This window comes from Lepisma saccharinum, chromosome 23 (genome assembly GCF_977018435.1).
Source record: "Lepisma saccharinum chromosome 23, izLepSacc3.1, whole genome shotgun sequence".
In the NCBI taxonomy this organism is placed as follows: domain Eukaryota; kingdom Metazoa; phylum Arthropoda; class Insecta; order Zygentoma; family Lepismatidae; genus Lepisma; species Lepisma saccharinum.
The window spans coordinates 40,265,035-40,553,392 of NC_139251.1; the positions used below are offsets into that span (position 1 = coordinate 40,265,035).

At 38.0% G+C, this 288,358-nt stretch overlaps 5 protein-coding genes across 16 annotated transcripts; 2 read left to right on the forward strand and 3 right to left on the reverse strand.

Moving 5' to 3' along the window:
- The first annotated feature begins 2,843 nt into the window (after positions 1 to 2,843).
- On the forward strand, positions 2,844 to 18,247 carry LOC146005299 (uncharacterized). 2 transcript variants are annotated; one of them, XM_083144429.1, is made up of 9 exons: positions 2,844 to 3,021; positions 3,590 to 3,739; positions 6,585 to 6,718; positions 7,169 to 7,301; positions 8,507 to 8,632; positions 9,090 to 9,185; positions 14,884 to 15,030; positions 16,704 to 16,832; positions 18,020 to 18,247. In XM_083144429.1, exons 1-9 carry the CDS (start codon positions 2,844 to 2,846, stop codon positions 18,148 to 18,150), a joined length of 1,224 nt encoding a protein of 407 aa, XP_083000555.1. In that variant the 3' UTR covers positions 18,151 to 18,247. The 2 variants fall into 2 exon arrangements, with proteins under 2 accessions (XP_083000555.1, XP_083000556.1); XM_083144430.1 differs by having other exon boundaries at positions 2,896 to 3,021; positions 6,590 to 6,718.
- Positions 18,248 to 23,080: 4,833 nt separating this feature from the next.
- On the reverse strand, positions 23,081 to 207,038 carry Pkn (serine/threonine-protein kinase N). 9 transcript variants are annotated; one of them, XM_083144599.1, is made up of 20 exons: positions 206,572 to 207,038; positions 180,722 to 181,046; positions 160,248 to 160,360; positions 147,993 to 148,182; positions 145,981 to 146,135; positions 95,898 to 96,166; positions 93,020 to 93,171; positions 91,679 to 91,766; positions 89,395 to 89,560; positions 87,097 to 87,298; positions 83,405 to 83,628; positions 76,421 to 76,492; positions 41,397 to 41,537; positions 39,013 to 39,171; positions 30,862 to 31,041; positions 29,579 to 29,730; positions 28,726 to 28,945; positions 26,728 to 26,835; positions 25,678 to 25,818; positions 23,081 to 23,732 (listed from the first exon to the last, which is right to left on the reverse strand). In XM_083144599.1, the coding sequence occupies exons 1-20, from the start codon at positions 206,593 to 206,595 to the stop codon at positions 23,589 to 23,591; spliced, it is 3,225 nt and encodes a 1,074-aa protein (XP_083000725.1). In that variant the 5' UTR covers positions 206,596 to 207,038; the 3' UTR covers positions 23,081 to 23,588. The 9 variants fall into 9 exon arrangements, with proteins under 9 accessions (XP_083000725.1, XP_083000724.1, XP_083000723.1 ...); XM_083144598.1 differs by lacking the exon at positions 206,572 to 207,038 and adding an exon at positions 194,978 to 195,207 and having other exon boundaries at positions 76,421 to 76,489; XM_083144597.1 differs by lacking the exon at positions 206,572 to 207,038 and adding an exon at positions 194,978 to 195,207.
- Positions 207,039 to 212,130: 5,092 nt separating this feature from the next.
- On the reverse strand, positions 212,131 to 237,003 carry Cog6 (conserved oligomeric Golgi complex subunit 6). The gene is made up of 11 exons (XM_083144411.1): positions 236,829 to 237,003; positions 231,116 to 231,226; positions 227,622 to 227,785; positions 225,107 to 225,335; positions 221,737 to 221,861; positions 220,576 to 220,796; positions 219,547 to 219,707; positions 217,961 to 218,188; positions 215,933 to 216,094; positions 215,129 to 215,293; positions 212,131 to 213,975 (listed from the first exon to the last, which is right to left on the reverse strand). Exons 1-11 carry the CDS (start codon positions 236,988 to 236,990, stop codon positions 213,748 to 213,750), a joined length of 1,956 nt encoding a protein of 651 aa, XP_083000537.1. The 5' UTR covers positions 236,991 to 237,003; the 3' UTR covers positions 212,131 to 213,747.
- Positions 237,004 to 247,478: 10,475 nt separating this feature from the next.
- On the forward strand, positions 247,479 to 259,569 carry LOC146005220 (uncharacterized). 3 transcript variants are annotated; one of them, XM_083144295.1, is made up of 4 exons: positions 247,479 to 247,510; positions 256,602 to 256,683; positions 257,410 to 257,593; positions 258,819 to 259,569. In XM_083144295.1, exons 1-4 carry the CDS (start codon positions 247,499 to 247,501, stop codon positions 259,225 to 259,227), a joined length of 687 nt encoding a protein of 228 aa, XP_083000421.1. In that variant the 5' UTR covers positions 247,479 to 247,498; the 3' UTR covers positions 259,228 to 259,569. The 3 variants fall into 3 exon arrangements, with proteins under 3 accessions (XP_083000421.1, XP_083000420.1, XP_083000422.1); XM_083144294.1 differs by lacking the exon at positions 247,479 to 247,510 and adding an exon at positions 247,562 to 247,784; XM_083144296.1 differs by lacking the exon at positions 247,479 to 247,510 and adding an exon at positions 252,081 to 253,250.
- Positions 259,570 to 261,608: 2,039 nt separating this feature from the next.
- On the reverse strand, positions 261,609 to 284,639 carry Su(P) (prostaglandin E synthase Su(P)). Its single transcript, XM_083144551.1, has 6 exons — positions 284,028 to 284,639; positions 276,135 to 276,338; positions 273,572 to 273,774; positions 272,367 to 272,478; positions 269,869 to 269,969; positions 261,609 to 262,290 (listed from the first exon to the last, which is right to left on the reverse strand). The coding sequence occupies exons 1-6, from the start codon at positions 284,328 to 284,330 to the stop codon at positions 262,029 to 262,031; spliced, it is 1,185 nt and encodes a 394-aa protein (XP_083000677.1). The 5' UTR covers positions 284,331 to 284,639; the 3' UTR covers positions 261,609 to 262,028.
- Positions 284,640 to 288,358: the final 3,719 nt, after the last annotated feature.

A 288,358-nucleotide genomic window follows, 5' to 3' on the forward strand; every position in this document is an offset into this window, starting at 1 on the left:
CCAACTAACAGCTACATTGTTTTGAGCTGCATCGTTATTTTGAGGAGAAACACGCCTCGTTTGCGGCACCCCTGGGAAAAAATGCCTCGTGGATCTTGTGAATATCCATTGTTGTTAAGGGTCAGCAAAATGTCATTAAATATTGTGTAAAATACAACTTTCAATGCAAAAACAAGAGATCCACTTTCCACTACAATGACAAAGCAATAGTGGCAACCAGTGGCGGCGATTAGGGGCGATTTTGCCACTTTTACCCCTGCACTGTGCTAAACCTTATCTACGAGGAAAAGTAAATTGTCTTTGCCCACCCCCCACCCTAGTTTTGGAACCTTGCCCCGTTAGCTTTGGAACCCAATCGCCGCCACTGGTGCCAGCAATCAATGGCTCAGTACGTTAACAGCATTGATCACTGTCAGCGTAAATATAGGATCTCACCAGCAAGAAATTATTGTTACAAGAGTGATAGACATATAGTTTCTGGAATTACAATTATTTTCGTCATAATATTTGTTCAAAAATTTTAAAATTACAATTCGTATAGAATACTCGGGTTTACATATCAGTTTCCTCTCATATATTTTATAATATCGTAAAAAAACCTACGAGTTATTAACTTTCCCGCAGAAACGACAATTTCTTTACGTAATGTGCAGTTTCCCAATTTATGTATTTTTGCTACTTTTATGTCGCTTTTCTGTAACTTTCACTAATTATGACAATGAGGATGAATGGTTTATTTAGTAATTCTCTTATCTATAGTCGCTTTCTGCCACTTTTGGCTAATTGTGAGAATGAGGAAGAATGATGAATGATGATGAGCAGTGTGGAGAATGGAGGATCCGATCCTCCCAACTGGGCATCTATCGTAGTTTTAGTTTTAAGTCCACTTTATGCACAGATAAGCTAATCGAGACTGGATCCGAACCACTATGTACCTCCGCTGGGTATCGAACTTGGGGCCCTTTGATTACAAGGTGACAAAATTTCGACTGTGTCTTCAGGAAAGCGTTCCCGACAGGGAACTTACATAAAGCATCGCCCCACCTGTTTATCATTTATAGGGTACCACAGAAGCATCCCCAAGGTTCGGGCAACCCCCCCCCCCCTTTCGTTAACTAACATTCTGTTGAAGCACATTGATAAATATTACATTTTTATGGACAGTGACGTATCAACATGGTGGATCGTGTTTTGAGTGCCCCACTGGCCTTGCAACTTTGGACGTCTCGTTTTATAACTCAAATTGAACGGACAGAAACGCGAGAAGGCGCAGGGGTCATATTTCTGTGGTGCGGTTTTTAAAATTATTGTGCATAAACTTTTAGTGGAAATGTCAGTTTCAGAATAATTATTTTATGTTGATGATGGATATCAGTCATAATTATCTAGATATTCAGAAAATCTGGTTATCCATCATGTTCACTACAATTATCATCCTTGAAAGAATCAGTGAGATATATTTTTCATTCAAAATACTGCCTTCATATCATTCTATTAAAAAAATTAAATATTTATTCCAAGGAGAAATATGTTGACACATAAACAAACCCATCAAATTTTATTTGTGTATAGTTGTAATCATTAATTTGGGCAATACCCTAATTGAAGCAAAACTTGAATTGATATGCCACGTAATAGGTACGTTATTCTTAAACAATAGTAAAAATAACTCAAGTAATACTGCTATCAAATCGATGTGGTGGTTTTAAGTTTCTTTGGGCAGAAGTAGTGCTAAGTAGCGAGTAGCACCCAGGAGTAGCATAGCGAGCTACTTTTTGGTAAATGTAGCTGTTGCTAAGCTACATTTTGGAAGAGTAGCTGTAGCTGTAGCAAAGCTACTTTTAGAATGTAGCATTCTGATGACTGTGTGTGTGTACACACATACAAATACATACATACATACTGGGTGGTCCAAAAGTCCCGGAACAGTCACATATCATAAGAAATACACATCGAATCGGAAAACGAAAAAATACGTGTTTAATAAGTGAAAGAAAGCTATTCAATGATATCACACTTGATTCCCCACCCTGCCACCTGGGGGTGGGGTGGGGGCAACTGTGAAATTTTAAATGGAAACCCCCATTTTGTATTGTAGAATCGGAAAGAGGACTTCATTCCTCTACTGGAGTAAAAATATGCACTCAGTCCAACTCCTCGAAGGCCAAGTGCAGATGATTGTTTTGTCTCTCTCTAGCTCATCAGTCATGCAAAGGCTAAACCTCGTGTCCAAGCTGTGGCATCATGGTTGTCATGGCAACAATGTAACACAGCTACCTTGGTGTGAAGGGATATCACTTTCCCAGCTAGAACAGCAATAGCTGCCTCCCTGATGGTGCAGTGGAAGCGTCGTCGCCTTGTAATCGAGGCGTCCCAGGTTCAATGCCCAGTGAGGCACATAGTGGTTCGGATCAAACTTTAAACTGTAGGTCCAGCCCCATTTAGCCTTTCTGTGCATAAAGTGGACTTAAAACAACAATTCAATCAAAACAGCAAAAGCTGTTGTCATGTAACAGACTACAACGAAGAAATGTTTCTTTTAATACTAATATATGCAATATAATTTAATAAAAACATTTTACACATTAACTTGTGGTGAAGTGTCACTGTACCTACTTCACCTGAATAGCTGCCAAAAATCCACTATATGATCAGATAGGCTAATCGGGACTGAACCTACAGTTTAAAATGGAATTTGCACTGAGCATCTACCGATATCAAACCAAGAATTTCTTGAATAGAAGGCAGCAAATTGTGCAAATTTGTGAAAAGATTTTATTTCAATGCGATTGTCACATAAATACTGTAAAATTTAGAAAACATAATTTCTTTAACAGATAACCATGTCTGGAATTCTATTACCATTGGGAATAGCAACAGTCATAGCTTTATCTTTGAAAGCAGGAGGGGAAGCATTGGGGAATATTGTTGGTGCAAAAAATGAAGCAGTATCCAATAAAACTGAAACAATACCTTTCTTTGAAAATGGAAGTGGTCTAAAGACATCAAGGAAATCAAGATGTAAGTACAAAAAAAATTCTTATAAATCCAAGTATTGATTCTTTTTAAAGTTTTTATGGCAGATACATTTCCAAAGTCTTTTGGAAAATGCACATTTCATTAATTACATATTTTAAATTTGTAAGTATAGTATTTTTTAAAATATTTCATTTGATGTAGGCTCAGTGCTCCAAGTGCTCCTAGCTGGTGGGGCATCGTAGAGTTTGGAGAAAGGAAGGATGCTTCCGTGGATTAGCATGGAGACAATGCAGTAGGTGGGGGCATGCAAATTCAAATTATCCTAGCTAGGGGATTGCTTTATGGAAATTTTTCTTAACTGGGGGAGAAGAGATAACCCCCTCCCCCATTCCCTCCACTTCGAGCACTTTGCGTGCTGCGTATGCTATATGTGCATAATCTCAAAAAACACACACATTTATATTCTCTCTCATATACTTATGTACTTGCACAGGATGAAATTATATTGGCGTTGATTCAAAAAAATCACTTACTGTACTGAAGTTTTTGTTTGAATTATTCAATCTCATCTTTTGTTAAACACTGCAGAAAAGCAACATTTCTTTTGCAGTCTTTCCAGTTCATATTGTAAGATTTCCCAACACGATGTGCATAGCGGAAAATGGTGACATGGGGACATGCTATACAAGAAATCAATGTTGGAATGCTGATGGGACAGCTTCTGGAAAATGTGCCAACAACTATGGTGTTTGCTGTATTGGTAAGTGAAGTAAACAATAGAATATAATAAACAGGGTTTGTATATGTGGCCTTGTTTCACTGCCATGCTTGACTTCAATGAATACTCATACTTGAATATACAGGGCTACTACAAAAGAAATAGACACTTTCAATGTTTTATAAAACAAAAACTATTTGTAATATCAACATGAGTTTTGCGCTGATAGGTTGAGGAACTGTGGAAGTTTCAATAGAACACATTGTTGGTGTTTGTTGTTGTCGCTGATTGTTGTTCCAATGCAACAATTGCTAAGATGGCTGCAAACGCTGTTGAAATATCATATTGTGTTCTTGAACTTGCCAAAAAAAAACTCCGTTACTGTCGTACAATTACATTTTCAAACACGTTTCGGAAAACCAGAACCTACTAGACAGTAGATCTACGATTGGTACAGAAAATTTGAAACAACAGGGTGTTTATGCAAAGGCAAAAGTCCAGGAAGACCCACCGTGTCAGAAGAAAAAGTGGATCGTGTTTTCCAGCAAAGTCCAGCAAAGTCCACAGCATGGGCGAGTTTGGAACTACAAATGCCATAACAAATTATTGTGTGTACTCAACATTCAGAAAATGTTTTATTTTATTCCACAACCTTCCAAAAGTGTAGATGCAGGTATCTTACACCGAGTTTGGGTTGAATTTGATTATCGTCTTGATGTGTGCTGTCTGACACAAGGAGAACATATTGAACATCTGCGAGTTCCCGAAACAAAGCTTAAAGAATTTCTTTACAGAAGGTTGCCCACAATAAAAATAGTCGACTTTGACTGGCCATCGCGAACGATGCATTGAACTGCTGTTATGTCCCGATACAAGCTGGCTACACTGGGGCCTGTACTAGATAACAGTATCAGTTGAGCACGATCCGTGGAAGGGTGAAGGTAAAAGTGACAGCTTTCTGGGAGAGGTTCATTTGTGGACTTTCCGCCGCACATTATAGTTACTCAGCAACAGTGAAACGGTGCAAAGAAGAGGGTTTAATCGTCAGCAAAGCTGGTGTGGGTCTCATCATCCAATGATGTGCCCAACAGGCCCCTGCAGTACGTGGTCGGCCAGAAATTGTGAGGAGATCACAGCCCCAGCTCGCTCGAACCCCCAATACAGTGCACGCCATTAGGACATCAGTGACACACGACAATCCCCCAACACAGAGAAGTTTGGCTATATGCCACGGTATCTCAAAAGGCACAGTTTCCAACATCATTCGGAAGAACCTCTCATTGGAAGCATGTCACAAAGTGCGCAGACACCACCTCACAGAGCGCCACATCCAGGAGAGGTTCACAAATGCCAGAAAACTGTATGAAGCATACCTTGCAGGGGAAAAGTGGAAATTGATGTGTACACTGGATGAGGGGTGGCTCTACGTAGATGAGACCAACAGAGTTCGATCCATTTTCTACCGTCCAACAGACCAGAAGAGCCGTTCTGACCTTGTGCTGCAGTGCAAGGAAAAGTTTTCCAAGGGATTTCTGGTGGTGGCCGGATATTGCAGTCAGGGAACGTTGCCACTCGTCAAAGTGCCTTCCAACACCAAAGTCAACGCAGCTTACTTCCAGGAGAACGTTATGGCCCCTCTGTATGACACACACATCCCCCACCTGTACGGGGATGAGACCACGCATGTATGGATCCACGTGGACAAGGCCTCCAGCCATACTGCTCGAGCATCCCAGGCGTTCTATGCAAGGAAAGCAGAAGAGACAGGAATTCGAGTGATCTCATTTTCGTCCATCCCTCACCAATGGACTACTGTGGGTTTGGACTCTTGACACAGGCACTTGCTCGACGCCATCCCCGTACCTTGCAGGGTCTTGGGAAAGTTGCCAAAGGGGTATGGCGCCCTTCCCATTCTACGCAGGAGTTTGCTACAGTGGAAACTACACTGCTGGGTGATCGCTCAGGCCCGTGGCCATCACATCAGACACAATCGGTGGTGGCGCAAGGGGATTTACTAGCCAGTTGCAAGGTTCAAAGTCGACTATTTCTATCGGTGGCAACCTTCTGTATAAAACAGTGACAAATGTTTCCTGATAACATAAATAGTTTTGGATTTATAAAGCATTGAAAGTGTATTTCTTTTGTAGTAGCCCTGTATACAGGGTGGTTTCACCAATTCCTTTCTCCTGCTCCAAAGTGGTTATTGAACTTTATTTCGCAAATTTCAATTTTTTCCTGTAAAAAACAGAAGAGTCAAAACACTTTTATGTGAACTCGACTCCCCATGCCTTATGCACAACATTGTTATATTCGTGACCAACGGTGCACTAAAAAACCAAGTGGAAGTCACGCGTTTCGGTCATAATGACCAACATGGCACGATTGGTGCGTGCCCGTTTCGGTCATTATGGTCGATGTGGCAGAGAACATGTTAAAAATAAAGTTATTGTGTAGGTAGTGAGAAATTGTATTGTACATTGATTTACACATAGAAATATTCAGTGACTGATTTAAAACTTATTTTTTGTGGGGGTGGAGGAGGCTACCATTTCTCTAGCATGGGCTGTAATTATTGAAATAATTGTACCTCAGTAATACTGACATTCAAAGTCTATAAAAGTTTTACATAACGATTTCAAGTCAACAAGGAATATTTTGAAGGTCTAGGGTCTTTAAAGAATACTCAATTACTAGTTACTTCATACACTTTCTGATAATATGTATTTAAACTTAAGTGTTCAAAGTTTGCCATTTCTGGAACATTCCAATTGCGACACTCTCACCCCATTCTGAATAATTGAATGAATTATAATTCCTGTATGAAACATCACAATAAAAAGTTCTATTTATTTCTTCAGTTTCTTACAAAGGTTTCATATTCTTTCAGTACAGAAATCATGTGGAGCTGAACTAAGTCAAAACAACTCATATTTTGTCAGCCCAGACTATCCCAATGCATATACTGGATCTGATCAAAGATGCACTTTGACTATAACTAAATGTAATGATGAAGTTTGTCAGGTAAGAGAAATATACACTATTTATGAACATCAGAATAATTGCCATGTTACATAGATTTTAGAAAAGAATTCTAGAAAAGAATTATATTAAATGATTACTTTTCTGAACTTGGCTTTCATAATAAAATAATATATTGTGTCGCTTTCAAAAAAATTATGTAATTTTTTATTTTCAAATTTAACACCAATTGAAGACTAAAATTGGTAAACGCTGTAAGTGCCACAATAATTCAAACACCATTTTCCACGTTAAACGGTGAAATGTGCCATGCTTTATAATGTGGTAAACGTGAAATGTGGCTAAGTAGTTCAAAGGGCGTGTAAAGAGGTCACTAGTGTGCACGTTCTTACGGGCTGATGTGTGGAACGATGCGATTTCCCAACACTTCACTTTTGGCACTTACAACGTTTACCACTTTTAGTCCTCAATTTATTTCAACTTATATTGCAGGTAAGACTTGATTTCCTAGAGTTTAGTTTGGCACCACCCGACTTTAATGGAGTTTGTCAAGATGACGTATTTATTGTATCTGGAGCAGGTTCTGTGGTGCCAAGGCTTTGTGGAGAAAATGCTGGAGAACATGGTATGTTTAATTATTATGCCGCACGTTTATTTAATAGTTTCTTGAATAGGTTGATTGATTTATTTGTTGTTTTAAGTCCACTTTATGCACAGAAAGGACTGCCTACAGTTTAAAATGGGATCCGAATCACTATGTGCCTCCACCGGGTATTGAACCCCGGATTCCTTGATAACAAGGCGACAACGCTACCACCGCGCCATCGGGGAAGCATTTCTTCAATAGGAAGAGATGTTCACCCCCAAAGCATTAGTGATTGATGACATATGATTCTGAAAACACCCACTCTGTGCCTTTTCTATTCCTACCTCATGCAAAATCATAGCTATTGAGAGGGGAACAAAGGGGAGGTCACCCTGGACACTTAGGCAAAGAGGGCACCAAAAAAATTGGAAAACACAATAAAATATCACAATCCTTGTGAAAACAATGGCACTCGATTGTTCTCGACTAGAAAATAAATAGATTTTCTTGATCACAATACAACAGTATCTGTACGTTACTGCAAGTTTATCAGTGATTGTTACTTAAAAAATGGGTTATTACGTATATATGATCTGATAATTACATGATGTACAATTTAACAAGTAATGATCAATTGTATGTGTAGGGGTTTTTGAAAATCATAAATTATCTGAATTCGAAATATACATTCAATGTTTTGATTATCTATTTAGTGTTAATTAGTAGTCTCAACTACAAAAAAACCTATTATTTTTAAAGTGTATGTGTTATTATTAGCATTTTTCTGTATGCTTTAATAGTTAATAATTTTAATCAATATACTACATGGTCTAGGCATTGTAAATTATTCAATGGAACCTAGAAGTAAATGCAGTGAAACCTTGATTTTCCATTTTGCAGGGGACCATTTAGAAAAAACTTAAATTTTAAATCATTATATTGAGACCATCAAGACTGAATGCACAGTGTGGAAAATGTAAAATCAGGTTTTCACTGCCAAATAGCAATTTTCTTTTTCATGGGTGGTTCACACATTTGCAATGTTGATTTCCTGATGAAAATTTCTCCTACACCCTTGCCAGTCCCAATCCAGCCCTGTCTCTTTATGCCAGCATTTTTCATACTACCACTTAGGACACTGTTCGATAGATCAGATATCCAACATTATATAACCATGATAAATCATATTGCTGCTTGTTACAAATTAACAAATTTAAATGTATATTTGTTTCTATTTCTGGCAGTGTACATTGATTTTCCACCTGGATCTAACAGTATGCAAATATCAATAGACACAAACATGGATGTAGCCTTTGATAGAAGATGGAGGATCAAGATAAGTCAACATGAATGCAACTGCCCAGGACTTGGTAAGATACAATATTTTCCTCTTTGTCTGCATGGAAAAATGAAAATTTGCTACATATGTAAATATTGGTAAAGTAATCTTGTAAATATAAAAAGACAAGGTTCATATCTGGTCCTTTAAATCAAATTGCAAGATATCTACCAATCAGCATGTGTTTGACAACTGGGATTGAGGGAGAAAGGGTGTAAAGGCATTATAGAAGTGTTTCTAATTTATCATCAAAATTATAAATTATATTTTGTGTTTACTCCTACTGTCCTCTTCTGGTATCCTCACTATTCATGGATCCTGAGAGAGAGGTGTTATGCTGCCGATGGGAAAATTAGGTTTTGGATTTGCAATTATTTTTCATGAACATCTTGCTAGTTCTTAGTTCACATAACCCTCAGACTAATTAGATTACAGAATACGCTTATAGAAATACAAATGTATACCTCTCTACTCTTCTTGATTTGCAGCTCCATCTGGGTGTTTGATGTACTATACTGGCGTAAGAGGAACAGTTCAGAGTTTTAATTATGGGACAACTCCATCAATGGCAGAAGGAGGCATGGGTATGTTATTATAATTTTCTACGAACATCCACACATGGAATAAATGCAAATGTGCAAAAATGCAAAGCTGACATACTTGTCACCTATTTCATTGTGGCATAATAAAAGAGTACTATAGGACTTGAAATTAGCTTCCCCTAAAAGTAATTACTAGTTTTCACTTATTTCTCTTGTAGTCTATGGTTATTACAAGCATAAAAATACAGTTTTTCATTGTGACATTTCAGGAGAACACAGACACCCTTCATCATTTATTAACTGAAGATACAGTTAGACTAGAAGAGAAATAATTCTACAATGCAAGCAATGCATACATACAAGAAAAATAATTAGTTTCCACTTGTTGACTAAAAATTATCCTATCCTGTACTATTGAACGGCATACAAGTTGACGCCTATCCTGTTAAGTATACGATTTGAGTATTTTGTAGCTTGTGACCTAAGAATAGGGAAAGTTAATGCAAATTAAGCACTCGCTAATGTTTATGTTCCATTTTTCACATATAAAATGTTGCAAAAATTGCAAGAATGAAAACAAGTGACATTACTCCATAATTTTGCATGCACGAAAAACTTGCCAAGGGCTGCAAGGTGAGTGCATCGAGTCACATTGCAGCTGTTTTCTGGCTCTCAAGACTAGTCTGCTACTACTTTTCAATTAGCTCCCCAAATTGTCCTCGCGATGTTGGGTCAACACTGAAATTTTTTAGCTTCCCCTGGGAATTGAACCCAGGACAGCTCTCACCAAAGATGAGGGGGCTATAACCATTTGGTTATGTGGGAGTCTACGTTGTCCATATATAGGGTGGTGTAGATTAAATCTACCAATGTCATTTGGCAACCCTGTCCAAATACAGGAATCTCTCAGGCTGACGGCTTGGCTGGACCCTTGGCTGATGTCAGGGTATCTGTATTCGAATTTTTCTCCCTTTGAAAAACCACAATAATCTTTACAAAATACCGAAAAAAACAATACTGTAGCAACACACTTCATTCTAAAGAACATTCATAACAAGCAATTTTACTCAACCACCAATCTAAGGAGGTTCCAGGGACGGCGCCAGGGGTGGGCAAGTGCCTACCAAAAAATTTGTGCCCACCCGATTGCCCACCCAATCAAATTCAATAAGTACATATACTTGGAGACATATGAATAATTCGATAAATAACTGTATTCTGGTGTTCATAACATGTATATTTTACTTGTCAATATTATCTATGCTTGAAATATTCACATATTATCAACCCATAAAAAGCCAATTTTGTCATTAGAAAGTGAAAGTAAATACTAGAGCTATTGAAACAAAAACTGTGATCAAATTAATACTTCCATGAATAAAAGCAGTTAGCAGCTTAGGAGGCTCAAAATTATGCAGGGTATGATCAAGATTAGATCAGAATTTAGACTGAACTTGAAAACTGCATCTCCGGGCCTCCATATATTTATATAAATCCCGGCCTGGGTATGGTTAAAATAATCTCTAAATAAACAAATAAAATCATCATCTTAGCGTTACTTCCTCCGGCAACACAATACATTATTTTGACTTTTTAATTAGCTCGGCATTAAAATTCCAGAAGTGTCCCTTTTTTATTTCATTACAATTTTTATATACTTGTTATCTTCAAATATCAATATGGTATGCGAAATATCAACTTTATATTCATTCTACTAATAAGAAGGATTCACAATAATCACTACAATACTGCAGTGAATAAATTTTAATAAACTAGTTATGTATGGAAGAAGCTACAGAATTATTCAATTGCTAATGAGTGACTTATCCTATTTAGAAATCCTCGTCTCACACATAAATGTTGCCATATGAATCAGCCGAAAATGTCAACAGAATCTGTAGATGCAGCTGAAGTAAAGAAAAAAAAAAGTTATGTCACGAAGTATCCAGAAGACGATTTTATTAGTTTGTTTTTAAATCCACTTTTATGCTCAGAAAGGCTAATCGGGACTAAACCTACAGTTTAACTTGGAACCAGTGTGCTTTGTGCTTCCACCAGAGGAGGGGGAGTCGAACACAGGACCTCTTCATTATAATGCGACAGCGTTATGCCTTTGGGGGAAAATATAGAAAGAACTCACACCAAACGTGGCATTTTATCACCACAGAAGATGCGTCCATTTTAGGAGGGTGATTGCCCGAGACAAATATTTGAGACTTTCGGAAAACATCATCATTGTTCACGGAATTAGCTGCCTTGATCCACTAATGAAACGCTGTGCAATTGAAACTACCATCTCAACTTTCTAAGAGGTATGAACTAATGCAACTCCATTTTTGGAAGAGTAAGTTGTGGTTGATTTGTTATATTTAACCTTTAAACAACCGAGCCGGTTTTCGAAAGTAACCCCTCTTTCGCTGCGGCCTTTGCGCGAGATTTTTAAAATTTTACACTTATTTCAGAAAAATGTTATATCTCTGAGACTATTTGAGCAATCTACTTCGGATAACTTTTGTTTGAAAACAAAATCATCGGAGCACGCGACCGTGCACAATTCAGAAAGCCCAAGTAAGAAAAACGGGGTTGAGAGGGGCCAAGTCCCCAAATTTCAATGAAAAAATCTGGCATTCGCCCATTATTTTGGAAAAAGGGTGCAAACTTTTGCATTGTTTTCAAAGAGTAGACCTCTTGCAACAAAGTGGAACTTGTTTCAAGTCCCTAGTTCTCATACAGGCTGAAATATGATGCAATATGTACAATTTGCATTTTGGCTAAAAATAGCTAATTTGCATATTAGAGAAAGGGGGAGGGGGTGGGTTTTCTTCCACATGACATTTCAATGTCTTATCTCAACATCTGTCAGCGTTTACAACCTCACATACAAGTATGAAGGTCCTAAAAGCACGTGAATGTTGTAATCGGCACCATGAGTCATATATGACCCATTGGCTGTTTTCGCCTATACTTTCTATGGGTCATATATGACCCATTGGCTGTTTAAAGGTTGTCATTTTTCTGCTAATTTTGATAATGACGACGATAAGGTTCAATGGTGATTACAAGGGTCGTTCAAGGTTGACCGGGACTTCTATTTCTGCAGAGGAAATAGGTAGCAGAAGAAACACCAAACTATATCAGTTTTTCAAAGTATTCTCTGTTGCCATCGTTCTGGCAGCTCCCGAATTCCTTTGGCGTAGAAAGAACTTGGTTGTTGTCGTAGCCACTGGAGGACATCGCTCCGCAGTGCTTCGTCTGTCGTGCATTTCTTCCCTCCCAGATGGTCTTTAAGGGGTGCAAACAAATGATAATCACTGGGGGCTAAATCCGGACTGTAAGGAGGATGGGGCAGAACTTCCCAGCCAGAGTTGTTGTTGTCACATTGGCTGTGTGAGGGCCAATGGAGAAGAATGACATTTCCAGACAGCATCCCAGGTCCTTTCTTGCGAATGGACTTTCGTACAGCACCACTCAACAATGTGGAGTAATACTGGGCATTAATCGTGCTCCCTTTGTCCAGAAAATCCACATGGATAACGCCCTTCATGTCCCAGAAGACACTTGCCATGATCTTTCCAGCGGACGGCTGCGTTTTGCTTTTCTTGGGGGGCGGGGAACCTTTATGCCGCCACTCCATGCTGCGTGTTTTGGTCTCTGGGGTTGAATTGTGCAACCATGTTTCATCACACGTGATGATGGATTACAACAATTCATCACCTTCTGCTCGAAACCGATTCAGAAGCTGTTCACAGACCATCCTGCGTGTCCACTTCTGATCGAATGTCAGCTGGCGGGGAACCCACCTTGCACAGATTTTGCGGAAGCGTAAGTGGTCGTGAATGATTGTCTCAACACTCCCGACACTGATATTCACCTCGGCAGCAGTATCCCGCACTATTACTCGCCGGTTCTCAAGAATCATTTGCTCAACACATGCGATATTCACTGGTGTGACTGCAGTCGGGCGAATGTGTCCATGCGCTTCATTTGTCACCAGCTCCCGTCCTTCGTGAAACTGCTCACACCATTCGTACACTCTTGTCCGCGACATCGTTTGTTCACTATACTGTGCTTGCAATCGTCTGAAAATCTCAGCTAGTTTCACTTTCTCCTTCACGAGAAATTTGATTACACACCGCTGCTCCACAGCCACAGACACACTGCTTGCCGCCATGTTTGCTGCAACTGCTGCGCATGCGCAAAATACGTCATGCCGGGCGCTAGTTACTCACGAAGGAATACATTACGTCACCCACACGTTTCATCATGATCCGGCTATTCATAGATTTTTTTACGTACGAAAATCCCGGTCAACCTTGAACGACCCGTGTAGATTTAAAGTTACGAAGGGGCGAAAACAAACACAAGCTGACACTCAAAATACAAACCCTCATAAATTATTACTTTGACAGTGGTTCCAAGCGCCAGGGACTCGTTGCCTGAAAGAATCAAGTTTCCAGGATGTGCTGCACAGGATAGAGGTTGACATTCTAGTGTGTTCGAAATGGTCACGCCATGCAATCCAAATCATTATGAAAAATAGATGAATTATTACTGGCACGGTGATCAACTTCGATGAATTCCTTGTCTCCTAAATCATTTTGTTACCTCAAAAAATATGTTCATGTAACAAACCATATGTGTATTGCTTCTCCCGCAATAGTAACATGACAGTTCAGAAAATGAATAGCAACTTAGCTAATAATCTCTTCAATTCTGAACAGATTTTTCGATCTTACTTGTTTGTGAGTGATATTCTGTCAAAATAGCCTTTCATTAGCCTAGGAATACTTCATGGACAATGAACAAAGAATTTGATTTCCGTGTGTGTGTTTTAAATCATTCCCAATAAGACGTTCATTTTAATCCAAACATTCAGTGGCAGCGATTAGGAGGACCGGGAAGTGGGGGATGCAGTTCCCCCCACCACATTTTGCCACTTTTTGCCCCCGCACTATGGCCTCTTTATGCTAAGCCTTTTCTACCAAGAAAAAGTATATTGTCCTTGCCCCTCAAATGTTGGCACCCAATCGCCGCTACTACAAACATTCAGATAGATTTGTCAGTTGTACAAACCTTGTAATCTAAGAAAAGTGACCCCTAAGGAGTAAGAAAACTCTTTCAGTGAAAAACGCATACGATGAAAATACTATGCTCAGGAACATGCATTTAAATTACGAGAAACTTCACGATTATCTACTGTCGCACTTTCTATCATTGTCGCCGAATATATAAAATTAAGTATGCACCTTGTATTTGCAACACAAGCTTAAACCTAATTCACATTTATTTCACTGTATTAAAACATGCATGAAAGAATGTGATTAGAATGTATGGCTGGGGTATGGCTGCGCATGGGTAAACACTTCCTTGAAATAATTGTGTCCTTCAGAGACAAAGAGAAAGGAAATGGAACAAGATGCGAAAATAGATTAGAAAAGAATAAAGAGGAAAACAAGGAAAGGGAAAAGAAGTAAGAGGAAAATCGGTACTGTAATATACTATATATGGTCTTACATTTATACTGCCCACCCTAATCTATCAATAAGGAGCTTCTGCCCACCCGGTCGAAAATTTCTGGCGCCGCCCCTGGGAGGTTCCATGAAAGTACAGTGAAAATGCATGAAAAAAATGTCACAAGCATTAGTTTTATTTTTAAAACTTGGGTTGTTCTCATTGTATTGCATTTACATAAACATTTTCTACCTTTTTGAGCTAATTGCTTATTTTCTTTCCCCAACAGTTCTCGTAGGTACCAGAGAGTTGGCAAATCTCAACTATGGAGTTTGTGTTCAAATGGAGAGTGACCATTGCAGTATAGAATGGAGCCAATGCAGTACAGATTCATTCACTGTGTCAGGAGATTCTGATGCACTAGAGCCTATATTAGGTAACTAAGTATCTAAAATAAATACGGAGAAACTAGTACTCACTTTTATCCACAAAGCTGTTTCTTCTTCTTTTCGATTAATTTCAGTGGCCACTGCCACCATCCTCGTTGGAACTTGCTGCACTGTTGCACGCCAAGCAACAGTGCAGCAAGTTCCAACGAGGATGGTGGCAGTGGCCACTGAAATTAATCGAAAAAGAAAAAACAGCTTCGCAGATAAAAGTGAGTACTAGTTTCTCCGTATTTATATAACAGTTGGGCTGAAAAGTTCGTAGGCTAACATAGTAAAAAATATTTTTTTGACAAAATTCGATTTTATTATTCAATATAGTTGCCTTCGAGGGCGATACAACGATTATAGCGGTCATACAATTTTTCGATGCCATTTTTATAGTACGATTTCTCTTTAGCCTCAAAATAGGCCTCAGTTTCGGCGATTACCTCTTCATCACTGCTAAATTTCTTTCCAGCGAGCATTCTTTTAAGGTCTGCAAACAGGAAAAAGTCACTGGGGGCCAGATCTGGAGAATATGGTGGATGGGGAAGCAATTTTATTACGGTTGAATACCGCTAAACATTGCTCCGAATCATCAAAACGTTGTTGCTTTTGATCGATTGTGAGCACGCGCGGCACCCATTTTGCACACAGCTTTCGCATGTTCAAATATTCATGCACAATATGTCCAACACGTTCCTTTGATATTTTTAAAGTCTCAGCTATCTCGATCAACTTCACTTTACGATCATTTAAAATTATTTTGTGGACTTTTTTGATGTTTTCGTCGGTAACAGCCTCTTTGGGGCATCCACTGCGTGCATCGTCTTCGATGCTCATTTCGCCTCGTTTAAATTTAGCAAACCACTTCTCAACGGTTGATTTTCCTGGTGCAGAGTCCGAATAATGTTTATCAAGCCAAGCCTTGGCTTCAACAGTATTTTTTTCCGCCAAAAAGCAATGCTTTATTAACACACAAAATTCTTTTTTATCCATTTTTTCACAATAACAAAAGCTGCTTCACTCATAATGCTATATCTCACGAACTAATTATCCGGCAGCTGTGAAATTTATACACGTATCTTTTGAAGGTTAGTACTAAGTAAAAATCACATTGATTTAATTCTAGTAACGCCATCTATGAGTCAGCCTACGAACTTTTCAGCCCAACTGTTACTACCGCATCTCTCTTTTCCCAATTATGAATAAGTATCTAACTAATAAAAACATTTCATGCGGAGGTAGGGGCACCACAAATTCACAATCTCTGTTATTTGCGGAGATGATGTGATCAGCACAATGCTCCCCTCTAAATTCCTACTTATTTGAGGCTGTGTGAACCCCAGAGTCGTTCCATGCAGGGACATTGCTCGAAAAATTCCCACCTGTAATCAGTCATCCTGGGAATCGAACCTAGACAGGTTTTTGCAACCCTACAGACTGAACCAACATGGCTCTTTACAGTGGAACCGTAATATTGTGTTTCCAGATCTTATATCTTCCTGCTTTATATATTCAATCAATCTTCATGGTAATACTAGATCAAAATATCATAAAGGGTACCATTAAACTTTCAATGTGCGCTACATTAAATGAAAATAATGATTCTGTTCTAACAAATTCAGCTTACAATTTAATTTCAGAAACTGTTACTCACCTTATCCTTTTTTTGTAATAGGTACACCAATCGCAGCTGTCAATGGGGAAGCTTGCACAGGAGACTTTGTTGTGATTCCAAATCCCTCACAAGGAGATACAGATTTGAATGTAGACAGATTTTGTGGCAATGCTCTACCTACCACAACAAGTAAGTATTTTACGTAACTATTTACAGCACAAAGATTTTCGGTTATTTGGATTTACTAGCATGGACAGATATGAAATTCTGTCTGCTACCAATAAAGTAACTAAAAAAATTTACAGATACTGATAACCAATCTGATATAAAATTCTAAATGGTTCATTGACCTCTTTAATAAATGTACGTTACCAGATGAACAAAGCATTTGCTATGCAAAAGAAGCTACATATTTAGACATTTAAATACGGAGAAACTAGTACTCAATTTTATCCGCGAAGCTGTTTTTTCTTTTTCAATTAATTTCAGTGGCCACTGCCACCATCGTCGTTGGAACTTGCTGTACTGTTGCTTGGCATGCCGAGGATGGCGGCAGTGGCCACTGAAATTAATCGAAAAAGAAAAACCAGCTTCACGGATAAAAGTGAGTACTAGTTTCTCCGTATTTATATACTACCGCATCTCTCTTTTCCCAATTATGAATTAGACATTTACTTAAAAAAAAAAAGTACAGAATGACTATTTCATATTTATAGCCATAAAAATTTTAACAAAAGGGTACACTATTGCACTAGATTGTAAGATATTTATAAATATATCAGTTCGGTAAATTGATCAGTAATTTTACAGTAAACCAGATATGTACACTGATATGCCTATATTGGCTGATAATGATAAAGTACCAGTTAATCTGTCCCATCCCTGGGATTTGCTAATAATTGTACAAAGGCTGCAGAAGTTATTAACGACACATTTAAATTCAACACACAGAGATTCAACTGAAAATGAGTTGTCAACAGTGGCAGCGATTAGGGCACTTTTAGTCACTTTTGCCCCCGTGCTAAGCTAAACCTTATCTACAAAGGGAAATATACTGTTTTTGCCCCCCCAGTTTTGGAAACCAATCGCTGCCACTGGTTGTCAACATGGAATTTCAAATTTTTTGCCTGGCATCTTTCTTGTGATTACAAGTACAGGGAACCCTGATTACACGTTCCTGAATATTACATTTTCCCACATTTAAATTTTTCCATCTTTGTTTGCCGACAAACAAAAATCAAACTTTAAAAATTGAAATCCTAGATGTCACGATAAGTTAGATGGGTATCTGTGCTAGACAATGAATTTATCTGCTACATCAAATAGCAATGGCCAAATTAATTGAACCAATCAAGATTTTCTTGATCTATTTTCAGCTTCATCAAAGCCATTTGTGCTTACAGTGGTGACAGATGCAAATGAATTGAACAATCCTCCAGACATTCCACCGGACAATGCAAACCGTGGTTTTTGTCTCCAATACAGGCAACTTCCGTGTCCCAGATAAATGAAGGAGTTTGACATTAACCTATATTGAACAGAACAAATCAGGAACTTTGGTGCATGGTAGCCTCATTCAGTGTAGTAAATGTATTGTAATTGCAAACAGCTGTTCCATCATTACAGATAAAAAATAATTTTGATTCAGATGTGGAAAACCTGGCTCTTTTCAAGTCCATGGAAAAGAACAGCAAATTGGCAAACAAAAAAACTAGCATATATGCTTAATTTGATAAAACAACATATTTCATGATATAATACATTTTTGCAAGTGTACATATATGAATGAAATTAAATAAGACAAGAATTGTAGATTGGTATATTTTTTTTAAAAAAAAGAAGACAAGTAGTACTTTTTTTCACTATTTTTGTGATGCTTCCATAACAATTGTACTGTTAATTTATTCAGGTTGGGCCATAAGTCACCAAGGTATTTTTATAACAGTTTATAACTTTTAGTATTGATTGAATATATTGACTGTTTGTTCTTATGCACATTACATAGGTAAGATTTCTTTACACCTATGTATGAAAAGTAATTTCATGTAAATGTTAACAAGAGACATTATTAAATCTTGAAATCACTTCGTGACTTATGGCCCATCCTGTACTTCAGCTGAAAAATAAATGGATGTGTTTATTTAATATGGGGATTTTTAATGTTCATTAACATAGTACACCTTTCATATTAATGGCAATTCAATTGACTAATAGCGGTAATGACTTCTTACGTTTTGAACTTGGAGAAAATGTAAAAAAGTTGAATTGCTCTATAAATGTTGCCACATGACAGGGGCGTGCCGTGACCTTTCGTGATAGGCAAGCGATGAGTGAATTTTTCGTTTCAGTTAATTATAACAATTTCAAATATAAGATAGGCCTACACACATCCCCATTTACAATAATGTGCATAATGGTGACGTATCGGGCTTGAGTGTGTGATGTGCATACATACCGTAAAATCAAATCTTCACTGCACTGTTTTTAAAGAAGGAAAACAGCCTTTTGGTATAACTTTTAAATTCCAACCATGAAGAAAATTATGATTTACCTGATATTTGAGGGCAACTGTAAATTACATTACGTTCTTATTTAACCCTGAAAATAATAAACATCCTATTAGCATAAAGTTTCGATATTAAATAAACGGACGGGTTTCGGTTTCTAACTTGGCCAGAATCATGAATCATGGCTTATCTTCAATTGGATGCAAGCGCAGATGTGATTCTGCGAACTTTCATGTCTTTATAAAAATTGCTCAAGTCACTCACCGTAGCCTGTATAGTTCCATCAGTGGCGTGCCCAGGATTTTCGAAAGGGAGGGGTTATGTATACTTTTTCTTGGTAGTCAGCCCTCATTTTGTCATATTTTCCTACCTTTGACGTACTTTTTTAGGAATACTTGGCGAAAGGGGGGTTATAACCCACATCAATCCCCCCCCCCCTTTTTGGGCACGCCACTGAGTTCCAAGGTCCTAAATTTCTATTGAATAAAACCCATGGCCAACAAAATAATTTATTAAGATCATTGCTGCCACATAACCAGATAATATTGTTGTACTGAGATGTTTTAAACTGCCTAATGAAAACTTTCCCATCTTTCTTAGTTGGTTTGGTTATGAACAATTCAGGACACGGTCGCTCATGGTTCACAAGCTCCAACCTTTCGCCTTATGTTCTCGAACTGAATGGTTTTGAAAGAAGGCCCCTAATAATCAAGTCCTTACCTGCAAATCGATGGCTCGTCTGGTATGTCAACCATGGTGGAAATTTTCAATATAGAATCATACTTTTACATCAGGTACAAAAACACTACACAAAGAACAGAAAAACACAACACAATATCACAGTAAAAAACAACATGCATCCGCAGCACTCACGCTTCTTCAGTTTCACCATACCTGCAGTGTTACATACCCTCCATATTTCCGAGTAACTGACTACATGACGGATATGTTCAAGTACCGGCTGTGATTTTATTTCTTATAAATAGCACACGACTGGTGATCACTGGCTAACTTCATAATGTAATTTGTTAATTACTACTATAGAGTTTCAAACATGAAAATCGTACCGCGTGAGGTGGTGCTACGGACGCACATAAAATTCTGGAAGTTAGCAACCTTGTGGCCAGTGTGGACGAATTCTTTCCAACACCCTTGCCAAAGAAAGATGCGGGCTTGGTGTTGCTTGCCCTCGGTCCTTTTTCTTCGTGAATGGGGATCGAGTGACCATGCAAGAACTGCTTAAGTCACTTGAAAAGCGGGGAGCAAGGCAAGCAGTCCTCTTCCTCTAACGCGGTCAGTCGTGCCACATCGGCAACATCGTCAAGAGTGCAGCCAGTTTATGTTTCAAGACAATAGAACAGGCTTGAAAATAGGGGAAATGAAAATTCTGTAATGTAAATATCTTATAGTAAATAAATTCCATTCTAAGGTGTATAAGGGCATTGAAAAACACGGTCTTAAGATATCAAAAGTGGTTTAAAAAATAACGCAAGCAGCGCTTGCCCCGCCTTTCCTTACCGCACACTTGTGACATATGATGGCTGATGGCTGCACAGGCCGAGAAAGAAACAGTGGAAAATAGACATGCAACATTGCCAGAATACCTGGTGGCCATATCTTCAACAGAAGCAGCTTCACTACCAGTAACGAGGATTGGCAGTTGCAGTCATGTGGCAAGCTGTATAGTTTCTTGTTTGCAGATCAAATATACACTAAAATCTAGGGATGGACAGATATCAAATTTCCCGATACCGACAACAGACATAAAATCCCAAATGATAAACATAGAACTTGAATGGTTCATTGACCTCCTTAATGTGCTTTTCCAGGTGAATGCATTGCAAAAGAAGTTGCATATTTAGACATCTACTTTTTCAAAAAGTAGGGCTTGCAGATTACCCATAAAAATTTATAACAAAATGGGACAATTTTGCAGTAAATTATAAGATATTTATAGATATATTGGATTGGTAACAAAAATCGGTAATTTTACTGACAAACTGATATGCCTATATTGGCCGATACTGATAGGGTATCAATTAATCTGTCCCATCCCTACTTTACTAGTTTAGAATTTTGATTGGAGTACGCTTCCATGCTTTAAAAAAAGTAATACAAAAAAAAAAGATTACAAATAATGATATTAGGAACATATTCCCTGACTTTTATACTTTATACCCACGATTGTAGAGGATTGTGAATATTAATAAATAACACAAAATTTTATTAATGACTGTTTGTATTATAGATCAGAATAGTAACTCTGCTCTGTGTAGCTGCAACAATTCCATTCCACTGTACAAATGCAATAAGGGAGAGAAAGAAGGTATCTTCTTTCACAAAGCTACCATATTTCCAGATAACCTGTGGGGTTACACAATTAAATATTTTACTTTCTTTTTTTATTACACACAACCCACATCTCAAATATTTTTTCTCTGCCCATTCATTCAATTATTTTTAGTTGTCTCACAAACTGAACTGTACAGATACAACTTTAAATATGAGCTGCCATCTTTTACATTTCACCATCAGTGCTTAGCATACATAAGTTGTTAAGTGAAAAGATTATCAGGAACAAAGCATTCACATTTCTTACAAGGCTATGTATGAGGCACTGCAACTTTGTGGTTGAGCCTTGAACCTTATAAAACATCACAAAACTGTCACCGCGTCAGAAGTCTTGAACATTTCAACTGATGCAGGATAACAAAAGGCAATTGTGTATATAGATCCCTAAGACACTTTTAAGTTCAGGAGCAAAATTCAGTCAAAAAATATACTGTAACGACAGACAAGGAAAGGATGTCCGTCTAAGTGCTGCATTGATTCTTGTGTTGAACATGTTCTTAAAATACGTACAATATCTGATAAAAAATAAATATATCTTACACCATGCTCTTCATAAATGTACAAACACAAACTGGGTTATACGAATTTGCAATCATCTGAACAATGCAACCTCACTGTAACAATTTAACATCTGGTTCTTATTACTTGTTTACTTGTATGCAATCACCTTTATGAAAGAATTGACGTTAAAATAAGTCTTTGGCAGACAATGAAATGATACTGTAAGACAGATACAGTGTTCCCCATATGACAATGGTCTGCAAGAATTCCAAGCAACAAACCACATGGTGTTTCATTATTGCTTATTTACAACATAACTTAAAATTATTTTTTACTTATTACAATTCATTGCAATTTTTATAGATAAATGTACAGAGACCTATAGACAACTCGTAAACCTCTAACACAATACCATTAACTGAAAATATATAATTCAAAATAACAAATTCACTTCATATGTCAAAGTAGTTACACATATTTACAAACACTAAATATTACTTTACTACTTGTTATTTTTGTGAGCTGCGTTTAAAAAAATATGTAAATATAGTACTTGCATTTACTAGAATGTTACATAAGCACATTTTGACACACAATCTGTTCTTCAGAAACAATTAAACTAGCACCACAGTATCTTGAAAGCAATTAGAACATTTTGGTGAAAGACTTCAACGAAAGAAATCAGCTACTGTAAATATCAAACTCCACATTTCACTCTACTACTAAACTAGACTGGTTTATTCATTCAGAAGCACGCACGCACACATTCACACACAGAGAAATAAGCACGCACGCACACACACACACACACGATTGCATGTGCAGTCACTCCATGTCTCTTCAGAACAAGGATAAAATAGAAAGGCCACAAACAGACAATATCATTGAATTACACAATGCAACCTGAATCTTTTCACATGCACGGCGTCAGGTCGAAGGAGTATTAGTAGATACAAAGAAGGCCATTGAGCGTTAACACATCCTTTTTCTCCCACAAACCAGGGTTCACTATTAAGTATCTATATGCTACAATTACAACATATGATCGAATTAAAAACTTGCATGTCTTCATTGTGGAAGACAGGAGCCCACTGAATCAATAAGTTTATTAGTTTTCAGCTACGTAATTCAACACAAAAAACAAATTATAAATTACGTTGCGACCGGGTAAAAATCTTGTCGCAGTTCACAGAAAAAAAATATCTAAGTTTCATCTCCCAACAAAATTAACTTTCCAACTTCATTCACTTGACGAAAAAATATCCATTCTGACAACAAAAGTTCACAGTTATAAAACTAAAGAATGATGCCTTCCTTTCAATCTGTAACGTACGAATTTTCTTCACGGATGAAACCAGTAAATCACAAAAATGGGGCAACGAAATCTGCAGCAGAAGATACTGGCTTTGAAGCACAGCTTTAAAAGGCACAAGTACTCGTCTATGCGTCTTTCAGATGACAATGTGCATATTCATTCCATATTCACAGAACACTTTCAACTGGTAATAGATGATAATGATAGTTAATCTTCACTCGCAATGAATGCTCTTTTCAAGATGCCCGCTTCCTGCGATTAATATTGCCGTCAGCACCAATCTGCCATGTACGTGAAATCTTTGAAAAGATTCTGCTCTTCATCTGTCAGGGCTCGAGGATCTTTCGGAGGCGTTAAAAGCGGTTTTTCGGATGTGAACTCTTCATCAAAATTACTGACGTCTTCCATGGAGCGCTGTGTGCAAAACAACAAGTTTGAGTCATATCTTGCAAATTTTGTTGTTATATTCTGTTTAAGACAAATTCAACTCAAGTTGCTGTTATAATGGCAAGAATCGTTAAAACCTTACTGGGCAAGTATCTCATCAAAGCTCCTATTGCTTTGTTTGTTTATAAGAGTATTGCATGTTCTTATCTTTACTCAATTGACACTAAAAAACACTTTATTCTAGTAAATATTTTTTTAACAATAATAATCCCAGATTTTTCATCTAAGTAATAAGTATATTAAATATTATGGTAGTAAATAAACCTTCAGATTAAAAACATTAGACAAGTTATTTGCATCTGAACTATACTTCACGGTTGCACTACTTAGATGAAATTGATGTGGACAACCACTTAATGGGCACTTGACATTAACATGCACAAAATATGCATCTTAAACATGCTATAGTCAATCTCAGTTCTAGTAGATTGTGGGTAACATATTCCTTCAACTTTATAGGATTAAGATGCTCATGAATAGTAATGTTATTACATTATCATAAACAAAACTTACACACCAGTGAAGTTAAGAAAGAACATAATCAAGTATCATATTTATATAAAATTTCTATATTTCTAGTGAAACATGTTCATTCCATTTCTGCTACTTTAAAACCACACCTAATTATGTGCATCCCTGTAACAGTTGGGCTGAAAAGTTCGTAGGCTAACATAGTAAAAAATATTTTTTTGACAAAATTCGATTTTATTATTCAATATAGTTGCCTTCGAGGGCGATACAACGATTATAGCGGTCATACAATTTTTCGATGCCATTTTTATAGTACGATTTCTCTTTAGCCTCAAAATAGGCCTCAGTTTCGGCGATTACCTCTTCATCAGTGCTAAATTTCTTTCCAGCGAGCATTCTTTTAAGGTCTGCAAACAGGAAAAAGTCACTGGGGGCCAGATCTGGAGAATATGGTGGATGGGGAAGCAATTCGTAGTCTAATTCATATAATTTTGCCATCGTTTTCATTGATTTGTGACACGGTGCATTGTCTTGATGAAACAGCACTCTTTTGCACAGCTTTCGCATGTTCAAATATTCATGCACAATATGTCCAACACGTTCCTTTGATATTTTTAAAGTCTCAGCTATCTCGATCAACTTCACTTTACGATCATTTAAAATTATTTTGTGGACTTTTTTGATGTTTTAGTCGGTAACAGCCTCTTTGGGGCATCCACTGCGTGCATCGTCTTCGATGCTCATTTCGCCTTGTTTAAATTTAGCAAACCACTTCTCAACGGTTGATTTTCCTGGTGCAGAGTCCGAATAATGTTTATCAAGCCAAGCCTTGGCTTCAACAGTATTTTTTTTCGCCAAAAAGCAATGCTTTATTAACACACGAAATTCTTTTTTATCCTTTTTTTCACAATAACAAAAGCTGCTTCACTCACAATGCTATATCTCACGAACTAATTATCTGGCAGCTGTGAAATTTATACAAGTATCTTTTGAAGGTTAGTACTAAGTAAAAATCACATGGATTTAATTCTAGTAACGCCATCTATGAGTCAGCCTATGAACTTTTCAGCCCAACTGTTATATGCTAATATCATTGATATGCATTTATATTGAGAGAATGTAGTACACACATTTCAAGTTTCATAATAAGATACTACTCAAAATTATATGTATATATTGTCTGCACGATACAGCTTGCCACATACGATTGCCGGTGGGTGCATAGACCGAGATCAAAACACTGTGAGGAAAGAGATCAAACGACATTGCCAAAATCCCTGGTGGCCATGCCATCACTAGAAGGAACTTTATGCAAAGGATGCAGATTTGTCGTTACAGTCATGTGACTCTCAGCTGATGATCCTGCATGTATGGTACACAGCGATTGTATATGGCAAGCTGTACATAGACAAAATTCTAAATTAAAAAGACAGATACTCACCACTGTTGGAACAAAAGGAGGTTTCACACGACGCAGCAAGAGGTCTTCCCAATTTATGTTCCTAAAGAAGGCTTGCCTTTTGACATCCTCAGCATCTCTTTCACTTGAGCCCAGGCGGCGTTCAGGATTTTTCCGCAGAAGCTAAAAACAAATAAACTACATGGACCATCATAAAGAAAGTGAATTACAGTTAATGCTGGTTAGGGGCTGTTTATAAACTTGTAAAGATGTCTTTCCCTTGTTTGGATGGGAAGTTGTTTAACAAATTTAGTTCCATAAAACACAGTATGCAAACATCATTAAGACGAAGCCAAGGGCTAACACTTTAAAATTTATATACAGCCCCTTAAAGTAAATTGAAATTTACCCACACTGCTAGTTACACCTGCTACAAAAAGAAAGATATGAGATCCTCTGTAATTGTCCAATTCTCAACACACACCAAGGACAAGTCCATAACTCCTGGTAACAAGTTTTAAACAAAATCAATTTATGACTTGGATGGAAGTGACATCTAGTGAGCTACCTCGAAATGAGCACACCAACTATTGTCGAAATTACAAGAAGTGGAATGTTAATTAAATCTACTATGCATAAAACCAGTACATTAAAAAAAAAAAAAAAAAGGTAAAGTGTTCCCCTGTGCTTAGCACCATGCCATGAAGGCGTATAGGGGGTGTGGGGGTAACGCCCCACACTTTCTTGATCCGGTCGTGACTGGGGGTGATGTGATCAGCATCACGCCCCTGGCCGCCTTTACCCCCCAGGGTTTCCCCCAGGTACCCATGTTATTCGACGCTGGGTGGGCGCCGGGGCCGCTTCCATCGTTAGAAAAGTTCCCGGATTTGAACCGGCCGGGGATCGAACCCGGGACCTTGAGCATGGTAGTCAGACGCGTTACCGACTGAGCCACCGCGGCCACCTTAAAACAAGTACATTACCATTGTATTATTAAATTTGAATCATGCTTCATCTTACATTCAATCCGTGCATGGTTTGTAGCTATCCAACTACTTTCACACAGTTTTATATGTAAATAAAAATTCTCACCCTTCTCATGATGGCAATTGCTTCTAACGAGAGGAACCGTGGGTAACGAACTTCATCATTTACAATACTGTCGAACACTTCCTCTTCATCATCTCCAGGGAACGGGGACTGAAAGTAAAAATTGTATCGTTATTTTCTTAACTCAACTAAATTCAGTATTATGAAAATGAAGTTCCTTTATTTTAAACAGTAGGACAAATGTACTTATTTCTACATGGTAATAGACACTATGATATCTAACTTGCAGCACAATTACACACACTTCATGTACAATTACAGCCACATATATCTGGTGAATAAAATATCAAGATTTTGGTACTAAAACTGGGTATATTTTGAGATTAAAAGTGGTATATAAAATGGCATTTTGGTGTTAAAATGGTGAATAAAACCCTAAATTTGATTTAAAAACTATGCTTATTACACAAAATAAAGATTTCCCTTCTGATAGTACATTTATGTACATACATGTACAAATGCATGTCACTGACTACATAATGTATGTTATTACACAACAGTCTGGGAGAGAATTTACGAGTTAATAAAATCAACTTAAAGTTGCAACTGGAAATACAGGAGCTGTCTTTTGCAGAGAGTTCAAACTTGTTCAGTCTTCTGCGAGACCTCTCAAGGTATGGGAAATAAAACTATAGGAATACAGACTGACTTTCTATAATACTTACTGAAGTTCTTTTACAGATGTTTCTGCTATTTCTGATAAATGTAGAACTGCGACAGAAGAGAAACCTACCAGAAGATTCTGGTCAACCCTGCTAGCTCCTGGTTTATACATTTAATTTGAAAGCACATAACTTCATACTGGAAGGGCATAGTTTTAGGGTAATACTATAGAAAACAACAACTTGGGTGTCTAAGAGTTACTTTTCCTCACAGTCATGACATTAATGCCTCATATTCACATAGAAACATCTTCATTTTTTATCCCTCTGTGGCACAGTTTTCCTCCAATAGCGATAAAAGTAACAAGATTTGTTTTTATATTAGTGCCCCACAGCTGCCATCACTTATAAGTAAAATCAGGGTGGATGAAAATAGTCATTTTCATTTAAAAAATAATCTTTGATGATTTCTTGATTTAAATCTGATTTTTATTATTGAAATAGTTTTTATTATTTAAAAAAAACATGTTTAAAGTTAATTATATGGTTTTTGGCACCATACACGTAGATATTGTTTTTCAGAGAGAGGCTCTTTCCCATAAACGGCCCTGCAAAATATTTGAACAGTTTGATTAAAGTAAATAAAAAATATATGTAAATATACATTTTTCTGTTTTTTGTACTGTATATATGAACCTACTATGGAAACGTTTGTTGAGTGTGTTAGTGAAACTACAATAATTTCAGTAACTTTTCTTCTAATAAAAATAACATATTCTGGATGTACTCTATAATTTTAACAAAATATTTGTCCTTGTAGCTGAATTTTGGCACTTTCTTTAATGCTAGTGTGCAAAATATCAGCTGCCATGTTTCTTTACAGTTTAATGATAATGACACTATTTATGGTTTAACATAATTAGTATTTTATATATTTTTCTACAGAAAATGTTTGGTATATCTGCCCATAAAAATTATTAAAGTCCATTTCAAGATAAAGTTACGTGTGTTTACAGTTTAAATTTCCTTTCGTATGAGCTTCACACCATCAGCACATATATTATGTTTCCTTCCTTGTTCTTTCTTAAGAGCCAAATAAACACCATTAAATGATTACAAGATTAATGTACTTTTACCAAAAGTAATTCTGATATGTACAAAATCCTTATGTACATTATTCTATAAATTATATATTAAAAGTGATTTAAATCAATCCACCTTGAGTAAAATTACTTTTAATTACTAAATAAATCATTTCATTATCATTTACTGCCTTTAGATGGCATAATTCATTCCTATAGTTGTGCAGAGTTTACACAACATGCACAAAAAGTACCATAATATAAAAAAGACTTGACAGTTCAGCAAGACTACTTACCTCACCCACAAGCATTTCAAAAATAAGAACTCCAAGGCCCCACCAGTCAACAGCACGTGTGTATGATGTTTCAGTCAGCACTTCGGGTGCCAAAAACTCTGGAGTACCGCAGAAGGTGCCTGTTCTATCTCCAAATCCCATTCCTTCTTTGCAGAGCCCAAAATCAGCAATTTTCACATATCCCTCCGTATCCAGCAACAAATTATCCAGCTTCAAATCCCTGTTAGAAATACAAAATATGTTATAGCAATGCACAGTGCAAAAAGAAAAATTATTTAAGACAATTTTTGTGTTTTCCGGTTGGACTATTCTTGACTTGAACTTTAAAAATGTAAGACATGCAGTTTGTAACTCAGAAATTGTTACTACTATCATTCTCTTTTTCTTCTAAACTATAACATTGGTCGACAAAATTTTACTTCTGTAATGTCAAAGCACCTGATATGATGCCTCTTATGAGAATCTTTTTGTGCACATTCCAGATCTGTTAATCTGTACTTTAGTTAACAAAAAATTGCTATTTCATATGTATAATTTGCTACATCAGACCTTAACATGTACTTTTAGTACATATTCTTCAGTACCTTACTTCCCATATATCGGCTATCTTAGATTCCATTACTAGTAAATTGTGCCACACATAGGGATTGAGGTTGGTGCAGAGCATCAAAATACTTGAAATATGACAAAATACACTACTATTTAAAAAACATGTACTTTGACTGTATTTTACATACCACACATTGCTTGTAGCAAAAAAAAATAACTGCGACAATTATACGAAAATAATTAAAAACATCAGAAATTGTGGGATGCCATCACTGAAATTTCATTGAAAAAAACAAACAATTACCTGTATATAATTTTGCTCTCGTGAAGATACTGAAGGCCCAGAACAACACATGCTGCATAAAACACTGCTCTTTGTTCAGAAAACACATCGGCATGTATGTGCATCATAAGATCTCCTCCAGCAGCATACTCCATTACAAAACATACATGACACTAGGAGGAAAAGAAAGTAAATATAAAAAAAACTTTAAAAACTAATACATATATACATAAGGACATAAAAGGATATCAAGGGTAGTTACGTATTGTGTTTCTATTTAAAGTCACATTTCTGCCAATTTTGGCTAATTGGAAGGGTATGGATGATGTGATGATTGGATGAAATTGATAAAGGGATACTTACAAAGAACATCTATGCCCAGGCTGCGACTCCAATCTGGGGTGCATTCTGAAAGTCTGAGCAAGGAAGGAATTCAACGAAGATAACTGGGCTCGTGAACCTGGTGAAACCAGTTATTTTACAGACTTATGGGATGCTCACGATATGCAAAATTTGTTTTCTTAAAGATTAGATTTTCTTGCTCTTATTAATTTTTTCCACTATGGCGCAGGTGCAACGATTTGTTTATAGAAAGTTTCTGCATGGCGTCCAGCGGAAGGCATGTCTTTCTGACAGAAATAAATTCTACTGCTGATACTCTTACTAATTTTGATCACATTGTAAGAACAGTTGAGGCACACTCATCTTGTGCATGTTGCGTCATATCGCTCTCGCATTCAACTCGTGAGACTTTCAGAATGGGCCCCTGGAAACTTTAGTAGAATAGATCAGAAGTCACCAGTTGATGTGCTAAGCTTCTGAGCTGGTAAATTAACTATTATACTGGTAACCTTTCTTCAACCTCATTAAATCAAATAAAGAAAAATTGTTACAAAGGTCAATAGGATTTTTCAATTTCAGATTACACAGACAATTTACAATATTTTTATTATTAATTAAAAAATATTTAAGTGGAAGTAAAGAGAGCATTTTTCTCTATATTCAACCCCCACCTTAATTTTATAAGTTTCGTTCTCCTACTGTTACAAAGATATGCACCAGTGGATTGAAATATATGTGCATTAATGCAGATAATGTGTTTAAACTCTCTCAAGCAAACAATACGACTGACATTGTATAAAATTAATACACTAATATTTGATTGTAAAAGAGCAGGGGGATCCCATGGACTATATAATCACTGATATACTTCCACTTTAATTTTTAAACTATACATTTCCAAAATTTGTTCATGCAGATACACCATAAGTGCATGACTGCAATTGTAAATAAACCTTGCTTACCTCTGTTTGAAAACATGAAAACAAATTAACAAGAAATGGATGACGCATTGAATTGGCCACTTCAAATATCCTCTTCTCTGCCAGCAAAGATTCAACTTCATCTCGAGCTATGATGTCACCCTTTTTCAAGGCCTTAATAGCAAAATATTCTCCGGTGTTGCGGTACTGTGACAAAATGACCTGAAACAAAGAAAAATATGGTTCACAAGGAAAATGATTTAGGTGCATAATAATGCAAATAAAAACAGCCCCTTGGAAGAGTGAATTAGGTGGGTTCCCCCACTCATTTTGAAAAATCAAACCCCATTACTTTTGAAATAACCTTCCAGTTCCCTCATAACATACTAAAATGAACATCTTGTCTTCTACTTAGCATGACAATCAGAAGAATAATTTTTATTCCACATTGTTGTTGGGAAAAAAAAAAAAAAAAAAAAAATCTATACATGAAATATTCTCCGAAAAAGTGTTGCATGTAACATAAGTAAAATAACAATACAGTAATAAAAAACAAAAATAAATGCCAAAATATTTATCTGACATCAAATTGGAGTATTGAACTCCAACTATACGCATCAATTTACCAAAGTTTGGCTTTGAAATATTAAAAAGTTACATTTTAATATTAAAATACCTCTTATGTAAATACAAAACACATTTTCCCCCCCACATAATATTGGTGTAAAATCATTGAAAAACTTCAAACTTTGCTTAACTTCCAGGATAATTAGTGTCTCATTGCATTTTTGTGGACGTCGTGAAAGATCAAAATGCTGGAGAAGTATCGGTCCAACATTGGTCACTAAAATCGAACCGAAACTTTCCGATATTGATTCAGGCTCAGCCCTTAAATATATACAGCGTGTCCGGCTTACTAAACTGAATTGAATTGAACAGTCGTAGAGTCAGTAGCCCCCTAGATCTCCGGACATTACTCCTCTTGATTTTTTCTTTGGGGTTTTGTAAAGTCACAAGTGTATCAGACACGAGTTCATGACTTTCCTGATCTACGACATCGCATTTGTGCTGCAATCTGAAATGTGACTCCAGTAATGCTGAACAACACATGGGTGGAGCTTGAACACAGTTTGGACATCTGTAGAGCAACTAATGGTGCTCATATTGAGGTGTACTAGGTAGGGTTACCAGACGTCCGGTTTTTCCCGGACATGTCCTACATTTTAGCCTTGGTTCCAGGAAGAATTTGAAAAAATGTCATAAATGTCCTACATTTTGAGCGCCACAAAATATGAATTAGGAAAATACGTGTTTCAGTTTAACAAAGAGAAATCGTGCAAGCTACAAGTCTACGGACTGCACTCCCAAACTCAATAGTGACATTTATTTTGATTCAGTCATTGCCGAAAAAGAAAAGAAAATATTGTCCTGCTAGAGGACAAATGGAAAAACGGAAGCAATTAATGAAAAAAACTTTTGGGGCCACATTCTGATGATGTGACATTTCAATGCCTGAGGGTAATTTCTTGCCATCGGGTTTACAGGTATACTGATGAAACAAGGTGTTTCCCATTCTTATTCATTATTTTGATTGTAAAGCAGGAGTATAGAGAACGAAGTTATTTATGGTATCTACCAGTCAAGAAAGTCGTGAAAGACAAGAAAGTAGGTCAAGAAGTCAAGATATTATACTTGTGGTCAAGAATTATTGCTACCCCAATGACTGATTAGTTGATTTCGTTTATTTTACTTAACTTTTTTGCCCCTTTGGCTAATCGCGAAGATGAGGATGAATGGTGGTAAGATGATGGATGAAGAGACAATCACAAACATATTGGGACGACAACACGAGTCCCACATAAGATTATACTGGCTGTGAGTCCAGACGCCAGAGACTCTCTAGTCTGCCAAATGTGTCCAGCATGCATTAATAGATAAAATAGGTCTAAATCACTCGTTATATACTGCTGCAGTTTTCATTTTAACCGGCCTTTTGGTAGGATTTTCTTAAATATTATTTTCTTTATTGTTAATTTCCAATCGAATCCTACTTAGGTAAAGAAAACCGAAAAAATGTAAAGAAGTAGTCCTGAAAAACTCAAGAATTTTGGATTTGTTATTTTGGTAGACACCCTGTTATTCAACTAAAAAATACCCAAGATGAAACTTTAGAACCATTTCAATTACGGTAATCGCTGAATATTTGTTTGCCATTACAGTTCATAATGCAAACGTTGAGAGATTACTTTCATTACCATCAGCGCAAAGGACTCACAAGAATTTTTTTTTTCATTAAGTCTTAGAAGTTTGGTACTGGTTCATATAATATCAAAGAGTTTGACTGTCCAGTCTCTCATAAATATATTTTGACTAAACCTGAAATTTTGGGAAAAATTGTCTCCTCTGAGAAGTAGTTAAAAAAGGTGCATTGTTTGGTATGATTACAAGTTTGGAAATTTTGAAATAAGGAATTCATTAACCCTTAGTACGCCGCACGGTCTGACGAAAGTAAGCCCAGTGTCGCCGAGGCTTTGAGCGGGAAATTTGAATTCGTATACATAATGGAGAAAAATCGTAATAACTCTGGCACTATGGGACCAATCTACTTCGGATAACTTTTGTTTTGCAGGCAATACATCGGTGCATGCAACCATGTAAAATTTGGATGCCCCAACCACGGGGGGGTTACGAGCGAGGGCTGCATCCCCCCAATTTCAATGAAAAAAAAAAATGTGGAGTTTGCCCCCTCTTCTCCAGCTACTTTGGGGAGAAAACCGGAACTTTTGCTTTTTTTTTTTTTTTTTTTTCAAAGAATGGACCTTCCGCAACAGAATGAAACTTGATTCATGTTCGTGGGTGCAATACAATTTGAATAATAAGGCAAAACGTAAAACTCTAGCGAATTTTAGTCAATTTGCATATTATTCATAAAATTGTTATAACTGACACTATGGGACCAATCTACTTCAGATAACTTTTGTTTTGCAGGCAGAACATCAGTGCATGCAACCATGTAAAATTTGGATGCCCCAACCACGGGGGGTTACGGGCGGGGGCTGCATCCCCCGAATTTCAATGAAAAAATCATAAAAATTTGGAGTTTGCCCCCTCTTCTCCAGCTACTTTGGGGAGAAAACCCGAACTTTTGCTTTTTTTGTTCGCACTTGCATCTTGTGTAGCTACTGTGAATCTATTTCTCCCTTTTCACACGGCTCTTTGTGGAAATATGTCCGGAAGGAAACGTTTGTGCGTTAGGGAAATCGATGAGATGTTATATGATACGAAGTGTTTATGGTGAGGCCTTTGTTAGTCCTAACAGAGGAGGGAGGGAGCCTTTGCAATCCTTTCTTTTGTCTATACTTCTGGATAGACGCACGCTTTAGACTCATGCTTTTGGCCTCTGGCTATCGTCAAGCTTCATTGCATTTCTAACATAGAGGCGATAGAAAGCTGACACTGCCAAACCTCATCCAATCCCCTCTCTCCTTGCCCTACCCCCCCCCCCCCCCCCGCCACTACTTCAGCTCGATCACCAGGTCTAAACACAAAGAAGAATGTGTGCCTTATCAGTACTAAATCACAGCGTTGGAAGCTTGGAGGAAAACAGCAACGTAAATACCAAGCATTTATTGTGTCTGTCAACTGAAGAGCGAACACGTGTTTGGGTGAGCCCAAACACGTGACATATTCCGAGAAAGGAGGGGGTGGGGGGATTTGGAATTTTCGAAACACGATTGCAAATTATGTTCCCGAACGAACTGTCAGTGTTTCAACCTCAATATACAAATATAAGTGTGGCAAACCCTCGATAATTGTATCTAAAGCTGTTTGTAACATATGTGTTACAGCGGCTACAAGGGACATACTTTTTTTGTAACATATGTGTTACGGCGGCGAACTAAGGGTTAAGAAATCATTTTTTTTAAACTGAAAAGTGTCAATTTTAAAATACTCTATAACGTGTTCTATAGAAATATGTATTATTTATTGTGAATGTTTTGTGTCCTGCACTTTGACTCAATGTCTTACATTTTGGAACATTATGTCCTACATTTCCCTTATAGCGATCTGGTAACCCTAGTAATAGGTATGTACAAAAACTTTTTGAGTTACTCTATAGGTAGAAGAAAACTCTACGGAAATATCTTCATAAACTTAAAACTTATAAAATTTTCTTTTATTGTACTTTTAAGCCGGACAGACTGTACATGTATGCTTTTGTTGTTAACCACAGGCATAAATCATTCATAAAAACTGTATTTGCCGATTGTAAAACTAGTTAGGCATCAGAGGCGTGGCGTGCATGTAACCGCTGTTACCGCAGGTAACAACAAAATATAAAGAATTGAAGAACCTGTCTTAAAATATTATTGCATACATAAACTGGTAATATTGTTGTAAAGTAAATATTGCAGACTGACATTTTCTATTACACCGTCAAAAGCGAAGAGGAGGACTGTTCCGGTACCCTCTTGAGGCAACACGAGGAAAGGGCCCTGAGCCCACGCAAGGAAGACTTCGCGTCGCGGTAAATACTGTTACGGCGGGGAGGAGGAGGTGGGTTATTGCCATGCCTGTTTAGCCACCACAGTTGTCTGTGATCCTTACCGGATACAGATCAGTGTTGCCATATTCAATTGACAGAAAAGATATAAGTTGCCTAATCAGGTCTATCTTACTCTGAAGGTGTCCACTCACACTGGGGAACGATGGTGCAGTGGTTGCATCGCCCCCTTGTAATCAAGGGGTCCCGCGTTCGATACTCTGTGGAAGCACAAGTGGTTCAGAGGTTCAGATCCCACTTTAAACAGTAGGTCCAGTCCCGATCAGCCTTACTGTGCATACAGTGGACGTAAAACACCAAAAATAAAAAAAATCAAATCACACTGGGGAAAAGCAAACTACCAAGTGATATTTTGTATTTACACTAAATATCAGCGATTACGAAAGTCCTCCTTGTCCTTCTTCGGCATCATGGGCGAGAAGGATGGGGATGGTCAAGGGGTCCGCTGTCCTTCTAAAAATGTCAACCTAAAATTCTATTATACAAACTAAAGGTTAAAAGATTAAAAATCAGTAACTTACGTGTGTGAGCATGAGATTTTTCGAACTACGTTTCGAAGGTTATACTACCTCCTTCAGGTTGAAACTATGTTTTCAGACATCTGACATGGTGCCTCGTCGAGAAAGTGATGGTTGAGGATTTAGGTTAAAATGGTATAGGAAAGACACTTTCTATAAAAAAGAATGTAAAATACACATACTAAAACCGTGCAATACTCTATAAAAACAAAGAACGTTCAAAGCTAATGAAGGCGAACTGCCGATCGGTGCTCGGGGTAGGCGAATGCACGGTGTCAGCTCATACCTGGAGAAGGAAAACTCCTCCCCCCGGTGTTTCCTCAACTGGGGCTCGTGAGTCACCAATCCAAGGTGAATTCAACTTCCACCTCAGTGGCTTTCCTAACCTCAGGGGTAAAATACTATGGAAGACACGTAGATGTCATCCTCATCATAGGGAAAGAAACCAAACTTGATAGCATTTTCAACCAATTGGGCAAGCAAGATCCCAGAATTGGTTTTACTAGAGAAGATCTGGCCAATGCAAAGATTCATTTTCTAGACATATGCCTTACCAAAACCGGACAACGGATTGTAACCGGGGTCTTCCATAAACCGTTGGCTGGCGAGCTGTACCTCCATAAGAGATCCCAACATTCGAATAGAACTAAGTTAAATGTTTTTCTTAACTTTTTCATTCGCGCTGAAAGGCTGTGCAATGACGAAAAAGAGAAAGAAAAATAAGAAGAATGGATAAAGAAGGTGGATATAAAGAATGGATATACCATCTGCGACATGGAAAAAGTAGCTAGGAAAGCAAAAAAGATTGTTAGACAAGAACTATCACAAAAGGATGAAGATGAAGATAAAGATAAAACGGAAGTAGGAAACGGTGAGAAGAACACTTATTTTGTCGGGATTCCATATTTTAAGGATGTTTCCGAGAAAATTGAAAAATCTGTAAGGGGATACGGGATAAAATGTGGTGTGAGAGCACCTCTGAGCATTGAAAAACACTTCACGTCTTATAAGAAAGGGAGGGGAGATAGGCGCGATAACCCTGAAGAGCAAAAGGGAGTGTACAGGATAATATGTGAATGCGGAAAGGAATACGTGGGACAGACCAGGAGGAGTATGCAAATTAGGTGGGGCGAGCACGATAAAGATGTAAAGGAGGGTATACCCAAGACAGGATTGTCTGAACACGTATTAGTTAACCAGCATAAGATCGCCAAAAGAGAAGTCATTAGGAAGATTAACAATAAATTGGACAGGAATGTGTATGAGGCAGCCTATATATGCGCGGATAATAGGAATAAACTCAATAGGGATGATGGGAATTTGGAAGACTGCTGGATAAACTTTTTTAAAAAATGGAATAAAGCCGCTGGGAGTAGAGACGAGATGGGCTTCCATGTTACCCCTGAGGTTAGGAAAGCCGCTGAGGTGGAAGTTAAATTCACCTTGGATTGGTGACTCACGAGCCCCAGTTGAGGAAAGACCGGGGGGAGGAGTTCCTTCTCCAGGTATGAGCTGACACCATGCATTCGCCTACCCCGAGCACCGATCGGCAGTTTGCCTTCATTAGCTTTGAACGTTCTTTTGTTTTTATAGAGTATTGCATGGTTTTAGTATGTGTATTTTACATTCTTTTTTATAGAAAGTGTCTTTCCTATACTATTTTAACCTAAATCCTCAACCATCACTTTCTCAACGAGGCACCATGTCAGGTGTCTGAAAACATCATTTCAACCTGAAGAAGGAGGTAGTATAACCTTCGAAACGTAGTTCGAAAAATCTCATGCTCACACACGTAAGTTACTGATTTTTAATCTTTTAACCTTTAGTTTGTATTTAATTGTGAGCAATCAGCACATTACCAGTATATAAAATTCTATATTTCACACATATATTATTATTTCAGTTACAGGAATTTGTGATAATTGTTGAAAGGCCTATTGAGATTGACATACGTTGTTGCAGGAATGCAATAATTTCGGATTGAAGCAATGTTTTTGAGGTAGCAGCACTGTTTTTGGGTGAAAACATTACTTACAAACATAATTTCCCGATTGTTATCTTAGCATGCTCTGAAGTGTCAGGTGTCGCAGGTTCGAATCCTCAGCAAGAAATAGTTATTTCAATGTTTGTTGTTATTCTTTTACTTACACAATTATAAAAATTAATAATTACATACACAAAATAATAATAATTTTATTTAAATAATTCACCATGCATCCTCATAGTCACAATTACGATTATCCTATAAAGTGAGCAAGGAACGTAAAATATACGAAATAGTAGTGGTGTCAGAAATGAGATTTCTGTGGATTTAGCGAAACATGGGAGTGGGAGTAGTTAGGAAACAGTTGAAGACTAAATCTACATACGTCTTATTTGAAACAAAAAGTTTCGCAATTTGGGCAAATCTGGTTTCAAAAGAAGTAAGATGGCAACAGTAGTAGAACTGGACTTCTTTGCAGTGTAAGGTTCTGAAGGAAATATTGTCTATTGGGGAAGCACTGATGCTGAGAGGGGAGGGGACAAGGAGGGTGCTTCACATGCTACAAAAGTAAACAATGGTTGGCGGGAGGGACTGTGCAGTGAGAGTTTTGTGAGTGGTGTCTTTCGTCCTTTTGTTGTTTTCGGGCATTGTCAATTAATTAACAAGCGGTGTTAATTACTTCGATGTTTCTGTATCAAATTAAGTATTTCTTTATTACGCTAATGTTTATCATGTCAACAACCAATGTTTGCGATTTCACTTCAGTGCTTATGCCAACATTTTTTTTTCCTGATTAATAACTTTACAAAAATCTAGTATTGAATTGCAGTCGTACCAGAATAATATTATACGAACTACTTGGAAGACATGAGGGGGGGGGGGGGGCATGAAGTGGGGAGGCAACCAAGTCTTAAGGCTCCTTCCTTAAATGTCCTACTGATAACCGGTAACACTTCCAAAAATCTCACGCCACGCCACTGATAGGCATATTAGTTTTATATTGTAGCATTCCAAGCTGTTCACTCTCCTGAGTGATATGTAATATAAATATAACTGTGTCTGCCAGTTATCAGTTACTGTGGTAGACTATTCTTGTTTTTGTATACTGACAAAATGAGAAACCATACCTTTCCAAAATGCCCTCTTCCAAGTACACTGATGAGTCTGAAATTGTCTATTGACATTCCAGTGAACTGTGAATGGCGGCGCGATTCATAGGCACTGTCCCGATATTCCAATCCTCTTGCGCCAGGCCTTCGAATAACATCTGGAGCTTCGAATGGAACCTGGAAAAAATAAAATAGTGTTCTTGCTAAATGTTATTCATGTACATTCACCAGTAATATACTGGATTTTAACGGTTACATTTCAAATGTTTCAATATGAGGCAAATGGTACGATTTTTTTTTTTTTTGCACAGTATTGTACCATTCCCCCATTTTAGTTCAAAAGGTGTGAAATATAAAACTCTTTTCGCCCATAAGTACTATAAATAAATTAAGTGAAAAATTACCGTCAAAATTGTATATTGAACACACAAAAATTACATACATATATTCATTTCCCCGTAGTCCATCAGACTTTGGAACCTATTTCAACGTAGTTTTTTTTTATGTACAATGTTTCCAAGTTTAACAACGTACAAGAAGAAGTACCCTTATAGTTGAATAAAAACTCTTTCAGTTACCCATTATATTCTGTTTGAAGTTTTACTTTATTGTTTCTATTTTAAAGGCTATGAAAGCCTGACAAAAATACTGAAACCACATTGCATAAGACAATTGGTATAGTGAGTATGCACATGAAATTAAATGTTCAACATATCTGCAAATCCCTCCACTAACTTCCAAAAATTAAGCATACTACATAAAATTCCTGAAACAGAATTGTATTTTTCAGGCACTTGTTCCTTTTCAGCCACAGAGAATCAATGAACAAAACATATGCTTCACCTGAAATTCTGTACAGGTTCTGAAAGAAAAGCTCCTGGTTAAATGATCTGAAACACAAAGTTCATGCTGATCTGAAGCATGATCACATCACAACACAAGAACAATCATTAGTAGGACAACATGCAAGTTCAATTTCTCAGTTAACAGCACTTTGAAAGAGAGTGAAGAGTACTTACAGGTAAGAGGTACAGTTTCACATTGGGTCCACATTTGTATCAATTCTGTCAAAATGCAGATATCAGAAAATAAGAGGAAGGTGAGATATAGGCTATGGTTTTCTCCTCACACTGTTGTAAGTGAATCTCCAACTTGATTCCTGAACTAAACGTTTAGTAGGAATATCATTTAACAATGTGTTTCAACTCCAATCCATTTCTTATAGACAATAAAAACTCTTGTTCTTCAAATTTCACCAATCACAATGCTTTGGCATTTCATAAAAGCCCATGGAAATTTCTAACTTCCATTCAACGCTAGACCACGTGCAGCTTGACCAAGAAAAACCCCACTCGCTACTTTACCCAGCAACAAAATGTGAACTGTATGTACCTCAGTCTGCGAGAAAGGCAGTGACATCACAATATGTGCTGGAAATGGTCACCATTAGCCTCCAGACAGGCCTGGACACGACACCCCAGCTGGTAAGCATATCCTGACATAAGTGCTGAATTTGTTGAACGATACTTTCTCTCAATGCACTGATCAATACTGGTTTGTTTTCATACACTCGCCCTTTCAACTAACCCCCAAGGAAGTAATCTGGCATCATATGATTGAGGCAGCATGGTGGTCAATATCCTTTTGAAATTATGTGGTTGCTGAAAATGAACAGAAGAAGGCGACTGGCAGCATGTAGCTTGGCCAACCGCCTGATGTCACACAACCATTCCCCTCCCATCCTCACAGAATGAACTTTGTGCAGTTCTTGTCTTGCTGCTGTGTCTTCTGTCTTGACAAACTTATCACCAAAATGCCAGGTAAAGTAACAAGTGGGACACACTGTATTATCACAAAGGAGAAAACTACACGCTGAAAGTAGAGATATAATATTTAATGTTGTTGAAGTTCTTGGCAATGGAGCAGGGGAGGGAAGTTATGCATATGGCAACATGAGAGCACTCTGACAAGAGAAAGGGAAGCAAACAAATGACTGTCCACTCCAGTCACGAATTTGCTGGGGTTTTTCTCATCTTGGTTGAAATGTGGATCTCCATCTCATTCGGCCACTTGCGCTTCATGAAGGAAACTGTACCCCTCGTCCTTAAGAACAATAACGGAGGAATGTTTTTGTTAATGTAAGGAACAGTGAGGGAAAAGTGAAGAGAGTACACCTGAACAAAAGAAGATACACTCTGCATGCATCAGTAACGGTACTCTTAAGGACATCACCACTAGGAAAGTTAAGACAGCACAAAAGTTGAAGGTTATGTCACCACAAGCTACCACAGAACAATCACATGGCAGTCGACCACAGATCTGTGAAGGAGAAGAAAAGCCTGACAGCTAATAGGTGAAGGACATTCATAAGACCGGATGAACGGTGCTTGCTTATCCTATACCTCATCCTCTGGAAATTCAACCACAGGCTCGGGTGAGGGAGATGGCTGGTGGACTGCTAGATGAAGTGCACGAGCCTGGATCTGGTCCAATTCGGGGGAGGCACGTTCCTCTTTTAAGAAGTCAAACTCCCTGAGTGCACTCTGCAACAGGAATAGGGACGGTGCTTCAAAACCCAACCCCTCAAAGGTACCACTCCACTAACATGCACATGAGACTACATGTCATTGAGAAAAAGTGTGTATCTATATGTAGACAACTACTTCCCATTCCAAATAATAAAAAAAAAGTTACATGTTAGGTGAAGCACATTGTAATGATACTTTAAGGTGCTGCTGAACCTTCAATTCGTGCCAACGAAATTTTTTTGAACATTCCTCCTTTCAAAAATTGCTATGACACTCCAAATTCAGAAAAATCAGATTCATTTAAAATTCCTTCTAGAGCTTTCAACTGAATCTTCGTGCAGTTTGCTTTTGCTATTATTTAGACACATGTGATAGAAAATAGGTTTACAGTGCCATGCAACTATTCTAGTTACTGAAAATTAAATCACATGAAGATTCAAGTCATAAAAAAGTTAATATTTCAAGCTACTTGCCATTAAAGTATTAAAACTTGAGATAAAATCACAACATGTACCTAGATTGTACTCTAAATTTTTGGACAGACTTTGGGGAGAGAGTCATGGAAGGGTTAAAACTTGATTAATATAAATTAAAAGGTATAAAAACCTCTCCATTTGTCCCCTAAATTTTTAGACCAACTTTGACCTTTTTTCAGGAAGAAGGGTTGTGGAAGGGTTAACACATGGTTATTATGGGTTAAAAGATTTAAAAACTTGTCCTGATCATGTTACTGAAACGATTAGCCCTGAGGGAGATTTCACACTGAAGCGACAGATGACACACGAGACATGTCGTCTGAGGATTTCACCAATCAAACGCAGACTTATATGAAGAGTGTGAACCCTTGCTGTTGATTCGCACATTCCCAAGTGACATGTGTTGGGTGTGCCTTTGGTCTGAAATGTCTCTTACAGCTACCCGGAATGACCTGTTATTGTGATTTCATCTCAGCTTTTAATTAACTGGAATCTTCAACTGAATTCTACACAGCTGTAATTTCTGGCACAGACCACAAAGTTCCAGCCGTACCTTACAATTAAATTCTTATCCTAATGATATGAGTATATAGTCAAGAACAATAATAAAAGTTTCTATTGCTGCATTATTTTGGAAAAGAGATGAAATAAGTTGACAGTTGACTCAAGTTAGAGGAATCCTCTTAAGTGGAATGTACAAGCCATCATTTCTCAAATTTCACCTTTGTAATTAAAATATATTTATTACATTTTTAAGTAAAGTGCAGGCAATGATTCATCCATAACACAAGGCCTATACAAATTTCAACCATTAACTTTAGCCATGGTTTGAATACTTTAAACTTACAATAATACACTGAGGTCAACTTTGGGTTAGTTAATCAGTTAAAACCTGGCATGATGTAAGAATCCCTTAAAAATCTAAGTTCCTAAAAGCAGAACCAGAAATCAAGGGTCCTGCATCTGGACAAATGTTCCAACTATTGAACCATGAGACTACTAAACTCTTCAAGTTTAATTCTAATGTGTAAATTCTTTGAAAGAATAACATGGTAATTCTTTTAAACAGTGTCAAAAGTTGTGTACTCTAACTTTGCTCACTTGCTAATATGTGCTTTGGAGTCGATAGAGGGCATATACAGACTTGATGGGTTTATAAATAGCGATTTTATGAACAAAAAGAAAAAAAATGACATTTTAGTGGATTATGATTTGGGTTGGAAACACTAGCAGCACAGAAATTTGTCAGTAGATTCATACAATAGGATGAAAATAGAGCCTCCTCAAAGGCGTATTGGTTGCGTTGTCGCCTTGTAATCAAGAGTTTCCAGGTTCGATACCCAGTGGAGGCACGTTGCACAGTGGTTCCGATTCTACTTTAAACTGTAGGTCCAGTCCCTGTTAGCCTTACTGTGCATTTAGTGGAGTTAAAAGCACCAACTCAATCAGTCAATTACTAGGATGAACAATCATATATCACAATTTTGCCCTTTGTTGTTCAATAAATATTCAGTTCTTTATCTAGTTGACATTTATTTTCTTGCCAGGGCACTTGTCTATATACAAATTTTAAATGGAACTTCTGAACGGATTCTTGGTTGCTCTTGCCTACCTTATGTTCCATTCCAGCTGAACTGGTATTACATGAGGGAGACTCCTTGTTCATGGAATTGATCTAAGTGATATTGCCAGGTGCAACAAAATTTACCATCAAAATTAAGGATATTCTACATGGTTGTAATGTCACTACTTGGATATATATCTGCTAACAAAATTCTGGACTGTTCTTGTTGCAAAGATTATATGCCACTTTTCAATTCAGCCATAAAAAAATCACTATTCCCAAGCCCATCAGGAATTGCAGGAGACCAATACTTTTCGAAAATCACAGACTAATAGGCATCAGACATGAAACATTGAATTATGAAAAACTTTCCCTCCAAAATTAGTTCTGGGGGAAAAAGGTATCTCGAAATTGCCTCAATAAATTTCTGGAGCTTACTCTATAGAATCAGTTGACAATATAATAGTAATAGCTGATGTAAGAAAACATTTCACTCATTATGCACCATCATACTGTAAATGGATTTTAAAATTTGTAATAATTTCAAATGAAATTTTATGGACAGGGATTTTTTTTTACAATTATCCAGGGGTGTGTAAAGGTAAATTTTGAGCCATACATTGGTTGATTTGTTGTTCTTAAGTCCACTTTGTGCACAGTAATGCTAATCGGGACTGGACCTACAGTTTAAAGTGGGATCCGAACCAGTATGTGCCTCCACCGAGTATCGAACCTGGGACCCCTTGATTACAAGGCAACGGTGGACCATACATTGGTGAGGTTGTGTGTGTATCTTGGTGTAAACTTGAAAAAGTTATGGGAAACCAGGACGAAATATTGCAGATAAAACAAAAACCTCTAAAAACAACAGTATTAGATTATTTTGCATCTACAAAAATTGAACCTTTAAGAAGAACATAGAAAATAACATGTTGAAATACCAAACTGAAACGTACAGTATGGATTCATGTTGGGTGAAATTTACCCAGGCAGTGTTTCTACGGCCCTGCAAGCGGAATGAACAAACTAACAGCCAATTCAAGGTCCCGACTTTTAGAAGGTTTCACTGGAAACGCACTGACAAGTGTGGCCTCTGACCAGTGGCGACTCGTGGCTTTTTGGGGTGTAGGAAGAAATTATGGTAAACCGAGGAAGGTTTGAAGAATTGTGTATGATGACTCACCAAACTAAATGGGTTCAGCATAGAACTTTAAACGATTTTAGAAAAGTCGCTATTTACCCCCCAACCTTCTATCGATTTCTTGCCATCAAATTTCCTCACAAACAAAATCTGGTAAGTTAAAGGAAAGATAGAGGATGGATCGTGGCATGGTTGTAAAAAGCTTGTCGCAGTGTAGACATTTTGAAATATTTCCGCTGGTGAAGTAAAAATAAGATTTGGAACTAAGTTTACTTTTATTTCCTGAAAACATATTCCTTTGAATTAGATTGCCATCTCCCAGAGACTCACATTTGCAGATTATGCTATATTTTATCATTATGCCAAAAGCAGGGTGCTAGGTGCCAACAAAGATCATACTGTGCTAGGTTCAGTACCACTTTGCTGGAGTTGGCATCACTGATTGAGGAAACTCTCGGATACTTCCTCGCTGGATGCTTTAAAACTGCAATCTTCCCCCCATCCCTTTTCCACTCCTCACCCATCTGTTTGTAGTAATACCAGCGAAGTTCCTCAGGCGGGGCAGCAAAGCCTGTGGTGTCCATCCTCTTTGCGAGCGACAGCAATCAACTCTTGACAGTAGCTAACCTAGTCAGTTGTACGTACATTGAGCCCATAATTTTATAACGCGCATTATTATTAAACTCCTAAAATGTAGATAACTGGAAGCAAGTATAAATGAACTGTAGGAAGTTTCTCACTTCCTACATGGAGGAATCGCCCCTGCCTCTGACACTCATCGGAAGTGATCGAAAATATATTTCAAAATAGTCTGAGTAATTTTTACCCATACACGCATCCTTACGGGTTAACTTTGGGAAAGAAGTGAAACAAACTGGTATTTGCATTCAGTAGACCTGAAAGTGTAGAATGTAAAGAGAGACCGAATATAAACCTAGTGTTTTCAAGAAACCCAAGGTTTACACATTTTCAGTACAATCAACAGAAGTGGAGCAATTTCTCTTTACATAAAGATGTGCTGTGGCAGACGAGAAAAATTACAACTTTCTCTACAAGTTCCACTTCTCATGCAAAATAGTTACTGCAAATTGTAAAGGAAGAAGATAATTTTATGTAAATCCCAAACATTACAAGAAGGGGGAAAAATGTTAAGTACACTACTTCTTCTTCTTTTCTTTACTGAAGACAATTTTGTCATTCATATGGCTGCTACATTTCCTCTCTCTGTCCCTCTGATCCACCTGTCTCCAATGACCGCCAATAAAGAGAAACATAACCAATAAAGAGAAACATAACCGTTTGTGATTAAAGAAGTCAACTGACAGGACAAAGATTTATCTAGTATACTAGAAATCTTTGTACTGTAATTATGAGTCTTCCTTAGCCTCTTTTCAGTAGCGTGAGAATTAATTTCATAAAGGTGGGTGATTTTTATATCTTCTTGCAGACTTCTTAAAAAAGATGATAGGGCCAAAGGGGCAGGCAGTATAACTTACATCCCCATTGCCCCATCCAAACATATGTAGCACATATGAAATAAATAAATAAATAAAAAAAACAACCTATATTTTGGTCACAAGTGCTACTCTGATGAATAAATCCGGTAAATTTTGTAAAGAACAATAACACAAACATGAAATGCTACTTGCATGTTGCCATTGCTGTTGTCAAATTGCAACTCTTTGTAATAATAATGCACTGTGGGATGATTTGAAACTATGGTGCAACAAATAAAGTGTATTTAGAAGGTTCAAATAGCCGGCTTGGTGGCAGGGCTCATTAAGGGGTCTTTGTGTGTTCCTCCATCAATTTCATCTAATCATCATCATCCTTGCAATTGGTCAGAAGGGCCAGAAAAGCGACCTATAATAACGAAAATACCAAACAACAGATCGATTATTTTGAGAAAAAAATGTATTTATAACCTGTATTGCTTTATTAACATGATCAAATGATAATGTTGGGATTTCGGTGGTGTAGTGGTTACGATGCCACCTTGTAATCAAGGGGTCTCGAAAGTGGCGTGTCAATACTGCTACTTTGAGCCAGCATTACTAAAAAAAAAAAAAAAAAAAAAAAAAAAAAAAAAAAAAAACAGTCAAATGCTCGAAAATATAGTACCGACTACTAACCCCGCCCCCTCCCCTTTCGAAAATCTTGGGCACGCCACTGAGTCTTGGTTTCGTGACAAAGTTCCACAGAGTGAACGACAATGTGCTTGTGGAGAAGCGATATACCTCAACCACATCGCTTTCACACACTCAAGGAGCAAATGGAAGAGTACAGGGCATCTGCATTCATTTGAGAAATTCACCACATATCTACTCCCATGCCCCGGGCTCCACGTGAAAGACAGGTTCTGAAGGTCATACGCTCTCAATTCACACTTCCGCCAGATGCACCGGATCGGATCACCTTTCAAGGTTTTGTTATTTTCGGCCAGCGAAAAAAAAAAAAAACCCTTAGGGTGCTTACAGAATCGCAAGGCATAGGAATTCATCCCTCATAACAACGCCCGACATTTAACTTTAGTATTTTTATTTTACGTCGCTTTTTGTTCCTTCAGGCTAATCGTGGCGACGAGTGCGAAAGGTGATTAGATTAAACTGATAAAGGGACACTCGCAAACGAACAACGATGTCTACGTCAGGACAAGAGCCAGAGAACGTCGGTAATGAGATTGATTTGCTTTATTATACTTTGCTTTTTGTGCCACTTTTGGCTTATTTGCGAAGATTGGGATGAGTGGTGAAACTGATGAATGGACGGACACTCACGCACGGGACCCTTGGCTCGGTAATGAGAGATCGTCAATCCAGCATTCAACGCGCTCGGAGAACGGGACGAGCCTAGAAGTACCAGCAGAAAATATTCGATCGAGTAGACAGACTCCTTATGACTTTCGAAGGGCACGATGGACACGCACATATTATACAAGGGGCAATCCAAAAGTTCCCAGAAATGTGGTGTTGCACTGTAATAGTAGGGCATATGGCGCCATAACATTAGGATCTTTGCGCGCGCGCGCACACACGCACACTTGTTCCACTGGTCCTGTAATTGTTGGAAGAAAGCAAAAGGCTTCTTTTCGAATATCCCGAGTTCGGTCGTCGTATTCCATTTATGTCTTCTATGGTTGCGCGTCCTCTTGGAGCACATTTTCAGATTAAGGCGCCGAATTTCTGTGTGATATGTGGCTCGGTGCGTTATCGTGTGCACGCTGTTCAAACTGCGACATTGCGCCGAATGACCAACACTTTCCTCTAACGAAATAGAAACTACTTTTTGACAAAGAAACAATTATTTTGCGGTGGGGATTTGAAACGTAAAAGCCTACAAGGCCCCACATTGAACTCTTAAGTTGGGATCATCTATTATCAGGGCTCGAAATGGGAATTTTCACGTAACGCTTTACTTCCGTTACCATGCTGTTATCCTTTTAGTATCCGATTACGACAGTGACGAGACGGAACGGGTAGGTCCCAGACATTTATGAACCTGAACGGCGTTCCATTTCAGGTCCTGCCCGTTACAGATATGAACAGACACGATTGAAAAATGGCACTTTTCAAAACAGTATCATAAATTATGTTTTTGTCTACGTAGACTATGCAAACTATAAACCAGCGTAATCTACGTACATAGACTACAAGTCTACAGCACATCCTCAGAACTTCTCTTCATATTCTACGGTACCTTTTGGAGCCCAAGGCCATTTTCACATGTAACCCCTTTGATGACCGAGCAGATTTCAATTAAATAAGTGTAGATCGGAGGCTAATTGCCCTAGAGATGAGTGATACACCGTTGTACGCGGAATGAACCAGAGATTCAGACTATATAAAATTTATGCAAATTCGGCGTATATGTGGCGGGGGAGGGGGGGAAACTCAAAATTCTAAAATTTCTGAAAAAAATGGAGATTTCCCCCCTCCCCAAGGAAAAAGTACATGACAGTGTCGACATGCACATGGAAATTATCGCTGACATGTAAGGAACACAAAAATATTTGTATTATTATCGTATGACCAATGTAACGCGAGTTGTAAACCCAAAAGGAATGGTCAGCACGCCACTGATTCAAGCTTCAAAATTCAGCGGTACCTTGAAATGACTGTAGCTCAGAGGCTAATTAATTGTCCTAGAGAGATGAATGATATACCGTTGTACGCGGAATGAATCACAGATTCAGACGATATAAAATTTATGCACATTCGGCGTATACATGGAGGGGGAATCCCCCATTTTTTTAAAAAATATGGGGTCCCCCCGCCCCCCCCCCCCGAAAAAAAAGACATGAAAATGTCAAGATGCACATAGAAATTACCTCGGGTACCGATATACAAACTTTCTTCCAATGCAGTTTCCAGGGATGAGGGGAAACGCATTGCTTTAGAACAACAAAGCCGGCCTTCCTTGGTCGGCAACATTTTTCCCTTTAAAAAAGACGCAAAAAAGAAGTCGCTTTTTTCCCCGCCATTTTCATGAAACGCAATAATTTCTGTTAAATACATGTGTTAACAACAATATGAAAAAAGAAAATCGAAATTCTAGCCAAAAATAACGAAGTTATAACGTAAAAACTAAGACCTTGACAGAGCGTCTCGATCGTGCTCCTAAAAGTTCTACCTGGTGCAGTTACAGCAGCGTACTTGGGCCTAAACCGGGGAGTGGGGGAGGGACAGAACAAACTCCAGCTTCCAGAAGATTAAAAAAATTACACCAACAGGTAAACTTTAATAAATCTGCAAATTTTGGGGGGGGGGGGGTGAGCGCCCCCTGCCGACACCAAGTTATGTCTATGACCGTCACTATATAAACAACGAAAAACTAACATTCAGCAGATTAAACATATTCAAACATTCATGCGTTGGTGACGAAAACAAAAGCCACGCAAACACAACGTCCTTACAACTGGTGCTTCTTTGCCGCAGCGTGTGACCAAGAACAAACAAAACAGCACGGATTTATGACACAGAATTGAAAAGATTGAAACCAATCGTCCTTCAATGACCGGCTTATGTTAGGGTTGCCAAATTTCCCGTGCGTATACATTGCGACTGTTAAAAAAGAAAAGTACTGTTCAGCATCAGAACTAGCGGCATTTTCGGACCTCAACCGTGCCACGCCCTACTTCGAAACGTCCTTCAATCCTACACCTGCAGACAACGCCTATTGGACATCTTTTGTTCTCTCTACTGCACTGTATTCCGTTACATATGAATTCTACCCTTATATCTGTAGCTCGAGGGAATGAGGGGCTGCGTTTAAGCAAGAGAGGACCGAACGAGAGGAGGAAAAAAGATCAAATTGGAAAGCAATGAATGACACCAAAATGTTTTATTCCTAGTTTAGCGTCGCTTTTAGGAGATTTCAGACAAGCTGCAAGTGTAGCTTGTCGTTTGCGTCTTGCCCGGACTGGATCGTTTTCTCAATACCGTGCATCGTGTAGCATCGGTCTGTTGTTCGCGCATACGGGGTGAATGTTTTGCTTCAGGGAGTTTTCAGACCGAAGCGACACGAGTCGCTTGGAAACTGAACTTGCGTAATCAATGCAACCTTTCGAACCGAAGAGATACAAAGAAGCTGAACGCGTCGCTCAGACAGGGCCTTTTTCTGAATTACGTGCATTGTGTAGCTTCGGTCTGAAAGCTCCCTTAGGTGACAAGTGATATGCCACACGAAACCCTTTAGCCTACCATTCGCCCCGCATGCGCAAATAGACCGAGGCGACACTCAAGCGACAAGCCAAGCCACAAATAAATGCAACTTCTCGAACTGAAGGGACACAAGTTGCACGTGTCGCCTGTTGCTTCGGTCTGAAAGCTCGTTGGCTTATCACGAAGATGAGGATGAGTGAGCATTAGACGAAACTGATGAAGAAAAACATGTTTCGGCCAGGACGTGAACACGAGTCCACCCCTCAACGGATTCTTTTTACATACATTATTCCGTAACGGTATTGGCACCCCATTAAATCAACGTTGTTCTCTCTTCGTAAAGAATTAGATTTAGTAAAGACGGAACTGTGACTTGCTCCCAAGCTGCGTATGCTGAAGAGCCAGAGATGTCCGATTTTTTTTTTTTTTTTTTTTTTGCGCTGCGCTCGCCATGAAAAATTTTCTGCAAGATTCGCATCAAGTTTACACTTACTACTTTATTCCTTACATCAGTTTCTAAGGTAATTATGCACCATTTAGCATACTTTCAGAAGGTTCAAGTTCAAAACAAAGTTATGTTCCAAATATCTGGCCGCTGCAAGCCCCATTCTGAAATTATCCTGTGTACGCCACTGGGTATCGAAGAAAAATATCTTTCTAGGACCCACATTTTGCGGGAATGGCACAAACCTCGCCTCAGCAGACTCTAGGATAGGTGAAACCTTTATAGTAATACAGAAGACAGAAGTACTTGTTAAAAAAGAATATGAACCAATACCAGTTCAACGAGCCAGCGATCAAGTTGACACTGGAATGAACGTTAAGGAAAATATCGTGAGTGTGGAACAATCGCCAGAGCCTCGTTAACCCTAAGTAACTGCAGTGTATTTTCAATAAGAGAAAAATTCGATTTTGTGTGTGCTCCTTCACGGCCCATTAAAAAAAATGCGCTCAGCCTTCCCATAATGTGTTAACATGCCGATCGTGCCTCAGCCAGCTTAACGCATTTAGCAACACCTACATGCCATTACAAACACACTTGCGGTTGTCCCTGGATTGTAACGCCTATGCCTGCTTGGATATCGCCCTTCTTGTAGTCAAGTGCCTGCTTTGCATGTTAAGACGGGATACTGATGCTTCGAAACATCCCAGCGTGGCATGAAATCTACATGGAAATTTACTGCGCCAGGTTTTCTACTTTCTGCACGTTCCATCCCTCTGTGAATAAAGTCTATTTACATCCCATAATGGTCGGCCCCCTTCCCCCCAATCTTTAGAATAATGAACAACTGGCTATTTATTCTCTTGTCCCTTACGTTTGTAACGAATTTCTATTTTCCTTCTAGCTTTGGATAACATACTGGTAGAAACAGTGGCGGCGATTGGGTTCCAAAACTGCGGGGGGGGGGGGGCAACGTCAGTATACTTACCCTTGGTAGATAAGGCTTAGCATAGCGCGGGAGCAAAAGTGGCAACAAGTGGGAGGTCAATTGCCCCCCCTTAATAGCCGCCACTGGGTAGAAATGTTACAAGCAACACAGAATCAGGATGCGTTGTATTCAGAACAATATAAAGCCCCTAGTTGGCGCTGAACTAACTTTCTAGGTAGCAATCATGGCCGCCTGGCTGACTGCTTCACTGGTTTGAAGGAATAGGACATGTTCTAATTGCTACTAACTTTCTTCGACTAGATTCTCTGGAACAGCCAATCACAGCAAAGTTTGGGCATGTGAAGATAATCTGTGAGTTTACAAAGTAGCGTTTTTTGTCTGTGGTTTCCGAGTGCATACAGCACGAAAGGCATGTTTACAATTGAAAAAGCTAAAATATTATTCCATACGTGTATAGTAAACGTTGTAAAGTATGTATTTTATCAGCGCCATTCTTCTCTACCTAAAACCATTTAATACGAAACGATATTCCTCTCGGTTGAATAGTTATCGTGTTTTAAAAGTGTGAAGTGATACGTTGTTTACATCTCGCGCTGCTGCCATTATAGGAACGAAAGACTCTCGACAAGTACGGTGTAACAAGTACCGTGTGAGGCGAAAACTAGCAAATGGGTAGCCAGTCCAGCGTCAACTAGAGCATTCCTACTGGATATCCAGTTCCGTGTGATTCAGGCTTAAGTCTTTCCACACCTAGCAGGTAACCGAGGAGTGAGTATTCAACTTCCCCTACTACAGGTAGGTAAAGTTCTCCGTCCTCATTGTACCATGCATGGAGGCATATGGCGGGGGTAAGATCCCACACATTCTCGACCTCAGCTGTAGATCAAGTGACGGACAACATGCTCCAACCACCTTCAACTTCCCGGTAACCATTTCTTGGAGGCTGAGAAATTCCGACCCTAGATCACCTACCCCGAGAATTGAACCCGGGTTTCGACTCCTGCGTCTCCGAATGACTTACTATAATGAAAGCAAAATACGAAATAGAAGAAACGAGGCAATGTTATTGAGATAATGCATTTTTCTTGATACAACACTCACGGATTGTATTTCTCGAAAGTGGAAATCTTCACACGACAAATTTGCAAGTCACTGCCATTTATTACGTTGCCTTATCTATTTCTATTTTCGATATTAAACATCTTTTTCATACATTCTCGCTCTTAGTTTAATCCTGCCGTACAGGATGAATTGAGAGGACAAACACAATGAACAATACTCCATCCCTGTCTGAACAGGGGTTCGAACCTCCGACTTCGTAGCGCGTTACGGTGACCACTCTGCCACGACCGGTTTGATGGTTTACATTATATCTGTATGTGGAATGAAAAAACTACAACAATCTAGAATAATCCTAAATCCAGAGACTTTCATAAAATGAAATGTAACGTTATGAATATTTCGTCTGAATCAACACGTCTTTACTGTGCCTCTTGTTCAAAACATGAAGGAAGGTTACTTCACTACGGAAATACGCCTTTATTTGAGGTATCATCCTCGCATTTGACAAGAGGGAAGAGAGGACAAACATCAGCCAAAAATCGAACCTGTGACATTCAGATTGCAATTACACAATCTCAATGTTCCAGCTGTCATATGTTTTTTGAAGATTTCATTATTTACGCATCGTCCCTCTGTCGCGACGACGGGATAACATGATTAATGAAGTGAACGAGAACACAAAGGAACAACGATGACCTTGCAACATTCCGCCTGGTCATCCATGGACCCTTGTTTGACAAAAGTGAATGCTTCCCTCGTTTTCACAAAGAAAGGAGGATTAAGAACAGCTCAGCTACATTGTTCTATACCACTTTCATTTCTGCTTGCATATTAGCCATTAAGATTCACAGTTTGGTCCACATGTCATGCTCTTTCTTTCTTCATCCAAGCGTACGGGGTTCATTGTTCTGAATTTATAAAAGTGAATTAACAATTAACTTCCATTTCACTTAGTTGTCGGCACTAAAAGGTAACGGTATTAGGTCATTCACAGGAAAAGAGAGCGTAGGCAGTGCTGGTCAAGGATCTCTTCTAATTCAAACAAAAAAATATCAAATGACGGAATTATGAACTGATTAGCTTTTTCTTCTCTTGCTAAGCATTATTAATAAGCAATTACATTTGAAGAGGGGGACTTGGGTGAAGACAGGTTTTTGCCTTGCCTTAAGAAATGAGCCCCCACCTTTTTGCTCTTAAACCCGAAAAACGTGTAGTTCCTCCTCCCATCTTCCTTATTGGTGCATGACGTCACGGAGGAAGCGGCGCCAGCCTTCACCTTTGCTCCACACGAAAACCACTGATGACTTCACAATGTTTTGCTTAATGGCGCCATCACACAGAATACCAATGTGATTTCCCGCTGGAAACAATGCGCATTGTTGCTTCTCCGGTGGAGGGGGAGATAGAGGATAGGTTTTTCTGGTCCAACTTGGAGAAACATTAGGAGAACGTTGGACACGAGTGTGTCACCGAAACCTTAAATTTTTACACGACCGAAGTGCCGTTATTGTACTTGCAAGCACAGTAACTTATTATTCTTCCATGCTGTCTTTGTCTTCACAGATACCACAGACCAAAGGGACCCGACTGTAATAGTCTTTATACACGACATCTTTACAATACAAAAACACGACAATAGCTTCCTTGTTGCCATTACCCCACCAATTTTCTTAGCCGTAAATAATATTACACCTATCACTGAAGGACCGATTCACATGTGCATAAATGGTTCCTCAATATCCCTCATAGCCTGAAAAAAGTAAAAAAATAACCAGTACCGAGGCAAATATGTTCCATTATTATTGTGCCATCTTAGATAAAGTTCTCCGTGCACTTGGAACCATGCCATGAGTGTAGGGCACCACGCATTGGGTGAACCCCAGAGCCGCTTTATGCGCGGACAAGATCACCCACCCCGGAAATCGAACCCGGGTATCCAGCCTGGCAGTCAGACGCCCTATCGACTACACCAACGCAGCTCCTTAGTGGTAGTGTACTGCCACACTAAGGATTTGTTATGGCTTATTTATATGCTAGGAGTTTAATGTTAATTCTTCAGGCTGCAAACTTAGTTCGAGTATTTACTACTTTACATTGGGAAGTAAAAGTAAATGGTAAACAATGGTTCTGGGGGATTCGATACCGTGCTGGGTGTTAAAATAATAATAATAAAAAACTTTTTCAACATATTATCATGATGAAGTCCAGACACTGTCACAAATCCAATTTCTCGAGTTTAGAGTTTAGAAAACCAATTGACAATAAATTCTTTAAAACATTGCATCAGATGCAGAGTTCATATCAGGGCATTTCTCTTTTCCATATTTCATTTTATTATTAATTCTGCAATTAAGATAACAGTCATAGAGAAAAGAAATATCGAATAGGGCAGAAGCACTAATAGTATATATCATGGGGGTACCTAGAGACACACCCAAAAATACTTCATTATAATTTCAAAATTTCGTACAAAAAAAAATCCTATTCATAGTTCGTTTTCAGAATTCAAGGTAAAAGAAAGGAAACTGGCCACCCTCTGCATTTTATGTTTAATATTGTGTGCGTTGGCATTGGTAGGCGTAATTTGGCGGGCGAGGGTAGAATTTAATTGTTGGAGGTGTTCTTTTTCATATCTTCTGGAACCAGAGGTTCTGTTCTGCCCACCATTTTAAAATCGCACACCAAGTTACGCTGCTGGTCGGTGTACGGGGTTTTGATTTTTATTGTTGTTTTTCTCTCCAGTTTTCCTTGACGCAAATTAATGATGATTAGGTGTAATAGATGAACTCGACTGTTTTTAGTCCACCTTATGCACAGATAGGTTGATATGAACTGGATTAAAGTGGGATCCGAGCCACTGTGTCTCCCCACTGGGTACTGGATCCAGGACAAGGCGACGACGTTACCATTACGCTATAGACGAGGCCCTTCATAGTAGGTTTAGAACGTGAAGCGCTCGGTGATAAGAGGATGAACATTAAAACTATTGGTGCAAATGACTCTCAATCAGGGGTGTCCAAACTGCTTTTCTATGCAGAACTACTACTTGAGCAATTTATCTCGGAACACAATAAATGCCAGAAATGAACTGAAAAATAAATGAATATGCTCCTCTCTCTTTGTGATTACAGTTATCTATCGTAGCCGAGATCCTTGCAGAATATGCAATGCGCCACTTCGTTGTGTGTCGCGGTTTGCCTGTCGCTGGCTCATCAGAATCTCTCCCCGAACTTGCGAAATGTGGTCACCAGGTGACATAGGGCTAATTGAGGATATTACAGTTGACGGAGTGAAATTCTCGCATGAATGCAGTTTTGGAATAATGCATTCAAACGGCATATATAGTTCCCATTCATCTAACATTACATTTCAATGTACACTTCACGAAAATGAACGAGAAAGAACAGAAAACATTTTCTTTGTATAAGCGGGGAAAGAGGGGGGGGGGGGGAGTTTTCCATAATGCCTAGCTTTCGAGTTTTGGTCGATTACTTGGTAATAATCTTCATGCGAGCTGATTGCGTCATATTGTATGACGCCACGGTGACAAAGCAAGCTGTAATAGCCCACGTTAATGATATACGTACTTGTTTTGCAAGTACAATTATTTAATATTCCTCATTCTTTAGTTGGTTCCTGTTGGTTAGTGGTTATTTCAAGCAGTACTGAAGGTTTAAAACTGCTAAAAATATTATTTTCAGAATAGATTGTTGATTGATTGATTTAGTTTATTTTACTTCGCGTTTTATGCCTTGGCTAATGAAATTGATGAATGGACATTCACAAACAACCAAACCCGTGCGGGATTCGAACCCGGGACGCGAACGCGATGTGCTAACCACTCGGCCACAGGGTCCGGCAGAATAGATTGTTGAATCATTCAATTGCCGCCATAGCGTATAGTGTGTACATAGTCGAAAAAAAAGGCTCTTATCATTTGATTAGTGTAGTAAGTCTATACGCGGGTTGGTAATTATATTGACAGTCTGTGGTATATGTTAACTTTCGATGTGCAGGGGGTGGGGGGCTACGGCCGGGTGAGGGGGCTAGAGAGAGAGAGAGAGAGAAAAGGATCGCGAACGACTCCCAATGAATTAACATTGTAATACGTTATGAGCAAGGTTTCGCGTCTGGGGCGGGGCCAGAAAATTTCAACAGGGTGAGCAGAAGCTGTACATTGATAAATTAAAGTGGGTAGATATAAATGCAAGTAGGAAAGTTTTAAACACACACATAGAACAACAAACCATTTGTTAATTCTGCATAAGGTACTCCAATTTTCGTAAACGTGCTCACTAAACGAATGTTTCGCCAAAGGGCATCAAAGATTGTTGACATTTCTATATTCACGAGCAAAATATACTTATTGAATCATTCACATTTTCCTAAAGTATTCACACGCTTATTGGATTTTTCTGGTGTTCAAGCAACCTGTCGCAGGCCCTGTTTTGCGTACAACTTAAATCAAGTACAAGGGTTTACTATGAAATGCAATACCTCTAAATTGTATAATAATTTAATGACAATTACTGTGTTGATTTATTGATTTGGTGTTTTAAGTCCACTTTATGCACAGTAAGGCTAATCGGAACTGGACCTACAGTTTAAAGTGGGATCCGAACCACTATGTGCCTCCACCGGGTATCGAACCCAGGACCCCTTGATTACAAGGCGACAACGCTACCACTGCGGCATCGGGGAGGCCCTGACAATTAGTATAATTTCAGGCCATCAGAAACGAATATATATATTTATATTAATATCTTATGGAGAACAAAGTTAACGTCACTTTCCAAGTAACGGAGTTACTTTTGAGGGAAGTGCCTAAATACTTCTAAAAAATAACTTTCCCACGACTGACCACCGTCCAGTTATGAAAAGTGAAATGAATACACACCTGGTTCGCGGGTGCTCTTCTTCGATGCGGGATACGCCTACGCGAGAGCTCCTTGTTCACTGTGACTAGCGTAACATACTTCTTCCTCTTTACGAGTTCGGAACGATCGCCACCGGTCGCAATGATGTTCCGGTACATCTCGGATCGGAAAGGAACACATTGGACGCACCGAGAGAATGCCAACAGCCGCCACCGTACTTGGAGAGAGCCAAACGGTACACGCACGCACACCGCTCTGTCCTGCCCACCGCACAGCAGTCAGCTGTGTGCCGGTGGTGCCTTACGACATCGCGGCTTCTCGCAACAGTGTTGCTAACCGCCGGAGAAGAACTCGCACAGTCGCAAGGAATTTGTTTTATATTCGCATCAGCGGATTAAGGGAGGCTTGACGTTTGGCCGACGCCAGGGGAGCTGTTTTAGAACTTTCCTCTCCCTTCGAGAAATTGCTATGGTATTCCAGAATCTGAAAAAAATACACCTGCTTAGAATTCTTTCTAGAACATTCACGTGAATCTTCGTGTGGTTTGCTTTCACTGTTGCATAGATATTATCAATAGTAGCCAAGAAACTATTAACATTTATAAAGTTTTAGCCACGAAACTATTAAAATTTATAAAGTTTATCACAACTATAAGAAATTTGCCTCATAATGAAATGAATGAAAATTCATTTTTAGGGGTATACATCAGAGGCACAACCACGATTTTTTGTCTGGGGGGGGGGGGAAGTACCAGGATAAACGTACCAATAATAATAATAATGTTATTGTTATTATTGATTTGCTTTATTTTACTTCGCTTATTGTGCCACTTTTGGCAAATTTTGGGATGAGTGATATGGTGAAACATCCATGCCCAAGCCGGGATTCGAACTCGGGACCAACATTATTATTATTATTAGTAGTAGTAGTAGTAGTATGAAATACGTTATTACCCTTGTAAATTATGCAGAAAGAGGGTAGAAGTAGGTGCTATAGCAATTGTGATCGAACAAACTATTTGAATTATTTTTTCAACACGTTCAATTCACATTAATAATACATTAATAATGGAAAACAAGCACACAAACTATTTTTGAAAGACAGAAAATACTTGATAAATGCATTACAAATATAATTCTTTTTTACATTAACATGTATAACTTTCATGCACGATATATGTATCACATATATGCAACATGGAGCGATGTGGACACATTACATTACACAATCAATTCATCTATCTCACAATAAAGCAACAGCAAAAATTACATAAATTGTCTGAAATGTTCACGCTCCCTTCCCTTAAAACAATTGTTCATGGATTTAAAACAAAATCAATGAACACGAGTGTTATTTCTCTGTCTGGTAATTTACAATGCATTACAGAGAACAATGTGCTACATTGCGAGCCAAGCGAGCAAGAAAATTTTTGAGTACAATTTTTTTGCAGGCTGAAATCAATATTGATTTAATAGGGTGCAAATAATTTCACGGGACGCCAATGCATTCTCTCTTTTACAACTTTTGTGCCTCCCGATGGTGTAGTGGTAACATCGTCGCCTTGTGATCAAGGGGTACCGGGTTCGATACCCGGTGGAGGCACATGGCACAGTGGTTCGGATCCCACTTTAAATAAACTGTAGGTCCAGTCCCGATTATCCTTTCTGTGCGTAAAGTGAACTTAAAAACTACAAATCAATCAATCAATTTTACAGCTTATTTTCATTTAGATCGTTCGGCGCCCAGCAACGGGTCTGAACTTGATAAGACGAAGAAAATTTTACGAAAAGGGTTTTTATTTGCATAAAATTTGAAGTTGTGGGAGGTGATTGCCCCCTTCAGGTACATTTAGCCGTCAATGTTTGGCCCCCGTTGCCCCCCCCCCATAACTCATTTCCGACAAAGGTTTGGGGGGCAACGCCCGCCCCCTGTGGTTATGCCACTGGGTGTACTGACCCCGCCCCTTCGCTACTCATCACGGCCCATGTCCATTAAATATCTTGGGAACGCCACTGTCCTCTCCCACGCAAAAAAAGTAAACATTCACTGTGGGGTTTGATATAATTATCCTAATATTTCGAGAAATATTATTCTAAAAGATAACATTCAGTCCTTACGAGCTTCTTCCTCGCCAAGGTAATTTTGTCTGAAGAAATGTAAATTCGCTGCGGTTGGAAACACTGTCCAACACGAAACGACTTTTCGCATTTATCTGCCCCTCCCGTTTCTCACCCAAGTGACTACTCTGTGCGTGGTCCACGGTGGCACATGAACGTACGCAAATAGTAGGATAAGAAGAACCTTTTTGCACAAAGATTCGGTGGTAAGCTTAAAAGCACGGAACGGGGGACAAAGAGCAAGTCCTGCAATCCTACGAGAGCACGGGCCGAGGGAGTTGGGCGCTCGTCACGTGACCCAAGGTGTCGTTAATCTTGAAGCGCCCATACAACAATCTTCTTCCTGCATCAAACACCCACGCATTGTTTACCAGCACGTGGAGCTTGACTGCTTCCAAAACGGGGAGAAATGATCGTGGCACGGTTGAATAACCATCGCAAAAGAGCACGGGCATTGAGAATTAAAGACTTCCGTGGGAACAAGACGAGGTTCCTCTCGCAGACTGAAAATAAACAGTATCCACCTTCCTCCACATTCCAATTTCAGCTCTGCCTTGTATCCTCCTACGTAGTTCATACGAGACCAGAGTTGGTCGCGAACAACGGCTGTGTGTGATTCACACCAACATTGACAGAGCTTCAAATTAGCCCAACCCCAGAACGCACCGGGAATCGAATACGGGCAGGCCCGTACCCAAGGAGGGTAGAGGGAGGCAGGGGGGCCATGGCCCACCCCTCGAGCCATGAAAATTTTTAATATGACCGTATAAAAACCTACAGAAAATACGATGACAGTTTTTCAAATTTTGCATTAATTTCGATTTTGTCCTTGCGCAAATGAATAGGTTGTTTCTGGACAGAGGCAGGCTCTAGAAGTCTGCAGTCTGGAATATTGGGCTATTTTAGTTTTATAACCATTGATGCAAGGCTATCCGACGTTCCGATTTAGTCGGTACAGTCCATTCCTTTTAATCCATGTCCCGAATTTTTCGTCTCAGCTCGGACACTACTTGCTATAAAGGAAGAAAGACTCTTGCGCCACTACAGACATTGCAATGGTTACGTAGGACTTCTGTAGAATACTGTGTACATTATTAAAATTGTCTGAACTTATTATGAGTCAAAAGCAGTCGTTTGACACTCGACAACACCCCTTGATTGTTGAATGGTTTCTTCTATTAGTGTCACTTATGTTTCACCTAATTAGAATAGAGGGGAATTTTCTATACTCTTTACATTATGGAAGAAAGGTTCCTCAATGACTGCAATACAAAACCAACCATATAAGGGGCTTTAGCTCTCCCCCCGCACCACAAGGTCTGTGATCCCTTTTCGCCACCACTGAGCAGAAGGATAAAAAACTTTGTTTTCTTTCTCCAACATCAGGGGTTTTCTGCAACTGATGTCCATTCTGCCATTCAATGGCTTACGGTTAATTAATATTATGTAAATAGGAAAATCCACTTCACAGCAGAATGGTTGCTAGATTTTTGGGGCAAAAAATTGCCTGAAGCACTTTTAACATATATTGTTATTTGTCCAAAACACCCAAGAAATTGGGTACATTATTATTTACGAAATTCTGTCGATCTGAATTGTTTTACTGCAACTATTCTTCTTTTCTACTTGTAATTGGCTTGAACATAAATACACAGTGGTGTGGCCGTACAAGACAACTTTCATCAAGGCCAAAATATTCGATCCTACGAGCCGTTGAAAATGGCATTTTCTATCCCACATGTATGCAACCCTATTTAATAGCTTCTTGATTGCAACTGGCATTTATTTTTACTGTAGAATAAGATTCTAAAAGCGAAAATACACCGTAGAGACAATATTATGCCAGCAGACACATTGCCAGGGTGAAGTCACTTAGCCATTCCCTTCAGAAAATTTATTTACAGGGTTCGCACTGACTCCAAAGTCCTGGACAACTGGAGGAGTCAGGAAAGCAAAACTAGGACTGAGGAAATTCAAAACAAATGATTTTTGCTTTGCAGAATTTGTAACCGGAAACACGTTTAGTTTTTTCTTCCAAACAATCTTTCTTTTTTGGTAATATTGCTTATAAAAAGGTTCTTTCATTTCATTTTTAATTTATTTTCAAAAATGTTCAACAAACGTGATTCATTTGATTAACTTACAAAGTCGAAGTGTAACTCTTATTTTTTAGCATATCAAATCATTAAACAGTTATGTAAAATACCTGGAAAAATCAGGGACTTTGCAAAGTGGACACGAACCCTCAATCCATCAACCCCACACACATATGTTGCTTTTCGTAGGCTATTTGAATTGTTTGTATTATGCATACATGTAGTCTACCTCAGTAGGGGCTTCTGCCTATTCGCACATGCACACCCAAATACAGGGTGGCGCACGAAATGTCATACCATTCAATCACCTCATAAAATTTTTAATATCATATATTGAATGTTCAAAACACGTATGCGGGTGAGTTTGTTCATGGAAAATCAGGTAGATGTCAGGAGAAGTCAGTATCGGACTCTATTTTGTTGCGAAACAGCAGTTTGCAAGATGGCGGATAACGGCCGGTTGAGTGTCGAACAGAAGGTGAAAGTTGTAATGTTTTTTGCAGAAACAAAGTGTTTGGTAGCGACACAAAGGCATTTTCGTGCACACTTTGGTACAAGATGGGCTCCCTGTAAACAGACCATTCGCAGATTGTGCCAACAATTAGAAACCACTGGCTCTGTGTTGGAGAATAATCGACGGCGCCCGTCAAGTGTCCGAACACCTGAGAACATTGAAGCAGTTCGCGTGGCTTTGGCACGAAGTCCAAGCAAATCAACAAGAAGGGCGGCTATCTCGTAGGTCAATCCAAAGGATTCTCCACTCTGATCTTCACTTGTTCCCTTACAAAATGACAGTTGTCCAGAAACTAACGGCAGTGGACAAGGAACGAAGGCATCAGTTTGCTTCGTGGTTCGTGGAAGAAGATCATGTTCTGCACAACACTTGGTTTACAGATGAGGCGTACTTTCATTTAAATGGTGTGGTAAATAAGCAAAATGTTCTATTCTGGGCAAGTGAACAGCCTCACAAACTGCATGAACGTAAGAATTATGGAGAAAAAGTGAGTGTGTTGGCAGCAATTTCAACTCATGGAATCATTGGACCGTTTTTCTTTGACGGCACAGTAAACAAAGAACGATACAAGGAAATGTTGGAGAACTCATTTATTCCGCAGCTCTTGGCAACAGGTCTCCAATTACACACTCAGTAGTTCATGCAAGATGGAGCCCGCCCACATACTGCAAACATTGTTCTTGATTTCCTGTATGAGATGTTTAATGTGCGTGTAATGTCTAATCGGTTTCCTGAACGTCACGAAGGTGGGAGATTGTGGCCCCCGCATAGCCCGGATATTAATCCCTGTGACTTTTTTTTGTGGGGTTTCTTGAAAGATAAAGTTTTCGCAAGGAAGCCTGCAGATGTAGTGCAACTCAAGGCCTTTATTGTGCAGTTGTGCCGTGAAATTTCGGAGGACTTGTGCCGGAGGGTTGTGACAAATGTAAAGGTTCGCTTGCAAGAGGTTGTGAACCATAATGGTGGACACATTGTACACATTCTGCACTAAACAAACTTTCCATACTCTGATAATTCACTATGCATTAATTTTGTAATGTTTCGACAATAAATGTGTAATAAACAAAACAAATGGTAAGACATTTCGTGCGCCACCCTGTAAATACGTAATGCAAATTATTATTATTATACTTATTTATTGAACTATCTCCTTCGAAACATCAAGTGTTCCCACGCCGCTCCACCAAGAGAGATGGTGGAGAAGTCTGCGATCCGTGATATCAACCCGGGTAGACCAGGCCGCGATCGGGGCTGGAACACAAAGGTAGTTTCGCTCGCTATGACGCTGTTTCAGCAGTCACGTAGAGGACGCTGATTGGGTGTTTTGGCTTGAGCGCCGTGTGAGAGGAGGTTACATCATTTAGGAAGGCTGTGAACGCAGCGATCTGTGTGCGAGCAAATGTAGTGTTGCAAACCCATTCCATTGGAGATCGTGTGACGCAGTCGATGCAACCCATACATCATCGCAAATTGAGGGATTTTTTTATGAAAGGGAAATTTCGATGGTATGTTGTCCCGAGCATAACAGAGGAAGAAAAGGAGGAGAGGGCAACTGAAACCAAAACGGGTGTTTTAAGCATGCCTTTCCTTCGTGCATCTTCGTCAAAATAAACGGCCTCTGTGGTGCAGTAGACGAATTATCTACCCGCGGGGAGAGAGCGTGCATCAAATAGTCAGCTGTTTCGCAGTGTGTGGCTGTTACTGCGTTAAAAAATATTTAACGCTGTCAAAAGGTCGTTCCTGTTTCAGTGCAAAGTGTTCGATTTCATGATGAATAGGGAAACTGTACATAGGCAAAGCAGACTGAACGTTATTGAATTTTTGGAGGGAAGTTAGATACAAAGCCTGTAGCAACTGCAGTAATATGTGGATACGGCGGAAGAGAAGGAAAATTCTGAAGTACGATTACGAAGCAGGGCAGTGTGAACTTAGTGTGTACTGTTATTTGCTTTAAGATGTATTATTCTCTTGATTTCGCTTGGTTTGATCAGTCTGTCATTAGAAATAAACAACAGCTAGATAGATTACAACTGATTTCCTGCATGTGTTAGTTGGATCGGCTTCTTTGGTGTACGCCAATGTTATTATTCTCCTTGTTCATTAATATCAGCAGAGCCGGGGAGAAAGTTTTTATGAAATATTTTGCAAATCGACAATAATATTGATATTGTTGATCGGTATTTCTATGTTTTGAGTGATTTTGTCAGGTTATCGAATGCTGAATTACATACTGCACAATAACATCGCTCTTCTCGTGATTGGCTGGATAATTTCAGAAATATTTGAAATTTGTAAAAAAAAAAATCATGAAATACGTATAACTCTGTCATAGCCCTATTGCCAATATATTAAGATTCATTATGTACGCAAAAACGGGTGTATTTCACAGGGGTGGTATAACACTTCTCGACGATAGACTGAAGTACACACCCATAGAGCCAGACCACGAGCCGCCGCTGGTCTACCTGTATCACAATTTTTCTTCTCGCTCTCTGACAGAAACAAATGTCAGAGTCAACTGCAAATATTTGTCACGGGGTTGTCTACATATAGAGGCTATCCACCGGAAGGAAGTGCCTTCGCGCGAACGCCATACTTGTAGCACAACAACTTCCGGTTCCTAGGCTCACAACATGCCGCTAAAGGGAGCTGAGATTGTGTCATGTATGAAAGGAACGAATGGGTGTGTACAAGAAGGATGTAAACTACGATCAGGGCTAAATAATCTTTCACAGATCTCTCTTCATCCATTTCCTCGAGATCTAGGGCGCCAAAATTATTGCCTTCAAGCCGCCAAGCGTGAAAATGGGAAACCCATTAGCAGGAGTAGACTCCGCAGTTATGACGACGGATGTGCAGGAACCCAAAAAGTCGGGACCGATCCAGACTTCGGAAAATCTAAATAATAGAGTTTAAAAATAGTATATTCCCTACATCATTTTTGTTCTAAATGTCCGAAATTTATTGAACTTAGCAGTTTTTATTCCAGAAATGCAAAATCATCACCCGAGGGTGAAATTGTGTGTATAATTAACATTTTTTTAGTATCGGGCAATTTTGAATATTTTCCGCACCTATAATCTCCCAATTAATCGGGAAACAACATTATTTTTCCCAGTTTTGAACGTGAGGACTTTAAAAATACCCTGTCCTAATTCCTTCCCAACCAAAAACTTTGCGTCCCACATCCCTTGCACTTCATTAAAGGTAGACGAGAAATTACTCAAATCTCGATTTTCGCTCTGTTTTATTGATATGAGCAAAATATTACTTTTCCTTTCAAAATATGCTCGGTCATAGTCAGTCAGGTTTACACGTTACGTTCTTGAAGAACATGCGAACTGTATTAAATTTTTGTGTATCCAGAAAAAAATATTATTGTGTGTAACCAACCAAAATAATAATTTTTTTGTGTTAAGTGCGGGTACTATTATTAACTTTCGTCTTTTGCAATGGAAATCTCTTCAATATTGATAGAGAATAGGTCCTAGGTTTGAACACTGGTCAGGCAATGGTGTGTCCTTGTGTTTGTCCAATCATTAATTTTTTCAGTTTATTACTCATCTTCATCGTCATGTTTAACACAAATGGCAGAAAATTGACTTAAAATAAAATTAGCGTTTTGTATTTTTGCGTTCAAACGGGAACGAAACAAGTGTGCATTGCCGCATCCCTCTGACTCGCCCTGACTGAAGAAAGAAGGAAAGAGCTCCTTTTCCACTTTTTATATGTTCGTACATCTCGCACTTTTTTCACTTAAAACATAAATGTATGCATCCAAAGATTTACATGCTTTAAGCGCTCTCGCTCTGTAGGAAAAAATACTTTCTATGAAACATGTAGGCTACAAATATCGCCAAATGCAACGACGGTCAGCAAATGGATCTCATCCTGGAATAATGCCGAATTACTTCCTAGTTGCTCATTCAATTGATATGAACAGGTCTCTACTTTGTCCAGATCTCTCTTCTTCTCCTCGTCGTCAAGTGCTTTTATATGACACATTTCATCAGATATACAAGACGAGAAGAAAAGCCACTTCACGCGCTTGAATTACCCGGCCGCCGTGAACCGGAAGTAGTTGTGCTACAGTTCCACAATCGATTGTGCCGTTCGATAGGTTTTTGTTTACTCGTGGATAGCCCCTATAGGTTAGAAAATGCTGTTCTTCAACATTTCGTAGCAAAATGAGCAAATTTCTCTAACCACCCTCTCCCATACACTCCTCCCCCCACATACATATATAGTATAAACAGTGTATAATATGAGAAAAGTTATGAATATTTGCCTATGGTTCTGCCCCCCCTCAAAAAAAATTCTGGGTACGGGCCTGAACACGGGATATAGCGATTGAAATGAATTGGGTCTGATTCCCCTGTTAATGGTCATGCGTGTACATGCAAACAGGTGACAAGTTTACGTCAATGTCTCTGCACGACAGGGAGAGTTTCGGCTTATACAGGGTTTCCAAAAAGTTACGCGACCAAGAGTGAACGTACGTTCATTTTGTACAAAAAGCGATACACATATGAATCTTACACTGGGCATTAACTTTGTCTATATTTTTGAAACATTAAACAAGAAAATCATGCTCCACAAGAACGTTCAATATGAGGAAAGTTACTAACGTGTATATATATATAAAAAAGTTTTGTACGAAGTACAAACAAACATGAATAAAATACAGCTGTGGAGTCGCTTGCAATAATTTTCGATGTGTATCTGGTCTCCGTGGGTATTTATCGAACTAATGAAAGGACAATATTTTTTTACGCATTACAGACGATTTATGGGCTTCATGAAATATTCATAAGTTTTGTCTTATTTTACGTTTTCTCTCGTCACTTTTGGTTAATCGCGACGCCTGGATGAGTGATGCTCTGAAGTTGATGAAGGGGCACACACAGAACGAGGCCGGGACATGAACCCGGAAACTTCGGTGACGAGGTCGAAAGTCCATCACTTAATGCGCTCGGTCATAGAACCAGCGACAGAGGACTTGTTAAAGTATTGTGTAAGTAGAGTTAATAGCAATAACAGTTTAATAAGCATACGAACTTAGTGAATATCAGTGGCGTAGCATGGGCATTTCGGGTGGGAACGCCAAGTCCGAAGGAAGGGTCGGCCCTTTTTTGCTTAATAATTTACTTATGGTATTAGTCGCCACAGGTATTGTTTATTTGCCTGAAGTCAGCTGGGTTTTCAATAAAACATCATCCATGCATGTTTTAGCTAGAACATGAGATGCCTCACTTTGCAACAAATGTTTTAAACCTTTCGGTATGACGCAAATCATTATAAAACCTACCTGAATCACAAGCGTCTGTACAATAATAGACGTCATTGTTGTGGATGATCCAACTACTGATTGATTTGGTTTACTTTACTTCGCTTTTCTACCATTTTTGGTTAATCGCGAATACGAATATGAGATGATATTGAAGAAGGGTCACTCACAAAGAACACCCGTGCTCACGCCGGGATTCGAATCAGGGGCCTCTGTCGTCTTGGCACGCTGTGCAAAACACTCTGACACGGAGGTGGGCGGATGATCCAACTATCGTACACTCTATTGACGTAACAGTGCCGATTAGTAATTCAGACCACTGTTTATTACATCTTGAGAATGCTGATGAACATTTTATAATAATTTTGTCCAGAGATCATTCGATGTTAAGTTTTCAAATGAATGCTAAACATTTCCATTGACACAATATTAAGCAGTTAGATAATAACGAAAAAATAATAATTTAAAAAAATAATGGTTTTGCGGGTTAAGTGGTAGAGCAGTCACAGGCTGAACTTCTGCCACGAGGACTTCACCAACTTATTTGACAAAAAACTATGTTGATCATTTAGCTTTTAATGCACATCGCTGTTCGTGCGATAAATTATACAATGCAGTGGCCATTAAGAAGTGGTATATTTGAGTTTGGTAAAGTTACGTCACTCAATATTGCGTATTGTAGCATCACATAGCACGAGTGATATGAGCGCGAAGAACCAGGTAGGTAGAAATTATACCGCTGTCGTCTGCTTCAGAAGGCAGGAAGGGCCACATGAACCAATCACGAAGCGTAGCCCTCTGCTCCGTACGCAGGCGTACGAGAGAACATTTCCGCGCGTGCTGTACAGATCCAAGCTTTCGCTCCAGAAAGGCAGCAAGGCATATTTTACGCCCAACCTGCCCGGCGTCCGGCCAGGAAAGGGATTGCAAAAAATGCTAGAACGAGTGTTGTTAGTGGAGCGTTGCAAGCGGATCGCGAAAAATAGCTATTATAATGCCATGAAGGTCAAACATATATGAAATTAGTCAAATTTTACTTTCTATTTACAGCATTTACGCATTTTTGAAATTTTAAATCTGGGAACGCCGGGTGTACTACAACGCTACGCCACTGGTGAATATCACTGACAAGTGTGTTGAGGCATTGCTTCAGTTGGAATTTGACAATGGTTTAATTAAGTTCCGTATATTTGGAGTTTTTAGGAGTGAAAATATTATAGCAACTACAAATCTTCAGAGAGTTTTCGGTCAACGTATTTCAAGACAATGGGCAAAAAAACTGATTTTCCACATTCTGCATACATTTCCCAAGACTAGACTGGTCGCATTTCCAGCTGGCGGCTTGGAAACAGCTAAATCAGCGATCAGTTGAATTTCCTTCGGTTGACATCGGGCATTTTCGAGTCACAAGCACCGAACACAGTGGGACGAAACAATAGAGCCTCGGCTACACCACATTTTGCCAAACGTACTGCAAAAGACAATGACGTCGTCAGCACCAGAAAACAACGGGGGTTAATGGCAGAACTGCACACGTGGCCCAACACAATGAAGTTTCTGCGACGACCACCCACAGGTCGGTATGCAAGAGGTAAAAACAGAAGAACGCTTGCAACGTTGCTTCAGGAGTGGGTTATCCCTACAGCTTTTTGACACCCATCACGCCACACCCCCCTGGAAGGTGATTGGGGAACAGAAAGAGCCAGAAATAGCCACGAAGGTCTGCCGTTAGCTGGAAAGGCAACCAGTATAATAAAAGAAACTCTCCAATTTTAGGCATCACCTACGCAAAGGAAGTAAAAACTGAAGCACATTACGTTATTGAACGGAGATGGGAAAGGCCAACAGAGAAGGAGAAGTTTTTTGACAAAGCTATAATTTTTAAAATAACGTTTCAACCTATACAGCTTGCCGACGGGCCCATATGCATGGTTCACAGTAGAGACATGCGAGACAAGACAATCTGCATCACGGGTATTGAAGCTGCTTCTATCAAAGACGAGGCAATCAGGAATTTTGGCAACATCGCTAGACTATCTCCTGCAGCGTTTTCCTCTGCCTGTGTGGCCATTAGCCATCTCACGTGGAGACATTTATAGAAAGTACGTGGTAGCATTGTTGCAACTCTTACATCTTTTTCTTTCTGAACAAAACACAAAAAGTCGCAGCTTGTTTTGACACTTTTAGAACACTGTTGCCGCAACTTGCTCGCAATTCTTAGCCAGTTCACATGTATAAAGAACATACAACGGAAAATAGGATTGCATGGGAACGAGTGATAGCTATTGTTTTACCTTTCCCTTGCTAAAGCAGCATGTTACCTAACATGTGCAAATTGCACTTTCAGCCAGAATAGTGATGTTCCTGGCTGAGAATTTTCCGAGGAAGCAAAATATTCAGGAAAGAACGATATCTGAATCGAATTACCACACGTATGCTTTCTTTCGTTTCCCCCTCCTCCCCCAACTTTCTGCTATAATAGTCAACTGTCATCGCAACAGCCATAGGCGTAACTTGACGGGGGCAAGGGGGGCAAGCGCCCCCCAAATTTTCAGGTTTATTAAAATTTACAAGTTTGGGGACCTGAGGATGAAAGTAAGAAAGAGTAATATTTGTGATTTCGCAAACGTCACAGTTATTTATTATAATATTGGACGCTGTTTTTATGGGATGGAAAACTTTTCGAGTGTCTTCCCCTAAATTTCAGCCCCAGGTTTGATTCTATCCCCTCAAAATTAGACCCCAAGTCTGATTCTGCCCCGTCAAAATTAGGCCCAAGTTTGATTCTGCACATTAAATACGAGGGCAATTCGGAAAAAAACCTCCGTTTGGTTAACAATGACACACATTCGTAGATACAGAACTTGTATTGTATACATTTGAAACTTACAACATGACATTACTTTTCAACATAATCACCATTCAAATTGAGGCACTTGTTATAACGTTTTACAAGGTTTGAAATTCCTTCTGCAAAAAAATCTGCCGCCTGGGAATGAAGCCACCTGCTAACAGCATCGTGAAGCACATTGTCATTGTCGAAGCGGTGCGATGCAAGCCACTGTTTCATGTGCCTCAAGAGGTGGTAGTCGCTCGGTGCCAAATCTGGGCTATAGGGAGGATGACCAAAAACATCCCAGTGGAACTGCTCCAAAAGTTCTTGAGTACGTCCAGCCGTGTGCGGGCGAGCGTTATCGTGAACCAACACCACACCGGAAGTCAGCATGCCCCGACGCTTGTTCTGGATGGCTCGTCTGAGTTGTCATAATGTTTCACAGTAGACTTCTGAAGTGATGGTCGATCCACGCTCCATGAACTTCACTAACAGTACACCTTTCCCATCCCAGAAGACTGTTGCCATAACCTTTCTGGCAGACAATGTTCGCCGAGCCTTTTTGGGTTTCTTTGGTGAGTGCGTATGTCCCCACTCCATTGATTGCTGTTTGGTTTCAGAGTTCACGTACGACACCCAGGTCTCATCGCCAGTCACAATTCTGTTAAGGAATTGTTCTCCTTCTTCGGCATAACGCGACAGAAAGTCCAAAGCAGAGCCCATTCTGTTTTTTTTGTGCTCCTCCGAAAGGAGTTTTGGAACCCAACCAGCACAGAACTTGTGGTACCCCAACTTTTCTGTCACCACCTCGTACAAAACAGTCCGAGAAAGTTGGGGAAAGTGCAGAGAAAGTTCCGATATCGTGAACCGACGGGTTTCACGGACAGTTTTGTCAATTTCCTCCATGAGTTCGTTGCTGACTACAGATGGGCCCCCACTTCTTGCCGCATTGTGCACGTCGGTTCGTCCATCTTTAAACATGCGACACCATTCACATACGACACTGTCACTCATCACGTTTGGTCCGTAAACATCACACAGTTCGCGATGAATCGCAGCCGCCGAAAGATTTTTCGCACACAGAAATCGAATTACGACACGCACTTCACATTTGGCGGGCTTTGCTATTGGAACGTTCATTTTCAATTGTTGTAACGGACGAGTGAACTGCAACACAACCTTCTCCTTCCACTGCTCACTGTCTACTGGACTACTGCACATACTGCCACAGGACTGACGTCGCTCTTCCCGGACATTTCTCGCGCATGCGCAAACTGAGGTTTTTTTCCGAATTGCCCTCGTATTAGTCCCAGTTTGATTCTGCTCCTCAAAATTAGGTCCCAAGTTACGCCCATGACAACAGCCATCAGATGCAAGGCCACCCGGAAGATTATTTCTCAATCAGCAAGGGTCAAAGTGTGAGTAATGGGGGGGGGGGGTGATACTACCACTCCAGTTAAGAAAATTCTCATAAAACATTCCCAACAGGATAATTTGCATAGGCATTCACCACCTACTGCATTTTCTCTATGCTGATAAATGCAAGCATTCATGACAATATTTTCTAAAGAAAGTTTGGTCACATGATTGCTTTCAAAAAGTGTGAAATTTACCAAGTCTTCAATTTCACATTTGTTACTTTCCACGATATCAGACAGATCACTTTAAATCAATTGTATAATCTCACATCCAGACAGCACAAGTTAATTTTATGTAGCATTGCAACACTATTTTAGATGAGCCAGTTCACTAAATTTGCATTTGCAGCTCTGGCAGTCTCACAGAGATTGATAGTTGACATCTGTGGGTAAATGCACAGAGAGACAGACAGCAATAACATAAAGATATGTTGGTTAGTATCCTCAAAATACTAATGCAGAGCCGACCCTCAGGAGCAACAAGGGCATTTGTCCATTTCAACTGGCTTGTGGTTTATGTTCAATGTGAACATCCACGTTTTGGAACAGTTTTATGACCCGATGCCCATACATCATCAATACACATCATGAGTCATTAGAATGACTCATGAAGGGCTGTAAGTGCAATGTAGATGCAGATACTGCTGCCAGCAGTCAAACTGAGCAGGCAAAGCCAGCTGAGTGAGGCTGAACGGGGTATGGTTATCGGTGCCCACTGATTGGGGAATTCTATCTGAGATTTCGGACAGGTTCCAGATACCACGCGCAACAGTCAGTGATGTAGTGGTGAAATAGAAATGCAAGGGTGTGATAATACCACAACCAAGACCGAGGCGGACAAAAAAAATAACCAATAGGAATCAGCGATTGCTCCGATGTGTAGTGAAGTTGAACGGGCAAGTTTCATTGGACAATATGGCCACAGAATTTGGAATGGCATCGGGAAGTGGTGGCACTGGGATTCCATGCGAGAGATGCAGCAAATGCCCAGGGGGCAGTTTTTACCAGAGTGTATTGTCCCCACTGTGAAATTCAGCAAAGGTAGAATTATGGTATGGGGCTGTTCTTTGTACTATGGTCTTGGTCCCCTGGTTTTGGTGCCTGGAACCCTGAATGCAGATGCCTATCATGCAACATTAGACAACTCCGTACTCTCCACCTCGTGGGAACAGTTCGGAAGTGGCCCTCTAATTTCCAGCATGACAATGAGCATGTCCATAAAACAGGAGCCATAACAGAGTGATTGAACTCTACTGGTCATCTCAGAGCTCTGATATCAACGATACTGAACATATGCAGGACAATTGAAGAGCGATGGTTGAAATCCAGGCCAAACCATCCAAACACAGACACTGAGTTGTTCACCATTTTGAAGGAGGAATGGAAGCAACTACAGGCCGACATTTACCGCAAACCTTTCTCGAAGGTTAAAGGCTGTGATAGCAGCAAAGGACACACCTACCCCATACTGACACCAAAGTAGCTCCAGGTAAGCATATTCCTACAGGTGGATGGTCATTATTGTCAATATAGTGTATTTTAATATTGACAGAAGAACTAGTGTGTATGTACAATTTATTTACAGAATGACATTAGTATATGGAAATGTAAGTTTATATGCAAGAAATGTAAATTTATTCCATGCACATGGACAAACCAGTATTGAAAGAATGATTGATATACAGCTTAATTATAAAGGGTGGCAGGGTGACTTAACAATGAAATAGAATACAAGATAATTTTGAAAGGAAAAGGGTCATTTGTGTAGACTGAAAGAGGACTAACAAAGTCACTGCACATTAATTATTATATACAAAGGGCATCCAAAGGGAAGTTCTGATGGCATCTGTACCATAGGCGTAGCTACGGGGTGTGCCGGGTGTGCCTAGGCACACCCTAATGGGCTGCTTTATCAAAGAGGATTAAAGACAGATATTTCAATAAGAGAGAAAATAAGCGGCAGTAAGTTGAAAATGTCATTACTTGGTACAAACGTGTGCATTATCGCTGATGAAACGCGTGTCTATAGTTTTTCGATTTTTTGATGTCATTGGAGAAAGAAGATATTTACTGCATTCTACTCTGTACTGCAGTGCTTTTCTTCTATACCTGTCACAAGCTGCACGTGTGAGAGAGCTTTCTCCAAGCTTAAAGAATTAAAACTAAATTAAGAGCAACTCAGAAGCAGGAAAGATTGGAAGCCCTGCTCTTGCTATTTGTGGAACAGGAAAAAGCTTAGTCTATTGATGTAAATGAAGTTATTGATGAGTTTAAGAACATTGTACCTTTTGACAGACGTCTCTTGTTATAGATGACTTGTATTTTGATGTATTTGTTTGAAACATTTATGAACATTTTGTGTGTGTGTAATTTCTATGCAATTTGATTTTTCTCTACTACATATATTCAGAAATTTCCAACACTGTCATTTAGTGAATTTATATTCCTTTACAAACATCAGTGCAGTTAAAGAGCCAAGAGATTGTGTTGCAAAAAATGCTTTTAAAAAGGTGCAAGACCTCATTTTTTTTTCTTTATGCACAACAAAATATAAAGTTCTAGCTACGCCTATGATCCGTACGTGGTGCTAGTGGTAGAGTGTGATACATGTACATAGTCAGGAAGATGTGGTATGTGGCTGTAATCCGTTGCACTTGCAGCACTGTTAATTTTTTGACAGTGCTTGAAGTTAGATAGCAGCCCTCATACAGTCTAATATAGACTGTGTGCTGTAATCAGATTTTTGTATGCTCAGAATAAGAGATCGACCAGCAATTGTGCGAGGTGTACGGACCTGGCAACATGAGTGACAGTATAGTCAGATGATGGAACAGACAATTAATGGATGGCAGATACAATGTGCACAACCCAATACAGCTGAGAGCATACAGGCTCTTTTGCATCATTTCAAGTGGAAGATCTTCAAAAAACATCCCCCTCCTGTGGAAGATCTCCCCCTCCCCTTGTACAGCCAACCTCGTGCCAAACGACAAATATGGTTTCACAGAATATGTCAAAAAGTAGGTTATCAATATATGTCAATTACTACTGACTTTCTTGTTTCATTTTATGGCCAATTGGAACTTGTTTTTTGGATGTCCTGTATATATTATATAAAACGGCGAAGCCTCAGAATTACAAATCAAGATTTCAGATTTATTTTACACTCCCTGAGGACCAGTTTTTCAATGTGCGATTACAGTATGGGTTTGCAAATAACCAGATGTTATTGCAATTTTGAGTCTTGCAATGTGCAGTTACCTCAAGTGAAAGCTGAGAGGCAATTAACTAAATCCATGCTTTATCCAACGGTCAGCAATGTAACTGGTACTTGCAAACAAACATGACTGCCTCATTGAAAGATCGATCTCCATCAGACATCAGTTGACCAGACATTGTAAAACTGACGCTGAATACATCCAAACAACTTTAGTTATTGGATACATGTATTTTACTTTGCACTAGGCCTGCTCACATCTAGTGATGGCTTTGACCTAATGCCCTCCACAAGCATAATGTTAGTACACCCCATTATCTATTACTATCGCAGGTAGGGGCCTGTGGGACAGAATGCTTTTGGTCAGGATGGGATCCGAACAGGAAATAAAACAATCTATGAATTTGGTGTAGGAAGTTTTACACCATTTCCAGAGAAACACTGTATGAAACATATTCAAGATTTCCACACAATGGAGTAAAATTCTAATTTTACATGTTTTTCCCCAAAGCGATAAGATTTCAGAATATCTGGAATAAAACTTGTTTTTTCCACCCAATTTTCGATGCAATAACTGGAAAACTTCGATAATTATGCACTTCTAATACATAACCATTTGGAATTTCTCAGCTGTTCAGGAACCTGAAAATCAGGAAGTAATTTCTTGAAGTTGGGATTGGTAATGACCTCTCACATGCCTTCTTCGAGTACAAATTTCACAAAATTTTCTCAAATTTTGCTCTGAAGTACGAATTATATTTTGAAAAATCAGGAGTTGTCAATAAGTAATCACTGCTACAAGTGATTTGCTTACTTGTAGAAACTGTCACAAATCACTTCACCAGGTTCAATGCAATAGTGTGTTGAAATGAATAAAATTCTTGACAAATGGATCACTACATCACACAACATATTTCAACCAGTAGTACAACAGACATTTAAAAAGAATAATAATATGCATTTAAATGAAAATAAATGACCATTTAAAAAAATGTCCCAAGAAAATCCATTTGGAAAATTAATTAATGCTATAAAAAATGTTTTATCACTAAATGTATGTTTTCCCAGTAATTTGTCATGTACATCAATTTCAATCTCTAATTACATAGTGCGTGGCTAGTTGTTTATATATACACAAAGTGTACGAGTGGTTTGGAAAAAAAAAAAAGTATTATTTTGTTGGTTGCCGGTAAACTGAAATAGACAACAAATTAAGTGCACAACACAAAAGGCATTATGCCTCACCTGTATAAGAACAACTGGCTTCTCAGTCACAACAGCCATGTACATATTTCGTGACATGTTGTCAAATTGCTGCTGGAAAGAGAAAGTGTACAACTTATACTCATTCCCTTGTCTTATCTTTATGCTTTTTCATAGTATTTTTTTCTTTTACCAAAAGATTAAACTCATGTTGGTTACAATTAATCCTGTAACTGATCAATGAAGTTTTATGTGCTGAATGCAAGTTATTAATATTTCATTAGTTTCAGTTTTAAAGTTTTAATAAAAAACTTCTTTTTTAAAAAACGGAAAGGTAAAATAGAATCAAATCGCATTTCATGGTCAAATACACATGCAATGAACGGTTTGCTTCAACTTGAAACATTATGATTTATTTCAATGTACTTTTACAAGGTTTTTTAAAAATCATACATTTATTTTTTTAAAAATCATACATTTAGTTAGAGAATGGGTATAATATTATTTCAAATTAGAGGTGCAGTGGGAAGTGCGAAACTTAATTGCAACCAAAAAGGATAAATAAAAATAAAGTCTCCACATGCGTAATGAAGGTGCATTAAAAAGCCCTATCTTCCCCGACCTACATGCACTATATTTGCATGAAAGCATACAGAAAATTCAAAATGCAAAGGATAATACAACTGAAGAGCAAATATTTTAGTATGAAGTGAAGTGCATATTAAAAGAATCTTCCATCACCATTGCTTGTTTCATGTATAAAACAATGTAATATTCAAGTGTAAAGACAGAACAAAATAATGCTGAATGGCCACCGATTAAATGTACAAAATTTAGGGTCTATTTTGTAGTACAATTGAAGAATTACTTATTTCCTTAAAGGAAGGAGCATTTAATGGCACTAAATTGGGGGAACTAGTCCCATCATATTTAAACTTTTCACAACGCAAAGGAAATTTTTTTCTCTTACACAATTATGATGATGATTTTGTGTTTGTTGCAAAAAAAGTACTTGTCTACAGACTTTGGCGACTTGTGTCACCATTCACAAATGCTGCTGTCTGACAGTGAGTCGCCAAAATCGATAGGCGAATCAAGTAATTTTTCCACAAAAGACACATGAAATAATTACATAATTGTTTAAGAAGAGAATTCAACAGTGTTCGTGCTCTGGATTTAATAATAAAAAAAATTCCACTGAAAATATTTTATCGATTTCATGAAAACTAAATGTCATTCTGTATTGGCTGGATTAAACATTTCATCTCCATATCCTCAGATGCATTAAAAATAAGTATGTCTCTTTCCATCAGCATTTACTTGAGGCTTGGCTGGACCTTTGGCCAATGCTAGAGCAGCAGATTTTGAATATTTCGCACCTAGATATTTGCAATAGTTTTGTAACTATAGAGCGTCTCAACCTTAAAAGTCAGTATGGGTTAAATGGAGCATGGTGTTGCCAGATCAACAAACTGAGTCGCATCGAGTCGCTGTTAATCGCTAATGATTGTGACAAATTTACATCCTTAATATCATATAGGAAATCATCAAAATCTATGTATTTGATGCATTTTGAAAAAATAAAACTTATAGTTACCTCAAGATTTGCATGTAAATGTTTATATTTCGACGTAACTATTTACCATTTTACATTTGCATTATATGTGTAATACACAACGGAACTATTGTTACTACTTTCGTTGAATGTTGTATCCTTTACATAAGCAGAATTAAATAAATGCAAAAACAAACATTAAGATACATTTTTTATGGAATATAAAGCACACAGCACTTCCTACGAACCGGGGCACCTGCCTGCAACTGAATTGTAACCTTGGTGGCACACAATGAATTTGATACGCGAGACAGCCCGCATAAACAAACTAGGATTGTGGAATAAATAAATAAGGGTGATGTGGACTAACAATGCATTCTAAAAATAACTTCAAACAATGGTCAACACTTTTCTCGCTTGGGCTGCATGTGTATCGCGACAAACCAAAAAGTTTCTCGCTAACCAACTTTTTCGTGTTACGGTCTGATGATTTATACAAAATATCCAATGTGTGTGTGTGTGTGTGTGTGTGTGTGTGTGTGTGTGTGTGTGTGTGTGTGTGTGTATAACTCTCCTCGTAAGCAAATTAATTCACTCAGGCGAAGAATATCTACAAACATCATAGATCCCGTAGAAAAAAAAACTGGCGAAGTTGTTCAAGCGGTTTGATATTTATGGCTTTTGAAGTATTTACTAGAAAAAATTAAGCGTTTTGCAAAATTGCACAATTATGAAAAATTCAGATCACATGAATTTATGACAGGTTATATAATGCCGTCAGTAAATAGAGCATAAAAAACTCTACAGGATAATTATTTCACTGTTTGAAATTTTTGACTTTTACATTTTGTAAACTTTGTAACATCTTGCAACGCAGAGGTGGTAGAGAAGGACAGAGCTATTGGCAAAACTTATGTATTAGAGAGAGAGGGATGTACTCCATTTACTTCCATACTGACTTTTAAGGTTGAGATGAGCATATTACACTATTGAGAATGTCTGGACAACGGAGAAAGCAAACCACAAAAAGATTCACGTGAATGCTCTGGAAGGAATTCTAAGCATATGTAATTTTTCAGATTTTTGAATATCATGGTATTATTTTGAACAGTGAGGAAAATTCGAAAGCAGCTACCCAGCCATTGTCCAAAGGCCCAGTTGAGCCTTAAGTCATGATCAAGAACTGCTGGATAAAAAACATTAATGCATGAATATTTTGCCTTACATCTCTGATCAAACTGCAGTGTACTAATAAGTATAATTTTATGTACAAACCTGAGAAAATTCATTCACTCAGTTTTATACACTAAGAAACACTAATAAAATAAACCTTCAGACTTTAATTTAAACATAGTTGTTAACACCACCTCATATCATAATGTATAACTAATATAAGTGACTTTTTTCATTTGTATTTTTGTTGGAATTTCAGGCACATATTTGGTCTTTGAACACAATATTTCACGTGTTTTTAACACTCTGAAACACATGTGCAAGAAATGTCAACATTGTAAAAAAAATTACTAATCAGAAAGACTCATTTACCGACCGGTACAAAAGATTAAAAAAATTAACTGTTCTTACAACTAAATCTGAATTTATATCTAACCTGACACATTCACTGCAATTTTTTAAAATACGAGAACCCCGCCCTTGTGCCTGTCCTGTCAATGACAGTTTCATAACTTACCATGATTACCTGAAACAATGGATGGTGGGAACAGCACACTGTTTACATATATAGCAATGATAAAGTTTAAATAATAAATTTACCATGATTATGCAGTTATTTAATTTTTTTTTAAAACTGAGAACAGTCAGTTTCACTTATTACTTTGGGGCCATTATTAAACAAAATTAAGGGCTATTTTCCCAACAACATTGTGGTAATGTGCGAGTGAATGTATGCAGTGGAACCATAGATGACTGATACTAGAGAAAATAAATCCGTGGTTATGGGGAGAGACTAGCCATGTGAGGTTGTGTTATTGGGAAACCAGAACAAAACGTCGCAGATAAAATAAAATAAAAACCACTAAAAATAACTGTGTTAGATTATTTTGCATCTATTATCTGTAGATCATAAAAAAATATGTTACTTGACAATTTTTCTCAAATAATTTACTAATTTCATTTGCAGGTAATTTTAAAAGTCTCATCTGGGTATTACATTTAACAATATTCAAATTACAGAGCCAAGGTGGTCCAATCAGTAGGGCATCTGACTGCCACATGGGAGACCCAGGTTCAATTCCTGGGGTGGGTGATCTACGGTTGGAATTTGTCCGGCCTTGTGCCTGCATGAAGCAGCTCTGGGGCTCAGTCAGCTTCAAATCAATGGGTACCGGGGGGTGGTAAAGGTGGCCAGAGCATGGTGTTGATCACATCAACTCCAAAATGGCCAACATTGAGAATATGTGGGGTCCTACCCCCACATCACCTAAACATGTCTTCATGGCACGGTGCTATATGCATGGGGAACTTTACCTTAATATACAAATTACGCAAATCCTAAAAATTACTTGACAAAGCTCAACTTCAGCATAGTTCAAATTCATACATCACAGAGGAAAAAAAAGAGCTCTTGGAAAATGTTTCAATACTAACTGCAATGTACACTGCAACAATAAAAAAAAAACTAGTGATCTTTGATTTCCTACTTTTCATAAAATCTGCAACATGAACCCCACTACAAGTTGCTAAAATTGTAGATAAATCACTGCAGACTTTCTTGGAAGTTATTAAAAAAGGTAACAAATTTAGAAATCCTGTAATGTTTAAACATAAAAGTCCAAAGCTGTGTGTTACTGAAGCATTAAAAGAAAGAAAATTGTGTTTCACACATATACAAAGAACAATAATTAAGTATTTTTATCTTATCAGCTTCATGCTCACACTATTAACTTTCTTTCCATTGTTACTGTCCAAAATAAACATATACCGTATTTCTCAGAATTGAAGATGTCATCAAATGTAAGGTGCACATTTAGAGAACAAAAAGAAAATTTCGTAAAGGATGATTTCTATCAATTTCAGCAAACTGCGATAAAAAACTTGATTATTGAATTTTGCAAATACTAATTATATTACACTAATGCCACGGTATATTTATACATACAAAATGTCCCAAAATAATGTTTACAGTCTTTGAACTTTAATAACAGAAAATATTAAAGATGAATTGACCGGACTTTTTGCATGAAGCTGCAATGCCCATGTTGAGCAGGTGTGAGAGCATATAGGCCTTCTTTTGTTTTTAGTTCTGTCACAGCTTGTCAAGCGGTGTCATTAGTGGCAGAGGTGAGACATTTTTCTTTCGAGAAACATAAGAAGAGTCTAATATCCATCCAGATCTCCTAATTTAACAGTTCAATAAGTACCTGCGGAGAACTGTGATGAATGCTGTGTACACCACAAAGCCAGAGATACCGAGTGACGTGGGACATGCAACTGAAACAACCTACGCTTCCCTTCCTGCACAAACCATATCTGCTGTTTATCGATCTGTTGAGATTGCACATAATGTATTACTGCCAATGGTGGTCATTTTGAACATCTGTAACTTTAAGGTATGTGACCCAAAAAAAAGTTCATGTTTGCTGTTATTAGTATTCCTGTTATTGACATTCAAAGAGTTGAAACACTATTTTGGGACATACTGTACATATTCGAATTCAAGACACCATTGAATCCAAGATGCACCTGAATTTTCAATTAAAAAAAAAAAAAAAAAAAAAAAGAAGGTGAGCCTTAGATTCGAAGAAATGCGGTATGTTGATATTTACAGAAATAATTAATGTTTCATATTCAGCTAAGCAATTAGGTTTGACTAATCTATATGTCCAATTCTAATTAACCTCAAGGTTCTCTTGGTTGACCATTCAGCAGTTCTCTCTCTCATCAGCATTTTTTATCTTGGAGAATTATTAATAATAATGCCATCCTCCAACAGCAAATTTCTGATATTCACAAATGAATTGGAATTTACCTAGGAAATATGTGAACTATTCAAGACTAATTTCTCCAAGAAATGTACCATGTTGTAACTACTAAATCACTTTTCTCTGCATTAAATAATATTCCAGTTAAAAATGAATAAGATTCAAAACTACATGGAAGCATACCTAAATATTCCAATATTTTTGCTATCTGACTCTATGTATTGTATGTAAAAAGTTCAGTGTTTCCACATTGCTCTCATTATTAATGCAAGTGATTAATTTCAAAAGGTCCACTACTTCATTAATGTAGGTTATGGTATCTGGGATGGAAGTAGCAGATACATGATACTACTGAATTATTGATTGAATTTGGTTATTTAACGTCACTTTTTTTTGTCACTTTTGGCTAATTGTGATGATGAGTCATGATACGATGAAACTCATGAAACAACACTCACAAAGCCAGACCAGGACTCAAAGCCAGGATTCCTGGTGTGTAGAATGCTGTGCTAACCACTCTGCCACAGATGTCAGTGATACTACTGAGAAATTTCAAAGATCACTGTCTTTGCTACCTTAGGTTATGGCATCTGGGCTGAAGGTAGTTGACACACGATACTAAAAATAAATTTCAAAGGTTACGGTCTTCATTATCAAAGGTAATGGCATCTTGGCTGAAGGTAGACATGCGATACTAATAATTAAGTTTCAAGGTCACTGTCTTCATTATTGTAGATTATGGCATCAGGGATGGAAGTAGTTGTGATACAATACTACCTCTGTCCCAGATGCCATAACCCACGACAATGAAGGAGTGGGCCTTTGAAATTAATAAGTCACAAGAATAAGAGCAGAAATGCTGAACTTTTTCCATATGTTTATGGCACTACACCATGAATAGTCCTTCTTAGCCTCAAGCTACCAGTAGACCTCCCCGATGGCGCAGTGGTAGCATCGTCGCCTTGTAATCAAGGGGTCCCAGGTTCGATACCCGGTGGAGGCATATAGTGTTCGGATCCCACTTTAAACTGTAGGTCCAGTCCCAGTTAGCCATACTGTGCATAAAGTGGACTAAAAACCTCAACTCAGTCAATCAATCAAGCTACCAGTAGCAGAATCTAGAGAAGTATGCTGAAGCAAAAATAAATAACCTGGATTATCAGATAAATGAAGGTACATAACTACCTAGGTATTTAAATATTCCTTATATAGTCAGAACACATTCATAACATTTAATTACGCAAACCACATTAAATAGGAAGCAAATTCTGGAGTTAAGGAAAGCGTACACAAAGTTTCAGAAAACCGACACTCAATTCCTGTACATGAACAAAAAAAAAATTGCCAATTTTATGTCCACAACAGAACCAAAAAAATGAGCCAACATGATCCAAGTGAATGAGCTGAAACAAATCTGAGCAACAAAAATATGTAAGATGCTAAACAGAGCATGCACTCGCTGACTCAGTTAATTACATAATTACACGGAATCTTACAAGAAATACAGAGAGAAAAATCGTTGGTACTTACCTCCACGTCTAACTTCGGTGGTGATGTCATTGGAGAAGGCGATTTTTTCTTATTTGGTAGCATTGGTGGAGGTGTGTCAGGCACGGGAGGTGGTGTTCCAAGACCCAGGGGTCTGGCTCCTGATAACCCAGCTGATTGTGGATCAGGCAGTTCACCTGGTGCTTCGTATTTATCATCTGGTGGTGGGGTGTCGAACACTATTTGAAGTGGTCTTGGACCTAGAACTGTGAAGAAAAGATATCAGTGAAAACAATTTATAATTCAGCATTAAAAAATAACTCTAATACAAGGGCTGTGTGCAAATTATTTAGATTGGTCTGCATTATGTGATTTCTTAAGGTGGTGGCTTCCAGTTTATATTTTGGTCTGTTCCACATATTTTACCTGGAGGTAAACACACCATTAAGATCTCTCTGACAATTTCCGTATTGCTTCGCGAAACTTTTTTGGGGTTGCCTTTTCACAGCATCACGTAAGGCTTTACAATCTGGGAATCAGTAACTACACAGGGGATACTTCATCACACGGAAGAGGCATGCTCACTTGGTGCCAGGTCAGGAGGATAGGTTGAGTGTGGGAACATGGTGAACCCCAGTGATTGCATCAAAGTTTTAGTTTGTTCATTGGTGTGTGGCCATGCATTGTCATGCAACAACACATTCTGAGACCATTTCCCCTTGCAACACTGTTGATGGTCAATCCCTGTGGCAGCCAGTCACCATGATTATGGTCTGTTCATCTCCACAACACTGTTCCCATCTGTTTCACAACACATGGTGCTGTGTGGAATATTTTTGGTCCTTCATGCTTGCATTGCTTTGACTGTTCGCTGGTTTCAGGTGTGTGCTAGTGAAACCATGATTAACCCCCAGTAAGCATCCATGGAAAAAAACTACATTAGAGTCTGCATCATGTATTGTCTGCAGCATAGTGGAACCATGATTAACCCCCAGTCACCAACGATGAAAAAAAAAACATCCGAGTCTGCAGCATAGTGGAACCATGATTAATCCCCAGTTCCCAACAATGAAAAAAAAAAAAAAAAAAAAATCTGAGTCTGCATCATGTATTGTCTGCAGCATACAACATTTTTACACTCTCGTCACCTTCTGTTGTTGCTACATAGCATGTGGAACCCAATGAGCACACACCTTGAATAACTTGAAGTCATGGTGAACGATTTGTTGCAGTATGGGGCAACTCAAAATATTGTCGCCGGCCACCATGGTGGAGTGGTTAGCACATCATGCTACTATGGCAGGGGTCCCAGGTTTGAATCCCACCCTGGGCATGGATGTTTGTGAGTGTCCATTCATCAATTTCATCATATCACTAATCCCAATCTTTGCAAATTAACCAAAAGTGGCACAAAAAGCAAACAAAGCAAATCAATCAAAATATTGTCAACAACCATCTCATAGAAGGTGATGTGTTTGTTTTCGCTGATCAGGCCCAATACACTATTCCATTGACTTTAAAAGGAGAGTGAATCATTTGACAAGTTCTCAATGTTCTTAAGATGACCACTGCTGGAACTCTTATTCACAGTTTTGTTGCCACTCATGAAGGCCATAACCCAGTCGAAGACAGCTACTCCTTCTCTTCCTCTTCACAAGATACTTGTGAATACTCGCAGCATTCTCTAACTCATTTCGTAAGAACCACACGGTCTATATCTGCCCATGGTAGTCACTTTCCATCACCTGTCAGACTGATTACTACGTATACTGTGGGCTAATTTATGCTGGCAGGCAAGACACTATGGCGTCATCTCATGGCAGCATGACCTTTAAGGTAAACACTATGGTTTCACCAAGTGAGATGCCACCTGCCAAGTCTAAATAATTTGTATACGGTTCTTGTATATGGTATTTTGTTTTAGGCATATTTATACTCAGATAGAACTCTTGTTTACAAGGCAAGAATGGCCACTATCTTATTGGAGAGGATCAAGGATACTAAAAACTAGACTATGTAGTGCAACAGCCTTCAGCCTTTTGAAACTTCAGGCTTGCCACACATGTGGTCAGCACAGAGTCTCATTGCAGCTGTTATGTATGAGGCGTATTTTTTAAGTAAGTACCGTTTTGATATGTACAAAAAACAAGTAAACTTTTTGTAACAATTTTATTGTTACATGAAAGACCACACTTTTATCTACTTTTCCACATAATTGCCACCAATATTAAGGCACTTATCATATCGAACAACAAGCTTTTGTATTCCGCCGTCATAGAAGTTTGCCGCCTGAGTTGACAGCCACTGCAACACGGCCGTTTTGAGGCTATCGTCGTCATCGTGGCGCTGACCTCCGAGATGCTTCTTCAGTTACAGAAACACGTGGTAGTCACTGGGTGCTAGATCGGGGCTGTATGGAGGATGATCAAATTGTTCCCAGCTAAATGATGCGATCTCGACAAGAAAAGTCAAGGCGCTACCTAAACGTTTGCTTTTGTGCACCTCAGTTAACATTTTTGGTACCCATCGTGAGCACTATTTTCGATAGTTTAAGCATTAGGTAACAATTTCGTAGATAACACTTCTTGAAACTTCAGGGAACTCCTCTGATAACGAAGAAATTGTGAAGCGTTTGTATACACGATCGATTGTAGCCGCAATGGCGTCTGTGGATTGCCAACAGATGTAGGTACATAGTGCGCATGCACAGGACACTGACCGCAGCGCTACAGCGGCGGAATTTCAAAATGGTACTTACTTTAAAAATACGTCTCGTAATTTGAGAATGAAGTGTAATATGGTGTTCACAAATTATTGATATTACAAAATGCCAACAGTGAGTGTCAAATGCAGTCATATCTCAATTATACATAATTCAGTAATCTTTAGCTAAATAACCTATAATGCAGGAAATGTAATACAGAGGAAAATTGTATGTCTTATTGCTGCTTTTTTTGGGACCAGGAAGGTAAAATGTACAGTCATGGACACTTCTGGGTTGTAACGATTCCATTGAAGGTTAATGGAATTGTTATAACCCAGAAGTGTCAGTGACTGTACAATATGAGGATACAATACTTCAGAAATATTAAATTGGGGTTTAACTGTGTATCTACAGTTTATTATTGTGGTTTCAAATACGTATGTGTAGTATTTCAAAATGTTGGTAAATTTTTTACGTGCATCAAAGACTTTATATACACTTTGGGGTATCCCAGAATAAATGCTAGCATGAATTTGTTCTAAAAATTCAGGCAGTTTTGAAAAGGGTGTATAAAAATCTAGCCCTTCAAAACAAATATTCTTATACCTGACCAGCAAAATGATTATAGGACCATTTTGGCACTTATTAGATGTTAAAAAAAAATCCACCTGCGTGTTTTACAGTTTCCGAGTTTCCTTATGAACTAATCTCTAATGTGGAAACTGTGATGGGTGTATGTGTGAAAATTTCACAGGAGATACAAATGCAAATCTCACAGCTATTATATTAGAGTCCTGGAAATGACTTTGTGGTCTTATTAGATGACATTTTATCGGATTTAGTAAATTTCTTGGTTTGTCACAGCAGTAAATTAATCCTGTAGATGGAATATCATTTATCCTCTGAACCAGCTGTTCAGAAAATAACAAAAACATGTGAGGAAATCTGAAATATCTCCTCTTAGCTATACTGAAGGGTCTTTTGATATCTTGCAACACATCCTACTGCAAGAAAAATAAAAAGAGCTTACCTGGCTGAGGACTATCTGGCCCTGATGAATGATCTTGACTATTCTGCATAGGTGGTATTGACCTTTTCAGAAGACGACCCCACGTTGCAACATTTATGTTCATTTGATTAGGTCGTGGGAAGTTCTTACCCTGCTGCTTGAAAATCTTCCTTTGTCGTTGAAGTTTCGGTTTTCTTGTAATCATTGGATTTAAAAATTTAATCTGGAAGAGGAGATTATGTGGTGATGAGTATAACAATCAATAATCTGTTCTCTACATTTGCAATATAAGAAATCAACAACAATGTATGTTTTTGTACAACAAAAGTTAGTTACACGTCTGGAACACAAATATGGACTTGTACTTGTGCTTCAGTTACAGTGGAGCCTCGATTTTTGTTTTTCATGGGAAAACTTAAAATGAGGGAAATTTTTATACATGTTGCTTTGTTGGGGCCATGAATGTATATTGCTTGAAAATTCAAAAACATTAAAATCAGGTTTCACTGCATTTAACCGTGCTTTTTCTTTTTCTTAGGTTAGTCACAATGATGGAGAAGGGCAAATTAAATGAAAAGCAAGCACAAGGAAACCTGAACAAATATATTTTCCATACCAACAAGTTCATGAACAGAGAATGACAATATTAGATGTTACCATTACATTGCAGTAAAGAGTAAATACTGCACACAGTAATGTTTCCTTATTCTATGTGTGTCAGTTTTATATCACTTATCTATGTACCGCTTATGAAATGCAACGAAATTTTGGATCCTGAGAATGTGTTAAAGTGCAATACACATGTAGAGATTGTTCAAATGCAACGCAAAAATTTACAGTTTACAACTTACTCTTGGTGGCTACTCTAGGACCATGATAAAATTCAAGTATAATTCCCAGTTTTCAAGGCGAACTTTCCAAAAATTCAAGCAGATGTTTTTTCTATTTCAACCTTAAGTATTACCGCCTCTATTTCAACCTTACGTATTATCGCCTCTCAACATCCACACACAAATATCTTAATAATATAAAGGGTCTATGTGATTCCAACATCCAAAAATTATAATTCAATTAAACGGTATACATAATATAATTAAAATATCTAATTTAAGGTGCTGAGTTTCTATTTACAATCAGAGGCGCAACCACGAATTTTTGTCTGAGCGGGCGGGGAGAAAGTGCCAGGATAAACGTGCTAATACTACTAATAATAGTGTTAGTAATATTATTATTATTATTATTATTATTGATTTGTTTTATTTTACTTTGGTTCTTGTGCTACGTTTGGCTAATTTGCGAAGATGGGGATGAGTGATATGATGAAATTGATGGACAGTCACAAACATTCATGCCGAAGCCGGGATTCAAACCTGCCCGGCGGCAGCAGCAGTAGTAGTCATAGTAGTTGTAGTAGTAGTATCAAAGACATTATCATCCTCATAAATTATGCAAGAAGGGGGTAGAAGTTGGTGCTAAAGCATTTGTGTACGAACAGACAATTTCAATTATTTTTTCAACACATTAGCCTTTCTGTGCATAAAGTGGACTTAAAACCACAAAACAACTAATCAATTTTACAACTTTTTTTAATTTAGATAGTTCGGTACCCAGGGCTGACCCCTAGTTATGGTTGTTAACTTGTTAACTAAGAAAAATAATTGCGAGCGAAGAAAGCAAGAAAAATTTACGAAAATAATTTTTATTTGCATAAAATGTGAATAGGATTTGGATTTAAATAGTTGTAATTTTTCACGTCTATGGAGAAAAATTCAACTAGAATTCACGCATAATTCCTGGCAAGTAGCCACCCTGTTACTATACTAGTATGACTAACAAACTAGCTCAGCCAATAAAATGCTAATTTTTCAATTAGTCAAATTGAAATAATTGCAAGAAAAATCTAGCTAAATATACAAAATAAGAAGGCCTATGTTCGTAATATGTCAGAACATTTCATAGTGGTGGTGGGGGGGGGGGGGGGGAGAATCACAATTCCACATGTACCAAACGTAACAAAATTTCAATTTAAAGTTCTTCACAGTTATCGATGTTACCACATTCAATCACTGACTTATAATAAAATAATTAATAATTTACTTGAAGTGATTTTTGCACACACTCAACGTTTTCTCTAATAAAATAAACATCCAGAAAAAAATCCTTCATCTAAAATTACAAGTTTTTCAAAGGAACTGATATGGTCAATACTTTATTAGTTGAACTGCCGACTGAGTCCGCAAAAACTAAACACCACCATAAGGTATGTTACAAATTCTTTCATTACAAATCAATATCAATTTTAGCGTATCCTGTACTCACTTCTGCAAAAAGCATTCCCTGAGGTTCCAACTGCAGTGCCATGCCATGCCGAACATCATCTATGAATTCTTCTAAGCGTAAAAATTTAATAGCGCAGAGACTCCGCCAATCTCGCCAATATATTCCTATTTCCAACTCACGTGACTTGTCTAGGTCTATACTAAACCTGTGAAAAAGTGAAAATTGTTTACTGTACTTGCATCATGTGAATGGAAGGTAAACAGAGTAATAAAACCTAGCTTATAATTAAAAGCGAGCATCAGAGTTAGAAAAAAAAACAAATTACTTCTGTTCTACTCAGATTTTCCAAAGAGTACTAATGCAGTCAAATTCATGTTTCGAAAGAATCCTTTCTTCACATGTTGTATATCGATACTGTGAGTTAACCATCTCATGACATCACAAGGATGTTGCCTATCACCTAAGTTATTCAACATGTATTTAGAAGAACTAGTAAAGAATTGTTTCCAGAATAAAGGTAAAGTTTTCCATGCATATAGCACCATGCCATGAAGGCACATTTTAGGGGATGTGGCTCACACATTACTGATTGCGGACATTCTGGACTGGAGGTGATTTGATTAGCACTACACTCTGGCCACCTATACTCCCCAGGGTTGCCTCCAGGTACCCATTGATTTTAGGCTGGGTAAGCCCCAGAGCCACTTTCTGTGAGGACAAAGCCGGAAAAATTCCAACCTTACATCCCCCTGGGAATTGAACCTGGGTCTCCTGGATGACAGTCAGACACCCTACTGAAAAGACCACGATGGCTCATGAATAAGGGAGAAGTAATAACAGGAGGAGGAAGAATAAAATGTGTAAAATTCGCAAATGACCCATTTTCAGTCGAAAGGTGAAAGAACAGTGAACAGTATATTAGAGGAGTCAAATAACTATGGTAAGCAAGACAGGATTATCCTTCAGATGATAAGAGTTGTATCACAAGAAGTAATATTAGCTGCAGGCAGTCTGGAAGTCAAGATAAGAATAGAAGTGGTGAAGGAGGGTCTTCAATAGAAGGATGCTTTTGTGGACTGTTTGAACAAAGAACTAAGCTAGAGACTAATGAAGTGTAAGTGTCTTGTGTAACACTGCATAGTGTAGAAACCTAGATGTTACGAAGTGAGGAAAAGTCACTAGAAGATTTAGAAATGTGACTACGGCAAAGAATGGAGTGCATGAAGTGGACTGACAAAATGAAACTGTGCTGGAAAGAGTTGGTGAAAATAAAAACAATGCTGGAAGGAAAGAGTCTTTGGAAGAACAAGATAATACTGAATTCAGTGGATTCTATGCTCATATTAGGCTCAAGGCACAAAATCAGAAAAGCCTGGAGGTTTCAAATAAAATTGTGACCACTACTGAGCAGAGAACAATTAATGAATGAATACAAATACTACACACACATTTTATGATGACACAGTCAATTTTAATCTGCAACAAAGAATACAATGGAGATTTAAGTTCCTTGCAAATGAAGTTTAAATATCAAGTAATCTAATACAAAGTAAAGTGCTCCCCTGTGCTTAGCACCATGCCATGAAGGCGTATAGGGGGTGTGGGGGTAATGCCCCACACTTTCTTGATCTGGTCGTGAGTGGGGGTGATGTGATCAGCATCATGCCCCTGACTGCCTTTACCCCCCAGGGTTTCCCCCAGGTACCAATGTCATTCGATGCTGGGTGGGCACCGAGGCAGCTTCAACGTTAGAAAAGTTCCCGGATTTGAACCGGCCGGGGATCAAACCCGGGACTTTTAGCATGGTAATAAGAGTAATCTAACACAGATGATATTAATATTTTATGTGAACTGTAATGTTTTTATGCAATGTACAATTATGTCACAAAGAGTATCCTTACAGCAGGCAAAACAAATAAATTACTTATTTTCTGCAAGAATCTGTAGGAGAAAAAACTAACACCACTTTTCCCATTATTATTATAATAACTGGCATATTTATTATATTTATTCAAATATCGTGCACCCTTGAGAAAACTTAAATTGCAAATTGTAAAATTAACCAGTCAGAAAATTTTCAACATTCTGACACTTCCAACTAGATATTGGTGATTTGAACAAAATATTTTCTGATTATAGTAATATTAGTTTAGCATCATTTGAGCTCAAGTGTGTCACAATAAACAATCTCTCAAAATTCAATAAAGCAAGAATATTCATCTTAACTCTACTACCCTTACTATTCTTGAACTACTTAGGAACGTAACATGATAATTAACAATACAATATTATTGTAATCTACAATAAAAAATATAGTAATTACCTTTGATCCCAGGCCTGCTGGGAACAGGGTCGCCAATTCGTCTGACCAACTGTTTGGTTGTCGAGTTTTAAAACTGCCATAATTTCATCTGCAACGTGGGAAAGAATGGCTGTTAGCAGAATATTGTAACACACAGTATTTATAGAACAGCAGAGGATAATCTCTTGTAAAACTGACATGCTAGTCATTCATAACTCTTACTAACTGATACAGATAAAATACTGATATACAATTTAGTGATACTTAGTGTCAATAGGCTACTGATCTGATGTAAAATTTCAAATGTTCCATGAATAACTTTGTTTATTTACTTTCACAACTAACATATGTAAGATAGGGACTACAATGGGTTTTGTCTTAGAAAATTAAAGAAATCTCTATAAATTTCCCATTGCTTTCTTCTGATATTTACCTATAGTTATTGGTTTCAAAAAATATATTTTTTTTCTACTGTGACAGTCTACATAAAATTCAAAATATTTGTAATTTGCCTTATTTGATCATTTTCTATATTTTCCCCAGCTTGTAAATATGACTGTCTACAATGATACTTATGATTGTAGGGCAAAACAGTTTGTATAATTTTAAAAAATGTAAGCTTAATCGAAACTCTACTTCAATAAATAATAATAATCCACCTCACAAGAGGAGCATGTATGAATAAGGTCTTTAGGTTAATAAGCAATATAACAAAATGACAGAATTTTTTTACATTAAAGTACGGTGTTGATAGTAATGATTCACAAAGATGCCTAAATCAGCCAATAGAGTAATAATTAACCTGTCCTATCACCAACGCTACTAATTTTATTCATTTTCATGTTCATTTAGTAGCTTTGCAGTTGCAGATAAAAAAAATTAAAATTCTAGATCAACCATTTGGTGGAAATTTACAAATTTTTCATTTTAAACTAAATTATTTAAATTTGTTCAAATTACATGTCATATATTAATTTTAAAATGTGATCTTTAAAACAGAACTAAAAGCAATTTTAAAATACTTAAAAATCACCAGACTATGCAGTGTCCACAAATCTGAATTGGATGCTAGTTCACAAATGTTTAGTGCAGTTTAATTTTGTTTTTGAAAAAAAGAATGTACTTCACATTACAGGCTTTATGACCATCTAAAACCAGAATAGGAAAAAATAATACGTACATATTTTAGGCTTAATATTATCAAAACACACATGTCTTTAGCAATTTCTTTCCCAGTTCTTGAAGGGAAGTGTTCAACCCAACACTATCAGATGAAGTGTCATGACTTTAGTATAAAATATTGCAAAACTAGATTAAAATAGCTACATAGAGCAAGAATTCCTTTCCAAATGTGACACTTACTACTAGTTTCATCCTTAACACTATATGACTTGCTGGAGCTGCGTCCCGTCACCCCCTTTACAAAGGCACGAAGATCTCCTGGGCTTGAGCTTTCTTTGTCTCTTCGTGATCGCCCAGGAACCTCTTCAAGAAGGTCTTGGCATCCCATCAGTCTTCAAAAGAAACAGAAGCATATTATTTTACAAGTGGCAATAATAAAATACGTGTATTATATTATCAGCATCTGGCATACAAATTTAAGCAGTCTGAACTCATTTCAGACAGATTCATGCTAATATATTTGATTAGTTTCATACATATGATTCATGCTAGTGTTTCATACTGATCAAATATGTAAATACTAAGGCTGGGTTGGTTGATATAATTGGTTTCTTATTTAATTTCAGATACCAGTTTATACTTGCCTGGGGTCTGTGCATACTGTAAGACATAGACAAGTACTGCATCTTAATATACTGGAAATTGTGAAAAGTAGAAATTTTTCATGAATATAGTAACAAAATTCCTCATGATACTGATACCTTTACTTGAAAATTGTAACAATTCAAAGTAGTTCCAAATATTTATACATTTTATTGTACAAGGTTTCAATGAAACTACCAGTTTTGTTTTAAAATCTTAATAATAACTTTACATGAGATAATGATTTGATCCCATATCCATTTCTCCTCACAACGTTGCTGCAAAAGTAATAACAATTATGCATTTTCACATTATTTCCAGGTTATTTAGATGCTACGAAAGTGTCATTTTTGCAGATTCCACTCAGTGTGTGGAAAAGCATTGGCCAGTATCGGTGATTAAATTCCAGTCTATACTTTCTGATACTGGTATTGGCCCTAGTCACAACATATACCATATTTGAGTTTTCCTAATTATCAGATCTAAATCATTAATCGGGTAAGAAAAGGCTTTGTTACAGGTAAAACTAGGTTTAAAATTGACAAAAAAAGAGATATGCACACAACATGCAGGATACAAAAATTTAACACCTATAGGTAACATGGGTGAGAATATACCTGTAAGTTACAACCATCTATTTATTACAAAACAAGGTATGTGTTCTAACATTCTTCACAACATGAGGCATATAAACTTTCTTATTATCAAATTACATTTGTAAAGAACTGTACAAAACAAATATTTCCATTCCATGATTGCACACAGGATGATAAAACAAAACAAGATGGTCTGGTACAGAGCACCATTGTGCAATTATGACATACACCTCTTTCTCTTGCAGTTAGCAACACACTGTAGTCATGTGTTGTAACTAATAAAAAAAATACAGTTTTCATGCAAAATAAAATGAAAGTTTAAATTTTGCATAATTTCCAGGATAATTAGACACCGCAAAAAAGTCACGCGGCATTTTTGCAGGTACCGTGAAACATCAAAATGCAGGAAAAATATTGGCTGGTATTGCTAGATGAATTTCAACCGATACCACTGGTATCGGCCGATGCCGATGTGTATCGGTATCGGCTCAGCCCTAGTTGTAACTCAACATCACCTGAAGTTACAGTAAACATGCTAGTGTTACTCGTATAAGGGACTTTTCAACTTACATAACAAATTCAAAATTGTTAAGGTTTTCATGGCATATAATTTCCAAGCCAGGAGCAGCAGAGTGCAAAAAGGGTAACTCAAAAAAGTTATATTACCTGCAGAATCAACGTTGCACAATAATTTCATCATGCGAGGTTTTCATGGTATACAACATGTCGAAGTGATATATTGATCTCCTAGCCATCCATTTCTCTGCTTTTATAGTCATGAGCCCTTGGGCAGCTTTGGCCTTCTCTACTGCCAACCCCAATCTTATTTCTTGCTTTTTCTCTCCAGTTCCTAATCCCCACCTGCTGTTATGTCATCCATTAACCTTAATCTTGGTCTAGTTCACCACCTCCTCTGGCAGAAATTCCCTCGATTTGGATATCAGATCTTCACCCATGCTCTCTTTGATGTTCCAGTCACCATATTCTTTGCATTTCCATATATGTAATGATACTCTGACTACTAACTCTTTCAGTTTTCATATCTTATACTCCCATTGATGTCTTCCCTGTGAGGCCTGCATAACTTTCTTTATCTGTATTCTAATGAATTGTGGAACTGCTTGTTATTGTCTATGTTAACATGCATGTCTCTCGTATGTTTAGCTGTCTTTTTTGTAGCCACATAACTACCACTTGTAGGTCTGCATAATTACCAGCAGTATCTTTTATTCTATACCTCTCCTCATGTTGTTTTTACCACCGTTTGATCTTAGATATGTAAATATGTCAATCCCTTGCTATGGATCTTCTGCTATTCATAGTTCTGTGAGTTTTCTTTTCATTTACCACCAATGGAAACTGACTTTTTTTTCATCTGTTGCTGATGTAAAGTTAAAATTGTTTAGTGCAATTCATCAGTATTTGTTGTTGAACTGTTTCCACAGCCACAGTTTATCATCATAATGCGTAATAATAATAATGTTTGATAATGATATTCTGTTGTCATCATTGACTTTATTTAGAAAACTAAAGTGTGCACACTTCCTTTTGAACAGTCATCATTTTGAAGTAAGGTGGCATAATCTCCCAGATATCAATGCAGAAAGTACAGTATTGCCAAATAAAATTCTCTGAGTTGCCTTTCATATTCTGTGGCAGTTCTATTTTTATAGTTTCTGGTTTGAAAATTATAGGGTATGCAAATGCTGCAACTCCTTGCACATATTTTATTATAATTTTGCCAACCTTAAATAATATCATGCATATTCATGACCTAAAAATGGCATTGCCTAATATAAGGACATGGAACACAAACAATTAAAATAAAAGAAAATCCTATTTCAACATTAAATTCTCAGTTTACTGCAGTTCAGACTTACCTTACTTCAAGTTTTCCAGTCACAGAAGCACATCGACTTACAGAACTTGATGAAATAGGAGGGAGACTTTTACTTGCATCACCATTCCCACGAAAAGGTTGAAGACTTGTGTACTGTACAGGAATCGGGCTTGCTGCCTGAACATTCTGAAGTTCGTGTTTGAGCTGAGTAGCTGCAGGGGAGTCGGGAGGGAGCTCCTGTCTTCGTAATTCTAGTGAGCGACGTAGCAAATCGAGCTTGCGGCTGGACTCAGCTAGGCTGATCTGTGCCTGCAAATAGAATAATTTTCATCTAATATTAGTTCTATTCAGTACCTGGTTTGCCTGTAAATGAATGTCACAATTATCAGTCAGTTATAAAACTACAACAGTTCATAAAACTACTGTAATCAAGAGGTCCTGGATTCAATTCCTGATGAGGGCGTTTTATTTATTTTATGTTGCTTCTCTGCCACTTTTGGCTGTAATGATAATAGGATTAATGGTAATTAAATATTTACGAGGGCAGAAACCACACAAGGGATTCTAATGGTTGCAGTTCAGGTGTCACAGCACAAATTTGCATGAATGCAGTTTCCATGCTGTACACAGTAGATCAGATCCCACTTCAAACCACGAGTCCAGCCTCGATTAGCCTGCATGTGCATAAACAGGGCTTAAGGCAAACTTGTGCCACCAACATAAATATGCTGATCTAAATCTGAATGCACCTCTACACATTGCCTTACTTCATACAACATATTGTCTTAACTCTTCATACCATCGTATGCAATTGTTGCTGTTGTGCTGTAATCAGAGTAAGGATATTTCACACACAGCTTTCCTAGTTTTTAATTTGGGAACATCAAGGTTTGCACATATTCAACACACATGCTCTCCCAATCCCTCAAAAAAAAAAAAAAAAAAAAAAAAAAAAAATGTAAACTTAGTGATCCCTGACTTTAGAAGAGGTGGTTCAGCATGCTATGGCTGACCAGATTGGTTTTCTTGCACACAACACACAGTTTGGAGATGACTAGCTCATTATGTGTGAGAAAGAGTGTGAAAAAGTGGTGTAAAGACCAAACTCAAGAGTTTTACGAACGTGCATTCGTGTCATGGAAACAAAGATGACTGCAGTGCAGTGAAGCACATGGATCATACATTGAGTGACATTTTAAAAGGATCAATGCTTCTAACTACAACATTTCATTTCTCTAGTCCTTACCATTCCCGAGCTACAGTGGATTATGCATTATTTTTTGACCGACCTTTGCATTTAAGTACAATAAAAATTTCACCGAGTATAAATTAAGTAGGTCACGATTTATATTACAACAAAAAAAAAAAAATGAAAAGAATATGCATGTTGGGAATTATAGTAAATTATCTGTGAATCCAAAATTTACTCTGTACAAGTAGGGATACAGAAACTGATTGAAATCTGGACTACCACGAATGGCTGGAGCTGAATGTTCTCAGAGTCTTTCAGGCCCGAGATGAAAATTAATTTCTAGCATCAATTACCTACATTGTTTAGTAATCTCTGCAGTATACAAATGCACATGTCTATGTAGAGATCTTAACAGTCAATTGCATGTGATACTTTGTTCATTGACATGAAGTTTCTGCTGCAAACCTCTCCAAGCTTTACCCTTTAATTCTTAGATACCCTTGTAAAATAATACTCTTCTATGTGAATATTAATAAAACATCTTGAAATTAAAACAGAGCTGTTGATATTGCTGTGTGATATTTTCTTTTATACTTACTTCACACATGCTCAGACATACTAGAGGGTGGCACAAGATTCACATTCCATTTTGGCATGCATACAACTTGTAATGACTGTGTGGATATGGTACACATGCACAAAGGGATGAATACTGTGCGTGTTAATATAGTAATGGTCAACTACTCATCATGTTTTCAATATAGGATTTTTTTTTAATGGCAATTTTGTACATGTGATCCATTGAAATTTTAAGCAAGTACTTAATTCTCTGGCTTCATGGCTTGTAAACTACTACTACTTTTTTAGTAAAGTATATACGAAACACAAAGTTTGCAACAATACCACCAGACTTTGGCAAGTTGAAACAGAGGATTAGTGATAGGATGATGTAATATCAGCAGTCACAAGTGCTTGTGTCATGGAAACTTCAATGATAAGAAATGGATGGTATGGTATTTATGGGGTTATTTTCAAAACTTGATTCTTTTGTTGATTTCATGACACCAGCAAAACATGCATGTATAATTTTCATTTATATTGAAAAGCACACTGAATGCTTTAAAATTGTAGATGTAGGTCGTCCATCATGCATACACAGCGCGTGTCTGCTTAATTTGATCTGGTTGTGCTACTGTATTACAAAATTTAATTCTCTGTTAAAAACAACTAGAATTAGGTTCACAGAGATAAACACTGTTTAAAATGTAACACATCCTTTTATGTTTTTCTCTCGGACACACAAAAAATAACACAACCTTATTACAATAACACTATCAGCAAGAGTTTATTTCCCTTGCACTAGCTTACCTACATGACTACCTTTAGCTGTGCTGGATTCAGGTAACTGTCCACTCTTCTTAGTTTTCCCAGAAGAATTATTTGTCTTATCATCATCAGATTTTGGCTGAATAATACCTAAACCAATTTGGCCACCACAATCTTTTAGGAGAATTTTGCTAATCGACACCGAATCATTCTCATTTGACGATGCCAGCTGATCTAAAGTATTACGCCATTCTTCTCTGTTATCTATCGGGATGTCCCCAACAGATCTAGTTCTTGTGCGAAACACTGAGTCTTCAAAGTATTTTCGACAATGTTCACACATGCACTCTGGGTTTTTTGATGGTCCAACGTGGTGACCAGGCTTCCTGAAAACACCAACAATTGTCCCAAACTTTACAGCCTTTGAGAACTGATCAGTTTTCATCCCAACAGTTGAGGTAAATGGTGATGTCACGGTCGATTGAAATTTCCGTGGTGGTGGGGATGGTGACTTAGGCCCAAACGGTCCCAATGTGACCCTCTTGGTAAATCGATGAAGGGGAGGGGGACCAGAATCGCTCAAACTGCCCACATCGCACATTCCAGGTTCTCTACTTGTTGCTGCCACTGAAGTAGCCACTTCAGTGGATGCTGTCCTTTCAGCAAGCTGAACAAAAGAGGAATCGCTTTCACTCTTACTAAAAAACCTGCTTTTCTCTGTGCTTGCTTTCAATTTTGATGCTGATAAACCATCTTCAACAGACGGTTTGTCTACTTTGGCTTTATTCGCCTTTCTAACTGTACTTTCCCTGCGAAGAGGGCGCTTTGATTCACCCTCCTTCCTGGACCCACCCCATGCATTTTCAGAGTCAGCAGAATCATCAGACTCTTCATTGCTACCAAATTTCCATGATGGCATGGGTATCTTCCCCAGATGCTTGGCTAAAAATTCCTTGAACTTCTGCTGCTGCAGAAATTGTCTTCTCTCCACCTGTGGAGAACGCCATGTTTTCGACTGCTCTTGGTCCTCTGCACTCATTTCTGCCCATGTCTTTTCCTTTTCTTGAATACGCAGTCGATCAATGCTGTCTGCATATTCAAAACTGTCACTGTGGGCAATACTATCACTGCTTTGAACAGCACTAATTGCACTATGAGCTAATGATTCTATGTCTGTCGTATCCTTCCAAGACGTGGCAGTGGAGTCAGATTCCTCAGGATGGGACGCGCCACTTGAAAGATTTGAACCTATCGACCAGTCCCTTGTGACAACGCTTGCCGAGTCACTCCACAGGTTCGACTCCAGTTCATGGAAAGTTGTAGTTGAACTTCGCGATGGATACTGTGTACTAGCTCCATCATCGCTGTCGTAACCTCTGGATGGAATGCTCTCTCTGTCGATAAATGAACTGTACTTGAAACTTTCACTCCTTCTAGAAATAGTACTGCTGGCACGTTTATCCTTCGTGTCTTCTCCTTGCAGAAACGACATGGGAAGCTGATGCTTCTTAGCCCTTTCATGAATAACACGAAACTGTTCAGATTCAAACACTGTTTGTGGAGATGACCTGCCATCATCAGCACTGGAAACTGCTTTCCCTTCCGTGGAGGAATCAGAATCACTATCATCAGCATCTTCATCAGATCCTGTACAGTAAACATCAATGTGGACAGTTCTAGATTTGTTTCCAATTTTTATCTGCTTCTTCTCTGAATCTTCAGGTTTCACAGAGTGTGGTTTTTTGCCCTGCAAAGGTGAGGTTCCTCTTAACCGTGCAGGAGAACGTGCCAACCGCTTGCCATGCTAAAAAAATAAATAGAAGTTGATTAATTACATACATATTTCTTCTAATTAAATAGAGTACATAAAAATGTGCTAGTCAAATGTAAGTGAAGCAACGATATAACTTCTCACTACTGATATTTAGTGTGCGTGTACAATTTCCAGTCAAATCATTTTGATATAAAAGTTCCTAGGTTATTTCAGATTATGAACCATATTTAAATTTTAAGTATTGTTTTACACTTTTCTATACTTCAGAGAAAAGCACAGAGAGAGCAATGTTAGATGACAACAATTATGAACTAAAGCACTACAGAAAGCTGAATATTTAAAATAATGAACTTACCGCCTCTCACACAAACTGCATATCCTTCATAGATAATGGTGTAGCCAGTATTAAATGCTCGGAATAATCGCATATAACCATATCCATTATCACTAAAAAATTACGCAGATTATATTAAATGTTTAAGTCATACAAATCTTAATAATTTGTCATAGCATATGTAAGATCTCTTCAAAGAGAATATATAAAAAGTGAGCACAAACACTACAATTTTACTTCCTAATCCTTTAATCAAGGTGCATGTTAGTAATACCATAATTTAAAAATTGTATTACTTTAAAATCCATACGGTAAATTGTTTCAGTATTTTTGGCTTGAAAGTGAAGAATGCACACAAATAAAAAGTTAATTACTGAACTAAAAATTATTCAAAATTGTTTTATGATAAATCTTACTGATGGGTGGACAGTTTACAGCAGTGGCAGTGTTATATGTATTAGCATGATTGGGGGGGAGGGACCTATAGAAACAGGACAATAAAATCCTAACTTGTGAAAGGAAACTAAACCAAAATTGTAAATCATACTTCAGAACTGATAATATTCACTAACTTTACCCACAGTCTAGGCCAACATGGTTCTGTAACATTTCACGGGACATTTAAGTCTGTTTTTGTAGCTCATATTAGTAGGCAAAACAACAGATAAATTAAGTAAAATATGCTTAAGTTACTAAGATAAGAAATCACAAAGGCACATGATCACTCTTACATCAGTAGAAGGGTACAAATGCAATGCCTCTGTGTATAGCTTGCTTACTATTTGACAATATCTATACCAGGATGTTGAAAATGGTATAATGGACAAAAGAAAACACTATCTGACCACAATAAATAGAAACTTAATTTGTGTTCCCTGCCTCTTTCTTGGTTGGAGTATACATCAAATGTCTCTTGAAAAGCTATCAATTGTTTCAATTACATATGGAATTGCAAATATAGGATTAATGTGTGCCTCAAAACTAGTTAGGTTATTCAACATAACAGCACAAGTTTTTTTCTCTGAATTCAGATATTTTCATTTTATCCCTAACAATTCTCTTCACTAACTTCTTTTTCAGCCAGCGAAGACACATTAAAGTTTTTTTTGTTACTTCACACATTAGTATGCAACAAGATACATGTTATAGAAAAAAGTAACAATAAGATGCCTCTCTGTGCTTATTATCTAGTACAAATACATTTAAAAATGGAAGTATTAAATATCGTTGCTTCTTATTTTAATTTCTTATGAGTAAAAAAGATACTCACCTTTTTCTTATCCTTGCCCTCTAATTTTTTGTCCTGTGGAACCTGAAGAGTAGAAGATGGCATCAGCTGAGGGTCTGTCCTATGACGTCCTTCATAAGCCCTTCTTCCCATTTTCGGTTGACTTGGTTTGACCACAGTAGAGGAGTTCAGATCAGTTGTCTGTATTGCTGCATCTCTGGCACTGATGCTGTGTTTGGTCCCAATGCTTTCTTGTGCTGCCTTCTCTTGGACGTGGGTACAGAAGTGGGAAGTGAAGGTACGATGAGAAGAGTTCGGACTTTTCGATCGAAGACTGCTGCACTCTTCACATCCTTCTGGGACAGGTGAGAATTCCGAGCTAAGTGGACGGATTGAACGCACAGACTCAACAGGCCCTGTGTGAACAGGGTAAGATGTACGAGGAGGATACCCTGTCACAGCTCCACTTCCAGAACGAACACCGTAATTATCTGTAGCCTGATTTAGATGCAACGAATCAGACATTGGGAAATGAAGAGATTGATCACGAAAACTGTGAGGAGGACTGTACTGAAACGAATGCGTTCCATCTGGAGTACTGTTAGATAGAACAATGTTGCATGTGCTTTTGCATCGGCGATTGTATGGCTGGGCAGATCTGCGTGTTGGAAGACTTGAATACGACAATGGAGAAGGCTGCTCGCTGTTATATCCAGAATCCAGGTGGGAAATTCCTGATAAGCTGCTGAAGCCACGACCGAGCGTCCCACCTCTGGATTGGCTCACACCACTGCTACTTCGCAAGAAGCCACTATGTGAGCTATCGAAACTATTTGGGCCATAGCGAAAGGAATCACCGTGACTCTCGGTGGAATGCTGCTGTGGAGGACGACTGGTGAACAAGATGTTTCCACGCTGAAAACCATAGCCAAAATCCGATGCACCTCTCCCGAACGATGGTTGGTCAGTTGCTAAACTAGTGGGTCTCTCCTGGGAAGCTGGATGGCTCTTCCATGTGTATTCCATATGGACGCCACCATCTCCCAAACCCGATACAGTGGCTGTAGGTTGTTGCTGACTTGGTATGGATGAGGGAATGGTTGACTCTGTTGAACTTCCTCCTCCTCCTCCTCGAATTATTGTTGTTGGTTGTGTGGGCCCGCCATGAGAAATGGTCAGCTGAGCATGAACTGACCACTCCTGAGCGATTACGGGTCTCCCGTACATGCCGAGTCCAAGACATTGTTACACAATACATTCAAAAACACTGTCCACTCCCGGGCTATAAAAGGTCACTAGTAAATAATGAGACCACGGCATGCTTACAAATTGAATTTTGCAACACTATATCGTTCCATTCATCTGTTTGTTGTTTATTGTTCATACACACAGCTTTAATTATGGATTCCAAGGAAATATCTGTAACGCATCTGCATTTGTTGATCGATTCTTGCTTCATATGTGGACGACTTCTCTATCCTTTGAAGAAATAATGAACATGTCCCCACATCATTTTAATGTTCTGCGGTAGTGAATCCAAAGAGCATTAGAATGATGTCATACTTCAGAGGCAAACACTGGCTTATAAGTCAACTCATGCTGCTATAAGTACTAATAATTCAAGATTCTCATGTGTGTGACTTGGAAGAAATGATATTTTGGTTAGAGTTGGAAGTGGTCGGGGGGAAAAAAATCCACGGATTTTTTGATTGGTCTTTTTTCGGCTTTTTTCACAAAAGTGTCTCAAATCAATGAAAATACAGGAGTTGGCAGTATTTTTCCTGTTCCATGGGTTTTGTTTATCTCCCTACTGTAAAATACACTCATTTCTAAATATAAAATACAATTTAAAATATAAAATTTGTGTTTTCAAAAAAGGCAGTTCTTTCTGAGCATTATCTTCATATTTTGGTAGGCTTATTAAATAAATCTATGTAGTATAAACATATTCACATAACTAGAGTAGTTTTGTATGTGTTTTTAATAAAATCTAATAGTATGATATGATTTTCAATGTTTGAATTTGTTATACAAACACGTACATGAAGCAATAAAGAAAAGACTGCACTACCTTTTGAAAATCTAGTATCAAATCTCTTTACATTAAATTTTATGTTCAGTAAAATATATTTGTATTCTGGCTATCCAGTTTATCATGTATAATTTGGTTAAATGGCAGCTAAACCTGGACATGAAGCAACTAGTGATGTATTTTGACTGCTTGTTGTAGTGGTTCTCAACCTTTGCGAGACCACAGCCCAGTAAATTTATATCTAACAAGTCAATGTACTGATCCCAACAATTTCACTAATAAATACATTTCTGATCTTTAAAGTTTATGTGGAAATTAATATGCACCCTCAATTAATATTAATAATTAATTAATAATCATAGTTCAATTATGTGTAAACTTGCTGTCAAATATAAAATTAGTTTTAAATTAGTCGTCAACCCCTGGGTGCAACGGACCTTTTGCAGCCTGGCGGTTGAAAAATACTGGCACTAAAACTGAAGCAGAAGCAAATTAGACTGGCCATAAAGGCTATATATATATATATATATATATATTTAAGAAATCGATTGAACCTCAGGCTCCTTCTTATTACAAGGTAACAGCATTACTTTATTCCACTCCAGAAGCACATTCATGATTATAAAAGGATCCTTCTATCAAAAAGCGGCCTCTTTCCAACAGTAGTACTTGCAATTTGTTCTCTGTGATTTACAGGCTAAATTAAATCTTAATATCTCATGAAGTAGCTAACAATCTTGTGAAGTATAGAGAATATTCAGACCGAAGCAACACATGACAGTGGGGAGTGTCACATTGAAGGGCACCTTCAGACTGTAAGCTACCATCCACCATGCATGCACAAACAAGACCGAGGCGACATGATGTGCGCCATTGAAGGAGTTTTCAGACTGAAGTCACATATGACAAGCGACACAGTCTAAAGCAAAACATTCACCGTACATGCAACAACAACAGACCAAAGCGGCACAATGCACGCCATTGAGAAAACTGTATAGTCCAAGCAACATGCAAGTGACATGTTTAGCTCTTGTTGCAATTTTGTTCAAAACACTGAATGGATTACTGAAGGTCTGGAAGTTCCCTGAGAAAACTGTACAGGACAAGTGACACTTGCAGATTATGTTGCATCAGTTCGAAAGGTTGCATTTACTTCTAAGGGTTGGTTTCCAAGAGTCATGTGTCACTTCCATCTCAAAGCTCTGTTAGGGGATTATATACACACATTCACGTAATACGTATACTTCTGCATGTGTGTTGTGAACAGTAAAAATGTTTAATTGTCTCGAAACATCGAATATCTTGTTATTAACATTTGTTTCATATTTTATGACATCAACATTTAAATTGAGAGACAAAAGTCCTTTTCATGGCCAGATGTGCTCATCAGGACTACACGTTTAGATTTAACCCTAGCTTACCAGTGATGTACAAGAAACTTACATACCAGGGGGCGGCTCACAGGCTCAAACTTTTTTTTTCTCACTAAAATTCAAGAAACCATTTTATTAATGAATCACTGTTTCCCTTGCTGATAATATTTGTGCAGTTATTTATTAATTATAATAATTGCAAAAAGTACTATCATTAATAAAAAATAGCAGATTATTCCATGAGCATGTCACATATTTTATCATTCACTAAAACTCACAAAATACATTATATTTTTTTAAAAATGCTTTTTGTTTGTAGAAGTGCACTTGTATATTAAATATAATAGTTACAATAATTACAATCATCATTACCAATAAATTGTACACTGTCAATGGCACGAGTGTCTCCAATGACACACATTCAAAGATGGTGCCTGATATGCCCACCAAGTTCATTTTGCCTCCTAATTACATTACAAATATGAACAAACGTAATAGAGAAATATTGGGGACATCCTTGGGAACAATGTAATTTATTTTCAAACAGTTGAAAAATCTAAAAAATAGAGGTGGTGCCTTGCAAGCCCATTCTGCCACACCCCCCCATCCCCTCGGTAAGCTAAGGTTAAAATTGTATCTGAACCACTATGCAATATGTGTCCACTGGAATTGGCCAATATCTGTCTGTTGGCTACTACATCATGTACATTTTTTTTAGCTAGTTGTAAAATATGTCACTAATAACCTGTAAACTCATGACAGTAACTTCAAGTGAAATAAGTTAGCTGTAATTGGTGAAAAGCCGAAAAAGCCAAAATTTCCGGTTACTTTCCAAAAAAGCTCACTTTCTATCGAAAAAAAACTTCCATTCAAAAAAGCCAACTTTTTTGCAATTCTAATTTTGGTCGATGGACAATGGCGATTTCTCCTTCATGGACCATGTCTGAATCTGCAGTTGCAACCTCCCAAAGCACTATTCCACATGCAGAATTTCTACACCATTATAGTCCGAACATGCAGGATAAAAAGAGTTGGAGAGGGAAGGGGTTGAAGTTGCGACAAGGGCATGCTTTGACTCACTGTATCACTATGCTTGGCAGCCATATTGTAACATTCACATTGTAGTGTCAAAGTTTATCGGGAACACAATTTTGTGTCAAAGTTTATCGGGAACACAATCTGAAAATCAGTGCTACGTGGACATTTTATTGATAATGCTGCATTTAGTACAATTGTACAAAAAGAATCACATGCCACACTTTGAACCTAGTAGGACAAATGGCCACTGTGCTACTCAGGAGCCGTTCTATTTGGAAAGCAGTGGGAAAGAAAGTAATGATGCACAACTGGACCCATTAGTAATTATGAAATTCACATGGGTCATGTCATCTATTACATATAAACATGGTGCTAAGGGTTTTTAAACAAGTGAATGTTTATAAGCAAGGAAGGTTATACTAACAGTGTGTGAAAACAGAAGTTTGTGGTGTTGTTGCTTTCCAAAGGTAAAACTCTGACCTTATTCACATTTTCTACAGGGGAGAGATTTTTTTTTCAGGGTCTCAAAATTGCACAATATTAATTTCTCATGGCCTGCTTCAACATATAAAAAAATGATGGTAATCAAAAAATAAAACTATCCAAATATCACTTCTTTTTTTATTTTGTTTGAATTTCAAAATAATGGCTCTTGAAAGAAATATACAGTCTCTACGAAATCGACAAAGTCTAGTAGTCGCATTTGTGACTCACACTCTTGCCCGATGCTCTTGCTATTTCATAAACATTTCAGCTGATATTCAACGACAATGTTGCCATGTGCATAAAATTTTATACTTAAAAGTCAAATTTCTGTGCAACATCAGGATTTGTGATCTTTCATGTAAATGTATGGCCAATATTTAGGCACATGTTGCTTGCACCTGTTGACAAAATTTCCACCTGAAACAATTTCCAGCTAAGGTGGTATGCCCCTAAAAATGGTATTTTTTCAATCGCCAGTTCGAAACTCATCAAATGCTGCACATTACTTATATTGGTCACAAATGACGGACTAACATGTCATCAGTCGTTAGACGGCTAATTATGACTGTTCGAAATTTTAAAACTCACTGTAAATGTGAGTTTATGAAGAAAAAAATATTAGCGCTGACTTCCGCCAGTTAAAGAATTATAAATTTTCTGTATGGAGTAAACTGGTAATGTTAAGCACTGAAAAACATCTCAATGGATGAGACTTTATAATGCAGAAAACTCAAGTGTAAAAATCTCTTTCGGTTTTCATGTTACATGCGATCAAAGTTTGAGTTGCGCGACTTTTGAAACATACTGTACTATTAGTACATGCCGGATAATGGTAGGATAGCCACTGCCTGGGGCATCTAAACAAGGCGATCACTTCCAATGACATCTAAAATTATGCAACAGTTCTCCAGTCTTTCTTTTTTACTTCTATGTTCAGCAGTACACTTGCACTAAATATAATGCATCAAAATAATGTTTGAAGTTTTATAAGTACTAATGCGGGCCACATAAAAAAAAAAACATGGCGCGCCATAATTCCGACGGCTGTGACAAAGACAAATGACGCTCGACGGCCCCCAACATCTAAATTTAAGTGATCACCCATCCCTCTAATAAGTCTTCAATTAGTAGGAGACTAAAGGGCACCGATGCATTCAAAACAACAAATCGTAAATTAAACTAAACTCTGTGGCTCATCAGCCTTCGAAGGCCAGGGCCTGCCAAAGCAGCTTTTTATTGGGTGAAATGTAGTCAGCGCATCGGGTCCCATCGCTGCTGTTTTCTGGCTTTTGTGACCGGATTTGTTACTTCATCTTTTCAAGTAGCTTCCCAATTGTCCTCACGACGCTGGGTTAACGCCGAAATTTTGGGGGCTCCCACTGGGAATCGAACCCGGGACCATTCGCACCAAAGGCAAGAGCACTAACCACTTGGCTACACGGGGGCCCAAATCGTCAATTAAGAGCGTACATTTTTTTCCAGTTTGCAGCCTAAAATTAAGTGATCACCCGCGGAGATGAAGTCCAAAACTAACAATCATTGATCACCCGCGGAGATGAAGTCCGAAACTAACAATCATGTCATGAAATTTGTCCGCAGTGCCGAGTATCTACAGGGTGTCCTGTAACTAACTCACTATTTGAGAGGGAAAGAACTTTAAAATAATGGCTGAAAGAATCTAAGTTTTGACGAAATAAATTTATTATAAAGTGATACCAAAATTGTGAGAATGTAAGTAAAGTGCCATTTTAGAAACAGAACCACTTAAGCGACTCGCCATTATTGGGATTAGAGATACGTTTTAAGCTTTTTAACACGCCTTCTAAGATGTCAATGTATAGTGTTTCAGAGGACCAAGGTCGTTCAGCATTTTCACAAGAGAAAACGAGCCAATTCTCTAAAAATCGGCTCGACAGGAATTGAGTGTTTATGGCACGTTGAAGCATGTTGCTTGAATCAGTCATGTCATGCATCTGAGAGAAGTTTGGGTTTGAGTAGTAGTTTCATTTCCAGCAAGATGGAGCATCTCCCCACGCATGGGCCTATCTTGATCAAAATCTAGTGACTAGATGCAATAAATGAAGACATAGCACTGAATATGTAATGCGTTTGTTATACCTTACAGCACTAAACTTTTCTTTTTTAATGATAACACGTCAAAGATAACGTTTATGATACTAAAAACAGGAAAAATCAGTAAACCGAATGCAACCATTTTGATTTTGATATTTGACGTCGATTTTCTGACACTTTTGGCTAATCGCGACGATGAGGATAAGTGACGACACGATGCAATTGATGATGACACACTCACAAAGAACATCCATGAACAGGTCGAGATTCGAACACCAGACACCTGGAGACGTGTTAACCACTCCGTCACGGAGGTTGGCATGACCTTTGAAAGTTAATGTGTCGAAATAAAATCATTCGTGATGTTTTTAATTCCAATGCCTGGACCCCAGAATGATAGAGGAGACGGTCTAAATATGGGCGAAGGTTTAAATATGGGTTTTGGAGTTATCAGCGCTCCCGGGTGCTGCAGCCTGGCAGAGGCTATTGGAAGTGGTTATCTGTCAAGGACAAAGGTTGCGGCGACAATTCGCAAAAGAAAGTGGTGGTTAGTTTCGGCCTTGGACACTGTTATAGAATTGCGACCTCCGAAAACTTTTTGCAGGTATGTTTTAACTCAGCGTTTTCTGAATTCTCATCTGCTTTGTATAGGTTATGATATTAGCGGTACATAAAACAAATGTGGGCTTTTATAATGCCATGATTTGTTTGTGAAATATGTACCACAGAGAGCGAAAATAAATTGAGAAAAATAGCGTGATGGTCTAAATATGGGCTATGACATGAGGTCTAATGATGAGATCACATTTTCAACAAATATTTGGTTGTTTTTCATAATTTCGATTTTTCCCATTCCGCGTGATTTTCAAAACAACAGATTATTCATAAATATGAATTTTATAATGTTTTAGCGATAAATGACTGTTTTTTAAAATGTTAATTGCTTTTTGTGATATTGTCACTAGTAGCCCATATCTAGACCACAATTTTGAAATACATCATTTTACCATTTTTTGGAAATTGCTTTTTTTTAAAAAAAAAAATAGACCTTGTATACTTTGGAATGCTATTACATTTAAATATATATTTCATAGATATGCATTTTAAAGGCAGGTGCTTGATATATTATTTTTCCCTCCGAAATTGACAACATAAAAATGGGAGCCCATATTTAGACCTTTTCCTCTAACAGTTCTACATTTACAATCTTTAATTTAGATTTTTATAAAAAAACAACGGTTAATAAGATATTTATAAATATTTGAGGTGTACAATTTATGAAACACCCTGTATTTTCTTCACTAAACCATGATAAATATCCGAGAATGTTGAAAAGAGGATTTCACGGTTTAGTTAATTTTCTTATCTAGAGAATATTTTAAAAAAACTTTTTTTTAATATACTCAGACTGGTCGCGGTTGTCACACAGAAGACTGCTGTTCAAGAAACTACTGCCCTGAGAAATCGACAAAATATGACCCCCCTCCTCCAATTTGGACAATCTGTGCACGTGGTTGGAGACAGAAACTAATTTCTCCTAGCACAATGAAAACTATCTGAAACCCGATCCATGACTGAATCACGCCAAGGCAGTTTAAAATTAGGCCTGCTCCGTTCGATGCACCACGCTTTGTTTGTTTTTCGGCCATGTTTTCTTCAGAGTACATTGGCTCCCTTCAATTTCCTTGCTCTGCTTCACTCGTAGACCAAACACATTCACCAAGGACCGGTTCCTCGAACAATCGCAGCCTCAACGTCACTTCCGCCTTACTAGATACGCTAGAACTATATTTAGTACTATTCACCAGTATATACCTGTCCTGCAAACATTTTTTGGCGGAGATTTATAGTTTATACAGATTTTTTAATGTAAGGGAAGGTTTACCCTTGTGGCGTAAAAAATAATTGCCTTAAATTAGGTCATGGCGAAACACGTGAAGTTTGCTACGATTTGATTTGTTTTTATATTATTTAGCGTTGCTTTTCTGCCACTTCAGGCTAATCGCGACGATGAAGATGAGTGATATGAAATTGACGAGGGGGCACTCACAAATAACACCAATACCCAAGCCAGGATTCGAACCCTGGCGTCGTAACGGGCTGTGCTAACCACTCTGTCACGGAGGTCGGCGAATGTATGCCACGAATTTTTTTCTTAATGTTTACACTGTGTAAATAAAGTACGTAAAATGCTTAGAAAACTTACTACCGATTGTGGACATGGTTGACAATTTTTGTATATTACAAATGCAATGCAATTGTTTAAGTTGATTATTAAGCGAGATACAATCAGTAAAAAATATGATGAATGAGTGTTTACAGTCTCATGTATTCCTTATGGAGAACCAACTTCAAGTTACGGCTAATCAAATGGGAGTTTCGACTTTTCCTCCGACAACTGAAATCTTCAACGTGAGTTCTTTCCGTTGACATGTTGTGCTGCGCCATCGGGAGTTTGATATTCCCAAGAGAAGAAATAAAACAATACTCCCGTAAGCATAATGCTCTTATTCCTACGAACATCCAGCGCACAGACCCCTCTTTCCCCAGCTCGCCGCGGGGAAAGGTATATGGGGAAGGAGTAGTTTAGGGTCCTTGCGTTTGGCTGGACACAAACTGTTCTTCCTGCCCTTAAGGCTCCTTCATACATTGACGAAAACGCGCAGTGCAGACGTTCCGTTTTAAACAGATTTTTCAGTTACGAGCAAAGATAGGACCTCCGGGTTTATTTTCTATCCTTCAGAAAATATGGCTGCGTATTTCCTACAAAGCAGAAATTTAAAAAAATACCCTGCTTAATAAGTAAATTGGGCATAAAAAAGGGAAAAACCGTAATTTTCACATGCAATTATCTCGTTAATCACACAAGCTTATGGAAAACTGTTTTGTTGGGGCCATGCAATGTTCATTGTACTTGACATTAACATCATCACTCTAGAAGTCAGTTTTCCTATTTTGAGACTGTTTGAGGAAAACGAAACCCTTGCAATACGTAAAAGTGTCCCTGCACTGTGGCGACATCTCGTGCATATAGTTAGAAGCGTTCTAAACCCCACCCACATTAGAACGCGGAGGGATACAACAAAATAGCTCGTGAAGACAAAACACGATCGCAAGAGACAGGGAAGTGTGCTTGCGTCAACTGGACGTGTTCAATTGCAAAATATGGGTCACGGCAGCAAGTGTGTTTGGCGTAAGATGTGGGCTCCGAGAAAATCGTCTGCTGCAGAAACAACAATGAAGTCTCAAGCGCTACAAAATAGCCGGCAAATTAAGGGTTCAGAATGAAATATAAATAATACCTATCCGTTTACTACATCATCAAATGGGGAAGAATTTATCGGTTTCCATTAGACGTTTACATTGTACGTACGTAAACCAGTAACGTTATTTTGAGTAATTCAATTAAACCGGTGTCCTTGGCAAATATTACGCTATAATACGTAGAACAAGTTTGCTGAGGGTCCGGGCCCCCCCCCCCCCCCGAAAGGATTATGAAGTACTAAAATTAAATAACGTAAATATACTCCTTTAGCAATATTTGCCTATTCGATGGATAATTTCCTCTGAACGCGTATTGGAGGGAAGGATTATAGCTATAAATATAATACGGCTTTGAAGTATAGCACCCGAAATACTTATCAAGTACTACTATTTTTACTCTGAATATTTTGGAAGGCAATGATTAGGATTGAGATCATAAGGCTTTGAAAGACATAAAGGATTTATTTAGGGCGTCTGGACCCCCTTCCCCAAACGAAAAGATTACCAAGTGATAAAATAATAACAATACTCGTTTAGCATTTGTTGTATATGATGGTTGTTAGCTTTATCTGAAGAGACTGAACTTATTGGAAGGCAAGGATTATATTGGGATAGCACGGCTTTGAATGATATTACAAAGAAGGTTTATGCATACTACAACTCATAACAATATGTATACAATATCTATCAGAAACTTCACTGTATCTAACATTTATTTCGTTATGCAATTATCGAAATTAAGTGTCCCTTTTCTGTCAAACATGTAACACCTGCACATGCCATCAAGACGAAGAAAGTAACTTTCTGGAAATTTTACGAAGAGCTTAACGCCAATATCGTGAACAACACACATAATTACTATTACCACGTGTAGGGTAATAGTAATTATTACACGGAGAAGGTACTGTATCTTTGGTCTGTGGACACAGAAAGGTGTTAAAATAGAATACATCCAGAGAGATGATCAATTCTGGAAGAAGAATATGGAAACGCAGCTACAACAATTCTATGTTGAGTGTCTACTACCAAAACTTGTCTATCCACGGCACACATGTTCAATGCAGATCCGAAATCCCACGAGAATAATCCAAGCCCAAAATAGAAGGGAAGAAAAAAAACCCACCGGCAAACTGATCAAGAAGGAGAATCTTTCTAAACGAGGTAACCTTTGTAGGTAACGTATGCACTGTTTGTGGCAAGTAGTACAAAATTCACCCTCCCCCATATGTGCGTGTGTGTGTGTATATATATATATATATATATATATATATATATATATGGGGAGGGTGAATTTTGTACCCCCCCAAATGCAAAACGTTCCTGCGCCACTGTTCACATACAACGATGCCCAGGCTAGGATTCGAACCCGGGACCCCTGGCGTCGTAGCGCGATGTGCTAACCACTCCGCCACGGGAGCCGGCAATACATTATTTTTATTATACACACACACACACACACATACTACTTCAAACCAAGTGTCACAAATATAATAATTATTATTATATTTAATTAAATTAAAATATTAGTTAAATATGTAAATTAATTAATAATGAATTATTATTATTACATGAATAGGTAAAATATAGTAAAATAATATAGATATAACAGCACGTATTCATTATCTAGCTTACGTGTAGTTAAGATCGCCAAGATTTGCATAAAAACAACTGCCGTGGCAAGGAATTTAATGTCAAATAGAAAAATAATTGAATATTTATTAAATAACAAAAAAGGAGTTGGATCCAATTAATGAAAAGTAAAGTTCCTGATTAATATTTTATGGATGCTATTAGTAGTGTCCATAAATGTTTGGAACCCTTCAAAGCTGTATGCGTCAAATTCCTTGCCTTCCAATAAGTTCAGTGGAAGTAATCATCGAACGAAAGCTAAACAATATTTTGATTATTTACTTTTACTACTTGGTAAGTCTTTCGGGGAGGGTGATCAGGAACCCCGCCTCCCTTAAATACGTCCTTGATATCTAAGTATAATGTGAAATATTATATTTTAGAACAACACACACGAATGTCCTGTTATTTAATGCATATTTTGCATAAATATTTTTTTCTTTGTTTTTCTTAGAATTTAAAAAAAACAGATTTTAAAACCAGATAAAAATTCTGAAACATATGAAGCTCTGGACCTCGTTCGGGGTTTGTTTTAATTTAACGGAACGGAAAGTCAGGAGTTTTAAATGTGAAAATTGCGAACAAAGATACATCTATTCATTTTAATGCAGGTTGAGATTAAAGGGGATGAGGAGGATCTTGGGCCACCCCAACCAGAAATAATCATCTCCCACCCAGTGGATATAGAAATTACATTATTAAATATATAATACTTATGAAGTTCCACTTCAGTTCTTTTCATTCCAATTTTAAAAAGCTATAGCTACGCATAAAAATATCTTAAACAATTTATGGCAGATGTGTACCACATCCAATGCCTTTTAGAAGCCATGTATTTGGTATTTTCTCAGACAGCTATAGGGCGTTGTATTAAAAAAGAAAATAAAACTAGAGTTGAGATGGTTCCCGATCAACTCGTAAGAAGTCTAAGTTTGAAATATTTGTGAAACATTTGACAAAGCATTTATTTCTTATATAATTACAATTAGCTGTACCTAATGACACTCTAGAAGCACTTTATCATTACATATACAAAACCGAAATCCTTCAGATCTCAGAGGAAACAAGGAAAGTTATATGCTCAAGACTTTTTTTCTTCTTTTCAATCGTTGGTGGACAATATGAAGAGCCGGCCAAGGTTTATTTTCGTATGTAATGGTATTAAATGCAGGTTCATGCGTGTGTTTTTGGGTGACATGTCAATTTCTCGTTTATGTGAAAAGGTAAACTTTAATGTAAGCAAAAGCATGTGCGCGTCACAGTTAAAGATTTTCGCATCTACAGAGAAAATCCAAAACGCATTCCCACCTCGCCGGCCTCCGTGACGATGGGGGTTAGCATAGCGCGCTATGACGTCAGAGGTCCCAGGTTTGAATCCCGGCCTGGGCATGGGTGTTATTTGTGAGTGTATATCAATTTCATCATATCATCACTCATCCTCATCTTCGCGATTAGCCAAAAGTGGCAGAAATGCGAAGTAAAATAAATAAAATAAATGATTCACCTTGTGAATCCATCCAATCCAAAATATACCAATAGAACCTGCAGTGAATCTCATTTATGTCGTTCATTCATCTGACTAATGTAATGTACAGTTTGACTTTAGGGTTTAACTTAAAATGGCGTTGTGTTTGTGTTGCATTCGATATCACAATTAGATTATAAGCAATTAATATCCAATTATAAGTATACCCTAATACATAGGTAAAAAAAAGTTCCCCTGATAAAGTCGCAAATTGCATCCTGTTTAAATGTGTAGGAAAAATTTAATTTCGCCTAGGAATGATATCGCTATGCGATGAGTCGAGAATTGTCACAGCCTCATCTCATCTCCTGTGTGGTGAGGTCCTTCTCGTTCTTGTTTGTGCTTATTTTTGTTTCGGTTTCCACTCTGAAGTTATTAAAACTTATTCTAGATTCACTTCATGCTCAAATAGGCTAATCGGGACTCTATTTCCAAAAAAATATCTTAAAATATACGTTTAAGTATAGTTTTCCGTACACCATCTTACAAAGTTATGAAAAATATGGGTGAGGTACAGGAGTACATTGTACCCCCCAAGTTGGTCTGTCGTGTCTCGTCTCGTTTGTGTAAATATTTCGTTTCGAAAAATTACATTTTAAACATTCAAAAGAAAATGGAGTCAGTCATATACTCTTCTGATGAAGATTTGTATCTTATCTTCGAATCGACGAGACCACTTCTTTAGCATTCGTCTGCAGCATGATTTTCTGAGAGCAAATATGGTTCCATCGTTCCACACACATTTTAAACAATTTTCATATCCTTAAGGAGGTTACCAAGAACACAGGTCAATGAACTAACTAGTAGCAAGCACAATGTAGTAGAATAAGTTTGCAATGGATTGAATTTCTGTGGTAAGAAAGATAATGCTCATAAATTATAAACAATATACACTTTTTTTATTGGGTGAATTGAAAATAGGTTCTTTTAACAGTAGCACCTTCCGTCTGCTGGAAAATTACCAAAGGGGGGTACAACTCGAAATGGGGGTACAGTACCCCCCTTTAAAAATTTGGGGGTACAAAGTACCCCTGTACCCCCCCCCCCCGTTCCTGCGCCACTGTATGTGAGTGTTAATTCATCATATCATCACCATCTTCGCAAATTAGCCAAAAGGGGCACAAAAGGTGAAGTAAAATAAAGCAAATCAATCAATCAATCAATCAAAAAACAATGTATTGTTATTATTACTATAAATACTAAAATCGAAACAAACTTGAAACACCTCGCGACAAAATTCTGCGTACGCCAATTATAGTTACAAAAATTGTAATTTTTATTTAGGAACTGTAGGTATACAAAATAGGAAAAGTTTTCGATTTTTCTTTCATTGCTCTTTATGGAAGATTAAAGAGAGAGAGAGAGAGAGAGAGAGAGAGAGAAAGTGCCTTTTCCCCTCCCTGCCTCTCCCACATATCCAAGATTCAAGACATGAAAGCGCGGCTGTGTTTACTATTCCATTTCATGAATGTTTGAGAATCTTTTGTCATCAAATTACGGATTTACTATCCATGAAAAATTCGTTACGTGTTAAAAGAACGATAATTCATGTTTGTTTTCTTCGCTCGCCTGCGCGCCAGATTATCAACTGCTTCACAACAAACAAATTCTCGTCCTTCCACCCTTGCAAGCGATTGCGTAAGTTTCCTCTGAGGTACCCACCCCACTCCAACTGCTCTCCCGTCAGCCGTGAACAGTAAACAGCGATTGCTTACCTTCAACGATCTCATATGAAGATCTGTTTCCATGTGTAGGTAATCTTTTATACTTTTTTAAAATCATTTCGCTGTTTCTTTAACATAACTTGTGTAGGTTCGTTAGGGACTATTTACTGTGTCGGAGCTCTACGAGGCAGTAGAAGCTGAGACCCAAGCAAACTGTGAAGACTGCCAATCTCGTGACGTACTCGGTTACGTTCGAGATACGTTACAGAGTAAGCCACGCAAAAACCAACCCACATGACCCTCCTTTTTTCTTCTTCTTTCTCAGATTCGACTTTCGTCAAATGTATGAAGGAGCCTTAAAAGTGAAAATGTCTCCAAAGGGAGTGCATAACTTCCTGTTTCTGGATTTAGCACCGACCCCTCCAGATATATAGGGCATAATGTTAAAAATCGTATACAAGACTTTTCAGTTGTATGGCGTACGTTTTCAAACTGGTCCGCAACTCTCAAAAAGGATGTGCCCCGATGTAACAGAAGCTGGAAAACTTCACAAGAAAGAATCAATCTAACAAAGGAGTTCTTGTAACTTACACTGTAACTCATTGTGTTTCTGTAACAGTTCCTCGCTTTTACAAGCAAGTGCTCTTTGCTACACAAGCGTCCTTTGCAGACACTGATATCAAGAAGGTCTATTATTCTCTTATCCGCGATTTCTAACTACTGTCCATCTGCAGGAAGAACAGAGTGGATGTAAACAAATCCACGTGACTTCTGAGAAATTCAATTAGTTAATTCTAATGACAGCTGTTCCAAGGCCCGAGCGCGTTTGACAAAGAAATTCCAGTCGCCTTCTTTTGTTTACATTGACCTACCCACAGATTAAAGTGAGATCCGGACCACTGTGATCTCTTGATTAAAAGGTGACAGACAGCATTAGCCACTGAGCTATCATGGATGCACTATAAAAACATTGTGATTAGCATGAAAAAAATAATATGCATATACAGTCGAAACAGTTTATAGCGACATCGCTTGTAACGACGTATTGGGTATAACGGCGAAATCTAACGGTCCCGCCTAAATCCTATATAAACACTGTACTTAAAAAATCTCTTAGTACGACATCACTTATTACGACATACTGCACACGACGTATTTTTATCACATTTTGGGAGAAATGTATCTGCTATAACGTCCAATGTTGATTCATTTTTACGTCTTTGAGGATTGTCGACAACAATGTAACGCTTATTTTCAAACTCTTGTTTTCAGTAGATTGTAGATTTCAAATCATTATGTCTGTTAAAAAGTCAAGGCAAGCATCGCTGTCAAGATGGCGCCAAAGAAAAGGAAAGTGTTTAATATTGAAGAAAAGTCACACATAATTTGGCGATTAGAAAATGGGGGAAACAAACGTTAGCATCGCGAAGGAATTGGGTGTATCACACTCAACGATTTCTACAATTTGGAAGGACAGAGAAAATACAGTCTCTTTTCGAACAAAATTCTCTAAAAACCAAGCGGGTAAGATAATCTGAGCACAAAGACACTGAAGAAGCTTTACTTAGATGGTTTAAGCAGCAAAGAACAAGTAATGCGCCGATCAATGGACCTATTCTGCAAGTGAAAGCCAATGAATTTGCGCGTCGGTTGGGCAATCCAAACTTCAATTGTTCTTCCTCTTGGATACAACCTTTCCGAGCTCGCCATGATATTGTCGCCGGGAAAATTTGTGGCGAAGCTGCCGGTGTACCTGATGGCGTAACAGATGAGTGGCTACCTAAGAAGTGGTCTGCTTTGTGTGAAAGTTACAACCCAGATGATATATTCAATGCAGATGAAACTGGTTTGTTTTACAATGTGACCCCAGATAAAACACTCAAATTTAAAGGTGAACAGCGTTCGGGTGGGAAAATGTCTAACAAGACAAGAATCACAGTTACGGTTGCTGCAAATACGACAGGATCATGTAAAGAAAAACTTTTGGTAATTAGGAAATCGAGAAAACCGAGATGTTTTAAAAACATTCACTCCCTACCTGTAGTTAATGAAAACAATGCAAAGTCTTGGATGACATCGGTAATTTTTCAAAAGTGGTTGCGTAACTGGGCCTCTCAGCTGAAATCAAAGAAACGAAAAATCTTCTCCTGGTTGATAACTGCCCTGCTCATCCAGTAGTCTACAATCTGCAGTGCTTAAAGCTTGTGTTTTTACCTCCAAACGTCACTTCAGTTTTACAACCTATGGACCAGGGAGTTATAAAATCTCTTAAAATGCAGTACAGGAAACTTCAAGTGATGAACATGTTACAGAGAATCGAAGAAGGTAAAGAAACTGTTTTCAACGTTCTGGGTGCAATTTTAATGATATCGGAAGCGTGGGAAAATGTCACTCAAAGGACCATTGCCAATTGTTTTAAATATGCAGGTTTCAGAGATCTTTCTTCATCATCCCACGGTGAGGGCGACACGTTTTCAACAACTGATGATGCTGATGAAGATGAGGAGAATGACATTCCTCTGGCGTGATTAGTGCAAGAACTTGGTCCATCTTTGTCAACTTGTGAAGTAGAGGACTTTGCCGAGGTAGACAACAACCTATCCGTGTGCGCCTCAGCGAGTGAAGAATAAATTGTAGCTGACATCAATGATTGACGAAAACGAACAAGAAGAACAGTTTGTTGTGCCATCACTTAACGAAGCTCTCAGTGCAGTGACAACTTTACGAAAATTTCTTATTTTCAAAGAAGAGTTTAATACAAATTACAATCATGAGGCGTTGAAACGAATGCATCGTCAAATGCAAAAAGCAAACAAACATAACTGATTACATGAAGCAGAACAGTATACTGTAGTAGTATGTGTTACTGTATTGGACTTTAAAGTAAAAGCAACTGGTTAAAAAAATGTACTGTCTTAGCTGTTATTGTAGAAAACCAGAAAATTAAATTCCGATAATGTGTCATTTTTTCTAAATTACAGAAGTGGAATAATAGTGTATTCGTTATTGATGTTTTGTGGTTATGTAATGTGTGTTGGATTTTTCTAATGTGTAAGGTACAGTACATCACATTTGTACAACATTGTAAAAAGAGAAACAGGAGAAAGTGTAGGCCTTCGTAATTTACAGTATTGCATTTATTGTAGGAGAGTACATACAGTAATTTATGTATAGAATACTGTACTGTATTTTCATTTTTGTACTGTAATATTTTCTTGTAATACAGTAACTGGAACGAGGATGTTTCATTCATGACTATTATAGCACATACAACAAGTTTAAAACATAAAACTTAAGGATTTGAAATGTTTAGGGGAAAAAATAAAAAAAAGCCCGGTTTGTGCGACTATCGGCTATTACGACCGTAAATTGGTGGTCCTTTCGGAGTCGTTATAACCGGTTTCGACTGTATATGCACCTAATATGCCGTCTTGGGCCATCTAGATTAGCGTAAATGTAAACACCATCCTGTTCTTGCACAATACCAGCGGCGCCCAAACTACAGCACGCCAGCCAGGGTTTTTTATTTAGTCCGCCTTAGTATGGAAGAACCATACGGCTTTAGCTAGAGGCATTACCTTTAAGCGTACGTGAAATATAACATGGCTCGCGACAAATTGCTTAAGCGGTATGTTGGTCCTACACACAAAACGAGTACAATACGAACGACGCCTTGCAAGAAAGAAGCATAGAATTGACAGAACAGGCGAAAATATTGTGTTTAGGTTCGTTTCCAGTGTACCCGAAATCACTCTGACCAATAAATAAATTCGAAGTGTGCAAATATTTTTTTCCTGTCAAACAACTGGATCCGGATGGATGATAATAATAATATCTACTCAAAAGGAAGATTTCTCAAGATATTTTTTCTGATATTCGGTGGCAATACAAATATTAATATTGACAAGCTGGACCAGGGCTGATATTCAGAATATGACGGGATAGTTGTCTGTGGCAAAGGTTGACTGACCCTCATCTATTAACTTTGAATGCATTAATGTATCAATAGAAACTACACGCGTATCTAAAACTCGTCCAAATTACTAAGCACCCAGGCGAAGAAGCGGAAGGACTTTTGAAATCTGCTCGTCTTTTCCAGAACTCTTGCGCAATAACCACTCTTTGTGGGGTGACTGAATCCTTTGCCCCTCCATATGTTACACCTGTGCCAATATTTAAAAAAAAATGCAATATTGTACTTCTATTTTAATAAATTCTATAACCCTGAAAATTCCTCTAAATTGGTACATAATTGAAGCACGTATTTATACACTTCAGCATATCAAACTCCACACAAATGGGAGTTAAAAAATTTCGTCTTTTGTGTGTGTGAAGGGAAATTTTAGAGTATCGTTACGTTGTAAGGGAATTTCTCGTATATGACAAGGGTTTGGCATTTTTCGTAACACCAAAACTTCACTAAATTCCCTGAAAAAGTTCGAATCTGTCTAAACCAGGAAAAAAATCAGGCCTTTTTTTTCTATGTAAAAATGCCTGCCTCCATAATTCGTACTTTCTCAAACGCTGTCTCAGTCTGACGTATAGATAGTATTTCCTGGTTGTTTAGTACATGAAGTAGTTCAGGGAAAATGGGAAAACCGATACATATATATATATATATCCGGGTTGCTTCCCGAAATCAGAAAAATCACAAAATTTTCAGAGGAAGATATTGAAACTTGAACATCATTTCACGGAAAGATAAATTGGAAGTCTAAAGATTGGCTAAAGTCCACTGCATGAAGTTAATCAGAAAACCTCGGCGGACAAGCCCATCTCGTCCTCCGTGCGGAGTGGTTAGAACAGCGCGCTATGACGCCAGGGGTCCCGGGTTCGAATTTAGACCTGGACGTTCTTTGTGAGTGTCCCTTCATCAATTTCAGCATATCATCACTTATGCTCATCGTCGCGATTAGCCAAAAAGTGTCAGAAAAACTAAGTAAAAAAATAAATCTTCATTGAAGGTTCCGGGTTCGATTCTCATCTTGAGCGTGGGTGTTCCCTCCTCAATTTCAACTAGCTAATCATCCATCCTCATCGCCACTTTTAGCCTACAGCAGCAGAAAAGCAAACTATGAAATATCAGGATTCCGCCTGTAGTTCGTTTATAAAGTAAATCTCAGCCACTGGAATGTAGGATTAACGAATTTACTAGAACTATGCCATGTAATGTAACATTGTCACGGCTTTTGATCGAAAAAAAATTGATTCTTACTAAGGGCATTTGAGTTTTGTTTTAAGTTCACTTTATGCACAGAAAGCCTAATCATGACTGGACCTACAGTTTAAAGTGAGACCGAACAATATGTTCCTCCACTGGCTATCGCACCCGGGATTAGAATGTAACGACAGCAGCACTGCGCCATCGGGGAGGCCCTTTCTTCACTACGTATACTGGAAGACACACTGAATAATAATATCCATGGAATTGCTTCCTTTGTAAATATGCTGAAAAAAGAAAACACACACACACATTGAGATGAGTGTACCCTCAACTATCATTTCGGGTCAGACAATAGTGACCGACCTGTGTTTGCCTCCGAACCCCCCCCCCCCTTCCCAACCCCCTCACCGAAATAAATATGTAAAGAGAATCTCCATGTTTCAACAACAAGCACGTACACGTATGATGATTTTGAAGCACACACTGGTCTTCTTCCCGGCTTGTGATGTGACCACTCGAAGTCTTCCAACACAAACGCACACACACGCGCGCACGGACCGACTGAATGGTGGGCAGAAACTGCCCCATGAAGCCACCAGAAAAGGGATCCGCTTCGTTCCTCGGCACCTAGCCAGGAACTTCTGCTATTTCGAGGTGGCTGGAGGCAGCTTTTGGCGCAGCTGCACGCACCGTAGCTTTAAATCCTTGCCAGAACACAACGGACGACATTATGGAAGTGTTCTCAGAATTAGAGACAAATTTCCCTCTTCCGATAACAAAATTTCCCTTTCGGTATAAAATTTCACTATCTTCACTGCTTCATACTGGGTGTCGCCGTACAACATCGACAAAATTTCACAGCGCGCAGAGCATTGGGAAAACACATTTTTTTCTGTGTACGTATGTAACCACGTGGCACAGAAACACGCTTGGCGCTGACAATTTTTTGTCTGAAAAGAACAAAGTTGTCAGTAAGCTGTGGAGAAAGTCTGCAACCAATCAAGGCGTCTGGACAAAACTTTATAAACCCTCTTTCAACCCTCATAATGTTATAATGAAACATGTGTGTCAAACTTGATGAGGTTATGAGAAATGGGCTAAACCATATGACTCTACCCTGCGCCGGCGTCAGCTGGCATGCTTCTCTCCCTCTATAGCCAGTAACCGTTGTGTCGCGTGGTTGCATACATAAGGGAACTTCACCGTTTAAGTGGGTTCTTAACATTAAAACGAAGCCTCAAAACCGAGCAAAACGGCAAGAAAGTTGTTATAGAGAGCAGAGAGCACACAAGGTGGACTTGAATTTGAAGGCAAAATTCAATATTTCCGGTTTTCGAAATTAGGGCATAAATTGGCGAGGAATATTTGCCAGGCAGCTTTTTTATCTTCTGACAGGTGAGCCCATATCTTTCATGTGATGAAATCTCGTTTCAATAAACCCCATGTTATGTTTTTAACAGTAAGCCAATTGCTGCACACTCATACTTTTGTCATCAGTGAAAAATTGATCCGAAAATTCGGACCCCTTTGCAAAAGCACAACTCGAAAATGCACAATAAACTGACAACGAGGGAAAAATGGCTAAAGTTATTTATACAGTGGACTCTCTCTAATTCGAACTCCAAGGGGACACGAAAAAGTTAGAATCATCCAAAATTCGAATTAACATAAACATGCATCGGGACTGGACCTACAGTTTAAAGTGTGATCCGAACCACTATGTGCCTCCACCGGGTATCGAACCCAGAACCCCTCGATTTCAATGCGAAGACGCTACCACTGCGTCATCGGGCAGGCCCGATGGTCAGCTGAAATTTATGAACTCTCATCAGTGCCGGATCTACAAACCTTGGGCTCCCCGGAAAATATTACCAAAGCCCTCCCCCACCCTGCCTACATCCCTTCACAAACATGTGTGTGCAGGTCTTGATCTCATGATGACAGTCGCATACAAGGGCCCACAGGGAAATTCAAAAGTCCCTTAACATTAACACCCCCTATAAAAAGTAAAAGAAATTAGGCTGGGTACAATTGGTCACAACAGAAACAAGTTAGGCTTAGGGGAGACCACGTTGGTGTGTTCCAGTGGACGCTCGCCATATTGATTTATTTTACTTCGCTTTATGTTCTACTTTTGGCTAATTTGTGAAGATGGGGATGAGTGATGACATGATTGAATTGATGAATGGACACTCGCAAACATCCATGCCCAGGCTGGGATTCGAACCTAGGACCCCTGGCGTCATAGCGCGATGTGCTAACTACGCCACGGTGGCCGGCAAGTTAACCTTTGAAAAATTGTAATTACAATAGCTAGCTTTTACAAAAAAACATATACGTGTACATATATCAGGGTACATCGAACTTTATTAGCTGGACAAAAAAATTCACTGTACTACTGTGATTATGTAATTATACAACATAATACTTTACATGTAACTTTTGACTGAGAATTTGATTATCATATTCGGTTTACAATACTTATTCCTACAATCCTTTATATGAGTTTAATATCTTCACACATGTTTAGGTAAAAAAGGAAGGCCCAAGATAAAATTTTTATCCAGGCGAAGTCTTTTCTCTTTTGCACCTCATCTGTCCGCCCTGTCACGCCCCGCCTCAACTTTCTGCCTTTTTCCCACTACTTTCAACCTTCAGCGAATAAAAACAAAACATGATGTGTTGTATATTTACGGTTTTAACGACGATAAATAATAGCCTTGTGTTTTCAATGCCTTAATGTCAAAGAACGCGTATATTGTAAGTTGATATCAAAATAACAATAGTCTCTTAGTTTAAATTGCTACATGATTTTACAATATGTATTTGTCATTGAGAAGTAACTTCAATTAATTTTTCTCTACACCAATCCAACTCTTTACAAAACAAAATCCACATTAATGTAATCAGAAATAAAGATTTGGCTCTACTAAATCGGGATGTCCCGGTCTGGCGCTGTCGAGAGCGGTGATGCCCCGGGAATCGCCTGGGTCGCCAGGCCCTTAAGCCGCCCACACACATATACACGTATTATTTTGAACGTTGGCTAAGCATTGGTATAAATAGTAATCCTGATTATATAAAACAGTGGCATATTGATAACAGAATATTTTCAACTTCCGCTGACTTTTCCGAAGGGAAACAAAGGTGTCTATTTTGCAATGGGCTGGCTCATTTAATAACATGAAGACTACAGTATTCCCACGCTTCTTGCTCTATTCTCGCACATATTCATTCATAATATACCATGAGTTTTCCTTAATTCATTGTCGGTTTGCAAAAAGAGATACTGAAATAGTAAAAGCACAAGAAATACTCTCAAACTGAGTGATAGTCGCACATTATTGATTCTACCCATTTCAGAGCGCGCGCGCGCACGCACACACACACACACACACACATATATATATATATATATATATATATATATATATATATATATATATGACACTGTTTTCTCACACGTGGAAAATGATACATTTGTTGCAATCATGCAGTCATAACATTTTCCTGATTAAAGATAGGTTCATGAAACCTTAACCACTGCATTTCTCGTGAAATTCTAGCCTGATTTGATTCTAGTCTGACTGCCACGCGGGAGACCTGGGATGGGTGATCTAAGGTCGGACTTTTTCCGGCTTTGTCCCCGCATAAAGCGGCTCCAGGGTCCACCCAGCCTCAACTCAAAATGGTAACCGGTGTGGGGGAGGGGTAAAGGCGGCCGGAGCGTGGTGCTGATCGCATCACCTCCAACATGTCAGACGTTGAAAATATGTTGGTCCCTACCCACATATACCCTACATGTGTCTTCATGGCAGAGGGAACTTTACCTGTATATATTGTATTCGTTTCTGTACTCCTAAGTAACTACGTTTATTTATTAGATATGCGAACCCTCTACTATGTCAATAGCTGAGGGCCCCCCTAAAGACTTACTTGTCCCCGGGGCCACCCCGCACTGCGAGGTTTTGCGGCTTGTAGATCCGGCAATGACTCTCATGGCCAGATCAGGATTCGAAGCCGGAACCTTAGGCTGTGGAAGCGTTAAGTCGACCACTTACTACCTCGGCCGGTGATACGGAAAATGCAGTTTAATACTTTTTCGAACAATAGTGCACAGAATCAGTTTAAACTGTACCAGTGAATAAATTAACTGCAACAAATCACATTGTAAACATCATGATTGAAAAAACCCTTCCGGAACAGCCAAAATCTCACATATTTTACACTTTTCTCGTAAAAAACGCAAATTCCCTGTGATGCGGGATATTTCCCACCATGTGGGAACACTGCCATCACGTGGTTGTCTCTTTGGTTTGCTTTCACCTTCACACCTGACCACAACCGCAGGGTTTACTGATACGAATTCAAGGTAAACATACTGGTGCCAAAGGTCAGCCGCAGAACGTATATATACTAGGAAAGACTACAGGAGAACACTATTTTTGCCCCTAGTTCAACACACTCTTCTTCCGAACGCATTTTAGTACGCATATAATGCGGACGTGAAAAACTATGCCGCAGTTGAAAATTCTCGGGACTGGAATGTAATAGGTTTGGCAATAACTTTTGCACGGGAGGGGAGCTTTCTGGAGCCCGATGGTTACCGATAAATTTAAAATGGTTTCGATAGGGAAGGTGCGGTCCGTCGGCCTATTAGCTAAATCATTCTATTTTTGTGAATAAGTTTACTTTTAAATTCATGTAAGAATAATATATTATTTACATTATTACTATGCGCATGGTAATGAAACGCATATAAATTTAAAATCATGATAAATTGAAGTACAGGGTACGGCAATAAAATCGGGCGATTTCACATACTCCGTACTTATGAGAAAATAATACACAATGACAATGTATAACCGAATCCGATCTTAAAAAGTTCATTGAGGATGCGTGGGGGTTGGTTGGAAAATTTTTGCTTCCAAATACCCCAAAGAAAATAATCACACGCGGGCAGATCCGGTAATCTAGCGGGCTAAGGAATATCCCAGTTGATGTTTTTGTAATACGCTTTACAGCGGCAACAACTAGCTATATCCAGTGTTGCAAAATCGCCCGATTCATTGCCGCCCCCTGTATGTCTGTTTCTACTTCACCTCAGGCTAGGGATTGTACAGAAACGGCCTTGCAAATATCGAAACGATACTCAATCCCATTCGAGACTATGGTATGCTATTTGAGAAAAAAAAAATTCTAAAAAATTAATAATTTTACTATGGTATTACAACCGACGGGAAGTCTACCTGATAATTAATAAGTGGTCGGCTCGGTGGCCCCATTTGATAAGTGATCGACTTTCGATCTCGACGCCATAGCATCGGCAGCACCGTCGCCTTGGAAATATACATAGGGTGTTCAAAATACAAAGACATTGCTTATTAAGATAAATATTTAAGTTTTACAATTAAAGAAGACAAAATGTAGCTTTCAAAAAAAAATAATCTCAGGTGTTTGAATTGTTGGCCATTCTGCTCAAAGCGCTGCTGATAATGCGGATGAAAGAAATTGGAAACATTTCTAGTGCTTTCAATCCCTGTGGTCCTATCGTGGGTATGAGTGTTCTTTGTAAGTGTTCATCTCATCATCACTCGTTCTCATCGTCGCGATTAGCCAAAGTAAAAACAAAGCGACATACAAAAAATACAACACGTTATCGGTTAACTCTTGTTAATAGTAATTGCAAAGTTAATCCATTTGTAAGCCTGTGTTCACGATGGAATTAAATTTTTCGATGGGTAAGGTGTCAAAGAGAAACTTAGAAAAGTTGCTTGTCTTTTTCTGACCTAAGTGTGAGCTGTTACTTTGCTTATACTGTATGTTTCGAGATGAGGCCGAGACTGCTAAGTCTTTGATATCATCCCTATACCATCCATTAACGTAGACTCGACCTAGACTAATACCTGGGTTCGAGTCCAGGCCGACCCTGCATTTTCACAATAGTCTGGCGACCAGAGTGTGGTGCTGGTTAAACACACAAGTAAAAAAAATTGATGACATTGTGGATGTGTGTCCTTACTAGGGATGGCCAGATCCGGATCCTAGCGGATCCTAAAATTTTATGGATCCGGATCCGGATCCAGAACTTTCAGATCCGTTTGGATCCGGGGATTGACGTGGGGATCTGACCCCTGTGTCCCACTCCGATTTTCATGAAACTTGGCAGGTGTATAGAGGGGCCCAAAGGAAGAAATACGTGTTTTTGTGTTTCAGCTAAAAAACTGTTAGGGGGCAACCCCCCCCTTCAAATGTCAAGATGAGGAGAAATTGAAGTGGGGATCTGACCCCGAAACCACGTAAATATGGCATAGGAAGAAACAGGGATCATAGTGCCCCTCTATACACCTGCCAAGTTTCATGGAAATCGGAGGGGGACATAGGGGTCAGATCCCCACTTCAATTTGTCCTCATCTTGACATTTGAGGGGGGTTGCCCCCTAGAACAGTTTTTTTTTTAGCAGAACAAAAAAAAAACAACACGTATTTTTTCCTTTGGGCCCCCTTCTATACACCTGCCAAGTTTCATGGAAATCTGAGAGGGACACTTAGCTCCAGAACTTTTGGATCCGGACTGGATTTTTCGGATCCAGATCCGTTTGGCCATCCCTAGTCCTTAAATCCATGCCCCCACATTCACGGGGCACTAGTATATGCAGAAGCTGGAATTGTAAAAGTGGACATTGGAGGGGATGGGATACATAAAGCATTTTGTAATTACTAGGGAACGGATTTTAAGGTGCAGCACCTCTCCAAAAATATAGCTGTTTTCATACTGATCGTTTGAGATATATATGTATTTTTGGACAAGAATCAAGTAAAATGAACACACTTTGTTGCACCTTTACGTGAGATTAGCACATTTATCTCCTTTTTACTCCCTCTTTGATGCTTCAGCACCTTTTTCCTTGCTTTTCTTTCATGTTTTGTTCAAAAATTGACAGAACAATAAATGATTCTCACTCTCTTGAGCAGCTACAGTACTGGCCAAAAGAGTGTCAACTTCGTGTTTTTTTCGCATACCTCTTGCCAATGTTATCCGGTGAGGATGAACGTCGCATGATATGTTGTTGAGGATGTTTCTGATGTTCAACGCATGTATTTTGGTCGAAGTGTACCATTTTCACCATAATATTAAGGAATTACAAAACCCGCCGAAAAATTACTATTGTACCTATCCATGCTGGTTAATGATTGTAACAATGTGTACCAGACATTGTCCAATTTGTGTTCAGCATGGCACATTTCTATGTTTTCAGAGTATGGGTACTCGCCGTGGATGCCTCAATCTGTCTCCGAACATGCAGAGAGGCATTGCTAACGGACGCGCACAAGGACGAACACAACAGGAACTGGCGACGCAGTTTGCAATCACTAGAAGTGCAGTATCGAAATTTCTGAAGCGGTGGAAGCAACAGGGAGGTGTTGTTGAAGGAATCCCATATAGGATGACCCAGGATCACGTCAAGACACGTCGACAGGACCATCCTCGGCATCAGCAGAAGCAACCCCAGACTGACGTCAGCCGACATTGCTCGGGAGCTATCATTCCCAACCACCCCGTCGCCATCTGGAAGGACCATCAGATGTCGTCTCCAAGCGGCCGGTCTCAATGGACGTCGGCCTATTAAGAAACCGCTGATTTCGGCGAAGAATAAGAAGGCCAGACTTGCATGGGTAAAGCTCATCTGGCGTGGACCAGGAGAGAATGGAAGAATGTGGTCTGGAGTGATGAATCAAAGTATTGCCTCTTTGGAACAGACGGAATAGTGTGGATTAGACGTCCTGTCGGCCAGAGATTTGATCCCAAGTTTCAACTTCCCACAGTCAAGCATGGAGGGTGATCTGTGATGGTGTGGGGGTGCATCACTGTCAATGGCGTCGGCCTACTATGCCGAATCAATGGTATTATAAACAGTTTCCAGTACGAGGACATACTGGAGAACACAATGAGACCATTTGCTCTCCAAACCCTTGGCCGTAACTTCACCCTCCAACAAGATAACGACAGAAAACACACATCCAAGCACATCAGCAACTGGTTCCGCCGCCATCGCGTTAATATTCTCGAGTGGCCCAGCCAATCCCCGGATCTCAATCCGATTGAGCACATGTGGAAGGAGTTGGAGCGTTGTCTGGCAGGGAAGAGAGCACGAAATGTTGATGAGAAGGTTGCTCAGTTGGAGGAGGAATGGAAGAAGATACCAGTCTCTTTTATCCACAACCTTATCGACTCCATGCCGCGTCGTTGCCAAGCAGTTAGTGACGCCAAAGGCTTTGCCACAAAGTACTAGATGCTGTTTGTTAATTTTGTGTTGATCAACACCGGTTTTGACCTTTCCCGGTGAACTGAAGTGCAATATTTCTTTATGTTCGATGGTGTGTATTTTTTTCTATTTACATAAACTTGTTCTTTTTTAGACCATTTCACAGTTTGCCGAACCACTCGGTTATCAGTCGAATGTAATCCATTTGAAGATGTTTTGGTGCAAATATTGTGTAATTCTTGCAATAAATACATCAGTTACAGCAAAAAAACCAAAAGTTGACACTCTTTTGGCCAGTACTGTACATAAAATCCTGTAGTCTCACTTTGTAGTGTAGAACAAGAGCTATAAATTGGTATAATATAATCATCAACCCCAATAGTTCCCAAGATAATGTAGCAAAACCTGCAAGAGAAAACTCAAACATTAACAAAACCTATTCGGTAGAACCACAGTTCTCTATGCATTCTGCATGCATTATATACAGAAGGTGCAGAAAGAGAGAGCAATGTTGTTTGACAGTAACTGATTATTTATTATGTTATTTGCTACAGTGTTGAATAAAGAATGTTAATGTGACTGGTTTAGACCTGAATAAAGGCATTTTATCAGCACCTTTTTCTAAACATTTTCAGAACTTCTTTTTCCCTTCCCCGACCATAATTTTGCACCTTAAAATCCATTCCCTAGTAATCACCACTCTTCACCTTAATTTTATAAGTTGTTCAAAAACAAAAAGGACAATCGGGGGGGGGGGGGGGGGGTCATTTTCAAGCAAGGTTACATTTACCAGGTTTTTCCAGAGTTTTTACTTTTCTTAATTTTTTTAAAATCAAATTGATTTTCAAAAAATATCTGGAGGGAATGAAGTCACATCAGCTCCCTCCTGCGTACCCTAGTAGCAGGGGGAAGCTTTACCTTTACCTATTGATATGTTCGGATGCACATAGCTAAATTGAATATGTTTACGTGAAACTATGTACAAGATTTCTATGATTACCTAAGCAGAATTTATTTTTGGTCTCTTCCACATTCGATGGCGGTGCAGGCAGGGTCTCCCAGGGTGAACAGTTTGAATCCCAACCAAGAAAAACCAAAAGTCAAGAAGTTTGTAAACATTTCCATTAAAGTCCACTTATGCTCTGATTGGTACTGGATGTAGTTTAAATTGAGATCTGAACCACCATGTACTTTCATCCTTTGATTTCAAGGCGACAGATGGGTGGCTTTATTAAGAACTACATAAATATGTTCTTTTAAGCTAAATATGATCTTTTTGTACGGTAATTAATTAGTTATATATTAAATATGACTCTTCATTTTTTCTGGTAATTACTGCTCTTGCAGTAAGTCACCACTTACATTATTGATACTAACCAGCAACAGAGTCATGTTTGAAAGATATACAGGGTGTTGCAATACATTACAGGGATGCACGAAACTACAAACATCACAAATCATTTTGCTTTTTATTTAGGCACCTTTTCTTTCTGTAGCACTTTCAATCCATCTGGTCAGCACATTTTCAAGATAGGGGAGGTGTTTCATCTTGCTGGAAATGCAACTTCTCCTCATCCATCCATCCTCATCCTGGGTCTTCTGGAATGCTGTTTCTTGACATCTTAAATAGTCCCATCTGATTGATTTGGTTTATTTTACTTCGCTTTTCTGCCACTTTTGGCTAATCACATAAAACCCATCTGATTCAAACCTATCTCTAAAGGGAGTACTATAGTACCACCATTGCAATGATTCAATCCTCCCTTCAAAACTTCTTGACAATTTATTGCATTAAGTGACAGTTTTACGGAACCAACCAAGTTGGTTATACACTCAGGGTTTTCTCGAAAAAAGAAAGACTCGATTGATTGATTTGGTTAATTTTATTTCACTTTGCTGCCACTTTTGGCTAATCTCGAAGACAAGGATGAGTGATATGATAAAAATGATGAAGGGACACTCACGAAGAACATCCATGCCCAGGCATTGCGTGTGCTGTGCTAACAACTCAACCACAGATGTCAGTTTGAAAGCTGAAAGAATATTAATGGTTGTGTGTTATCACACTGTACAGTTTCAAAGAAGAGAAGGCATGTTGTACCATTTGTTTGAATGAAATGTTCATGCCTTCAGACCATTCATTCAGCAGTCAGTTCATCACACACGTTGTCTAACATTTCTCTATTTAGGCTTCTTTCAATAAGAGTCATCTGATAACATTTCTTTGCTCAAAATGCGTCAAGTTTATAATAGAACAATATTTTAACAGCTATTTTCTAGGTGTTTGTTAAATACATTTAGTTTAATCAAAAAAGGTATCCTGCAAGTTGGAATGATCAATACATGTGTTTTGAAAGTTACATATTTCACCATATTTCACTAAATTCTTTATGAATTAATTCTACATAAAAATTCTAGCTCTAGACAAGGAACTACTGACTGTTATCAAGCAGATGATTTCTAAAAACGAAACTTTCACAGGGCATGATAGCAATTCCAGATGTCATTCTCTCTCACCAAAACGTTGCAGTTGTTTTCAGAATTACCTATCTTATACCTTGGAAACTTCATTATTGTTTACAAAAAAAAAAAAAAATATATATAATAGAGTCGTACTTTGCAAGATGGTTCATTATGTAGGATCTGTATTAATATTCAAGTTTGTAATTTTTGGCTAGTCACAACGATGAGAATAACAATGATTATATGCAATTGATGTACACTCAACCAGACACACTTGCTTGAACCTATAACAATGGATGGGGAGATAGTGAGTCAACCAACACAAAATATGCACAGTCATCCGCAATAAAACTTAAGACCCTTAGATCCTGAAATACCAGTTTTCTTGTATGGCGTCATGCATTCTCAAACTCAACAGTGATGGGTAACTTGCTATTGAAGTTCATTTATTGCCATAGAGTTAGGCAACATACATAACAGCATGCAGGGAACCAAGTATTTCAGAAGATATCCGAATTTTATTGCAGGCGCATACAACTGTGTTGAAATTTCAAATATACCCATTTTGGCTACGATACAATGTGTAAATGGAGCTTGGAAGACAGTCTGTCATGCACTGCTTCACACACGGCCAGAATGGGCAAGGTACCAAGACTCCTAAGTTCATGCAGTACAATAATCCAACAGCTTCATTCGTTATCTAAAGTTCAATATACCTCCAGAAGCTCACAGAACAAAACACACTGCCAGCACTGAAATCGCTCAGTTCTAATTTAAGAGAGTGAGTCGAATGAGAAACTTAAAAAAGCCAGGCAAAAATTATAGGACAGACTGCATTCAGATGAAACTGACATAAGCTATTTACAAAAATGTTCTAAGCAATAAAGTGAGCTTCAAAACATTATTCTGTCATTTTATAGATGGAGGTTTCACCAGAACTCAACCAGCCTACAGGACATAAGGCAGATCTCTGTGCATCTTGCTGCGATAGGGCACTGAATATACACTATACACCTTTCCCATAAGAACACATAATTCTAATTCATACTATTATCTCCTGATTGACAATGAAATTACACTTTAAAAATATTAAGCTTGTATGTTACGTTCATAGATTGTGGCACAAGACCATTAATTAATGTTAGTTACAAAAATCATGCAAAGGTAAATATATATATATATTTTAAACCTTTTTAAAAATGGTACATATGCCCTAAAAATCAGAAAAATCAATGTGTAAATACCAATCGAATTCATTATTACCAAATTTAGTATGTGATTAATTTGGTAACAATGACTTAACAACTTGAAGTTTAACCCTTCAAATAAAAAAAATAATAAATTCATAAGCAAAGTTCTGGGACAAACAACTCCTCACTAAGTTGAACAGTTCAAATTTATTGAGGGGTAGGCAAAGCTAACAGTAACCTTATTCATCTCATTCTCTTTCAAATAAATTACTAATTATCTGGGCTTGCCTACAATTGATTTTTATCTTCCATGCAGCTTATAGTTTCATAATAAGCTTTCCTAAAATATTCTTGGTAGAGAGGTGGTGCATTTACTCAAGGTGCCCTACCAAGGAAATGCCAACACCCGATTTGTGTTCCTGGTCTGACCTGGTCTACACTCCACACTAGCACCTGGGAAGAGCTGTAGATTTTTTGCTCTCAGGAAGCTTACAACCAACAGAAATACTTCAGAAAATGTCAATTCAATATTTCTATGCAGTTCTACACACCAACAAGTTTACGAAGGGCGGAGATAGTTCGATTCAAAAGTTGTGGTCAAAGTGTACGAGGGGGTACCCCCCAAAAAAAACTGAATAACGCTGCACTGGGAGGAGCTTCCGTAGTATGAATTTTTCCCACTAGGCAAGCATCGAGCATCTTGTGAGTTCAGTGCACCCAGTGGATTCACCGGGGAAGATTGTCTCTGGTCACGGTGATTTTTTTCGTAAAAGCAGTTTCACTCGCACCTCATTTTTTGTGATGGAGAACAGCGTGCGGCTGTGAAATTTTGTTTCCTGCTCGGGAAAAATAGCGCAGAAACGGTTGTGATGTTGAACACAGCTTACAAGGACAGCGCTATGGGGAAAACTCACGTGTACGAGTGGTTTTCTCGCTTCAAGAAGGGTGACATGTCGATTGATGACAAATCCCGTTCTGGACGTCCGCCAACTTCCAGAACGGACGAAAATGTCGATAAAATTCGTGAACTTGTGCTCGAAGACCGATGACGGACCATTGAAGAGCTGGGGAAGTTATCTGGACTATCTTGGAGCTCGGTTCAGCGAATTTTAACAGAAGATTTGGGAATGAGAAGGGCCACTGCGAAATTTGTGGCCGGAATCTGAGTGACCAGCAAAAAGAGTGTCGAGTGGAAACATGCCTTGCTTTGAAAGAAGAGCTCCGAAGCCCACGTTTTTGGCAAAAAAACAGCATGACTCTCTTGCCATATGCCTCTTACTCACCTGACCTCGCTCCGTGCGACTTTTTCTTACCCTCGAATGAAGAGGGACATGAAGGGACAGCGATTTGACGACGCAGAAGAGGTGAACAAAAAAACGAGGAAGGAGCTGTCAGCCATCACAACAGATGAGTTTAAAAAATGTTTCCAAGAATGCAATCACAGATTGAACAAATGTATTAAGTGTCATGCAGAGTACTTTGAAGGTGATAAGGTTGTTTTGTTTTGTAAAAAAAAAAGTCTTTTAAAAAAAATTCTGGTTTCTTTTGGTTACACATTCGTATTGATTGTGAAATTAAAGCATTTATTGGTATAAATGAATTTTTAAATTTTTTCGTAGGTAGCCTTGCTAGCAGGAGTTCAACTCTAATCCTGAATTCAAAGCCAATTTTTGATGCTGCTTCAAGTTCTTCACGACAAAACATTCTCTCCAGGTTGAGTATGAACCGAGGGAAAGTTCCAAAGAGATCTTAACACTAGAACCGCGGCTAGGTCATTTTTGACCCATTTGGATCTTTTTTTTTTTAACAACTTTCACATTTTTTTATTAATCGGATTGAATTTTCGTGACTTTTACTCATCCTGTGAAAGGAACATTTGTAGAATATATCAGTCTTTTCCTAACTTTATTTTGTGAAATATGACAATTATACTGGAACCGCGAGGTGGGTCAAAATTGACCCACCTCTCTATATAGTGAAATTTTGTTACATTATTGCAACACTGCTGGCTACCATCTTGTTTCTACGTCGCGAGCCTCCCTAGTGATAATGGACTCTCTCTTCCAGCTTGTGTTCAAGGCCAGCTTCTCAGCCATGTTGTCAGTTTTGTTGGAGTGAATTATACGTCAGTGTCTGTTGAGTGGGAAAAACTCATTATTGGCGGCTCGCTGTGTTATTTTGGGCATTCACTATGAGTAAGTATTGTTGGAACTATGATCAGAGCCAGGCGTGAAGTGCCAGATGCTGTAAAGGAGTCTTGCGAGGACTTGTACACTACAGTTGTACTGAAGAACAACAATATCACTCTTACAGTGTACCAATGTAAACCACAAAGAAATGTCTTGATTTTGAGCAGGTTGCATTCAGATGTGGTGATAGGTACAAATGAGAAGAAGCCCAAGAGAGTGCTGTTCTACAACACAACAAAGTTTGGTGTTGACGTCGACAAATAGCAAGAAAGTACTCTGTCAAAGCCCCATCCCGACGTTGGCCAGTGCATACATTTTACAACCTGCTTGACCTTGCAGCCATAAATTCAAGGATTCTGTATAAGTCTGTGACAAAGAGCACAATTTCAAGACTAAACTTTATTTTGAAGCTTGCAGAAGAGCTGTCTCAAAACTATGTCAGTCTCAGGTCAGCAGTACCATAAGCTTCAAAGGCTCCTGGTCCAGAAGAACAAAAACATGAAGAGGGTGCAAAAGTGTCAAGTAAAACTAATAATGCTCTGGGAATAAGACAAACAAAAGGTGTAAATCATGGCAGAAACCTGTATGCAAGCAGTGTACAAGGGAAGTTTTTCATCTGCTGTAATTGTGACAACTCAGACTGAACTTCTCTACCAGCACTCTCCTCAGTCATTTTTATTTTCTAATAGATATTATGGGTAATGGTGAAATTTTGTTGTGGTCGCGCCTCTGTTCAGGATCCCATTGCCCGTCAGTAAAGAAATTATTGTACTAATTATTTAAATGTGATGGTATTCTGCATTCAGTTGTTTGTGTAAATTACATATACTGTTGCACTAGTATAACAATATTACTATATAATAATAATATCACATAATACTATCACTATAATATAGTACTATCACTAATAATATCACGATCGTCTTAAATTTGTATTATTGTCGGAAGAGCACATTGTTCAATAAATATTCAGCTGCAGTTCATAGAAATGTGTTGTTTTATTACATGAACAGGGTGGCTACAAACAACCAGAAATGAAATTCCCTGACTTTTCCAGGTTTTCCAGGACAAAATTTACATTTTTCCCTGACAATTACAAACTAAACTAAATCGATGTTTTTTGCAAATTGAAATAATAAACTCATACAGATCCAGGTATGGATTTGTTAAGTACCAATATTATCTTCTATGAAATTGACTTAATTTCTCTATTCTCTATGATTTGAATTCAAACTGCAAAATAGTGAATTTGGAAAATTATTACAATTCACAAGCTAGGGAAGGATTCCGGAATTTTGCAAAACGCAGTAACTTTAAAATAAAATACTTGATTATTTTTAAAGTTACGACTAAATGAAATTAGAGTGAAGAGTGATTGATTAAGAAATACAATTTGTAATTTATCAGTCTACTTATACATTCTCGGTATTATATGTTGATATTTCCACTGAGGTTTGGAACCCTCTGCTTGCAAGAACCATGAGTGCGGACTCATTTTTCAATGCAAAAAGCTCTCTTCTCTGTAAAGCAAACAACTTAACTCTTTCATATAAGTGAAACAATTCAATCGAACAAAATAAAGTGTCATATTTCCTTACATTATCAATGAGATTCTGCTTCAATAAAGTATATCAAAGTGAACTACTGTGAAACTGACATGCAGTTATACCATTATTGCTGACGAAAAGGGTATGTAGATATTAGAAATTTAACGCAAGGAATTTATAGAATTGCATTGTATAGGTACCTGATTTAGCTACATTAAAACAGGAACACACTAATAATAAAAGCTTCTGAAAGTTCATATACGAGGGGCATCCTGAAAAAAGCTCCAATGGTGCCTATACGCAGCACTGGTGGTCAGAGATAGACACACACCCATGCAGGCAGGAAGAAGTGGCATGTAGCAGTAATCTGGTACAGTTGCAATGCAGCCGTTTTAGGACAGTTCTAGGTTAAAGATTGCAACTGTCATACAGTCTCCCACCGAGCAATTTGTCACAGAGCCACCAACAATTGTGTGAGGTGTGCAGACCAAACGTCGTGTATCGTCAGACGATGGTGCAGACAATTCACAGAAGGCCAATCGAATGTGCACAACCCCATACAGCTGAGTACACACGGGCCCTTTGCATCACTTCAGGTGAGAGATCTTGGACCACTCCCTGTACAGCCCTGGCCTTGAATGTACAGACTTTCATCTCTTTGTTTAACTGAAGAGGTTTCTGGCAGGACAAGGATTTGACAGCTACACTGCGGTAGAGATAGTTCCAGTCTTTGCTGTCAAACACATATGCCATGGGCATACAAAATTTAGTGCCATGCTACGACAAATGCCAGAACAACGGTGGTGATTATGCCGAAAATTAGGTTAAGACTCACTGTTACTAATGCAATAAATTACAACTGATATTCATGTTTTATTTATGCCTAATCGGTAGGGACCTTGATATTTTGTTATTTTTTTTTCAAATTGGTGTATTTTCTTATTTTTTATTTTTTACTATACGGTGTTATTTTTCTCAAAATTCACATTTTCATTTTAGCGCATTTTCTGGCAATATATGAAATTATTCCTTCATGGTGTTTTTAAACTACTGTTTCAAATCGTAAGTCACATGGCTTACGCCTCTTCGTGAGAGTTTGATATCTTGAAAGTTCTTTTGGGAAAGTTATTTTCCATACGCCTTTTTTAATTTTAAGGTAAGGATTTTAGATAATGGAATTTTCCCCGTATATACTGAAGGGTGCATAATGAGCATAAGTGGCGACGCACCCAAAAAATTAAAATCAATCAATCTCACGTGACAGATACCGATATATTATGGCACCAAAAATTAGCATTATCTTTTTTTGAATCGTCAGTATTAAGTTTTCCAAAATTCGCGTTTTTGTTTTAGAACATTTATCTGCCAAATATACCGAAACTTAATACTCCATTGTGCTTTTAAACGATTATTTTAAATTGTAGCATCACATGGTCTACGTATTTTCGTGACAGTTTGATAAATTATGTTGGAACAGATTTTTGAGGAAGTAAAAGTAAAGTGCTCCCCTGCACTTTTCTATGCAGATGTATAGGGTTGTGGAGTTAGGGCCCCACACTTTCTTCATCACGGCTAAAGGTGGGGGTGATGTGATCAGCACCACACTCCTGGCTACCTTTATCCCTCAAAGTCTCCTCAAGGTACCAGCTTCATATGATGCTGGGTGGGTGCCGGAGCAGTTTGAATAGGTGGAAAACATCCCAGTTCTCCCCCGCAGGGGATCGACCCCGGGTCTCTTGCATAGGAGTCAGACGCCCTAACAACTGAGCTCCATTATTACTCGCTCGACAAATGCTGATGGAGCGCACTTATCTTGGTAATTCAAAACATATCTCGTGCGACAAATACGAGGACGTAGAACCCGTGTGACAGTACATACGCACTCGATCTCCTGTTAGAACCCTGCCACTCTGCTCTGTGATGCAAATGGTTTTGATAGAAATTGAAAAGATCGTAGGAAATACATGATTTAATGTGGCTGTCGGAATTATTCCATGTACGTATAACTCTATAGTTTACTCTTGAGTAAAATGTTGGAAAACTTGCATGTTCTATGTACACAAACATGGCCTAGAAAATACAAGAATGTTGGAGTTCATGGAATTTTTCGTTGTTTTAGGTCATTTCTTTTTTTTAAAAAAATCGGTAAAAACGACAACAATTCACATTTTATGCCAAATTCGCATTATTTCGATATATACACTACCGACAAAAAGTTTAAGACCACCATGAAAAATGGCCAAAAAATCAGTATGGAGTGTTGTATGGAACCAACAGTTCCTGTCCAAGAAAGACGTGACGATGATACACATGGAAAATGCAATGTAGTCTAGGTTGAACCTCGCAAGACGCGAAACCAATTTTTTGCCGAATGTGTAGCATGTGGTTGGCAAAATGGAAAGTGACAAAAACGCTGCTGAAGCTGGCAACATTGCAGCTGTGTGTGTGAAACCGGTCAGTACAGTAGCCAGCCTCATGCGCATCCTTATCAGTGGCTCAGGGTCAGTTGCTATTCATGCAGGTGACATTGCGAGCCCATTATTGTGTGTGAGGTGTGCAAGGTAAGTGGAGCTGTGTGAAATGGCCCGTCATCGTGGGGTACAGGCGATTTCGGTTGAAAAGCATGCTGTGATATGTGCACTGAAAAATGAAGGTTATTCGGAACGCAAAATAGCAAGAAAACCGAATATTTCCAAGACTGGTGTTCATAGATACCGTAAAACAAACAGTCATGCTGACAGTGCACGTAGTGGAAGAGCTCGTATAACGTCTGCAGCTGACGATAGATATATTGCAGTAACTAGCAAACGGAACAGGCACCTAACAGCACCAGTCATCGCTGCTTCCCTGAATAACAGCAGTGACGCCTGTGTCTGTGTGAACGGTGAAGACTAGGTTGCGTGAAGAAGGGATGCATGGCAGAGTAGCTGCTAGAAAGCCATTGTTACGATGTGTGAACAAGACGAAACGATTTGCCTGGGCTAAAACACGCCAAGGTTGGACTGTGGATAACTGGAAACAGGTACTCTGGACCGACGAATCCAAAGATGAATAATTTGGCAGCAATAGGCGAACCTTTGTGCGTCAAAAGGTCGGCGAGAGAATGAAAGAAGAGTGTCTTGTTCCCACAGTGAAACATGGGGGTGGAAGTGTAATTGTGTGGGTATGTTTTGCCGGAAACTAGATGGGGGACCTTCATAAAATTCAGGGAACATTGATAAAAGAAGGGTATCATCAGATATTGGTGCACCATGCCATTCCCTCTGGTCGTCGTCTTGTTGGCAATTGGTTTATTTTTCAACAATTTAATGATCCCAACCATACATCTAAATTGTGCACGGGGTATTTGGAACGCAAGGCAACAGAAGGGGCATTAGTTCTCATGACGTGACCACCACAGTCTGCTGATCTTTCACCAATTGAAGTGCTATGGCACCAAATCGATAGGAACATCAGGAAGAAGCTACCCAGCAACACTCAACAGGTATGGGAATTCTTCAACGATGCCTGGCGTAATATTCAACCATCCTATCTGGACAAACTATTGGAGCGCATGCCACGTCTTTGCACTGCTGTCATTAAGGCCCATGACGGACATATTGACGAAAGCAAAATATGAAGTGACAATAGTATGTATATTGGATGTACCTATGTTAGTACATTGCCAAGCAGATTCTTACATCTGTTTCTTGTACATTAATTATGAAATACATTCAATTCTACTGATTTTTGGCACGTTTTCCTGGTGGTCTTAAACTTTTTGTCGGTAGTGTAGACAAGGCGAAAAATGTGTCCAGACATCACTGCACATTCCTAAACATAACTTCGCAGCAATTACCATTTTTCACGTTTTTGGCGTTTGCGAAAGATCAATCTGAAATTTCTTTCTGGCCACCCCTCGTATAAATCAGTAGATGGAAAGTGAAAATTTAGCAGGGCTGGCAGGAAAAAGTCAATTCTTGAAGAAAGTGATTTGCTTTTATGATTGAATGATTCTAGTAAATATGATATTAAAATAATTACGTATTTATTATTAGTATTTTATTTCATAATATTGGACATTAACCTTACTCAGTGAGAGATTAATGACCATCTCTCACGAGTTTAAACAGACAGGACAGAGAGTGGTGTTAATTTCATTGCAATACTAGTGTTGCACTACATTTGAGGTTGGGAGCATGGACTTGCCAATTTTTATAACGTTCACCAAAGCAGATTTAGGTTTCACTTTTTCGTGATACTATTCAATATATATCCAGTTTTGTTGGATTCTTCTTGATATCTAAGAATAGTGCAATGTCATTGTAAACGTATGTTAACTTGTGCGAAACCAGTAATACGTCAGGATGATGAAAGAAAACCTTTGTAAGTACTGCTACATTAAATGAGGTGAAGTGAGCCAGAAGAGTAATAAAATTTCAGCAGCATATTTGCAGTCTAAAGCTCTTCTTGTTTATGCATACGATTTTTGTTGGATGTTGCAGTCCGAAGACATCGAACAAAAATCATAAGAGTCCCATGCATGCAATTTCTGTCACATGCTGTAGTGAGATACTTTGTTGGGTGGCGATATTCGACAGAAATCGTTTGTATCAATGGAACCTATTTGTTTCCATGTTCCTTCAGTTTGCCCAACAAAATGCCTTACTACGACGTCCGACAACTATCGGACGGTGCCACCCGCTCCCATCCCTTCCATCTGTTGACAGTTCTGTCTCCTTACTACTCCCATATGGACAAGAAAAAATGATAATTCAATGCATTTTCCACGTAATATTTAGAGGCTTAACCTTTACTCCCCCGATGATATTATATGGTATCATCAGAGTAAGGTCGTTCTGGCCCGATGAAACCATATGGTATCATGGTGCAGATTACGAAATTAATGTGCTTTTTGGACATTCATACTCTTCTGTTTGGATTGAAACTCTGACACAGGTCTGGAGCAAGCCTGGGTAAATTCATATTGGTGACCAACCTCCACCCCATCTCCGCAACATATCCAGGACACATTTCCGAATAGTTTCACATTTTGGCTCATTATTCAACTTGCATGGCACCCAAGAACATGAAACAAGTTTCAATCTTTTTGGAATTGTCCATTCTTAGAAGAGAATACTAAAGTTTGCCCCTTCTCCCGAAAATAGCGAGAGAAGAGAGGGGCAAACTCCAGATTTTTATGTTTTTTTTTTTATTGAAATTCGGTGGTCATGCCCCCAAACCCCCCTTCCTCGGTTCGGCGATCTTAATTGTACACGATTGCATGCTATGATGTTTTAACTGCAAAACAAAACTTATCGGAAGTAGATTGCTCCCATAGTGCCAGAGTTATAACAATTTTCCTCCAAAAATGCTAATTACCTATTTTTTGTAAAAAAAAATAATAATCACATTTTGGCTTATTATTCAACTTGTATGACACCCAAGAACATGAAACATGTTTCATTCTCTTGAGAAATGTCCATTCTTTGAAAAGAATACTAAAGTTCGCGCCTTCTTCCTAAATAGCGGGAGAAGAAGGGGCAACCTCCAGATTTTTATGGTTTTTTCATTGAAATTTGGTGGTCACGCCCCCAAACCCCCTTCCTCGGTTTGACGTTCTGAATTGTACACGGTTGCATGCTATGATGTTTTAGCTGCAAAACAAAACTTATCCAAAGTAGATTGCTCCCACAGTGCCAGAGTTATAACAACTTTCCTCCAAAAATGCAAATTACCTAGTTAAGAAAAAAATCACATTTTGGCTTATTATTCAACTTGTATGGCACCCAAGAACATGAAACATGTTTTGTTCTCTTGAGAAATGTCCATTCTTTGAAAAGAATACTAACGTTTGCGCCTTCTCGTCAAAATAGCGGGAGAGCGGGAGAAGAGGAGGCAAACTCCAGATTATTGTTTTTTCCATTGAAATTCGAGGGATGTGCCCCCCCCCCCAAGCCCCCTTTCTCGGTCCGGTGTTTTAAATTGTACACGGTTGCATGCTATGATGTTTTAGCTGCAAAACAAAAGTTATCCGAAGTAGATTGCTCCCATAGTGCCAGAGTTATACCAATTTTCGTCAAAAGAGTGTTCGAAGTCAATGAAGAGGATATTCCCTGACATTTCCCTGACTTTTTTTCTCACCTCAAATTCCCTGACTTTTCCCGGTTTTCCAGGTTTTCCAGGTCTGTCGCCACCCTGATGAATGTCTCATTTCATTTTTAGACATATATTACTTGGTGTAAAATGCAAGTAATTAAGAAAAACAGAATGGGTTATTTTTTACCCACACCGCGATTCTAGTGTTAAGTCAGCTTTTTCTTGGATGCTTATCTTGTTAAGACAACTTCCACGTAGATAAATAATTTGCATCAACAGACTCCCTGTTTTATCTACTAATTCTGCATTCAGGATCCTATAAAGTTATTGCAAGACCTCTGGCCTGGGTATATTCCTCCCACTAGGGAAGAAATTGGTGCTTGTCTTGGATTTTATTCATGAAAAGGAAAAGTCAAAATTCCGTGTCATTATTGAAAATGAAACAGTGTCTATGGGATTTGATGCACTGTCAAATGTTCCATTAAAGCAATTATTTGTGTGACATTACTACATCAAAGTTAAAGTGTACTTAGTTGACACAATTGATACCTCAGGCAAAAGTCGCATGGCAGATTATTTAGTAGAAGTGACACGTGATAGTATTAAAAAATATGAAGCAGAAACAAAATGTGTGATAGTTTTTTACAGATAATGCAGCAAATGTGACTAATATGCATCAAATCTTAGAACAAGACAAAAATCTTTGAATCTTTCAAGTAATGATTTTCAGATGCATGGCACTACAAAACGTGATAAACCTGGTGAAATATTTCCAACCATTTTGCCAATGCTTGTTTACACAAGTGGAGTTGAATAAAATTTACTCTCCCTAGGTGGAACACTATGATGGAGTGTTTTGAAACACATCAAGAAATGGCCAACCATATTAAAAATTTTTGAAGAAAAACATAATGTGATTGATAAAACAGTGCAGCAACAAGTTTCAAATCTATGATTAAAAAGAAATACCAAAGAATTGTTACTGTAGTTGGAGCCCATTCAGTAGCTCCAATGGAACAGTTGCTGCTGGGAAAGAGCTCGCAAATGCTGTTAGCGATCAGGCAAAAAAAAAGAAAAAAAAGAAAAAAAGCTGTCATGACCATAACACTTGCACATCATCTAACATATTTGCTTGATCCAGGCCAGAAAAGCCTTGGAATGGATCTAACTGCTGGGAGGGAAAAAAAAACAAAAAACCTTGCTGTGAAGTCAGCTGGAAAAAATGTATACCAACAGTTCTTTGTTGCCATTAATTGTAAAATTTCAGGCTACATCACCTCCACTTCAAAAACCCATTTTGTTTCGCAAGTGGCAGAAGGTGTAACCATTTATGTTTAGTTACAATGTTTAAGTTTTTTCTCCATTTAACAGTGCCATGAAGATCATTGGTATGCGATATTTAGACCTTCAGGCAGTTTGTAGTCTACACTTTTATTTATTGCTACACAGCATCTATTTGATAGATCTTACCTTCCTTTCTTCAATATATGAAGTAAGCACACAAAATATATTGATGGGATAAATACTTACCTGCAGGCTCACACCCAGGATTTTTTTGAGGAACGGATCCATATATATATACACACAGTGGCGGTTATTTGGGGGGACCTGGGGGCAGTTGGCCCAGACTTTTTTGTCACTTTTGTCTCCATACTATGCCCTCTTAATGTTGGTCTACCAAGAGCTGGTAGCTTTGCATCAATGGTCGTAAAACAAACTACCTCATATCGCAGACTGCAGACTTCTTGAGACACTCTCTCTACACAACAAACACATTCATTTATGAAAGAACAAAATTCAAATTTTTACACGTTTGAAAATTTGTATATTTGTAGCTTTTTATAGGTTCACATTTAAAAATTTCATGGTTGGAGGGGGGGTGGGGCATGGCCCCTCCCATTAGTACAGGCCTGCTTACCTGGTAATAAAACAAAACTTGATAAGTACTGAATTACCATGATAAAACATTTTCAGCATGCTCATGACTGAAAACGGATACTTTCTGCAATAACTAAATATGCACACATTCTACAAAAAATGTATTAATTATAACTCCCCATTCCCAGAATGCATAGTTAATTTATTCTCAGGGCTAAACCTACAACTTAAAGTGGTATCTGAACCACTGCGTAACATGCCTCCACCAGGGAGTGAACCCAGACCTCTTGATTACAAGCATTGTCACCATGCTATCGGAGAGCCTCTTTTCCAGGGAGGTGGGGGGTCATATATATTGTCAAAACAAAGCTTTAAAATCAGCATTAACAACAAGAGTATAAGGTACTTACTTCTTGTAGAGCCTTCTTGTCAGCAATTTTAGAACTTTGCAGGAGACGAATCACATTTTTTGCACCTTCCACAACAGCTGCTTCTATCCTAAGTCTGTGTCGTAATTCTTCGACTCTATCTTCTAACAATGGTTCCAAATTTTGTTCATATTTCTCTGAAAAGAGGAAGAGCAAATATATAATAAACAAATTTGATTATGGTGTAAATTGCAAACAGTATACATACAACAAAAGAAACTAACACTAGAATGATACCGATGAGTGACGAAAAACAGCATCTTTTGAATGATCAAATCATACTTTTAACAAACTTAATCTGTAATTTACTGTAACCTGCCTCACTGTTAACATGCATCTTACTTCATGTGAGAGCATAATAGTTAACATTTATAAAAATCAATAATTTATCCCCTCTCTCTAACTTGGAAGCTTTTCCACACGAAGGGAGAAAAAACAAATATTCTTAATGTATGCCATGATTACAGCTCAGCAAACTGTAGCGCCTACATCTCTGACAACACCAACTCAATACTTGCTGAACCACTGCAGGAAATTGCCATATGGGCCCAAAGAGAGAGTACACGGAGCACTGGTTTTTATTACACTGAAAACTAAACTTAACTGTGGCACAACAGCCCTCGAAGGGTCATGACCGGCCAGAGCAGCGTTTTCATTGGGTGACGCGTGGTCAGCACATCGGATCCCATCACCATATCTTTCCTGGCTTTTGTGACTGGAGTTCACTACTTATTTTCCAAGTAGCATTCCAAATGTCCTCACGACACGGGGTCAATGCTGAAACTTTGGGGGCTCACACTGAGAATCAAACCTGGGATTGCTTGTACCAAAGGCAAGAGCGCTAACCTCTTGGCTACGTGCTATGTTGTATTTCAATCCTGAAACCCTTGAATTAAGTTATAAGCTGTTGGGAAGGGGAGGTCAAAGGTGCTTCAAGAAAATAGTACATCAATTAGCTGGCATGAAGAGAACGGTATATGGGAATTGAAATCTGTGGAACAGCAACTTGAAAAAGAACACACACGAAACAGCTAGGCCTATTACTGGAGAAAACATTAATGTTGGTGTCAATGCATAAATACCATATTTTTACGAACATCACAAAGAAAGGCATGCAATGACTTTTCCCTATGGTTAAGCTGATGTCAACGTTTTGGAGTTTTTTGATGGAAAACATTAGTTGGAATTTATTTAAAGATATATTTTTCCAGACTTTCGTATCTTGAGGAGTCCACAAAAATATCACACAACTTTTTTGGGAGTCCGTGTAATGTCATTGGATGTTGAATTATCATCAGGTACGAGATTGATATCAAACTTTTTTTGGCAGCTTGATTTTTTCTTGAGAAATTGTAAATTGTAATCTTACATTGAAAGAAAGTCAGAAAAACAAGGTGGTTATGGTTTTTGTGGCAGAAGGAATATAATGTTGACACTGATATACTTTATTCATAGTTGACTTTCTGTATAAAAAAATTTAGTCTCTGTTGAGTTATTCTGAACTCTCATGTTCTGTAGTATCGGCAATCTACATCATGCAGCAGTTTTTGATCCATGCATGATGATGTAAGCAATAATGTGGTTTTGCAAGTACTGTATCTTAACATGAGAAATATATTAATTCTTAACTTCAGATTGCTTGGTCACAGACAGATGGGACAGGCAAATTGAATTATTTTGTTAACTCTTCAACTTCAGTAATTTTATAAAAGAACAGCTCACTTTTAGCTGATTCTAGTTTCTCATGGACAAGCTGAGAGTTAATTCATACTGCACAGAGTTTTTTTAGTAGGTCTGTTAATCTACCAAACCTAATTCCGGTAGTTTCTTAGATACCAATAGGTGAGATAGACGAATGGACAGATAAATGTGAGCATTACATCAGCTTTCACCAATAAATATCCTAATATTCATATGCATTTGAAACAAGAAAATGGGCAAGTCACAATTATTGCATAAAATGATTTATACAGTAAATTAATGTAATGATTTACCTTTTTGCTGGCTATCCCCATTGCTTGGTTTCTCCTGCTGATTTTGCTTCACTTTCATTATTCGCATTCTAAGATATTCGATTTTTGCTTTCGAGTCAGCTAGCATCTGTTGAGCTTCTGCAAGAAGCTTCTTGTCTCTCGAGTGGCCACTGCTGTAGCTATGGATCATATTTTCTGCACCCTGTTTTACCTGTGAAGTACAAACAACAACAATTAAGATTTCTGAACTAAATACAACTTACAATTTGATGTATGCAATATGCAAAGGAAAAAAAAATATATATTTTCTCTCCAAATAAATCTAATGATAAAACATTCAGAGGTCTTTCATGCCTGCCATTATGACACACAGATGGTCATGCCAAATTCTTATAACAATTTTATAGCATTTCAACTTCTGCCTAGCCATAATTTCAATTAGATACTAATCTTTACGCATATGCTCACTGAGCTTCTCTCTAATCTTGAACTAATTTTTATTTTTTCTATTACAGGTATTTACTTCATGCAGCACATGAGTTAATATAATAATTCCTCATTGTATGGCAATGTTCTTAGTAAATTTGTACTGTGACATTTATGAAGTATGTATTACTTCTACCACGCTAATATAGTAAAAACTCATTTACTTCACATATTAAAACACAGCGACTGCATAGTTGAAAACAAGTGCAGACTATCTATTCTAGTACCCAATTAGCTACATAAGCTTCATTTGGCCTTCCTATATGGCAAGACTGGCCAACCAGTCGAGGAAATGCAATAGAATTCTTGATGTCCAATGTACAATAAGTACAGCTGGCAGCCGACGAGAAGAGCGCTGACAGAAGAGGTGTGACGTACTGCCAGGCGACTCCATTCTTTCGCGTGGGGGAGGTGCTCTTCCGCCAGAACTCTTCTCGTCAGCTTGACAATGACCCGCCAAGAAGAAAACAAGACTGCCTTCTCCCCGACCACCCCAACCACCCCTAAATTCTGCAAATGAACCTGACCCTCTCTTTCCCTCTGTGCCCAGTCTCCCTTCATTCAGCGATCTTCTCGTCAGCTGCCGGCTGTACAGGTTTCTCTTTTATGAACATCTGTGATCAAAGCAAAGATAAGGAAAATGTATAACTAAAAGAATGCCATGCTCCATGTACAGTCATGGATTGTGCTGAATCATCTTCAAATATGACAATAAGTTTCTCATTTCTCATAAAATTAATGTTTGCTTCAACATTACATTTGGCAGAATTGTATATACATATATCACATGATGGTGCCATACAAAAGAGTGCCTCGTAGTGAATCGCTGCACATTTGGTCTTGCGCAAAGGTAGGCATATAACTGCTATGGATACTGTGTTCAAATATGGAAAGACTCGGGATCTTTAAAAAATTAATCTGTGTCTCTCTTTTACATTCAAATCAATTGCACACAATAACAAAAAGTGATTATGCCTCCAACAGAAAGATCACAGCTACTGTTGGCTCAGAAAAGGCCATGCACTACTAAAAATTGGCCAGGCCTGTTGGAAATATCAGAACAATGTAGTATGTGTAGAAAATATACAGTGCAGAACAATACAGTTGTCTTGATATTCTTCCCATTACTTTATTATTGCACAACCATGTATGCTAATTGACCCACAATAACCAGCACTATTCAATGTATATTATTCTCTTGTTTTCCAAGTTATGCATAAATATATATAAACTTTATGTATATAACATATATCTATATATGCACACACACTACTTTAACGGCTACACTGATAATGATGCCAATGTATTAGTATTGGAAAGTATCGGTTGGTGTTTATTTACCAACCCAGTGTTTTGGTTTATCGTGGGGTCTGCAAAAAACTATGCTGGAAATTATGCAAAATTCGAAGGTTCCATTTATTTTGTACCAGTATTGTGTGAAAACTATATTTTGTGATTACATAATATGTATTTTAATATTCTGATGTAATTCTTGAATATTCCAGTGCATAATTCTGGTAAATCGATGCTTATAATTGGAAAATAATAGTTATATGCTAATATTAATCAGTATTTTGAACAACTTTTAATTGTTACAATTTTGAAGCATCACTATTGGTGGGAATCTAAGTATGGGTATTGGGTCAACCCGTGACTAAATATGCAAATCTAGATATTAAAAATACCCATGCACTATTACAGAGCAAAAACTGATAAACTTAAGAGAACCACACATTAACATTCCTAGTGTAAAACTAAGAACAGCAACTCCTGAAACTACCAGCAGTAAATAAGTAAGGAGCAAAATATTTTCATTACAGCAGTACTTATTCATACATCTTAAAACACACCACTGGGAAAAGTCTAATGACTGCAAATTATTAACAATTATTGATGCTAGATTCTCTTCCATTATTGAACGCATGCAGCACATGGCCTGTGGTGTCCTCTGTAACCAATTGTGAATAATGCACAATCTGGCTACAATCAAATTCTGAATTTTTCATTAAGCAAGGTAGAATTGTTCACCTAACAGAATACATCATGTACACAATAACAAAGCACACAAATTGATTACTATATCTAGAAATAAACAATGAGAAAAATACTACTCTCTAAAAACACTGATCCATTCTTTTCAATTGTTCAGATTTCCTGTCAAATTTGGTAAGAAATGTAAAAATACAACCAGTTTTTTGTGGAAAGTTTTCATTACCTTAGTAAGATACTGATCTGTTTCATTGAAAAAGGATAATACATTACAATTTGTATGCAATGGGGAGGCACACACTGACATTTATTTGCCTAAGGTTTATTCTTTAAAAAAACAAAACAAATTATTGTAGTTCTTGAGACAAAATCAGAGACCTTCCATGACTGACCGGAAGTGCTCCCCTTACATCAGTGTGCCAGCATTGTGAGGACTATTGGTGAACTAATTTCAGGAAGCTTTCAGATCGAAGTGACAAGCAACTTGGAACAAGCAAATCGTCTGCATTAAAAAAATACCGTCTAGGTGATATCAACTAGATGATATATCATCACAATATTTTGGTTATATATATCTTGTCTGATATATCGTGGAGATGATATATTACCGATATCACATTATGGAAAAAATATTGTATCATATAGTCTGTGACAATATTTTCTTGACAATATATCGCAATTCCGATATCATCCATCCCTGAAGCAAATCCTCAGTAATGGACACAAACTTTCAAACTGAATGACACAATAAGCTGCTTCTTTGCTGTTCGGACTGGGCCATTTTCTCGATGGCATGCATCATGTTGCCTCGGTCTGTTGTTCATGCAAGCTATAGTGAATTCTTGCTGACAAGACTGAAGGGGCCTGTGTAGCTTGCTGCTTTGGAGAAAAAGTCATTTTTTCCTGAAATTCCTACAGGGTACAATTTTGTTTAAAAGCTCATACTGATGAGGTTTTTCTTAGAAATTGTGCCTTTCCTGGCAACATGATCCGAATAAATGTTCCCTGATGACGAGAGCAATGTATGCACTCGAAAGGCTGGATGCTAAAAAATTAACCTGGCTGATAACCCAAGAACACTTGTTCAAAGGTTGTTCTTGTTTTTCCCATAATCCCTTTTGAATATCCAATTTAACAAGATACTGAATGAGAAAAAAATCAATGTGAAGTCTTAAAAAATGAACTAACTGAATTAGATTTGATACATGATTAAAAAATATTTGTGAGTAAAGCTGGGTGGTGGAGAGTAATGTGAAAAAAATGCTGTTTAAAGCAAATTTGTGAGATTTTCTGTGTGGTTTTACACAACTGCTGCAGGAATATTTTTAAAAGCGAGTGCAATGCCACAATCAACTCATTCCATGCCAGTGAGTTTCTTAAACCCTACCTTATCCCACATACTTGCTGGTCGAACTACTAACTGATCCTGGTGAGTACAAGAAAAGGCATGTAAGTTTGTTCATAAATTTAGTAGCACTTTAAAAATTATATCACACACTCAGTGTTTTCTTCATATGCTTTTCACAAGTATCCAAATCACACACACCGATTGAAGTAAAAGAGAGCAGTGTGTTCAGCGACTCCATATAATTCAAGACTTCAACAATCTATTTTTTCCATTAATTACATGTAAAATTTGAATAAAGACAATTCACTATGAATTTAAAATCCTGAATAGCCTTACCAACTCAATAATTGGAATAAGAAAATTGCGTGTTATCATGCAATGTTAATTGGACGTTATAAAATTATTTCAATTTTTATAATTCAAACTTAGTTTATAATTTTGGCTTTATTATTTCTCTAGCTAAAAATTCTGCACAAGCATGTGAAACTGCAACGAATATATTTATTTCTGTGCTTTCTTCCATTCTAACATGATTTCCATACACAACTGTTCAGTGATCATGAATTACTTTCACACTCTACACATTATCTTCTTGCCAGTAATGGTTATAAAACATGTAGACATTCCTTTTTTCTATAAGCAGCACTCGTACCTACAGAACTTAATTTAAAGTTACAACTAGTACAACTATCAGTCAATTAAACTCACTAGAATTTGTTCGTTAAGTCTTCCAAAAAAATATTGAGCGAGTGTTTTTTTTTTAAAAAAATTTCAATACAGCTAGGTCACCAAGCTAGCTATAAATTATGAACTATTCAAAGTTCTTAGTAAGATCAATATTGGTATCAGTGAGAACTGGTAAGATTGACTGATTGATTGATTGAGTTGGTGTTTAAAGTCCACATTTCCACAGAAGGCTAACTGGGAATGGACCTAGTTTAAAGTGGGATCCGAACCACTATGTGCCTCCAGCGGACATCGAACCTGGAACCCCTTGATTACAAGGCAATGATGCTACCACTGTGCCATCGGGAGGCCTCGGGAACTGGTAAGAACACTGACATCAATCAATATCTGTCCAAAGTTGAATCAACTCACTCCAAATACAATGTACCCTCCCCACAAATACGTAGGAATAGGGAGGGCTGGGGGGGTGTAATGACCTGAATGACTTTTAATGGGTTTGTTACAACCCAGAAGTATCAGTGACTGTACCTTTATACCCATGGTACATATTATCTGTAATGGTTTACACCATCCACTGTTGTCTTGTAATCTGTTGGAAGAGCATTCCTGATAGATCACATTTAAACTATAGGCCATTTCTATTAACCTATCTGAGTACCAACTAGACTGGACACAAACTTTTGCCACATTATTAATCTTTTGCAAATCAATATTGCATCCAGAATAAACAGTTGAATATTTTGTAAAAGAGAAATAATGCATGTCAGAAAAATTACTGTTATTTGTAATATGTCAAATAATTCTGTTCCCACAAGACAAAATCATGCATCAAGCATCTGCAAACAAAATAATTTTGTTATAAAATAGGAGATAAAAGACAATTTTAGTTCTTTAAATGACAAACAAACTAACCGCTTAATGGTTACTTTAATGCATTTTATACGTGCTATTATATATACGTATAATTAAAAAATGTGAAATTTGGAAATAAATTATCCTTCTGGTTCCAGGTTATACCTAACTCATCCATTCACTTAATATCGATTAATTATTTTTATCTGCACTTTATAACTACCTTTTCCTGCTCTACATGAGCTGCATCTTCATTCCTAACAAAAAATTACACCTAATTGAAATGATTCATTTCCATTATATATATTGAATTATGATTTGGTTTGATTTCATTTTTGTTAGCTGGCATACTTTTCTGCAAATTTGGCTAATTGCAATGATGAGGATGAGTGATATGGTGAAACTGATGAAGAGAGACTCACAAAGATCATTGATGCCCAGACAGGGATTCGAACCTGTGACCTGTGGCATCATTGCACACTGTGCTAACCACTCCACCACAGAGGATTTTTGAATTATGAACTGGATGAAAATTTATTTTATTTGCATGAAGTAAAAACCTGCAATGCTTACAGTACAGAGTTTCTCTGAATTCATTAGAATTCAATATCTGAATATTTAAGATCTGAACCAGCCCATGCCTTTTTATATCAGGTCAAGACCAAAAGCATGTCTACTACGCTAGCAGATACAGACACTGAAGGTTTAAAACACTATGAAGATATGCGAGAATTTTTTCAATAAATGTGAAAGCTATAATTTAATGCTGCATATAAGCTACTGCTGTGTATTGTATACAGTACAGAGACATTTTGAAATTAATTTCAATCACTTTACAGGGTGGCTACAAACAAGCAGAAATTAAATTCCCTGACTTTTCCAGGTTTTCCAGGACAAAATTTACATTTTTCCCTGAAAATTACAAACTAAACTAAATCGATGTTTTTGCAAATAGAAATAATATACTCATACAGCTCTACGTATGGTTTTGTTAAGTACCAATATTATCTTCAATGAAATTGACTTAATTTCTCTATTCTCTATGATTTGAATTCAAACTGCAAAATAGTGAATTTGGAAAATTATTACAATTCACAAGCTAGGGAAGGATTACGGAATTTTGTCATACGCAATAAGTTTAAAATAAAATACTTGATTATTTTTAAAGTTACGACTAAATGATATAAGAGTGAAGAGTGATTGATTAAGAAATACAATTTGTAATTTATCAGTCTACTTATACATTCTCGGTATTATATGTTGATATTTCCACTGAGGTTTGGAACCCTCTACTTGCAAGAACCATGTGTGCAGACTCATTTTATTTTTCGATGCATAAAGCTACTTCTCTCTTCTCTGTAAAGCAAACAACTTAACTCTTTCATATAAGTTAAACAATTGAATCGAACAAAATAAAGTGTCATATTTCCTTACAATATCAATGGGATTTCTGATTCAGTAAAGTATATCCAAGTGAAGTACTGTGAAACTGACAACATGCAGTTATACCATTAATGCTGACGAAAAGGGTATGTAGGTATTAGAAATTTAACGCAAGGAATTTATAGAATTACATTGTATAGGTACCTGATTTAGCTAACCACACATTAAAACAGGAACACTCTAATAATAACAGTTTTTGAAAGTTCATATACGAGGGGCATCCTGAAAAAAGCTCCAATGGTGCCTATACGCAGCACTAGTGGTCGTAGAGCGACACACACACATGCAGGCAGGAAGAAGTGGCATGTAGCTGTAATATGGTACAGTTGCAATGCAGCCGTTTTAGGACAGTTCTAGGTTAAAGATTGCAGCTCTCATACAGTCTCCCACCGACTGCGATGTAGCCTACATTGCACGCTCAGAATTTGGCACAGAGCCACCTGCAATCGTGTGAGGTGTGCAGACCGGAAGTCGTGAGTGATAGTGTGGTCAGACGATGGTGCAGACAATTCACGGAAGGCCAATCGAATGTGTACAACCCCATACAGCTGAGTTCACACGGGCCCTTTGCACCACTTCAGGTGAGAGATTTGGAACACTTCCCATACAGCACTGGCCTTGAATGTACCCACTTTCATCTCTTTGTTTAACTGAAGAGGTTTCTGGCAGGACAAGGATTTGACAGCTACACTGCGGTAGAGATATTTCAAGTCTTTGCTGTCAGACACATATGCCATGGGCATACAAAATTTAGTGCCATGCTACGACAAATGCCAGAACAACGGTGGTGATTATGCCGAAAATTAGGTTAGGACTCACTGTTACTAATGCAATAAATTACAACTGATATTCTTGTTTTATTTATGCCTAATCGGTAGGGACCTTGATATTTTTTTTTCAAATTGGTGTATTTTCTTATTTTTATTTTTTACTATACTGTGTTATTTTTCCCGAAAATTCACATTTTCATTTTAGCGCATTTTCTGGCAAATATCTGAAATTATACCTTCATGGTGCTTTTAAACTACTGTTTCAAATTGCAAGTCACATGGCTTATGCCTCTTTGTGAGAGTTTGATATATTGAAAGTTATTTTGGAAAAATTTATTTTCCATACCCCTTTTTTAAATTTTAAGGTAAGGATTTTAGAACATGTAATTTTCCCCATATATACTGAAGGGTGCATAATGACCATAAGTGGTGACGCACCCAAAAAATTAAAATCAATGGCAACGATCCCAAAAAATTAAAATCAATCAATCTCACGTGACAGATACCGATATATTATGGCACCAAAAATTGGCATTATCTTTTTTGACTTGTTAGTGTTATGTTTCCCAAAATTCGCGTTTCTGTTTTAGAACATTTATCTGCCAAATATACCGAAACTTAATACTCCATTGTGCTTTTAAACTATTATTTTAAATTGTAGGTCACATGGTCTACGTTTTTTCGTGACAGTTTGATATGTTGGAACAGATTTCTGAGGAAGTAAAAGTAAGGTGCTCCCCTGCACTTTTCCATGAATTTGTATAGGGGTGTGGAGTTAGGGCCCCACATTTTCTTGATCACGGCTGAAGGTGGGGGTGATGTGATCAGCTCAACGCTCCTGGTTACCTTTATCCCTCAACGTTTCCTCAAAGTGCTAGCTTGATATGATGCTGGGTGGACGCCGGAGCAGTTTGAATAGGTGGAAAACATCCCGGTTCTACCCCGCAGGGGATTGACCCCGGGTCTCTCGCATAATAGTCAGACGCCCTAACAACTGAGCTCCATTATTACTCGCTCGACAAATGCCGATGGTGCACACTTAGCTTGGTAATTCAAAACATATCTCGTGCGACAAATACGAAGATGTGACGCCCGTGTGACGGTAGATACGCACTCGATCTCCTGTTAGAACCCTGCCACTTTGCTCTGTGATGCAAATGGCTTTTATAGAAGTTGAAAAAATCGTGGGAAATACATGATTTAATGTGGCTGTCGGAATTATTCCATGTACGTATAACTCTATAGTTTACTCTTGAGTAAAATGTTGGAAAACTTGCATGTTCTATGTACACAAACATGGCCTAGAAAAGACAAGAATGTTGGATTTCATGTAATTTTTCATTGTTTTAGGACATTTCTTTTTTAAAAAAATCGCTAAAAACGCCCACAATTCGCATTATTTCGATATTTCGAACGGGTGAAATATGTGTCCAGATATCACTGCACATTCCTAAACATAACTTCGCAGCAATTACCATTTTTCACGGTTTTGATGTTTGCGAAAAATCAATGTCCCTACTAATTGGAAATTACATTCTGGCCACCCCTCGTATAAATCAGTAGATGGAAAGTGAAAATTTAGCAGGGCTGGCAGAGAAAAGTCAATTCTTGAAAGTGAAAGTGATTTGCTTTTATGATTGAATGATTCGAGTAAATATGATATTAAAATATTTACGTATTTATTATTAGTATTTTATTTAATAATATTGGACATTAACCTTACTCAGTGAGATATTAATGACCATCTCTCACGAATTTAAACAGACAGGACAGAGAGTGGCGTTAATTTCATTGCAATACTAGTGTTGCAGTAAATTTGAGGTTGGGAGCATGCACTTGCCAATTTTTATAACGTTCACCAATGCAGATTTATGTTTCACATTTTCGTGATAGTATTCAATATATATCCCGTTTGGTTGGATTCTTCTTGATATCTAAGAATAGTGCAATGTCATTGTAAACGTATGTTAACTTGTGCGAAACCAGTAATACGTCAGGATGATGAAAAAAGACCTTCGTAAGCACTGCTACATTAAATAAGGTGAAGTGAGCCAGAAGAGTAATAAAATTCCAGCAGCATATTTGCAGTCTAAAGTTCTTCTTGTTTATGCATGCGATTTTTGTTGGATGTTGCAGTCCATGCAATTCCTGTCGCATGTTGTAGTGAGATACTTTGTCGGGTGGCGATATTCGACAAAAATCGTATGTATCAATGGAACCTATTTTTTTCAATGTTCCTTCAGTTTGCCCAACAAAATGCCTTACTATCGGGCTGCGCCACTCGCTCTTATCCCCTCCATCTGTTGACAAGTCCCCTTACTACTCCCATACGGACAAGAAAAAATGATAATTCAATGCATTTTCCACATAATATTCAGAGGCTTAACCTTTACTCCCCTGATGATACCATGGTATCATGTTGCTGATTACGAAACGAATGTGCTTTGGACCTTCATACTCTTATGTTTGGGTCGAAACTCTGACACAGGTCTGGAGCAAGGCTGGGAAATTCACATTGATGACCAACCTTCCCCCTCTCACCCCCCCCCCCCCTTTTCCGCAACATATACATGCCACATTTCCGAACGGAGTTTCACATTTTGGCTCATTATTCAACTTGTATGGCACCCAGGAACATGAAACATGTTTCATTCTCTTTGGAAACGTCCATTCTTTGAAGATAATACTAAGGTTTGCGCCTTCTCCCCAAAATAGCGGGAGAAGAGGGGGCAAACTACAGATTTTTATGGTTTTCTTTCATTAAAATTCGATTGTCGCGTCCCCCAAGCCCCCTTCTTCGGTCCGGCGTTGTCAATTGTACACGGTTGCATGCTCTGATGTTCTCTCTGAAAAACAAAACTTATCCGAAGTAGATTGCTCCCAAAGTGCCAGAGTTATAACAATTTACCTCCAAAAATGTAAATTACCTATTTTTCGTAAAAAAAAAATATCGCATTTTGGCTTATTATTCAACTTGTATGGCACCCAAGAACATGAAACATGTTACATTCTCTTGAGAAATGTCCATTCTTTGAAAAGAATACTAAAGTTTGCTCCCTCTCCCCACAATAGCGGGGGAAGAAGAGGCAAACTCCAAATTTTTATGATTTTCCATTGAAATTCGGGGGTCGTGCCCCCAAGACCCCTTTTTCGGTCCAGCGTAATGAATTGTGCACGGTTGCATGCTATGATGTTTTAGCTGCCAAACAAAACTTATCCGAAGTAGATTGCTCCCATAGTGCCCGAGTTATAACAATTTTCCTTCAAAAATGCAAATTACCTATTTTTCTATTTTTCGTAAGAAAAATATTCACATTTTTGCTTATTATTCAACTTGTATGGCACCCAAGAACATGAAACATGTTTCATTCTCTTGAGAAATGTCCATTCTTTGAAAAGAATATTAAAGGTCGCGCCTTCTCCCAAAGCAGGGTGCAAACTGCAGATTTATATGTTTTTTCCATTGAAATTCGGGGGACGTGCCCCCCCCCCCCCACAAGCCCCCTTCCTCGGTCTGGTGTTTTGAATTGTACACGGATGCATGCGATGATGTTTTAGCTGAAAAACAAAAGTTATCCGAAGTAGATTGTTCCCATAGTGCCCGAGTTATAACAATTTTCCTCCAAAGAGTGTTCGAATTTAAAATTCCCGCCGAGAAGCCTGGGCGAGAGAAATTTCTCTCTCCTCTCTCTCTCTCTCTCTCTCTCTCTCTCTCTCTCTCTCCTCCTGTCATCACTGGTTTCTGGCGCCGTGGTTGTGTTGCGCATAAAAGGGGCCTAAAAGTTGAGGCCGAAACTTACAAACAACATTTCCTGTTCCCGTGCAGTTTCATAACGATATCTTTAAATAAATATTTAAAAAAAAAAAAAAAGTCGATGGAGACGAAATTCCCTGACATTTCCCTGACTTTTTTTGACACCTCAAATTCCCTGACCTTTCCCGGTTTTCCAGGTCTGTCGCCACCCTGCTTTACTATTTCTTCCCAAAATTATGGTATTGAAAAAATAACTATTTTTCCAGTAACAAAAAACATTTTTAAAAAGAAAAATGTGGTCAGCATCAAGTGATCAAGTTTTTTATTTACTTAACTTTTCTGCCAATTTTGATCAATCGCAATGAGGAGGCTGAATACTGTTTAGATGAAATTGATGACGGGACAAAGGAATACCTATGTCCAGGATGGAATTCAAACCCAGAACTTTCAGCAGCAATAGTGAGCTAACTACTCAATGTGAGCTTAAAGTTGTGCAAAACTTGTTTATCTAATTGAGAACTCTGTACACACTGCTCTCCATATTAGTGTCATCATTACACTTGGAGCTGTCTGAGATAAAATGCTGATAAAGTCAATATTTGCAGTTCTTGGAAAGAACTGTCACTATTCCTTCTTCAGCATATGCAGACCATCTAATAACAGTTCGAATGCCTGGAAACAGGCACTCATTGGCAAATTTAAAAGCATGCCATTATTTCACAATTTGAATGATATTCATCATCAAAGCCTATATCATTTTATCATGAAGAAAATAAATAGGAAATCAAGATAAATTTTGTCTACTTGACCATCCATCATGTTCATAGGAAGGATGTGAACAAATGACATAATGGATCAATGTTCTATTTCTTGAAGCTTCAACACAATATATGAAAGCTTATGAAAAACATGTTGCTGATGTAAGGGTTTAGAAACAATTGACTTACTTTAGTTTCAATGTTGAGCTGCTTTTCCAAGGAAATAAGGCGTTGATCATAAGCAGACAAGCCTTCTCCTTTGCTATGGAGAGGCTGACTTCCAACTGGTGACAATACTGCATCTGAAAAAGAAGAAAATGCTTACTTAAGAATTTGAACAGTATTTGGAAAGCATCAAAGTAATTTTTAATTTGATTAAATTAAAACAAAATGGCATGCTTACACCAATGACCACGAAAGTATGCAGCTTGGCAGAAATGTTTTCAACACGTGGTGCAACAGCCCATGAGGGCCAGGAGCCTACCTGCTGGCCTCACTCCCAACTGTTGAAGTGGGAGATCACCCAACCAGTTAGGGTGTGGCGTGTGGTCAGCATGACGAAGCCCCAGTTGTTGTAGGTTTTTATGACCAGGCTATGTTACTCATTCATAGCACCCCAATTTCCTCAGGATGGTAGATGGTCACTGGTCTCATACACAGGTCGAAATCTCAGGAGAAAAGTTATGCAGCCCCCGCCCCCCCCCCTTCCCTCTTGGTACACATAGTAATGTTCTCATTAAAGTTTTTCTCATATATGTGTGAGGAAAGCTACCCGTTACACATAGCAATCCTCTTCTCGGCTCATTTAAACCTCCTACCCTGTCTCCAGGGAAAATCACAACCATAAATCTTAGGGTGTAGTACAAACTAGTGTTGGACGATATATCGTCCAAAAATATCATCCAGGCGATATCAACTAGACGATATATCGTAAAGATATCTTGGCGATATATATCGTCACGATATTTGGCGATATATATCGTGGAAACGATATATCGTCGATATCACGATATGGAAAAAATATCGTATTGTCTGCGACGATATATCGCGATATCAAATTTCGATATCGTCCATCCCTAGTACAAACCAACGAACGAGGATAGTTCTGAGTTGCCAACCCTCTTTCCACTATCGCTCCATTAAACAGGACAGGGTGAGTGTGGCGAAGGCGGGTGTTCTTACCTTGTTTCCTTGAATGTTCCTTTCAAGGGTGGCGAAATATTCAGTCCAGTCCTTTTCAATTCTGACGAGCAGAGGGAAAAGATGTGGCAACGTATTCGAATGTCAACCGTGGTATAGTGGGATGCATAAGTATTACCAAACAATTGCTCATCATGTTTTTTTCTCTTTTTTGAAACACAACGCCAAACAAGCTGCTGAAATCTCTGTACCAGTATGCGTGCGTATAAATCGTGCTCAAAAACATGCAGGATGCAAGAGAAAAATTAATGAATATAACGAGGCACACTTTGCCGAGCATCCCACTGTACGAGGTGTGGTTTCGGCAGGAAGAGGATGGGGTACGGGCGCCAATTTGTTGCAAAAAGAGTATGCCGTGAAGGCATATGCAGGATGTGCAGTTATGATCCCACATATGAACGAGTTCGGTCATTCGAGGTGGTGATGTGATCAGCACAGCGCTCCGGCTAACTTTAACCTTTAAACAGCCGAGCCGGTTTTCGCCGCGGCCTTTACGCGATTTTTAAATTTTTACACTTATTTCAGAAAAAACGTTATATCTCTTGAGACTATTTGAGCAATCTACTTCGGATAACTTTTGTTTGAAAGCAAAAACATCGGAGCACGCGACCATGTACAATTCAGAAAGCCCAAGTGAGAAAAACGGGGTTGGGAGGGGCCAAGTCCACAAATTTCAATGGAAAAAAAAAAACATCTGGTGTTCGCCCCTCTACTCCCGTTATTTTGGAAAAAGGGCGCAAACTTTTGCATTGTTTTCAAAGAATAGATTTTTTTGCAACAAAGGGAAACTTCTTTCAAGTCTCTAGTCCTCGTACAGGCTGAAATATGACGCAATATGTACAATCCTGCATTTTTGCAAAAATGGCTAATTTGCATATTAGAGAATAAATTAGTATATCTCTGAGACTATTTGAGCAATCTACTTCGGATAACTTTTGTTTGAAAGCAAAAACATCGGAGCACGCGACCGTGTACAATTCAGAAAGCCCAAGTGAGAAAAACGGGGTTGGGAGGGGCGAAGTCCCCAAACAATAAAAAAACATCTGGCATTCGGCCCCTCTTCTCCCATTATTTTGGGAAAAGGGCGCAAACTTTTGCATTGTTTTCAAAGAATAGACCTTTTGGAACAAAGTGAAACTTGTTTCAAGTCCCTAGTTCTCATACAGGCTGAAATATGATGCAATATGTACAATCCTGCATTTTGGCTAAAAATAGCTAATTTGCATATTAGAGAAAGGGGAAGGGGGGGAACCTTCCACATGACATTTCAAAGTCTTATCTCAACATCTGTCAGCGTTTACAACCTCGCATACAAGTATGAAGGTTCTAAAAGCACGTGAATGTTGTAATCGGCACCATGGGTTATATATGACCCATTGGCTGTTTTCGCCTATACTTTCTATGGGTCATATATGACCCATGACCCATTGGCTGTTTAAAGGTTAACCACCCACCCCAGGTACCCATAGATTAGAGACTCTGTGAACCCCAGAGCCGTTCCACGTGAAATCTCCCATCCCGGGAATCGAACCCGGGTTTCCCGCATGGCAGTCAGACGCCCTACCGAGTCGACCACCGCGTGTCTATACACAGACGCCATACAGCAATAAGTAATTTGAGGAAAGTAGTACTCTGGGTTCAAAATCCCCCAACCAAGTCATATAAAGTCGGCACCACGGTAACAAACGACATATTCAACCAAAACATCGAGCATCCTCTGCGACCTTCCATCCTGTTTCAACAGACGTCATCTGTCCGCGGCAGACAGTTCACGAAGTAACAAAATAAAAGCCTACACAAAGCAAAAATGCTACTTCCGTATGAATCCGTTGTTGAGCGGCGACTCCAAACCAGTTACGGTCGAACCCGTTAGGCTATTATTTCACTCTTTATGGCAACGATGGCCACTAACCACCTCAACTTGTTTCGGTTCTCGACGTGATAGGCGCCTTCAATTTATTCCGTCCTACCAACAGGCCTTGCCTATCCGCTACATTCCTCTCTCGACATTTTCTACACGATTATTTATCAACGCGCAACAAAGGTCATAAAAAATGTGGGTCTCACATTTCGCATTTATGCTGAAACTTGAACGATTTCTTCACTGGCAATGAAATCCACGCACACGCTGCAATTGCATTAGAATAAGCAAAGTATCTACGTAAGCCCTAGACACGACATTCAACTAACACGCTCTTACAGAGGGTAAACACGATACTTAAATGCACCATTAACATCATCATTAAATCGTTACAACTAAATTCTTCACGCAATCAATATATTGGTTTCCTATGTTGGTCCTAAGAGTTTCTAAAGTACCTTAGCGCATTATGAATAACGATCAAATGCAGCAGTCAGTGTACGTTTTGTTAGCAAAAGCAAATTCAGTTCCGAAACAGAGACGAAAATAATCCACGAAAATCGACAAGACTCTGTTCGAAGTTCGAAATAAAAATATATTGTTTGTATTTGTATGCTTTGTCTAGTTTACTGGCCATTTTCAGTACTTTCAGGTCTTTATTGAACTTGCTTCAGTTTCCGATGTATCTTAACTGTATTTTGTTCCCTCATGGTCGTTTCATGGTTTCTAGTCGTATTTGCTTACTCCAAAAATTCTACCAAAAAAAATCCCTCTTTCCCCTTCGATCGAGTGCAAGGAAAGACTTCACGTTACAGGTAACTGCAAATAAAAACACAAATTCCTTTTTAGCTGCAATAGTATAAACTAAACACCCGGTTGTATCTAATCGTTCAATAACTTCCTCAAGTACACGACTACCAGTTATAAAAACAATAAAGATTACTTATTAATATCTAAAGTATCATTTTACTATGATTTTAACGCATTTAATGAGTTATTTTTTTAGAATTTCTACGTCATCAAGCCCTAGAGACGACCAACATTTCAAATAATTCGTGCGTGTATGGTGGTAGGGTCAAGATTGGTGTGAAGATAACATTTATTCATTACTCGAGTATAATAAATGCAAGTTGACAATCTGAGTTTAGCCAGAAGGGGAAAATAATCATTAAATTCCTACCCCAAGTCTACATAAGTAGTGAATACTACAAGATTTTTTTTTTTTTTATAGAGAAAGATGGAAGGTATAATTGCAACTTTATTTTGTGTGTATAACTAAACAAGCCCCGTGGTGCAGTAGCTTTTGAAGGCCAAGGTCTATGAAGCGGCTTTTCGCTGCGAGACGCGAGGTCTGCGTTTTGTATCTTGTTAAATAGCGCCTTCAGACAAAATGCGGGACAATTTTTTTTTAATAAATCTGTCAAGAGTCCGCTTTTGAGAGCAAAATAAATATTTGTCATACGGATATTTGTGTTAACGAAAATTCAATAAACGAGAGTTCTAATTCTGGTTCCGTGAAGATAAGAAAATCCCATGTATCTATATCGTATCGACTAAGATGAAACGTGGATAAAGCTTATTACTCATACATACATACTGAACGCGAACTCGATATGATTGAAGTATGTTTCAAATTTACAGATAAGAAAGTTAATTTATCGATTTAACAGATAAATAAGTGGTAGTGGATTATTTTCATTATCTGTGCCATTTCAGAAGTGGATCTCGACGAGATAAGTGTTTTTGAAACACTTACGTAAGAACCGCATCCTTGCAATAAAGCAGGTACTCATCTGGTTTCGTCATTTGTAATCTTCACATAATACCCAGATTATTCATAAACTAATTATATTCTAAAAGATGTGTTCATATTGGATGAATATCTAGTAACAATATTAATTCAATGTCAGCAATTACTGAATCCTAAAATGAACGGTTCACGAAATAATCCTGTTTGCTGTACTGCAGTTTCATTGCTGTAATTTGGTTAAAATTACATTGTCAAGTTTTGTGTAGGGACAGGGCTGAGGCATCAAATTACATCGAATTTAACCGGAAATATTTTTTACTATAGTCATTTATGTTGAGGATTCACCGGCCAAGTCTTGCGGTATTCACAACATAAGTATGTATACTTGGTGCAGCATCGATTTCCCCCTTCTGAACACGTACAGAATGCCAACTTCTCGATGTTTGCTTGTTTTGCTAATTGAATCTCAACCTACAATTTAAAATGGTATTCGAACAACTGTGCAATGTACAGCCAGCGGCAATAAAAATGGGACACCTAGATCCTGTAATACTCGCTTCACTGCAAGGCGTTGTGTGTTGCCTAACTCTACGGCGGCGGTAAAAAGCTGCCTTTGAAAATTTGCTATTAACACTCACTTATCGCCGTACAGTTAGGTAACACAACGCCTTGGAGGGAAGCGAGTATTGCAGGATCTAGGTGTCCCATTTTTTATTCCGGTGACTGTACTTCCACCGGGGATCGACCCCGAGAATGTATGATAACTGCATCGGGAATTTAAGGATGGACCTATACGAAATTTCGGCTGATACCGATGAAGTACAGATATAAAATTTATCAACACCGATAACCGAATATTCTACCGATCCGATACAAAATTTCAAATGATTCTTGAAGAACGTGAATGGTTCACCGACCTTAACAAATCGTCGTATCAGAACCAGAGGACCTTAACTCCAAAAATGCGGTTTTCGGTTTTGTTTAACGTATCTCCTCTGAAGAGCTCTATTTGGAGTCAGATCGACGCATCTCCACTTCTAATCCTTAGCAGCAAGATGGAGTCACGTACATAAAATTCCCTTTGGATACATTATTTCCTCTCTGCTGTAAATTTGATAAATTGGAGTTACGTCCATCTGATTCTCATACAATGAAATATAAATTGGAAGATGACTGCAATGCAAGAGAGGCTACATATTTGGATAAATGGACGTCCGAAAGGGGGGCAAAGGGGGGGGGGCACGCCCCTTCCCCCTGGAAAATGAAAGTCAACCAAAAATTATAATTTCACACACAATTTCATTTCACCCTTAATAATATATGTTAATTATTGCATGAACATGATAAATTCAAATTGAAGCAATGTTTTTTTGAGGGGACAACACTATTATTGGGGAAAATGTGCCTAGTTTGCCCCCCTCTGGAAAAAAAACTATCTGGCTTGCCCCTCCCTGGAAAAAATACGCCCATGTTTGGATATTTACTTTTTTTTAAAAAAAGTACGGAAGAGAGATTATATGTTTACACGCATAAAAAATAATGGCAGAATATTGCAATAAACTACAAGGTATTCATAGATACATCGGAAACCTATCGATACACTGGTATGCCCATATCGGCCGTTACCGATAAATTCCAATTAGTCTGTCCTATCCTTAATATATTCTGAAATACTTCTTAAAACTTTCCTGGTGACGAATGATGGGATTCTTTCGAAATATCAACCAGGTCAGTTCCGGATAGCCTTCCGAAGTTTAGGGAGTTAATGTTATTTTTACCTTCAGGGAATCAATTATATTTGTTTTATTTTCCTACTTACATCGACGACAACGGGAAGTCTACTGATGTGATAAACGAGCGCTATACCTGAACTCCCCTGGCATTAACAATTACACTCTTAACAAAAATGACCACATGACAAAGTTTTCTTTGGGGAGGGAGGGAAGATGGGAATAACAGTGGCCTTGAGTCAAATCGGTCAAAAAAAAAAGAAGAAGAAAGCCTTTTGTGCGTCAAACAGAAAGGAAGTGAAGTAACATTTGGTGGATGCACGAAAATAAAGAAACAAAGAGAGTACTTATTAGAACAAAAGTGTATTATGACCGACAGAGTCACGTATACTCATGGTTTCCTGCCGGGCAGATGATCAGCCTTCTTGGCTTGCTTGCACGAAAAACAGGCAAACACGTTGCACGACCGTAATAGGTGTGCAATCACAATACGTTTGTCGAGCATTAATTAATAGCCTGTATCGATACATTTCACGCACCATTACAGTATTAATCCGGAGAGGGAAAAATGTTATGTTGACTGTATTCAGAGCAACGCAATCTTACTCTGGGGAACTTTATATGTGCCATCATTTACTTTTCGAGTTGCTATCATCCCTGATGTAAGTCAACCGATATTGTTGGCAGACGGAACAATTTGAGATGTGTACTGTATTGGGTTAGTACTTCATAATGTCCACAGTTGCTATTTATGTTCCCACTATGCCTAGGGTGTAGTAGTCTGGAATCGGCAGATGGTATATTCACATTTCATTTATACACGAGGCTCTGGTGAGACCCGCAGCCAGAATAATACTTTGTGGGGCTCGTGTTGGGTCGTCTCTATACGTCTGTGATTGTCCCATCATCTTATATTAGACCACTTTTCATCATCGCAATTAGCCAAAGTGGCAGAAAAGCTAGCCAAGTAAAATAAACACCAATCAGTCAAAATCAATTTCTACATGCGACAGTTCTTCAATTTCTACATAAGCTTCAAGGCTGCCTTCGACTCGCGAAAGGATGCCGGAACAGTATACAACAAGCACAACGCGCCCTATGTGAAATGGCCAGCAAGGCGCCCGCATAGAGTTGTAAGTTGTTCGGCTAGTCCCGTAATTGAACGAAGATGGATGAATCAAGCTATACGCAAGACAGATGAGCCGGCCTCCGTGGCGGAGTGGTTAGCACAGTGCCACCATTAATTTCATACATCACTCATCCTCATCGTCGGGATTAGCTAAAAGTGGAAGAAAAGCGACGATAATTACAAAAATAATGTAACAAAGGGGGTGTAACAAGCAACATGACGCAATCGCAGTGTGAACGGTATATGAAAGTAACATGGTTGCTCATGTGGAAATCTGTCATCGGTAGGATTTGATGAATGGTGAAATAGCGAGTCTTCGATCTCTCGCTTTAGCCTAGCCGTGGAGCCTCGTGCACACGTCTTTGAAACCTTGTTTGCTCGAGTTTATTTTAAAGTCTACTTTATGCAGAGAAAGGCTAAACGGGACTGGGCCTAGTTTAAAGTGCGGTCCGAAGCACTATGTGCCTCCACCGGGTATCCAGGATCCCTTGAATAGAAAGGCGACGCGATAACCGCTGAGCCAACACACATCTATGTATTAGCTTATATTCGAACCTAGTACGCTCTAATTTCTTGTTCACTTTATGAATACCGAGTTGAAAGTGTACAATAACTAGTTTGGGCAAAATGTCAAGCGTAAATTATAGCTATTGTCAGTCAACAAAGCCTTGTACCGAAAAGAAGCTTCTTTCTACTTCGACTCACACTAGAAGCGTACATATAATTCACTACAAATGGCCAAGTGTAAAAAAAATGTTCGTTTTGCCTTGAAAATGTAATGCAATGCTCCATCAAGTAGAGTTTTTTTTTTTTTTTTCAGTTTAAGTCCACTTTGCACAGATAGAATAAGTGAGACTGTACATACAGTTTCAAGTTGGATCAGAATCACCATGTGCCTCTACCGTGTATCGAACCCGGGACACCTCGATTAAAAGGTTGATTGATATGGTTTATTTTACTTCGCTTTATTTCCACTTTTGGAAAATCGCGAAGATGAAGATGAGCGATGATAGGATGATACAAAGAACATCCATGCCCAGGTCGATATTCGAAACCGGAGCCCCTGGCGTCGTAGGGCACTGTACTAACCACTCCGCAACCGTGATGAGCTGCTACGCCATCGGGGAGGCTTGTTCTATCTTCTATCAAGTAGAAAATGGACAAATATGCATGTATGCCCGAACAAAGAATCTTAATTTAATTATTTCTCGTAACAGGAATTTCTGGATCACACCTTACTAAAAAGGAGTGGGCAATGTCATGATAATCCTAGCCCTAGTAGAGATGTGGATACTATTTAAATTTGGTTCCGTAATTTATTTCCATATCCAATCTTTAGTCTTCAATTTTCTTTACCTTTTTGCGTGTTTTAGGTAAATCATTAAGGAACAAAGAATTCGTCATTGAGACGCGGAGAAACGAGGCAACACTGTTGTCTGCTTCTATTGAAATCAAATGGTGCAACACCAACTACAGGGAAACGTGCGGAATCGAAGCGCGGAATTTCCGTGCCAGAGGTTGAAGGTTATCTTAAAGGTTAACGCCCACTGAGACGCGGGAAAAACGCGGCAACATATGCGTTTCCGGCGTCTCAGTGGACTTTAAGCTTTACACAAGCCTAACGGATAAAACACGTAGCGTTGAATGTTCTAAAGGAGAAACAGCCGACCTGAAATGAAATACATATTCTTCTTTCAAGGTGTGATGTTACAGCTCGAAGTACGGTGGAGGTCAAAGATATCAAAATACACGACGAAGAGAGTGAGTCGACCGGCATCGGGTTACCTCAATCCACACACATTTGCAGCCTCTTCAATGTTATTAAAGAAAAAGTCTCATCTGATAATTCCGCAGCATTTCGTCACCGGACGTGACATCTCGCAATCTGATAAGACCCTCGGAAAGAACGGCTAGCGTAAACTGTTATTAAAGAATCAAAAATGCATAAGAGCTAACTGTATCAAAGAAGCAAGCAAGGGTATCCCTTGCGAACCTGTTCTACACGCAACACTTCCGTGCGTCGACTTCTCCCCCCTCCCATTCAGCCGAAGTTGCCTCTGTAGGCAGAGGGGGGTCATCGGCCTCCGCTAATAGCTCCCAACTCCCACTTTTAATATTACCAAATGCATTAGACTTAATACATATATATAAAAAAAACCGGGGTCGCACAACTTTTTTTTGCATTCGACGCCGTGCCAACAAATTCCGACAAACTCCCGGTATGCAATGCACCTGATCTAAAGAGCTCGTTGCTGTAGCCTGTGTGTTTACACACAAGAATCTTACATTCAAGAATTCGTCCTTGCGTTCCGAAGCTCACATACGTCGCGTGGTTTACTGTTTATTCACCTGAAACTTTGCTGCTTCTACCTTGAAACTGACACAAACGTTACTCTTGTGACATAATATATGCTTTCTCAAGTATATCATAAAAATTAGAACATTTATACTAGAAAACTTCGGTAAATTAAGGCAGTAAATTTTTGTAATGAATTAAAGATCTACCTTCTGATAGTCACAGGAATAACGTGGACATGATCACAGACTCTTGCGGAAACGTCGTATGAAAGTTATGTTCATAAAGTTGGCTTGATTTCTGTTACTTAGCGTCGCTTTTCTGCCACTTTTCGCTCATCGCAACGATGAAGATTATATGAAGAACTTGATGAAGGGACACTCACAAGGAAACCCCATGCCCGGTCCGGAATTAGAACCCGGGACCCCCACGAAGGTCGGCGCATTTATACACAGGCAGTATAACTCATGTGAACACATCTATAGAAAATACAAGATACAGGAAGGCACCTATCAGATTACGAAGGAAGAATTTTGTAGCGTAGAACTTAGTATTAAAGAGAATGGTTTTTGGACGCTTGAGTGCAATTATAAATATGCCAGTTAATATTGCACTATACTCAGGTATGCTTATGTAGTGCAAGTCAACAGAAAAGTTTATACGTTTTAGTAGAATTATATAAAAAATACCAGTTAATATTAAGATATACATTTAGAAAACAAACATGAACAGGAGGCACTGAACACGGAAAACAAGAAATGATAGGACACTGAGCCTTATTCGTGTCTACCGACAGATCAGCGACTGACAATATAGCTTTGTAACCATGGGGGCCTGGGTTCGATTGCCGATGGAGTGGTATTGCATGATTGTTTGGGTCCCACTTAAAACTGTCTCGATCACCTTGATCATAAAGTGGGCTTAAAAAACAAACCTTGTCGTTTCATTGTAATTAACGCATTTCTCGCCTTGATTTGGTGTGCTTTTGTTTGTACTTCGTTTAATGAACGTTACTTTCCCTCGCGACGATGATGAATGGATGACGTAGATGAAAGAACAAACATAACGAAACACCCATAGCCTCGCCAGAATTCGAACTTTGAACCTTGGGTAGCGAGATCATGTCAAGAATTCAACGAGTCTCCCACCTAATTGCCAGGTACGATCAGCACAATTGACCTATCCGTGTAGAATTCACAGTTTGGCTTTAGGCAATATTAATTCTGTTGAATACACCATGGATATCTGCAGGATGTATCACTGATTTAGTTTATCTTACTTCGCATTTCTGCTACTTTTGACTAATCACGAAGATAAACGCCAGAGCCTCGTTAGTCTGGAAAATGCAGTACAGGGTGTACTACGTGGAAGGGAGGTTGACATTCGGGTGTCTTCTGAAAGAGTCACCCCCTTACACTCTGCAAGATGTATCATGTATTATATTCATAAGTACTGTTCTTACTGGCCTATGGTGTATGCTCGAGTTTCCAAAATAGATTATATTTGTTTACAAATGATTAGGATGCATTCGTGCTACTACCAAAATTGGAGGGGGGGATAAAGAAACCAGTGTTACTGTGTACTCAATTAGTGGTTTCTCTTCACCTAGGCATGTTCTTCGATAAAATATCAATTCCATGCAGTTAGTGAGAAGTTAGTTCGACATTTTCAAGAAACCCGGTGGGCCACCCAGATGACGTAGTGGTAGCGTCGTCGCCTTGTAATTAAGTTCAACACACGCTGGCGGAACATAATGGCTTTATGTTATCCCACTTTAAACTATGTCCAGTCCCGATTAGCCTGTGCATACAATGGACTTAAAAAATCATTACAAAAAACCGGCCGATTTTGTGAAGGTTAGGATCCCAAGTAAAACTGTATATCCATATAATCTTCTAGCCTCTGTGCCAAATGTAATGATTCTATATGTACAGCTGTATAGCTCATACAAGTTCTTAATTTCAGTGAAAGTTTCACGGCCTCCCAACATTCGATCCGACAGTGCCTGAATTTATAATGGAACATATTTTATTTACTTTTGTTCAGTGCTCGATTTGCTTCAAATTTCGTAATTTTCAATGGAAAGTTTATATCTCTCCGATTATAAAATGACCACTGGATAGCAAGTTATGTACACCGCCCGGCGCCCGGCCAGTATGTCCAAATTCGGAAGAGGTGTCGAACATGCCTTGGAACCATAGCTTCTACAACGTGGTGCAGAATGCTGATTACACCTCGCACGGTCACGCCCTCTAGTTTCTGAATCACAAGGTATTACTGAGAGTGGTTTTTGGTGGGTTCGAAGCCCCAAATTACAAAAACAAAGTGTAAGAAAATACCTTTCTTTGATGCATCTTCCCCAGTGGAAGCTTGGTACACATGTGCTATCACGTATCAGCTTGCAGCACAAAAAGCACACATCATACTTTGCATCAGAGGTGTGGCATGTACGTATATAATTACTTGGGAAAGGATTTTCAGGTGCGGCACCTTTCCAAAAATATAGCTGTTTTCATACCGATTCGTTTAAGATATGTATTTTAGGACATAAATCAAGTAAAATGAACACATTTTCTTGCACCTTTTCGTGAGATTAGAACATTTATCCCCTTTTTTACCTCCTCTTCGATACTTCAGCACATTTTTCCTTCAGTTTTATTCACGTTTTGTTAAAAAAAATTGGGACAGAAAAAAAACTATTTTTTACTCTTCTTGAGCAGCTAAATAAAATGCTATAGTCTCCCCTTTTTTAGAGCAGAACGAGAGTTAAAATGGTATAATATAATCATTTCAGCGCCAATAGTTCCCAATATAATGTCATTTCTCCCCATATTATGAGGATCTCCTGAGCTGAAAGCGTTACGACTTACATTCGGAAACACAGAAATGTTGAGCGTAATCCAGTATAAATAAGTTGGTCGAAACCCAGTAAATGCTACGTTTACTTCCTAAATACTGGTTACTTTAGTAATTACTAATTATGTTATTTGCTACAGTGTTGAATAAAGAATGTCAATGTAACTGGCTTAGACCTGCAAAAGGCACCTTATTTTACACCTTAAAATCCGTTCCCTAATAATTATGCCTAAAATTACACATGTACACAGAAATGTTTTTTTCGCGGGGCCCAGATGCATCAATACAGTGAGATAAAATGTAGTTTTTATTTCTCAGACTGGACTTCCATCAAGGCTTCCCCTTGTCTTGCCCTCTTTCCGTATCAGAGGGTATGTGCACTCTTGTGGGAGATGTCACACCAAAGCAACTTGTCCTCGCCCCGCACGGTGGAGTGCACTGGTTGAAAATTAGAAGCGTGCGAGACACAAGCACCCGGCAAATTTTTCTTGGGGTTACTTTGTCAGCTTGTTCTCGTTGTGCACACTTGCTTTGTCGAGGATTACACTATACCAGCGTTTCACCAGTGAATACATAACAGTCTCTTGACATGCCATATACGACTTATCATGCAGCTATTTCTGACATCGAAGGAATTGTGTGGAATCTTCTGGACGAAAGTATTCTCACACTCATCTGAAGAAGTTTTCGAGGTCACTTGGGAAAGGAACAATGCCGTTACACGCCCCAAAGAGAATATTCTGAACATATCGCATGAATAGCAAGACTGTACTGGGAACCTTTTAACAACTTTTCCACATAATGTCATTATCCCACTCGGAAAAAAATAATAAAGATCGCTGATTACTGTGCAAACTGTTAACCGCCTCTGTGGTACGACTTGAGTATAATGTTTGGCTACGTGTAACTAGTATTTTGTAGTGTCATTTTATTCAAGAACTTACACGCGTTATTGTGTTGTTTTATATTAACCGAAATTTATGTTTACTATTGTTTTCCCATTTCCCTGTGTTATTTTTGTAGTTTCTATTTTTCTTACATGAATTAGTTCTTGAATTTCATTGAAATTTGTTCATTCATTCCATTTCCTACCAGGTGATATTAGTGCATGTAGAACTCATGGCGATTTTAGAAACCCTACAGAACACATTGCAATTTATCAAGTAGGCCTAATTGCTGTGTTAAGAAATGGCAATTAGGGACAGTAGTCCTATCAAGCTAATGTACAATCTCCATACGATATGCAAATCATCAGAGAAAAAATAATAGCGTATATCATTTGATTCTCAGTCAATATTTTCTATTTTCTGATCAGATTAAAAGCGTTAGTTCTTCCAGAGATATCTCACAGATAAGGATGGTATCAAGCGATACATCGCAGTCTCGATTACGATTTCATCTTGAGTTATAAATGCATTTCGAGATTTGAAATAGCATAAACAATGGATACAGTGTGATCACTGTACAAAGTTGGGCAGCGTATAGAGGACTTTAGGGCAAACAACTTTTCCTAACGCTTTTTTTCATGTTTGACACTTAGTTCGATGTAACCAAGGGGTCCAGGGTTCGACACCCGGTGGAGGCACGTAGTGGTTCGGATCCACTTTAAACTGTGGATTCAGTCCGAGTAACCTTTATGTGCATAAAGTGGACTTAAAAACAAACTCAATATAGTTCACTCACCTAGTTCGACGTTACGAACAATCAAAAAATTGAATCTTATCCAGAGTACAATACGCAATCACGTAGCACAGGCTCAAGTTTGGCACTAATGGTTCTGACTGATTTGGTTCATATTACTTTGTTCTTCTGCCACTTTTAGCTAATCGCGATTACGAGGATGAGTGATGTTGATGAAACATGAAGGGACACTCACAAAGAACACCCACGCCCAGGCTGAGATTCGAACCCTGGACCCATGGTGTCGTAAAGCGCTGTGCTAACCGCACTCCGGCACAGAGATCGGCTTGCCATTAATTGATTGATTTTGCAATTACTACAAACGAAATATGTGACGTATCTAATCAAATTGATATGTTAGGATGTCTGAAGAAGTTGAACAGTAATGTAAATTTGGTTCTTATAAATTTTAGAAATATACAAAAGTTTCTACACAGAGGTCTGCCTTGTACTCTATTTTTTTACAACGCCGCCTCTGCACCATCCCTATTCCTAGAAGCGGAAAACGAAGAAAGGGAAAGCGGTATATAAGAACGAATGAAACGAAAGTGCAAATTGATGACGACACACGATGTATTTCTCTTTTGGTCATTTTACGCCGCGAGTCTACAGGTTAATCCCAACAACAACGCATGAATTGATTAACTAGCAGATGGAACAAACAATGAACTTGCAACTCAAAATAGTCATCGTGGCACATTACATTAATCACTCTACCACAGAAGCTGTAGACAATGGAATATTGGAATGCGGTCAGGACAATAGATATCTATGGAAATAAAAATATGTAGAGTTATATTTCATATTGTTCTGTACCTGCATTGTTCTCATTTCTACCTCTTTTGGATAATCGCAAAGATGACGAATAACTATTAGATGAAGTAACGAACACGATATAACATAGAATCTTAGACGTAGAATATTGGCGTGCAAACTTCTACGAAGATAGTTTGTGGTCTAGGCGAGATTACGTTGAACGTTGCAGGAGCAGAAAAATAGAATCTTAGACGTAGAATATTGGCGTGCAAACTTCTACGAAGATAGTTTGTGGTCTAGGCGAGATTACGTTGAACGTTGCAGGAGCAGAAAAATAACCTAACAGCTCGCGTGTTACTACTGAGGTCAAACTGAATTATGACTTTCCTTGGCATGATGATAACGGTTATTTCAAAACTATATTATAACAGAAGAAACTCTCCACCATTATCAACGGGGTTTATATCTTCACGGGTATCAAAGATAACACACTTATTCTATTGATGAATTATGTGTTGACAGATCCTCGTCAATGGATAAGTTGATATTGAAAGCAGTCATTTACAGCACGTTATCAATTACGTAACATTCTTGAAACAAGAAACATGCATGCGAATGGCCTTCATATCCTGTACGAAAGAGATAATCGGAAATTCCTAACTTTATAACATACATATTTTCCTCTTTTATATTACCTAAACTTCCGTTATGTGATTGTAACAATGACCTTCTGAAGATATTCTAATGTTTAAAACAGAAGTTGCGTGGACTGAAGTATTACGGGGCCTTACAATTACAGTAAAACTGACGTGCAGGAAACATCAATTCACGCTGTGTAAGGATTTGAAGTGGAAGTCAATCTTTAGGTGCTTTTGGCGACTTAGCGGAACATTCACACGCTAGGTTGAAACTTAGTCGCCAAAAAGCCCTCCGATGGGTAATGTAAACGTCGTCTCCTTGTAATCAAGGGGTCCTGCGTTCGATATCCGATGATTCTGTGAACAAACTGGGCTTTAAACTCAAAAGTGGTAATAAAACAATCTGAATTTATTAAAAACATTGTTGGATGTGAAAAAAAATTGGCCACTATCACACTTCGATGTTTTACAATGCTGATATCGCAGGCTCGGTGGCCGATTGGTCTCGCCGCCAAAGTTCCCGGGTTCAAGTCCCAGCCTGGACATGGATGTTCTTTGTGAATGTCCATTCATCACACACTCTCATCGTGGCGATTAGCCAAAAGCGGCGCTAAATAACGAAAATACAACAACAGTGTGGATATACTGTTTTGTGCTAAGAAACCAGGAGTCCTCACTTGGAATCCAGAACAAAAAGGAACACAAAGTATAGCTAAAATGCAAAGAAATACAGTACAAATTGCAAGGCAACATATCAAACTATATGAAAAATATTCTACGTTCTTACATAAAAAAATATGTTTGAAAGAACCATACGGAATCGCCTAATGTAGCGTTCTAATTGATTGAGGAAAGCCCCAAACTGAGTTATCACTAATTTCGAAAATTGTCCTGCGTGTTATACGATATACCTTCTGTCAAAAAAGTACCGGGAATTTGTAATTTAAAAGGCCCGCGCAAATTATTTCTTTAAAAATCTTTGTAGCTCTGTACTTAATTACTATGCCAAACATGAGCGCGATCTGTCAACCAGTTTGTTTACAGCACCAGGTTGAATCAGTCCACTTCAGTAGTGCATCACGATTTTTACAATGAACGAAATTATTGAACAAAGAGTTTGCCTTAAATTTTGTGTTGCGAACGGAATTTTGTGTGCTGACTCGCTAAAAATGTTAGAAAAGACTTATGGTGAATCAGTTTTATCAAAAACACGGGCTTACGAGTGGTAAAAAGCGTTCAAGGAGGGCCGAGAGATCGTCGAAGACATGTCTCGTTCTGGACGACCTTCGACCTCTTCAACCGATGAAAACATCGAAAAAGTGACGGAAATTGTGCTCGATAATCGCCATTCCAGCTTAAGAGAGATAGCTAGTGACCGTAACATCTCTCAAGAGTCTGTTCGTTCGATTTTGGTGGATTTTTGGGCATGAGACACGTCGCCGTACGGTTTCTTCCAAAAGAGCTGAATTTTCTTCAAAAAAAGTACCGTGGATCGCGCCAATTCTGATCCCAAATTCATGGAACGCATCATAACTGGTGACGAGACATGGGTCTACGAGTTTGACATGTAAACAAGTCAACAGTAATCAGAATGGAGGACAAAAGACGAGCGAAAACCGAAAAAACCACGTCAAAGTCGCTCAAAAGTCAAGGTGATGATGCTCACTGTTTTCTTCGATATTCGTGGTTTGATGCATCATGAATTCGTTCCAGAGGGACAGACGGTCAATAAAGAATACTATTTGGCCGCATTGAAGCGTTTGCGTGAGAAAATCCGTCAGAAACGGCCAGATTTGTGGAAGATCAATTCGTGGATTTTACACGACGATAATGCGCCATCACATAGACCGACAGTTGTGACCGAATTTAAGGACAAAAACACAATAAATACCATCGAACAACCACCGTATTCACCAGATCTGGCCCCGTGTGACTTCTTTATGTTTCCAAAACTAAAATTGCCGCTCCGGGGTACCCGTTTTGACTCGGTTGAAGCCATAAAGCAAAATTCGTGGAAGGAGCTGAAGGCCATACCGGAAAGCGCCTATAAAAAGGGTTTCCAAGACTGAAAAAAAGGCTGGCATATGTATGTTGCATCAAATGGGGCCTACTTTGAAGGCGACAAAATAAATAGTGATGAATAAATGAAAATTGTGCGTTTTATTTAACAATTCCCGGTACTTTTTTGACAGAATGTATGTTAATTTATGTGGAATGGTGGCCAGGTTCAGTCTCGCAAAATAAAGTTGTAAAAGTTTATGCTGATAGGCAAATCGGGACTGAACCTACAGTTTAAAGTGGGACCCGAAACATTGTGCCTCCCTCCACAGAAGATCTAACCTGGAGTTCCTTGACTCCAAGGCGACGTCGTTACCACTCATCGGAGAGGCCACTCAAAAATAAATATTTACGATTTTGCAGGCTGGTGTTGGATAATTAAGGCCAGTCAGGATAAGGCCAGGTCTACAGTTTTGAAGGGTTTTGTTAAAAGATTATTCAACGTATGTTTAACACATGCTAGTTGCTCCTTCTTTGTCTCCTGCCAAAAACTTAGGAATTGGAAGAATCGGGGAGTGTGTATTGTGTGGTTATTTCTAGAACTCTGCAAAAACCATCAGTCGAAAGAGGGGGCGTAATGAGGTAAGCCAGACAACGCAAATTTGACAAAGAACATGCATATTGTATGTCTGTCCTTGAAATGTACTGTGCTGAATATGAATGAACAGTTTAATATGACTTTTACACAGTAACACGAAAACTGGATGGAAACATTTCGCATAGCCTAAGTCCTTGGGGCGGGGAGAACGGATTCCACTATGTGATTCGGAGTTGCAGAGGGGGTTATGCATGCAACTCCCCTTTTCATCTTGTCGGCATAGGTGTTACTTGGCGGGTGAAAGGGGAACTTGCCCCTCCCACCAAATTTTCAGGTTTATGAAGATTTACAAAATATATGGTACTTTTGTTAACCACCTGGAACATGAAGAGCAACATAAGGAGTATTTTTTATGATGATTTTTAAAATTTAACTTATTTCTATGAGCTTGAAAACTTTTTGTCTCCTATAGTTAAGCTCCAAGTTCGATTCTGGCTCCTCAAAGTTAGGACCCAGGTTACGTCTATGCTTGTCGGCACCATGTATTGTTAAACTTATCACGTATTCACAGATTCATTTGCGAGATGCTACAAGGGAGAACAAGCTGTGGAACCAATACCATGCCAGTAGACTTCGACGTCGTTCGATGGGGAGAAAAAAATGGCAGTGCCAACCATGAGTCTAGTCTAAGCCGCCTGGTTGCATACATACAGAACAGAACGTGTTTTTGAAGGGATAGTAACATCACAAAGGGGTGATGCGGCAAAACCCTAGAAAGAAATTTGTTGGCCTTGGTGTACTTTCCACACTGCTAAGGTTTAAGGTTTTGGAATTTTCATGCAACGCGCCCTCTTCTTTTGTGTGCGTGCGTGCGAGTGTGCGAGTGTATGGATAAGAAATCTGAGTAGCGGATTAAAAAGAAAAAAATGGCACTACTGAACAGCCAAAAGCTATCACTTGAGTTTTGAGTTCTGAGTATTGATGCTAGTACACAAAAGTTAATTCTTATCGTGATGGATACAAAGGAAAAATATAACATTTAGGAAAAAGTTATATTGATAAAATTAAAAAGCTAGAGAGAATCCGCTATACGAGTTCTCGTCCAAGCGATATATAAAGACTGCAAGGATTATAGAGGAGAATCAATTACAGAAAAGCATTCCATCTTTGTACACCAACCAATTTCCTTTCACTCACTGATGCCAACGCGCCAAGGAATTTTCCTTTTCTCCTCTCACACTTTCATCCTCCTACTGACCTTCAACATACTGACTTTATATGTTACATATGTTGTACCCCATTTTTTCCTGCTTTTCTTTCAGCCTTTGCAGACATTTGCACACACGCACACACACACGAACAGAAAATGTGTGTGTGTACATACAAACAATTGTATTTCTCAGAACCTTGGCTGTTTATTATTGCATACCGCCAACGGGAAATACACAGCTGTATACATAACTTCCAGAAAATAAAATAATAAACCTTTCTGAGGACCAGAAATTTACAAAAATGTGTTTATGGAATGAAATCCCTATTAGTTTTATCTACAATTTTCAATTATAAAAGCAGGGCTGCTCTAAGGCTGTGACATGTGTGATTGCTCACATTCTCGTCAGAATAGCCTATTAGGAGTGAACACTAGGAAAATAGTGTGCATTTTGTTGGCTTCAAGATACTTTCTCAAAATTTCGAATTTGTGTTGTATCGAAACATTGAGGAAATGCATGCCAATTTAATGGAACTATATTTTTTTATGCCTTTGATCCTAGATAGTATTTTTAAATAAATGTAATAATGACTGGTCTAGCGAGTAGAGAGGATCACTGATCCATTTGTCCACCCACCCGGGTACACATACATCGATATCTCTGCATTTCATTTGATTTTTGTTAGAGCTTTGGCTTTTGGCTAATCGCGACGATGAGGATGAGTGATGACACGATGCAATTAATGAAAGGACAGCCACACGTAACATCCAAGCCAAGGCCAGGATTCGAATCCGGGACCCCAGGCGTCGTGGCGCGCTGTGCTAAGCACTCCGTCAGAGAGGTCGGCTCTCCACCTCTGGAAACTACAAGTGTCGATTTTATAACTGCATGCACAAGGTTTACATGTAACTTTTCACCAAGAATCTACAAATCAAAAAAGAAAAGAAAAAAAATACTTACCCTGGCCATTGTTAACGGCCGAGGCACTCTGTCCCTGCGTGAGGATGATCTGTGAATCGAGTTCCTGCAGCTCAGCATGGAGTTCAGCCAATTTGCTGTTCGCCTTCTTTACGATGGTTGCCACGTCAGAGAGGCTCTTTCTGTCCGTGGCCACCTCTCGTAATTTCTCGGCGCCTTCTTTGATTTTTAATTCTTTCCTTATCTCGCGTCGAATGTGTTCCTTCAGCTCCTCCAATTTATGAGGAAGCATGCCTTCCCCGCCATCACTCTGAAATCCATACTTGTGGCTCAACTCGTACAGGACAGGGTGCCGAATGTAATCACCCTGGAACGAAACAAAAACAAAAGTTTGTTAATACATGTAAGAAATAGACATCACGAGATCAGTAAGTTTGGAAAAAAAAAATGAACGACGTACATATTGAGAGAAAAAGGTTATGTGCAAGTTACGCGAGCCGAGCTAATCCTCGCTTGGTTGCTTCGAGAGGTGGGTAACAACACTGACTCATGAACAAAAACAACACAGAGCAGAAATGAAAATGGGCAGGGAAGGTGCCAAAGATAACTTCTCGAGGTCCGGTTTGGATGATACCGACATGTCATACTCAAGGAGAATGGCCACAAGTTAAGACGAACGGGGTGGGGGCTAGACTCGTATGACCTTCAGTGTCACAACAGACTCTTGAGGAAGAAATGTGGAGGGTGGAAAATAGCAGGGTTGATCAGAAACAAGAAAATTAAAGCACAGGGCTCGAGCTGTTACGTTTATGTTACATTTAAAGTTTTGACTTTGAAGTAGGGACGGACACAAAATCCAGATATTATCCGATATTCGTTTCGGATGCAACGGATAATCCGGAAGTACTGATTTGATGAGGATTTGCAGATATCCGATATCCGGAAATTTGAAATCCGTAAAAAAATTTATCTGGATTTGGCCATCCCTACCTTGAACAATTAAGTACATAGAAGTCATTTGGACGACTATTTCTCTAATTTCAACAGAACTATTCCTCGGTAAAACGACGGAAACCAGAGGGTAAAATCAGTAGCGAATTACCGATATTTTTCTAGTTTAGCTGCCGAAAGCTGTAGGTGAACTCAAAGTTTGTTGTTAGATTTAGATGTTCAATTGTAGATGTGAGGAGGGATCATAGTTCTTTCTTATGTACTGACAAAAAAATTTTAGTTCCACATAACTTTGTGGTGCGAACGCTTCCTTTTAAAGGGAGTTGTATATGCTCATTGATTACACTCTGCTTCAGGAATCTATGGAGCTAGTGAACGAAAACAAGTCCTCTGCGCAAGTAGTAACTCGAGGGGGGTTCGACCAATAAACGCCTGAGAGAAGGAAGTGGGTGGATGGAGGGGAAACGCGGCTTGAAGCAGAGCGGACTGCTTTGTCCCGCCCTCTCGTTTTCTCCCCTCTCTGCTGTTATGCTCGCACTTGCTCCATAGATTCCTGAGACAGTGTGTAGTTAACTTTGGATAGCTAAATTGATTGATTTTTTACTTCGCCTTTGGTACCACTTTTGGCTAATTTGCGAAGATTGGGAAGAGTGATGATATGAAGAACTTGATGAATGGACACTCGAAAACATCCATGCCCAGGCCAGGATTCGAACCCGGAACCCCTGGCGTCGTAGCGCGATGTGCTAAGCACTCCGCCACGGGGGTCGGCTTGGATATCTAAGGAGTGTGTGCGGGGGGGGGGGGGTGATCACCTCCTCTGCGTAAAGTAAATATATTTTGGTGTACAGTATTTATGCTTATTTGAGCCTATGTTTTATATCCCCGCGACCACCAACTCGCGGAGTGGACAATCACTTGTTCACTCATCACGCAGTCACCGCAGACGAAAACGATCGCTTTTGCTTGTGCCCGAGTGTCTCCTTATTTATAACTTTCCTCACTTGCTTCCTTGTCAAAAAAAAAAAAAAAAAAAAATCAACAACGTTATGTAGTACGACTCCGCTTTCGCTGCGTAAGCTTTTCCTCTTCATGGCGACAAAACCACTGCAGCTGAATAAAGGTGAAGAATAAGAACGCCGCACATTTTGGCAACGCGGGGGCCGAATTACATGGCAATCATCTGATTGCATCACCTACGCTCCCTTCGGGTTTAAAATTCGACGACAACGCCAGAGGGTTTCTCTATTCTTGACAGAGAAATGCTTCGAAGGGAACCTAGAGTATCGATTCCCAGGGTGGCTAAAAGTTGGAAATTATTCGACGTTTCTAAATAATCGGCTCTGGGCTTCACCAAGCCTCCCACTAATGGAAGCGAGTCTGGAGGTAAAGCAGACGGAGCATCAACTTAATCACACCATCTTCAATGACGGAGATACAATTTTACGCCTTGTGTTCTTGAGGGTTTTTTGTGTGTCCATATCCACTTCATGCAGAGAAAGGCTAATAGGGACTGGACCTACAGTTTAAAGTGGGATCCGAACAATTATGTGCCTCCACCGGATATCGAACCTGGGGCTCCTTTATTAAAAAGCGATGGCGTCGAGGAGACCCTTTACTCCTTTTACGTTACGTCATTCGTTGTAAGAATTAAAAATTATCCAATAATGGTCTTCAATAAAGCAAAATTACATTAATAGCTACAACATAGAAAGCCAAAATAATTTTAAACCATGTCATTTCTTGTTGGTTAATTTGCGTGAACTATGAACGGTATAGGGATGGGTGACAAAATGGCAAATGGTTAACACCAACGTTTTATCCAAGGTACTGTTCTTACATTGCTCAAGCACAAGGCGATTCGAAGATTATAATTTCCTTATCTTTCTTAAGCATTTGATTCCTTCTTATCGCGAATATTATTTCTCTATTACCTGAGATTCAATGAATCAATTTTGTAAAGCAGAGCATCGACATTTGTAACATTCAGCTAAATATTATTAGCCTTTATTGTATAATCTGACTCACCTGTGGCAACAGGACTAAAAAAAAACAGCACGAAACACATTAACACTTAGGTCTGAGCTTTCGACCCTCTCTCTAGGTAAATGTTGAGGGAGGAAGGAACCAATGGAAATTCAATGCTTCCTTTCTTTCCCAACTTCGAAAGCTCGAGCCGAAGTTTCTAATGTGATTCGTACTCTTCTTTTATTTCATCAATTTTTTTTAATCCAATTGACCGGTTGCGTTCATTCTGAATAAAGATTACACCCAGCAATTTTAAGTACTAAAAGCAAAATACATGCCCTAACCTTAAAAAGAAGTGCTGTTTTTTGCAACAAGAGCGTGCGATATCTGTTCACATAGCAAAAACAGACTACAGTTAAGTAATAGCAAGCAGTAGTAATGATTGCAGTATTCAATTTGCCACACATGTAAACCCAAAAAGACTGCATAGGAGGTTACATGGGGGGGAGGTATGAACACTGAACAGTGTTAATGACTGGTACATGACAGGAAGGCGGAAATCCCATACACACTGCACCTGCGATCTGCGCCGCATTCTGCTGACAGATCCTAAACACACCCACTGTCAGAACAAACTTCCAAGCACCAAAGCTTTCAGCAGGTTCACATAGCGTTAGACTGTTCGCGAAATTTTCTCTGAGATACGCTTGAAATATTCAACTTATATTATATCCCGTGATGTATTTAAAAACTACTAGCGGAATTCTCTCTCCAGGACGCGACGATGGTGATGAATTGATAACATAGAAATGAGTACAAACAAACGCCCATGCTTTTCGCACAATTCCTGGGACCCCTGGCTTATTATCGGCGCTACGCTAACAACTCCGCAAGAGAGTGGTGTCAAATTCAAATTGCTTTTATTCTTTGGAAAGGTTCAGCAAAGGCTGATCTACCACTCAATTCCATGAAAGAAAAAACAGTACAGTACATGATTATATACAAAAAATATGTATATATAGAACAATTCCTGAATGATCTGACAAAAAGTATATAAAATATGGACTATACAAATGGCAAAAGAAAATATCTAATGCATGCTAAAGCAGCTTGTTGGTGTAACAATCCTTCATGTCAATGAGAGTCGGATGTTGATTAGAATATACGTAGTATGGGGACAACACATCAACTCCCATCACCACTTTCTCCTGAATCTCTGGACCAAAGTCCTCTTTCAGGATAGCACTGTTTTGCAACCACTTTCAACGTCGCGGTACAGCTTAACCAAGATAAGAATGATCCAGGGCGAACTTGCGAACTAAAGTGCAGCCACTTTCTTTCTTCTCTCGTTCCTTGGAGCCCTGTGTTGAAAATTCGACTACAGCGTCACAGGGACATTCTTATCTTGGTCAAGCAATTTTATACTCCAAACTATGTGATCATCTGCGATGACTCTGTATGCACTACGGAACATTTTATTTCGACCATTTTCATCTATACTTTCATAAACACAAAATTCCACCTCCAAAGGCTTTATTCCCTGCTATTTATATTCAAAGCATGTATGCCGGATGAAAATACCCGGGAAGTTCTGTTTAGAACCGCCGCTGGCCGCAGGGTTGCCCGCCCAGTCAATAAAAGTGAAAAAAATTTCAAGAGTAAAATCAATTTTCGGAGAGGTGATGCAGTAAATGAAAATATCAAACAATAGTTCTATAGAAACACCCTTTCTGTGCTATTAAAATTTGAATTTTCTTTTGCTGGATGGTTCTCGAGATAATCGTGACCAAATTTACCCCTTGAGCTCACATAGGCTTCACGAGAAAAATGCTCACCTCTTCACATGGGTATAATTTACCTTAAAACAGCTACCATCCGAATATCTGTTCTCGCGACAGCTCACTACATAAGGCAAAATATATAGCCACTACGCTATACGGAGATCTGCACACAATATCCAGGAAGCTTGAATAAAAATAGTTTAACACACCCACACTTGCACAGTATCTCGCGAAGCTTGAAATGCAGCCACCTCACAAACCATGGTTGCCCTATTAATTTATTCAGGAAATGAGGTAAAAGGCCATTCACAATACACGCCATTTAGCGAGCTTTCTAATGCGCTTGTTAAGAGTTATCGGCATGTAAAATCAAAACTCACCGGCGTATCAGCTTTCTATCAATACTGCACAGAAGAATAAGTTAATGGCGTATCCTTAAAACATTCACTGACGAAATTGGCTTCATATTAGTGACAGTTAATGGTCTACGATCTGTTAACATTTGGAAGTGAAACGTTTTATAAGTTATGCTACTCTTCAGAATCTATGAATCTAATAGTGTCCATCGCAGTTTTTATAGAGTATTTTTACTGAGAACACAACCACTTCTATACCTGAAGTAGTGGTTTGCTCATCAAGCCGCGAATCAGGGAGAAGAGTTCTGGTTTCGAATTACTACACGAGTGTGTTCTCATCTATCAGGCTTCTGATATAGATACAAATCAGGCACGTATCTAGAAATACACTTTGGGCGGTAACTAAGCGCCTCCGGATAGATAACGGTATTGATAAATGGTATATTAAAATTAATGAAACTATTAATGACCATATTCCCTGAACATTGCACCATACCAAACCAAGGCACATAGGGGGTGTGGAAGAGGGGCCCTACGCAATATTAATATCGACCATCCTAAGAGTTAATGTGATCAGCACCACGCTCCGGCCAAGTTGTGCCGAGTGGGCTACACTTCCCCAATGAATCAGTGAAAATGAATTGAGAATTTTTGTAGGGAATTCGCAGAACTATATGAACATCTTGTAAAAAAAAAAAAAAAAAGTACAAAATTAATAATATTCGTGAAAGTTTGCAAAATCAAGGTATTGCGAACTATCATAGTTGTTACTGGCTTCCTACAGTGCAGAACAGACACAAAAGGGCAAATTTTGTCAATTATTTTAATAATGGCATCGAGACAGACTACACTTGGCAGTGCCTCGGTCTTGTTTGAGTTGTAAATGCCTGTCTTATTCTCGGCCTTGTCTCTCGCAATATATAGCCTAGTATGGACAAGATATGCAAATGCAACGTGTCACGGCACAAACTTGCACAGCACAGATAGGTCAATTCAGTCCAACAACAAAGGTTTTTCTCTATGACATCTCGTTTCGACGCTTCGAGATCCCAAAAACAAGATTATTTTCCTGAATATACATAACAATTTCCGCTAACGCATTGACTTTGTAATTACCATAAAGAAACTATATAAATTCTATAAACAACCATCAGATAGCTATCTGCTTGGTATATCTCAAGAAGTCGCTATGTACATACAGCATGGGGGATTACGCATGTCGCATGTCAAGTGTCGCTTGAGGCTTTCAACAATTGAACGCAGGCTTATGTGGCCTGTCTGTGTGAAACGTTGCTGTTGACTGGCTCGTTCCCAAGCGGCATGTGTCGCGTGTAAATTGTAGTTTAGGTCTGAAATCTCTATAAGATTTGGTTCCGGTAGATTTTTCAATATCGTACCAAAGTCTCGGATACCAAGTATGTTTTGTTCTCCACTTTGTGTCATCTCTATTACCAATCCTGTTTACACTATTGCTCTAGGACAGCAGTTTCTTCCGCACAGTTGCAAAGTGAATGATGACAATTCTGGCACTATAAAATCCACTCAAGATACTATTATTAAGGAAACATTCTGTACACTGAAGAATTCGACACATACGGAGGGCACACCTCAGGTTTTGTTTACAGAACACCAGAAACAAGATTCGTAATTTGCAAGTGAGAAACTAGTCAGTTGACTTTCATTAACAAGGTGATTACATTGGCTATCAATGAAACAGTTCCTTGTTCTGGTGGCAGACTTTTATGTCCGTGTAGGAGGAGAGTAACAATAGACACTTCCGAAGTGACAAAGTGTCATTCACGTTTCAAAATATTCCGACTTTCCCTAACATCTACGTTAGGAGCATGAGTGGGAGTTCATGGTAATTTGAAAGGAACGCAAATGATTACTTATTCTTTTCCAAACTCTGTGTAAAGTTGAATATTACGAACTTTGATTTGCTATAAAACACAAGGTTCCATCTGTGATATACATGTAATATATTCTCGACGTTTCGGTGCTTCAAAGCTGTACCCTGCAGCTACCGACGTAGCTCTTGTATTTGTAGTTATTTTCCGTTGCTTTCCTGCCACTTTACGTTAATCGTGACGACGAAGGTGGGTGATGATTATATGAAAATGAAGGGGCGCTCAAGCGCATGCCGGGACTCACTTGGCGCTCGGCAACAGATCTAGAAAATGTAGCTCTTGGAAAGGATGTTTGAAGTGTCTGATGTCGAGAATATTGGCGGGTTTAGTGGGAAAGTATCGATAGAATTATATTACAGCGAACAAAATTGTTCGATCAATCCTTTTCCATATTGTAAAATAATAATCCAAAGTTTATCACAATTCGTAGATTAAATAAGTAGTTACCGAAATTCGAATCATCCGGAACAAATACTTCATGTTTGTGTCAGTTTCGCCGAGGAAATTAATTCATAAGCTTATACCCATGCACAGGGGAGCACTTTACTTACTTTTATCCCCATACTTATATAATCACTGTTAATACGATTAACTTAGAATTCCTTCACGAAAGAGTGTCCTGGGTTTTCTTGCTGATGGAGGTAGATTGTATAGTCACGGAAACTTCTGGACTTAGGAATCTGATTTATTTTCAATGCAATTCTTACAACTCAAAAGTGTCAGTGACTCTACAGTGGTTTGGATTCCCCTTTGGAGATCAACACCCAATTAGTTTATCTGACCACAAATTGGATCTAAAACGAAACCTTGTAATTGTCTCGATGTGAATATATACTTTGTTTGTGTACATAATATTTCCAGTGTTACATCTTACATGCTTACAGCATCTTGTGCCCCTCCCAGAATATATTAAAGTATAATAATGAAGGAACGTGATTATTAAACAAATCTAAGTTCATAAAATGAACACTGTGGTAACGCAGCTTTTAGGTGAAAGTTATCCAATATAAACCGTAAAAGAAAAATATTAAAATCGACCATATTTTCTTTTGCGTTACCATTTCCAGGTCAAGTTAGACGGCGAATACATGTAATCAGGAATGTATTGGCCCATGAGTAAAGGGTAACATTTGGTCCCTGGACCTTATCTCGTGATATTTGTGCTCCCTTTAACTCGATGGTACACAAAACAAGCGAATACAAAATTGACATGTATCTACAACTGTGAAACTCAATTCATATTTTAAGTACAACACAGCTTCAGGCATTGTCAAGAAATTTGTAACCACGGTGCAAAAACACGTTTTTGTTTTGTTCCACTTCATGCTAAGGGAGGCTAATCGGGTCTGGAAATGAAATCCGAACTAGTGTAACTCCCTCGGGTATCGAACCCGGGACACCTTGATTTCCGCCACAGCCTCCTTAATAAAAAGGCGGACGCCCTTGGCCACTGGCTACGCCAGTACGCTCTTGGCTGATGGATTTGGTAGGCATGTTGTTATGAGAATGGACGCTTGAAATCTAGCTGAAGTGCCAGAGTTCCAATTCTATGGAGCGCGCGTACCTCTAGTAGATCTAGGCTAACATAAATGGCAGTGTATACTTTGATGTAAGAAAAATTGAAGATTTGTAAGTAGATGAAAGTAGCACAAGAGAACAGCGTGGAGCAAACTTAAGAGAAAGGACCTACTTAGCATTTTAGTGTAGCTGATGATGACACTAATTAATATGATTCCATTCGAGTCAACTTAGTACTTGACAATTTCTTGTTAACAAAACAGCTTATTTCAGATTTGATTTGTTAAAATTATGGGCATGTCATTTAATATGTCACCACCTCTTAACTAAAACGAGGCTGAACAAGATAAAATATATATTTTAAAACTGACAGTTTTCTAAGGACTAAAATCACCATAGGCTGTGTAGGGGCACTCAGCACACACAAGGACGTATTTAAGGGTGGTCCGGACCCCCCCCCCCCCAAAAAAAAAGACTTGCCAATACGAAAATTAAGTAATGAAAATATACTTCTTTAGAATGTGTTTTATAATCGATGGTTACTTACTTCCACCGTACTTATTGGAAGGCAGGAATATACTGGGATCATACAGCAAAGATGATTTATGAACATTACTACTTTTGATAATATACATAAAATGTTAATCAGGAACTTCACTTATCGTCAAAAATACATGCTGATAAACTCTATTCTCATACCGCCTCTTTACCTATTCGTGTAATAACAATACAGTGTTAATTTGCATATTTAATTAATATTATTTAAATTTAATTATATTTTAATTTTAACACTATTATTATTCAATATTTCTGAAACACTTGGTTCGGATCCACCTCCCGAAATACATTTCTAGATAAGTGCCTACCCATAGAGAATTATACTGGCTGTGGGTCCTGGCCTAAAACAATACAGCTACAGCGAGTGTACTATACGGGAAAGAAAGGTTAATTTTTGGATGCCTTCTCGGAAGGTGTCCCCTCACAGGAAACCAAGTGATTTTAGGTATTACAGGTCGAACTCTTAGGAGTAAGAATGCACCGCAAGTCAAAAAGGCCATACCTTTCTCTTCTGAAAGGATATACCTTGCCAAAGTTCAGACAAAGATGGTGGAAAATATTACTATCTTGAGAGTAAGGTATCAGATTACATTTCCAACAGGCAATTGGAATATGCCGTGTTAAATACGCACAAGATAGAATTGAGAGATCCAACCCTTACAAACAAAAGAACCGAGTGCACATAAAACACAAGGCTATATGTTTGTAAATGAAATTTGTTCGCACCGTGCAAATCATTCCTTCATTAGTGGCCTTCGGCGAAAGTAGGTAATGAGTTCCCTTGTGTTACGTGAAGATTCGCACGAAAACGTACCGTAATTCTAAATACAGAGCAAACAGAGGCGACGCTGCAAGAAAAAGACGATTATGGGTTGATGAAGTACGAAAAATGTGTGCTACCGATTTAAAATTATTGGGTCGCTGTTTTAAGAGAAAAATTAAAAACTGCACGTCACCAAGAACCAATATACGTATGCTAAAAATGCCTCAAAATAATTTTAAGCTATTAACCAATCAATTTATCAGCTTCTCGTCTGTGCACTTTTTTCAACTACTTTCAACATCAGAATTGCATAATCGTACGAAGAGATGATTTCCAGTTAACGATACAAATAAATGGTCCCTTAGCCCATGTACACATTTATATGGCATTTAGGAATATATATTCCGAAGTGACTCATTTTTTTCTATCTGTGTGCGGGACGGAAGTTTATTCTTTAATCCGCACATTTTGGAAATGTTCGAAATCTGTGAACATCTCGAATTATACACATAATTTTCCTCTTTCCTTGTTATTTCTGGAATAAAAATTGTTCCTTTCAAGAAACCACTTTTTAAACAGTCATTTGTGATTTCCTAAAGTCTGAGTTATTTTTTACCGACCATTCGGGATCACATACACAATATTTTTTCTGGTGCCGTTAGTGGAAAGGCGGGACACTTTATAATCAATGGAAATGTCAAGAATGGCGAAAGCTAGAGAACTGATTTGATTGATTGATTTGGTTTATTTTACTTCGCTTTTCTGCCACTTGTGGCTAATCGCGAAGATGAGGATGAGTGACGATACAATGATATTGATGAAGGGGACACTCACAAATACCCATACCCAGGCCACGATTCAAACCCGGGACCCCTGGCATCGTAGCGTGCTGTGCTAACCACTTGGCCACGAAGGCCGGCTGAACTAATTTGCAAACAAAAATAGTTTCCGCGACGAATAAATATCCTCACGCTTTGTGCCATCAACTACATTACGTAGCCACTGTTCATGCGTGCTGAATTTCGTTCCCAACGTACACAGACTTTACAGGGCAATACCTTTCGAACAATGCAATATAGGCTCGTTAAAACAGAGGCGTGTTTGCAGACCCCATTCTGTTTGCAAACAAACGGGTGAACACGAAAACTCAAGCAAGAGTCCACTTAGAAGACAAGGAGTGCGCTTCGTCAGTATCTTTGCTTTAGGAGACATGGGTGTAACTAGCGGAGGTTCATTTTGGAGCGATTTTACAATACCAGACACTTCCAGAATTTCTTTCATATTTCGCATACTCAATAATTTAGGCCTCGTAATCACGAATCTGCAGTTGACATTTGGCGCTCACGTGTAGAACTTGCAAAATAAACGGGTCCGTGATGGCAACCGACACCCTCGATTTCTCAAGAAAACCAATCTATATCGCAAGATTTTGCGTTTCGAATACTTAAAGAACGAAATATATATTCCTGATATTACTACGAACCCAAAATTTTAACTATGTTAGCCTAACCTAACCGTACATGGTCTGCAGGGCTGCCCGTGCATGGTTCGTGGGGCTACCCGTGCATCGTTCGAGGGGTGTAAGGCTAATTGCGACCACGGACGTAGCACTTGAGCGACAAACTTTGCGATAAACATTGGTTTTCTTGAAAATCGAGGGTGTCGGTTGTGATCACGGACCCGCTTATTTTGCAAGTTCTACACGTGAGCAACGTGAGCGCCAAATTTTAACTGCAGATACGTTATTACAAGGCCTAAATTATTGAGTATGCGAAATATGAAAGAAATTGGGGAAGTGTCCGGTATTGTAAAATCATACCGTCCATGTTTAACTGACACACAGGTAAACGATTATTACGATCATAAAAAAATTGCTGTTCTTGGGGACTTATTAAAACACGCTGAAATTCCTACACCTTGTACCTTATCCTGAAAAACAATCTTACGTTGTGTACGGTCTCTTGATTGTTACGATTATCTGCATTGTCTGACAAAACAGTAATATAAACTATATTAATAGTTTTAGGCTTAGTGTGTGCACACGCTCTGATCAGAGAAGAAAGTGGGGCAAGGGTCTCGTTGAAAGTTCAGTCTGTGAATTAAAAATTGCCTTCCATCTCACTGTTTTACAAACTCAGTGCTGATGCGAACAAAATAAGGGCATATCTATGGTTGCCTCGAAAATACCATTCCTGTGTGCATTTAGTGTAATTTTAGGCGCGATTATATACCTGTTATATCTCTGATGCGGAAATGGAACTCATATTTACTCCATGTAGAGGAAAGCCGTTCTCAAACAAAAAGTTTCACTATACACACGGTTGCGAATTGAATGCACATATATTTACAAAAATTGGATAGCATATGAAACACTGTTGTTCCAAAATTAGAATGAACTCCAGGAACCTCATGAAAATATCCTACCCGACAATGATAATTTTCGTTCGATGGTACAAGTTTTAAACACCTCTGGCGATAGGGGCAAAGACAGTTTACTTTCCTTTGGTACATAAGATTTAGCATAGTGCGGGGGCAACTGACCTCAGACACCCCTAATCGCTGCCAATGACACATCTAATTACATGCATAAAAAATAGCCCCCACCCCTCGTTACTTAGAACTTTCATCGGTTTGAAAATGATTCCATCTTTTTAAGAGTATATTACTGTTCTTTACCGGCGATAAAATCCCTCTACACAGTGAATATCTAAGTGAAAATATTAGGGGCGGGGGCAACTGACCTTAAGCAAACCTATGGTTTTGGGGTGTGTTTGAATGATTCCCTAACGACATTTTTTTCTGAGTGTACACCCAACGGAATAGGAAAAAGTAGGCGAATTGTCCACCACCATTTTCATTCAGTCTGAATTCCACAATTTGATGACAATGAATTGAAATAATGACTTCCATAAGCAGAGAACAATGTCTGCTTCGAACCAACAGTGTTTCATTCCTTAAAACAACAGGATGTAGAATAAAAAAGTAATGAAAATAGCGGTGGTCAATTTGCCCACCATTATCTTTGCCGTTGACTGTACATAAGAATTGATCGACTTGGATTCCCCGAAAAACTCCCTCCCCGCCTGTGTTACGAGCTACAGTAAAATAAACTATGCTAATTTTATACTACGTTTCCAAAAGGTTCCCATCTTCTGCATTCAATTCGCTGAATGAAATAGCCACCCATAATTACAATTAAGCCCAATGTATGAAGTGGATGTTATTAGTGTAAACATCTATGTAGTTGAAACACTCATTTTTTTAACACTGCGTTAGTCTGGTGAGGTGTTGCAAACCTCAACTAGATGTTAATTTATTTAAAAACTTTTAATTTGATACACAGACAATCGCTGAAAAGCTTTCGTAGACCATTTCATAGATTCTGTTGAAGAAGACAACTTGATCAAGCAAATGAAATATACTAATTTTTTAGACATTCATTTTTTTAGTAACTTCACATTAAGTACTAAAAGAGAAAACAACTTAAGTAGCATTAAATCGAAGTGGAATGTAACAAGACGATGTTATATATTTTCATTTTCGTGAGGTTATCAACGTTACTTCAATCTGTACGATTAATCTGGCACGGTGTCTCGCTCAAAAAAACGAAAAAATGCATAAAAAACACATCACTGTTGTTTTCATTTCACTTTATCAGCCTCGGATTGCGGAAAAAGAAGTAAACTGGGAATTATTAAATTTGCCGTCGACTGTACAATCAAAAAAAATTGCAATTGTGATGGAATGCTTAAAACAGATCCTAACATTCCTATTATATAACATTGGAAAACACGCCACATAATTCCAAAAATAAAAAGGTGTAAGGGGTGACACTTTCTGAACGCATCCAAATTTCAATCTCTCCCCCTGGCATGATTTATTGGGGGGAAAAATTGGGTGCGTCAGCACTTCAGCTATTTGCATCTTACCATAACTAAAATCCTACACATGTCTCCGAGGACTAAAAACCTCCTTACTTACGTTAAAGGTTGACGCGTAAAGGGGCGTTCAGCACACAAAGGCATAAAACACGCAGCCCTGTAGGCTGTATCCCTGTAGAGAGGATTATATCGACTGTAGGTCCATACGCCATACCTCTGTGGGGTTTGGGATGCGTCCTGTCTGTGCTGTGGTTATCCTTTCATCGTATCACCATTCATCGTTATCTTCGCGATTAACCAAAAGTGGCAGACAAGCGAAGTATAATAAAGCAACGGTGTTTGCGTTTGTAGGAATTTCAATGCGTTTCTTAAGTCCCTAACAACAATAATTTACTCGTGACTGCACATTAGTTGTAAATTAGTTTAAGGAATAACCGGTCAAGTTCGTTAAGACGAAAGCAGACAAACTTCAGGATTAAGTTGCTAATGGCACACGAATCATCTCGCAGACGAGCGAAAGGTGAAACATCTTATGCTTCCTTGACACAACTCTCAATGAACGAACATAACTTCTGGGAAGAAATAAGACAAATACGACTAAAAAAAAATCCTTACTGCAAACACAAGGGATCTGAGCTTGAGTGTCTTCGCGTTGGTGACAACCATGATGATACTCATCAGCGCACACAGCGAGTGTGCCGATATCCTAGGAACACTGGTCTTCGCTACCACAACACATCCTTCGCAGGGCAATCACTGGACTGTTCCAACCAGTCTCACTCACACGCGAGCACAGACAGCACTGTCATGTACCATCGAGCCTTTCCATTCGTTCCAGTTACACCTACGCCCACCTCCATACACTGAAGGAAACTTCACATTACCTGGTGAACCCAGCGATGCGAACAAACGCGCAGGTTGGTACAAGAGTAAAATGAGAACTGCTGCCGCTTTCCTCTGCATTACAAAGTCAAATTAACATCCCGGAATAAGTTGTAAACAAATCCGAACTCTCCTTTTGTTAAAGGGCGTGAAATAAGGCTCAGTCGGGGATCTTGTTGAACGCAGAGATGGATTACAGAACTTTTAAAACGGAAACCGTAGAATACAATACAGGGTCGTCGGTACTTAAAATTTGTTCAATTGGGTTCAAAGGTGTATGAAATATTTTCAGGTGGACTTTGTTTTGGTTGTCATGCTGTATTCCTTTCTTTCTCTATTCTTCCTTCATCTCTCTATCCCTTTCTTCAGTCCTCTGTGTGGGATTTTTGTTGATACTGAAAATTTGTCATGTAAGACTATTTGGATGGCCTATTTCATGGTGGCGACATCCACGATACAATCTATGCAAGTTCAAAACATGAACTTCTCGAGCAGTTAATTTTGAGATTTTCATTGTACAATTCATTGTCAAAATACGCCTTACTGTGCTCAAAACAAGAAATCAACTGGCCATGGCTAGCTTTAACGCACTTTTGCTCTTGGGTGTACCTTCTTCCAAATGAACAGCATTAACTTCAAAATGGGACTATTTTTCTTTGGTGACCGACGAATATAGTTCATGTACAGCCAAAAGTAAAAATATGTTTAAAGCTCAAATCAAACTTCTTGAGTAATTGAGAGGTTTGGGGAGGAGGGGGGGTAAACATGGTGACATTTTGGTCATTATTGAGTTTATTAAGCAGAAACGTTATTAGAATATATGCTGGCCATAAATTGTTTTCGTGTTGTGTTTACCAATTTCAGAAACGATCAACGAGTCCAATGCAAATTGCATGACATGGCAATTCACGCGAAAATTGAAGGATGGTTCGTTTTACTTTGTAACTCAATAATAACCAAACTGTCACCATGTTTTACCCCCCAAGCTCTTCAATTAATTTTGACATTTGAATCGTACAATTCATGGGCAAAATGTGCGCGAGTTTCTGAGATAGCTTAAATAAATCAAATCACTATGGCTAGCATTAAAGGATTTTTGCTCTTGTGTGTACGTTCTAGATATCCAAAGTAAGGGAATTAACTTCAAAATGGGACAATTTTTGTCTTGGCGACTACATAATCCTTATTTTCATGACCATAAAAGTACATACTTGAAATAGGGTTTCTTTGTAGTGTCTTCTGACATTTTATATAATCCCCAAAATTCAACAGATTCTTTGAGGCGAGCACTGAATACAAGGGCCCCCATTTTTTCGGTGAACAGACACAGCGGTATTACTAGTAAACGGGTAGAACGACTCTGTGTTCATTGTTGTTATTCTTTTTTAATATGTTGTAGAGTGGGTTTCCAGTGACATATCATAAGACGATGTCTAAGATAAGGATCCAGCCAGAGGGGAATACCAACTTGACATGTGGGTCCCATCCGAAATGCCGAATGAACTTACATACTCGCAGATGGTCATTTATAGGAGAAAAAACCTCATCTCATACCTTTACACATCGTTTGTCATGGACTTATAGTGTGTATGTATATTGTCTAGAGTTATGAATCCAGTAGGAAAAGTAACTTCCTCAACCAATCTTATTTTTATTTCCACATAACAAACTTGGTAATTCATGCACTTTTAGTACTAATATTAGTTTTACATGTGGTATTTAAAATGTAACTTCGCACCAAATATTTTCATGGGGGGTTTCAAGCCTTTTCATATTCAAATACGAGCTAAGAGAAATTTCCCACATTGTGCACACCTGTTGTGTGTTGCACGTTATACTAGATTTTAGTTATACTGCAACAAGGTACATGATTTTCTTCCTTTAACTGTTCAACACTTCAAAGAGGCCCAAAATCTCAATAGGAGTTGGGGCCCAAGGGTCAACTATGCCCTTGCCATATGGGACAGTACGGTCTCTTCAGTCCCACAGGGTACATTATTTTGGGTGATTTGGTGAAATTCATTCTTCTCTCGTGTTGAAATAATGTGGGCATTTCTGTCGAACCAATTTTAATTTCCCAATGTGTTATGATTTTATTATAATCTACAGTGTTCGAAGTGGAAATCCCTAGCTGAGAGTATGATTGGTTGAGTTTAGGGACATGAGGGATGATGCTTGTGTGAATCACATGGAGGCAATGCAGTACGTGGGGGATACTTTGTGAGTTATCTTAATTGGGGGATAGTACCGATTGTACAAATGTGATATCTAACTAGCATTTTGTGGCTTGCTATGCTTATTTTTAACGTTTAATTTTTCTAGATCGACAGTTTGTAGAAAACCTGGACATTTTAACTCTGAAAAGAAAATCCGTTGGATTGCCTTATTTTAACTAAAAAGAGGACATGTTCTTAAAATAAGGGATAAAAAAGTACATTACTGACATTTTCTAGACATCACTTCTCAACACACTAGCGATGGGCATTCAATTGTAAAAGTATGGCCCAACTTTACAATGCAAGTTCAGCTCCCATTAGCTTATATCGTCGACTTCATCACAAAGTGACATATCTCAAATTTTGCAATTTTTCAGGAGAGCGATTTCAAAATTTTCACACACTATTACTACAGGAAAAAAAAATCACTTCTGAAAATAAAATTTCGGATGCATGTTTACTGAAGATTATAGTTTCCTTTCAAACAACACTCTCAAAAATTGTGTTATATCTAGTGATATAAAAAGGGGGCATAAACGAGATATGACCATTTGTGACGACTGTGGTATGTCTGAACGCTCGAGATAAGACACATTTTTAAAGTGCGTCATAACGTGATTGAGCAACTTCTTGCATTATGTTTTACTTTTATTAACATGTTGCTACTATTATTATAATGCTGTATCATTGTGGAAGTTTATATTTTTCCTTTCTTTTCCATGAAAAAATTAAGAACACTTTTTTTTTTAAACTTGAATAAAATTGTCTAATTTTTCGATTGAAACAAAGTATCAACTATAAAAATAGAACTTTAATACTGTGCTTAACACATTTAATTCTCTTTTATCTGATTTAGGTGAGAAAGGGGAAGTGGCAGTGAAACACACAAAACATTTGTCAAATTTTGACGAGGCGTTGATGGTTTCTTACCATTAGCAACAATTACAGCCTTTAGTACCTCTATACCTTGAAACTGTAGTTAGCAAATCATCGTTTATAACATAGTGCAGTTTCCTGGCAATTGGACACAAAAATAACATGTTGTACACATGCAACGCATCTCACATTGGTACTTGGCAAGAAAAGAATTCTCATTTCCTCTTTTATCAATTGCACTCTGACGACCTCTAAATTTTCCATGTAGTTTTATTTAGTGTCAATAATTTTAATCACAGCCAAATCTGGATTTCAATCTTACTCGAAGACTGGCTACAACAATAATGAGATTTCACTCTCAGAAATCTCTTAAATGAACAACAGTCACTCACTCAATTTAACTTTGTTTCATAGGCTTTTGTGAAAACCTCCTCTCTATTTCCAAGATGCTAGATTCCTTCATTTTTAAAGTCTAGTTCTAGCAACTCTTCCTGATATGTTGAAAGTATTTAGAAAAAAAGAGTATTTTTCATTAGTAGAGAAAGGGAGAAATTATTGATAGTTTTCTAAAAAGGAGACACTACATTGATTGTGTTCAATTTTGTGTCGAACAGAAACAAACCTTGCAATAAATTATCTTTTCAACTGAAGATCCGAGGTTTCATAATATAAAATATTTGCTTTTCTTCATCAGATATTAGGCAACACATTTTCCCCATTTTTTACACTCAAGTTCATTACACCATTATCCCAGAAGATGCTGAGGAACAAACTTCTTCGTTCTGAGATTCCAAACCTTGAATTCTTAGTCCATCAGCTTCTTTATATTTGTTAAGTTTGTAGACCAGTATTGTGGTGAATTTTTTTGGCAAAACTTTAACATTAAAATATTCAGGATTTTTGTCTGATCCCCAAAGAGAGTAAGTACATAGTTGTTTTCTTCAACATTGTAATTAGTTTATGATTATTTCTACATATTAATACATAACCCTGGGGGGTAAAAGCGGTCAGGGGCGTGATGCTGATCACATCACCCCCACTCATGATCGGATCAAGAAAGTGTGGGGCGTTACCCCACATGCCCTATACGCCTTCATGGTGTGGTGCTAAGCACAGGGGAGCACTTTACCTTTTTTTTTTTTTTTTCTACAGCTTATATTGTGTTGATATGATCCCAGCACACTAAATAAATACATTTGGTATCTGTGATACCAAAAATTCCTTTTGTTTCCTGTCAATAGCAATCACGCTTCCTGTATACTACTTGTGATCTGGCTCCCAATATACTTTAACTTGAGTACTTGTTGTAAAGAGTCGTCATTAAAAAAAGTTAGTATTTAGTAGATACATTCTGCACAGGTACTGTCTTGCCTCTAAAATCAAATATCCAACTTCTTTTTCTAGTAACAAATTACTAGAGCTAAGCAAGTGTAGAAATATATGTCGTAAATAAACTGTTAACAATGTACATAAGTAAAAAAAAAAAAAAGGTAAAGTGCTCCCCTGTGCTTAGCACCACGCCATGAAGGCGTATAGGTGGTGTGGGGGTAACGCTCAACACTTTCTTGACCCAGTCGTGAGTGGGGGTGATGTGATCAGCATCACGCCCCTGACCGCCTTTACTCCCCAGGGTTTCCCCCAGGTACCCCATGTCATTCGATGCTGGGTGGGCGCCGGGGCCGCTTCCAACGTTAGAGAAGTTCCCAGATTTGAACCGGCTGGGGATCGAACCCAGGACCTTGAGAATGGTAGTCAGATGCGTTACCGACTGAGCCACCGCGGCCACTACATACCACCACAATGTACATAAGTGCCACTATTAATGAATGTAAAGCTTTTGATATTTCGTTTTCAGTTTCCGACAAAGTAAGAATCTTTTACTGGCACCAATATGTCCAAGAATTCGGTGAATGTCAAAAGTATTAATTTTACATTGAGAAAAATGGTCCTTACAAACAAGAGGGCAGGAGGGTGTATCTCAGTTCGTGCTGGAAAAGTCTTGTCTCAAACAGACATAACTCAAAATATGACTTTTGTGACAATAACTTTTCCACCAACTGTTGAGGTACGACACATTGACAAATCCTAAATAACTGTGTATCTTGAAAACAGATCATAGTTGACAAATGCTGATTTGCCAGATTGTGCGAACCACCATATACTTACTACATGTAGGCGAAATATCTCAAATTTTGCATTTTTGAGATGCAACACTTTGTTATGGGGTCGACGATATGTGCATAAAGCTGATTTCTTCACAGTTAACCCCCAGTGAAAACTGGCAATTATTTGCCTGTTTTCAGGTAGGTGATTCTTTGAGCTTAGGAATTCCGTAGGAAAAAGTTGTGGTTTGTTAGGTGCCAAGTCTGGCTGATCAAATATAATATGCACAAAAATAGGAGGGCATGAACTGCAGTATGTGGTCGGGCGTTGTCATGTGCGAGACTGCCGGAATTAGATTCCTTAGAAGATTAATCGTAATGCCTGGTCTTAAAACGCAGTTGCTATATTTTCTAATTTAAAAGACGGTTTGAATTTCTTTGATTTATTTGGAGGTAGGAAATGGCATAGTGGCAATGTTGCCACCTTGTAATCAAGGGATCCCAGCTTTGATATCCAGTGGATGGAACACAATGGTTGGATCCTGCTTTAAACTGTAGGTCCAGTCCCGAGTAGCCTATTTGTACATATAGTTGACTTAAAACCTCATTAATGACACTATTTACAGCAATTACTGTAATAAGTATTTTTTTTCTTTTGCATATTTCTACACAAAATATTTGTGAAAATACAGAAATTTAGTGTGTTTACACATGAAATTTTCCTTTTGTATTAGCTATAACCTTCTTATTTCAGCACATGTATTTTTACAGCCTTGGACACTTCTGGATTGCAACAATTCCATTGAAAGTCAATGCGATTGTTACCACCCAGAACTGTCCGTGATTGTATGTGCACGTTACCTTTGAAAATGGCACAGTATCTATCATTGAATGATTTTGAGATTAATGCAATTTCACCAGAAGTTATTCTATGATTAAGCTAGAGAGATAGGAAACAACCAAAGTACAACTAAGTGTAATGAAGGTTGCTTGAGTGAAGAAATCTAAATGAAATCATGGATTATCCAATTACCTGAAATTAACAGGAACTTTCACTCGTGAATTAAAAAGTTGTATGAAATGAAAACATGCAAAATATTGCAGTTGGAACCTGATTTCAATCGCTGCCAAAAATGTGTAAGCTCTCAACAGAACTGTGTACAATGTTTGAAAATATGACTGGAGAGAAAATCTGAACCATAAAAGGTTCCAAATTTCTGAGAATAATAAAAATAATAAACAGAAATACAACACACTGAAGCAAAATGCCTCATGCTGTTTTCCTAGATCTGTGCAGGTTAGAAATTCATTTACTTATTAAAAAATATGTGTCACACATGATTCAGTTCCAATTAAGATGAGAAAAAAATTGAATGTTTCTTAGGACCTGAATGTGGCTCACTTTTTTACATGCTCTTACACAGTTCCAACTTCAATCACTGACAATAATAAAATATTTAGTGTGCTGCAAAATATTTTTTTGCTTGTATTCACACACTTCAAGGACCAGATAAATCTACATGCAGTTCTTGGGGAAAATATGGATATTATTATAAAACGATGGAGTAACTTTTGTACAAAAAAAATATATTTTGTGGTTAATTTACAGATTTTGTTGTGTAAACTTGGGTATTTTTTTCACCGATACACATGTGGGATGGAACTTTAAATAATGGCAACTATTTATTTACAGTTGACATACTTCACAGTTTTATTGTCACTCTGTACAGTCACCAGCTTTGTGTACAACATGTTGCCAACAATTTGGTAGTGATAGGATACCTGTAGCAGGGCCTGTATTCACACTTGATAGTGTGAATGGAGTGGTCTACTGCCTGCAGAATCTCTGGAACATTTCAGAACTGCAGTGTTGATCAACCTCTGGCATATCCAAATCCGCTGTTCTTGTTTCAAGAACACTGTGACAACACAACAGTACATTAGACCATCTGTTCTTCTTGTCACTGCTCATGTGCGTGACATGAGAAGAAAGAGTCCATTTGCTCTGGGCTAAGATAGCTATGTAGTTAACATGTGGTATAAGCTACTTTTCCTTGTACATGGTGTGTAGAGCAGTATTGCCAGCACTTCAGTGCATTTTAGACTGGAAAGTACAGGATAAACTTTTTCTTTCTTAAATTAGATTTTCTTCCATTTTGATACACAAACAAACATGTCATTTAAACAATTTTATTTCTCAGAAGTTATTTTTATAGTGCAAATAAATTTAATTTTCAACATTCATGGGAGAGTTATATATTATTATTGTAAGTATGTATGCACGCATGTATCATCCACTCATATTAGGATCAGCACATGAAATTTGCAGTGCACCCTGAAATTGCAGTGAATGCAGTATATGACTGACAACAATCTCAAGCCACAAGAGAGTGGATGTGGTATTTTCCTCTTTAGCCTTTATTTTACGAATAGCAAAAACGTTAACTTCTCGCAAATGTTGATTGTTGCCAGAATGTGATTATAAATGGGTAAACATTTCTTAACACATACCAGGTTATGAAATAATTCAATATTGGTATTTTATGTAATTTTCAGTATTTTTAACTAATTTTGCCATTTTCATGCATATATGGAAAAAAGTTATATGAAAATCAGCAATTTGCATCTGTTTTGTGATTTGATAATATTCTAGCAATGAAATAAATGCCTTAGGCCATTTTCAGGACTTGGCTCATGCCACACTATCCTGCTGGCAATTCTCAAAGACTAAGATGAGTGTTTGGGTTGACCTTAACCATCAGGGAATTGCCCTCAATTTCTCCCATAGTTTTGTGAGGGAAATATGCTTAGGAAATCAAGGTGTTTCTATACAAATGCATTACTTTGTGGTAGTAGTTTGTCTAGAGGAGGAATTTCTTGGCCTATTTGTTATTTTTAATATTGATAGCAATATTTTCTGCACATGGATAGGCACTACTTTTTACTACTGATTCGAAAGTAACCTGTGGTGTAAATATTTTTTCTGTAAATAGAAGTTCTGTGATTTTCCATCTAGGCATTCTTGATGCAAAATCTAAGCCGCATTTTTTTAACACTGCCTCTTACACTATGTTACTCTTATCTCTTGATACCTCTTTAGAGAAAATGTAGTTGTTTGAGGCAAGGGTTTGTTGAGGGGAAGTTTATGGGTTCAACATGCCTCCTCCTAATATCTTTAAAATATTAGTATAGCAATAAAGTATATTGCATGAAAAATTAACTTTTATCCACTTCTTTTATAAAACAATGTTTAATTCACAGTGTTCACAATCTATTGAAGTGTTCTTTTAATTTTATTTTTCCTGTGAAATTTCATCCTGGTTTCCCAAAACTTCACCAAGCCAAAATAACCACACACAACCTTACATGACTAGTCACTCTACACTTCTGCATGTGTGTGTGTGGATATCCTGGCTTGAGAATCTTCTGGGAATCACTCATTGAGCTTCCTCATAAGGGCTCAGTCTAGTTCACTGCACAGCAGGTGTAGCACACGTATCCCATATCAGGCTGGTGCAAGGAAATTGTCTTCAACCAAGTAAAAGCTGTACGCACGTTCACTTTATTAACAAGTACATGTACCATGTGGTTATACACAACTGTACATGGTTCAAGAACGTAGTGCAAATGGTGCAAACCCAAACCTACAAATCAGATGACTCGGTGTTGCACTTTTAAACCAGACATGTGAGTGCAGAGAGAGTAAAAAAGTGCACTGAACTAGATGGGGTCAAGTTCTTGTAGCATATTACCAATTTTCTCATATTCCAGAGGAAAACGAAATGATGTGTTTATTGTGTAGCTATTTTCAGACACAGGAATAACAATTTTACGTGCAAAATTCTATATGCCAATATCATACAAGAAACTGGGACTATCAAAATAGAAACACATCACCTCGTAAAATTCACAAACAAAATTCCACATCTCATAAATAACCTGGAGAAATGTTAAACACAACACTACAAGAGCAAGAGCTGCTCATCAACTGAGGCTAATAGAGAAGTTAGATGCCACACATGGATGGAAATTGATTGAAATTCCAATGTATTCATCAGCATCATAAAATTCATATGTTTGTTAGTGTTCTAGGGTTGAAAAATTACTTTTGGGCTGATTATTGTAATTTCTGTTTCATATTTCAAGAGTTAGTGCAGTGCTCTCAAGAAAAAAAAGTTATGATACTATCCTCTATCTTTGTTTTATTCAAATTTTCTAACTGTTCTGTGGGCATACACAACATTGCTGGATTGACACAAACACATCCTAAATAGGATGTACTTTGTGACTGTACTAGGAAACACATAGAGCGCGATTACTTTGGAACATCATAAAATATGTCAAACACAAGGAGATGATTTCATGGATTACATCCATGTGAGACTTGCAGATAAAGTGAAATGAGCTAAAAATTATACCAGACGTTGTTAATGTTTACTGTTATTTTATACAGAGTGGTGCAATAAAAAAGGTAACCGAAATTTTACTTCGTGTATACTTTGTTTATTTTGTGTTGTATGAATTTATACACTCTACTATTAAAGTTAGAACTCTCTACCGTACAATTACATGTTCTACATGTCCTCCTTCCTTTTGAAAAACATATTCCATGCACTCGGTTATTCTGGAAACCATTCCAGAGCACTGTTCAGGTGTTATGTCAGAGAGAACTGATTCAATGCTTGCGAAGCTCGTGTAGAGTTTGTGGAGGTGGTGTGAAACACTTCTCTTTTAACAGCCGCCACAGAAATGCATCGGGTATTGTGAGGTCTGAACTTCGAGATGGATAAGGAAACTCAGATCCTCTTGAAACAGTTCCTCTTTCAGTTCTCGGTTTCCTTGCCCTACGTGTGCGGTGGCCCCTATGCGTATGGTTAAGGACATTGAAGCTCACTCCCATTGCATACAGGTGTTTCATGAGTTGAAACCTCAGGATTTCCATTCTCGCTTGCAGTATTGTGAACGTGTTTCAGAATTTCGGTTACATTTTTTTTTTTTTCCCACCACCCTGTAGTATGTAAATCATGCTGGAAATATAGTAGAACATTATTTTTAGACAGGACTCCAAATCTCACAAAGGATATGTGCATATGAATTGAAAATGGTACTTGTTTACTATCCTTCGGACACATTTATTTATTTTTACAGAAGAAACTACTTACCGTAATAAGTTCCTGTAGCATTGTCGAACATCGGGAAGGTGTTTTGTGTGATGTGGGGGAATGTTTCATAGCTGAAATTCATGTTGTTCGTCGAAAATTAATTCTCCGACGGAGAATAACTAGCCCCACGAAACATTGGCGCGTGGATAGGTTAGTTCTGTTAGGTTAGGAAATATAGTTAAAATTTGGTGTCGTGTTAGTATCAGGATCTAGAAATTGGAAATAATTGCGAACCATTGGCACGTGGTTAGGTTAGTTCGTCTCAGGCAAGCGAAAAGGCCTATCAGAAAGACGTACTGGTAATGTGAAAAAATGCAATTAATTTCATAAAAACAACGTTGATACACCTTCAGGAATGTTCCGCGAAGCAGATACGTAAGTACGAATGTCAAAAATTGACGAAACGAAAAAATTAGAGGTGTCCGAAGGATAGTAAATTTTTACCAAAATAACCTTGTAGTGTACACATCCATTTGAAGACCAATGGAACATTGAAAAAAACTTTTGCTTCTACTAAATTTACGGTTTTCACTAACAGGAAGTTATGATGTTTTCTCTCCAGTGAAAATATGTGGTTACACCCATGCCAATACATAAATACTGAGCAGCCTTCCTTCGGGTCACTGATACAACCTGCACTCCTTCATTACTTCTACGTAAACAACATTACTCTGAATAGCATCTTATTAGTTATGTGTCATATTTTTTTGTGAAAACAAATTCAGCTGCATTATAATAGTTAATAAACTGAAAAAGGTAAGTTCCTCTCCGCTTATTTTTAATGGCTCGTCATTGAACTGTGGACGGATTGGCGTGTCAAGGTGCCTGTCAATTCACTCTTACAGTTTTGTGATGAATGTCAAAAGCACAACAGTCAGCCACGTGAATGGCCTATCGCAGGAATATTTGTTTCAATATTTTAATCAATATTGGAAAAACCTCTACATTTGATATTACATAAATTCTCTCACCTGATAATAACTTGAGTCAGCCATCTTGAATCGACGAACTTCTGACCGACGGGGTTATCACCAAAGTTCACATTAACGCTACTACTTAGCGTATGTGGACGTTTATCAAATTATATTCATCACGAGCGTACACTTAAATATGATATCAGTCATTAAAAGAAAGAAATGTGTATGTCATAATTGGGCAAAATTCAAATTTACAACACAACACTGCCACTTAGAGTCAGCACTCACTTCACCACCAATTACGGAACAGGATACTGAGAGTCCATAAAACAAGGTGCTTTTAACCTGTTGCTTGATTGGATCCCATTTCGTAAACTTCGGCAAAATACAATAGCTTTGCATTCATAAATTTATAAGTAAAAAGGCGAGGTTCATAGACAGTTTCCTCTTCTGTTATCAGTTCGTAAAAATGATTCCACACCGACTTAAAAAGAAAAAAAAAGTGCAGTTAGTTGCCAACCCTATGTATAAATTTAGAACATGCACACGGCATGCTTCGCGCTTTTAGCATACTTTTTTTTTTTGTACGCGCCAATTATAACAAAAATACTACAGCTTTATATTTGCATGCAGAGTCCCTGCGATTTTATAATAGTTGTCAACTATTACGTTTTTTTAAAGAAAGTTTGGAGATTCAGAAGAAAAAATATATTCGATACATAATTAGAATTCATTTACCTCGTAACATTGATATTATATGGGGAAGTTATTTTTGGCATGAAATGACTGTGTTAGAGTACACACGTATGAAAAATATATATAAGGGAATTTGCTATTGCTAAAAGCTCCATTAACTTCCAGCTATGCTTCCAGAAGCCCCTCTCACCCTTGCCGCAAAAAAAAAAAAAGTACGGGTTATCTTTCTTTTGTAAAGTGACAATATCATCCCATAAAGTGCGTATGGATGAATTTATTTCCCGCATGTTACTTGTAAACGGGGCATAAAAAATAAGCGGTGTGCCTACAAAGTTCTAGGACTGATGTGTACGAGAATTCTATCTGCGATAAATATTGAGCCCAGACTTTTGGAATTAATTTTATCAATAGCGTTCCTAGGATTCTCGCAAGGTGAGATAGGCTAAAGACACACATGATCTTTTATCCCAATAATTTTGTGTGGTAATTAAGTGTTTACTAATGAAGTCCAGATTATATCATGTAATCTTAAACAAACAGAAATCTGAACGTCTTGTTTTACATTTGAATCAAACTCTACTTTTATGGAGTAACGTTTTGAAGTGGTGTTTACTACCAGTGACATGTTCAGGATTAGTATGCCAGTGGGGAAAGGGATTTATTATGGTGATGCTAAAAGGTTTTCCCACACCCTTCACTTTTTAGGGGGAAAATTTGTTATATTTATTGATAACATTATTACCATATACAATACTCTGTATTTGCCTTCAAACTAAGAATGTGTGCTTCATGTACAGATATGAACTTGGCCAATGTTTTGCAATATGCAATAATAGAAAGACCTATCACTATTTACGATAGAGCATTTCTAACAATCCTAACCCTTCCAATTTTAATCCTTTAATAATTTTGCATTTCCCGCAATTTACTCATTTTTATTGTTTTGAACTTCTGGGAAATTTCCTGAGGAAGATTCCAGAAACATGATTGAATCATCAAAATTGTGAGGTAAAAACCTTTCTTGCTTTCTTATTCTGGAATGGTGGATATTCAAACATACAAGAAAGTGCTCACGATAATTTGAACAAGAGAAATAGACTTAATATTTTTTTTATTGGTTTCCCATGATGGTTTTTAAAAGTATATCAATGTATAAGAAACAAGTCAGTCAGTTACATATATTATTATGAAGATTCAGATAGCATCCATAAATCTATTTTATAATTATATTATATATTATATAGCATTTTATAATACAGGGTGGCCCAAAAGCCTCGCACCATAGGCTGGATTACAATATTTGTTCAATGTGTTGGCCACCACTTTCAAAACACATCTGTGAGAGTAGCCTTCATATCCCCATAGCAGAATGACTTCTACCTGCTCTTTAGTAGTCAAAACGGTTCACCTGCAAGAAGAAATCATAAACATTTCACGTTTATGATCATACACCTATGGTGCGGAACTTTTGGACCACCCTGTATATTAAGTTGCAAAGAAGAGCATCCAGGAGAAGGTAAAATTGAAATATTGTTGAGCAGGCAAATACAGTCAATATATGAACAGCGATGTCGCCAGAGGGGGAGCACCCTCCCCAACTGACGTTAAATAAAAGTCTTCACATTATCACTTTTCCTGGTTATAATAGCAACTTGACTATTACATTAGTTTTGGTTTCTACTGCATGGCCATTTTTTTAAGTTCCTCTACTCAGAGCCCCCTGGATCTCGTTCAAAGCAACGGATTGCGCTGAAACTAGGTATAGATGCAATTAAGACCATGGGGAAGTGAATGCTGATGAAAAAAATAGTTTAAATTTTTACAATCAGGTTGAAATGCGGAGCTGAAGTAACAACCACCAGTAATATGAGTTTATGGCAGTACAGCAGTGTTCAATAGGCACCCTGTCAAGGTGAATAACCCTTTGGAAGCATAAGGCAGTGTGATCAATGGCCAGACAAAGCGTTTTTACTGTGCACTAAATTTCAGTGTCACATTTCGACCTTGTGGTGAAAATTTGAACTATTCTTGATGTATTGAGGTATCTTGCTATTCAAGACCTTGATTTTTGAACTGATGAGACTGAAGTCAGCCCTACCAGAGGGAAATTTCTTGAAAATCCTGAAGTTAATTTCAAAATAAGATGACATTGTTCGGAAACATGTTGAACTTGAACCATCTTGGAAAAGATGCAAAGTATACTCACAAGTACAATTCAAAACAAATTAATGTGTGAAATGTCCACACTTAATCTCAGTAAAATAAGCCAGGAAGTGAAAGAGACACAAGTATTCACACTGATGGCAGATGAAACTAAAGGCATTGTAAAAAGGAACAGGTGTCAGTAATTGTCTTATATGTGTATCGTGGGCAGATAACAGAATGCTTTTTAGAATTCACTGCTCTTCAATCATTACATGCAGGTTGCCTCTTTGCATACATCAAAGAACATCTCTCCAAGAAATCCAAAGATGTGTGTAATTGAATAGCACAATCAGAATATTTCTTGAATTATGAAATAGCTGTACTTTTGCAATTTTTTTTTTCTTTGATATTGCCCTCAAAGCTGAATTGCAGATTTTGTCCTAAACTCTTCAGCGTTACAAAGAAGGTGGAATATAAACTAGCTGTAATCTCTGTGACAATCCCAGTTTTCAGTGCAGCATGTGAAAAAAACCTTTTCGTGTTTGAAAAGTCATGCTCGCAAAAAAATGCTGGATGCCAGGCTGTTTCATTTGGCTGTCCTTGCTATTCAGGAGTAGGAATGCACACTGCTAAGTGACTTTCATTGTTTCTAATAGTTAAGAAAATTATTCTCTTCCAATGTAATTTATTTTGCAAGAAAACTGAACACTGTTTCGTCACTCATTTTATTTCATAAATATTCATAGCACTAGCTTCATCTCAAGAAAGACAATGTACTATGAATAATAAATGGGTAAACTATTTTAGACAATTTTTCAAGGTTTTACTAGAACTGAACTTATACAGCATGAAAAATCTGAGAACCACAAAACATCATCTATAGCACGGGCAAATTATTCTAATAGTAGATCGTCAGTGGCAATGCTATTTGGTGAAGGTCATTCAAAGGTGGTTCTGGCACTGCATGTCAGATGAATACTGAAAAAGGCCACCGGAAAGAACTCAAAGTAGGGCAGTTCTCATGAATATAAAGAGCTAATGCATTTTTGAAATCTAATCATACAGAGATGAACTTGTAATTAAGAACTAAACTTGGACAGTAAATGCCCACCCAGCACAAATGACATTATTGTAAGCCTACATTAATACACTTTGCATGCAAGTAATGTAACTGTCCCCTTACAATATTTTCTTGCCCCCTCCCCCACCCATCACTTATCCCTGGTACCTTCACTGTATTTGAAGTTGTAGTGCCTCAATAAAAAGGCCTTGCAACTTATGTAAAATAACAAGAAGAACTCTGGAGCCAGGAATTTTGGCAGGAAGGGGCAAACTAAGGGAAAAGCAAGCACGTTTCATTTATGAAACACTAAACACAAAGCTACAGATATGAATGCATTATAAAAATGTGAACGTTACTACTTCCTTCACTTGTAGAAGGTGACACAACACAGCTATTTAATGAACAAAAGCTGGAATACATGGTTACATTAATTTTCAAAATTTCAAAAAATAATTTTTTTATGTGAGAGGTCAACATAACTATGACTAATTCCTCCCTTTCAGATTTTTCTTGAACAAGATGTGTATAAGTTAATAAAATGGAATAACTATAACAAAAGTTATCCAAAGTAGATTGGTCCCATAGTGCCAGAGTTATTACGATTTTTCTCCATTATGTATACGAATTCAAATTTCCCGCTCAAAGCCTCAGCGACACTGGGCTTACTTTCATCAGACCACGCGGCGTACTAAGGGTTAAAGAGCACTTGTGACAGTTCAAGGATATAATAATAAATTGGCAATATTAGTTAGATAATAATTATTTGATTACTATTATTTCCTGTGCTTTTCCAGCTTTTGAATTTTTTACACAACAATTCACTGACATTTCCATGAACTTTTCACTCTTAAGCTAATTTCCCCAACTTTCTTCAGGTTTTCCAGTTCAGTTGGAAAACTGACAATGTATTTTGCAGCATGAGGGATACTAGTTTCCTGTACCAAATTAACTTTATCTTTGCTGCATCACTCCATGTTGTTTTGTTCATGATTTAGAGCTGTTTACTATTGTATTTGGCACCTATAGTGATTTTATAAAACTACAAAATTAATGATGAAAATTATCCCATCCACTGTGACGACTTTGCTTCTGTTTCAACACAATAATTTTGCAACAATGTCTCATCACCGTTTACAATGCTCTTCAGGAAGTTGTCATCTTCCTTTTTGGCAAATCCCACAGCTCTTGGGTAATTTGAACATGGTTTCTTGTTTTCTGATCTGTTAGCAGTCACTACACACGTTTTGTTCATCTATCAAAATCATGTGATAAACGTTTGGTGATTCCTCATACCCATTTTATTATTTCACATAGTTGAGTAACAATTTCTCCATGCCACTGCAACATGATCATCATCAAATGATGTTGACGGTCATTCAAATTTTGGATTATCTTCAATGAATCTTCCGTACGAAATTTTGATACCAATCATAACACTACATAAGTTCATACATTCATCCTCATAACAATGTTGTGATATTTGAAGTGCTTCTGTAAAAGTTCTCCCTAATTTCAAACAAAATTTCACTCGCTTGCACCTGCTCATCAGGAACTTTACTTTTTCATAATTAAAAAAAAAATGTGACATGTACTGAACATAGACTCACTTTAACAGTTGTTCGTAAACATGGAGAGAGGTAGCAAATAGAAAATTAATCATAAAAGAGTCCCACTATGTAGTGGCACTAGCAAAATAACACACACTGCTCTCATAGACATGTTATTTCAAGAGATTGATTTATTTTTAGACATATTTTGTATGAGAAGTATACATATGTCCTACATGGCATTTGATGTAAACATGCATTATATTTGCTTTTTCCATATTCAAATTTATTATGACTTTATTGATTACATTACACTTTGTTACTTAGAAATTTGTGTTTTTAATCTTATATAAGTATATACACATATTAAAAAAAAAAAGGTAAAGTGCTCCCCTGTGCATAGCACCACGCCATGAAGGCGTATACACATATTGATAACATAAATTCGTTCTGTATGTTACAAAATCAATGCTTCAAATAAAATTATCAACAAATTCTTCTCAGACTTTCAACAAACCAATGGAGTGTTACAACGTACATAGTGTTACCAAACTTATATGTGGAATGTCATTATGTTTTTGGGTTGCCATATATGTTATGCTTATGGTCACCTCTATGGCAAAGTGTTGGCTTGAATGACATGATCTCACCTTCAAAGGTCCCAGATTCAGTCCCAGCTAAGTCTCCAATGAATTTCATCTAATCATTCATTCATTCTCACGGGCATATGCAGTATGCAACACTGCTCACATTAAAATTCTCCTTTGCATTGCTGTTCACTCAACACAGGAATGCATTTGTGATATATTTCTTTACTGAAACAGACAACTTTAGGAATGTGCGGTTAGGATTTTCTATAATATTTGGTTACAATGTAATAATTGTTTTCCCACAATTGATACATTCACCGATATGATTTCCCTGTTTATTATCATTGTCATGATTAGCCTAAAGTGGCAAAAGAGCATTTAAAGTAAGAAATATACAAATTAGGTTTATGAAATTCTGAGTCTGTAAATGTGACCATAAGCTTCAAGGTCAAAGGTCTGGTGTCAAAACAATACACGGGTATGTGCCATGATTTTATAAAATTATTGTTTTCAGTTCACTTTATGCACAGATAGGCTAATCAGGTCTGGACTTACAGTTTAAAGTGGGATCTGAACCACAGCACAATGTGCCTCCACCAGGTATCAAACCTGGGGCTCACTGATTACAAGCTCATGGCATTACCACTATGCCATTGGGAAGGCTCCACACTGTGCCACAAAGGAAGGTATGAGGCATGGAGGTAAGGCCCCACATATTCTCGATATTGACTGTAGTGAGGGTGATGTGATCAGCACCATGCATCAGTCATTTTTACCCTCCAGGTACCCACTAACTAAGAAGCTGGGTGAGCCCAAGACCTGCTTCCTGCAGGGACATTGTTGGAAAAATTCCTCTGGAATAACCTTTTGCCGCATGAATTGAATGCAGATCACGATAGAAGTATAACATGATTGTTAATGAAAATAAACAAAAGACTGGAAGCTTTGGCGGTGACATCATGGCTCAACCACTCAAGACACTTGGCCACACAGGCACCTACCAGACTGTAAAAACCATGTATTCATCTTCTTCTCACAGGGATATTAACTGAACTTTCAACAGCGGTCTCTGATTAACTTCATTCAGGTCTGTTAAAGATAATCTGTATCAGGCCAATATTAACACTCAGAACAGTAGTGCACTTCACTGCAATGACATTCACAAAAATAATAACAAATTAACAGAATTTCACAAAAGTAACTCCAAAACCTGTTCTGGAGTTCTAGGCATTATACTTCCAGGATTCTGATACTGATTCACTGGGCTATGAATGGCTTCATATAGCTGACGATAAATAGCTCCAATAACTTCACATGCTCTACGCTGAACTGATCTTCTGTGATTGCTGCAGATAAGTAATTTAATCTGTGGCAGTAACAGTATGTCTGGCATTGTAAGGAAACCATCTAACTTACTCTGAAAAGAGAACCAGTACAAGTTAAGTATATACACATTATTCTGATACAAAATTAATAGCACACACATGGTTAAAATTTACTTCTTATGTAATCAATACTTCCACATTACTTGTGAAATATAATTATTTATTTGCCCTACCAACTTCTGTGACTATACGGCAACTAGAAAGACAGCTGAGCCATCTGCCATATGATTGGAGAATGAGCATGTTTCCAAACCAAACATCGAAGGAAGTGACAAATTATGTTGTCTGCTACATTCTGTGTATTTCGCTGGCTGAATACTATTTTGTCATATGTCCATTTGCATTATCTCTTCAGGAGAACTGATTTCAGTTGTTTTTATTTGGATTTTGATCAACTCATTTCCGACAAAAAGTGGAGATACAACAAAACAGTATTCAGCCGATTACCTGACCAATTTGAAATCAGGGCAGAATTGGCAGCCAATGTGTCTGTGCCAATAAAAGCAGCAACAAGAACTATGGTCTTTCTTTCCCTTCCTCTGCCACTTGAACTAAACAACTTTTTGTTAAATTTTCACGTACTTCGCAAAATGAAGTACGTGAAAATACTATAAACCATGAATTATGGAAAATTTGGCAGATTTAGACCATGATTGGTGTATGCAATTTCAGATTGGTTTTCTAGATGTCTTTTGTATTGATATTCCAAGCCTTTGTTATTGTTGTTTACCATTTATCATTGAGCTAAGTAGAAACTCACTCATACCACACCACTATTTGTTCACTCTATATGTGGTATGTTTATCTGTCATTTGCAACCAATATTGATCATGTGCAGCATTTCATGGATTTTGTACTGTCGATTACATGGATTAATTGAAAAAGTGCCACTTTAGGTGCATATCACCTTAGCTGACAACACTAGCAGGTCGAAATTTTGTCAACAGATACAGGCAACATGTGCCTAAGTATTCAAAATAAATTTACATGTAAAATCCTGTCTGTCAACTGACAATGTTAAGCATTGAAAAATATCTCAATGGATGAAGCTATTAATTTTATTTTTAGAAAACTCGGTGTAAATATCTGTTATGGCTTTCATGTTATAAATCCATCAAAGTTGGGTTGCATGACTTTTGAAACACACTGTATAATTGGGCACAAAAAAGATGGCAGAAAGCTTACAAGAAAGTTTTTCAAAGAAGATGGCTCCATTCCAGGTATGGATGACAATGGTCCTCTTCCCTTCTCCTGTTGCAAGATGGTGTAAATTGATCCCAGTCCAAGATTTGCTACCAATGAACTAGCCTGTTCAGAAGTCAGTGTATCTAGCTGCGCATCAGATTGTGCCTAAATTAAAGACAGACATATTTGAATTTCTATCAAATTCAATATACACTAAAGTTCACTCACTCCAGTTAAGAAGCAGATAATTCAATGCATAGATTTTCCTGAGACTTGTAATTTTCTTGACTTGTCTAAAACAAAGTATGCCTGCTTTTAATACAGGGACATTTGTAAAAAATAACTTCATTGTTAATACAGTGGAACTCTGATTTTATGTTTCCGGATTTACATTTTCTGGCATTATACATTCAATCTTGATAGTCCCAACATAGCAAAATGTTACAAAATTTTCCTCGATTTTACATTTTCCGGTATTTTAAGTTCTTTCAGCTTGGTCCCCTGAAAAAACATAAAATCGAGGTTCCACTGCGTATGATGCTGAATAGAAATATGACAACAAATACCTCATTTCTGGAAATTAAATTAAATTATCTGCTTTCTCCCTGGAACAATACTGCACTCACCACATTAAACTCGCCAAAAAAATATTAATACATCCTCTACTACATAACTTTGAAACTATGATACTGAGCAACAGAATCAGAATCAATTTACATATCGGAATTTTATTGATTCCGACACCAGCTTCAATCTCAATTCATCACATTCTCTTTCAAAGCTGTATTATAATTTCACACGTACCTGCAATCGCTCCAGTCTTTCATCCATAAATTCATACAATGACAGGGTTGACTGCATTTGGTATATGCAATTAAGAAGATAGACAGCCATATCTGATGTTGGCAACCTAGAAGCACTTTCGTTTACAGCCTGAAGCAGAGGATCCACAACGTGCGACACAATCTGAAAATAGAAGGACAATGCTGAGAGGAAACTGGCAAAATATTGGATTTTTAACAGTTTTATTCACACATGTATTCTTTTTATCAACAGGAAGTTGGGAAAACATTGGATTTTTTAAGTTCTATTGTTCACAGCACATATATTTTGATGAAGGAATTGGGAGCATACAATTCAAGAACTTAGTTTATTGAAAAATCATCCTGAAGCTCTCCACCTGAATGCTCATTCATCCCAACTTCTACCGCATGCAGAGCAGAGTCAATAAGAAATATCCAATCGGTTCTGCAGAGTCAGCTAGGGAATTGCCCTTGCCGGTGGTGAATGCATCTCCATTGGAACTTTGCACCTCCGAGGGATATACCAACTGGACAGTTGGAGGTGCAAAGTCCACCACATCGGGAGGAAAACAGGAAGAATAAAAACCCCTTGAGATGTGAAATTGACACACAACACCTGCTGTGTGGTTTTAATGCACACAGCTGAAATATGGAAATATATATGTAAAAGTTTGAATGTTTGTAATAGCTCTTGCCAAAGTTGCTTTTTGCCCAGTAGCCAGGGAAGACAACGGTTTGTTTTCCCTCAATGGCTTTCCTGTTTTAAAGGTAACAATAGGGCTTTCACTTTGGTGGTTGGGAGCAGGTTAGTTTGTAGGAGGTATAAATACCAGGTTCCGACTCGTTATAGGCTCTCTCAGACAAAGGGACAGATGGATTGAGACAGTTCTTTACACAGTTACACAGAGCCAAATGGATGCATAGAGATACACAGAGAGTGAGCGCCATATGTATAGGGACCTCTGCGTGATAAACTGTGGGGGCGGGTAAGCACTATGATAAATAGTGTGTTCGTAGTTCAAATTAAAGGTACATCACTTAAGGAGAGGACTGCATAGAGGCATTTGCGTGATAAACTGCGAGAGTGAGTTAGCGCTATGTTAAATAGTGCGCTCGTAGAGCAAAGTCCGGTAAAGTATATTCCTCTGTAATGGAGCAAAAGGTAACCTGGAGCAGTTGTTAATGGATCTGTAATGGAAAGATGTATATACGGAGAAAAAGAGGTATGTAAAATAAATTGTAGATAAAGATATAGATGTGTGAGACATTTTCTTTAGAACAAACCTTTGAGGACACTTGAGGAGAACATTGACGGAGCTTGCCGAGATACACTGAGATATCGTGACATTACGAGGTGGCATCTAGTCTACGACGACACCACAGTGGTTTTGGTCTGACAGGAGAAAGAAGCCAAAGAGCAAGCACAGGATCCGAATAATCACATCCAGGGTGACAGCTCACCGAATTGCCTGCTGCTTCACAGGTTGCCACCCAACATCAAGATCAGCGATCTCTCCGGTGCCTACTGCTGTCTCCAGTTTCTTCACAACCACTGCAGCAGGGGTATAGGACATTAAGCAAGGGTCAAGCAACATTAAGCCTACACTAACTCCCAAGTTCCTTCATCTTTCACCACTCAGGGTAGAGGTAGCCGAGTCCCAAAATTCGAAGCCTCTATTCTTCATTTCACTGAGCTACGTCCCGGCGTAACTCAAATCCTGTACTTTAACTTGACATCACGCTACAATTTATAAAACCATGAAGGCTAGTTACCCATTTCAGCCAGATAAGAGAAAAATGAGTATCATATCTACTTCTCATTTACTTAAATACCTTCTAATGCGACAAACTCATTATTCATCTAATACGACACCTCATTTTGTAAATGGGACATACCAAATAATAATAAAAAAAAATTAAAAATAAGAACTAATCAACACAATGTAGTGATGAACAAACTCGCTAATAAACTAATCAGTTTGTTTCTTCATTTAATGAATTTTTAAATCCTGCATCTCCCATTACTTACTTTTACAAGATCTTGTTGCCTATCTTCGACAACACTACTGCCAGACAACACATCTTTGAGCACATTCAGCAACAATGTGACCCCAGGGGATGGCGACAAGTCAGAAGGTGGGGCTTCGACTCGTTCAGTAAGTTGTCGCACTAAATTCTGAAGGGCTACAAGGAATGTCTGATGGCTTAATTGTTGCAACTCATCCAATGTTTGTTGCAGCATACTTCCTGGAACAACCTGAAATAATAACAATTGTTAGTTGAGTTTGTGTTTTAAATCCACTTTATGCACAGATAGAATAATTTGGACTGGACCTACAGTTTAAGTGTGATCCAAACCACTATGTGTCTCCACCAGGAATTGAACCTGGGATCCCTTGATTACAAGACAACGATGTTACCACTATGCCATTGGGGAGGCTTAGCAATTGTTACAATCATAAACATTCAGGGGAAAAAAACTGAAACGTCTAAGGTACGCAATTAAACTACCACAACAAATTCCCGGAATTTTTAAAGGTTTCCCAAATATATTAAATAAATTTTCAGTTGCCCCTGTAATCGTTTAGCTTATTTTAATATGATTTACACATATTTTTTTTAGAGTACAAATATAAAATATCACTTCCAGTTGCAAAATACACCATATTTATAAATTCCACCTAATTAGTGTTTACAACTGTAGGGTGAAAAGCAGTCACAGTGTCAAAACTTGCCTGATCTTTCCCTGAACCCCATGATTTATCAAATAACCAATTGTTCTGCACAAAAAAAAAAAAGCAACAAATCAGGAATCTGTATGATAGAGTGCTGTATCGAGGCTTCTTTGCTAGATCGTCTAATAGTTCGCACGGATGACGCTAGATGGCTTACAGAATTTACTGTTTCTTCGCTCGAGCGAATAATGCTCGAACAGGCAAACGATCGGTATACGCTCGAAGCCCAGTAGTTTGTGTACAACAGTAATTTGTCTGTAGTAGTGGACTTTCAAGTATGCTTAGTGAAGTGAAAGACAAAGTGAAATTGACTCAAGTGAACATACTCGTCAATTCCATTTAAAATTATAATTTAGTCTATCTTACCAATAGATAGCAATATTATGATATAGATGATTATGGGCTGAAACTACCTGCACTAATTTTACACATATTTCTACGATTATTGCGACATTAAAATGATATTTGATATTCTATATATTCGAGCGAATCACGCTCGAACGTGGGAGATTCGATCGAGTTTGAGCAAGCGAAAGTGGTTCAATGCAGTACTCTACTGTACAATATATTTTTATAGACATGTATAGAATGATGGTATTGCACTTACACAATTCGATTCAGCTTGTCGGATAATTTACAAAATTAGGGTTCATTCTATATTCATAAATGAATAACAAAATTACAGACTTGTGCACTCAATTATTATTTTATTACTAAATCAATATACCAATAATTCATCCCAGGTTTATATTTGTAATGTTTACGAAAGATAACAGACTGAATCTCCCACATTACTCCTGCCACTATTCAGCTAGTTTTACTATTGTTGACTGGATTCACTGTTATTCTAATATTTCTCACATTAATTGTTAATCCTTACCTGGCCTATGACATGATGATAAAACCGGAGTAAATTAGTAATGTTATAAAGCACTGTAGCCCCTATATCAGATGCTAGGATGTGTTCAACACGCACTTTCAAAGGATGACAAACACCTTCAGTTATATTGGACAAGGCTTGCTGAATCTGTTCTCCAACATCTATGTAGAAAAAAATAAGATATTGAAGGTAATAAAACACTGTCTTTACCTTATATTATATTCTTATGGTCACTTATCTGCAGTAATTTTACAAGAGTATGCATTTTTGCAAAACCCAAACAAATCAATGTTAATGCAATGTATGATTTTTAAATTATTAGAAAGTAGGTTATTTGTTTTAGTATCTTTTCACTATTTCTATATTCTGCATTTAAACTGCTCGTTAAATTGATTGATTGATTTGGTTTATTTTTCATTGCATTTCTGCCACTTTTGGCTAATTGCGAAGATGGGGTTGATGAAACTGACGAATAGACACTCACAAAGAACACACATGCCCAGGCTGGGATTTGAACCCGGGACCTCTGGCACAGTAGCGTGCACCCTACTACTTAAAGGCGATGCCAGAAATGAATGGTAAAAACAATGACAACCTTCCACCTCCTAATTAGGATTTGAACATAGAACCACTGCAAAAGCAATGTTTTTTCGCTTTTTGTTGCATTTGCATGCGTTCGCTATTTTAGTAAATGTGTCATTCCTAGTTTCGCTAATCTCAAGTAAGATGTTCACTTCTAAACACCCAAGTGACATTTTCTCAAATACTAGAGAAATTAAAATATACAGCAGGTCCTGACCTACAAAATCTATCCTGATGGCTCACAAGTCACATCAGACTTTGAAATTAAAAAAGAGTTAATTAACGATTGAGTCGCTCAATATATATGCTCTTCCATACCTAACATTATAACAATACTTAAGTATATCAAATTCATCTTATGTGCAAATCATATCTTCTACACAATAATTACCCATAATGAAATCTCTAATAACACCATTTAGCATTTATTTCAACTCAGGAACTCACCAGTTTTGTCACAATCCTTGAGCAAAGTCTGCAAATTTTCCTTCTCACTTGGTATGGCTTGGTGCAACCATGCCAGCATATCACCTACGTATCGTTTCGGATCATGAGCATGCATTTCAATAGGGCGTGGAGTTCCTCCGGGGCCTCCCTGTGTTAATGCATCTATGAAAGCTCGCACCAGAATAGATCTTCTTGCAGTACAATGCTCATCTAAGACATACCTAGTAAATATGCAAAGAAATTATTAGTGAATCATGATAATGGGTCAAGGCACAGACGATGCTGATGCAAAATGAATGATCTACATTAATTCTGAGCCAATATTGAGTGGTCAAAGTGAGAGTAGGAGATAACTGAGAGAAGGGTGTGCAAAGAGAAAGGCACGAAATTGTCCTAGACCCATTTTATGAACTTCAGTCACAGATGATGCCTCTGGGAAGGCGTCAAAAGATTAGGACAAATTTTAGTTTTTCCCTTTTCTATCATGCTGCTTGTACTGTTTCTGAACAAAATAATTTCATTTTCCTGTTTGGTTTTCACTGGGAAGCCATCTTGTATCCCCCAAAAGTTCAGAGTTAAGAAAAAGAAATTGCAGTCATGTAAAAACATATTGACTTTACTGAATAAGAATTTAAAACAAAACCAAAAAAAGTGACAAATCACAGACCAACATGGAAAAGCCTGATTCCACCCCTGTGACCATGGTACATATTTGTAAAAGATAAAACCTTGAATGTCAAAGGACATAAAGCTGTGAAAACAAGTGTTAAAAAAAATAATAATCAGTTCAAAAGACACATAAAAGACACTAAGTGGTGCAAGAGTCCTCTGTTACTAGTGATACCACCATACCTTCTCATTTTAAATATTTTCTTTATCATGATTACAAAAGCAGCCATTCAATTCTGATTTCATTAGGTTTTATAAATGAAAATTCTTTAAAAAATTGTTAAACTGAGACTTAATATTCATTGGGTCACCAAATGAAAATTCTTTAAATAAATTGTTAAACTGCGACTTAATATTCGTTGTGTCACTAAGATTTATTATAAATACTCATTAACATGACATGGACATATTTAGGGGGTCTCCCCCCCCCCCCCGAAAGACTTACCAAGTAATAAAACAAACACAAAAGGTTTAGAAAAAGAGAAAACTTACTTAAAGAGCACCGGTCTGTCTTGTAAACAGGACATTGCTTGAGTAAGCAATACACTAATCTCTGGTGACTCAATGCTTCTGCAGTGGCTTTGGGTCCAGCGGTACAATCTTTCCAATGCAGCTTCCTGGATACAAAACAGTTTAAGAAAAATGTAGGGCAGCATAAATCACAGTCTATCATACAATAATTCTTTCCAATCACATCCCCTTTCCATCAATTCTGACATTCTTCTTTGTGATGCACTTGCTTGTTACTCTTGACAATGGTCACTAACTAAAATTAACCCAGAGAATATTCACAATGCACTTCTTTCGACGACTGAAATTTTCGGATTGAAACGGTTATAGTGTATTGGTAAAATTAACAGTTTTATTGATCTCGTATATCTATAAATAGTCTGTTATTAAGAACAAAAATCTGCAATTTTGTTCTTATGAATGTAAACACTTGATTCACATTTCCCAGTTTTGTAGAGTAAATTTCTAAAAACATAATCTCTTCTCCATAGGTAAAACAATTGCAGTCACCTATTACATGTAATAATTATGGAGGTTAAAGATGGACTTAAATTCCATAATGAACATTTGCAATTTTATATTGGAATGGTAGAACATTGGTTACTGTTATCAGCAAATTTAACATTAGTACTTTGTCAGTATTGGCAAATATTTCATGTTGTTCCACACTTAGCTACAAGCAATATACAATATAAAATGAATGGTTAAGATACAGATAATTTTTTTCTTGTATGTACATATTGTTTGCATTGTAGCATTATTTCGCTTGAATAGTTTACAGTTCTTACAAGTACACAAACACAAGTTTTGATGTAATGTTTCGGGAGAATACATGCTCCCTTCATCGATATATATTCTTAGTATAATTAATGTTACAGTCATAATTACATCAAAAATTGTGTTTCTGTGCTTGAAAGAACTGTAAACTACAAGAAAAGTAACAAATAAAATTGGTTAGAAGGTATAAAATCTTGAATCAAGATCTTTCTGATAACCCCAAGAAAGTATGTTTTGTTACTCTTTTCTTGATTAATTTTACAATGTTGACAAGTAATTTCAGATTATTAATGGTAATCAATAATTGTGCCAACTTATATCAAACTTCATACAAATAAAACAAGCAAAGAACGATCATTTAGCCTGGTGGAAAGTTTGTAAGTGAAGCTGAAATGTTGCTACTTACAACATTTGTTGCTTTTAAGAATGTCATGTTTCTAGGACCATTTCTAACATTTTTTGGATAAACATGTAAATTTATTCTTGCTAGGAAAATGATCTCACGTACACTCATGCATTATACAAGATATAATATAAATTGATTGTTACACAGACAGACATAACATAGGATCACAATTTTAAAATATCCTACATACAAAGGGTCAGAAATATATTCTTACTGATGTGCAATAATGGAAAACATTATCCAGAAAGTGAAAAATAGATTACTATTACAAAAGACAATAATTTTAGACTCAGTGGACAGCATGTCGAATGTTCAACCAACAATTTTGCCACACGGATCTGGGTTCAATTCTTAGTTTTGACATGGCTGTTTCTTTGTGAGTGTTCGTTCATCAATTTCATTTAATCATCATTGTCACAATTAGCCTAAAGAAGCTCAATGTAGCATAAAGTTTGCTAAAGTGCACTTTATGCTCAAATAAGCTAATCGGGAATGGTCCTACAATTGAAAGCAGGTCTGAACAACTATGCACTGTGTATCAAACCCAAGACTCCTTGGAGTCATTCCATGTCAAATCAACCAATAAAAAAAATATTTTTGAACCTTTAGGATTCAGATTATTAAGATTTCTTGCTTAGTTTTTGAGTTATTGACTTTCCAAAAAGCAAAAATTCCAAAATTTCACGACATTTTGAAATCATTAAAAAAATCTGTAGATCAAAAACTATTTGACCTAGAGAGCTTAAATTGGTGTCATTATCTTCTGTTTTTAATGAGCTTTAATTTGAAATGCAACATGACTGTGCTATTTGAATTTTGACATTTTTCAAGAACAAAAAAAAAAAAGATAATCTCATAAACAACCCTTTTAATTTTTTGGAAAAAAGTTTTAAATACATCAATTGACTATTTGTGTGCAAAACTTCATAATGGGATGGTAATGGGTTGATTAAAATGTGATGGTCCACTATACCATCAGGAGAATCTCAATTTAACATAAGAAATATATAACATATCAGATAGCAGCAATACACAGACATTCTACTGCAAGTGACTACCAATACACCAGCCACTTGGTTTGTAATAGACCAGGGATGTCCAACGTGTCGATCGTGGGACATTTTTTGGTCGATCGCAGTTATCTATTGTAATTATACGAATATACGTTATTTGAATTCAACTTCTATTAGGATGATTTAGGTAGATTTTATAAGTTAAAGAAGAACTGTTAGGAATGTTATCTTTGAAACGGAGAACTACAGGTCAGAAGGAGAGGGGAGACGAGAAACCAGAATTAGAAAATGATGAGTGGTTATTTGATCTGGCATTTCTAGCCGACTTTACAGGTAAATTAAGTGAAATGAACCTTTCACTATAAGGTAAGAAGAAATGCATTGCTGAAATCTTGAGTACAGTTTCATCATACAAAACCAAATTCGAGCTAATGCTGACTGATTTAGCAAATAATATTTTTGATCACTTGCCTAACATGCAGGACCATCTGGAAAAATATCCAGACTTTGTTGCTCGTACAGATAAATATGTGAGTGAAATCGGTTCGGTTATCCAAGAGTTCGAAAACAGATTCCGTGAACTTCAACAAAATTAGCGTAGTTGTAGAATACTTGTCACTCCCATTCAAATCAGATTTGAAAATTAAAGAAATTGCAGCTGTTATCAGTGAAAACTACACAATGAGTCAGCCATCCCTTGAGGAGGAGATATCAACACTAAAAAATCACATCTTTCTCAAGAGTCACGCTGAAGAAGAATCGTTTTGGAAGTTCGTGCCCAGAGAAAAATTCCCCAACTTGAGAGGATGCAGTGAAATTGTGCACTCATATTTCGGTTCAACATATTGCTGTGAATCGGCATTCTCTTACCTAAAAATGACGAAGAGTAAACAACGTTCCAACGTTAGGATTTCCTAAAGTTGACCCTCACTGAATACTCGATTGACTTCCAAAGATTGTGAACGACATGCAGGCTCACTAACCAAAAAGTAAGCCATTTCATTTCAACACATATTACTTTTATTGTATTATTTATTGTGTTATTTGTATATTTTCCCTACGGTGCTTGACGATTAATAGTAGCTGCTCACAGCCTGTTGTGACAATAAAAAGTAGATCACTACTTGAGTTGGACGTGCCTGCAATAGACCATTACCTGGCATAACGCCATCTGTTCCATGATTTCAAGAGCTGCCGTTTGATGACCTGACTGCATGAGGGTTCGGCAGTTATGATGGATCGTCTGCACCCGATTGAGCACCGTGAAGAAGTCTGCTGCCAAGGAACCATCACGTGTTCCTCGCAATGTTGCCTGCTCTGAAGGAGACAACTGAAAGCTCTGAAGGAAAGCAGCTGCAACATCTTGCTGCATAGACAATTTTTGACTGGAAAGGGAAGAAACACATTTTTGTACATATTAATTTTGTTAATAAATGGTAATAATTTTATTAAATAGTACTAATATGGACACTTGAGAGTTCGGAAATTACTCTGAATAATGACAATAACAAGGGATATAGCATGAACATATTACAATGAAATGTTATCATATCATGTGATTATTACAACATTAATAAATACGATATTTTTGCTCCCAATTTTATAAAGTTAAAAAAAAAATATGTTTTATTTTTAATTATGGAACATATGGCATATGCTAAGTACTCTCTCACAGAAGATGCCTCTACTTAAAATTATAATGATAATAATAATAATAATAATAAGGCATTGGAATGTAATACAGTAGTTGCAATTTAATGATTGATACCAGTTGCTCCTATCTGGGGTACAGAGTCCAAAGTGATATTTTCAGTCCAATTATGCTGTACATTATGCAATAAGGCATAACTTACACCACATATGTACCATCATATCACTAAGTAGTAAAATCAGGTTTTGGCATGTACTTACTTTGCTCTCTAGCTTTCACCACATGATGTGGTGAATCCTATAGAGAGCAAAATAAAGTACTATATGCCAAAAACTGGGCATTATTACTTACGAGGGAGATCATCTAAGTGTCCCACTCCGATTTCCATGAAACTTGGCAGGTGTATAGAGGGGCCTAAAGGAAGAAATACGTGTTTTTTTTTGTTTCGGCTAAACAACTGTTTTAGGGGGCAAAACTCCCACTCAAATGTCAAGATGAGGACAAATTGAAGTGGAGAGATGACCTCCCTTGTTAGTGAAATGTATTTTGTTTAAATTTTTACACCAACACTGTGTAACAAAAGCGAATCTCATAAATAAATGATAACTATTTTAATATTATCTCGTTTAATTCTTTGAGTAGTTTAAAGTAATGGAATACTTACTTGTAAATATGTTGAATGCATTGGTATTGGCTCAGCTGTAATATATATATAGTACAGGGTGTCTGATAAGCTACTCCCAGTTTTTAAGTGATTATAACTTATTTTATTTGCTAATCAATTATGTTGCAACTAGTGACCTTTCACTTTATGCAACTGCAACAATTCTCATGAAAGATATCTCTTTTAAGCCATAGAAGACAGATTACACCTAGCAAATTTTCCCTGACAATTGTGGAATTTGCAGAATTTTCTTTTGCCATGGCATGTTGCATGGGCAAAACTGTCTTACAACATTTTGTGGTTGGTTGAAGCAGTATTTCACATTGAAAGGTTTTGCTAATAGGAACAAGTATCAATATTGGATTGGTTAGAATCTTAAGATTTGTGATAAAAGTACAGTGCAGCATCACATCTTCCACAGTTCTTGTACCTGTTCGGTTCTGAAAATGTGTCAAGAATGTTGGGGTTTGTGTAAAAATGTGCTCCCCTGTGCATAGCACCATGCCATGAAGGCGTATAGGGGGTGTGGGGGTAACGCCCCACACTTTCTTGATCCGGTCGTGAGTGGGGGTTATGTGATCAGCATCACGCCCCTCACAGCCTTTACCCCCCAGGGTTTCCCCCAGGTACCCATGTTATTCCACACTGGGTGGGCACCGGGGCTGCTTCCATCGTTAGAAAAGTTCCCGGATTTCAACCGGCCAGGGATCGAACCCGGGACCTTTAGCATGGTAGTCAGATGCGTTACCGACTGAGCCCGGAGGTTTGAATTATGTAAAACGAAACTTCAAGGAGTGGATTTTATAAAAAACACATGTTGGAAGAGAATTGGTTAACAAATATAGAAGTATTTCTCTTGTACTCTACAGTTCTTACAAGCATAAAACACACACACTCCTTTCATCAGACATTTATTTTTAGTTTGAAGCAACAGCAACTTTGTAACAACCGTAGACAACAAGAGAAATAACTCTACAATGCAAGCAATGTGTACATACAAGAAAAAAATTAAGAAGTTATAATCATTTAAAATTAGGAAGCGACATCAGACACCCTGTATATAGGCATGGAATATAAGTTATTTATTAAATAAAACCATGAGTTTGGCATCAGTATAATTAACAAATAAGACTACAGCCTCAATTTTACATATATCAGGGGACCAAGAATAAAAAAAAAAAGTTAAATGTGGCAAAATTTAAAACCCGGGAATGTAAAATTGTCCATTGCAGTATCAGCTAAACTGTACTGTTAACGTTTATTTATCATTAATTAGCAAAAACATTTTGATTAGAAGCTAGAGCAAGCACACATAGTTTGCCGTCTTTTTATCCAATCGTCACATGTTATGCGTACCTTTCAGCCTGAAGTTTCGTCGTTTGGTCTATTAAGTGATGTGTCTGTGTCTTGGTTCTTTGCAATCGACTATTCATATCTTGAACCATGTTGTTCATAGAAGACACATCATTGTAAATATCATCAAGCACCTCTTTAACTTCACGGAAGGCACTCAGGAACTCCTGTGAAGATAACAGATCAGTGTAGGGCCTAAGTATTACTTGAGAAAGTAATGCTGAGACCAATGAAGAGGTTTGGCATGGATATCACTACTAAATTATAAATATTCTTAGAAATATTCACTTCCTAAAACTTTGATTAATTGTGATACAAAACTGCACTAATTTAATTGGTTTATTTTACTTTGCATTTCTGCCACTTTTGATTAACCGTGAAGATGAGTGACGATATGATGAAACTGATGAAGGGGCAGTGTAATTGTAATCTAAATCAGTGTTTTTTTAACCACTGGGCCGCAGCCTGGTGCTGGGCCCTGAAACCGATTATACCAGGCTGTGTGAAGTTTATTAAATCACTGCTTGACAAGTAATTTAAATCTGATTTTATATTTATTAATAAGCTTGGACATAATAAACTATTGCACTTTATGGTTATGTCGTAATTTATTCATTAATATTTATTTAATTTCAAGGATACATAATAATTAATGTATATATATTTTTTTAAAGTTCACTTTATGCACATTGAGACGTAACTAATATTAAAATCTCATCAAGTGATTTATAATTAAGATTTCTAAAGTTACTGAACTAAGCAATTAAAAATGAACAACATATGTTAGCAATGTCTATCCCAGTAACACAAACTTTTGCACTACTAACACAGAATACTAGGATTAATATTCAGCTATCCAACTGATCAGAAGATTCAGCCCTATAACCAACACTTAGCTCAGTATTATAATCTTATAGTTAAATAAAATAATTCTTCTAGAACCTGCAAAACACTTTTTTTAAGCTTCATGGTTACACATTAATACAATGTTACACTTATTGTACTTCATTTGTAAAATCAACAAGTATTATAAAAAAAGAAATGAAAAAGAAAATTTACATACTGCTCATCAGCCCATAATTGTGTTTCATATTACAACACAGTCTTTTAATTAAAAAAATAAGATACATATAAAATATAAACTCAAATATTAAATTATTTGATAGGATTGGGCTCGTCTCAACACAAAGGCTAATCGGGACTGGACTTACAGTTTAAAGTGGGATCCGAACCACTATGTGCCTCCACTGGGTATCTAACCTGGGACCTAATGTACAATAATAATAATAGTAATAATAAAAAACTAAACTAAACTGGACCACAGTCTCACAGTTTAGAATCACTGTTCTAATCATTGCGAGTAAATAGAAATTTCAAATTGCTGATATATTGCAATTTTCAGATCTTATAACAGAACAAATTGTCATAGGCTGAACTCATCATATTTTGAGAGCATGAAATCAGGATATTTCTCTTGAATTGAGGGTGAATAGGGAAAATGGGATCATAAGAGGGGAGCAAAATGGTCTGGAAACTTCTCAACTTCCCTGTTGTAACTCATTTTATTCCTTTCTTTGTGCTTCACTGTAAACAATGACCAAACTATGAAACCATGATGCACTGAATTAAGATACTTAAGCAGACTATACCTTGTTACTCAAGCAATCTTTTGAATACCACAAAAATTCTTTACTTTACTAGAAGGCCAGTTTCTTGCTGATTCTGAGGGGTTTTAAGAAAAGACAGAAAATTGTATTAGCACGTTACGAATTTAGATCAGCATCTTCACTCATACGTTTGAAATAGATAACTAAAATTAGATACAGGGGATGGACAAAATATATGGAAACATCTGCCATCTTTGAAACACTGTCAGCTGAGACATGATTCAGTATCAACTGTACTGCATGCTGTCTACAGCACAACAGTTGACTCCTACCTGTTCGACAGGGTCCTATCTATGTGCTACACATCGCACAACGTCCAATTTCAAGTGGAAAAATTCACCCGTTCCGATGTCGTGGTGATTCCATATTTTTGTCCATCCCCTTTCTGTATCAGCAGTCATTTTTATAATGAAAAGAAACAACATGCTCAAATGTGTATGGACTGCAGGTGTATATATAAGATGATGGTTGGATCCTTAGATTAAATTATTGTGAATCTTTGTCTGAAGAAGACCCTGTTAGAGGGTGGAAACGTTACGTTTTAGTGTATAATTTTTTCTACAATACATTTTGCCTTTGGTCAGCATTTGAATGTTTTATTAACATGGAAACAAGGCATAACAGTGTTACCATTGGGCATACTACACTACTTGGTGGTCGAGGTTATTAAGTAGTCAACTTTTAATCTTGCCACCAACTTCCTGGGTTCAAATTCCATCCTGTGCATGGACGTTCTTTGTAATTTAATTTGATCATCACTCATTCTCATTACGGGGATTGTAATTTAATTTGATCATCACTCATTCTCATTGCGGGGATTGTAATTTAATTTGATCATCACTCATTCTCATTGTGGGGATTGTAATTTAATTTGATCATCACTCATTCTCATTGTGGGGATTGTAATTTAATTTGATCATCACTCATTCTCATTGCGGGGATTGTAATTTAATTTGATCATCACTCATTCTCATTGCGGGGATTGTAATTTAATTTGATCATCACTCATTCTCATTGCGGGGATTGTAATTTAATTTGATCATCACTCATTCTCATTGCGGGGATTGTAATTTAATTTGATCATCACTCATTCTCATTGCGGGGATTGTAATTTAATTTGATCATCACTCATTCTCATTGCGGGGATTGTAATTTAATTTGATCATCACTCATTCTCATTGCGGGGATTGTAATTTAATTTGATCATCACTCATTCTCATTGCGGGGATTGTAATTTAATTTGATCATCACTCATTCTCATTGCGGGGATTGTAATTTAATTTGATCATCACTCATTCTCATTGCGGGGATTGTAATTTAATTTGATCATCACTCATTCTCATTGCGGGGATTGTAATTTAATTTGATCATCACTCATTCTCATTGCGGGGATTGTAATTTAATTTGATCATCACTCATTCTCATTGAGGGGATTGTAATTTAATTTGATCATCACTCATTCTCATTGCGGGGATTGTAATTTAATTTGATCATCACTCATTCTCATTGCGGGGATTGTAATTTAATTTGATCATCACTCATTCTCATTGCAGGGATTGTAATTTAATTTGATCATCACTCATTCTCATTGCGGGGATTGTAATTTAATTTGATCATCACTCATTCTCATTGCAGGGATTGTAATTTAATTTGATCATCACTCATTCTCATTGCGGGGAGCAACATACGTTAACAAGAATACAAATACCTCAGGGTTTTTGCCTCCACCTTGGAAATTCGTAAGCATTAGTCAGTAACTCATACTAGTAAAGAAAAAAAATGTTTATATTGACAGAAGGGGCAGTAATATACCATTAGATAGTAATTTACCTCATTGATAGCCAAGCTTCGCTTTTCTATTTTACTCCGCAAGTTTCTTCTTGACTGCAAGGTATTTTCAGTGAAAAATGTAGACAGCTCCTTTAATGCTTCTAAAGTGTCCTGGAAAAATATATGTACAAAGTTACACTAAACAGTAATACAAAAACATTTTCATTAAAAATACAACAAACATGCTACTGATGCAGAAGAAACATAAAACAAACATTATAATTAATATTAATATTCTGGTTGTTTTTGCAGTGAATTTGAGTAAGCAGAGAGAGATGAGGTTGAACAGAGTAGCACGTTTGGTACTTTCATTTTTTAAAATTGTAACAGTGAGGAAGAATGGTGATTAGATTAAATTAATGAAGAAAACAAAGAAATGCAAATGCTCACACCAAGACTCGAACTTGGAATTAGTGATGAGGTCATAAGAGCAGCACTGGCCAAGGAGGCTGCAGCACTTTGGTGTACCGTAACTTGGTTCGTACTCAGTTACAGGTGTCAGCAGAGCTCGAAAAATTCCGGTTGCCAGGTTGCCATGGTGATTAAAAATTTCAGCCTGGCGACTGACCTTTTGCTGTAATATGTACGAAATTTTGATGATTCTAAGTTCAAATTGCAGTACAGCACAAGTCAGCAAATAATTTTATTTTTTTATCAACGTTGTGAACTTTCCATAGAGTCCGTAACAATTTCTTACCTTTCGTCCCCCAACACCCCATTTACTGCTTTATCAAATAATTTAGCGATGTTTTGAATACCATGATGCTCAGCATCTTATACAGTGTTTCAAAAGTCGCACAACCCAAACTTTGGAAATGTATATCATGAAAACCGTAAGAGATATTTACACCGGGTTTTCTGTATTATAAAGCCTCATCCATTGAGATATTTTTCAATGCTTAAAATTATCAGTTCACTCCATACAGAAAATTATATAAATTAATAACTGACGGAAAGCAGCATTCAAATTTTTCCAGAAATGAACTTCTGAGTAAGAAAAATATGTAAGAAATTATCGATGGTTCATAATTAGACATTTTATGACTGACGCCATGCCATGTCAGTCTGTCATTTGTGACCAATAATGGTCACGTGCAACATTTGATGAATTTTTGACTGGCGATTTTATGGGTTGAGTGAAGAGTGCCATTTTTGGGACATATATCCGTATATGTCAACACTAGCAGGTCGAAATAATGCCAACAGTTGCATGCAACATGTGTCTTAAGTATTGGCTATACATTTACGTGAAAAATCGTAAATCAAGATTTTGTACCGAAATTGAACTTTTGAGAGAATTCTAGGCTGCCCCTGGCTCACTTTCGCCGCTACTGTGCCTGTTTTTTAAATTGATTCAGCATGGCGTATAAATTGGAGCAGTGCGTGTGCATTGCTGAAGAGTATATTTTACTACTCATTTTCACACTCATGTGCAAGAAGTTTTCCAATAAAAATTCCCTGCTTCTGCTGTACCTCACAAAGTAACTGTTTCACAACCAGTCAAACACCAACAAATGATCCCACAAATGATTTGAGTTGGTATTTATTGTTGATAATCCGTTCTCAGATGTTTTCAGCAAATTAACAATGATTTTTAAAATAATGTAATTGCTTTTATTTAGATAAATGCTAACATAAATTTATGAACCCAGTGATAGCCTACAGGATTAGTTTAGTGCAGAAAACCTGGTGTAAATATATCTTACGATATTCATGATATATATTTTCAAAGTTTGGATTGCACAACTTTTGAAACATAATGTACGTAGTATGCACAATTGCTAGTAGGTGATTTCCTGGCGCCTGATTTTCAGAGCTGGCACCTAGCTTTGAAGACATTTTTCGAGCACTGGGTGTCAGTGATACAAATTTCTACCATAGAAGAAATATAACATTAATCTGCCTTTTCAATTCATTAAATGTGATAAACATTTATTAATAGGATAAATGCTTTCTTGAGCATCTGAAAGTTGGCAACAGTGACTGCACGACCCATGCTCCTGGAGATGGCGCATATCTGGAATGAGATTTCGCTGTTAATAAGCTAGCTGGGTTTTGCAATGTCTGCTGTTACCCATGGACTTTCAATGCTTGGAGCAGCATAACCCAGACACACATTGATTGATTTGTTGTTTTAAGTTCTCTTTATGCACAGAAAGGCTAATCGAGACTGGACCTAAAGTTTAAAGTGGGATCCGAACCACTCTGTCACGTGTCTCCACCAGGTATCGAACCTGGGACCCCTTGATTACAAGGTGACGGCGTTACCACTTCATCATCAGGGAGGTCCCAGACACTCAGATCTTACTTGCTGCCTCACTAGTCGAGAGGAGGAGGAAAACTTGGTTCCGCAACTACAGCCGGGAAGGAATAAGTCAGCGTTGCCAACTACTATGAAAGGAACCATGGCACAAGTAAGAGTACGAGCAGTAAGGATTGCGGTGCAAACTACCAATTTTCAAACACTGCTAGATTTTTATTTAATGTTTGTTTTTATTTTAATTATTTCATATAATTTGGTTTTCAGTAAACCTTCTGCATGCGGAATATTGTGAGATGACAGCCACGACTTCATTTCATCCTTCCTGCTGTTTGATGTTGGGATTTTTTCCACTAACTTGTTGTGGTACAGAGTATTGTCACACAATAACAGAGTTTGGGGCAGATTGGGAAGAAGCTGTTCTTCGAACCACAACATAAAATTGTTAGTGTTCATCTCCCCATGATAGTCCCCAGAAGTTGTTTTTGAAAGGAACACTAACTTCACCCCCCCCCCCCTCCCCCCACAATTCCCCTTACGTTCGGTAAATCTCTGTTATATCGGAGACCCATTTCTATCGGATATTTTCAGTTTCAAATGGTTCGTACTTACCAATTGTGTATTGCGGAACATAGTTGAAGGCGCCATTATGCTTTTTACACGAAAATAACTTCGATTTTTCACATTACGAATAATTCTCTTGGGTCCTTTCTTCTGTTGCGGAACATACAATATGGGACGCACAGCTGTGGATCATCGTGTGTCCTGCTTGTGTTTTGTCGATTTGGAGTGGGTATGCAGTGTTTCAACCTTCTTAACCAAAAAATACCTACTTTCATGTTCATTATGACATCACAAACCATTGACGGATAGCCCCAAACACCATTCACAATAGCGCCACGGACCATTTCTGGCAAAGTTAGGTTACGTTAGGTAAGCATATTTAAAAATAATAATAAAAAAAAATTCTCGTAGAAAAAAGGCACGTTTGGAAACACTGGCGAGACCGCGTGACTTTCGATGCTCGCGCTATCTGCAGGTACATAATGGAAACAACGGCATAATGTTGTCACTTTGCACAAAATGCAAGTTTATTATATCAAAAGTGCAGCATTCTACGGTGAGAAAATACTTCCATGCTACAGAAACTCATTTCCGTAAGTAGTTTCTTCTGTGAAAATGAAGAAATGTGTCTCCGATATAACAGACAATTACCCCACTTTCACCACCGGCATGCACAATAATAAACCTGGGACCCTTTCCTGTTGGCACTTTTAACCCCCCCCCCCCCCTTCGAATCTTTGGAATCCAGCCAAACTTTGGGGACAGTGTGGTGTGTGTTCACGAAACTTTCATCCATGTAAATGAAAAAATGAAAGACCGGCGGTTTGCTCTCTGCACAGTTCTTTAACTTCAAGCAAAAATGATTGCCGCCCGCAACGCAACGATGCTGTTTCGTTCAAGGAGTAGCTTCCTTCTGCTTACGCTATGCTTTTTAAATCTGAATCCTAATTTTCTTATGATCATAACATTTTCTTGCAGTTCCTTCATCAGTTTATGTACGGTGACAACAATGCTTTTCGTGTATAAATCATGGATTGTTCGGCGGATGACTGCTTCATCAAAAGAATCCAGATTTGTGACACGTTGCTGGGCCTTCTGTCGGTTTTTGCCTGCCGTTGAAAAAGGTTTCCCGCTCACACTCGCAACACTTTTGTCTTTCTCCTTCAAAATTCTCCACACAGATCTTTCACTGACACCTGTTGCCACAGGGGGTGCCCTTCCACGTAGTGCACCCAATAGTCAACCTCACTTCCACATAGTACACCCTGGACTGCAGACTAACGAGGCTCTTGCGACTGGCCCCATAGCCAGTATAATTTTGTTTGTGTTCTCCTTATTTGTACTGAGTGCTCCTTTACAGCCTCAGCTTTTAACGAAAGTCAGAAGATTTTAATATTTTATGATTTTAGTTATGCAACGTTAGAGTTGTTATGTGTAACGATAAGGGGCCGGACCACGTATAATGTGACGGGTGCAAACTAGCCTTAGTGCTGATGCACCCAAAATTTTAAATTCAAATCAAACAAAAAAAATCAAACCTGTCGCCACGGACGTTCTGTGAACAGCTGTGGTTTTGTTTTCATCGCAATCAAAGTACTTATACACATTGAAAACTATTTCTCTTGCATCGCTGTGCAAGGGCTTACCTTACTTTACGCCACTGGTCATTGTACAACAATGACAAAACCAGCAAAAAAAAGACTCCCTAACAAAGAAACAAAATAGAATGCATTCCCTTGCTAGTAGCTGCGCGGTAAAAATTTACTATCCTTCGGACACCTCTATTTTTTTTCGTTTCATCAATTTTTGACATTCATACTTACGTATCTGCTTCGCGGAACATTTCTGAAGGTGTAGAACATCTAGAAATTGCAAAATAAGCGAAAATAAGGTGTTAGTTTTTGGAATGGAAACTCAATTTTCGCGATTTTTTTTGTTTCACAACCAAATAGGCTATATATATTCCTGATACTACCACGACACCAAATTTTAACTATGTTTGCCTAACCTAACCACGTGCCAATGGTTTGTGGGGCTAGCATCAATGGTTCGCAATTATTTCCAATTTCTAGATCCTGATACTAACACGACACCAAATTTTAACTATGTTTCCTAACCTAACAGAACTAACCTATCCACGCGCCAATGGTTTGTGGGGCTAGCTATTCTCCGTCGGAGAATTAATTTTCAACAAACAACATGAATTTCAGCTATGAAAATTCCCACATCACACAAAACACCTTCCCGATGTTCGACAATGCTACAGGAACTTATTACGGTAAGTAGTTTCTTCTGTAAAAATAAATAAATGTGTCCGAAGGATAGTAAACTAGTACCGCAATTTTTACATGGCTCAATTTCGATGTACGTCTGTTAACACATACTGCGGAGTCTTAGCGATTACTTAAGGTTATGTTCAATATATGCTTTCGTGGTTAGGTTGGGCAGGTTAGGTTTGGTTCCATTAGCATAAAATAAAGTCCCTAAATGCATTCTACTAAGGTTTCGATTTACTTCTACGATATTTACTGTCGCTTGTCGACGAAAAATGTCTTGTCCATGAGAGGTCATTTTCTTGTTTGTTTTTTCGAAGAAATGTGTTTTCGCTATATCTAACTGTTACCCTCATTACTTTAAGGAAGGTTTAAGGTTAGGTTACGTTAGATATATCGCCATTATGAAAAGCAATATATTACACCATACACACGTAATATCCAAATTTCAAACAGTGACCGGGACATCAGAACCTCTCATACTTCGTCCGGAAAACTTATTTGGTTAGTACATTCTCTAGTAAATAAATCTGAGAAGGCTCCCGTCACCTTCAATTGCTCCGTATTGATATTGAGTTTGTTTTCATCTAAATAACGATGAAAAAGAAGAACTCACCTTGTCGTTTTCTAAACGAGTTTCCAGTATCTTATTTAGTCGTCTTGAAAGCAAATGACCACTTTTTTCTGTGGTTTGACTATTGCTGATCTGTTCAACAGTTTTTGGCATATCCTTTTTATTCCCTGTTGTCTCCATTGTATTACATTCCCTTTCATACATTAGTGAAGTTTACAGCATACAGACTTGTTTACATCATCAAAACCACAGAATACAGACAGATCACAGATCATTTGGGTTTGTGGAAGAAATACACCAGACAAAAAGTTGAACTAAATTTTGCTTGGAACTAGCGCCAATATCGGGGACCAATGGAACTACTTGATAATTGAGGTTAAACCATGGGTGTGAAACTTAAAGGCTCGTCCGTGTGGCTCTCACGTCATTGAGACTTTAGCGACATCTATCCCTTAGTACGAGGAGTTATTTCACATTGTTTCTCTACTGGCACGCTAGATAGCAATGAAGGCCCGCTTGCGTTTTGTTCCTTTTTATCGCACAACGCACTACCAAATTCGTGTTCTGACGTGAGAGGTAGCGTGACTACGTTGTTAGTTTAGGCAGGGGCGATTCCTCCATGTAGGAAGTGAGGAACTTCCTACTGTTCATTTACACTTATTTCCAGTCTTCTACTTTTTTTAGGAGTTTAATGCACGTTATTAAATTATGAGCGCAATATGCGTACATTTTACTAGGTTTGCCACTGTTCGCTGTCACTCGCTTGCTTATGGCTTGTTCCATCTGCCGCCCAAAGACAACACTTGTTCCTGCTGCTGAAGAAGCTCGATCTTCCACCTACATCGGGATGGGCGAGGGGTGTGGAAGAGAAGGGGACGGGCTTGCTCGGTTAAATGGCCAGCGAGGAAGCATCGAGGGTTTCCTACATTCAGTGATGCCAACCCTGGTTTACTGTTCTAAACCTAGCATAATTTGAACTTCGCTGGCATCCGGCACCCTGTGTTTGACAAAGTGCTCTAAACGCGAGTCTTTCGGAGACAGATAAATTTAATTCAAAGGAAGATACTTTGAGGAAAGGTATTTTATATCTCATTTCTACTTCTCTAGCGGGCTTGTTCCAAACAAGAGAAAGTATGCCGACTAAAGGACAAGGTTTTACAATCACATCCCGGACCATCCTCTTGTTTTAATCTTTTCTTTAACTCCCCGATTAGGAAATGAACACTTTATGAAAGGAAATCGGTAGAAAGTTGGAGGTCACAAATAAAACATACGGGCCGCCGTTCCCAATCGTCGAATTTTCTCCAACTTTTTCAAGCACACTATACATTGTAATTGATTTGATGGGAGAAATTCTCAATGTTGCTTAACTGTAGTAAATAATAGATAACCCAAGTTCCACAACTCCAAAATAGCTGCATAAATTGAAATTAAAACTACATAATTAGTTGCATTTAGCATAATTTAAGAGTGGAGGTTGGCAACGCTGTCCTCAATACACACGATAACAGGCAGGGAGGACCCCACGAATGTCGAACCACAGATAGACGCATATAATTACATACTATCTGTGGTCGAACCAGCTTGGTTCACTCAAAAGTTCGAGGTTGTTATTGAAACAAGTGGCGCAGTGTGCGAATTTTTGCAAGCTAACTAGGCCCATACTCAGGTTTTTTTTATTCGAAATACTGGTGGAATATTAGATGCGACAACGACGCTATGGTAGTATTGCAGAGTTTGGGAAAATATTAAAACTCCCCATAGACTCCTCCCCCCCCCCTTTCCCAACCCGACAAACAAGCAGCAACGAAATCGCTTACAGACCAAGGCTGTCACACAGAGTATAATTTGGTGCTTTTTGTTTACACTCAATTTTCGGAAGTATTATTAGAATAGTACTGTATTGTATTCTGCAAATTGTCATATTTTCAAATTTCCTTTAATTTTCTTTTACCAATATCATTGAACAGTCACGATAATTGTAGACTGAAAATAAAAACCGGGCTAAGTGCCACAGCAATCGATTTCCATTTTATTGCTAAAATATGGGCTATGGGCCTATGCCAGTGCGGTATAAACCGGGCTATGTGATATGCAGTCTGCAAGTAGTTCAAACTTTAGCCATAAGAATGCACCTTGGTCTAAGTGCCACCTGCTGTGTATCAAAATACGGGCTATGTGCCAAGCGACATGTGACTGGTTTTGTGGTCACTTGGACGTCTTGGAGGTTATTGTGTGCTGTGTTTCCTCCAAAACAAGTCCCGTCTAATGAGGTAAGCCTAGAACGGTAATGTTAACCTTGTAGGATATCTTCCAAGGCAATGTTTTTTCTGTTTTTCTCGGAACTTAGATTTTGGCACTTAGCTCGGTTTTTGTTTTCAGTCTACAATTCTAAATTTAGAAAATAATATATTTATAAATTAAATGAGGCCTACGTATTAGCAATTATTCTTGTAATGAATTTAAATCGGGTATCGGGACGTCAGGTAGCCTCCCATCAATTGTTAAAAAATTAAAACGACCAAATATTGCAGACTGCAGATTTCTGGAGCTTGCCTATCTCCACAAACAACCCATTCGTTTACGCAAGAGAAAAATTGAAATTCTTTCATAATCTCAAAAATTGTCAATGTTATATTTTCGTATGTATTTTTAGGATCGCATGTAAATATTTTATTGTTAGAGGGGCATGCCCCCCTTGGGTACAGGGTTGCATCTAACATTCTGAATGCAGTGGACAGTACAAGTGATACGTGTGCCTGTTTAATTGAACACATTTTCAAAGTCTTTTCTTTATTCTCTCTTTTCGTCTGTTGATAATAACTTCCTACACTTAAGAAAAGCCATGAGTCGCCATTGAGTTAAGGTCCTTTAGGTTTGGTTCTCTTAGCATACATACCCTGTAAATGTATTATTTATACTAAGTGAACTAAACCTAAAAAGCCTAACGGAAGATTGTTAGCGCGTTGTGCGATGAGGGAGACCCTTTTGCTTTGTCTACGCTGCTTTTGTTACGGTCTTTTGTTGTTTGCTGCCGGCTGAAGACGTTCGAACATCGTGCTTAGAGCGAAGCGAAAGTTCTGATTCACGTGCTGAAAAATCTTCATATTATTTATTGCCTATTCGTGTATTTGTATTTGTTGTCGTGTTTGTTCTAACGGGATTCTATTCGCTTGTCTTTGTCCGTGTCCCAATAATTTGTTTCGTGTTTGTCAACTGTACGAACATCGTGCTTGGAGCGAAACGGAAATCCTGATTCACGTGCTGAAAATTTTTCGCATTGTTGCCTATCCGTGTATTTGGTTTTGTTGTCGCGTTTTTTTCTAACATGATTATATTCGCTTGTATTTGTCCGTGTCCCAATTTGTTTCTTGTTTGTCAACTGTACGATTTGTGGAAAAAAACCTCGTTGCCATGTAAGAGATTGTAAACCGGCTGAGCAGCAAAAATTATTTCAATTCCCAACAGATCCATATATATGCATAAATCATTGATACTCCCTAAACAAATAAAGAAATGGTGGGTTAAATAGAGTGACGTGCACTGAGGAGTAGCTAGTCTAGCAGAGATAGATCAATAAATCTCACATCTCGAATTATATTCAAACCACAATATTTATTGTCTTGTTAAAGCCACAGTTCATATGCAGTTCCACGCGCTTCTCGTCTATCGGTGTGATCCGCGGGCAAAGCTGGCTGAATACCCTAGCTCGCTCTTCTTCCGCCTGACCAGTTTCCAGGTAGAAACGGCCGGCCGAAGGAAAAGGAAGATTTCTACCTCTACCTCCCTTGCCCCCTCGCCCCCCGCTGCAATGGTTGAAAGCCCAGCTCGGGAAAATTTTCTGCAGTACTTATGTTCTCTGTATTTACACAACCTTTTAAACGTTGTACATTATGTACGTATGCATAATATGGGATGTAGTAGATTATTTATGAAATGGGAACGTGTTATGTGCAGACAATGATGTTATGCTTTCTTTCTTTTTTCTTTTTCAAATATGAAATATATAATGATTAAATTACAAATATGTGATCAGGCTCTCTCACTCTCGTTTTAGTAGTTTTATTTAAATATACTACTCTTGGCCTCTAACAGTCATAAGTATGGATGTATTTATTTGGGCAAGAGAACGCGTCTTCATATTGTTGTTGGTTTGGTTCATTTTGCCTCGCTTTTCTGCCACATTTGGTTATCGCGAAAATGAGGATGAGTGATGATATGATGAAATTGATGAAGTGACCTCATATGAACAATCCAGGCCAGGATTCGAATCCGTGATGAGTGCGCATTCTTGTCCTATGTGTTGCAGTGAATAATGAAATAATTTGGAATGAAAAATGTATCTCAGAACTCAAAAAGTGAAATGAATGTCATTGAAGAAACTACAAAAAAGTGTGTTGTGTTTTGTTACCTGTTTTGTTTCTGAGCACAAAGTGTACTTAAAACACCAATTCAACCAACCGTGGGGGAGTGGTTATCACATAGGGTTACCAGACGTCCGGTTTTCCCGGACATGTCCTATATTTTAACCTTGTGTCCGGCGTCCGGGAGGAATTTGAAAAATGTCATAAATGTCGTACATTTTAGCGTCACAAAATATTAATTAAGAAAATACGTGTTTCAGTTTAGCAAAGAGAAATCATGGAAGTTACAAGTCTATGGACTGCGCTCCCAAACTAAATAGTGACATTTATTTTCATTCAGTCATTGCCGAAAAATAAAATAAAATATTGTCCTGCTAGAGGACAAACGGAAAAACGGAAGCAATTAATGAACAAAACTTTTGGGGCCACATTCTGATGATGCGACCGTTCAATGCCCGAGGGTAATTTCTTGCCTTGGGGTTTACAGGTATACTGATGAAACAAGGTGTTTCCCATTCTTATTCATTATTTTGACTGTAAAGCAGGGATATAGAGAACGAAGTTATTTAGGGTGTCTACTAGTCAAGAAAGTCGAGTAGGTCAAGAAGTCAATAAAAAGTCAAGATATTTTACTTGTGGTCAAGAATTATTGCTATCCCAATGACTGATAAGTTGATCTAGTTTAGTTTACTTAACTTTTCTGCCTCTTTGGCTAATCGCGAAGATGAGTATGAATGGTGGTAAGATGATGAATGAAGAGACAATCACAAACACATTGGGACGACAACACGAGTCCCACATAAGATTATACTGGCTGAGAGTCATCGCTAGTCTGCCAAATGCGTCCAGCATGCATTAATAGATAAAATAGGTCTAAATCTGTTGTCTCTTGTTATATACTGCTGCAGTTTTCATTTTAACCGGCCCTTTGGTAGGATTTTCTTATTAAATATTATTTTCTTAATTGCTAATTTTCAACTTAACCTTTATTTATTCGACTCCTACTTAGGTAAAGTAAAACGAAAAAATGTAAATAAAAAGTCCTGGAAACTCAAGAATTTTGGATTTGTTATTTTGGTAGACACCCTGTTATTCAACAAAAAACTACCCAAGATGAAACTTCTGGAACCATTTCAATTGCTGAATATTTGTTTGCCATTACAGGTTTGCAAAGGTTGAGAGATTACTTTCATTACCATCAGCACAACGGACTCACGAGATTTTTTTTTCATAAAGTCTGTAAGAAGTTGGGTGCTGATCCATATAATATCAAAGAGTTTGACTGTCCAGTCTCTCATAAATATATTTTCACTAAACCTGAAATTTTGGGAAAAATTGGCTCCTGATGGCCGCGTGCACCAACGCCGATTATTTCGAAGTTCAGATGAACGAGATCAATTGTAATCCACTCTAAATGAACTTGGTTTAAAGATTTGCATTGCACCAACGAAAAACGACGTTCACGAGATTCCGTTCAAATGATCCGAGATTAATTTGTAAGGCTATACCTGATTGGTTGGCTAAAACAAATGACAATCAAGAACCCCACAGAGTAGTGTGTTGTGTTAAAGTATCAACGTGTAGGAGAAGAAAGTAATTCGGGCCGCAAACTTATCTGAATTTAAGAAATGTACTGATCAACCTTGTCGACGAGTACAAGGATGTAGTAGGGTGTAAAGAAATAATAATCTTAAAAAAGAAGTGACGGCGCAAGACAAAAGGATAAGGAGAAAGCATGGAACCTTCTTCTACGGGCGAGAGAACAGCGTACGCTCACATGGTATGGTACGCTCGCCCGCTCAATAAAGATATTTTATTATTATTATTACTGTATTGTGGTAAGTATTTGAATTTTTCATTTCTTAATTATTATATATTTATATTGTCGTGTCGTGTAAATAGCCAGTAACATGTATTTTCGTAAATTTATACAATCATATTTCCTCTGTTGTAATTTACCTTGCACATGCATATGTTTTGTGTTCTGGGATAGAAAGTACAGTATTTAGAAACATTTCGACTTTGTGCCACAGAACCACAAAATATTATTATTATTTGGCAGTTTTTAGTTTACTTTACACATTTCTCGAATTATCGGCATCGTACATCCAACATCTCTAGCGTTTGCACGCCCTCGATATCACTTTCCGCTCTTTTTATATTCAAAAACAACTGCCTGCAGTCGAAGCGTCAGTATCGTGAACCAGGATCAGACACCAAAACGGTGGCGAATGGCCGATCAGAAGATAAACTCGTTTTGATGTTCCTAGATCGCGATCAAGTGTTGAACCGTCTACAATTAAGACAGGTGCATTCTTTAGTATGATTACAAGTTTGGAAATTTTGAATTAAAGAATTCATTAAGAAATCTTTTTTTTCTTTTTAACTGAAAAGTGTCAATTTTAAATTACTCTGTAACGTGTTCTATAGAAATATGTATTATTTATTGCGAATGTCTTGTGTTCTACATTTTGACTCAATGTCCTACATTTTGGAACATTATGTCCTACATTTCCCTTATAGCGATATGGTAACCCTATTATCACACCAGGAGTTCCGGGTTCGAACCCCGACCAGCGATGTGCCGTAGACTATAATTTTACGTCTACATGCGTTGTCTACACGTAATCTACGCGTAGATTACATTGGGTTGTAGTTTACATAGACTACGTAGACAATCTAAATTGCATTAAAATTAATTTTCAAGGGTTTCATGAAAGGAAAGTGACATTTTCAACTATATTGGTTCCTAACGAACGGAAAAGAATCATATTTACAACAAATTGCCTTCTCTTCCATCATCAACTATGGAAGAAGATAAATAGTATGCAAGAAAACAACAGATGGCAGTCGTGAGCCAAGAGTGGTTTTTTTTTTCCATAAAACACTAGAATATTTCCTATATTAGGTTTCTTCCTAAGTGAGAAATTGTTCGAATTTGGAAGAAAGAGTATGAAAAGTTTTCCTTACACATCAGCAACTTATACGCAATATAATTTTCTTTTAATTCCACGGCACCCTTTGCTAAGTTATCATCTTTCGCCATGTTGTTTACATAGATTACGACATCTACGTGTATAAAATTGTCTACGTGTAGAATGTAGACTATAGTTGTTTACGCGTAGACGCACATCACTGACCCCGACCTGGGCATGGGTCTTCTTTGTGTTTGTGCCTTCATTATTTTTATCTTATCATCTTCGCAATTAACCAAATGTGAGAAAAAAGCGACGCTAAGTAACAAAAATGAAATCAAATCATTGATTGATTGCTCGATTTGGTTTATTTTACTTCGCTTTTCCGCCACTTTTGGCTAATCGCGAAGATGATACGATAAAATTGATGAAGGGACACACACAAAGAATACCCATGGCAAAGCCGAGATTCGAACCCAGGATCTCTGAGTCAAATCAAATCGTTTTTTATTTTCGAATGTGGGTGGGGGTTACGTGTACTTTTTTTTAGTACTCATTCATCATTTTGCAATCTTTTCCTGTTATTGACATTCTTCTTTTTTAGGAATACTGGGCCCTAAAGGGGGGAAGGATGTGACCCACACCAGCCCCCCCCCCTTGAGCATGCCACCGACTTGCTACACCAAGTATCGACGTCACCGCACGTCACTGGTTAAATATAACTTTTATGGTAAAATATCAGTATATTTGGCCCAGTGGCGTAGCGGCCGCCCCCGGAAACCCTGCAATGCAGGGGGGCCCCGAGGTGTAGGGGCCCAGCAATGTTCTCTCTCTGTGTCCTCCTGAAATTGTACATAATCGAAAAAATTCAACACATAGTGTCGCTTATTTAAAAAAAAAAAAATGCGAATCAGAAATCTGGTTCCCATTAACATATCATATGATGACGTCTGCAATAATAAGCAGTGGCGTATTGTCTCAGCCAGAGGGGCCCGGCCAACTTGACATATGTGTGTCATCCGAAATGCAAAATTAACATACTTCCTCACAGAAATATGAAAAATATGAAATAGTGCCCGTGCGGCAACAACCTTTTTTCTTTGGGAGGAAGGGGGAGGGGGTTCGTATAGTCTTTCCAATCAGCATTTCAATGGGTGACACATTTTCAATAAATTAAGTTCCATCGCCGCTTTATTATATATCTCTCAAGACTGATGTCCGCTGCTATTTCTTCGTAGCAGATTGAAATTTATCTTTTGATGATAAGTCACTATCTATCAACAATCTACAGGTCCAGATCAACCCCCATGACTGAAATGCTAAGTTTGTTTGAGTATGTAACTCACTATTAGTAGTATAAGGCTAATGTGAGCGACTCTTACGTTGAATCTTTGCCTGGCGTAGCCAGGGGATGGCTTTTGGGGCTGAAGGTGCATCCACCTCAAAGTCCAAAAGAGGAGTGTTCAGTACCCTTCAAACAATTTCCCCAACAGTATTTTTTTTTAATGTATGTATTATGTAACCTAATTTGTAAAATATGTTTCGACCATAATTGGCTGTGTGAAGCCTCCCCACTCCTCAAAAAAAAAAAAAAAAGCATCCTGGCTGTGCCACTACGTTGAAGCATAGAATTATTATATGGTTGAAGTAAGAGAAATTATTTCTAATTTTTTCTTCCAGTTACTTAACAGAAATTCAGACCATCCTTATTTAGTTCTGAGAAACTACCACACTGATATATATCCTGAGTCGATGACAAAAAATGGGAAGCAGAATATTTGCGGTAAAAGTTAATATATTTTACAACTGAGGGGAAGGGGGTGAGGGCTAGCTAACCATTGTGCGTCCGTCCCACTCTGGCATCTTATCGACATTTTTTACACTAAGGGGCCCCCAATATTTTAGGCAGTGTCTGCTGCCACGTTCTTTTTCTGCTGGAACCTCAAAAAAGATGCGCGTGGCAGCAGACTCGGTCTTTGTCTTATCGTGATTTCATCATGCTATGCATGCAATTACGTCTGTAACACATACTGTGAAGTTGTAGCGATTACTTTCACAAAAAATGTTTTAAGATTTTGTCCCTTAGCATTCTTCTAATATAAACCTAATGCTCTCGTAGTTAGGTTAGGTTCTGTTAGCATTAAAATAATATCGCTAAATGCTTTCTAAAGAAAAAGGTTCTAAATTACCTGCACATTCATTCCCACTAATCATAAACTTGCATTCCTCTCGTCTCAATCTGTTCTTAAGATTTGTAACATCCTCTTAGCAGACGAATTACGTGGCAGCAGCAAATTTGACGCTTATTCTTACTGCTGACACGTGCGTGGCAGCAGACTCGGCCAATATTTTACTTGAAAGGATGCCTCAGAGAACTGCGCTACGCCACTGATTTGGCCTGATAGATCTAATAAAATTCACATTTTAGATCCCGTTTCTGTTTTTTTAACATAGTGCCATCTATCGTTGAAATAAGGAAATAACGTATGGTCAGGTTGGGAGAGTAGTTCATCGTACCAACGGATAGACGTCGCTAGTGGACGAAGACCACAGAATTTTACAAAGAGTTACGGAATGTCTTTTGGTTATTTGTCTATGTGTTAAACACAGTTCAAAAGCCATCAGAAGAAGCCTCCCGCGTACTACTCGAGGTTGTTTGGCACTTGACCGAGGGTGGCAAGACTGCGCATATGATACGCTTCGATATATGGGGTTTCTGATAATTGAGGTCTCTTGTTTGAAACACTATTTAGTTCACCAATCACATGTAAAAGGTTAGAGTCAATCAGAAGCTGCCTCCCACGTACTACTGGAAGTAGTTTGGCACTTGACCGAAGGTGGCATGACTGCGCATGTGATACGCTTTGATATATGGTTTTTTGATAATTGAGGTCTCTTGTTTGAAACACTATTTAATTCGCCAATCAGAAGCAGCCTGGAACTACTGGAATTAGTTTGGCACTTGACCGAGGTTGGCAGAACTGCGCATGTGGGGTCTCGACAATTTAGATCTCTTGTTTGTTTGATACCCCAATCATTCTATGCCCCAATCAATTTAAAAGGTTAGAGGCTTCTAAGGTTAGAGCCAGAGGCAATGTGAAGCATACTACTGTTACAGACGGGTCTCACTTATTGCACTACAGTTGAACAACCGTGTGTTCTAACGTCACGGGAGAAAGCTATTTAATTTTAGGCTAGCTAGGTTTAGTTCTCTTAGCCTAAATAATAATATTTCATTGTATTTATACTAATGGAACCTAACCTAAACTCGTAGGCATTTTTCGTCTGACGTGAGAACACAAGGTAGCAAGACTGTTGTGCGGAGAGGAAGACCCGGAAGTAGTTTGTCACTTGTCCAAAGGTGGCAGGACTGACTGCGAATTATCTTTTATTTGTGCGATTCATCACCTTGCACAAAGCAACCAGCAATATAATGATTACACGCGTAATTTATATTATATACTTTATTTCTTTCAGCTAAGTTATAGCTTGCAATTATAGCAATCAAGGAGCACTTCTCTACAAAAACAAATACGTTATATTTTTCTGCCATTGAGTTTTCAGTCCTTTGCAGTATTGTGAGTGCCAATTTGAAAGATCCAGTGGATATATACAATCCAACATGAAATCGTGGAGGGGCCAATCTCGAAATTTTTTGACGACACTGTAATCGGATAAATATCCAAATGGAGTCTGAAACAAGAAAAATTCATCCAGCTGTAAGTAATGTTCAGTGCCACTCTCCAAGCAGAGTCCAGGAGACATAAGGCGACATCGGTGGCGAAGTGTTTTGCACATTGCACTACTTACTCAGGATTCCCGGGTTGGAATCCCGGCCAGGACATGGTTGTTATTTATCAGTGTTCCTTCATCAATATCAACACGTCACGATTAGCCAAAAGGGGCAGAAAAGCGACGCTAAATATACCAAATTAATCCTGAGACAACCTTTACACCACGTCCCTTGTCTACACAATTAGCCGAAGTTTTGCATTATACCAACATGTAACTGGAAGTTTCTAATTTGCATATCATGGGCAATCGTTTGAATACATGATATATCCGTCCACTTATCAGACATCTTTCGTTCTCTGTACTTGTAATGGTACTATTATCGTATGGGTGAAACACCTACGAATCATATATTTCGGACTTCTTTACATTGCTAACGCGTTGCGGAACATTTCTTAAGGCGAAATAATGCATTTCTAACTAAGATAATGTTTATTTTCTCAATTTACGAGTACTTACTGTTACTTGTTGTTTCGAATCTGTAACACATTATGGCCGTGATAACATACTGGTTTAGGGGGCGTTCTGAGAGTGTTTTGTCGATTTATGCAGTGGTGCAACCTCGTTCACCGGAAAATATCTACTTTCGTGCCCCTATTTGAAATTATGCTAATACGTCGCATTTACATGTAGAACTTGTAAAATAACCTTGCGATTTACCACGTTCATTGTCCATACACAGCAATTCGGAACCATCTTTCTTTCGCAATTCGTTAATGGTCTTCCTTTATGCACAACTCTCTTGCAACCTTGAATATTGACATCAGACGAGGAATGCCTACGTGGTTAGGTTAGGCCTGTTAGGTTAGGTTCCATTAGCATACATACAAAGAAAAAATAATATTTTCGCTAAGAGACGCGTTACCTTTGTATTGCCTAACATGAAAAGGGGGTCTCCTGTGACGTCAGAACTCAATGTTGCTAGAGTGTTGTGCGATAAGTGACACCTATTCGGGTCGGAACCATCTTTCTTTCGAAATTGGTTAATGCTCTTCCTTTACGCACAACCATCTTGCAACCTTGAATATTGACGTCAGACGAGGAATGCCTACGTGGTTAGGTTAGGCCTGTTGGGTTAGGTTCCATTAGCATAGATACAAATAAAAATTATTATTTTCGCTAAGAGATGCGTTAGCTTGTATTGCCTAACATGAAAAAGATCTTTCCTGTTACGTCAGAACACAATGTTGCTACAGTGTTGTGCGATAAGTGACACCCATTCGGGTCGGAACCATCTTTCTTTCGTAATTCGTTAATTCTCTTCCTTGCAACCTTGAATATTGACGTCAGACGAGGAATGCCTACGTGGTTAGGTTAGGCCTGTTAGGTTAGGTTCCATTAGCATAAATACAAAGAAAAATTGTAAAAACAGCTCTCTCCTGTGACGTCGGAACACACTGTTGCTACAATGTTGTGCGATAAGTGACACCCATTCGGGGAAAAATGGCTTGTTCCGAACTCGACAGGTGGTTCTAGTGAAAACACGGCGAGGCTGAAACACTGGCTACGGGGTTGCATCGTCTTAACACACGGAACATTGCACTCTCATGCAAAAAGCAAATGGCGTGAGCAGAAACAGCGTGTCGGACAGAGATTTTCGCAGAAAACAACACGCATTCACATTAAAATGGATCAAATCTACATTCAGGAACTTCCAAAACGCTCAAGAAAATGATTTCCGTAAGTACTTTCTCCTGTAAATTTGAAGGAATCCGTTTTACCCATACGATAATGTTACCCTTCTAATTCAGCATTGGGACCGTATGCTAAATTTAGTCCTGGAGGGAATTGTTTGATTCATTTATTTCGTTATTGGCGTTGCTTTTCTGCCACTTTTCACTGATTGTGACGAATGTCAATAAGATGAAATTGAAAGAACAAACACAAACAACACAAATCCCACAGGGGTATTCTAGCATTACACAGAAAATGTAAAGTGTTAGACATGAGATTGGATTAGATATTAATAATGAACTTTGGATTAGATATTATAGCTCGACCACAAGGAAAAAAACCTTCCCTCCAAAGCGTTCGCGCAACTTCTCTGCCGTTATCGGTGTTCGGGGCAGTGTTGCCAGGTCAGATTTGAAAAATTCATGAGATTGTTCCTTGGAAACCAGAAGTTCTGCTACAAAATCCGATGATCTAATAGAAGAGGATGAACGACGTTCTTGGGGAGGAGGGGCGGCATAGTTGTGCGCACTGGGGGCAGGGGCAAGGGGAGTGGCGCGCATTGTTTACGGTGTAAACGTCACAGATACTTTTGTAACAATGGTGCTAAACCCAGCACCCTGTGTTTGGCGAAAATATACCGAAGATCTCCATTTCAGGAGTGGACATGTTTCAAACAAAAGAAAGTAAACCGCCCGAGGGAACCGACCAACATCTTTCATCTCTTCCGCATTTTCCGGTTAGAGGGTGCATGGAAAACACCCTCAAATTTGCCCTTTCTCAGCATCGACACAAGGGGTTGGGATGCCTCTATTATCGCGAGGAATTTTTATGACAGGAAATGGTAGAAAGTTGTATTCACAGATGAAGCTAACGTGCTGCCTTTCGTTGTCAGCGATTTTCCACAATCTTTCAAGTCGAATGCTAACAAATCAATTTGCCTTCTGATGGTGTTCGTGTGCAGCTATCGATAGGGGTGGGCACGCGTCCTGCACCATAATGAAAAAATGCATTACGTATGTGAAATATATTTGGTGAATTAGACAGCATGTCTTCCTCAATAATTGAAGATAGCAACGCTTATGCTAGGGTGCCACCCATCCTCCCCATCTGCTAGAAATACACACACACACACACACACCCACAAACACATACATGTATAACATAATTTGCCCACGCTACGAAGTCAGTGTATCTACCTCGTAAGGCAAGGACGTTTCACTGTGTTTGTGTCACTTCATCCATTTCATCAGTTTTTCATTCATCCATATTGTCGTACTTACCCGTAGAGGCACAAAAGCGACGTAAAATAACTAAAATAAAAATAGAGTTTAGGGTGGGATAAAATACAGCCATCTAAAAATAGTAATGTAGTAAAAGTAATAAAATAATGTCCTAGCACAATTGAGTAGCGTTTGACATAATTTCACAGTTCAAACAGCACTTTTCAGGGCTGAGTGGAGTTCCACTCCACATCTCCCCTCCATGTTCAAGTAAAGATGAGCAGGAAACGTGTTTTTGAGCTGGCCGTCTGAGGTGCCATAGCAATAGTTTATTATGGAATCCTACCGAGAAATCAATAGGTCTGGCAACACTGACGTTGGCGACTCTGAAGGCTTCTTCCTCCTGTCTTTTTCCCCCACCCGCCAGCGCGATGGGGTCTGCGCACGTTTCTTTCCTTGTGGTTCCACTATAATAATGAACTGATTTCATAGAATTATGAAGTACTTTGTTGCGTCTTGTAACAAATGAAGGTAACAGTTTCATACATCGGAAAGACATTTCTTAATTTTTACAGAAGAAACTACTTACGGAAAGAGTTTCTCTAAGGTTTCCAACGTTAGTCGAGGTATTTTCTTCCATCGTGGTATCTATTTGACTGGGAAATCATGTCAGTATTTTCAATACTTTTTTTGGTAACACTTTACTATACCGGAGACGGATTTCTTCAAATTTACAGGAGAAAGTACTTACGCAAATCATTTTCTGTAGTGTTGTTGATGTTCGGGAATGTAGTTTTGATCCATTTTAATGCGAATGCATGTGGTTTTCTACAAAAATCTATTTCCGACGTGCTATTGCTGTTGCCGCCATTTGCTTTCTGCACGAGAGCACAATACGCGCTATTGCTGCTGCTACAACATGACGTGTCGAGGATGAGTCATGAAGTTGTTGCCGGGTGTGGAAGATGCCGTGGAATTTATAATTCCGATGTTGTCCGTATATGCTAAATTGAACGAAAGGAATGCTAATGGAACCTAACCTAGTAGGCATACCTCGTTCCCATGATGGTTTGTGGGGCTATCGTATGTAAGAAATAGACATTATTTTCGTTATAAATCCATTATTTCACCTAAAGAAATGTTCTGCAACACAGAATAGTATGTAAGCAATGTAAAAAATTGCGAAATAAATCATTGATAGGTGTCTCCGGTATAGTAAAGTAGTACCCTCTTTTTTTTTAACTATGCTTGCCTAACCTAACCTAACCTAACCTAACCTTATTGGAAATGGTTCGTGGGGCTATCCGTCAGCTACCCGTGCATAATGTAAAATTTCCACACTTGACGAACACGATAGTAGGTATTTTTTGGTGAAGATGGTTGGAAACAATGATATTTGAAAACAAAAGAAGCAATATCATTTGCAAAGTAAGCGATATAGCACCATTACGTGCGTTCGGTAGCACTTAGAAAAATGCGTTATTTTAGTAGAAAAAATGTTCGTTTTCGTGTAAAAAGCATAATGGCACCTTGAACTATGTTCCGCAATACACAATTGGTAAGTATGAACCATTCGATACACAAAATATCCGATTGTAATGTGTCTCCGATCTATAAAACTGTTACCCAAATGAAAACCTTTGATACGATGACATAGTCTTGAGTGCACGAAAAGCATTAACAAAAATGACTTTTTAAAAAATGTAGCAACTTTTGGCATAAGTTCTTACTCTGCTGTTGCGAATTGGCATCAAAATGTTATTTGAAGTCTACATTCACCAGGGATTAAACCTTGGAGACTGTGATATGCATTTGTATGTTTCACACTTTTTTACATTGCTAACGTACTATTCTGGAATGTGGAACATTTCTTTAGGTGAAATAATGAATTTCTAACAAAAATAATGTCTCATTTCATACATTTACGAGCACTTACTGTTACTCGTTATTTCGATTCTGTAACACACATTATGGCGATAGCGTCCTGGTGCGTCGTGCGTTGTGAGTGTGTTTTGTCGATTTATGCAGTGTTGCAACGTTATTCACCGGAAAATACCTACTTTCGTGCCCGGAATTGAAATTATGCTAATACCTCGCAAGCCATTGATGTTAGCCTCACAAACCATTGACGTTAGCCCCAAAAACCACCCACGTTAGCCCCAGAAACCATTTTCAGTTAGGTTCGGCAAGCATAGTTAAAAAAGAAAAAAATTAAAAATACTTGACAACACTGACTATGGGGTTTACGTCATCTAACACACGGAACAAGGTTCGGCAAGCATAGTTAAAAAAAAAAAAAATTAAAAATACTTGACAACACTGACTATGGGGTTTACGTCATCTAACACATGGAACACTGTGCTCTTGTACAGAAAGCAAATGGCGGCACAAGAAACAGCGTATCGGACAGAAATTTTTGCAGAAAACAACATGCATTCGCATTAAAATGGATGAAAACTACATTCACGAACTTCCACAACCCTACAGAAAATGATTTGCGTAAGTACTTTCTCCTGTAAAAAGTAAGAAATCCATCATCCCTATAGTAAAGTGTTACGAATAGTACTACTTTACTATAGGGGTGAGACCTATACATTTATATGTGTCACCCCTATAGTAAAGTAGTACCATATTTTTTGTTGATGAAATCACAAATTATATGCATTCACAAATTTGTAAACCTTAATGCAATTAAAAACAAGGAGCGAGTGAAGAATATAGAGAATGTCTCCAATTTCGTTAATTTTTGGTATACTAACTAAATTTGGCCTTCTAATCACGAATCTGTTGTTAAAATGAGGGGGTCACGTGTGGAAATAGGGAAAAAAGTGATATAAGTGGATTTTTTTTACAGATGTTTCACATCATTTTAGGTACAAAATTTTAACTAAGCCTGCCTAACCTAACCTAACCTTACCTGAAATGGTTCGTGGGGATATCCTTGAATGGTTTGTGGGGCTACCCGTGCATGGTTCGTGGCAACATATATATACATAAGTGTAGAATTTTTTCACGTGACCCCCGCATTTTAACAACCGATTCGTGATTAGAAGGCCAAATTTAGTTAGTATACCAAAAATTAACGAATTTGGAGACATTGTCTGTATTCTTCACTAGCCGAAAAAGATAATAATTTCCAGATTAATTAATTTTATTATTTGCATCGAGGAGGACCACTTTTTGTGGAATGCCCCCACAGCATTATTATTATTCTGGCTGAGTGTCCAGGTGCCATATCCTCATTGACTTGCAATATTTCAGTTACCGGAGTATACTATATGGAAGTTCACCTTGTGGGTTACCCCGCACACCCCTGGACAGACTAGGCAAAAGCAAACCATGTGAAGATTCGCGTTAATGCTGTTGAACGAAGCATATGTAATTTTTGGAATATCATAGCAGTTTTTCGAAAGGAGAGGAAACCCTGAGATTGGCCAAAACCTTAATGTAAACTTTCTTTCATGTTAATTTATTCGATAAATTTCTTGTATCGGACAAACGGCCGAAATTTGCTAGTTCATTTAATTTGAATATTCGTACTTACGTATTCTGCATTGAGAAACATTGCTGAAGGTGGCATTTTGCTTATTTCATGGAAATAAGCTCTATTTGCGACATATTGAGTAAGTTTTCTTTGTTTCTTTTTGCATTTTGCAAAATGGCGGTCACAGTTTCACTACCGTAGTCGGCATTCAGTGTTTCCACCCCACTCCACCCAAAAATACCTACATTGCTGCACAAACCATTGACGTATAGCCCCACGAACCATTCATACATAGCCCCACGAACAATTTCCAGTAAGGTTAGGTTAGGTAAGGTCACGTTTAGGTTACAATAGTTAAAAATTGGGTTAGAAAAAAATATGCGTAGCCCCACACACCATTCTCGCATAGCCCCACAAACCATTGACACATAGCCCCACAAACCATCTGCGGAAAGGTACCTTCTTCAGTTATAAAAACACGTGTTTGGAAACACTGACCGTGATTGACCGGGATTACGTCATCACACACAGGCTACATCCAGCTGGAAGTAAATGGATGCAAGAGCTTTCGTGCATCGGTCACACATTTATGTCGAAAAATAGATGATTTACTGGCAAAATTCAATGAACGATGCGAGAAAACACTTCCCCAAACTTCCACAAGTAAAAAGAAACTTCATTTGGTAAGTAATTTCTCCTGTAAATTTAAAGAAATCAGTTTGTCAGATACAAGAAATTTACAATTTATTCTTTAATTTTATTATTATTAACTTTGAGATGAAAACTCGGGGTGCAGAAGGGGTTGATTTGAGTACAAGAGGTGCACAAGCACCTGCTGCTGCCACCTATGGTTATAATTAATATTTTCAGCAGGTAGGAGCATCTTCGGGTCTCTGGAATGTGCTTCATGGGGACTTATTGATCATTTAGAAGTTTTCCCTCGAGTTTTTTCTCCTTTTCAAATTTCTTCAAATTTCCACGTGTGTGGAAACCATGAAGGTAGTCACGTGGATTGGATATAAATAATTTTCTTAGCATGTTTAGCACATTGTTGAACTATAATGTTCATTTAGTGCATGTCCTCTCTCATAAGCAAATTCAACATCTTTACCCAGTTGTTTTCATTTATCACTGTTTTGATTGTCACAGTGTAATAAGTGCACTTTGCAAGCTTGGGTAATCAGAGATCATAATTCATAAAATATATCACTACCTGGTAGATTTCATAACATAACTACAGAAAAGATTGTGCAATCTGAATGGAACCTATATTTAATGTTATGTACTGTATATGTCACGGGTACATATAAAGCATTACCTACCACATTTTAGCCACCTTTCTCGATATTTTCCCATGTTCTAGGTTTTCCCAGAATACTCCTAAATTCAAGTCCTAACGTAACCTAACCTAGGTTGGAATGGGTATATCCTATATCACCCTACATCTCTCTTGATATTCACAATTGAACTAATCAAAAGTATTATTTGTAGTCAGTACTGTCTGTTTAAACCAAGGTTTTTTTCATGCATTTTTTTGTTCATCAACAGTGAAGTGGATTTAAAAAAAAATAATTACCACATGAAAAGCAATATTTTGGTATAGATTGAATAAGATAAAACTTGGAATAATATTACAGACTGGCACGTAACCAGAGGGAGGGCTCGGGGGGTTAGCCCCCTCTGAAATCCTACAAATATCCAATTTAAATAGTGTATAGTGGTAAATAATTTTACTTCATTAGCAGGATTAAACATCTTGTATAATAAGTTCTAATATACTGACAAATTCTGACTATGGGCCTGATTACAGACAATTACTATTTACATTGAAGGTGGTTTGTTTATTGCTAATGTAAACGAACATTGGAGTTGTAGCTTTCCTGGCGATGTGATTCGAACAAGTGTTCTTGGGTTACCAGCCAGGTTGAATTGGAGTTAGCTTCCAATGTTTCGAGAGTGTACGTTGCTCTCGTCTTCAGGGAATATATGCCCTCGAAACGTTGGAAGCCAACTCCAATTTAACCTGGCTGGTAATCCGAGAACACTTGTTTAAACCAACATTATTTCTCAGTACTGTTTTTGCATGATGCAAAGAAGTACGATGCTCTGAAGTAATTATTACATGAAAAATCATCTTGCACGGCTGTTTTATATTTGAACGGGTGAATGGTTGTATTGTAGACGCATAACATCTGCAACAAATAAAGACTGTCTTTGACTGATTTGACAATTTAGATGCTAATAGGTCCCAACTGCTTTTCCTTTATCAAAATAATAGAGGTTCATAGTTTATGTAAAAATGTACATACACATAAATAAAAATAAACTTAACTGTATTTGTAACAAATAGAAACCTTTTCTTTCAGTTAAAGGAAATGTACCAGCTTGGTTGCAAGAATCAAGGAAAATTAGCAGTGACATTTCAAGTGTATATGGACCTTTGTGAAGGTTTGTATAAGTACCTGAGGTGTTTTCTTTATTATTGACATAATTAATAAAGCAATGTGATATCTCTTGCTTCAAAGACTATGCTGATATATTATTTGCGGAAAGTTCTGCTTTTAACTTATCAAATAATATTTATCATTAGATATACATATACAGTCTTATGCTGTAGGGTATTTCTTATAATAGGAATAGTATTGGTCGAAAAATTACCTTATCTTGGAAGTAATTTAGTTGAGCATAGTGCTTTTAGACCCTATTTGTAAATATGGAACATGAAGAAAATGATATTCATTTTAAGGGTTGGTAAAGGGTTTAATTCCTGTTGTTCATTCAAATTGTAATTTTACCAATATTTTTTTAGTCCAGATTCTTATCTCATTTTGTTATTGGAAGCTTATAGTCTGATTTAATTTTCAACATTTCCTACAACTTCCCTTATAAAAGTGTACAATTTTTCATGTTTAATTTTATAATTGATTTTTTAATGATAAATAACCAAGTAAGTAACCATTTGATTAATGTGCTGGTTGAATGTGATGCGTGTAGTGGCTGTAACCATAACATACATGCACACAATATGAGTATTTAATGTATAAGTTCTCCTAGATCTCTCTCACGAGAGTCATGTGAACATTTTTCATTGTCTTGTGTATCACTTTGTAATCTGGTTTAAAACTCATTGTGAAGTCATATTTTTGAACGTATATCTTGTTTATCATGGAATAGTTCAAGCTATGTGGGACGTTCAGTACTTCTACAATAGTGATTTGGAACTTTTGTGCTTGACTGCAAAGAAGTCGAAGTCATCGCCAACTGAAATATTCATACCAATCTCTGTGAGTTCACATATAACAACTGATTGGATTAAGAAGATCCAAGATTCAGTGTGTACAGACACAGAAAGTAAAAAGTAAGTAAAGTATTGTTTTGTTTCATACTTAAGTTCCTTGTAAATGTTGGGGTAATAAAGTTTTAGTATCCTTAATGCTGAAGTATTAAAAAAAAAAAAAAAAAAAGTGCTCGAAATACTGTACTGCATTTATTTGATAACACCATTAAGCCTCGTTTCCATGATAACCAAAAACTCAATATGCTGACAAAGGCAGAAATTTTGCATTTATTTATAGTCTCATATTAGCCGGCCCCCATGGCAGAGTGGTTAGTACATTGCGCTACAATGCCAGGGGTCCTGGGAATGGATGTTTAAGAGTGTACATTCATCAATTTCATCATGTCATCACTAATCCTCATCGCAAATTAGCCAAAGGGGCACAAAAAGTGAAGTAAAATAAAGCCAATCAATCAATTCTCTCATATAATTTAGTTTCATACTTTGCAAAATGACTCAAACTAACTTTGACTAACTTTTTCATATGTCGGGCACATTTCATTTTAAAGGAGCATGCTAACTAGCCTGCATAATCAAATGGAATGATTCACAGTGAAGTTGCATATGATTTATGACCCAAGAGGGAATGCTTCTGTTTATTTCTGCAGTTGCTAAAATGAGTACCATACAGTGAGCTTTCACAGTAAGGCATGGCGAAATTTTTCCGATTTGAGTTTTCCAGTAACTCCAGAAAGTTGCATTTGCCAACCCTATTCAAGAATCAAAAATTGTTCATTTTCATGCCCCTACCCTAGCTTTTTAAATTATGCAAAATTGTACTAAATTGAGGAATTTCCCCCTGGTATTCGGAGGTAAAACTGGTCAATTCATGCATAAGTAGATGTCTTTTCATCTTATTTAGACTGTTTGGTGTCCTTGACAAATCCACTTTGAACAGATTCCCAATCATACCGATGCTGACACAATTAAAAGTTCTTCAAAATATTATTATTAGTGAGTATGTTACTCCAATTATAAGCAACAATTTACAAGAGTTACTTTAAAATATTCAAGAATTACATCAAATACCTGTTACGGAATCACAATATACAGTTTTTCATGTAATACTGGGGCAAAATAACTTTGCATTTTGCATAATTTCCATGATAATTACACTCCATTTTTGTGAACCCTGCAAAAGTCCAAAACACCCAAAAAATATTGGCCAATATCAGTTTAGAAAATCCAACTGATATCAGCTGAGACCTAGTTGTAACACTTTTTGCTACCTTGTTGTTTCTTTCAGAGTTACCCTTGCTATCAAAGAGCGAGATTCCTCTGTTGTTTATTACCAGCTCTTTCAAGAACTCCTACCCCCTGATTCACCAGAGGCAACAAAGAAGAAGAAACAGAAGGAGGAACGTTTGCAGTACATAAAGACAGAGATCCGCAAACAGCGGCGTGAACTATTTCAACAAGCGCAGGCAACAATGAGTGAAACGAGTTCCGAGGAAAGTGGTAGTGAAGTGGCCGAAGAGGAAAGTGGTAGTGAAGTAGGTGTAGAAGAAGAGGAGGAGAATCATGATGAAGATGAGGAGGATGAAACTGCATCACCAGCTGTGGTGGTGGAGAAAGTGAAATTAAAAAATGAAAAGGAAGAGTCGCAAGATTCTGTGTCCGTTATAAATCTCAGTTCATCAGATGAGGATGGTTGAAAATGTGCAATAAATAAAAGACTGAAGAATGTTGCAATATTTTCTGGTATTGAGGCACCTTTTCTATTGCTGCAAATCATATCTCCTAAGAGTGTATGCTAGTTGTAAAATTACTCACAAAGTGCTTATTGTGAATTGATTACTTTTTTCTAAGTTATATGCTTTTTGTTTCACTTTGGAATAGGAATGTGAAAGATTGTTTAATATTATTTTATCTTGCTGTTCTGACAAGAGTTGTCAGTTGTTTTGAAGTAATGCATATTTACAAAACATGCAGTAGCATGTGTATGTTTGCATTATTCTGCTGAGATAGTTTGAAAATACAGTTAATTTTTCACAGTATTCTACGTCTTTTGCCAATAATTCAATTTATGTATGCATGCAAGTCTCCCATATACATTTTCCTGCATTATACATTCAATCTTGATGGTCTCAACATAACAAAATGTTATAAAATTTTCCTTGATTTTACATTTTAAATTTTTTACAGCTTGGTCCTCTGAAAAATGTAATAGAGGTTGCACTGCATATGTATAACTTAGATTAAGCAGCATGCATTCAAATACTGTGCAGTTTCCTTCCTGTCTTCAAATGGCTAGAGAGGAGCATCTGGCAGGGTGTCTACAATTTCATGAAAAAAAATCCCTGACTTTTCTAGACCAAACTGTTAGCACAATTCATGTATTTATACACTGTGTACAAGAAGGTCACTACACTTTAGCTAAACACCTCACTTAGAAGCCATCTTAACCAAGTTAAAAGTATACCATGTTCAGACTACTGGCAATAAAAACACACAATTATAGCATAAATAACACAATCATACTACAATTTAGCAATATATGTATTAATCCCAATAAAAAAAAATTCCAACAAGAAAGTTAAAAATACCAGTAGCTCACTTATTATAGTACATTTCTATTGACACTGTAATTCGAAACATGACCTCTTTTCCTAGAGTATTAAATATGCAGTTTCTACTGTACCTACTGGTAATACTCAGTATATCTAACTGAAGTATAGTTTGACCACAGCAAATTCAAAGTTTTTTTTGCTTGTTCTTTGTTTTCTTTTTGTTTAAAAACCTACTCTTGGTATACTACTACAAAATATGTTGATTTTTCCAGTCAGTAAATTTCCCTGACTTTTCCAGGTTTTCCAGAGTGGTAGACACACTATCTGGTATATCCATTTCACTCCAACAAAAGACTATTCTATTTGACAATGACATAAACACAAGTGATTTTCCATGTGCAGATTTCCTCATCTTTTAGCTAGGATGTTTCACCAAAAAGCAACCATCACTGGTCATCCTTCGCAGTTTCCTGCCTCTGGCTGGGTCGGCATTAGTAACAGTTGGGCTGAAAAGTTCGTAGGCTGACTCATAGATGGCGTTACTAGAATTAAATCCATGTGATTTTTACTTAGTACTAACCTTCAAAAGATACGTGTATAAATTTCACAGCTGCCGGATAATTAGTTCGTGAGATATAGCATTGTGAGTGAAGCAGCTTTTGTTATTGTGAAAAAATGGATAAAAAAGAATTTCGTGTGTTAATAAAGCATTGCTTTTTGGCGAAAAAAAATACTGTTGAAGCCAAGGCTTGGCTTGATAAACGTTATTCGGACTCTGCACCAGGAAAATCAACCATTGAGAAGTGGTTTGCTAAATTTAAACGAGGCGAAATGAGCATCGAAGACGATGCACGGAGTGGATGCCCCAAAGAGGCTGTTACCGACGAAAACATCAAAAAAGTCCACAAAATAATTTTAAATGATCGTAAAGTGAAGTTGATCGAGATAGCTGAGATTATTACATAGCGTTGTTGGAGCGTTTAAAGGATGAAATCACGAAAAAACGGCCCCATTTGAAGAAGAAAAAAGTGCTGTTTCATCAAGACAATGCACCATGTCACAAATCAATGAAAACGATGGCAAAATTATATGAATTAGACTACGAATTGCTTCCAAATCCACCATATTCTCCAGATCTGGCCCCCAGTGACTTTTTCGTGTTTGCAGACCTTAAAAGAATGCTCGCTGGAAAGAAATTTAGCACTGATGAAGAAGTAATCGCCGAAACTGAGGCCTATTTTGAGGCTAAAGAGAAATCGTACTATAAAAATTGTATGACAGCTATAATCGTTGTATCGACCTCAAAGGCAACTATATTGAATAATAAAATCGAATTTTGTCAAAAAAATATTTTTTACTATGTTAGCCTACGAACTTTTCAGCCCAACTGTTAATGTCCACAAATTTCTAGATAGTTTATTTATCAACCATGGTTGTGTGCATTCTTCTGTTCTAGGATTGGTATCATTATGAAAAATAGCAATAACGCCTGGATGCGATCTAAAGGTTAAGGTTACAAAGAATGAATAATACAATCAAATGCCTCTTCTAGTTGTCATTTTTTATGGTAAAAGAAACTTCATAATACAACTTACATGAAAATCAACATGAGAATAACTTGGAAGATATTATAACACTGAACTACTACTATGCATGAAATTATAAATATGGTTTTGCAAGAAACATTATTCCAGTAAGCTTCAGGTACATTAGTATTTCCATGACAACCATAAAAATATTACAGCTAAATAACACAAATACTGGATATCATAAATTGTCTCAATTGCAAACCTTGCAATCAGCAACGATACTTCTGTGAGTGTCTAAAATTTCGAGCTACAATAATGTTTCTTCATAACATAATGGAGAAAATGAAACTAAAAAACATAAGTTGAAACAAATATCGGTCAGCACGACGACTAGTTTTAAAATCGACACACACATGCTTAGCTTTGCATTGCTACTTTTCCTGCCTGGCACTTTACTTCATCCTGCATATTCCTGTACCAGGAGCCAATTTTTGTGTTTGTCAACAAGTCTTTGAAAGCATCGCAGCCCTCGATGCTATTAAGTACACCATACACTGCTAGGTCTGCCAGATTGGGAGATTCACCACCTGCAAATCTCGTGCCCTTGTTCCTCAAATGCCTCACCCAAACAGTGCATTCATCATACAAAGATGAGCGGACATCCTCTTTCAAGCTGTATCTGAAAGTAAAAGGTGAGATATAGTCACATAAATATACAATGGAACCAAAAAAGATTTTTCAATTACGTAAAATTTAATTCTCCCTGGTACGATTGGCTAGGTCTGACCTTGAAATATAATGTATCGCTAAAAAAAGGCCTGTTAGAAAATGAATTGAAAGGCATGTACCTATCAGAAAGCAATAAAAATAAATCACACTGAAAATTATTGAACAAAAGTTTCAAGGGACCAAGGTTAAAGGACTTAAAATCCAGGAAAATTTTATAGCATCTTGCTATGTTTGGAGCATGAAGATTGATCATATAATGTGGGAAAATGTAAAGGTGGGGAACGTAAATTCAGGGTTCCACCTGTATTACATACTACAGGGTGTCAAACGAACGGCACAACTGGGAATTAAGAGTGGCGTTACTTTGTACCCGAAACCTGTACATACATAAGTCATACACCAAATGTTAGCCCTGTCCACGTAGATATTTTTAAACATAGAAACAACAAACGGGGTGCAGTGTTGTTCATGCAGTGTTGCCAAATGTAAGTGAAAGTGTAAATTTATTTTTCCACAAAGCATGGAAAATTGCATGTCAAACATTCGTACGGAAATTTGGACGTCAATTTCCACCTTGGGTAGGTGGACTATTTCGCCATCTATAGTTCAGAGAAGAAAACCGATCGTTTTCACGTATAGCCAATCCTGAAATGCCTCGTAAAGGCGTACCGGTCCAAATGGGTGTTTTAAAAAAATTATGAGGTACAGTGGCAACACTTTTGATGTTTGAAGGCAACAAAAGGTGTGTTTAGTGATGGTCTATGACATGGAAATACTGGAAACAGGAAAAAAAGAAAATGAAAATTATGGTGAAAAAAGTGTTACTTACCTACTCCTGGAAACCATGCAATGCACGTAACAGGCAGTGTAGCTTTACAAAAGATGTTGAAAATGACAACCATTTTCCCTGAGGCATTCATCAACACGTTTTATCATGTTGGAAGCAACTTTATGCAAGGTTGATTGGTTTATATTGTTAATGGCTGTGCAAATGTTTATTTTTAGATCATCAAGTGTTCTTGGGTTATTAATGTAAACTGATTGTTTCAAATAACCCCACAGAAAAAATCTGGAGAAGTCAGATTTGGCGAGCGACTGGGCCATAAGTTTTTGCTTATAATGTTATCGCCAAAAAACTCTGCCAACATGTCTAAAGTTTCATTAGACGTGTGACATGTTGCGGAGTCTTGTTGAAACCAACAATCACGTTCATCACTTTCCAACAGAGAAATAAACTGTGTGATAAGGTCACGATAAACTAGTCCGTCAACTGTTGTGTTGAAAAAGAATGGACCGATTATTACATTACTTCATTTCACAGAACAATTCTAATCTTCCCCTACGAACAAAGCGAAATGCACGGCTCAAACAGTTCTGAGTACACAACTAACTGATTCTTTTGTTCTCGTTCGGTGGGTGCTCTTATCGCATTGCATGGTTGGCAATAGGTAAGTAACACTTTTTTCACCATAATTTTAATTTTCTTTTTTTCCTGTTTCCAGTATTTCCACGTCATAGACCATCACTAAACACACCTTTTGTTGCCTTCAAACATCAAAAGTGTTGCCACTGTACCTCATAATTTTTTTTAAAACACCCACTTGGACCGGTACGCCTTTACGACTCATTTCAGGATTGGCTATATGCGAAAACTATCGGTTTTCTTCTCTGAACTATAGATGGCGAAATAGTCCACCTACCCAAGGTGGAAATTGACGTCCAAATTTCCGTACGAATGTTTGACATGCAATTTTCCATGCTTTGTGGAAAAATAAATTTACTTACATTTGGCAACACTGCATGAACAACACTGCACCCCGTTTGTTGTTTCTATGTTTGAAAATATCTACTTGGACAGGGCTAACATTTGGTGTATGACTTATGTATGTACAGGTTTCGGTTACAAAGTAACGCCACTCTTAATTCCCAGTTGCGCCGTTCGTGGGACACCCTGTAATATAACATTAGTTTTACATACATAATCTCTATATACATAGCAGGGGCAGATTGACAAGAATAATGAAATAAATTGTACATATAATTTATGATATTTAGATGCTCTAGAAAATTGTGAACATTACTAATACAGGGTCAAGAAAGTCAGTGAAGAAAACGTAAAAAAATGAATAACTACGTCAAGAAAAAGCACAAAATTATACTTCTGGGCAAGGATTCTTGCTATCATAATGATTGATTTAGTTTATTTGTAGTCACTTTTCTTCCCCTTTTGGCTAATAGCGACAAAGAGGGTGAATGGTGGTAAGAAGAGATGTATGAAGGGATGTAATGATGACAACACGAGCCCAACAGAAGATTATATAGATTGTGGATCCACAACCCTGGCATCATAGTGCAATATGCTAACCACTCTGCCACGGAGGCTGGCAGAGTATTAATTATTACATGCATTAATACATAAAGGAAGTCTAATTTTCTTGTTTAATTACAGCTTAAATTTTTGTCTTAACCAGCCTTTTGGAAGGGTTTTTTCATTAAATAAAAATTATTTATATTCTTAATTGCTAATTTCCAACTTTACCTAAAGTCGCTCCGGCTAGAGTTTGGACTTGAGGAACCCGAGACTTTTCGTCTCCACTTGTGCTAGTGTGAGAGGGGAGAAAGCGGTGTTGCCAAACGTCTTTTTTTTGTCCAGTCGTACAGGACATCTTTTCCTGTCAACATGCACCCTTCGCTCGCTCGCATTTCAGGCAGAGGCAGGGAGGCGGAGACCCACGCATTCGCTTGCTACACCGCGGCAACCGACTTCGCCGTGCTTGGGCTTTTTGGGGGTGGACTCTCTCGAGGGTGGGAGGGGGGGGGGGGCGATGAGCCGAAAACTCGGAATTATTGCGGAGGGTTAGAATTCTATCTAGGGTATTGTGGAGACTGTTCTTATGAACATCTCACTGCAATCAAATTTTAGGGTCCAGTTACTTCTCGTGGCATATTTCGTTTTGCTCGCCAGTTAAAATGGCACGTCGAGTTCCGATTACTCAATATTATCCATCCTTTATAGTTTATATTAATTTCATTGTTGTCTACACAGCGATATCAAATAGTGAATTGTAAATTGATTGGAAGTGCACTTGTTTTTTACCAGTTATGATAAATCAAATGTCAAATATCATATTAATCAACCGTTCCATGTACAAGGTACATTTTCTGAATGACTACAATTTCATCACATAATGAATAACCAAACATAATGTAAAGTCCCGTACTACACATGTATGTTTTATTAAGGAAAAAGCTTAATCCTAAGCTGTTTTTGGTAATGTAGTTTCGTGCATGAACATTGTAAAAGTATGCATATTTGTTTGTAAAACACAGTACCACGCATTCGGAAATTATTCTTTGCACGGTACGTTCGTACAAGTTTTGAGGATACTGTCTAACAGTGTACTTGTCCTTTTTACCATTTATGATAAATCAAATATAAAATATCGTATTGTGTTATATATATTTTTTCTTTGAAAAATATTTGTACGAAACAAAAACACAACCATTCAGAAACGTCAGAAACACAGTGGCGTACGCAAGGGGGGGGTTACCGGGTTTAAACCCCCCCTTGAGCTTTTGAAATATTATGGAATATGCTGTAGAAAAAAAATATAAATGGCTAATTTATCACAGTCAAAGATCTGCGACAGTAATAATAATAATAATAATAATAATAATAATAATTTGAATTATTATTCCCATGCAGCATGAAGAAAAAAAGCAACATTCCAAACACAATCTAAGCGGCCGCAAAGTTCAATTTTGCAATTTTTTTTTGCAAAAAGTCGCGCAGTGACTCTCGCGAGAATTGTGAAAATTCCTTGCTTCGTCGCAGTGTGCCGACCTTATTGCAAACGTTCTTCTCTGTACTGATTTCACATCCCCTTGTGAACTCTCAAGTGATGCTGAGTCTACATCCACATCATTAAATAATGTTGAAGAACTGCTTTGTGAATCACCTAGAAGTGATAAATGTGTTGGAATGTCTATAAACTTACTTTTCAACGAAAACATAGACTCTGTGGAATTTAGCAACATGTATTCTCGCGCTTCATCATCATCCTGGGCGAATTCCATAGGTAAAGGTAATGTAAATTCCCCCGTGCATATAGCACCGTGCCATGAAGGCACACGTAGTGGTGTGGTGGGCCCCACACATTCTCGATCTCGAACTATTTTGCAGGTGATGTGATCAGCACCACCATGCTCCGGCAGCCTTCATCCCCCAGGGTTGCTCTCAGGTACCCATTGCTATGAGGCTGTGTGCGGAGACAAGGCTGGATAAATTCCAACCAATTCCGGGAATCGAACCCGGATATCCCACGAAGTTGTCAGACTAGAACAGCGCGGCTCCTTGAATGAGTTTCATATTTCGATTATTTCAATAAATTTAATATATTTGCTTGATTTTATGGATTTTCTTCACACTTAAAATGTCTGACTTATCACATACAAATAACCGTTGACTAGACAATTATTTTGTAACAAAGAAACAAAAGAAATGTAATTTTGTTCTATTTCTTTCATAAATAGCAGCTGCATTAGTAATAATTATTAGTAGTAATTAAATTAATTAATTATAATAATTATTAATTTATTATTATTATTATTAATTAATTAAATAAAGTATAATAAAAAATGGTAATGTGAATTTGTAGAAAGTTTTCGAAATAACACCCCCCTTGATGAAATCCTGCGTACGCTACTGCAGAAACATATGCATGAACGGTAATCATACTGGTAAACATTTTACGTGCCTTCTCTTTTTGTCAGTGATTATTTGGAAACAGTAGATTTCTTGCTTGCAATGCCCCATTCACATGTGACTTGCAATATCTACATATTATTTAATTGCCATGGCACAGTAAGTTAAGTTATGCATGGTGTACATTTCGTGAAATGTTCTCTTTGGTTGAGGAAAATTATTATAGCAAACACACGTTCATTTCCACCTTTAGGCCTCTTTTGCAATGCCATTTTAATATAATTAAATCAACCTCCCAAATATCATTTTTGTCTTCAAACTACTTTTAACCGTGGTATCAGTATCGGAAGATATCGGTTGGATTATATTTACCGACACCGGCCGATACTTTTCCAACATTTTAATCTTTCGCGAGGCTTGCAAATATGCAGCAAGCACTTTCACAGTGCCCTTGAATTTATGCATAATTTCAAGTTTCCGTTATTTTGAACCAATGTTGTATGGAAAAGTGTATTTTGTGATTACGTAATAGTATTTTCAGAATTTGATGTAATTCTTACGTTTAAAGCACAACCCTAATAAATTTATACACACAATTGGAAGTATTTACTTACACACTAATATTAGTCAATATTTTGAACAGCTTTTAATTAATACGCGTCATTTTCAAACAAGGGTATCGGTGAGATTTGTAAGAGAATCAGCATGGGTGTGGATATCCGTTCAACTCTAATAATTATGAAATGTTTTTACTTATTCCGCCCCACGGGAAAAAATGCAACTTTGTAACATCCACATTTACAATTCCAACCCTCCGAAATAAAATCCTGCTTACTCCAGTGGTACTATAGCATGTTATGATGCGTCTGTCTCCATTAAGCGGGACTTTTCCTTCCCGATGGACATCACGGACGTTCTGCTAATTCCCAGAGCAGCTGCTGTTCTCCCAATCACTTTTTTTAAACGGAATCAAGGGGCCATTATTATCTCTTTCATTTTCAAAACAAACTCGCACTGCACATGCTAATTCACGAGTCTGGCCACGCAGAGGAATACCACGCCCGACAACTTTCTTTTTTCTTCCGATTTCGCCGGTGTATTCGCGTTAGGCTCATCATCTTTCAGTATAAAAATCACGGATACGAAAAAAAAGCACAAACAAACCGCACAATAACGCCGAACTTTGGCTGTCAGGCATACACTTGGCAACGCAGAATACCAAGAGAATTCCCCCTCACCACGGCAACTGGTCAAAGGCGATTGGTTCAGCGGTTCACGTGACCCTCCCTAACTTTCGACAGAAAAGAAAAAAATAGAATTTCCAAGTCCAAACTCTGGGCGGAAGAATTTTAAATAGTGGTTAAATAAATAAAGGTTAGAAGAACAAAAAAAAAAAAAAAAAGGTCAGGAATTTTTTATTTTTCTAACACCCTGTAATAGATGCTGCAAAATTCCGGGGAAATTTAGACACTGAAAATGTTGCATGGTATTTTTGTGGATTTTGAAAAATATCCAGACTGGAAAATTATTGACTGGTATTGGTGAATAAGTTTAATCCAATACTTTCCGATTAGTATTGACTCAGTCTTATTGACCTTTAGCAGACGGAGACTCGTGGGCATCAATGGCCTCTCCAGACAGTAACAAGTGGGCACTTTTCAAACTTGCTGAAATGTACAAAAAAATTCGTACCTCAAGAAAAAAATTTCAGATACAACTTTTTCTTCCAGAATGACAGGGTTTTTAGCAGAGTTGAAATTCATACATTGTACCTCCCAATAATGAAAGTTAATGGAAGAAGAAAATAGATTACAAACTATATGGTATTCCGCAAATGCCCCTGTGGGCATTCACCAAATTGAATGAAAAAATGTATGTAGCAGTGGTACATTTCTACAACCACATAAAGTTGTGTTGAAAATAGGCTGTTACTTCTAGGGGGGGGGGGGGGGAAATTAACAACAATGTATAAGAGTGGCAGTGTTGCCAGCTTATGGAAACAATTTCTGGAATTTCGCTTCTGGCATCGGTCCTGGCTGATATAGCATGGAAAAAGAAAAAAAAAACACACTGAGGATATGTAATGCCCTATTATATTTCAATGGGATTATATTTTGAAAACTTTCCTATCTTCTACAGTGTTGTATGACCTGGGGTGGTTCAGATGTTCATCATGCATTGAGAAACCACATTTTATAGAATCAGCCTTAGTTACGAGCTAGTATTTGTAAGAAAATCAGAATGAAAAATCTTTACACCAAGACTTTACACTTTTGGGGTGACACAGTTGCTGGATTAATCACCATTAACCCTAGTACACTACTGTACGTAAAATTTATGTGTGGTGTGCCCGTAATTCCCTTCCCTTCCCTTCCTTCCACCTCTCACGTACACACCCCTCCACCTAGCAGTGCCTCAAGCAGTTTGTCAGACATAAGGCAGCACTGTGGTAAGAAGGGTGCAAGTACTGATCTTCTTGATTTGGTTTGTTATGTTGTGCACTGTACATCAATTTTACGTACAGGCTTTTCAATCAAGACACACTCTTAAAATATTCCATGTTTATTCATTTTAAAATAAAGAATATAACACCAATATAAGGAAAATAAACAAAATAATGTTCACAAAGAATCATCATTTTGTTTTCATGATGTAGAGGTTGTGTTAAAAATAGATTCCTTCATGTACATAAAATTTACGTAGCGCTAGTTACACTGTAATATTGGAACACGATAGTCCCTCCCTCTCAACAAACACACACTCACTTTCTATAGTACCACAAAATTTATTGCAGAATACCAATAAGAAGAATGATTTACTTACTTTTTCTTCAGTCTTTTGCCAACCATTAACATGGCAGCTGCTCCAACATATATAACTAAATATCGTTCCCAATCTGCAAAATGCTTCTCCCACTCTCCAGCCTACGTAAGAGAGAATACAAGCATATAATGGCACCAGATACATAAACGCTGCAATTATACTGTATCAGTTTACTACAGCGTTGCTTTAAAATACTCACTGAAATGTTAATATAGCTGTCATTAAATCACAAAATCCATGTTTCACTCAATACTGGTGCAAAATAATGAACATATCCAATTCTTCATAATTTACAGGGTAGTTACTAGGGCTCGTAAGTTGAAGACCTATAAATTGCCAAAAAAGGACCTACAAAAAGACCTAAAAATATAAAAAAAGGACCTAAAAATGGAAAAAAAAGGACGTATAAATGTGATCCAAATTAATTAATAACTCCAGTTTTAATTACATATTTAATGAATAAAAAAATACAAAATTCTGGTGGTATGGAACACACAATGCAAAAAAACTATATGAATGAAATGAATCTTCTTCCAGACATTATATATTTTTTAGATTAACATAATTTGAAAAATCATATTTGGCCTAACCACACTAGGGTTAAAGAAATAGGACTTCGGATCCTATTTCAGTCGTCCAAAAATATTTTTCTCTCGTTTCAGGGATGGTTAAGTATATTTCTTTCTTTCTTTTTTTTATTTCTTTACTACAGAAAGGTGGCCGCGGTGGCTCAGTTGGTAACGCGTCTGACTACCATGCTAAAGGTCCCGGGTTCGATCCCCGGCCGGTTCAAATCCGGGAACTTTTCTAACGGTGGAAGCGGCCCCGGCGCCTACCCAGCGTCGAATAACATGGGTACCTGGGGGAAACCCTGGGGGGTAAAGGCGGTCAGGGGCGTGATGCTGATCACATCACCCCCACTCACGACCGGATCAAGAAAGTGTGGGGCGTTACCCCCACACCCCCTATACGCCTTCATGGCGTGGTGCTATGCATAGGGGAACACTTTACCTTTACCTTTTTTTACTACAGAAAGGATGTTTAAGAGGTGATGAACTGATGATGATTCGAATTGAGAATGGGCAGTAAAAACGTAGTCGAAAGAAGATGAAGTTGCAAAAAAAGCTGTTAAGACCTAAAAAAAAGACTAAAAAAGGACCAATAAGCCAAAAAACGCTGAAAAAGGCAAAAAAGGACAAATAAAACCCACCTTTTTCTGGCCTACAATGACCCAAAATGAACATATATTATGTTTGGCCTCGTCTTTGGACACTAGGGGAAAAAAACGGGATTTTCCTCAACTTCCGAGCCCTAGTAATTGCACTCCACAAAAGTGTCACGTGGCATTTCACAGATGAAAAAGTATCAGCCATTACCTCACTAATTTAACCACTCCTTTCCGATGCCAAAAACACTGGTATTTGTCAGTACTGATGCATCACTCTCTGCATAGCTATAATGTGCAGTAATCTAAACTGACAGAATATCTAAAAATTTCTATATTAATATTCTTTTTAGCAAAGTGAGTATTTTATTCCTTGAACTTGCAAAGAGAATAAATTACATAACAGGTTCCTCCTACAGAAGGAACACTGGACCTCCAGTTTAAGGTAGGATCCAAGCCACTGTGCAATATACCTCCACCAATATCAAACCCATTCATTACATGGGAACAGCATTGCCACTGTGTCATCGGGAAGGCCAAAGAGTTCCGAGATGCGGTATAAAAGATGTACTTGACTACAAAAGTAGCATGCATGGTAATGAAAAGTTATACACCATTCTAACTTATGCTTATAAAGACAAAGTCTCTGCATTTTGATGCACATGTGACATTCAGTAAATTGCCCAAAAGAAAAGATGTTCATTTTCCACTATTCCCATAAAGTTGCATAACTTGTTTATTTTATAAAAAGAAAAATCTTTTGAGAAAATCTAAACTCTGACACAATAGCTCAGCACGAGTTCCTTACCACCATTATCTGTCTTTCTACACTGGCATCTACTACTTTTTTAAGCAGCTCTTGTCTTTGGATGGGCCAACACTGATATTTTGGGGTTCTAACCAGAGATCAAATCCCTGAGTTCGATACCCGGTGGAAGCACATACTGGTTTAGATTGCACTTTAAACTGTAGGTCCAGTCCCAATTAGCCTTACTGTGCATAAAGTGGACTTAAAAACACCAAATCAATTAGAGATCAAACCCAGGGTCCTTCAAAGTTTAAACTGAAACAACTTCAAACGCAACTTTCCCCGATACTCTTCAAGTTCCTTAACATATCAAAATATAAGTATTTTGACAACTTAAAATGCACATTAGTTATCACTGCTGGATTTTTTTTCAATAGAAATTCACCATGCCAATCCAGCATAGTTTTATTGTGCTAGCATGTGATAATTATATTTAAAAAATGGCAATTTAATGATGAAAGCTGTTATTTAACGCATGCTCTTCATGCAAATTATAAATTGTGCACACGTAATCTGTAGTCTTACCTTTGAGAACCAATTAAAAGCCTGAAGAGCTTCTTCCCATGTTCTGTAGACATTTGGTGATAATGTGTGAACCAGAACTTCATCTGCCCACTTGCGCCACTTAATTTCTTCCCTCGAAAAAGAAAGAAATAGTAACAACCATCAAACAATAGAAATAAAACAGGCAAATCCTGAAAAACTGCTACACTGGATCATCGATTTTGCATTTTTCATGGAATCAAGGTTGAGAGAATTTCAAATGCAGGAAAATGTTATAACATTTTGCTATGTTGGAACCATGAAAATTGTATATATGACAGAAAAATGTAAAATCCAGAACATAACATTGAGCTTCCACTGTAATATACTGCAGGAATGAAAATATGAGCTTCACGGTCACGCATAGCCAGGGCACTGTTGCCACATTGGGCTGGTGCTCTCTTCCTCAGACCGCAGCTCCGCTTTTCAGCAGTTAGATATTCTACACGATCATAAAAACTGGAGGGAAGTAATGCAGACCATGCATTTTCTTGTAGTGTTTCCGTGGCACATACAAGGCGGCTTTATTTTCTTCCACATTATCTATGGCCCTATTAATGCTCTGAACAGTCATTCTGTCCACGACACAGTCAGCTTTGGAACTTGTTTGAAAATAATTGTATTTGTCATTTGCTGAATTATCAGGTAACGTTTGAACGAAGCTGTACATATGTGCAATAATACTCTTATTTTGGTTATTGAGGTTGTGCCTGCCAAATTGTTTTACTAGTTTCCGTGACATATGAGGGATAATTTTCGTAGTCATCAGCACTTTAGTAATGGTAATAGTAACAGACCATTTTACTGAATCACTGATATCAAAGAACTGTTTGTGTACAAAGGTACATATGCGACATTGAGACGGTTGACCTTGAAGCTCACATTTTCATGTGCTGCAGTATAGTCCTATTTGTAAACTCCAATTGAAAAGTTAATAAGAAATTGAGGTCAAACCAAAATTCAAAGCATCAGAAATCTAATATAAAGAATACCATACCATTCTAATAATTGTATTTTTCAAGGTAACCACAAATACTCCTTGAGGTCAAGAAGACGCATAACAAACTTTTAATGACAAAGTAAATTCAACTTGATTGTCCCCACATAAAGCTACCACAAAGTTCAGGTATTCTTTTGTGAAAGCACCAATATTCTAGAACTTAAACTAGGAACATGTAGCAACTTACAATGTTTGTTCCTTTGACCTCCTATTTATATCTTTCCCCAGCGTCATCACAGAGTAGCGGTTCATAATATCTACTTTTTCCTTCCCATCTGTGTCTTTAAATGTAATCATTGGGTAGCATTTCATTAATTCATTCAAAGTGGCATCATTGTTCTCTGCATAGCTAGTCAAAGCTGATATGATCATTGTACTGTCAACTAGTTGCTGAAAGAAACGAAAACACAAATGTATTCTTAGCTTCTCTGTCCTTTTGAAATTGTTTTCTTTGATATTAAAAGCAATAATATAAAACACCAGGTGAGTTCTCATAAGGTTTCCAAGCTTACGAGACCTAATGCTACTCTCTTCATGGGGACGAGCACAGTGACAGGAATAAACTCTGTGTATGTATTTTGTGCAGAAAGATCCCAGTGTAGATGGTAGGCAATTTGAGTACTGTATCTCCTACAACTGGCATAGGTCAACCATTGCCAACTAGGATGGCTGGATACAGTTCAATCTCAGTGTCCCTATCACTGTTCTGCTTTCCCCTTGAATTGCCACTGCTACTCTATGGAAGAATTCACACTGAAGCGACGTGTTCCACTTGAGGATTTTGTCATGTAAGGTGCTGCCACCTTGGCAACCAAAGCTGCACACTGCCACTGCCAGGTGCAGTACGTCCTCCGACCGACAGCCAGAAGCATCCCTTATCTTTTCTATCCTGCAAACACGACAGATTTCACCACCCGAACGCCGCAAGCTTGTGCGGTATGTCATGTCATTACAGTGTGAAACGTTGCTGCTGATTGGCTAGTTCTCAAGCGACACTTGCTTCGGTGTGAATTCTCCCTTAGGTCCACTACAGTACAATTCCAGTTTTTCAAGGTGAAAAACCACAATTGTTACAGAATTATTATTTTTAAATATTTTACAGTAAACATTGAGGAAGTATGTGAATAATTTATCACCCCCCTTTCCCTCCCAAGTAATCAACAATTAATAATTAACACCTAATTCAATTACAACTAACAAAAATGGTTAAGTGTTAATGCCAATCATGAGTTTTAAAGTTTAAATATTTTCTCTTCTTTTGTCATCTATAATAAAGTACCGTAATTCTCTTCCCCAGATAAATCTGAAAGTAATAAAACAAACCTTCAATATAGCTAGAGCCACAGCTAAAAACAAAAGTGAATTTTGAATTAAGTATGCTCATTTTTCCATGCCTGTGAAGAAACTTTATGTGAAATTCAGTGTAAAGAAAAAATCACACATAATTCCTCGAGTTCACGGAATTCCTGATCTGTAGACTAAAATATAGTTTGTCTACCTGCTGTAGTGAATGTATCCACCATTGCTACGGGAATTTAAGCATTCTCTATAGGTCTCATACTTCAAAAACGTTGATTTGTATAGAGAAAAAATAAATTCCCTAACTTTCCAGACTACATCACTGCATCATTACCAGGAAAGCTTCATTATATTATTTTAATGGAAGTCATAAAAAAACAGCTAAAAAATAATGAAATGCCTCAGATGTCACAAAAAAACAACAGCGCATGATAGCATTTTTTTCAAATATGCTGAGACATAAAAAGGCTACTCGGTGATTTCATCTCGGATCATACGGGAAGGGCCGGATTAAGGTGGGTGCTATTGATGCTGCAGCATTAGGCCCAGATGAAAACAGACGAGAATTTTCCGAAAGCTGAACAGTTTTCTTTTGCTATATTAACCTGAAAATAAATCTTAGAATGAAATTTGGAGCCCCGATTTCAGACGCCTAGACACAGGAAGTAAAATTTTCACCTTGAAAGTTAGTTGTATGCAAAAAAATCGACGGTATGCAGCATCAGGCCCTATTTCGTCTTAATCAGGCCCTGCATATAGGTCCTGTCCACTCACCCTCACAGGTTTTGCTGGAAAAATAATATATTAAAGGACCACATGACATGTCAGAAAATAAAATATATTCCTTTTCTGAGGATTTGTACAGTGTTACAAGCTCACAAAGAAAGACACTATTTGATAAAAAAAAAAAAAAATACGGAAGGGAAATAATGCATTTTTCAAACCACCATAAATCAAAAACAAAAAAATGGTAGAGACTTATGGTTTCTTTTATTTGAAAGCTTGTTCAAAGCACTTCCAAAACCTTGTTAAGGAATATATTTATAAAACCTTCTTCAACTCTAAAATTAAAAATCATTTTTTTTTCCGAAGGTCTAAATTTTATTTTGAAAAAAGTGAAGAACCACAGGATGTGAGTTTTGCTGTGATAATAGAATATGGAAGCTGGACTAACTATTTCCAATGACATTTATGCACTAACTTCTAACATTATGTAGAAAATTCTTTGTAAAAAATTACAAAAATCAATCATCAGAAAAAGATTTTTTTAAAATTATTTTTCGACATGTGTCATGTGGTCCTTTAACATACTTTCTTCAGCTGCTTTTGAAATTCGAAGGTGACACATTTATTACTTCCATATGACTTGAGATGAAATAGCCATACTATTTTTGTATTGAAAAGTTAATGGAATTGCAATGTTAACATAAAATTATTTATGGTAATCATACCTGATAACCATTTTCCACTTGTGCAATTAAGATGGGAACTTTCTTATACTGTGACCACTTAATCTGCTGCCTCAATACAGGATTTACCTCCACAATGTCATAGGAAAACCCATGGTAGTCCAAGAAAGCTCTCACTTTACAACAAAACGGACATGTCTGATACTGGTACAAGGTTAGTTTCAGATTATCTGTGGAACCAACAACCTACAAAAAAGAAAATCTGTTAGAGTAAAGGTGCTCTGGTAGAGCATTTTTACATGTTACATTTGAGTTTACACTTATCATTGTTAATATTGCGAACATCTGTAAAAATAACAGTTCGTTCGTTATATCGGAGACACATTTCTTCATTTTTACAGAAGAAACTACTTACGGAAATGAGTTTCTGTAGCATTTTGAAAGTTCGAGGAGGTATTTTCTCACCGTAGAATGCTGCACAAGAAATAAGCACTTCGATATAATAAACACTTGCATTTTGTGCAAAGCGACAACATTATGCAGATGGCGCGAGTATCGAAAGTCACGCGGTCTCAGCAGTGTTTCCAAACATGCCTTTTTTATGAGATTTATTTTTAACTATGCTTACCTAACCCAACCTAACCTTGCCGGAAATGGTCCGTGGGGCTATCATGAATGGTTTTTTGGGGCTATCCGTCAATGGTTAGTGATGACACAATGAACACGAAAGTAGGTATTTTTCGGTTAAGAAGGCTGAAACACTGCATACCCACTCCAAATCGACAAAACACAAGCACAACGTGCGATGATCCACATCTGTGCGTGCCATATTGTATGTTCCACAACGGAAGAAAGGAACGAAAAGAATTACTCGCAATGTGAAAAATCGATGTTATTTTCGTGTAAAACGCATAATGGCACCTTCAACTATGTTCCGTAATACACAATTCATAAGTACGAACCATGAGAAACACAAAATATCCGATTGTAATGTGTCTCCGATGTAACGAACTGTTACCCATTTTGGTAAGTAGTTTCTTCTGTAAAAATGAAGAACTCCGTTCGGCAGATACGAAATAATTACCACATTCCACTAAGTTTCCAATTTACTACTACTTTCTTAATTCCCATGGTAACAGTTCCGTATGGGCACAACATATTTCTCTCTTTCAGTGTTTCCAACCACGCCGTTGTTTTGGAACAAGATTTTTAACTATACTTGCCTAACCTAACTCAACCTAACCGGAAATGGTTTGTGGAGCTAGCCATCAATGGTTTGTGGGGCACGGATAGCCACACGAACCATTTCCAGTAAGGTTTGGTTAGATTGGGTTAGGTTAGGCAAGCAGTTAAATTTTTTTTAAAAATCTGTGCATAGTGTACAATTTGCACACGTGACGAACAAGAAAGTAGGTATTTTTTGTTGAAGGTTGGAAACACTGCATACCCACTGATGACTCATGCTCAAGTGGAGCCTGCCATATTGTGTGTTACGCAAGCGAAAAAAGGAAGAACAATAATTACTGTTAACGTGAAAAATTGAAATTATTTTCGTGAAAAAAGCAACATGCAACCTTGAAGAATCTTTTGCAATGCAGAATACGTAACTAGGAATGTTAAAAGTGCCGAAATAAACTAGTGAGAGATGTTGTGCCCTTACGGAACTGTTGCCATTCCCATTAGTCTACGACACTTACAGTTGCTTGTCAATGGAAAATACTTTGTCCATGGGAAGCGCATATTCTTGCGTAAAGTAATTTTTGGTAAATGTCTGTTATATCGGAGACACTTTTCTTCAAATTTACAGGAGAAACTACTTAGGAAATGAGTTTCTGTTGCATTTATCAAACTTCGTGGAGGTATTTTGTCCCTATGGAATGCTGCACAACATAAAATAACCACTTTTGATGTAATAAAGTAGCCTTTTGTGCGAAGTGACAACATTATGCCGTTGTTTCCATTATGAACCTGCAGATGGCGCAACTGTTGAAAGTCACGCGGTCTCGCGAGAGGAAGAAGTGTTTCCAAACGTGCCTTTTTTTACCAGAATTTTTTTTAAAATTTTTTTTAAACTATTCTTATCTAACCTAACCCAACCTAACCTAACCGTGCCGGAAATGGTTCGTGCGGCTAACATGAATGGTTTTTGGGGCTATTGTAAATGGTTTTTGGGGCTATCCGTCAATGGTTTTTGGGGCTATCGTGAATGGTTTTTGGGGCTATCAGGAATGGTTTTTGGAGCTATCCGTCAATGGTTTGTGATGACATAATGAACACGAAAGTAGGTATTTTTCGGTTATGAAGGTTGCAACACTGCACGCCCACTCCAAATCGACAAAACACAAGCACGACGCGTGATGATCCACAGCTGTGTGCGAAATATTCTATGTTCCGCAATGGAAGAAAGGACCCAAAAGAATTACTCGGAATGTGAAAAATCTAAGTTATTTTTGTGTAAAAAGCATAATGGCACCTTGAAATAGGTTCCGCAATACACAATTGGTAAGCTCGAACCATGTGAAACTGAAAATATGCGTTAGAAATGTGTCTCCAATATAACCGACATTTACCTAATTTTTAACATTTTTTCCTAAAATAAATAACCTTTTTTGTAAATCCAAACAGTGCTCATTACTTTAAGGAAGGTTCAAATTTCGTGTGACAATGATTGATAAAATTCTACGATAATTAGTCTTCCTGCTAGGAGAATTTAAAAAAAAATCAGAACAATCTGAACCGTTACCATTTAGAATTAAACAATCTGAACTTGGGCCTCGATTTCATCTAATCATCACTCATCCCCACTTTTGCAATGAGCCAAAAATGGCATTCAACGAAATACTAACAGTAAAAATACATTATAAATATTTTTGTAAGGGTTAGCCATGAAATCCAGACAACAGCTTTCTAAATTTCAAATTATCTGATATCCATTTAGGATGTAACAGGTAATCTAGATATCCAAGCAATACAGATGATCTGGTTTTCCAAATATTGATATGGACTGCAAGTTACTTTATCAAGTTCTGTAAGTTATTCTGGTAAGAAATGTTTCTGAAAGTAAGGCAATAAATTACTAAATAAAAGTTCAATAAGATCTTTGCAGAAATGATTATGGACATAGACATTGAAAGCAGTGCAAAACTAGCATTAATTTATTATCCTTTAAACTTTCCATGGTAATGTATCCATAACATGATATTTGAATGGTGTTATATCCACATTTATAGACAGAAACGAAAATTACATATCAGAAAATATACCCTTAATACTTCTTAGGGCAGGGAGGGGCTCCTTGAACTCACAAGAGAATTGGGATATTTTCTAACTTTTTAATCTTTAAAAAAACAAACATTACCTTATTGGACCCTTTTTTTTAAAAAAAATAATAATTGGAGCATATAATTAAGAACAATTACAAATTTTACGAATATTTTGTCAATATCAGTCATTTTTCTAGGAAGAGAGTACCTGGAAGTTCAAGGAACCTCCCCACCCCTCTCTTCCCTTAGGAGTTCTAGCATTAAAAGCAGCAAATTATTTTCTCCAAACTTCAAACATGCATTTCCTACATTCTTGGGTACACCTTGTAAGAATCATTACTCATAAGTAGAGACTGGATTTTAAAGGGAAGTCCATTTTTATTTTATTTTGCAACAGGATCATGGAATTAATAACAAAACTTGATAATTGTCTTCCACCAACAAAGTTACATGGTTTTGACTTCCCTTTTCAGCCCACATTCCCTTTTTTAAAAACATCCTCTTTTCCCCCTTTTTTAAAAAATATCTTCCTTGGTCCCTTTATGACAAGATATCAAATAATTTTCAATAAACAAAGCATTCAACAATTGTCAATTTGGTGCAGTTTAGAGAAAAGGAAGAACAAGTGCCTTCTAACTTACCTTGCCTGAATGAGTGTTGGGAGAACATTGCAACAATCGTTTCAACAATGCAATCTAGGCTTAAGTAGTAACAAACTCTGTACATGGCTGTTGAGTTGAAAGTGTACGTATCTGCTAGATTTCGACATTTGTTGTGGATTTTTTAGAATAATTTTAACTTTACTGTGTGACAGTGATGACAGTACTGAAGCCAGATACAAGTGACAGCCAGGCACGTATCCAGAAATTCTTTTCGGGGGGGGCTAAACATCATTTTTTTACAAGGGTATAGATAGAACCTCGCAAGGTCTAAGGTCGATGGTGGCGATTCAGTTCCAAAACGGTGCGGGGGGGGGGGGGGGAGGGCAAGAAAAGTTTACTTTCTCTTGGTAGACAAAGGTTAGCATTAAAAAGCCATAGTGCGGGGCCAAAAATGGAGAGCAACTGTCTCCAAAATCTGCCACTGTTTAAGCTGCTGTTTTTTTTTCCTTTCAGAACCTGATATCGGGACATTTTTCTATCACTCGACTCCTCTCTTGCAATGTACGAACGTTGTGTTTGTGCCGAAACGATCTCAGTATGTGTATGTGTCCGTTTCACGAAGCTGTTATGCAATGGAGAATCCATTCGAATGTTTTGATTTGATTTATTTTATTTTACTTCGCGTTTTGTGCCTCTTGGCTAATTTGCGAGGATGGGGATGAGTGATGAAATTGATGAATGAACATTCACAAACAACCATGCCCGAGCAGGATTCGAACCCGGAACCCTTGGTGTCGCATTGCGATTTGCTAACCACTCAGCCACAGGGTCCGGTCCATTCGAATGTGTTCTCCCAGGTTTGGATATGATCCTTTATGATGTTGTCGCCTGCCTTCGAAACGTAACCTTAACAAAAATCCTAATTTTCCATCCTTGTGACTTGGATCTTCAACATTTAGGAAGAATTCAGACCAAAGGCACACACACGTCGTTTGCAATGAGTGACCCAATCAACAGAAACTTTTCACACCGTAGCGGCACTACAGGCTACACAAGCCTGTGTTCGATTTGTGAAATCCTCAAGCGACACGTATAGCTTGTAGCTTCGGTGTGAAACTTGGTGGGTCAGTCTCATTGTCACCTTGAAACGGCAGCTCGTGTTGACCACAGAAGAAAAATATCTTGTCAACCGGTTGGGAATGTCCCTTAGTTTTATTCTGTCTCCTTTTTCTGTGCTTGTTAATTAAACAGGCAACATCTTACGGTTGGGCATACACAAGAGATGTGCCATGCAGAAATTTTAGTGGAAAATGCAGGCTGCACCAGGCATACCGTGCCATTGCTCTACAGCAACAGCAAAAGATCAAGCGAAGCCAAGGGTGACTCAGTAGTTCACTCGGTAGAACAAAGAAATCTCTTGCTTTCTCTTCTCGACATTCATAAAATTTTCGGCCTTCATGGCTGCCCCTTTGTGGTGGTTAGTGTTTGAGTGTTTTTCCAAAACAGTTGACTTAAAAGTCCTTTTTTAGCCCACGAAACTCTCTAACTGCATGCAGGAAACTTGGTCCAGTCACTAATAAATCGTCACTCAAAACTTAGATTTTCAGTCGATCTGTGCAGCTTATTTCCTTTTTAAAGAAAAACAAAAAAAACGATGCTCCAATGCCCATTACTGCTGAAATATTTACTTTAGAGACCTTGGATCTCTTCGGCTCATGACCCGAAACTAGCACTACACTGTCAGCAATGTCTTCAGCTTTGGACCCGAACTTGTAATAGTGATAGACTTCAGCACTTTTCAGCAAAATGTGTCACTAGTTCCCCCCCCCCCCCCTAATCTCTACATCTTAAAAAACTGTCAATGGGCACTGAATGATCACTAATCGACTGTCACACTTACTCCTGAAGTCTTATTGAATGATTCTGTTGTACAGACCAACTGTGAAATTGAATCCGCGTATTTATATCCATATTATATTCTGGAATGTTCCGCACATAAAATGTTTTGTAGTTCGACTCCACATCCTATTCAAGAACGTTCCCTCTCGAGCTTTTCAGAGAATTAGTAATCCAACGAATCGCCCGACTCATGGCGCTGCCTTCAACAGTGCTTTGTTGTGCAACTTCCAAATGCTGACAAATCTTTAAATAATGCTCAAGTTCGTTGCAACAACACCGAAAGAGCAAGAAAAGTTTACATATAATATTATCAATAACAGGGTTATCCCTCAGGGTTCTAGAACATTCTCCGCTTTTCGATAATTATATCTCTCTTTAAATTATAATCACAATAGTTACTTTATTTCACACACACAAGCCAAAAACCTCATTTTATCTAGTGTAAATCGAAAAATTTCGGAGGGGGCTCGAGCCCCCTGAGCCCCCCCTCTGCATACGTGCCTGGTGACAGCAAGCTATGGAATACGGTAAGCTGTTTCAAGAAGATTTATTTAATCGAAACAGATGGTAAGATTATTCGCTGTTCTATACCTTCAAAAAAAGGAAATGAATAATGACTATAGTTTATTGTTGCACTTCACTAAAAATATTATTTTAAATGAAAGTACAATATGTACCATTCATATACAAAAAGGGCTACAATAAATTTCTTGTAATTTTTACCTTACTTCATACGAAATTAAATTTATCCCTTTTTTATATATGAATGGTATATATTGTACTTTCATTTAAAATAATGGTAACAGTAGTATAAGCCGGAGACGGATTTCTTAAAATTTACAGGAGAAAAGACGAGAAAGTACTTACGGAATTGCGTTCTTGAGGACTTTCTGAAGCCGGGGAAATTGTTTTTTTAGAATCGTGCAACGTATTTTGCCTGTAAATAAGGTATTTTTCGTCAATCATGCATCTCCGTTGTAAGATAGCTCGTTCCGCCATTACCGTCGACTACGTGAATCAAATGTTCCGTGCGTTCGGTTATGTAACCCCCTCACAGTGTAGCAACCACGCGGAAGTTTGACAAGATGACGGGTGAGCAGTTGTTTTTTTTCCAATGTAAGGTAAGACTCTAGTTTACGTCCTTTTGCTAAGGAATACGTGTCATATATCGTTGGAAAGCTTATTTTATAAGGAATTCAACAACGTAAATCCCAAAGCGAGCAAAAATTTCCTGAAGGAGTAAATCTAGAAAAACCGATGTTGTCCGGATATGCGCAATTGAACGTAATGGGGAATTTTTTAGATGATGAAGCACATATTTAGGGGTGAAATGAGTGCTAATGGAACCTAACCTAACCTCGTAGGTATACCTCAACCCCGTGAATAGATAGTGGGGCTATCGTGAACAAATCGAGAAAAACTGATGTTGTCCAGATATGCGCAATTGAACGTACTGAGGAATTTTTTAGATGATGAAGCACATATTTAGGGGTGAAATGAGTGCTAATGGAACCTAACCTAACCTCGTAGGCATACCTCGACCCCGTGAATGGATAGTGGGGCTATCGTGAACAGAAAGTGTAAAAAAGAAAAAGGTACTTACCCGAAGAGTTGCCGGGTGCCGCACCACGATCGTGCACCGCGAACGCAAAGAAGCAATCACCATGCAGATAAGGACGTAAAGTAGAGTCTAGCCTCAATTTTCGCTTAAAAACCCTTTGTGAATAGTTTGTGCGGCATTTATCGGTTCATAAGTTTGGAAACACTGCACATCAGCTGACGATAGACAACGTGAGTCAAAATTTGGCCGCCGAATTAGCAACGACCAATAAATGATTATAATGTTAAAAATAACGCTTTTTTCATGGAAAAAAAGTGATCCCCAGCTTGAAAAATCTTCCACTATGCATATGAGGTAAGTAGCAATGATTTTTATTTGAAAACAAATGAGTTTAATGTGTCTCCGGCTTATACTACTGTTACCGAATGTTTCCCAATGCACAATCGGTAAGTACCAATGTAAAAAGTGACGAAATAAACTAGTGATACGAGTTCGGCGTATAGGAAATAGGTAATGTACTTTCTCCTGTAAAATTGAAGATATACGTTTTGGGCATACTAAACTTTTACCTGCTTTTCTTTTCTGCTTGTACGGTGATGTAAAGACTTACCGTTCGTGAAGGCTTTATATTAGGTAGAGCCTCTAATATTAAGCCCTCGCACTTCGAACAAGCATCGGCAACTGGCACTTTGGTTTCCTTGATTTTCTGGTAAGAATATCCAGCTCCCACAAGAGCACCCACACCAACACTGCCTAATAAAAACAATGTTTTGTTTGATTTTGCATTAATATTAGAACGGGAAACAAACAATCTATGTGATGATCCTCCATTTATCCAACATTTGTTGGCATTTGCTAACAGCACGTTTACTTGTCTCTGAAGACCAAAACGGATATAATTGAAACCAGACATTATGTGCAATGTACAAGAAATATCATGACCGTCTACAACAAAATTCCAGCGTTCACTTTTTAAGCACAAACTTTTTGAGCACTCTGGATCTGGACTGCTTGCATGCCAAAGGGCCAAAGGAACCAAATTTTACTATTGCAGAAATCGTCCCTCTAGGCAGAATCAATTGCTCTGAATTTAATTTATGTCAATATGGTTAGTGACTATGTATTATCAGCATTATTGCACAACATGACATAATTTGAATGATATATAAAGTAAATAGAAATAAATTATGCCTTCGTTGTCTAAGGCGCACGATAAAGGACAATTTGCTAAGACCTGCAGCCAGGTGAGTGTGGATATTCAAGAGAAGAGCGTATCGAGCTCGAGAAAAATCGTACGTACGTAAATGCCTAGTAGTTTGGCATTTACCCAACAGATGTCTCTCAGACAAAACCTTGCTCAGCAGGGCCTCCGAGACGGGCATCAATCTGCAATGGGTGAAACATCAAAACGCTGATCCCAGGGAAATACCAGTGGCGTGCGGTGACATTTAAACTAGGGTACGCAACATAGGCCAACCGAAATGGATTATGGGGGCCAGAACCCCCCCCCCTTCCCTGGCCATCATGTTATTCAGAAAATAACTTCTTTCTACAATTTTATAATGGGAAATTTCTCATCCTTGTATCAATATCCAAATGTAACGAGGTAAAATATATGTATGATATTTTATATTCGCAAATATATTCTGATAGTAGCTACGTAGAGTCCAACAATTCAACTGCGATTATTTCCTTCATGCAGTGCGATGAACATTGAACGCGAAGGAAATGGCATAATCATTTTCCGTCCTTTCAAATTTCATGTAATAAATTTGATAAATCTCAGTATCCTCTACTATTTCACACCTTTCGCAGAGGAAACCAACGAATAAGGCCAACAATAAAGTTTCACTGTTTTTATACTTAGTCAATCACTCTGTAAAGTAAAGTAAAGTGTTCCCCTGTGCATAGCACCACGCCATGAAGGCGTATAGGGAGTGTGGGGGTAACGCCCCACACTTTCTTGATCCGGTCGTGAGTGGGGGTGCTGTCAATTACTCTGTAGAGATATTTTTTCTTCTTCTCAAAAATCAAAATGCCTAATATACTGCTTACCATCCTTCACAACTCCTGCCTGAAACAATTCTTCCAACTCAGGAACAGACCTTCCATTTCGGATTGTTTACACTTTTTTCGTAAATTCCGAAAATCCCTTCTCCAGAATGTCATCAATAACTCCCGGTCCCCCTATTTTATCACTTCACAGCACCGACAAACAATAGAGATCCTGTAATGTAAATAATATGAACGAAACACTCGCTGCAAATTTCACACGACAAAAGAAAGCAAAAGTCAACCTCCCACGGTACGTTGTGTCCGGTCCGCTATGCCCGAAAACCACGCGTTCTTGTGGACGAATGAATTGGAGTTGCCAGTCGACAAAGTATTTTGTAGAAGGGAGATATTTAAGGACAAGTAGAAAATACGTCAGCATATATCCCAGACCCAGAACACTTCAAAAGTTAAACTACCGTACATCACTTTGCAATGTCTGGCGGGAGGGAGGGGGGCTCATTCGAATCCCATTGTGAGCATTGTGTTTTATGATGTTTTTCTTTTATCATTCATTCATATCGTCGGGTCAACAATCAACACCCATGCTATGGAACTCAAAGGAAATGTTTATCCCGAAAGGAGATAAACAGATCCTCTCATACTCTGAAAATTGTGCGAAACTTGCAAATTGTTCACATATTTTCCCCTCGACACAGTGACAGTCCATTCTGGTCCTCACCTCCCTATACGAAAAAAAAAAAAAAACTTGCTAGTGTAACTTTAACCTCACATAAATATTTTATATGTGATAGTTTATGCGTATATTAAATATGATCTTCCACCACTACATATTCTTGTCCTCCTCTCTGATTCCTGTATAACATTTTATAATGTATTTTTATTGCAACCCAACAGTGATCTATCAACGCGTGGCTGCTAAATGCTAGTTGGCTAAGCATTCCAGAAAAAAATATATGTTGACTACTGTCAACACTGCACACGCTGTCAAAATCTTGGGTACCCTCGATGCTTAGAACCGGGAAAGAAGTGTGAGAGAGGGTAAGCGCGGGCAGACCCAAACACGTGGTCGGGGCTGATATGAGCCAATGGGGTTACCTTCCGAATTTCTAGGGTACCAATCAGAAGAAACAGCGTCTTTCTGCGGAAATCGGCAGAACGCGGATCGGGTGGGTGCCGAAGTCACAATCGGGATCATTCGGGACTGCCTTCAGGAAGGCAGCAGCGTGTTCGTGCGGAAATCGGAATTTCTTGCGGTGGAACTGCTTTCGGAGCGATAATTGTTGAATTTTCATGTTCGGGGAAGACGAGAAAATGTTTATTTTTTCTTACTGTGTTGTGGGTAAGCAGGGCGTACCTTGCGTATCCCGAATGCACGTCGCTGGGAAATACACCTATTGATGAGCTAGGAGTTCGAAAAATAGATCCTGTAAATTTATTTATTTCAGAGTAAGAATCACGTAAATTTGTACGCAGTGGCGACTCGCGGAATTTTTGGAGTGTAAAAAGTTCTGGTAAACAGACCGAGGGAAGTTTTCGAAAATGCGTTCAATTACACAGTGACATGTATCGCCTGTACCTTGGATTAGCCATTGGATTTGTAATATTAGCTGCAGGCCCTCCCTGCCTGTCATGTGTGGATTAAGGTCAGCTTTACCTAAACCAACCTCCTGATAAGAAAAGGTGCTGTGCTGTTTCAACTCATAAATTACGCTAAATGTGATAAAATTATGCTAGGGTTTATTATTATTATACAATTATTATTATTTTACTATCATCATTTTCTGATGACTGTAGTAGTTTTAAGTTCAATTTTATTTTGCTATTTTGGAGTTGTGAACTGCGTTATTGATTACTTATTGTAGTTAAAGCAACATTAGGAATTGCGACCATTCAAAAAAAAGGGGGTTAGCATAGTGCTTCAAAAAGTTGAAGAAAATTCCATGACTGGTAACGGCGTCCGTTTGTTTTATTTGTGACCTCCAACTCTTTCTACCGATTTCCTTTACGAAATGTTCCTCCCTTGTTAAATAGGGGAGGATAAAGAAAAGATGAAGACAAGAGGATGGATCAGGGCCTGTAAAAGCTTGCCCCTTGATCGGCATACTTCCTTTCTCTTTTTAAACAAGTCCGCTAGAGACGTACAAACAAGATATGGAGATTTTATTAAAAATAAATATTTCCTCAAAATATCTTCATTAGAATTCAATTTCTCCTTTTTATCAGGGACGCCCGTTTTTGAGATGATGTTGGATTTTCTATTATGTCAAACACAAAGTGCTAGGTGCCAACGAAGTTCAAATTTTGGTAGGTTTAGAATTAGAATCATTATGCTAGAGTTGGCATCACCGTTGAGGAACCCACGGTACCTTCCTCACGGACTGTATAACTGGGCAACCCCCCGCATTGCCCCTCACCCAACTGCCTGTAGGATGACGAGAAAAGTAGTGATGCCAACAGTAGGGACTTTTCACTATATTTCGCCAGCGTAGGGACAGATTTTGCCAAGTGAGCGAAAACGTAGGGACTTTTCTCAATCTTGGAAAATAACATTTTATTGTGCAAAGGTGCAAAACTTACCCGCCAGTCAGTTGCACTTTCTTCGCTCTCAGTTTGGAATGAGCTGGATACTTTAGCGAGGAGGAGAAAAAAGAACTAACTAACAAATCTCCATCAGAATTTTGGAACATGTTATCGGTTACCAAGAACTTTGAAGGCAAGTTCTTTTTTGAAAGCATTTCCACTCTTGCGAAAATAGTGCTAACATTACCACATTCTAACGCGGAAACGGAAAGAATATTTTCAATGTTAAGTGATGCAAAAACAAAAAATAGAAAGAAAATGGGACCAGAATTGTTAAAGACTTCAGAAAATACAGCACCACAAACCAACATCTATCTCTTCACAGCAGCAGCATGTATGACTTCA

What these genes read in the sequence shown, in the direction of transcription:
- Cog6 (XM_083144411.1), bottom strand. Translation starts at nt 236,990, where the DNA reads ATGTATGAAAGGGAATGTAATACAATGGAGACAACAGGGAATAAAAAG. An exon ending in GACAGACCGGTGCTCTTTAA is followed by an intron (nt 220,797 to 221,736) that starts GTAAGTTTTCTC and finishes CATATTTACTAG; the next exon opens with GTATGTCTTAGATGAGCATT. An exon ending in CAAGGATTGTGACAAAACTG is followed by an intron (nt 219,708 to 220,575) that starts GTGAGTTCCTGA and finishes TTTTCTACATAG; the next exon opens with ATGTTGGAGAACAGATTCAG.
- Pkn (XM_083144597.1), bottom strand. Translation starts at nt 195,040, where the DNA reads ATGAGTATCATCATGGTTGTCACCAACGCGAAGACACTCAAGCTCAGA. An exon ending in AGGGAATGCTTTTTGCAGAA is followed by an intron (nt 87,299 to 89,394) that starts GTGAGTACAGGA and finishes CTCCTCTTCCAG; the next exon opens with ATTAAATTTTTAAATCCAAT. An exon ending in CAATTGCCATCATGAGAAGG is followed by an intron (nt 25,819 to 26,727) that starts GTGAGAATTTTT and finishes ATTTGTTTTTAG; the next exon opens with CTTCTGCGGAAAAATCCTGA.
- LOC146005220 (XM_083144294.1), top strand. Translation starts at nt 247,752, where the DNA reads ATGGAGTCTGAAACAAGAAAAATTCATCCAGCT. An exon ending in CAAGAAAAATTCATCCAGCT is followed by an intron (nt 247,785 to 256,601) that starts GTAAGTAATGTT and finishes CTTTTCTTTCAG; the next exon opens with TTAAAGGAAATGTACCAGCT. An exon ending in ACAGACACAGAAAGTAAAAA is followed by an intron (nt 257,594 to 258,818) that starts GTAAGTAAAGTA and finishes TGTTTCTTTCAG; the next exon opens with AGTTACCCTTGCTATCAAAG.
- LOC146005299 (XM_083144429.1), top strand. Translation starts at nt 2,844, where the DNA reads ATGTCTGGAATTCTATTACCATTGGGAATAGCAACAGTCATAGCTTTA. An exon ending in GTAATGATGAAGTTTGTCAG is followed by an intron (nt 6,719 to 7,168) that starts GTAAGAGAAATA and finishes CTTATATTGCAG; the next exon opens with GTAAGACTTGATTTCCTAGA. An exon ending in AATGGCAGAAGGAGGCATGG is followed by an intron (nt 9,186 to 14,883) that starts GTATGTTATTAT and finishes TTTCCCCAACAG; the next exon opens with TTCTCGTAGGTACCAGAGAG.